Source organism: Trachinotus anak, unplaced genomic scaffold (assembly GCF_046630095.1).
Source record: "Trachinotus anak isolate AG129_WGS33_773 ecotype Australia unplaced genomic scaffold, CSIRO_AGI_Tana_v1 ptg000016l, whole genome shotgun sequence".
Lineage (NCBI taxonomy): Eukaryota > Metazoa > Chordata > Actinopteri > Carangiformes > Carangidae > Trachinotus > Trachinotus anak.
Window position 1 is genome coordinate 12702501 of NW_027273867.1, and position 220800 is coordinate 12923300.

The following is a 220800-nucleotide window of genomic DNA, read 5'->3' on the forward strand; positions in this document are numbered from 1 at the left end:
TTTAAAATTGTTCCTGTTCATTTCCCAGGCTGTTTGGCTTATTATGTATATCAGACTTATATTAATGGATGAGCATAAACACATACAGACACATCACCATCAAACATTTATTTGTCTCTTTTCTGCCTTATGAGGCAGAGCTGAATAATTACAACAAATTATGAGGCCGGTGGCTCACTTCAAAAATATGTTAATAAACTCTGGAGTGAAGCAGCATATATTGGCTGTGAAGACACCCATAGGACAGCCAGTCTTGCGTCCCACTTCCTGTCTTGTGCTTATCAGTCTTTTTGCTTCTTGTCATTCCTGCCAGCCATGTTGTTGTGTCTATATATACAGGTTTTCTCTCTCATCTGAGAACAAACAGCAAGGAGTGTTCTGTTGTCTCTCAGACTCAGTCGAGCCATTGTGTGGAGCTTTGGATTGTGATGCTGTCTGTAGCCTGAGCAGATTCTCTCCATCTGTAAACCACCTGCCTTACCCCGTGTCACCCTGGCTGGTCTGTGCTGGCCACACATCAGGGTTTTCCATTTCCTGTGGATGTTACACGTTGTCAGTGCGCCTAGTCCTTGTCTTACTCCCAGCTATGCTAAAAACTGAAGAATAACACGGTATAGCTCAGCTCAGTTGGGCTCAGCATGGCTCTCTATTGAGAGAAGAGGGGTATTGTAGTGGCAGACTAGCTGGGTTTAATGTTGCCTTCGGGGCTTGTTGCTGTGTCTGTTCTTTTGTTGTCTGGAGGGGAAGCTTAACACTCTGTGTTTGTATTTTTTGTGTGTGTGTGTGTGTGTGTGTCCTCGACTTGTCTGGCTGCATTTTCCAGCCCAGACAGTAGTGTGGAAGAAAGGCACAGGAAATACCAGAGGCATTTGTGCAATAACGGAAGAGATACTGGATGCAGAACAGTCTTTAAAAGTTTTTTTTTTCTTTTTTTTCTTTTTTTTTATGTACAAAGTAGAAGAAGTTTCAGGTGTGAGTTAATTCCAAAATGAGTAACTGCAGTAGTGGAGCGCGCCTTTTCGGAACCGAAGTGAGCCACTTCCTGCCGATATCTGCAGGTGTACCGATCTGTTTCCTGACAGAAAGTGTGAAGAGAAAGGTCAACAAGTGTAGACACAACCCAACAACTCAACACAAATGTGGTTAGCTGTTAATGTACCTCAGTGTCAATTACAGGGCAGGCTGACAAGTGAAACATGTCCAGTCTGTTTCCATGTACTCTGTGAATAGATGTATGGGGGGCTGTTATGCACCGATTACATCATTTCAATGACATCGTACCCACAGCAATGAAAGCCTGGCCTGAGGAATGCCCTCCACTTGTGTTTTTCTTTCCCCCTCTCTTCCCCCTCTTTTCCTCTCTCTCTCTCTCTCTCTCTCTCTCTCTCTCTCTCTCTCTCTCTCTCTCTCTCTCTCTCTCTCTCTCTCTCTCTCTGTTTCACATAAATGTGGGTTACATGCAATTAACCCATAAAAGGCAAAAATCAAGTCCTTTGAATCCTATGCCCCAGTCCATAAATAGCCTAACTCCAGCCTCATTTCAACTCTTGTCACTGGCTCTGGACCACAAGTGAAGCTCCTCCCTCAGTTGTACTATAACTTGACAATAATGCGGCAGCCACGAGCAAAGCCCCAATGAATGGCTTCGCAGGGCTTGGGCTGGGCACGCAGGAGGGATGAAAGTGTTCAAGCAGCGGCAGTCACCACACTGCTAGGGTGGAGGCCGAGCTGGCCTCGGCGCTGGCTCGTGACTGACCAGGCAGGCAGGGCTGGGGCCTGCCAGTGGGTAAACACAGGGAAGGGAGGGCATGGGTGTAGCATATGGTTTAAAAAAAAAAAAAAAAGATGTGGGGGATAAATAAATAATAGGAAGGCAGTGGAGAGTGGGAGGCTAAAGGCAGAGCTTAGGGGTTAGCAAATTAAAGGGTGAGCCCAAAAGCTGGGCACAGGGCATCTGTCGGGAAAGGGGAGGACATTGTGGTGAAAGGGCGTGGCATGCGTGAAGTGGAGGTTGGACAAAGAGTCTTGGAGCAAAGAGCAAAAGAACAATAACAAGCATCTGTGAGACAGTACTCTCAGGCAAAAAAAAAAAAAAAAAGACATACATGGAAAATATTTTTGAAAATCAGCTTCAGTGTATTATTCGTAGCAAGCATGAGCTCATGCGTTGTGGCTGTGTGCAGTGGTGTGATACTGATGAGCCGTTGGTGGTTGGTGAATAACACAGTGCCTCCAACAGTGCAGTAAGTCAGCCAGTCAGCCTGTATGGCGGATAGGCAAAGAGCACCCAGCAGGGAGGCAGAGAGTGTTTTGGTGAAGTCAGGTCCTGAAGCCACCCAAATCATGTGTGCCGGTGGGTGTCTTTCCCTGCGTGTGAGTGTGTGTGTTGAATTAAGCGTTGCTTGATGTATAGCCACAGCTGGGGGGGAGGCTTTGGGAGGGGACAGAGAGACAGCTGGCAGAGCAAAGGGTGAGTGTAACGAGGAGTGTGTGTGACAGCCACAGTGACTCCTTTGTTCCCACTCACTTGTGCCAGTCACAGCGAGTAGATGGCTGATCTGTGAAGTGACTGAATCCTTTCACAGCACCTAGACCAGATACACAGTCGAGCTTTACATTAGTCTTGTCCACAGCCTGTGTGTGTGTGTGTGTGTGTGTGCATGTTTGCATGACTTTATACCACACAGAGAGAGCTGGCAGTGGTGGTGGGACATTTCCACAGGAGAGCCCAGAACCATCTCCCATAATGTCAGTGCTCCTGTAGAGCGCTTATTACACTCGCGATGATAGTCATCAGTGCTAACATAATTGTAGCGCCAGCAACATCGCCCAGTAGCCTGTTTGCTATATGCTTAGATAATGAGTGTTGTTGAGAGCCTGTGTTCTCTCCTGAGTTATGGTTTAATAAGAGGAGTAATATCTGCTCTGGTGGAGGGGAGCGCTGTATGCAGGCCTGTGTGGCTTCTGGAGGAAATGCTGTTACTGTGTGCATTGAGTCTATCGAGGTGCAAGGTCATTTGAGACAGCTTATACCACCATTCTTTTATTAAACCTGTCTGCTGTGTGCGTTCACAAGGGTATTTATCTTTCCCAGCACATTAATTTTCACCCCTCTGAATGCCAGTACCCTTTTAAATAATAGACCAATGGCTGGAGGATGTGCTCTGTAGTGTATACCTCTCTTCTATTAAAAGGTGCTTTTTTTTCTCTGAAAGCTCTACACTGAAGTGTTCACTCTTCCACCACCATTTAGCTTTCCAATGATTTCTTTTTTTTTTTTTTAGGAGTTCAATAAGCCTTTTCAGCGCCTGACTTCTTCCTCTGAGTATCTGAACCATTTAGTTCAAGTAGGACAAGTAAAAATAGCCCCAAATCAATCCCAAATGTTCTCAGGCTCTTCGCACATCTCGATCTAGGCTAGCGCAACCCAACAGGGGATAGAGTGACACGGCATTCAAAACTGAGCAGAATGACTGGCAGACTGGCACTTCAGAGGAGGGCCTGTTCATTAAAAAACCTCACCGGTGGCAGCAATTCGGGCCTTGACACAGTTTAAAAGCCATTAAAGAGGCAGCAGTGGATTATGGTTTGTTGAGTTATGATGATGATATGACCTTTTGCTTATTACATGCTCCAGTGAGGATGGTAATCCTGTGAGCTATTGAATTTAGCTAAGTGGAGACCATGTTTCCATTAAGAGATGTATATGATGTGTGTAGCACTGCAGCAGCAGGTCATGACCGTCCAAATTATCGATAGCACAGAAATGTCACACACTTTAAAGTGTTGTATGATTCCACAACAGAGATGGCAAAATTAAAAGGCCTGCAGGGCTGAGGAGTGATGTGCATTCACCAGGCAAAGAGTATAGTATAATCATATGTCTTCATGTTATATTTTATGCATTTATGTGTATTCATTACATTTTCTTTTTTAAATTTTTGCACACATCTTTGCACAAGCCACCCTTTGACCAGTATCTAATGGTTCCCGTAAATTGTATCCTCTTTTATCCATTTTTATGTAAACATTCTCACAAACAAACACTGACATTTTCTAATTTAGATTAGTTGAAATGTAAGGAGTGTGGATCCACCTCAGTCAGCACGACCTGCAGTATCAGATCCCTCAGCATCAGCTCACTTCAGCGATACGGAGAGCTCAAAGTTTAGCCTAGAGCTGGCCGAGATACTGACGTTCGTGTTTCTGCAAGTCTGGTCTTAGGGGGTTTTTTTCTTTTTCTTTTCATGCCTTTTATGCAGATATTTCTTACATGAAAATGACTGCACTGTTTGCAGGAAGCAGCAGGGAGTTTCATTGCATCAAACCAAACACTCCTAATTTCTCCCAAAGTTGCAGAAGCAAATGGAAAAACAGCGTTGCGCCATAGGACCAAAGTTTCATGGGCTGAGTGGTCAGAAACAAAAATGAAAGTAGTGTGTATGTGAGAGAGATGAAAGAAAAACAGTTCAAAAAACAAAATAATTAAAATGAAATAAAAAGAGACAGAATCAAAGAAAACTTGCTGCTTAAATTTTAGCAAGAAACACAATCATCCAGCCATAAAATTGGTTGTCTTGAACTTTGGAGTCAGAGATGATGATGACATTAAAAACTTTTCAAGTAATGTTTTAATATATAAGGTACAAGGCATTTTTATACAACCACGATACCACAAATATTGATAACAGGATTTTTTAAAAACTATAGTGTTTGTGTCGAGCTGGTGTTAACCCTGCCTGTACCAAAGGCACCAAAACCCCCAGAAACTCTTTCTGTGCATCAAGGTTTAATGGGGAAATTTCGCAATTAAAGACTTATACACTGTCTTCCTCTGTGTGAGACTGTAGGCGAAACCATCTGACGGCAGTCCTGGTTGCGTTTTGTTTGTCTAAATGCTGAACAATATGAAAGCCTGGTCTTGGTGGCTCAGCAATCATTTGCAATGGAAATTCCCTGACCCGGGATGCCCAATCCTTCAGATCCCATTTAACTCGATGGAGCACATGCCAGCCCTGCCAGCACTTTGAGGAGAGGGAGTTAAGCTCCTGTAATGTAACAAAGCAGGTCTGAAAAAGCTGTCTAGTCATCAGCATGCTGCTAACCTTTTAGTTTAAAACCCCACTAAGACTGTATTCATAATTGTAATGCTTTTGCAGTGGACAGTTGCATGAAAGTGCTTAGTGTATTGTTTGACATTTTGTTTAAAAGGTCATAGTGGAGTTTGGATCTCTCAAATCTACCAGACAATTTATAGGTTTAGTCAAATCAGCGATTGTATTACATCACATTAGTGTTTTTACAAAACGTGGACTGTAAGAACCAAACTTATCAAATCATTTGAAATGTGACCCGACAGCACCATTTAGCTATAAAAATAAAACCAAATATGATGTTTTCTGAACTGTTCCACAGTGAGATTAAAAGTCCTCCTTTTTTCAGAAATGTGTTTTTCTTATTGGTACCTCACTGTGATGTTTGTAAACCTCTATGTAGCAGCATGATCTTATGACATCACAACTAGTTTGGACACAAACTGTGATCCATTATGAAACTTACACAATGTGACATAGAAAACTAAAACTTCCATCACATATACAGATTTTTAATGAGGGCGAAAGAGAAGGTGTACTTCTTTATTTTTTTTAGATAGATGTATCGACCTTTTTGTGGACAATAATATCAGACACAGTTTTATTTCAAGTAGAGTGTTTTTGTAAGTCGTTAGATGTGTCTGCAGGGCGTGATGCTGCAGCCCTCTCTCCCAGCATCAGTGAGGGTTGGTTCAGGCTCCATGTTTCAATAACTTAGATCAAAGTGTAATTTAAAAACATGTTATTTTCCTCTTTTCTTGAAAGCACTCGTACAGTGAATTCACTTGTTGAAGCTGAATTTGAAGCTCAGGACTTTTTGAATCTTACTTTCAAGAACATTTTAAATGCTACATATCCAAAATTCAAGACGTACAGTATATAGTAAATTACCGTAGAAATATGTCATTAACACATGGTATGGAGGTTGTACCAGCAGTTTGCACCATTTCCTCCATCCATTCATTTTGGAGAGAAGGTTGTTTAACAAGATGGGCACCGTAACGTATGAAGCCTAACACTTCATTATAATATTACCATATTCTGCCACACTGGCCATGCTCTGGAGAACAGAAAAGTTCTCCTTTCTCTCTAAAATGAGTGAAACTAAGCCTTTAGCTACAGTATTGTTCTTGCATAATCCCCACTGCTTTATTCTGGGACTTAAACACGACTCATGCCTGGTCGGCAGAGTGCACTGCTCTTTTTGTGGGTTCGTGGGCTTTTGTGTGTGTGTGTGTGTGTGTGTGTGTGTGTGTGTGTGTGTGTGTGTGTGTGTGTGTGGAAGTAACTTCCTATAGCACCTGCTGTTTTTTTTGGTTTTCAATTAGTGTTGGTATGGACTCTGTGTGCTATCTTCCTCATGAACAGCGATAATCCAGTTGAGAGATGGAAAATCCCTCAAGAACCATATTGGGTTAGCTGGGAAGTGATAAGCACTGTCTGTGTTTTATGAATGAGAAACCCCACAGAGCAGAATATTAAAGGCAGTTATATGTCTGTTGTCTTGTGCTTGCATATACACTTGTGGTTGTGTGCCCATCTTTTCCATAATAACCTTTTGTCTGGTACTCCCCCCCGCTGTCTCGGGCGTAATTTTAGCACTTTGAGGAAGTGGGATTTCAGTGGGTTTTTTTTTTTTGTTGCTAAACTTTTAGTAGAACTGAAAGACATTTGAGCGTGACCCAGCTGAATGGCAGGGGCCAGTTCAAACATTATGAATGAGTACGGATTTTTAAAAACAATTTCTACCTTTTTAAAACATTTTTTTTTCTAGAACTGAATGAAAAGCAATTTGATTTTCCAACTGCTGCCTTTTTAAGGATTGTTTTTTATTTCTTTAACAGAGTTTGTATGAACCAGTCTCGCAGGCATGTGGTGGGTAAAGCATGCCTGTCATGACACTGTGTAGGAGAAGAGTTATTGATTTGCCCTGCAGTTACATGGTTTGATTACTTACATAATGTGGAAACTGTAGCTATAACTTAATGTCTGTTTTTTTTGTTTTTCAATGACAGCACGATTATTGTAGACAAAAGGCAGCCTATATTTATGTGGTTGTTTGCCTTCTCTGAAATGCCCTCACTTGGAATGAGAGGGGGTGTGAGAGCGATGCTGGGATGTGCTGTCTGTTCTGTTAGAGTAGTCAAGGTCACTTGATGATGGAGGCGTTTTTAAGCTTGTGAATGAAGAACGCTGTGCTCGTCCCTCCTGATGACACAAAGCCTCCCACCTCCTCCAACACACACACACACACACACACACACACAGACATACAGGCTTCACAGTTAGACAATGGGACTATAGATCTGTTTCCATGACTTCCCCTCTCTGACCAACCAAAAAGCACCGTTCGTCCCCGCCTCAATCATGTGACCTGGCAGGGTTTTTGTGTGGTTCCATCCCCTCTTTACATACCCAAACACACACACACACACACACACACACACACACACACACACACTCACTCACTCACACACACACACACACACACACACACACACACACAGATAGGGGTCTACCGATCTTTTTCAGGATGGCTTGTTCCTTGAAGCGTGGCCCCAGAGGCTCCAATCATTGTTGTGTGCAGTCATCAGTTGGGGGGTGGGGGGGCTCTGGTCAAACCTTTCCCTGTCGCTGCCCCCACTCTCTGCTGCTTTTGAAGAATTGCACTTTGATGTTTTGCTACATCACGAACAGTTATGTCCATGAAAACAAGGTACATTTCTGTTGCATTTCTTTTGACTCTCTTGAGCCTGCTCCAGTTTTTAGTACTCGTTGGATATGTCATGATATTGAAAAAATGTACTCCAACTATGCTTCTGATAAAAAAGATGGAAAAGTTTAGGATCTCACAGTGGGCAAAATGTTTTTCTTCTCTTCTCACCACTCTTCCATCTTTTCTATTTCCCTATGTGTCAATGTTAAGAGAGAGAACTTTTTGATTTGATTTTGAAGCTCAACTTTTAAGATGAAGTACACCAAAATTTAAAACCAGTAAGCTGTGGTTTTATTTTTGTGGGGTTATGAATCAGACTATTGGCTGAGTGCAGTGACTTCATTGTGTCTCCACTGGCCACCCGGCAACTTGTCTCTTTTCAACACTTTGATTTTTGTTCAGATGAAAGAAACGAGATATAAACATGTTAATTAGTGAACTAACATATATGAAAGTGATATGAATCTTTTAATCAAACTCTTGGCAAGAAAGTTAGTAAGTGTACTTTCCCAAAATATCAAACTGTTTCTTTGGTACTCTCTTGTTTTAATGCAATATTACACCACTGTAAAAAGGGCATCTGGAGCATTGTAATGCTCAAGATTTTCTGAGTTCTGGAGGGCATACGATTTTTCAGACTACTTGCATCTTGCAGTTCGAGTTTTTCTGTTTAACTAATCTTTAATAAGGAATGTCCTTATAATATAATGTAGTACTGTACACAAGTATGTAGTATGTAGTATGTACTAAACGCTTGGTTGAATCCCCTTCGTTGTCAGTGTGATGACTATATCCATACACTGTTGCTGTTTTGAGTATTAAAAATCAGTCACATTACTGATTCCAGTCTGTTCCTTTAAATAAATATTCTTTCCAGCTTCATCCTAATGGTCCAGCTATGTAAGTTGATTACGCCAAAGACCCCACGGGCCTGCAGCCAGACCAGCCGCTGTGGAGTCTGCGGGGGGATGCACATAGCATAGCTGACATTTCTTTCTCCCTAACCCGCATCTCTGCTCTGGGTAAAGCTGAGGTAATTTAAGGTTTTAGAAACCACTGTTATCAGCCTCAGAATTTAGTCTGAGGTCCATAAAAGCCTTCTGGTGAAGATCAGAATGGACGAGTGGTGGAGGGCACAGAATTTTTTGAAGGAAATTGTGATGGTGCGGTGTCTTTCATGGTAATACTAGCTGTATTTATGATACAGTAAATCCCTATTTCTAAAAATCTCAACCCACTTACCACTTAAATAGATACTAATGTTTATTTGCTAATTGCACAAGTCAGCAAGTGTACAACATGGTACACTGATTGCTCTCATCACAGCAATCTTAATGTTTCCTGCTGCTGCAGGAATTTCCGGGTTTGGATCGACTCCGGATCAGACAGTATTTCCATAACTCAGTCCTCCTATATCTGTCAGTTGGAAGAAATACACCGCGGAGAGTGGGTGTTTGACCTGGATAGGCTGTTTCCAACAGAGCTGCGAAGCCTGAGAGCAGAAGGTCACACTGTCAGTGACTCACTAAGCCTGTGGGCTCTCTCTCTCACACACACACACACACACACACACACACTCTCATAACTGGCAGTGAAAAGGCTTCCAGGGTAAACACCTAATTGTGCTCCTCTTTTCTGTTTTTAAGCTCTCAACTGCCGACCTTGATGCTGACTGATATTGAGTTATGTAATGGGGGAGGATGGCATGTTATTTTTAAATCTAAAGAGAAAAGAGGTTGTGTGTGTGAACAGAGCACATAGCCTATTGTGTTTCAGTTAGCGAGGCAATGGAGGAAAAACAACATGTGTAATAGTCACCTTACATAACGCTCTCGAATACACATGCTGTAAGTGCACAGGATTAAAATACACACACTGGGGTATTTTAATGGTGCAGGTAATGTTTCATAAGCACTTAAATATCCCAAAATATCATCAGTTGAGACCGATCAGGGAACAGTGAGGATGATCAACAGGGATATTTTGGGATATACGCTTATTCACCTTCTTGTTGAGAGTTTGGTGAGAAGATCGATACCACTCATATGTCTGAACGGTAAACCTGAAGCTGTCAGTAGAAGACGGTTAGTTTAGCTCAGCTTAGCATAAAAAGTGGAAACACAGAAAACATGCTCCTGTGGTTATATTAAAAAGTAACTAAATCTGCCTACCAGCACTTGTGAAGCTCTCTAAATGCCATGTTATATCGTGTTTGTTTCATCTGCACCAAAGCCAGAGTGTAAAATGTTGAGAGAAATGACAAATTCATGAGATTTAGAGGTGAGATGATTTTGTTGCCTTTGGACAGAGTCGGGCTTATTTGTATATTTAGATATTTGCTTTCATTTTTTCTTGCTGCATTACAGATGGGAGGGAAAGGCAAAAGGAAAATGGCTTGATGATCTGAACGTGTGCCCTGCTGGTGCTTTGCTGACTGTGGCTGTGCACAGACAGTGTAAGGATTTGGGTAATTAACACAGTTGATACTGATGAACAAACCAAAAGCATAAAACGTTCAAACTTTGTACAAAGAATGTACTAAACTAAGCATTTATTACACCAGCATAATCACAGCATGAGGACGTGTAGGCTGCCTAGTTTATGCAGTTTTTTGTTTGCTTCTTTTTGCCGCCTCTCCGCTGTGCTGTACACACTGTTTTAGTCCATTTCCAACTAAACCTGTGTTGTGTTAAACTGAGACAAGCGAAGAGTCTGCAGCACATTAGCCTGTGTGACCATGTCCCAATTATTGTGATTATAAACTATCACAGAGGATAATGAGAGGATCCTTGCACAACCTGTGGGCAGTGAGACCCAACTAACAGTGTAACTGTACTTGACATTTAATGCAGTGAGATAGACCCAGGAGTGTTTGGTCCAATTAAGTGGCTGCTATAGATTTCAGTTTGTGCACCTATTAACTTTGTCTCTGTGGTCTTCACTGATACTATATTTTACAGCAGAAGTCTGTTTTTAACTGTCAGTATTTGTCCATTTCTTTGTCCAGAAAATAAAGGAAGGAAATTATACTGCATCCATGTCCCATTTCTGTTAAACTCTTCTGTCAAGTTCTCATTATGGGTCTTCTGAATTGACACTAATATAATCATGCATTACTGTTTGTTTTGATGGTTTGCAGACCAGCATATGCATACATAGCAGAGTGTTGTTGATGATGATGATGCTGATCTGGACTCCAAACTGTAATTCAATGGAGATCTTGATAACCATGATAATTTCATTACAGGTTGCCTCTAGTAAATCTTCTCCAGTTCAGACTTCCTGAGCAGGAATTCGGCCTCTCTGCCAGGATCCTGTTCAGTGTGGGAATACTAGGACTCTGTGTTTCTGCAGGCTGACAGCTAGTGTTTAATCATTTGCATAAAAACAACTAGCATATGTTAGCTTAGCAGCCAGCCACAGGCAGTTGTTTTGTGAACAAGGCCAAATGAGATAGTTATCGTTCTGTTTTTAGAGCTCGGGTTGTTTTAGGAAGCAGGGTATTGTGTGATCATACACCTACTTGTGAGGTGTTGTTTTGCAAGATGATGTGCAGTTTGGAAACTAAAATGTGGCCCAGATTTCTGTTGTCTTCAGTAACCATATGTAACACAGACCACTGTATGTTGAAATGCATGGATCTTAACTGCTTGAGTTTGATGATTACAAGTAAGGCATGTTGCTCCTCTTCAAGTGGAATAAATTGAAATGTGGTTTTGAATAATAGATGATCCCCTGAGGTGTCATGGAATTATCTTTGCCTCACAACCTCCTCTGCAAACTGACAGTGGGAATGTGCAAATTTATTTCATGTTTGAAAAAAATGGGAAAGAGGGGTTATGAAACACTACATGACATTTACACTATTATTCCAAATCTGCAGTTCACAGCAAGAGCCATTTAGAGTGGCGTGTAATCATAAGCTCAAACTCCTGAATCACACACAATACAAACAGTAGTAGTGTGGGACAGGGTCAGGGCCACAGCTGAATGAGACAAATGAAAATAATCAACATCTATTTTGATCATTAGTCAGGCTGTTGCTACAATGACTAACAAACATCTTAAAAAAAAGTTTACGTACGTAATTACCTCTTATATTTTTATTTCAAAGGTGCAAAATGCAAATTCTGGAAATCAAGCTAACCCTCTAGAATGAGACTCAAAAACAAACCATACCTCCCACAACCTGTGTGTCAGCCATAGAGACCCTTTTCCAGCAGCTAATAACTACCTTGAAGCCTCAGTGTGAGCATATATTGATTGACAGCCATGAATTGAAGAAATGAAGAATGAGGCTTGCTCAAAAAATTTTGAGGGGAATATCTCTTCACTGCTGTCAGGCTGTTCAATGAGTCTGGTCACAAAAGCACCTCTCCACATGAAGATATGTTTTAAAGCATGTTTCAACAACAAAAAAAAAAAATACTGCAGCTAACTAGATTTTGGATTCGGTACAAGCTACAGTACTTATCCAGTTTACTGCACTCCTCATTATATTTTGTATACACTTCTGTACACTAGTATCTTACTGCTGCACAAATTTCAAATTTTTCATGCCTTGTAAATAAAATGATTATCTCCAAGTTACTGCTACACTAGAAAAAAGATTCCTTCTTTTGCCAGTCAATAATATCTGATTTTGAAAAATTATGTCTCACATTTTTCTTTCACACATTGCTTCAGCACAGCCAGTCTTGCGTACTAAGGCTGAATGGTTTCTGATTGGAACAACAAAACAGCCGAGGCAGACAGCTGTAGACAGGTTAGGACTCTGACCAAATGACAATCTGCTGCTCCTGGATCCAATCAAAAAGACCTTTTCTTTCTGCCTATCTTTAGATCTGCTGATGGGTTGACAAGCACAGAACAAATTACATACATATAAACATAGCAGGTCATGATTACAAACGTTTTAGCGGCTCCAGAGGAAACTTGATACTCTGCCCTTTGGTATCAGCCACTCATCATTTGCAGGCTTTAAAACTGGTTGTGAACCGTTCAGGGAGAACAACAGCTGTGGTCACCTTGAAGTTTTGTTTGTCGTAAAAATAGTAACAAGTATTTACGGAAAAACATCATAAAACTTCTCCAGCCATGCTAAATATGTTCCAGACATTTCCACCAGGATATGGCTGAAAAAAACGATTCTGTTTGCATTTCTCATTTCTCATTAGGATTAAAGTCAGGAGGGTTTGGTAATATGATTACAAATGACACCTTTTTGACTATATATCTGTACTGCTTCAAAGGAATGACAGATGGACATTCCCTAACATTGTTGTACCCAAACATACAGGTTTTGAATTTTGGCAAAAGCATGCAGCCTGTGGAGGGAGAGCAGAAGGGAGCAACTTGGGGGAATTTTATAAGGTTGAAGACAGACATGGTGCAACATCCTGGATGGGTCAGTTGGGCTGAAGGAGTGCACGGAGTCATGGTATTCACAAGGGAACTGGGATAGTTTGGATAGATTATTAAAGCTTTGACATGGAGCTGGGCAGAGTCCCCAGTGAGCTGACTGACTCAGCACTGCTCACTCTGTTTCCCTGTCACTCTCACACAATATTTTTCCCTGTCTAGCAGGGACTCATTAGTGACAGACGTTCTCTTAAGTTTTTCACTTCCTCAGCTCTCCATTGTGTGTATGTTTGGCTTCAACAAAGACTAACCACATGACCTGTCAGCTCACACACAGCCCTGTCTTCTTTCTGTTATGTTCTAAAACAAAAACTCACTAGGGATATGATATGTTTCTATTAGCTTGTTTTGTTTACACTGGTGTTGCTGCCTTGAAAGGTTTTGCTAACTTGGATACATCTCTTTCTGAGGTCCTGTGGGAGTTTGACTCAGAACTAAAAGTCCTGGATGTTTGCATTTATGAGGTTCATACGAACCAAAGTTGACCTCAGCCTGGGTGGAGTAAACATCTGTTTTATTTGACACTTGCGCAGATGGTCCGTTGAGCTCTCAGTCTGAAATGAAGATGTCATTGCCCTGCTCAAACAGTAAATGTTTCATTTGGGCACTGAGCCTCTTAGCTCATGATCAGAGCTGTTTTGTGACAACCAAACCGTCTGACTCACTCTGCTGGTGTTTGTTGTAGACTGTTCTGGCTTTGTTGCGTCAGTAGTGATTTTGGGAGGGGGGGGGAGTAAAAATGTGAGCTGTGTCAGTATGATGCCTATCCTGTATAGCCTGCTGCATATCTTGTAGGTTAGCAAAATACCCTTATTTGCTTTCTTGCGAAGAGTTAGATAACAGGATTGATAACATGTTGTTCGCTGTAATGGAAAATCAGCTAACCTGCCTCTGCACGTCTCCTACTGCACTGAAGTTTCAGTGTTTTCCCTCACTTCTAAGTCTCTTTGGATAAAAGCATGAATGTAAGAGTAAATCTCACCTTCTCCAGTCTTTATGCTAAGCTAAGCGAACAGGCTTTAAGGCCCCAGTAGTTTTATCTCACAGTGATTCACTGGAGGAGGTGGACACTAATGAGATATTTATGAGGTTTAACTGCTGTTAATGAATCCAAGCAGCTCAATTAAGTGTGCTTTTAATTTACAGTGATAATTCAGATGCATGGTTCGTCTTTTTTTTACATGTGAGTCCTAACGTTAGACGGCAGCAGTCTCCTCTTGCTTGCTGTCATCTTCACTTTGAATTTTGCCGCTTTTTTCGCCCGGCAGACCTATTTCCTCTTTACTCGACAAACGCCTACTTCCTCCTTCTGCCTGTCTCTCTCAGCACTCTCTTGGTTGCTCTTTTGCCTGACATCTGAAGTCTTTGTCTGTAGCTTATGATGCTGAAGGCACTTCATTTGAAGGCAGATACTCAGACTAGCCTAGCTTAGAAAAGAGCCGCCTTCTCTATCTGCTTTTAGCGGTTGTTAACACAAGAAGCAGGTTGACTGGGGGAGAACCTACTGGGCCTCTTGGTTGTCGAGTTTTCCGGGTGAGTACTCACATCTTCGTAGTGTTTTTTTTTTTTTTAACACTCTTTCTTCATGCTACACAGGATGCAGTAGGCCTCAGGGTGCGGCTCTGTGCACTCTCCTGCCTCCTTTCCTCTCCTGTGTGTCACCAGGAGGCACGAACATTGTGGTTAGATGTTTGCATTCTGGAGTAGTAAATCTCCTGGTATGTACTGGACATGCTTGCTGGCTGATCTGTGATGGGTCACGCTGTTGGTTTTCCACATCTAACCAGAAAAGAATGGAAATGTCAAAGAGCGGATGTGCTTTTAAGACAGTTGAGCACTGTGGCCTCATGGTTTCTGGGGGGTGGAAATGTGGTGTCTGTAGTTTATGATTTCAGAATGGATAAAGAGAGAGCATGCAAACACAGCTGATAATTCTGCTGCATTGGAAAACAGTTACTTGGCAATCTGAAGGTTCTTTCACAATACACATTATGGATTAGCTGTGTGCCTGTAGGCCTAATTTTGCCTCGTTTTTTTGGCAAGTGTATTCTTTTGTTTTGTTTTGTTTTTTTGTTTTTTTTGTCTCCTCGTCTCTAAACGTTCCAGTGTTTTGATTATCAGGGTTTGCAGAATGCCGTCCAAGTACCTCTAATTGTTTCTGACTCACTTGTTTACCTCAAATTGCTGGCCTGCCTTGCTCGCAACACATTATTTAGGCTGGGCTTGTACCTTGTTCAGCAATACACTGTAGGTCCATGCCTCACTTGTTCTCCTGTGTGTGCAGATTTAGATACAAGGGCACACATATAGTACAGTCCTGCATTATATGTGGTCAGTATAAGTGCGAGAGTTGACTCTGTGTCCCCATAGTGGGCTCACGCCTCTGCAGGAGGTCGGTTGGCTGCTGTACAGTGTTGTTACAAGCTGCTGGTACTGACATTTGACAGGATATCCTGGTTGCAGAGGTGCAGTGAGAACCAGGGCGGGTTTGTCACAAATAGAGGCCTGCTGAGAGTCCCACACAATGTCAGAGCATGCTGTACTGAATTCACAAAAATCATGTGGTGCTTTGTTGTTTATGAAGCAATCATTTGGTCTGAGTGTTGTCTTTGTACCTTGCTGGTATGTAGTCATGCATTTTGAGGCTCCTACATTATGGCACTTCCTTCCTGGGTTGAATCTAGAGGCCATATTTCTAAACCCTGACCCCAGCCTTCCTCCTTTTCCTTTTGTCGTCTTCCTTTTGTCTTTCTTCCTCTGTGTGTGTGTGTGTGTGTGTGTGTGTGTGTGTGTGTGTGTGTGTGTGTGTGTGTGTGTTGAGGAGCAACTAGGCATTACAAAGTAGCATTTTTAAGATTCTTCGTTTCTGTGTACTCTTTCTGTCTGTCGTATTTTTTTCTTGGGAAGATGGTGTATCTTTCTGTGTTAATATTCTATCTCAGGTTATTTGTACACCAGAATGTATTTCAGCAGGTTCAGGGTTGAAAAGATTGTGGAGCTCAACAAATTTGCAAAGTTACCCGAACCAACATAAGCATCGGAAGTGAGTATGTTAGTATGTCTGAGAAAAAGGTTGCGGTCACTGTTCTATATGAACCTCAGAGCGTGTGAGGGTGTGTGTATTTCTGACATATACACACCTCTCCTCGAGGGTGTAACATGACCATCGTGTGGCTAGTGTGTGTGTGAAGGTGTCACGCTCGGAGCAACAATAACTCGTCGTCCTCTGCACCATGTCAGTGGGCTTTTGTCTCAGCTCTCAGATAAAGGATGGTGCACTTTTTGTCACACACACACACACACACACACACACACACACAGGCCCCTGTGGTGAGGCAGGCTCTTTGTAGAGGCATCAGATGAAGACCTAGAATGAGTTCCTTTGAAATCCACCCAGTGCATAGGTCAATACACACATAGACACATTCAAGTGAATGGGAAAGTGTGTCCAAACTTTTGACTGCTACTGTGTGTCTTCATATAAGTGCATTAAGATGTACACACTGAAGCATATATACTCTTTCAGTGTCAGAATGTACAAGATGGTGTGAAACTTGATGACACCCGCTCTAAGCACACCAGAGCCGGATGTAGAAGTTTAAGAGGATTCACTTTTTACAGTTTAAGAAAACACAGGTTTTGACTGACAGGATGACCTCAGGTTGCTGCTGCTGCTGCTTGTTTTTCATGGTCTGTGTGGTTAAAAGGGGCTAAAAATGACTACATGGTTGCTGGTATTCTATAATTGATTACATGCTTTTGCTGTTTATGAGAATAACAGATTAAAATTTTCTCCAAAACCATGATAATTACAGCATGAAATGGAATAGTCTGGGTGAGTCAAGGTTTCTAAGAAGTGGCTGGACCACAGCTTGTTTGAAACAACTTGTAATACTGGCAAGATGAGTCAAAAATAAAATCCTGTCTGAGGGGGAGATATGGGACCTAGCATCAGTAACTTTTACTAAGAAGATTTCCTTTTCCAATCAGTTTGGAGGATGTAGTCTGCGGTGCTGTTGAACTGTATTGCATTACACAGAGAGCTGTGCCTGTTATTCAGCCTGCCCCCATTGATTTGAATGGGGTGAACGAAATAATAGAAACACACACACACACACACACACACACACACACACACACACACACACACTTATCAACATAACACAAAACAGTTCAACCTAACCACAGACCACATTCTCCAAAATGATCACACAGTTGAATCAACAGCTCTTTAACACAGTTTCATCACAAATCAACACTTTAACCTACATGAAGGTAGGCTTCGTTGCAGGGCTGTTGTAGGTGACTCCAAGGTGTTCCTAATAAATTGACTGTGTATATATCATGTGACAAAATTACATGGGGAAAGCTCGCGCCAGATGACAAAGGGCGGCGTTTAGTATGTATCAGGCTGTGCAGGCTGCTCTGAATTAAGTGGCAATTAAAGCTTGAGGGAAAAAAAGAATGACAATTTAGTAAATGTGCCAACAAAGGATTTTCTATTCTCATAAGTCTGGGGTTCATCAGGGTTGAGTGCTGGTTGGTCTGGTCACCCTGACATTGTCTGTAAAAACTGCTGCCTCATGTTCTCTCTCACAATAAGGACTCCTACTAAAAGGTCCCAGGAGGAGCTGGCAGGAGAGGCTGTGCTTTACTTAGATCATGTTCCCCTTGATATTCATACCCACAGTCTCTCTCTCTCTCTCTCTCTCTCTCTCTCTCTCTCTCTCTCTCTCTCTCTCTCTCTCTCTCTCTCTCTCTCTCTCTCTCTCTCTCTCTCTCTCTCTCTAATTAAATTCACTTCAAAGTGTTATAATCCTTTAAATAAAGCAAATAGGCATCTTCATTTTTCTTCACTACACTGTACAGTTTTAATTAAAACTCTCAGAAAGCAGCTTCATGCTGTTAGAAAGTGGTGTTGATGGATTCTTTAGCAGTGCTGGAAATCAAATGAGACAGATGTTATAAATTGTTCTGTGAATGATTATTCTCTGAAACCACATGTCATATTGCATATCACTTACTTGTACATACAACTTTTGATTTCTCCAGTTTGGATAAGTTGAAGTTCTTATTTTCACTTCCAATTAATAGTTTAGGAAGTCCTACATCTGTTTTTTTTTTTTTTTTTTTTTTTTTTTTAAATCTGTCTTCTTTCAAATCCTCTTTTCTTTTTTCTCTTTTTTCTGCCTTCTTGTATGTTTATTTTATCATCCTCTTCTTCCTTCCATTTTGCTTCATACTACGACCTTATTTTAATCTACTTTTAATGTCATTTCATGTTTTCTGTCAGTGTCTGCCTTCCTCTCTCCCTCCCTCTTTCTCTTCTCATCTTCTTTTGCATTTCTCACCTCTGTCGCTGCATCCTCTCTCTTTTCCTTTCCCCTCTACAGATGATGTGACCCTCACATTACACATCATGAATTATTGAGGGTGAAACCCAGCACTGCTTTGCTGCCCAACAAATCACAGGACTTCTCTCCCCTCTCTGTTTCCTCTCCTCTTACCCTCTCTCCGCTCTTTATTGATGTTTTTGTTCTTTAATTTCGACCTCTGGCAGCAGATCGGATCACAGCTTTCTGAGGGTAACATGAGATTTTGTTTTTGTCCTCTCTTTTGGAGTTAATCCTAAGGAATTATGGCCACTGTAACCCAGCGGCACATGCCTCTCCGGTTACCGCAGGTGGGCGAGTGTTTGAAGACAGATTAACTGCAAACACACACACACACACACACACACACACACACACTCAGCAGTTGCAATACCTTGCTGGACGTGAGCCCAGTTAGACTAGTGGTTTCATGGTTTTGGCAGCATGTTACTGCATACAGTTCACTAGTGCAGTTAAACCAGTGGACGGATTAAAAATGTGTGTCAAACAAATGAAAGGAGAGAGTGTGGAGTCTGTTTATTTTTCTTTGCCTGGTGCATGTTCTTTTTTGTCAGATTCTGGAAAATAATATGTTCTGAGGAGAGAGAAACTTGGCAAGAGAGAGAGGAGAGATTGATGGAAGCATGAAACATCAGATGTGGTGGACTAAATGAATGAACAGAGGAAAAGACCAGAGGAAGGAAAGCCGGGTTGGATCCTGAAAAACTGATGAGAGTGTTCTACTGCAAATAAAAAAGATGGAGTGAGCCCTGCGTCCTGTTAGCCTGTTTAACCCTCTGGCGAGTAAGAATAAACACACACTCACTCACACGCAACTGTACCAGGTTGCTGCAAATCACCTGCTCTGGCATGATGAGATCTGACAGCAGCTAGCTCGATAACAAGGCTCCATTTACTGTGTAAAGAGGCTGCGATGAGATGCCAGAGCGACAGATTGGAAATTGATACATAGCCTGCCAGACTATAGTAAACACTGATGATGACATAGAATATGAGACAGAATATATAGAGGCAAACACACACCTGAGAGAATCCTGGTGTGAAAACCTTGTTTCTCAGAAGTCGTTCCCTGGAGCAGTCGATTGCAGGAAAAACATGTTGATCAAATGAGTGCTGGACCATTTGTAGCCTTGCTCATGGTGACCTGGTGTGTCGAACTGCTGTGTTTCTCAATTACATTTGAGCCCATTTTCAAGGAATTTACTGTGTGTGTGTGTGTGTGTGTGTGTGTGTGTGTGTGTGTGTGTGTGTGTGTGTGCACATACCCATCAATAAGCCTCAAGGCCCTCCATCTCTGAGTCATCTGTAGTTCTCAGAAGATGATGACAAGGTGCTGAGAATCCACACTAGGTACTGAGATACAAGCAGACACACACACACACACACCATCTTTACTGGAAAATCAAATACAAAGCCTCAGTCAAAAAGCTTTGACTTCACACACAATTAACTTAGCACTCTCCATGTTAAAGGACAATTTCTCTTTATTGCAATTTGTGTCTCGTTTTATGTTACTTTGGCCGTTTGAGCTGTTATGACAGTGTTGTCCTCGTCAAATTAATTGCTGAGATATGGGAACACGACAGCACAAATTCAGTCCGGGCAAGAAAAAGGAGCAGTTACACAGATATATTCGACACATATTGGTTTAGCCAGATTATCTAAACCACATTATTCAGAGATAAATCTGGAACAGTGTTTGAAATAATCCCTTATAGCATAGTATGTGTGCACAACATTAAGAACAAGGGGTCAAAGTTGAACCAGTCTCGAGTTGGGCTGTCAGTGTTGATGGATGTTGACAATAAGACTTGATTTTTGAGAGAGTTTGATCAGTTCAATAACAATGATGAATATTGGAGAAAAGGAGTCCACAACTGTGTGAGGGTGCTGTGCCAAACATCAGCATGTTAGCATGCTAATGCTGACCTGGTATTATGTTCACCATGCGCACTGTCCCAGCTTAGCATGCTAACATGTATTAATAAGCACAAAGTGCTGCTGAGGTTAAAAGGGATGTCATTAGTTTAGCAGGCACAGTTCATCCTGAGGGGGGAACACGATGAATGTCTTAACCAAATTTCAGCTGTCGAGACATTTCCCTCAGAACCACAAATATGAATCTGATGGTGGAGCCAGAGGAAAAGTCAGAATATAATGGCAGTTCATTTGATAGTTGTTGAGAGAGTTCAGTCAAAGTGTTGGACCAACAGACTGACATTAAAATACCCCAGAGCTGTGCTGGTATAACATGGCTAAAAATTTTGACAGTCTGTCTGAAGATTGGCTGTTTTCTATCTTTCACTGATATCTGCTCTGTATTTTCAGTCAGTGTTGAGAAGGATGATAATCTGCCTGCAGTAGATGACTGATATGCTATTGTCTGACAACTGAATGAATCACGTAATCACACATTCTCTGCATGTGTATAATAAGGCTTGTATTTGTGAGATTTTTATTCCAAAATGGAATATCATGTTACTGATATTCTTTAAACTATAAATGTATGTTTCAGGAATTAGCCTGTTAAGTGTAACATGTGTAGGATTGTGCTTATGTAGATGTGTGTCTGTGTTTCTCAGAGGGGAGAGACAGAGGAGGAGGAAAGCAGAGAGATACACAGCTGCATTCACTGAATGTCACTGAAGTGTCCAAGAAAGTATTTAACATATGTTACAAAACCACTCTAATCTTCAATGAACACACCCATTCATATTTCAGTGTTGAAATTCAAAAGCAGAGGGGTGGAGTGAATCATTTTCGTGGAGTTGTGACAAACGTGACTTGAGTATGACACGCGCTTTGGAAAGAAAGATGCATCCACATCTCGAGCTATTGATGCAGCTGCTGCCATGGCAACAGGCCCTTGAATAAAGGCTATGTGGATTATTATGGGGTGACTCACACACAACGCCAGGCCAGTCTCATTACGTAAACTATCTTTAAATTAATACCTGCTCATCAAACACACACATGCACATAGACGCTACTGTATAGTAGCAGACACATTGCAGACATGCACACAAAAACAATTTTGATCAGTGTTTGTGCACACACATTTCATCACTCACTGTTCTGCCTGTACTCATGCAGACATGCTGCCTGTATCAACACTCACTTCTTTCTGCTCAATAGTTGTCCCCCAGGAATTAGTCTGAGCCGGTTTTTATGCATTATGGATTGAGATTAAATATGTAAACAGGATTCTCCACCAGGAACCAGGATGATCCAAGTTTTCTAGACAGGCTGGGAAAGTAAATTATTGATGCCCTCCTCAGTCGGTTTTGGGGATATCTATGCTACATTTTCCACTTGATAACTGTGGAGTGGTGGGTTTCATGAGACCCGTGAGATACAAGCACGCAGAAGTGGCTTTAACCAGCTCCCTCCTGTGTGGTTTGGAGTGACGGTGATTTGGCTGTTTTTCTGCCGCAGGACCTCCAACTGACTTATCTTAGAAAGCCACAGGGTCAGTGGCAGATATTCACAACACAATGGAAGTGTTTCCAGTGGACAACAAAGTAATGAGGGAGTTGTCCCTGTGGCAGAGTGCATACAATGAAGGCATAGTCCTAATCTCCCTGACTTTTAAAAAGTGATGAACCCGCAGGACATGCTTGCATGGATGCATTATAACACATGTACCATAATACATTCGTGCATACTTGTTCAATGCTTTTAACTTCAAGAGTCACAAATCAGTGAACAACTGCGCCCCAGCCAGGTTCCTCACTTCAGAAACACTTGTGTGTGAACACTCGTTGTGTTGTGAGTACTTGCAGCACATGTGTTGTCAAATTAATGCTGATGCTTTCTGAATTTCCTTGTGTTTTGTCTATTTACGTGTGTTTTCTTAAGCTGCAGTGCGTTGAGCTCTCAGGGCCACCATAAGAAAGAGAAAACGATGGTTTTAGTTGCTGGTGTCTGTTAGCACCTCGCTTCTGTGCCTCAGTAGGAACAGGGTGTCAAAAATGCTGTTTCCCACTCTCTTCACTCTGCCCCTCCCTCCCTCTGATCTCTCCCTCTCCCTCCTCTTTTTATTCTCCCAGCATCACTCACCCCCTGTTTCACACCCTCTTCTTTTTAAAGACAATACCAGCAACTTGAGGTCACACTTCCTAAGGTTGTGGGTTTGTGAGTTTCAGGACAGAAATGGAAAAAAATTGAATAAAACAAGTTACCCTGCCCTGTAAGCACCAAGGTGTTTCGAACTCCATGTTCCACTTTGTAACACAGGTTTATTAATGATACCCTGTGGATTTTTTTTTCACTGCTAGTAGTTTTTACAAGTGGGTTGCAGTCTGTATCATGCAAAATGATGCACATGTGTGAGCGGTTAGGGGAAGATACAGGTCCCTGCCACCACACTACTCTATTGATACTCTATTGGTAGATGGGGGTAGTAACATGCAAAGAGAAGGGCCAGCAGAGGTGGTAGACCCTTAGCCTATAATTATTATTATATAAATGTTTGCATATTTTCTGCTCCTGTGATGAGTAAACTGACCTTTATGTGTAAAATCTGCCACTGCCGCTGCCGAGTCTTGCATGCTCACCTGCTATTGTGGCTAAAGTGCTGCTACATGTGTGCCCTAGCTTCAGTGAATGAGAGAATGCTGCTTTATCTCCCAAACAGCAGGAACTCCTGAATTTTCATCACTTTAAAAATTTCCAAAAGAACTCAGAAGCAGAACTGCTTGGTTCTCGATGTATTAGTAAGATGTGGCTGTGTGGTTAGTGTCTATCTCCTCTATGTTTAAATGACTGAACTGGTGCCAGCTCCCAGTGGAACACAGTGGCTCTTTAAAGACATTGTACTTTTCATTCTTTTACCTGCTGTGACCTCATTAGCAGTTAAACTTTGATTTGAATTAAACTCTCGAGTGTATGTGCCCCACCGGCACATCCTAATGCTCTGTGTGTCAACAGCTGCAAATTAAACTGGGCTACCGCCGGAAAAAATTATCTCGGTGGAAAAATAAAAACAAGTGGTTGTTAGAAACCGAACAGTGTATTTAAATATGATTTTCAGCAACGGCGTGTGCAGAAATTTGCATGAAGAGTTTAGTTTTTAAGGTCAACTGTGACACAAACAGGAGAGCGTGTTCTATTATAGGTGTCACCTGTGGTTTCTATATTAGCACTGATGATAGAAACGTGTGCATTGTAGCGGGGTCACCTGACCTCAGATGATGATGGGGTATGATATGAGAAGTCAGTCTATGCTATATGTATTGTACATCTGCATAAATAACAGTAAACTGGTTGATAAGTTAGAAAATCAATTGGCTCATTTCCTCTGAACTGTTAAATGTACTCTGGTCTCATGTATTTTTCAGCACTGCCTTTGTTGACCTTTTTCCTTAGACATAAATAGTAATTTTTAGATTTAGAGGAAGCTAATGAGAGCAAACACCATCTAAAATAACCAGACCTAGTTTTTGACTAATGTGTCCTATCCTTTTGTCCCCACACTCCTCTGTTTTCTCTCTTCATTTCTCTGTCCATCCTCTCCTTCTCCTCACTCTTGTCCTGCAGGTTTGGATGACCTTCCCCCAGTAGTCGTGACAGAGGTGTGAGGCAGCGAGACCCACACCCAGCAACCCCCCGGCAGCCATGCCGCCGCCGGCAGACATCGTCAAGGTGGCCATTGAGTGGCCGGGGGCTTTCCCCAAGCTCATGGAGATTGACCAGGTAGGTGTCTGAGGACAAACGAAGACACCACCTTATTGTCAACACACACTACTGCCCTTTAAATCCACTCAGGCAGAAGGTAGTGAATGTTCTGTCTGTGTGTGACAGTCACCTTGAAGATTAAAACACCATGAACAAGGCGCATATTTTGTCTGAACACTGTTATGTACAGTTATATCAGTAATCCTTTGTTGTGCATATACTGTGAAATAGCTGAAATGTCTGGGGGGCAGGGAGATGGGGGGGGGGGGGTAATATCTAGTAGGAGGTGGGTGGATGTAATCAGGGTCTGATTCTTTTTTTTTTTTTTAGTGTTCCTAACAATTATACTAATTAGCCTGAAGGAAGTGCCTTAATTAAAGATGAACAGCAAACACAGCTACAGCTTTGACATAGCTTTAAAGACGTTTCACTGAACGTGAAGTGTTGCCTGTGTAATTAATAACATCAATCTTGTACCATTTGCTGAAATCAAACAAGGCACATTATCCCAGGTATTGTCAGAAATGTTTTTTTCTAAGTGTTTAAGGAAGGTGATTAAGAAGCATTATTAAATGGTGGATCAGTCGTGTTTTGCTGATACCTGATCCGTTAAGGTCACGATCAGGGCAGATACAATCACATCAGTGTGCAGGGTTGGGTTCCAATAACTGGAGTAATGCTTCACATTTTCACCCATCACCAACTGCTGCTTCTGTAATGTTTCACTGGTTAAAATGACATAGATGGAAGATTATATCAGCTGTATATTTAGATCTGACCTGAATCTCTGAGTTCTAGTAATTTATAATTTCGGTTTCGTGAAAATGTTGACTGCTTAACAAAAATAAGATTAGAGAAAGAATTGAGTGCTGCGTTTGGATTTGATAAAATGCTATCAAAGCACCTCAGTGCATCTCATCAACTTCCAGTGATTTACACGATGTAGTTGCTGAAACTCCTGATCAAACTTTAATATCAGATGTTCAACAATAGTAGAAAAGATTTCTGATGGAGCTGGTTCCTTTTCTGGTCTCATTTCTTACAATGCCTGATCAGTGGCTTCTGAGGACAGATGTGTGCCAGCTCACAGCTCTAAAGGGAATCCACAGGTATAGGCCATACTCTGTGTCAGGGAACACTGGGTCTAACAAACACCAGATAACATGTTAATAAAATAATTAGCCCAAACAATGACTAACTCATGTGTGGGGAGGTGACATGTTTACTGTTACATAGTTGGATTACACATGCAAATTGTAAAATGGCCTGTTCTGTGTGTGTGTGTGTGTGTGTGTGTGTGTGTGTGTGTGTGTGTGTGTGTGTGTGTGTGTGTGACTCACAGATGGGCTAATGATTGTACAAGGTATGAGTCACCGTGGCAACTGGCGCCATGATTGCCCTTCTCAATGGATGAACCACTGAATGAAACATTGAACTACAGAGTATATGTGTCTCTGGGTCTGCCGCAAGGTGCTTGAAGCACTTAAGTGAAGATTTAGGGATGTAGTTTTTGTATTTAACGACCCCTTATCAGCAGCGCTCCTGCAGTCTGAATTGTGAAACGTCTTTAGCTCCTCTTTGGTCTTTCTTTCGTCTTCACTTCTTTAAGCCCCCCTCTCCTCCTCCCCTTCCTCCGCTTTCCTCTTATTCTCTTATCTCTCCCTGTCATCTCTATCTGTTGCCTCCTCCTCCCTTTCCTTCTTTGCTTTCTCTCTCGTTCGTTCCCCCTCTCACTCCTCCTCCCCGTCTTTTGTTGTAACTGTGAAACTTGCATGTGCCTCCTCCTCTCTTGTCCTCCACCATCAACCCCCACCTCTTCCTACTCCCTCTGCATCTCCTCTGTACAATAGGCCCTGCAGCAGCATATGGCTGTCTGAGTCATGCGATGGGGAGTGGGCTCCGGCTGCTCGAGCTGTCTTGAGACCCAGAGAAAGCGTGTGTGTCTGTGTTTTTTGTTTGTTTACGTGGGTACAACTCTGCATAAGTGAAATTGTGTGTGGGTGTGTTTGTGTGGCAACATGCATACTTGTTACTATTCATGCATGTGTGTATGTGCTTAATGTGCTGGCAGCTCTTTATATATATATATATATATATATATATATATATATATATATATATATATATATATGTGTGTGTGTGTGTGTGTGTGTGTGTGTGTGTGTGTGTGTGTGTGTGTGTGTGTGTGTGTGTGTGTGTAGTTGTACCCATTTGTATGGGGATTCGTGTGTGTGGATCTCTTGTGTGTGAGTTTCTGTGCCGTGTTAGTTTGAGTGTGTTTAGGTACAGCTGTTTCTGTGTTTCTCTGCGTGTGCAGAAATCACACTGTGATTTCTGTCTTTCCAAACATCTTCAACACCCTATAGGCACAGAAGTCCAACATTTGTGTCGGAACGCTGGGAAATTGCTTGTTGTTATTGTTTGTCAGAAGCGTAATAGACACAGGGAGAGGGTAAGGTGATGGGGTTTCTGGTGACGAATGATGAGAGAACTGTTGGCTGATTTTTAAATGAGAATTTCACCAGCAACAAACAAATGAAAGGGTTTTCTGTGAAATTAGCTATCAGTAAATTATATTATATTACTTACAGTATCATAGAGGTATATATTATATAGTATGTGACAATATAAATTTAGATACACATTTAACCCCTGTAAAGATTTGTAGACATCTCTAATGCTTATAGAAATATCTTTGTCATATCTGACAATGTTCTTTGACCAAAACATTCTTAATCCTGAATTAACTTGAACGAGCTGTAAAAAAACACTAACGTACATATTATCGCCTTTTGAGTTGATACAGCAAACTTGTTAGCAGACAGTGGCTTAATTACACATCCGGCAAATACGCAGCAACATGCCTGCCTACCTGATATTCGTCCAATATTCACCCTACTTTTAGCTCTGGTCTTCACCAGCTCCTGATGGAAATACCTGCTCTTTAGCTGCTAAAAGCTCCACTGTGTTCACCAGCTGGTCTCTAACTTTGTCTGTCTTCAGTTTATAGCTGGGCAGCAGTAGTGTACAGTGGGTTTATCAGAGGTTTTCACTGAAAACAGCTCCCTGCTGCAGCCAGAAAGCAGTAAGAGTTGTGAGTGAAAGAAGTGAATTGAAGGATGCTGAAATGCAGCTTCAAAAAAAGTTTTTCCTTTGCACTTGTCACCCAAATTTAATCACCATATAGGAAGATATCGTTCATGTGATGTTTTATTGTTTTTTTAATAACTTTAATTTGTAAATACTTCTTTTTTATAAGTTATGAATCAATAATAATACGATGATCATATTAATCTTGTGAATCCATCAATTTATCATAATTCAATATAATGCTCACCTTATACAGATCAGTTGTAGACATGTTTCACTGCTGTAGTTGACTGTGATTGTTGCTGTAAACAAGAAAGAGGTGAAATGTATTTGACGATAAGAGCTTATTTTTTCATTCCCTCTCAGGAAATTTTTTTTCACACATACCTAATAACCTAAATACAATAAAACTGTTATATAAGTAGAACAATATACAACAATAATTATAGTGAAATAAAGGTTTAAAATGTCTGTAATAAATGTGCAGACAGTGCTGCTGTCAGAAATGGGTCCTAGCTGGTGAAGTCTGCTTGTTGTGTAATCAAATGACCTTGGAAAAAAAGAGATGAAGTGTACTTGTTATCCTCCCAGTTAAAAAGGAGAGATTTGAGCTGAAAAGCTGACAGATGGTATAGACTCACGAAACCTTAATGCCAATTTACAAAGTGAATGTCTCTCACTGTTGTTTTTTTGTTTTGTTTTGGTTTGGTTTTTTTTTTTTTGGTTTTTTTTGTTTTTGTAAATTTAAATGTAATTTTATCAATTGCAAAAGTAAGAAAAAACACTTGAAATCTCAGCTGGCGCACTTTAACAGAGTACCTGAGCTGACATTAAGTGTTGGAGAATATACTAATATAAGCAGAACAATGCATAAATGTAGGCACATTAATTTGGCTTACCATCAGAAAATATTTGTATTAATGATACAAAAACTAGACGTATAAAACCTTTTCCGAATATGTATTTAACTTATCTTTACCATTTGTCTTTATATTTAGATCAAAGTGAGGTGATTACTAACAACGCCAGAATAAAGGGAAAGGAAGTGTTCTGAGCAATAAGTTGTACAAAACTTTGCACACATGCTAAAAGATGATTACCTTTTTATATTGTTACATAGATTTAAATATATTAATTTATTAATTACACATGTCCACACTGGAAAAAAGCTTTGATCGTGTATGAGAGAAGGAATTGCTCCAAGCAATGCACAAGTTGTTTCTTGTCTTTTAAAACATTGCAGACATTTTTACTATTTCTTTGATAATTGAGCGTATTAACAGTTAACTCATACAAAAAAGAAATATTGAACTGTACTATAGAATAATCCTGTAATATTCAGTGATTCCAGTTTTTGAATGTTTGTAGGGTATGTCATTGTGTACTTTTGATGTTTATCATCGTATTTTATCATAGTATTATCATATATATTTTTCTACAACATACAAATATATTGTTTTTTATAGTGTTTTTTCTTTTTAACCCTGTTTTGTTTTTTATCGTCGTTGCTGGGTCTTTTAATTTCCTTGGTTTTGTTTTCATTTTCAGTCTCTGGCCAGATTAAAAAGGTCTAAAATGGCTTTTTGTAATACACACACACACATACACACGCACATGCACATGCACATGCACATACACATACACATACACACACACACACACACACACACACACAAATGTATATGTGTGTGTCTGACAGCATACTGTAAGTCCCAGAGAGCTGGAGGATGACAGCAGTAGCGAGCTAGCAGATATTAAGTACACACTGACACTGGCACTGTGCACACATCCTGTGCACACACACTCGTTAAACCCCTCCTAAGTTCTTCATTTTCCCTCAGTCCCTCTTTCTATCTGTTCAGCAACCACTCTCCTGCTTTCTCTCACTATTATCATCCACTCTCCCTCTTCCTGTGTTAACTGTTGCCCTGCCTTCATCTTATCCAATTTGCTTATTTGCACTTTTTTATCCTCTTTTCCCTCTTTTGTTCATATAACTGCTCACCCTCTTCTTCTGTCACGTCCCTGCTTTTCTGTCCCTGTCTTATATCCCCAACGTCCTGCCACCATCATCTTCTCTCTGTAAATCTTCATCACTCTTTGAAGCAGTCTCTCTCACTGCAGAGAGGTTGCAATACGACCATATCCTCCACATTGCTCAGTGCATTGTATATAGATAATCACAAAATTACCATTTGTGTATGCAAGTGTGTATGGTTGTAACTGTGTGGTTTTGAGCACATGCTCATGCCTGTGTGCTTTGAAAAGATTAAGCTTGACACAGTGGGGGTCTTGGCTCCAAACACACACTGCTGGATAAGACTCCTGGGCCAGTAGACGGAGCAGCCCCGGTGCAAGTGCTGTATGCAAATCTTTTTGCTCCAAAAAGTGCATCATGCTGTTTGAGTCCCATAGTGCAAACTTCATTAGATCCTCCCTGCCTGATGCCTGAATAATCCTATCAAACCCCACACCTCCAGTTTGTAAAGTGTGTGTGTGTGTGTGTGTATATGTGTGTATATGTATGTATATATATATATATATATATATATATATATATATATATATATATATATATATATATATATATATATAATCTTATCACATGAACTGATCATATGTTTTATATGCAATTATATGTAAATTCAATGGTGTGTAATAAAGAGTGCCATATTTTATTGGAGTATAAGTATATAGTTCAACAAAATAGAAATAAAGGTGCCCCTAACATGAAACATGAACTTACTGGAAGCATAATATTAGAGTGAAGATGCTTCATAACTTTCCACCAATTTGGAGCAGAATATCACTACTGCTGATCTAGAAGCAGTTTCACATTCAATAATAATGAATGAAATGGTGCAACAGACATGGTTTCCCACATCAGCAGTTGGACAGTTACATAAATACAGGCTCCTGAAGAACAGCCTCTCTTTGTGCCAGTCCTGTAATATAAAATAATTGCAGCCCACTCTGAGTTGACTGTTGTTTTAGGAACTGAAGCTTGGACTGTGCACTAAATGTAGGTTTGCCTCTCTCCACAGAAAAAGCCTCTCTCAGCCATCATTAAAGAAGTGTGTGAGGGGTAAGTCAGCATTTGCTTTTTTCAGTGTGTGTGTGTACTTTATGTGTGCCTAAATGCATGCCTTTGGATTTGAAAATAATTGTCCAAGGGCTTCTTGCAAAAGCCCTATCCCTCTGTCTCCATGCTTGAATCGTATTCACTGTATTCTGGAGAGAATATTTCCACTTTTAATACCAATTATGAAATGTTTTTTTCTCTCCATCCAATGGCTTTCAGGTGGTCCTTGGGGAACCATGAGAACTTTGCTCTGCAGATTGCTGATGCAACAAATTTTTACATCACCGAAAAGGTTTGGTCATCTGTTTTTAACTCAAGGTAGAAGTTACCAACTTAAAATTATACCTCAAGAGCTGACTAAATTACTGCTTTTATTTTTATAATCCTCCATAGAACCGCAATGACATTAAGAACGGCTCAATACTGCGCTTGACCACCTCTCCGGTAAGTTTTGTTTCTTTGTTTTGGTTTTTTTTTTTTGAGTATGTAAGAACATATTTTTTTAATTGGTGTGAATGCACAGACAGATACATATTTAGTTCTTCTCTTTCCTCTGTCCCACTTCCCCTGCAGTACCAGACAGCAGTCCAGCTTCATGAGCGTATCCAGTCCTCCAGCATGGATGCCAAGCTGGAGGCTCTGAAGGACCTGGCCAACGCATCCCGAGACATCACCTTTGCCCAGGAGTTCATCAACCTTGATGGCATCTCCCTGCTCACTCAGATGGTGGAGAGTGGGACTGAGTAAGTTAATTGTCTGTCCATATCTTCTGCCTCCATCCCTGCAGTGTTTTCTTCCCTTCAGACAATTTCTGATGCGACAAACCAGGCATTTGTCACAGGGATCCATCTTAACCTGACTTAAGTCCATTGTGGATTTAAGTTATCAGGTTGCACTTTAAACATATTCCACTGACACATACCTGAAGGCAGTGAGATTCCCGGGGGTCTTTGGAGTTGCACTGTGCATTCTGACTGATTACATTCAAAGCAGCTGACTGACCCGCTCATTCAGTAACACTCCTTAAATCATTGTATTAAGCTTGATTTATGCTTTTGCGTCAGGTGTTGAGGCCAGCCGTCTGTAGTTTATATGCCTGTGGAAACTGATTTGTAGTTCAGCATACTGTTGGATTTCATGGCAGCACTGCAGCAATGGATAGATGTGCTATTATCAGGCCGTGTTGCAAAATTCATCATATATAGTGTCTTCAGTAATCTTGTTTATGTTGTTAAATTCATCTTGTCACTGAGAGTTATACCGGAGCGTCTGCTGCTAAAAAGAAAAATGTTGCGATGCAGTCATTAATAGCCGGTAATGTGTGAATATTTTTCTCTACTTTGATAATAGAGTGTGACAAACAATGGTGTGCAGTGTGTTTGTTAGATATCAGAATATGTCTTGTGCTCTGATCAGGAGACAATTCTTGGTTGTTGTGGTCTTTCTGAAGAACAATCTACCAGCAGCAGAAATATATAGAATAAAACACCAGTCGCCTGGCATTAGTAAAAATAATAGTTTTTTTGTCTGCACAGTCTACATCAGTTACACTGGAGACTGCGCCATAGTTATGGTGGCTATTTGCGTAGCATCCACAGCAAAGTTGTAACTTCCTAACACACTCTAAAGGTGTCCTCCAAGTGTTGCTGCTGAAAAGAGATGAACTAGCTTTTATTATGTATGTAGTACATGCCCAGGGGCTCCTCCTCGTCTATGTTGACCATATTACACTCAACTGAGAGGAGAGCGCCGCGCTGGCTTCTGTCTGTTCAGCACATCCAAAAACTCTGAGTGAGTGTTGAGGGGGGGTGGAGGCCCCTAGGGACTGTCTCAACTGAAGGTTAAAGCGAGGACATTTTTTGCTGAGGTGGAATTTCTCTTCCCTGATGCCAGGGGGAAGTGAGTGCATGTGTGTGTGCATGCCAGTAGCATACTGTGTGATACTGTGCGAGTGCAAGGTGCCAGCCAGCCAGAGTCAAAACCCAGACAAGAGTCACTGTTGGAGTGAAAGCGCACACAAACACACACACACACACACACACACACACACACACACACACACACACACACACAAGCTCACATACGGTGCAAACTGGCAGGGAGGGCAGCAGCAGCCAGCCATCCGCGACGCTCTCGTTTTCTGCCTCATGCAATTCTCATTATTCATCCCTTTTTTCCCAGTGAGAGAAAAGATAGATTGAAGAGTTGTTTGCTTGCATGAGAAGTTTGCTCCAAAGACACACTCATGGTGTAAACATACAACCAAAAGGTCAAATAAGCTTTTACTACAGCCCAGAAAAGAGCCAAACACTTGTGTATAAGATGCGCCCACACTGCTAGAAACCTACGTTTGTGAAATTGATCAATAACCTCTTAAAGTTATTCCTTTTGTGCTCCTGATTGTTTTGTATGTACAGAGAGGTTCACATCCCGGTCGGGTATTTAATATCTTTTCCTCAGCAGAAACCACTTAATGATCTCCTGTGTCTGCTTATTAGACAGCAGCTCCTCTAACATTACACTCACTTCTACAATTTGACAGAAAATCATTGAAGCGTCTTCTCCTTTTTTTGGGATGTAATGTTCAAATTAGCAAATATTTGACCCTGTTTGATCTTACTGCAAGGAGCCATCTCAGCAGCACTGACTCCACTCTGCTCCTGGCTTTCATTAAATATGTTTTTATGTAAATTACCATCACATCAGTTATTCAGGACTGGAGAGTTTAAAAGTGGCCTGTGTGTGTGTGTGTGTGTGTGTGTGTGTATGTGTGTGTGTGTGACAGAGAGAGCAAGTGGTTCTGCTGCATTTCCATCTCGACAGAAGGAGCTTATGAAACACAGACACGCAGATAGGTATCAGTGTCTGACACACACACAAACACACACACTCATGAGTGCGCCTGACAACCAACTTGGTGAACTGTAATTATTCAAGAGGCTCAATGCAGGCGACTCTCAAGGGCAGAGCGGCGCTGTGCTTTAATGCCTCTGCCAGAGATGTTGTACTGTGTTCATGTGGAAATCAGCTGGCCGGCTGCTGCAACTGCCCACGCGAGCTCTGCGAGTCGAAGGCAGACACCGCTCTCTACTGACTGAAACACGGAACAACCGTTTCCTAATGTGCTCTGACACAGTAGTTCAGAATGTACAGTGCAACTTCAGCCAGTTTATTAAGAGGTGTTTTTATTTTATAAAAAGGACAGGAAAGCGGATTTAATTTCTTGTTCTAGAGGGTAAGTTCACCCATTTTTCTTTTTTTTTTTTAAATGCCCATTTTCTCACTGACTTCTCTGATATCATAAACCATGCTGCTAATTTTGAATTTTGATTGTATTTGCCAAACTTTTGAGATTTGTCCCTGTGAGTTGTGCTGAAAGTGGATGTGATTTTGTTTGGAAAATTCACAAAACTGTTCAGGGTGTGTACTGTTTGACGTTTCTCAGCTAAGTTTTTTTTTTTTTTTCTTTGTTAATCCCATAGTCTCTTCATTAGTATGTACTTTAACTGCTGCATAATATGTACGACCATGTTAGGATGTGCAGAATGCAGCAGAAATCTGGGGTGACACTTCATGCAAGGAAACACTGCATCTGTCACTCAAGACATTTCATGTGTACAAACTTTTTACTTTGTGTCTTGTTGTCCAATGAAAGTGTTGTTTGATCATTTCTGTGCATTGACATCTCTACCCAAGCTTGCTGTGTGAAAGGTTTGCAGCAAACTGCTTTTTCAACTGTTTCTGCTTGGCATGCTTTCAGTGTCCTGGTAAACGTACCCGTTTAAGGTGTTTATTATAAGTCAATGTATGGAAGTGTATGTTCGATGAAAGACTGACATTTAATTTCCCTTTGCTTGTGTCTGATTTATACAGTAAGAAATATGTTTTTATGTGTAATAGACTGGACTTCCTCTCTTTCAAAGATTTTTGTCTCATTAACTTGTCACCCGATTGTGATGTGTGTTGTTCCCTGCTCTGTGTGGGCTGAGACTTAAAGGTATGGTTGTTTGTTTCCCACCTGTGACACCAAAGTTTCTCAAATCTTTGCAGGCGCTATCAGAAACTACAGAAGATTATGAAGCCCTGGTAAGCCCCTCCCCTTCCCCAACACCCCCTCCCGGCTGGGTAACATCATTGGCTCTGTGCTCTTCCTAACCTGCTGGCCGAGTCTGCATGATTAAGACTCTGGCCCCAGTGCCTTATGGGAAATTAATATATATATATATTGTATGTATTAACACAGCCACTCACAGGCTGCCATTTCAAAATCACTTTTTTTGCATGTGGTTTTGGGCAACAGAATCGAACAACTTCCTAATTATAAGACACAAACTAAAAGAAGACCAAGATTTTTTTTTTTTTTTTAAATCCACTAAATCAAGAAAAACCTATTAAAGTAAAACTATGAATTGCTGACTTTGCAATTAAAAGTTTAACACAGCTTCATGCATCATTACTTCCAGTACGAATCAGTTCTCACCCTGAAATAAATCTTGGTTTTCTTAACAAATTGGTGCTACTCAGGGTGAGGGGATTTTTTCCATTGGCTCACTGTGAGCCAGTTTTCTCTCTTGAACATTATGAGCTGATAGCCTCTATCACCACAGGAACATCATCCATCCATCAACGAGATTTCCTTTCCTCTATACATTTTAAATAATCTACCCAGTAATGTTAGTATTCTACTATTCCATGTAGTGTCGAGTAGCTAACCAGAGTACGCCACCTAAATGCCCAGTGCCATCTGCAAAAGCCTCTTCGTCCTTCAGCTGTGGGTTACTAATTGTCCATTTAACTGTTCACTAATCACCTACCATGCAGCAACACTGACCCATGATGCTCTCTGTTGATCCACTGTATATGTGGGATTAACTCAGTCATGTTCAAATGAGGGTTTTCAGTTCTGTAATCAATCTTACGAGTGTGTTTATAAAGGGTAAAAAGCAGCAGAACATGAATTCGTTTTGGTCAGTGACAGTCAAGATTTTTTAAGATGCAAAGTTTTTGTTGGAACCTTTTTTGTTGATTAGATTATAGCTTCATAGCTGGTATTTATACAATTCAACAGTGAAAAGTGTTTTAAACAGGTGCTTAGAGGTTGAACATACAGTAAAAGCCTCAGTGCAGGACATTTGTGCAGTGCCAAATTTGAGCAGTAGAGGTCAGTATTGTAAAATCTATTTGTCAAGTCATGATCTGCTGAAAGGCTTACACTCGTTGAGCAGTTTTAAACACAAGTCAGCAAGAATAACTTAAATTGTTTAAATTTTAGCAGGAGTTGTGTGTTAGTGAAAAGCTCCTAAATTTCTCATTAAGTACTTCCAGCTGTAATAAGTCTTGGATATAACAGCCGTTTAATGTGTTCCCTTTGCTTTGGCCTCCTGTGACTCTTGCAGAGTGATTTATATTTCCTGGTATTTGTGTAACTGCATGACTTCACTCTATAATGTAGCTTTCTGGTCCTGATTGAACGCCGCACTCTGCTGCCCGGCTCCTGCTGGCCTTCTGACGGCCCCTGCTGTTTCTTGAAGGCCAGTCTGTCTGCGCTGCATCGCAAACCTCCTTCCCATTTCTTCCTCTCCCCCATCTCTGTTTTTTCTTCAGCAAGCCTGGTTGCAGCATTGAACTTATGTTCCTCTGCCCCCTCTCCTCCTCTCCACCACCTCTCTCTTTGTCTCTGCTGACCGCTCATTCCTCGTTATGTTCCAAGCCATCTGGGCTTTGCAGCTCTACATCGCTCCAAGCCATCTGCTAGAGAGAAGTTTCCTATGGTTTGTGTGTGTCTGTGTGTGTGTGTTGTCTTTTAGTTTTGGCGACCTCCTGTCCTTCACTCTGACGGCCTTCGTGGAGCTGATGGACCACGGCATCGTCTCCTGGGACACTTTCTCTGTGGCCTTCATCAAGAAGGTCAGCCAAGAAAATGAGTCATTTAACAGGGCTGGGATAAGACCGACTTAAAGTCATGATGCTGCTCTCCCACTGATCATTGGCTGGCAAAATTTTGATTTAACACACATAATGGCTTTGACATCCTCAGTGATAAATAAGAGGTTGAAAGCTTTCATGGCAGGTTGCATTAAGATGTGTTAATGTGTCATTGTCGTGACATCAGATTGCCAGCTATGTGAACAAGTCGGCAATGGACACAGCAGTGCTGCAGCGCTCCCTGGCCATCCTGGAGTCCATGGTGCTCAACAGTCAGGATCTGTACCACAAGGTGGCGCAAGAGATCACCATTGGACAGCTCATCCCACATCTTCAGGGGTAAGGGGGTGAATCAGTGGACTGCTTGTGAACATTCATTATTTTTGATTCCTTTCTTTTAAACTACCAGTATCATTTACATAGTGATGAATGCATTTCAAACCAGGTGTGTGTATTTCAATAATGAATATTCTTGTTTGCGCTGTTTTCTAATGACAGGACTGATCAGGACATTCAGACCTACACTATTGCTGTCATCAATGCTCTCTTCCTCAAAGCTCCCGAGGAGAAGAGACAGGTGAGGCTCCAGTGTGCACACACAGCACTTTCACACTGAATCGACTGGACTTCATTTCATGATGCAGTGAACTGTGCATGGTGCAATCACATGTGGCCATCAGCATTTTGCCCTTTAACAATAATATGTAACATATTAATTGTAGTGTGTGTGTGTGTGTGTGTGTGTGTGTGTGTGTGTGTGTGTGTGTATCAGTGTCTAAGAAGCATCAGTGTCTATAACACATCTGCAGTGTGTTGCAACAGTAATATCTAGTAGTGAAGAACTGATAAAATCCCTACTCATTTTTCTTTCCTTCCCTATCTGCAGAAGTGATGTTTTAGCTCAAACATGCTCTCATTTCTCCACTCATCTCTTCTTCTCTCTCTCTCACTGATGTCACAGTTTGCCCAGTAGCTAATCACATGATCCCTCGCATCAGCACCATAGGGTCCAGGGATGTGCTTTGACATTAATAATGAATGATGCCAACCCACAGCTTTTCTCCTATGCAGCAAACGAAACTGAAGATGCGCTATGCAGAAATAAGCTTCGCAGCGCTACTGCATACAAATTCAAGCACGCTCAGATGTTGCAGTGCCTCTTTCTACTGAGATTAAATTTGCAAAGTGTTGACAATTTTTCAATGGGCTGCTCAGATTCATAAGGTTGGTTGGATGTAATTTAGGCAACTTTACTGGGTTGTTTTAATAATTTGAGTGAACGATGTCTCCTTTTGCTCAGGTACGGGCTTGTGTGGTAATATAAGTTTATAGCAGCCCATTTTATTTCTGCAGAGAGTCAGTTTTATAATGAGATGCTGTTGGACAGAGCCTGTTCATCATGTCAGGTTCCTTTATGCGCAGATAGGTTACAGATGACACATTTTAAAACATGCAAGGGGATAATGACACCATTTTAGTTCTCGCATAGATGACAGTGTGGGTTCGTGTGTTTGTCTTTGTGGTAGAGACTTGACCATCAATAAAGCTATTATTATGATCCCCCAGTCTCTCACCCTTCTGCTGACTCGGATGCCACCCCCTTCTCCCTCCACAAGCTGCACCGCTGACAGAAAATGATTTTTTTTTCTTAACCTCCTCTCAGAGTCTCTTTTTTTTCCACATTCACTCGCTCACCCTCTCTGTCTCTCTGTCTCTGACTTTGTTTCCTCACTGCACACGATATGGTAGTTTGATGAGCACATTGTGGACATCCTAAATTGTCCCTTGACAGTAAGTGCACTCTTGATTAGCACACTTTGTAGTTTGCACTGTAGAAGACATTAGTTAGTGCATTTAGTATCCCTTTTTTAAGATTAAGTTCTTCTTTGGGATGGCTTCCTTTTTTTTTTTTGTCAGCCTGTCACTGCATACTTTGCAGTGTGCCGTGGCAACTTAATTTTTATTTTTGCCCGCATTCATTTTCTTTTCAACATAGAGAACCCTACAAATCGTATTTATAGGTGATATATTATTGTTTCTCATCTTTATCCCTCTCACTCTCTCCTCACTCTTCCAAAATTCTGTCTTTTTGCTCTCCATCTCTACTTCTATTTCTCTCTCCTTTTCTTTCTCCCTCTGTAGGAGATGGCCCATATTCTTGCCCAGAAACAGCTGCGCTCCATCATTCTCAGTGTAAGTTTAATCATCCCTCTCTTTTCTTTACCTCTCCAGTGTATATATATCTCTCTCTCCCTCTCCCTCCCTCTCTCTGTGTCTCTCTCTCTGTTCGGGTTTATGCCTCTGCACCAGTGTGATATCAGAGAGGAAAATGACACCTGCCACTTCTGCCTCTGTCTCACCTCCCTGGTTATTATCTACTGTACTCCCTTTCTCACACCTGTTCTCTTTTCTCTCTTTCATCCTTTCCCTTGTGTTAAATCTCATTTCTCCCTCTCCTGTTCCTTCATCTGACTTCTGCTTTCTAATCCTCGTCATTCACTCCCAAATCCTCTTATTCTCCTTTGTTATCTCTTACCGTCTTCCTCCAAAATCCATGTCTCGCCTCTCTGACCCCGTCCTCTCTCCTTCACCTTCTCTCTGCGCATCTAACACCTCTGTCTCACACTCTCCTGCTCTTCCTCCCTCCCCTCCCCTCCTTCCTTTCCCTCCCCCCTTTGTCCTTCATGCCATATAGAACGTGATCCGGAGCCCCACTCCCATCAACGACGAGATGGCCCACCAGCTGTATGTGCTGCAGGTGCTCACCTTCAACCTGCTGGAGGACCGCATGATGACCAAGATGGATCCCCAGGACCAGGTGGGGACTGTGAACGATGCAGACAGGAAATAGTGACACATGAAAGTGAAAAAAAGTAGTGGGTACAGTGCTTCATGTCCATCAGCTCTGTTCAACCTGAGACGTGTGACTGTCACCTTTCTAAAACAAAGCAAACAAAGCTTTTACTGTTGAGTTTTTGTTAATGCCTGTGAGAAGTGTTAGTTCTGTTATGTTTATTACTGAGGTTTTAATTAGTGGTAGTGTATATATGATATATATCTGCAGAACAGCAAGAAAGCCATAATAAAATTAGTTTTCCAGTCATTATTTTCTCCAGTTAACTCGTATGAAATGGGTAATGATAAATTAGACAGCTCTTGGTCACTGACATATCTGAAAGGAATACATTTTTAAAAAGTGATCCAGAGCAATCAATTACTCAGCAACAGGAAATAAGATGGTGTGTAACAACTTAAGGAGTAAAGCTGGTGATATTCTTTGTTTTTTTCACTATGAACAAATCCCATGAAAGGACCAAAACCAACAAGGTTTTAGTCCGTATGTCAGTATTTTCTGATGACCCCAGACTATCTGTTGCTCTCAGCCCCGAGCTCATTCATTCCTACTGTAGACATTAATCTTTAAAAACAGGCCAGGCAGCATGACAGTGTTTGTGGGATTGACCTAAAATAAACTACAGTGCTCATGTTCATCATAATGAAATACATGCTCCAGTGTAACATTTTGACTCATTTGTGTGTTTTTAGTAGTAGCTGGATGACAGTGGAGGTATATTGCACAGAGGCTGCACAGAAAATTCCTGTTCCTGTCAGTTTATTGTTGGTTTTGGTCTTTTCATGAGATTTCTAGAATATCACTAGACCTTTAAATAAGAGGTTAGCAAGGCAGAATATTTATTAGTATTCAGGACATGCCTGTCTAACTGAGTATAGCCTATATTGCACGAGTAACCTCGGCTCCTGCAGGTGTACAAAGAACAATTCCTAAAAAAAAGAAAACCAGGTACTTCTCATGGAGGGATCCCTCACCAGGACAGCCAAGCATACTAAGCTGCCAGGAGTAAATCATTAATCTTTTATTCAATAGCTTGTGGGCAGTTTGGGCCTCATCCGGCCAGATTTCAAAAACCAGTTATTGTATCTTTGGCCAAGTAATAAAAACAGTGGAGAGATGTGGCTGCTGGCCAGATTGCCCTGGGCACTGCAAGACCCCGGACAGCGGAGATGAGGCTGAAGCATTCTTAAATTATAAAATAGTGAATGGAAGAAAAGACAGATGGATTTATGAGCAGCATTTTAATATTCTTCTCTGCATGTCCAGGCTCAGAGGGACATCATCTTTGAGCTGCGGAGAATTGCCTTCGATGTGGAGTGTGAGCCGAACAACAGCGGCAGCATCGAGAAACGCAAGTCCATGTACACCCGCGACTACAAGAAGCTTGGCTTTATTGTAAGTTTGTGTATGTGTTTCAGAGGGCCTCGTGAATCCGCTTGTTCTGTGGTTCAAAGTAGTGATACTGACCCACACAAGATTCGAGACAGAGATCAGAAAGGAAAACACGAGCCAGTCTGTCCACAGGGGACTGCTGTTAATTGGACATGATTGTCCTTCACTTCAAAATCTGCAGATTAAAGCATGTGTGTGTCTGTCTGGGCATGCCAGGAGAGATGGGCTGTGAAATGTACTGGCTGTAGTTTTCTTTTACCCATCTTATTATATGCTGTGCTTCTTCCTCAGGCTTTTTAAACTTATATTACTTACATTGTCCCTGTTACATTTTTTTATTTGCGTGAGTGATGCTTTGTGTCGTACGCAGTGGTCTAACTATAGCGTAAGAACTTGAACTAAATCCACTGTGGTTTGGTGTAAGCCCAGAGCTGTTTCGGGGCTCTTCCCATCCACACTCCCACTGCAGTGTGTTGTGTAAAGATAAGGCCAATTGGACTGCCTTGTCTCCACTAGTGTGGAGAAAACCCACCCTAAAATCCTTAGTCTGCTTTCCACGCTAGACAGCTTACACACACACACACACACACACACACACACACACAAACAAACACACTGTGCACATACACGTCCACAACCCATAATTCTCTAGATAGACGTTATCAGGGCTGAGATAATTTGTTTGCCTCTTAGTGGCTTCAGGTTCTCTAAGTAGGGATTGTTGCACAGGCTGGAATATTTTTCATGGCTCCACTGAGAGAGACCTTTTTTTTTTTTAAGATATGCATGTGCCTGAGTGTCTGTTTCTGTTTTAAGCCTATAAGTCTGCTTCCTGTCAGGCAGAATTACAAAACTGATGAGCCAGATCTCAGTGTCCTCCATTCCTCTTTCATCCTCTGCCTTCCTTCCTCCTCTTCCTGACGCTTTCCTCTTCAACATCCTGTCTCACCTTTTAAACTCAAGATGAGCTTCAGAGTGATGCATTTGCATGTTTCCATGGTTTTAATCATTAGCCTACTCAATTTTCTGTAGTATCTGGGAAAAATGAAGTGTGAGAGACTGTGACAGCTCAGGCAGTCTCAATCTGCATGTCCACTATAATATTTTGCTGTTATGCAGTGGCGGTCTATTGTAGTGGCTGGAGAAGCAGTTGCTACTGGTGGTTTTACCCTTAACAATAAATTACATACAGTACACTTCCAATTTTTTTTGACTATGCAAAGCATAATTTAAGTTTTAATACTATAGCTTCCAGGCAGCCAGCTGTTTCTATTCATTTCACTACATTTTCAAGATCGACTTTCAGAGATTTGAAACTTGTGTAAAGATAATGTTGATGTTTAGTAAAAACTATATTTCTCCAAAATGCCTACTTTTCAAAAAATATGATACAAAATAAATACAGAAATAAGAACAAGCTTGATGACAGTGCCTTCTTTAATAATTCAATGATTTTTAGAGGGCTTTTTCCCTAAGGCGTAGCTGAGTTGTCTGCACCTGCAAATGATTGTTTAATCCTTCAATTTGTCTGAAAACCTGAAAATCACAAGTTGCTTTCACTGCAACTACAGATCATCATCACAATGAGCAGTTTGTCAGCTTAAAAAAAAAATTCAAATTTAGCTCAGAAACTGAGAAAACTTTATGGACATTGTGAAATGGATGGTGTAAATTTAGTATTTTGTTGCTTTAGTTTTTGCATGGGCTTATCTCACTGGTTTGAAGTGTGTGGGACAGTGCACCAACCAGAATTTTGCAATAGCTATATCAAAAATCAGTTGTAGGGTTGTTTCTGTCAACTTGAACCCAGGTTGCTCCGCTAACAGCAGGGAACTGGTTTTACTGTGTAACTCTCAGTTACTGGGGAATAAAGAATAAAGCTTTAAAAAGAGATTTGGTAGTGTGTGTTTAAGTAAATGTCTCACCCTCCTCCTACTCCTCTGTCTCTCTTAGAACCATGTGAATCCAGCTGTGGATTTCACCCAGATTCCTCCAGGCATGCTGGCTCTGGATAACATGTTGTACTTTGCCAGACATCACCAGGACGCCTACATCAGGGTAAGCATGCACATACACTTTCATAGGCGGCAGACACACTAACACACACACACGGCTCAGTCATTTCTATGGTGTTATGTTTCTCCTCGTCAGCTCCGCTTCCTACCAAACTGCCTTCCCTCCGGCTCATTCACTTGTTTGTGGTTTCTGGCTCATACCCAAATTTTCTTTCAGCGAACACTACATTTCATGAGGTTACTCAGCCCAGACAACAGAAATGATTTAATTCCCTTTCAGTCCCTGAGCAATAGTGGGATGACTTAAAGCATTTTTTATAATTTTTACATGACAGTCAACATAATTTTTACTCCTGGTTAGTAGATTTAAAATACAGTAGTTCAACTGTAGTGGTTGTTTATAAGAGGATGGTTTTTACTGGCTTTGGTGATTACTGCGTTCGAGTTTCCACTTGCTGAATCAGATTAGTTTAAACAGTTTGATGGCAGCTATCCAGCTCTCCTTTGTGATTAAAAATTATGTTTGAGTACGGACAGGACGCATGCAGCAGTTTAATCATCACACCTGTAAATCTGTGTGTGTGTGTGTGTGTGTGTGTGTGTGTGTGTGCGTGCGTGTGTGCGCGCTCTTGCATAATGTATGTGTGTGAGTCTGCCTCTGGACTTGACAGTGAGAAAAGAGATGTGTTGGTTGTGCCAACTCAGCCCTTATCAGTCGACCAGAGGGAGAAAACAGAGCGTCCAATTTCCCAAATTAAACTGTCAGCAGCTAAAATGATTGGGACCTTGATGGCCTCATTTATGGCATACTGCCACCATCCACATAATTAGAATGAATTTTTTGCTGTAGAGATTTCATTTATGTTTTTTAGCCTTCCAACAGATGGGCTGGGGGGGGTTAGATAAGGTCAAATAATGACTAATATTTTCAACCATAATGGAAATGTTTATTGCGTAATAGCATTTAGTGTGACAAGCTGGTGTGGCATTGTGAATTAATGCAAATATAAAAGCAAAGGGCGCTGTGAGAATGCATACTTCTGCCAAGGCAAATGGTCTCAATTTGTTATTGTGATGTAAAATTATTAGACTGAAGGGTATGAACATTTTTGTCATTGGCCAAGTTGCAGTGTCAAAAAGATACTGTAGCAGATGGCAATGCATGCCGCCGCCACCCACTGACACTGAGAATGACTGTTATAAAAGACACCCAATGTCCAATACACCCAATATATCACATAAAAAATTAACTTTATCATATTGCTATAGTGTTGTGGGTGAAACCAAATTTTTAGCATTGATCTGGATTTTAGCTAACTAGAAATGTGCTCCTCCGTTATGTGTGTGTACAGCTGTTGTCGTTAGAGAATATATCTTACAAAAAACGTGTCATCATATACTCGTCTGGCTTATTTTTCCAGATCGTCCTGGAGAACAGCAGTCGAGAAGACAAGCACGAGTGTCCGTTTGGCCGCAGCAGCATCGAGCTGACCAAGATGCTCTGTGAGATTCTCAAAGTGGGCGAGCTTCGTAAGTCTCACACACACACACACACACACACACACACACACACACACACACACACACACACACACACACACACACATTGCTTACATTATCTCCAAAGAGAGCATATAGACAGTAGGAAGCATAGCTCTGGGATGCATATAGTTATGTGTATAAAACTACAAACATCTGGACACACATTGTCACAAGTACAGTTCTCTCCCTGTTAAGATGAAAGCGACCATTATGCTCAGTAATTGAGCTGCTGGGAGTTCATTATTTAGTGATGCATCTCACCCCATTGAGTCCCTTTCAGCCTGATATACCGCCTCTGGGAGGCACACTGTGCAGAGAAAGAGATGCTGTGCCCACGTCCACTCCAAATTGATGTGCCCTTTTCATTTGTCTTTACTTGTTTAAATGTGCGGGTTGGTCTCAGTTCTGCTCCCGACTGACCCCCACTGCTCCCTGCAGGGGGGGAGACGGCATTTTTAGCTCCGTTTTAAAACGATGTGCCCTTTTCCTCTGCTCATGTCTTTTTTTTTTTTCACAAAGGATTCAGACTTGGCTGCATTGCAGGGTTCTTCGCTCATGTCTGTAAACTGCAGGAGGAACATTAGAGTTTATTGAAAGAATAGTGTCCACTTCTGTTTCTTTGCCTTTAAAATAGTCAAAGGAAGTTCCCCCGAATTCTCTCATCTGTTCTTAATGTTACTGATAAAAGTGCCAGGCCAGGTTTCAGTACAAGATAAGAAGGTGCAGTAATACTTTTTTTTAAACATTTCTAAGCATATTGTAATTTTCCTGTCCTTTTTTAATATCCTCTTATCACTGCCAGACTCTGCTCTAATGCAAAATGTCTCCACCATCTTCCCTGTCCTCATCAAATTCTAAGCACAAAGTCAGCAAAGGCAAATGGACCTAGACATTTTATTTTAACCGTAAAGAAGCTGTCTGCAGCGCTTTATTACACTAATGTAGTTGCCCTGACCTGGAGAGACCTGGGGCGGATGTGGAGGGTTCTAGTCTAGGGAACAAGACGGGTTATGTCTCCTGTAGTGCAATGTGACATGTGAACACACCTACTGAGCTTTTAGCATGACTTCTTTCATTGATCTGGTGGCTTTTTCATCCCAATTCTGTGTGTTTGTTTGTATGTATCTAGTTGTGTATCTACTAGTACCTGTGATTTTTACCTGTGAGTTTGCATTTAGATGTGTTTCACTGCACATGCTCTTTTGACCTTTTGCTCTTAGTGGACTGAAATTGTTTCCCTTTACTCTCTTTGAAATATCATTTTAACCTCATTCATATCAAAATGCAGATTAGGCAACCAGACTTCTCCAAAAATAGGGAAAACATCTTTATCTCTATGGCTTTTCTAAGCATGTTGTTGAAGGCTTATGCAATAGGGCTAAATCCCCCTGGATGAATGCCAGGCCATCATTATGAATAAGACTTTGTTTCTGAGACTTGCTTGTTCAAATAAAAGCTGGGGCAAGTGCGGGATTTCATGTTATTTACTCAGAAGCTATGATGAGAGTATGCAACCAGACCTACAAATTCTTCCCAACATTTTTTGATCTTCTTGGTAGAAGATAGAAAACCTTTTTTTTCCAAATAGTTCCACTTTTGCAAATAGTGTTTTCCATTATTTTCATGAAGATGAAGATACAGATGACACTGAAATTCTCCCTGCAGGACTGAATGCCTGAGTTGAATAATGACAATGACCTTGACTTGTAGTTCTAGGCCTTTCTGTTCCCAGTGGCTGTATATTGTCCTCTTTACTGAGGCTGTTATCCCAGGAGACTGAACCTACTATTAATATTTATGATATGGTATTTGTGATGGTGCAGTGTTTATGTGCGTATGTGTAAAATGCAGGGACAGATAAGATGAACCCATAAGCTGCAGAGAATGACCCATCTGTCTATAGATACTGTCTGCTGCCATAAGACATGACCAGATTCCTATATACACAAGTAGGTCATCTATGGGCACATAAAAAAACAACATGTGTAAAGGAAATAAAATAAAATACATCCCTTGCAGGAAATCATTGAGTACAGGAGGGGAAAGACAACATTTTGATATATTTATATGTACTTGGTCCCAAATCTTAATGTTCCCATCCGTCTCTGTGACAGCTCCAGTAAATATTTGCACAGACTCTCATTCACAGAGCATTATATGCATCTTTTTCTTATGGGAGGAAGCCACTGTGTCCCAGACATAATCTGCACTGCGTCTTCCCTGGAAGAGGACTAAGTGCATTTTCATACACACCCCATTAGCCGTGTGTATATTAACACACACTAATGAATGTATGAGCAAGATGAATGTAACATGGGCCAGGCAGGTGTTGTAAATGCTTGGTGAGTAACGGCTGGTCGTTAGAGGTGATGTGTGCGTGATGTAAGGGCATGAGTGAGTATTTCCCAGCGGAAAGCTGAAAGAGAAATGAGTCTCTGCTCTGCACTGACTGTCATCATTCAGTTGACCTTTCAACAGAGAAACAATGAAATATCTGACACTAATGAGGATGTTAGCAGGAGTGTCTGTGTCTCTGTAACGTTTTATCAGTTTTGATAGTGTGGTATTTGAGTCAGAGTAGTATAAGAAACCGTGGCATATTATTTCACCCATAACCTGGAGTATAACTATGGCATTTCAAGCTGATTATTTTTCTCAAGTGCACCATTTTTCTCACTGTGGGGAAATCATGTCTGTGTTGGCCAAACACTAGATGAGGAACACTAATATCATTTTTAGCTAGCAGTTTGGTTCTATGGATGGCAATGATGGTCGGTTGGCCTGTCGTTTGGTCCACCACATTGATCAGGACTGAAATACATATATGGGTATAAAATAAAATTTTGTGCAGACATTCATGATGCCCAGAGGATGAATCCTAATGAGTTTGGTGCTGCCGTTACTTTTCTTCACCACAATGAGGTTGACATTTGTGGTTTTCAGGTCAAATGTCTTGACAACATTTGGATGGAGGGCCATGACATTTCCTGCAGACATGCATGCCCCTATTAAGATTAGGTGTAATATTGTTGATCTTATAACTTTTCATTTTGCACCACATTAAAATGTCAGTTTGTCCAATATTTTGATTTTGGACCAAATACCAGCAATACTGGAGACATTCAGCATTAGCTGCACTTTGTGTTTAGTGCTAATTAGCGAATGTTAGCATGCAAACACACTAAGGTGTGTGTTTTTACCTGCATGTTAGCATTGTTATTGTGAACATTATTGTGAAAATTTGCATGCTTATGTTAGCATGTAGTTCAAAGCACTGTTATGGCCAATTGTAGCCTCACAGACCTGCTAGATTGGCTTTAGACTTTTAGTCTTGCTTGTTGAAACCCAGTAGTTGAGATTTGAATGTTCTTGTGAATAATCTTCTACCAGACGTACTGTAGGTCTCAGTGCAGCAGGAGATACAAAGCATGCGAGAACAAGTTGATATATCCGTCGTAGCAGCTGTAGCTTTTAAATGTTTCATAGTGTGGAGCAAAACCGAGACACAAAGCTGCTCCTAAAACTTCATCAAAGGCAAGCACTGTAATTCTCCATTAAAAAGCCATGGTTGTCTTTCAAACCTGGTTTCTATTAAGTCCAAGTCCAAACCCCTGGTGCAGAAAAAACAGTCAATTCCAGCTTTTTTTAACCTGCTCCACTACCCTAGGTGTATAAAGGCAGAAGAAAGAGACAGTGGATTAATTGTGACGGTGGCGACGTCTTAGTGGCTCATTTGCTCTCTCCATCTATGTGAAATGCCAGTGTGGCTCTGGCAGGGGCCAGACACTGTCTTCTTGTTTTCTCATGAGGATAAAACACCAAGGGATTCTTGATTTGTCAGGGGCTATTGAAGTTGCCTTTCTTCCCCGCTCGTCCCTTCAAGCCCTCTTTCCAGCTTAATGTTTCTCACTTTTCATTCTTTCTTTCACGCTCTCTATTTTTTTCCCCTCTTTGTGGGTCTGTCCCTCTCAGATTTGTAATCCTTTCTCATGCTTTAATGGTCTGGCTCTCTTTCTCCATCCCATGAATTTGACAGAAATGACACCAAATACACTACAATACAAATAGCATCTTACATTCATAAACAACACAACACAGCCAGTCAAGCTTATGCTGTAGCAGTTGTTTTAATGCTCTTTCAGGTCAAGAGATTTTCTTCCATTCCACTTATCCATTTAATGCCACCCTCATTTTGAGACATTTGCCATTTTCCCTTTTTGTGGCTGAGATATTTCTATGTAGATTTGGCCTGGAGAAAAGAGGCAGGGGAGCTTGTTTGGTTGAATCAGCTGTCAGAGCTGCTAGATCTTACATAATTCATAACACTATCCAGGTGTCACTCTCTCTGTCCTGTCTCTCAGTTTCCTCTCTTTCTCTCTCTCTCTCACCTTCTTCCATTAATTCATAACCTTTCTGTTTCTCTCTCCCACTCTTTGCATTTGTTGTCTGTCTCTGCTTCAGATCCTAAAAGATTAATTGTCCCACCATGTTTCTGCTGGAACACGGGGCTTAATGGAATCTGCGTCAGTGAGGCACCAAGCCATGACTTTTCCGACTCCCCTGTTTAAGCCGACCCATGGAATATTTATGAAGTTATTTAGAAAGGCCCAGGCATGGGAAGTAATGGCCCTGCTTGATGATTCACGACGTGGCGTCTCATTGCTGAGATGGAGAGCAGGGTGGTGAGCTATGGCAGGTCTAGGCATGGACACACACATGTTCACAGCCTCACACATGAAATGCAAAAAGGAACCAGAATTAAGCTCCTACACACACGCGCACACACACACACACACACACACACACACACACAGGCTGTTTTGGACAGGCTCCAGACTGAGTCACATGATGTCGTTATATTTGTAGCTGTCTCTTCCATCACTGAGCGATCAGCCAAGGTCAGAAAAGGCCATGTTCAGCACCATGGACAGCTCCTGCAGCATCACAATACATCACTGAAACATTTGGATTGATTTTCTTTCTTTCATTCTTTCATTCTCCTGAACAATATTAATTTTTATATCTAAGTGTTTGGTCACTTAGTTTTGAGCTTCAGAAAATGATGCTAAACCCAAGTTGAGTCGATTCAGGTTTTTTCTTGTTCTTAAGTGTTTAGGTTTCATGTGCTTTGTGTAGTAATCCCACAAATCAGTGTTTTTCAATAATTTTGATCTGTTTTTATTGAAAATGGACAGTGGGGAGATGAGACATGAGAATTAATTAATAGTGGGTACTACCACCTATCACCTACCATTTCAAGAAAATGTAAAACTTGGTATGTGCTGGAAGAACAGCAGTAGTCCTGTATGAAGTGAGCTGTCAGGTTGTTTTGGGTCACAAGTAACACAAGGGAAGTGAGAGTAACCAGCCACTCACTTTAGCCTACTGTATGCAGACTTAATTTCCTGCCTAGTCAGTCCCTCTTACCTGTGTGTGTGTGTGTGTGTGTGTGTGTGTGTGTGTGTGTGTGTGTGTGTGTGTGTGTGTGTCATTTCAGTATGTGTATGCACAATATGTCCAAACGCAGCAGGTTATTCAGAGTCATCCACACCCATTACCTGGCTGTAATGACGCTCCTGAGTTGTCTGCTGTGCCCCTGTAAAAACAACAACAATGTAGCAACACACACACACACACACACACACACACACACACACTCCTCCACATACACCTCTAACCCCTGAGAAATGCCACCGTGTGAGCTTGAAATGCTGTGATGTGCTCAGACTGGCCCACAATGTGTCACTGAGATATATAGTATATGACTGGTGCTGTACACACAGCCATGGTTAAAATGAAATGTCATGTTTGGGCGTGCAGTCATACACTAAGGACTTAACAGAAATCACAATTTTGAACTCTGTAATATAATATATAACATTTTATAACATTATATTATTTATTGTAAATATTTCAAACTAAATAGGGACAAAATTTAATAAAATCTGTCATAACTGTGGGATGTCCAAATAGTATTGGATATGGGTTTCTACTATTCTACTAGAAAGTGATTAATTTTCATCATTCATTCCTATTCAAATTATTCCTATTCCTATTCGAATTATTTTTATATATCTTATTTATTTCTATACATTTAGATCCCTTTTCATGCCGTCATAAGTTGTGACCAGTATGAATTCAAGCATTTTCAGATGTAAAACTTTACATCCACCTTTTAAGCCTCCGGGGAGTTAGTGTTTGAAACTCAAAGACTTGGAGAAGATTATCACTTGAATTGGATTAATTACATTTCTGACCCACTGAGACATTTTTCCTCACATGCTGACAAGTCATTACATTATCTAATAATTAATACGATGCATTAGCAGTGGCCTGGGGCAAGAATGTGACTTTCTAAGGGGTTGCTTAATAAATATCTGTCTTAATTTTCCGTATTTGTTTTAAAATTACTGGCAGTTTGTATAGGTTTTATGAAGCATGAAGGAAAAATGCTGAATTATAGTGCATTAAATACACATTTCATGATATGTTTCTATCCTGTGTTATTTATCGTTTTCACTAATGAGGTGTCAGTGGGATAAGAATTTATGTCAGAGAACAAACATTAGTATGCTAACATCAGTGTTAGCTGACCGTTAGCTTTGAAAGCTTGGCCCCATTGGAAATGACTTGTTAAGTCTCAAGGTTGTATCTGATAATCCCTCCCATAAGTCTCCCTCCATGAATCATGAGCGGAGTGGATGATGGCGAGTGCAGGAAAGGCCAAGCGTGGAATCCCAAGTATCCGTCAAGTCGTGACATGAGCATCTATTTAACAGTCAGCAGCCACTTCACACTTCAGTTGTCAGTTTCAGCCTTGTGTTGAGGAGGGGAGAGCATTCTTCAGGGTTTTCCTTTTCATAGCCCCAGGCAAACAACAGCAAAAGGTTTGTAAATTGCACAAATAATGACAAACCTGACAGATGGGCCCTCCAAAATCTCAAGTTTTGAGCATCCTTGTAGTTTTTCAATCGCTCCTGTCCCCCATCACTTCTCAGTAACCCTTGGTGGGCTGAAGTGGTGTGGTGAATCAAACACAGCCCAACTTGTGAGAAGCTCACATTTTACTTGCATGTTAAGGATGGAATCAGACGAAACAATGCAGTGAGTCTAGATGTATTCACACACACACACACACACACACACACACACACACACACACATACAGAGTAACAGTTTAGTTGATTAAGAGGTCAGACTTGTTTTGTTATCTGACAACATAAAAGTAGCCAATACAAATAAAATAAAACAGTCCTCAAAGTTGCAATAATGCCTACCAGTGCCAGTTCAAGTTCAGGTTTGGATAAGGATCTAGTGGCAGGAGAAACCCACTCCTAATAAACACAGTCTGGCAGCAGTTTATGCAACAACTCTCAATACTTTTGATAACTCAGAGACAAAAGAGTATTCGCACATTAAATGAGAGGAGGTACCTGCATTATTTTTACACTTCCAAGATAATTATCATGGTATTTATAACAATACCTGTGTAATACCTATGTGTACTTTTGTAGTGTGTAAATTTACCCAATGCAAAACTCTCTGTCTATTTCTAGAAATATAGTTAGGATTTATTCACGGATACAGGCTGTGTTTGTGTGCTTCCATGTGTGCAGGAGCACATATGTGCATGTAAGCTGGAGAATTTTTTCAGTTGTTCTGTTATGATTAAACAGTTCTGTTTCTGCATTTGGGCAAACTCAGACAGATTGTGTGTTTGTTTGTGTGAGCATGAATCACCACGTCTGATCTGAGATTTTCCTTCAGAAGAATCTGGCATGAAGTCTATTGTAGTTTAAGATACGAGTTGTGTTTCATACATTTCATAAATGCATCCTGGGGCAGCTCTGACTCGATAGAAAACTCACAGCTGAATGTGGACGGACAAGCCTTATTGCATTCGTGAGAATATGAGGTGTCTGTGAAAACAGATGTACTGCTAAATTTATTGGATACGTGTCTCAGACCAGAGTGCTGATGGATTCGCTACATGCCTCCCCCTGTCTCATTTTCTCCTCTCTCCATCTGCTGCTCTGCTGTGCCTCGCTCTCCCTCTGTCCTCTAATGCATCTTGACCATTGTTGGGGACTCTGCATGCTAAAATGGTTTAGTTAGGTATTTAGAAACCACAGAGGAAATAAGGCTCTTTTCATCCTTATCCAGTCAAGGTTCTTCTTATGCTTCTCCTCCTCGCTGAAAAGAAATACTTGGTGTAAATAAACTCAAAATAAATTTAAAGACAAATTCAGTTCTGTGGACAAATATTTTGCACTGGGTTATACAGCTCTCGCTATGTCTATTTTTCAAAAATGTATCTTCCATTTCAAAGAGGAGACTTGGACCAGTGACCTCATTCTCCAAGCTTCCTTATTTCATGATCAATACAACCAGACAGCCTTACTGGTGTAGCCCAAACATTATAAAACTGATTTATCATTACACATTTCAGAGACTCCAAACTCAAAAACCCTGAGACGCTTCACATTTTAAAGTTACATATTTGGTACAGAATCTACTCCAGATGGCTAGCAAGATGTCACTTAGCTTTGAAGTTAATTAGTTTCCCTGCTGAACTCAGGTATTAACTATAGTTGTGGTTCCTGCGTGGTGAGTCAGTGTCTGTGTGATGTCCTCTCTTTATGTGTTGAATCAATGGATGGATGTGTTAAGAGAACTACATGCAGTATTCCAAGATGGTGCCCCATTTCAAAACCAGTTGTGCACCAGATGATTACACAGGAAAAGATTCTTTAGGGTTCTGTGACTGTGATGCCGCAGCAAACGCATGTTAGAGTTTTCTGCTCGCCGACCCGGCGGAGTCACTGCACACATTATTTTGTGATACAGCTCTTAGATAAACATTTTATTTGACCTAATGGCTCTAGTTGTGACAATACAAAGACAATACAAAGACTCAGTTTGCAGTGTCTGTCACATGACCAGCTATGCTATAAGTAGCCATTATGATAAAATTGCTGCACAGTTAAGCATTGCTCCTCAGGACATTGTTCCTTGGAAGTGTAGGGGGATCTCACCCACTTTGTATGACCTAAGTTCAAATGGCAAGCAGATAAGAGCCACAGTATCTTCATAACTGATCTTTCTTTCCAATTAGAGCAGCACAGTCAGTGAAAACGGCCATAAATGGATTGGCTGCGAGCTTATTTTAATCTGGCAAAAGCCTTATATGCATGAGAAGTACACAGTTAGCCTGCTAAGTCACCCAGCCAGCCGGGGTTTGCATCTCATCTCTGTGTACCTGCTGCCTTGGCACCTTGCACACCCGTAAACAGTGACTGGACTGGAAAGATGGTGCTGACGCTGCTCTCTGGGCACACACACACACACACACACACACACACACACACTCCCCTTGTCACAGTTGGGCATCAGAGCATGCTGGTATTGTAATTAGAGTGAGGATGACACTTTTCACTGTGTATTCATCATGTGGCATAGCTGCAAGGTGACTCTGAGGGTTGTTTCATTTACTTTGTGTGCACACACACAAAAACAAATACACACTGGACCTTGACAGATGTCAGAGTGGCATTCAGCCCACGCGTCTTTCTCACTTTTTCTCTCATGCATACACAGAGTCACAGCTGCACACACAAACACTTTTAGCGCACATGCTTAGTCACCTCTCTTGTGCCCAGGACTCGTCTGTGTGGTGGCCAGTTGAGTAATTAGCTCTTGGTTGACGTCACCGAGCCCTCGGAGTCTTCACGTTGAATAGACTCTGATAAGATCATGACAGGCGACAGCTGTCCCACACTCAGTCACGCTTGCGTTCACATACACACGCAGTAACACATTTACTTTAGGGAGGTGACCATGACACTTGACCTCAGCCCAACCACGCAAACCCCAGTAAATGGATGGATGGAGGAAAAATGAGAGGAGAGGAGAATTGTCTGCACCCTCCGAGTTGTCTTGACTTCATGATGATATTGTGTGATGTTGTGGAACATCACTGTACCAATGTGTCTAATTTGTCTGAAACCAATGACCTGGAACTTCTCCCTGCCTACAGAGCTTATGACGCATTCACGTCATATGGCTCTGATCATAATCACGAGCAACTGAAGCAGAAAGACCTTCCCGTCCGCCCCTGAATTGTAATTCCTAGATATAAACATAGGGAAATTTCTAACAACTTATGTTATCTCCACAAAAAAGTACTGTGTCAACAAACTGTTGGCAAAATGGCTGCAAAGTTGCCTCTAACTTCAATACAGCAGTAACACTTATAGAATTGATCTGTTTAAAATGAACAGGATAAAAATGTGAGTGGGGACTAGCGCTATAATAATTAAGTTGATCAATCAAAAATGAACTAATCATTTTTCAAATGTGATCATTTTCCAGCAAAAATGCTAAACATTTGCTCATTCCAGCTGCTCATGTGAGGATCCGCATCTTTTCTTAGTTTTTCTTTCTTGTTGAATATCTTTAGAGTGATGGGGAGACGGGACAAATAATCTGAAGACGTCACCTTCGACTTTGGGAAATAGTGATGGTTATTTTTTATGATATTGTGACATTTTTAAATAGACAAGTCAAATTATATGTAGATTAACAGACAAAGAAATAAATTGCTAATTGCAGCCCTATTCTTAAACAGTTTAACTAAAAGGTCTTATGGCAATTGTACTGCTATAATATCCTCCCTGTTATGTCCAGGGGAAGTTTTGTCGTTGTTCTTGCTTTTTTTGTTAACAATTTTGTAGAGACATATAATGACAAAGTGTTGCACCATAAACGGAAGCGAGCATATGGTCCTGCATAACCTAAACTGGTCATCACAGTGTCCTGTTACCTAGTTCGTGGGTGGTACAGGGACTGAACATCTGGCTGTGCAGATGGATGAAAAGCATGCAGGACAAAGAAAAGTCATTACAGCCCATTTTCCATCCATCTAGACTGTCTGCTGTGGACCCATATGCTTGACCGAAAGGAGTCATAAATTGTGACTTAAATTGAGAGAGTTCATATCTACCCTGCTGCTTCGTAGCATGTCATCCAGCTACAAGCAGAGTTCACTGTGCATGTGTGTTTGTGTGAGTGTGTGTACGTGTGTGTGTGCACGCCCCTGGCTGTGTGACTCTTCCATCAAAAAGTGTCACACTCCTCAGGCACTTGATGTGTCCAGTCGTCCACCCTGTCTCCATGACCACGTTAGCCTGCCCGTGGGAGAGAAGGCTGTGTCTCAGTGAGAGGAAGGAAGTAAAAGAGGGTTTACATAACAGGTTTCGACCAGTTATGATCCCAGTTCATAAGTGCTTAGCCTCAGGTTTTGTAGCTGTCTGAGAAGCACAGGTCATGGCCAATGTAGCCTTCAATAGCTACTTATTTTCACAAAGTAACAACAGCAATAGAAAAAGACAAGAAGGAAGGGTTGGTATAATACAGCTGAACTCCTAATGCAAAAAAAAAAACAGTTCCTGCACTGCTGTTTGGCTGTGATGCCACCGCATCAGTTTTCATTAGCTGAAAAGACACAATACCGACTTCACTCTGTGTCCAAAATCACTCCCTCATTCACTCACTCAATACCTCCTGAGCTGTTATTGACACTCAGTAGTTAACTTTATAGTGAGCAGCTGACTGACATTACCAACAATTGTCACTTTGTGTCATCACTGATAGGTGTAGTGTGGACAGTTGGATATTATGATATTATTAGCGGAAAGTAGTGCACATACCATGGACAGTCTTTTTTTTAATTTTTTTTTATTGTTCACTGTAAAAAAATTTTGTTCACTGTTAAAAATTTTCAGCTGCAAAGCCCCATTAGTCAGTGTGTTGTGTGACAAGGTATTTTATTGTGTAGCACATGTTTCATTTCATCATTGTAGCCTCAGTGTCAGTCATAATAATGCTGCTCTGGTAAAAAAAAAAAAAAAAAAAAAACAAGGCAGGTTTAAGGCTACTAAGGTTTAAAGTAATAGTTACCTAATCACAGTAACATGACTTTGCACTCACTCAGTGCCGTCTCTGCTCAGGCAGATAATTTTAAGTGCTTTTGTGCAGTATTGAGAATGATTCAGCCGTGACATTTCAGCTAGCTGGAAAGCAACTGCAGCACTGAAAAAGGATGTACCAAATTGTTGATTTTTTTGTCCCCCAATGTGGACTTTTCATTTGAAAGATCCAGACAGTACATTCAAACAGTTGGTAATGCCTGAAGGCTCAGTCAAATATAGTGCAGGTCCATTTAGATAGTATTGTTTTGGCTCTGTGTTTCAGTGCATTGAAATTGAAATGAGATAGTAACTATAAAGTTAAAGTGCTGACTTAAAGGGTGTATAATTCCACATTCAATGAACCAATGTTGATATTGAAAGCCTTTTTATACATACCCCGAAGGGTAAAAATGAAACGTCTACGTGTTATGAAATCTAGAGCGGTGGAGTAGAACTAAAATGATGGAAAACACTGTCCGAATACAGACTGCACACTACATTCAAGACAATATTCAGATTTCTCCCATAGATTCATATAAGTATTACATCCTGTACTGATGTGTTTTCATCTCTGGAGCCCGATAAAATGCTGAGCGGCTGTGTCCACACTCGCACTCTTAAATTATTTCTGCAGTGTGGGTGAAACATGTTTGTTTGATGAAATATTCAGTGATCCACGCTGTGTAGCAATTTGGGTAAGTTTGCAATAAGAGTATTATAATGGGGAAAACTGTTTGCAAACTATTTTGAGCATCAGCGCACCATAATGTGTTTTTGGCTCATCGGCGTGATGCTCCGGGTCCTGCTGAGCCCTGCAAGAGGTAATAAAACTGCCTGCGACTCAGCATGCTTTGCAAAACCTCTGGATGGAGAAATTTCTGCAGAGCCACATGAGACTGCTCACTGTCTGTATCTCCCAAATAAGCCTTGACGTGTAATTCCACTCACCTTGCCACCTCGGGGCTCTGTTGGTCCTATCAATAAACAGTCCATTAAGCTCAGAGGTCACTCTTAACCTCAGCCCTAACAAGAAGTTTTGCGAGTCGGCCAAAAAGGGAATTTGATTGAGGATGGCTTTTTTTCTTGAATTCACCCTTTTTCCTCTCTTTCCTATTTTTTTTTTCTTCTTCTTCTGGTCAGTGTTGTGTTGACTAAGCAGCCAGTCAGCATCTGTTTTGGCTCACCTCCATTAGTTTCTTGATTGACTACCGGCAACCGGTAGCACATCCCCCTGGATTTCACCACCTCGCTCTTCCCTTAATCTCCCATCCATCGCTCCAAATCAAGGCTCAGGTCGCTGTGCCCGTGGCCTGTGGGCATCACTCATTATACTGTGAAGTTTCAATTGCTGCCTGACCCCTTTCATCCAATTTCATGACTGCTCATGGTGGGCCAATGCCCCTGCTGCTCCGCTCTGAAACTCTATAAACGAACCAACCTTTGGCACAAGGCCGCCACTCATCTCAGCAAGACGAGAGGGAGACGAATTTAGTTCAAATGAATGTCAAGCCTTGTTATTGTACCTCTTGGTTAATATGGTTTGGGCAGTCAAGAGCCCTGGCTTCTCATTCCCTTTCATTCTGATTTCAAACACACCCTCACACAAATAGTGGGGGTTGAAATGCCTCAGTACACTTCTAATAAAGAAAATAAACCACCTCTGGCTTTGGAAAATCAAAAACCTCACTTTAATCCAGATGGAACAGTGTTTGCTGGCCACAATTTGTCTCCAAGGGCTATTTTTTGTGTTTGAAGTTGATGAGGACCTAAATTTTCAATAACACACAGTCTTGCTCCATTGAAGAACTGTATCTCATTCTCAATTGTTTTTGCTATCAAATAACCTATAAACACATCAACCCTCTGCCAAGTCTGTAATGCAGAATCAGAGAATCCCTACCAGGCCTGTTAGATTATCTCCCATGAGCAGTCTGTCACATCTTATATTACTCTGCTCTCCATATCTTCTGCAAACTGATGTATTTTGAATATGAATCTAGCACGCAGACGCCTGATGATTTATTCTTTGAAGCTTAAGTGTCAGAATGATCTTGTATGATCATCAAGCGCATTTGCCGCTTTAAATGTAATTTTAAATGTAATTCAGAGCCTTTCACCAGCAGTTATTTGATGACTTCATCTGTAACATTTTCTTGTTAAGTGATGTTTGCTTGCAATAGCTGTGTGTGTGTGTGTGTGTGTGTGTGTGTGTGTGTGTGTGTGTGTGTGTGTGTGTGTGTGTGTGTGTGTGTGTGTGTGTGTGTGTGTGTGTGTGTGTGTGTGTGTGTGTGTGGGAGGCTTATCCCTGTTGTTGTGCATTACTCAGGTGTTCAGGGCCAGTCTAAGGGGCCACATTCCTTCAGGCCCAATTACGTATTTATAAATTGAAGGTCACCATATGGTGTGAGTCATTCAAGAGAGTAGAGAAGTACAAAGTAAATGGACCTTTCTCTGGCCAACCGGCTGTTCTTTTATCAGTGTGTTGGTGCATGTAGACAGGCAGTGGATGGCCGTCGGGATCAGGCTTTGGGATTAGTTTTATTGAGCCCTGATTGAAGGTGGTTGTGTACTCGAAAAACAAACGCATGCAGACAAGAATCCAGACAGTCACATATCTGTGTCCATAACACTCACTCTAGTTGTACTGTCTACTGTCTAAAAACTGCTACAGCGTTCACTCCTCTCTGTTCTGTTCTGCTCTTCTCACCGACATGCCTGAACTGATCACGACCCCTCAGCTCACTCATGGACTCGCCTCTTGTGTCCTGTGGTGATATTTAGCCCACAAATGTCCTGGACTTATGGGAGATGGTGTTTGCCGAATGCAGTTAAAAAACAACATAAATATCTAATAAAGAATTAAAAGACATTAAATTGTTTTTCAAAAAAATTCTTTAGAATGAAGGTAATTATTGCACCTGGTAGAGTATTATTTATGGCACATGACTGCAAGACAGCAGTTTTGTATGAGCCATTATCATCATGTTGTGTCAAATAAAATGCAGGCAGAAAATGGTTTCTATCAGGTATCAGCCGTCATTCAAACTGCTGCTGTCAGTGACAATCTGCCTCTCTTGTGCCCGCAGCCAGTGAAAACTGCCACGACTTCCACCCCATGTTCTTCACCCACGATCGCTCCTTTGAGGAATTCTTCTGCATCTCCATCCAGCTGCTCAACAAGACCTGGAAGGAGATGAGAGCCACAAGTGAAGACTTCAACAAAGTACGTGGGAGGCTTAGCTGAATAGAAACCATCACTGTGTCCCAGTTCCATCCACGCTACATTCTAACTGTAACTAGGTTTTGGGTTTCAAGTGCATTCACACTGGAATAGTGACAAATTTAAGAATACTTGATGCCAGTATGCATACTTATCATATACTACACTATTCTAATTGATGTTGTTTTAAACCATTTACTTCAACCAACTACCAACTAATAACATAGTATGAAATTTGGGACACAGCTAAAGTCTTCAACTAGTTAAAGAATGCACCACAAAGATGTAGCACGTTTAGATTTCACTGCACAGATATTGTTTGTGGTGCAAAATGCAGCTTTTTGAAAAAGAAAGCTTTTATATTTAATGACAAACAACCTAATAGACGATGACAGTGAGGACAAAAACAATGTTTTGTGTTTTTCTTTTTTTTTATTTTTAAGGATGGGTCATTTTTGCTATTTTAAGGTGAGGTCTCTGTGTGGAATCATGCTACACGCACAATTTCCGTCACACATCACTGACTTTCTGTTGTGAAGCAGCAGAGTCATATAGTTCACTCTCAGTTACAACTGTGATAATCATATCTCATGTTCACGTCAGTTACTAGGACGGCACGCACATTTAAATATCAGACCTAATTTACATGCATAGATGTGGAAATGTTTGTTTTTTTTCCTGTTTGCACAGATGAACATGCATGCACAGATTGAGGGAGGGAACTCCATATACATCTTGAGGGCTTTTTAGATTTTGAATTTTTCCTGCATTGTTTTTTTTTTTTTTTTTTTCTTTGATATGAAACATTAGCTGCCTCCTTTGGTCAATCCATTGATTAGGCTCCTACGTCTTCATTTGGAGCTCATTTGAGACTGGGATGAAGATGAAAAACTTCTGTAAGATGGATAACGTTGTTTCGGCTCACACAGGAAATATATGCGTGCGCGCGGCCAGACTTTGATAGTAATGAGCTGTTTATGACAGATATTTTATGTTGTGTATTCAGTTGGGCAGCAGTTGAAGCAGACAACAGATGCCGTGTGCCTTTTCCCTGATTTGTCAAACTAATTATGATTATCTTATGGTGTCAAACACCAAACAGACCTACACAAGCTACAAGCCACCCCGTGTCCAAGTCACTGCTTACACAGTGATTTACTGTGGTTCAGTCCTCTGTTCATATTTACTGGCTTTGATCAGCATTGGAAAAGTGTCTCTCACATAAGCGAGCCAGCCCTTAATTCAGCATTTGCTCTGCAGGTGCTCTGCTCTTGATCCAACACACTACACACTACTGTCAAGGGCCGCATATTATGCTAGATGAAGCTGACCCTGTATTTGCTAAATCAGCCTCCAGCATCTCAGAAATAAATGTTCAAGAGTTTTCTCATCTTAATTTTGTTTGTGAATGGAGTGAGTGTAAAGTGATGCTGGAGTTGCGTCATTTTCTGTTACGTTGCTGTGAGTTAAATGATGGAAAACAGCAGTGTGCGTTTCATAAGCCAGTCTGACAAACAGAAGTTAGTGCTCGGACACAAGATTGTGAATTAGGTCAATCTCTCAGCTTTCACAAAGGAAATAACTAAGTGATATGAAAAATGGATTGTTGTTGTTTTGAGACTTCTGATCTACTGCGAGAGGCTCTGAACGATGGGTCTGAACATATTGTAGTCGAGATGAAAAACAGGAAAATCTAGTCATCCTCTGTAGCAGTTGTTGAGTAAATATTTAATGCACCTACAGTCTATTGAAGTCCTCACCACCATACATGTTTTTCATCTCAATAAAACCTTCATTAGTGGAATCACTTGTAAACATGATTGTATCTTTGGTTTTATGAATACAGTGTCATTGTGTATAGATTTGTCAGGTCAGTGTGTCTATGTGGTGGTCTGAACGCTGTAATATGAACTGAAACTTTGAGTTTCTTTAATGATAGATGTCTCATGAGTGATGAGACTGTCTCTAATAGGCTTGGAATGACTACCTAATCTCAGTTCAGGTCTGCTTCTAGTTCATCTTAGGGCGAGGACACAACACACATACCGTACACACACCTTCCCTTGCAGGCAATCCTGTTATCCAACCCCATCCTTCACACCCCTCCCTCGAAGGCGAGTCAATTTCGATTGAGTTGGGATAGATGACGCTCCCCTTCGTTCTCCCCTCTGCCCTTCCCAAACCTCATCTTTCATCACACGGTACCTTGGGAGTTTGAAATCCAGCAGCAGCTTGTCGATAGTAAGACTGTTTGGTCTCCAGGGCTTCCCATCAGTTAAATGGTGCGTGTGGAGCTCTGTGCTTCCATCCCTGAATGCTGAGGCTCAGTTTGTAACCGCTATGAACTTAGAAACACTCTGGAGACATCAGCCATTCCGATGATGTCTGAAAGTTGTCATTTTCTACCCAGTTCTGTCAACAAGAAACCAAGTTGTTTATCTGTAACTGAAGGAGTCACTGACTGCACGTTCCATTATGTGAAAGGTCTCTACGATAGAGAGGAGGAACATGTCCTGAAGATACACCCTGGGAAAGCTCAATGTAGATCACTAAATTCTGAGCATTAGCATTAGCAATAATAATGAAGAGCATGAGTTTTAAGTGCTTTACAAAGTCAGCAATGCAAGTAATAAATTGAGTGGATAAAGGAAAATATAAATCACAGATAAACATTTAAAGTCAAGTGAAATGGGAAATTGGAGCATCTCTAGTTTTGTATTATGACGTGAAACAGAATATGTGTGGGTTGTAATTAGGAGACTTGTTCAAATTCAGTTTCTCTGAAGTGGGTCTGGCTTAGCGAATACAGAGTGAGGGAGAAATGAATAATTTACATTCACTCGACTTAGCCCACACACACATCTCTGACCCATGATATCGTTCTACAACCCAAAGGGTAATAGTCAAGATGGGTCTCGTATTATGCATTGGGTTAGGTAGTTGCCATAAATTACATTTGACTGGATAAATTAAGGTATACACCCCTCGAGTTTTACACACAGACACACACACACACGCACACACACATATATATATATATATATATATATATATATATATATATATATATATATATATATATATATATATATATATATATATATATATATATATATATATATATATATATATATATATATAAAAAACGTGTTTTGATTTCAGAGAGAGAGAGAGAGAGAAGAGAGAGAGAGAGAAAGAGAGAGAGAAACAGACTCTTTTGGATGAGAGAATAAGAAACACATGACTTGAGAAAAAAGCTTCAAGGGTCAAGGATAATTCTGATTTGAATAAACAGTAAGTGCTGACTTGCCTAATGATGAATGGCACAATAATAACTATGGCAAGAGTTTGGGGACAGTAACAGTTACACTGTACCCACTGCCACTGATTTTGAAGCACAGTGATTGTCCATTTAACTGCCACAAACTGCTTATTTACACTAGACTGTTAAACTTTATAGTGGAGCTGACCTGTCTCAGGCAATCAGTCATGTAATTGGTCATTGGCGTCCCAGTCGACTAATAAATTTAGTCTGTTTGTGGTTTCTTTATAGAGATTTGGTCTTAATCATTTGTTACTCTTCAGTGGAAAATGATGGTTACAATGTGCACAAATATGCTTTGGTTTTTGATAAGCACAGGATTTTAAAAGATCTTTCTGTGAGCCAACATCTATCTGAGAAATGACAACAGTACAATGTGACTGATTAATCAGTCTATCAAAGAAATCCTGTCTTTGTAATCATAAAAATGCTCCTTGTTGAGTCCAGCCTCGCTTTCTAGAACAACGATCCTGGCTGTGTTGTGAAAGGACTAGTCTATAACTATAGTATGTGAATGTAAGCATGTCACCATTCAACTCCTCATGTACATACAGTAAATGAGCATATATTCTTTTTAGATAGTGTGTGGGAGGATAATAAGCTGTGTCAAGGATAATTCAGAGGGCGTCCACTTCAAAACACAGCTAGTGCACAGCTAGATTTCCCTGCAGCTCCTACAGTCGCTGCCAGATACGGACAGCACTGAGGTGTGGAATCCAAAAAAAACACCTCGTTCAGATTTTATCGATGTTTTGGTGTGCACGGCGCTGTAGCCTGCGAGTGTGTGAGCATGTCTTAAGCGCTGATGGCTCTCTCAGCGGCTGGCTCTTCATGGCTGACTGAGCATCTGCTCTGTGCATACACAAAGACATGAACACACACACTGGGTCTTGCATGAATATATGGTCATTTAAGGCAGAGGCACAGAGGCACTAATGAAGCTTACACACACACACACACACACACACACACACTCACTCCAAGGTGAAGTCACTATATATTCTGTCCTGTTTGCTTTCCAAATGTGTCTAGTAAAAGACATGGTTACAGAGAACAAGAGGTGTGTGTGTGTGTGTGTGTGTGTGTGTGTGTGTGTGTGTGTGTGTGTGTGTGTGTGTGTGTGTGTGTGTGTGTGTGTGTGTGTGTGTATGCTGTGTGTATGCTGTGTGTACATGATTGTGTATGTGTGTGTGTTTAGTGGAGGCAAGTCTGATGCTCCCAGGGCACAGAACCGGCCGTCAGGCAACCGTTTCCCCTGTTTCCATAGCAACCCCTGTCCAATTACCGCTGCTGCGTTGCACTACTCTGGCTCTGTCTCTGTATGATGGAGCCACTTCTCCGCTGCATGTGGGCACGCTTGTGTTTAAGAGCGTCAGTCTATCAGAGACTCTGTCTTGTACGGCTGCCTGTCGTCTCTTCATCCAAACATCTGTGCTGAGAGCTTCTCCTCCTTCTCTTCTTCCCCACAGGAGAAAAACAAAAGCCTCCAACTCTGTCTGCTCAGGCACATGGGAAAAAAAAAAATCCCTCACCGATGTAGCGGCTTGCAGCCACTCAAAATACCCCTCCTCCTTCTTCTCCTCCTCTCATCCCTCCCTCCCCCTGCATCTAAACCTCTCTCTCTCTCACACTCCCACACACACACACACACACACACACACACACACATACACACACACGCACACACACACACACACACACACACACACACTTGTCATGTGATCCACTTGCTGCACCACCATTGGCGTCTGTGATCGTGGCGTGTGTCCAATCAGGGCATAAGCCCAGAGATCAACATAAGCGAAGCAGAGCAGCCTGGCTGATGCTCTTAGAGTCACAGAGGGAGGGAGGAAGGCAGATAGAGAGGCATACAAAAATATCATAGTAGAGGGGAGATAGGTAGAGTTTGTCAGAGAAGAAGCAGGGAGTTTTTTATTGTTATTATTTAAAGATAATATGCTAAAAGAGAGAGTCAAGCAGGAAAACTGAAGGAACAAACAGCCGAGACAGGAAAGAAGAGAAGGCAAAAGGAGGAGGTGCACAAGCTGTGTTGACAGACGAGTCTTCCCTTATTGTGGCTAACGCTGAAGCTAACTGTTCACAATCAGCTAGACTGCTCTTCCAAGGAGCCATCTGCTCCCCCCATCCATCCCTGTCTCCCGTCGAGCGCTAAAAACTCCTTCTCTGGCAAAAGCACGAGGATTCATCAGCCACTGTGGAGAGTATCACACCACGCTTGGAAACATGGAGGTGACATGTAAGTAATAAAAATGGAAGTAAGGATGAAAAAGAGAGAGTGGTTTTCAATTAGCATGGATGGATGGAGTGAGGGGTGGTGGTAGTAAGGGAGGGAGTGTTTGTGTTGTTGCCTGGCTGCGGAGGAGGAGGAGGAGGAGAAGAAGGGGAGGGGGGAGGATGGAGTGAGGAAGGAGAGGAGAAGAAAAGGCACAGAGAGATGGAGAAGATGGGACAGAAGCAGAGCGGAAGAGAAAGAGAAGGGACAGATGGGGCCGTGTAGACTCAGCGAGGCGTAAGCAGGTTAGACAAGGACCCAGATCACAGTCTTTTCATTAACACACACACACACACACACTCTTAGTCACACAAGTATAATCTGCTAGATTACAATTTCACCCTGTCTCGCAAACCGTGCACCCACAACTACATGCATGCACACACACACATCTGCTGTTCACCTAACCCCCATTACACTCCTGGCATCATCTGTATTCCAGTGTACAGTCTGTGTGTGTGTGTGTGTGTGTGTGTGTGTGGTGGGGGGTTGGGCTTTGTTGTTGTGAATGGGATTACTCTACATCACCAACACCCACCGTTTGTCACCAGAGGAATTCAATGCCACTACTACTGCTCTTCTCCTCTCCACACTGTGTTGCTCAGCCTTGGATGAGCTTCAACCAGTGTTTTAGCCCGAGGGGTTTGACACAGGATTAGAGTGAGGTCAGGCCCAGACAGAAGAGCAGGGATCTGTGAAATACTGCCAGTACCTGATTTTTAGATTAGACTACATTCAACTTTATTGTCTGTACTGTATTGCATACATGAAGAGAGATATAAATAACAGTGAGGGGGTTTATATGAATATGCTTTGATATACAATATGAGCAGAATTAACAGTATGAACAGCAGCTACAGTAGGCGATTGTGGGTAAATGTGTTGTGCAGGTGTAAGAACGAGTAATGCTAGTAGTAAACATTGTATTCAAAATAAACAGCCACACATGGATACTTCACTATAGGTCAGATACAGTACAGTATTATGGACAGTTGTATGGATATGTATTGGTGTGTGGGAGAATAAAGAGTGCAGGTAAGTGTGTAGTAGTGTGGTAGTGGTAAGTGAGTGGGTGAGTGGGAGTCCTGTAGTGCCTCCCAGAGGGGAGGAGGGCAAACAGTCTGTGACAGGGATGAGAGGTGTCCCTGACGCTGCTGCCCTGTGATGCGTTGGGCAGTTTTCACTACCTTCTGCAGGTGGTCTGAGACAGAGCAGTTGCCATACCATACTGAGATGCAGTTGGTAAGGATGTTCTTGATGGTGAGGTGGTAGAAGTTCACCAGGATCTGAGGAGACAGATCGACCCTCTTGAGTCTGGTGAGCCTTCCTGACCAGGGTTGAAGTTTTGAGGGTCCAAGAGAGATCCTCAAAGATTTGGACACCCAGAAACTTGAAACTGAGGACACACTCAAACTCCGTCCCACTGATATAGATGGTCTTGCTGAAGTCCACAGTGATCTCTTTGGTCTTCTTGGAGTTTAGGGCCATGTTGTTATTGGCACACCAGGTGCTGGACCTGGCGGCATGTAGGTCGACTCATGGTTTTTGTTAAGGAGGCCAACCACTGTTGTGTTGTCTGCAAACTTCATAATGGTATTGGACCCATGTACAGGTGTGCGGTCATAGATGAAGAGGGAGTAGAGAGGTTAACGTTCAGTTTGAGGGTTGAGGAGGTGTGGCTGTCTAACCTAACAGACTGGGGCCTATTAGTTAGAAGGTCTAGTGTCAAGTTGTAGAGGGAGGTGTTTATGCCCAGGTACCCACTGAGTTTGGTGATCAGATTGGCGGAGTTGATGGTGTTGAATGCTGAACTGAAGTCAATGTCCAGGTGGGAGAGGACAGGGTACAATTGTATCCACTTAGTGTCCTTTTAAAACTGGCTGTGCGTGAAGGAATTACGTGTTTTACCAGGTGAAATACTTCATTAAATTGTGCCCAAATGTTTAGTAGATTAATGAAGTTAAGTTCCAGCTTCTCAAATGTACAAATTCCAGCTATTCTGTTCTTATATCATTGTAAATTGAGCACTGTGCAATTTGAAAACATTAACTTAGGTGTTGGAAATCGCGATGGCAATCTTACACAATTTTTTGACAAATAACAAAATATTGATGCATCTAAAAAAATAAATGACAAATCAAAAGAATAGTTGGACACTTTGGGAAATACATCTTTTTGCAGAGTTAGATGGGAAGTTGAATCCCTTTCAGTATGAAGGGAGACACTTAGCTTAGCATAAAGACAGGAAACACAGAAGCAGCACCTCTACAGCTCGGTAATAAACATGTTATAGCTTCTCCTCTTCCTTTTTTTGTCATTTGTTTTATTCATGAAAAAATTTAAGAAATTTAAAAAAAATAATAAAAACTACCTATTGTGGTTTTACCAAGGTGCCAGACTATTTCTTGTGAGGCTACCTGTTTCCATTCTTTATGCTAAGCTAAGCTAAGTGATGTCAGTTCTCACATCTAACAAAAGCAAACAAGCCTATTTCCCAAAATGTCAAACTATTCTATTAATTGTGTAAAAATAAACTTTAGTTGTAGCCTTGTTAATGATGCTGTTCCCTAAATAGTGAGCCAGGTTCAATCTTCTTGTCTCTGTGAACCTGTGAAGTCTCTCTGGGTGAGCACTTCAGCGAAATGAACCAAGCACAGATGTAAAGCGAAGCCCTTTTGTTGTTGGTATTTGACATTTCTGTTCTGGCCCGGGGTGATACAGAGGAGAGAAGATAATCTGCTTTGTTCAGCCATGTTGAAGACTGACCTGTCCCATGTGGGATTATTCACATGGCAATCGTCAAAAGACCTGGCAACCGTAGCTGAGTGACCCTCTCATCCACCCTCATACATCAGCTATTATTTAGCTTCTATTTAAGAATGATTTGATGTGGTGTTTAGTCTTTATGTCACTGCAAATCAATTAAGGACGCCTAATGCAAATGAATGCAAATGATTTGTAGCGCTGCTGTTTAGCAACAGGACAGTTTCTCCACTTTGCCAGAAGGTTAACTTGCACGCATACATGATTAATGAAATTGGGTGCTGGTGCGTCCAGTCAGAAGTGATGTGACGGTAGTGATGCCAGTGCAGGTGCCAAAGGTTTTGGGGTGGATGCCATGTTTGGATTCCAGGAAGCAGCTTGGGACAGCTGCTGTAAAGGCTGCACACGCTGCCATATGTCAACAACCGTGACTGCTGCTGTCGTGCTTTGCATGAAGCGGTACATCTACGACTCGTTTCAGGACTCAGTAAACCGACCCTTCCCCCATTCCTCTCCTCCCCTGCAATGAGTCCTGCTGTTTTCATATTCCATACTGGTTTTAGTTACCTCTCCAAATGTCTTGATCTTTCTTTCCTCTAATCTATTATATCTCTTTCTTTTTGTCTTTCTCTTTCTCTCCCTCCTGCTCTCCTCTGTCTTTTCCACCTCCTCATTCTTGTCTCTCGACCCCCCCTCCACCCCTATTGTTGAATTCAGACAGGCTATTTATATCTTTCTGCCTGGCTGCCTCACCTCCCACTCCCTTAACAAGGTTTGCTTTATTGTTTCTGCACGTGTGTATGCGCACTCGGACAGTGTGTGAATGTGTGTTTGTACTTGCGCCACGACAAATGGGTTTGTGCGGTGTGCTGTTTTTGTTTGTATGTTGTTGTTTTTGTGTAGCAAGAGTAGAGGGTAAATGTCATGCTCTGCGTCTATGCAGGGACCTCTTTTTTTCACGAGTGTAGGCATTGTTGGTCCACTCACTCAGCGAACACCAAAGCTAAGCTCACCAATCAGACCAGAGCGATCATCAACCATTAGCATCAAACTGTCAGAGTTGCATGAGCAGAGATGCAGAGCTAACATTTTTGCTTTGTTGTATATCAAGATAATGATCTTGTTGTCTCATCTCCACAACAAGTCACTTGAAATCAGCGGGGGAAAAGACAAGTAAACTAATTTCTTCGTTCTCTTCGTCCTCTGATTTTGTTATTTATCAATCCACTCATTTATATATGTCTGTTTCTTTGAGTGAGCGTGCATTGCTATGAAGATGTGTGTTGTATGCTTTTGTAATGTAATGCTTTTTGTCCACAGTCCACAGTATGTACTTTAGACTGCTTACAGACGTTAAAAAGTCTCTAAAAAAGCTTTTGTGTGTGGGTGTGACTTATTGTGGATGCATGCTGGGATATGGCAGCTGTAAGCCTTATCATTAGTATCATATTATAATCTGTTTTTGATGTATCTTTCAGCCACACACATTCAGTAATGCAGTTAACACATATGCAAGAGCAAATCAAGAGCAGCACATCACTTTAGAAAACTGCTAATATATAGGATGGTAAGACTAAATAGTCAGAATATTAATTTTTGAATCTGCTATCCTCGTTCTCCTTGATATTCTCTGCCATGCTTGAGATTTTTTACTGAAGTCCCGGTATGATCAGAGAGTCGGGTCGCACAAAATGAATTTTACCACCATTCTTATTTGGAATGAACCAGCCACCATAAACTCCTCTTCCTGCCCCTCCCTGAATCCTGTTGTGTGATGTGGAAATCAATGCATTTGCTGCAAAACCTGGTGGGAAATGCAGCAGCTCTCTCTGTAGGCAAAATAGCCTCGCAATGTGCAATGTCACACTTGCATTTTTGGTGTAAAAGCCCTGTAACTGTCCTAAATGGATGATGTTTGCATTTTTTATGGAGAACTTGGATGACTTCATTTCACCAGACAAGTTCAATCAGATCCAAAAACGCACTAGAAACAGATTTTTCAGATATTATTTCTACCCAGCAGTGATGCATTATCTGTAGACTGCAGGATAGTGCTTGTCCCTGATGAGGCTTATCTCATATAATGAAATAATACCTGTTTTGATGTCCTTGAATAGATGTTTAATCACAACCAATTTGCTCATCCCTGCGGGACAATTAATGCACAATGTTCATATTCCCAGCAACAACAGTGTCATAATAAAACACTCATTAATGCAATGTTGTGCACAAGCCAAGGTCAGCACTTGGCTTTCATCAGCATTTCTTGATAGACTAACCGTTAAGTGGCAGTTTCCCAGGCGGCTTTGCTCTCCAGTCATCCATATGGACTGTGCTGCACGTCACGTCGAGCTGGTTGTTGAAAAAGAGCCCCTCTGACAGTTTGTCTAGGCGTGCAGTACTGGGCCTCTAAATACGGCAACAACAACAGCTAGCAGCAACAGCCAGCGTTGACCTGCATCACTCATGCAGAAGGAAGAACAGGACTAATAGAGGGGAGTCTCCAGATTTGTTAAGTGTGAGTGTGTACATAGGATATCAGTTATTTACATAGAATAGTCACTCGTAGTATTGTTTTGTGTGTGTTTGTGCTCGTTCATACTGTGTACAAGACGGAATAAATTAGTATATCTGCAGCAGCTGTATGTATATAGAGAGTGTGTATATCAACCTTGCCCTTAGTGCAGTATGTGCTGTTCCCTGCAGTGCTTTAATGCCGTCAAACAGGTCCCTGAGGCATTCGCTAAAAGAGGAAAGATCTGCTTTTCTCTGCACTTTTAACTTACATGTACCCCTAACCACTCTGTCTTATTTTATCGAAATATTCAGATACAGATACTCCTTACATTGGAGCCATGGAGGGTAGATACATAATTGAAATTTTAATGGATGAAAGTGGTGTCTTTCCACTTAGATGCTCTCAGCAGTCTTAACCCAGAGCCATGGCAGGGCTGTCAGGAGAGTCTAACAAGAAAAGCTGAATATACTAAATGTAATCTGGGAGTTTGGCTGCTGTTTAGCATTCACTGCTCTTCACCATCTCTGTAACTACACCCTGACAGCCTCTTGTTTGGCATTAGGAACCATTAATATGGTCATCTACCAGTCCCATTAACAATGTTTTTGATAGAATCACAAATATGTGACATAATGCTGTGAAACTGTAAAAGATCATTATCAAGGCTGCAGCTAACAGTTTCTTCATTATCGAGGAATCTGCTGATTATTGTCTTTATTAGTAAGGAAGTAAGTAAGCTTTATTTAAAGAGCACCTTTCAAAACCTGGGGTGCTGTACAATAAAAGCATTTAAGAAATACATAAAACATGAGATAAATCAATTTACATAATATATTAATCAATTAATGATTACAAATCAATGGTAAAATCCCAGAAACTAATGAAAAATGTTTTTCCCAGCACCCAAGATGATGTTTTCACATTGCTTAATTTTGTTTGAGACTTTGTTTGCCTATTAATTTGGTCTTGATAGACTTAGATCAAGAATCTAATTAATAAACTAATCGTTTCAGTGATGCTGAAGAGTTGTTGTCAACAGTTTCACCGCTCTTAACATGTCACGTTTTGCAGTCCACGCTAAAGGTGAAGCAGTTTCACCATCCAAATACTGATAAAGGTTGCCCCGTGTCATCGCCTTAATGTCACCTCATCTGAGTTGCTTACAAATGTTGTCTGTGTAGCCATCATGTCTGTCACACCCACGACAGCTGACATGCACAGCAGCATGGACCGCTGTTACAGCTCAAGCTTTTTCTAGTCCAAGCCAGTGGGAAGCACAGCACTACACTGTGTTGTGACCAAAGCAAAGCCGTGTGTGTGTGTGTGTGTGTGTGTGTGTGTGTGTGTGTGTGTGTGTGTGTGTGTGTGTGTGTGTGTGTCAGACGGAGATCTGTGTTTTGTTGTGCCTCCCCCCAAATGTCCCCTCGCACAGACCACGGGGGTGATGGATAGCAAAAACCAGCACAGTTGGCATTGTTGGCATAGATTAATGTCACTACTGTTTCATAAAAAGAAACCAGAAGGAAACAGTGTCTGTGTGTCTACATACTGTGTGCACAAACAAGAGTCATCTTTGGCTTGTTAATACTTGATTTGACTTCACTCTGTTAGCTAGACTCATGGCTAAAGTCGCAGTTGTTTAATGTCCTAGAATATAAAATAATTTGACAGCTTTAATAGCGATTTATCAGTGACAACAGAGGCGTTGTCTTAAGTTTAGTCATTAATCTCCTACCACAAATGTGTCCTTTTTTCAGTCAGCTTCCAAAACGCGTATTTGCATTTTTATTCAGTGTGTTTTTATCAGCTTCTAAATTTAATACAACCCGCACCAGACTCATCACTCTGTACAGCGTGATAAGACATAGGCATCCTTTCATGTCCATCTCTCTGGCATTGTTTTATTTTTAATAAAATCATGGTCAACTTTGAAGGAGATAATTATTAACTGAACACGGGACATAGGAGGTAAAATGTAATTACCATTTCAATAACAGGGAAATGGATTCCCTGTATTGTGTTTTTCTTCTCTGTATTTAAAAAGGCCCTTGACAGAAGTGAGCATGCACGTGTATGTGTGTGTGCTTACATGTGTGTGAATGCTCTCTCTTGTATGTATGCGGGCGTGCATGTTTTACCAGCTTCAGAGCCTCAGATAGACAGATGCACTTCAACGACGGTCCCATTATCACCACGTGAGATTGACTTTTTGATTGCTTTCAGCAAAGTCATTATTCTGTGATTACCGCCCTATTATTTGCCCACCAAAGAGCCTCTCCAGCACGGTTTCCAGATTTCTTCACCTGGGTTTGAGTGGCGGGTGAGCATTTGACTGACAGCTGGTAAATGATGTCATTAGCATCCTCTTAGGTAAATGGAGCAGAGGCGACAGTCGATTGGTCGCTGGGAATGGGACGGTAATTTGTTACGGGTGAAGCGTGGTCGATGATGGATGGTGGGGCGACTCTGGGAGAGAGGAACTGCCCAACTGTCCTGTTTGAGCAGAAGCTGAAAGGAACTGAGGAGGAGAGTGAGGATGAAGGAGAGTGGCAGATGAGTCAGTGCGGCCATCTCTTCGTTACGTGTACGAGATGGCTCATGGGACAGCGTTTAATTACTTTTGCTGACACTTGCTCTGGTGTCTAACGTCCCTGCAAACGAGCTACAAGAGAGAATGATGGCCTGTTGTCTGGGAGAGATTAGGGAGTGTGAGAGGGAATGTGGTGAAAGACAGAAATAAAGGTGGACAAGATAGAACCGATAAATCTCGGATCAACAAGAATAGAAGCACAAGATGAACAATTCTGCACTTAGATCATCGTTGCTAAGATGACGCCAGCACAAAACTGAACCTAAATTTATCCTGATGTGAGAGTGAGCTCAGCCGGCGAAGTTTGTTTCAGCGCTGACGTCACCTCACCTCTACCAAGGTGCTCTCTGAGAAATCAGCGCACGAGGAAGAAGGATGGCGATAAAATATTCATAATGCCCCCACCCACCCCTGCCCCCACCCCGCGCCCTGTTGTGAAAGGACCATGTGTTCGTTTTAAATGGGATGAATATTCGCAGAGTTAATTAGCATGAGTGCAGCCACATGGGCCAACAGAATTGTTTTCCTGCCAGAGACATGACTGAAAACAAGGCATATTAATGAACACTCCCCAGGGAGGGCTCTGCTGAAACACCAGGGCTGCGTGGCGGTCGGTCTCTGGAGATCAGGTTTAGGTTGGAAAGGAGGCTGCAGGTGACGGTGAGATCCGCCTTTTAAAAGCTTTTATGATTGCAGGGAACGACGAGAGAATCTGTTTTTGTTTACAATCTGCAATCTTCACTGCAATCCACATCATAACTAAAACTGAGGTCATCAAAGCTCAGTCTTTGTTTCTCCTGTCATATTATTTTCTTTATTTTTAAATGGCTTCTTAAGGGAGGAATGTTCTTTCTAGAAACACTGACAGGCCATTTGTAATCTTAATGGGAATATAAATTAATTTGAGGCATTATCATCAGGATTATAAGCGTGTGTATGTGTGTGAAAATTTATGATAGGCAGCTTGGTGAAGCTGTGATTAAAAGTGGTGGGCAGCAGTGATGAATCTCTTGTAGCATGATTGCAAGCTGTGGCTTCTTCCACTCGTCTGGACATTTTTCAGTTCGAAGGGGGGAGGATGAGGAGGAGGAGGAGAGGCTGCGGCTGAGAGGCCAGTCCTGGGGGTAGTAAATCTGCTGCTGGCTGGTCCCCGATTTCTCCCCATGAAAATATGAGGTATAGGTTAGAGGGAAGCACAGACAAAGACAGAATACACAACAGCCTTGCACAGAGATGACACTCACCAGTGAGAGTTAGCAAAGATATGTTCTTAGCTGTTTCAGCTGAGGAAGGAATGGACAGCTGTATTTATGGATGGATGAGAAGGAACAGACAGACGTGTGAACAGAAAAACAAAATCCTCCTTCTCAGTACTGGCTTCAACAAGCCTGCATCTCAGCTCAGTCCGTGCACACTCACCTACAACAGGTCTTGACTGGTAGGGATGGAAAGGGTTTACCTCTGCCCTCTAGTGGTTGCCTTCTGACTTAGGCATTTGCATTTTTGCTTCTCTGTTACGCTTTTGAAACATGGCTAAGCTCCATGAATGTCGGAGCAAAGCGGAGCTGGTCTTCATCATGAAAATAATCATAAATTATCCTGCTTCTTCTATGACTGTGTTGACATGCAGTAAACTACAGCGACTCTTGATACTGTCTGCAACTTCCTGTTCTGGTTGATGTTCCTCCTTCGCCCTCGACTCAAGTGCAGTTCCTACCAAAGACAACACAGAGAATATACCTTTATGAACTGTGACGGCATCAGTTTGTTGTTTTAGACTATTGCATCATTATTATTTCATTACATTGTTGTTATACTTTATCCCAGCCCGGAACGCTGCTTCTTTTTTAAAGAGCTGAGATCCTTATTTGAACTTTTGTCTGCTTCTGTCAAAGGGAATTTAAAGAAGATACTTGTGCTGAGTCACTGATGTCCTGCATCGGCCTTAATGCCAGTTAGACTTGGATCACACCAAAGAAGACCTTGTGCACTGCTGTGGTCTGTGTCAGAGCTTTTGTAAATAGATCAGACAACAAGGGTTACACAGGGTCCAAATGTAGACTCATTAAAACTAATTTCAGAGCTCAACTGTAACATTGCTCAACTCTTGAATTGATGCTTAAAAGTATTTACAGTAATACCAAATAAATCTTCATGTGACCTGACAGACCTCTTTTCTGCTGTTTTCACCATTTTGGGATGTGTTTATTTTCCAAGGTCAATTTGTTGCCCATTTGTTAGAAAATACACTGATTACCGCCTCTGAACATATTTGCATTCCAAAAGCTAATCCCTGGATTAAATTGTGTAATCATTTATAAAATGATTTTTTTTTATTATGGTGGGAGCTCAGTATTACCTTCAGGGCTTATCAGAGCTACAATTAGAAATGGATCCATTCTTTTTTCTGGCGCTCTCGCTGTACAACATCCCAGAGGGGCACTTTGAGTCCAGACCAGTTCTTTATGCATTTTAACACAGCAAATACGATACTGATTCAACAGGATTATCCTCAATCGCCTGTGTCTTCTTTAGTTTTTGGTGCTGGGTCGAGGTTTATGCAGTTCATGTTTCATTTTTAGCAACTGATGTCTTCTATTTTTAATGCGCTCACCCCTGGCTTAGTCTGACTAGTGAGAGTCCAGAGGTTAGCAAGTTGATGAGTAATCGCCTTGCAGTAAGCACAAACAGCAAGAACAATATTACATAAGACTATATTTGGGATCTTGGCTCACTGGGTATTGGCATGGTTGTTAAGGTTGAAAAGCCCAGATGAAACTGAATAGTACAGAAGAGGACACCAGACCAATTATAAGCAAAGTCCATAAACCTTTCCCTGCATGTATAAGTGCAAACATGCACACAAAACATCCTCCTTAACTCTTATTGTCTCTCAATATAATAGAGTCGACACATTGTGAGGAAGTGTGTTTGCAGAGGCTTGGAGTACTTGTGTGTTCTCAAGCATTTGATCAAGAAGGCAAGCAGAGGAAAGAGAAAATACAATGAAGCAAAATCAAAGCGAACAGAAGGGGAGACAGTCTATTTCGTCTGTCACCTCACTATGATCTGATCCAGTGAATCAGCATCTGCAGGCCCAGAGGCAGCTGCTAACAAGGCTGATCCATAATCAGGGCTGCTTGTCACGTCTACAGTCCCGCTGCCTGCTGTAGCTAGAACAGCACTGCTCAGTTTGGCCAAAGAAATGTTGAGAAGCCAAGTCAAGTTTGTTTTTATGGCCAAGTATCACATATAGTGTCGGCAGGTTTTACAGGCCCACTTCAACCCAGGCTCTGTAAGATATTCAGTTGTGAGAGGAAACCGTTGAACCATTTCAGCACGTTAGGAGTTACCTTTGCTTCCAGTCATGTCCCATGTGTGTAAGCCGAATACCTTCACAAATAATGGGTTATATTAGTTTTCAAATCCTAATTATGCGAAATGCAAATCACTTGTCAGAGAGCAAAGCTAAATGGAAGCAGCTGTCATTAAAGATTTCAGCTTAGGAGTAATTTTCCAGGGCTCGAGCGTATACGTGCTGAGGGATGAGGAGATTTTATACTTTGGAAAGAATCAGTGCTGGGCTTTAAATCCATTTTGCATCTTAATGAGATTAAGCACCATTGTGTTCAGGACCTTGGTTTGTTTGGTCACTGGTTTTGGTCTCATCCAGTGTTCAAGGCTCAAAGACGTCAACTCACCTGAAAGCAGTAGTAGTTTGTTGGGATCACAGAAAGTCGCAATTTATTAACAATTCAGTTATTTAATAGCTATTTCTACTCAAATGGAGAAGCTGTTCTGTACTAACTGATACTTCAAATGACAGAAGATGTGTAGATCTGAGTTGCATATGTCTTGCTTCTATTTTATTTAGATCAGATTTTATAATAGTCAAGTACAAATGTATGAATTCCAGTTTACATCTGTTTTTATCACATTTTCTAATTAAATTCTCATTTTATCTGCATAAATGTAAGATGATGCCTTTTTTCTAGTCTGTGTTTGTGGTCTGTGTTAGTTCAGGGGATTGATAGTGTTTACTACTGCTCACTTCTCAGTGTTCATATTGTTAAATTTTAATGATTCTAATTCACAGTGCATCAATCTTAAATGTGTGTGTGTGTGTGTGTGTGTGGCTCAGCATTTGCCCGTGTGTCCAACTGAGGAGAGTGTGTGCAGACTTAAGTTATCTCCTGACAGTAATGCATATGCATTAGGCTAATTGATGTGGATATGCATGATGTGTTTTATGTGTTGTGGTGGAACGTTTTCTTATTGTATTGTTACCTCCGTTGATCACAAAGACCCCTCGAGTGGGATTGATGACTTGGAACACCACTCATGTCGTGCCTCTGCAGCCAGACTAATGGTATTAGCTTGCCGGGGTATTACAGACAACGTTCTGTCATGCATTTCACTGATGCATGATACTGGGGCTAACAGTTGAGTAGCCACTGTTAAATTATTCTGCTTTGCTCTTTTCCCTTTAAGGCTCAGTGCACCAGACTGGATTACAGGCTCCAGTTCTGAAAAAAAAAATCTCATCATTAATCCTGTCGGGAACTGAACCACAGTTTATATACTACCCTGACTCCAAAAAATAGGGAGGGGCTTACTTCTGACTTCATGACTGTACTGACTATGTCTGTGGCTGATACAAAGACATACTTTTTACATGTTGCATCCATGATAATCTCACTCATCCGGCCCTCCTCTGTCTCTCTGTTCTCCTCTGCAGGTAATGCAGGTGGTGAGGGAGCAGATCATGCGAGCGCTGACTCTCAAGCCTAATTCCCTGGACCAGTTCAAGAGTCGCCTGCAGAATCTGAGCTACACAGAGATCCTGAAGATACGCCAGTCCGAGAGAATGAATCAGGAAGATTTCCAGTCCCGCCCCATCCTGTGAGTCAACCATTCAGTGTCCAGGATGATTGTTTCACACTGTAAAATCCAAAAATGCACCTGCACACTAAAGGGTTTATACTGGTAGCCTGAAGTCGCTCACAGGAGCTTGTTGGGCAGTTTAAGTGGTGACAAGATGCTTAATCTGAATAATGTTTACTATAATTTTATTTATGCTCACTGTAGGTGTGTCAGCTTTGTTTAAAAGGAAAAGTCACTCTCCTCATCCACCTGATCAAGTCTAAGAGTGAAATTAGGATATGCCTTGCAACTACAAACAGAGCTATGGTCATTAATATGCTGTAATTATTTATATTTTCCTCTTTCCATTTGTCAACCAAATGCCAGCTACTGGCCTCAAGCAGGTTGCACCTGTGCTTTCTTCTCCTGATTGAAAATATGCATTAAACTCCAATTGTCTGCAAAAGGCGTTCCCAGTGAATACCCCATTAATGACCCTCCAGCTCATTAAGCATGGGGAGCTTGCCTGTAATAGATCATTCACTGACTGATCATGGATGCAGTCTCTGTAATGGAGAACATTGTTTTGTCCTGCCTGTATTTAATGGAGTAGCAAGCACTATTGAAAAATCGTTTCACAGAGTGAGCTTGTTCCTTTGAACAGTAATCAATGCTGAGCCAAGGGCTTATGAAATCAATATTGGAAGGGTAGAGACCAAACTTTTGAAGCCAATTAATCCAAGTGGACAAAGCAGAGCAAAGGTGAAGGAAGCTGTGGATAACTGTACCACAAAATACCTTAGCTAAAATAAAAGAGAGAGAAAAAATAAAATAGGTAAATTTTTTTTACCCAATTTCAATATAATAATAAGAGTATAGCTGAATGCAACAAGTTAGAGTCCAATCTCAGGCTGTTGACAAACAGCATTCTGGCAGAAGTAAGCGGTAAGTAATTGTAATCGAATCAGATGCTGACATGAAAAAGCACATTTTAACATTTTATCACAGCAGTGAGTGTCAAAGACTGATGAGTTTCCCGTCAGCAGTATGAGATGACACCAGGGTGGAATTTTCCTCTAATCAATACGGTACAGTCATGACTTGTAAACATAATGAGCAGAGCATGTCAGACAGCAGATTTAAAGGAGCTCTGTATTACCTGCTACAATTGCTGCCAATTTTCTGCCATCAATTACTGTAGGGAATGACTTCAGAGATCAAAAGAAGGTGAAGAGGAGCCATTATAGCTTCAGATCAAAGCTGTGTCTCTAGTAAAATGTCTGAGCTGAATTATTTAATGTCGTTTTCACCACAGATGGAGCAGAATTTGGAGGTGTTTCAATATCTTTTTTTTGTGTGTGTGTATGTATGCTGGAAGCTTTTCATTTACTGAAAGTTGCTTACACCAAGAAATAAAATCGTCATCATATAAAAATTTCACACAGCAGGTCAGCTCAGAACTGCTGAGGAAATACTAATGAGAAAATGTTCGTACACTATTTAATTTAATGCAACCTCCAGAAAATTAGGATGAAAAGTGGTTTAACTCAATTCATTATTGATTCTCTTTTCCGCTTGTGCTCTGCAGTATTTCACTGATGTGCTGTAAAGTTACTGTACATTTCCATAAGGTTTGAAATAGGGTTTTTGTGCCTCATTTCTTTCATCATGTTAACACGTGATACCAACCAGAGTGCTCCTTTTATAGAGGTTTGCCAGGGCAACACCTCAGCCCATTAATTCAGTTGTCTGTGATTTTCTGTGTTTGCCGGAAAGAGCGAGTTTAAATTGAAACTGGAGCTATTTCCTAATAAGACAGAGCAGCCAGACCATGTAAAAGCCTCAGACAAAAACAGTCTCACATGTCTCTAGCTTGATCAGAAGGATGGTATGAGAGGCGCTCATGCCGAGCTATCACCATCCATCCTTCTGTGATAAGCAACGCCTCCCCCACTAGCTGTTTCTTTAAAGATGTCAGAGTGAATGTCCGACTACAGATCAATGTAATGACTGGAGTCACTGATGAGGCAAACACATAGACAAGGGGGGAGAGCAGGGAGAAAGATGAAGGGAGACAAGTGCTGATGAGCATGACAGAGAGAGGGAAAAGAAAGAAGGGCAAAAACGTGACCATGACTATGAGAGAGAGGCAAATTTTTATGTGCCTAGAAAATCTGAAATCTCTACACAACCTGCGTATTTAGAATAGAATAGAAACAGGATGAAAAGTAAATTGGAACAGAAAAGACTCAAGTATAATGGCAAGAAAAGATGGGGAGCAGCACTGCTCAGACAGATAATATACATAATTCATGCTGACTAGTGTTGTGTGCTTCGCATTCATATGCAGCACAGACACACATACATGTAGATGCATGAATAAATGACAGTGATCCAAGCAGGAGCTGGAGCGGCACAGATTTCCACCAGTCAGCCTTTTGGGACGCTGTATGACATATTTCTGAGTGTGTGCACTGTGAATGTGCATGCATGTGTGGAGGTTCATGTGCTTCTTTTCTTCTTCTTCTCTGTTCCCTCCTGACAGATGAATATTGCACGCTGGCGGGAAACCTAGGCTAAATGTAATAGAATTCACTTCCAGGTCTGAGAGCGCTCCATTGCCTGCTTGCCGCCCTGGACAGGAGTGCAGGAGACAGAATTTAGATAATTCTCTTAAACCAATAACGTGCGTTTGTTGTATCTGCAGGGAGCTGAGGGAGAAGATCCAGCCAGAGATCATGGAGCTGATCAAACAGCAGAGGCTCAACAGGTTGTGTGAGGGAACCTGCTTCAGGAAGATCAGTAGTCGCAGGAGGCAAGGTGAGAGACACAGTGCTCAAACGCGATCATAACCACATACACACTGAAATTCACATCTCTGTCTGCTGCGTCCACACAGACCCTTGTTCTGTTTCTTTCCCCCGTCTCCCTCAGTGTGTTTGTTCTTTACCCCTCCCCTCCGCACCCCGACTCATCGTCTTATTCCCTTCACTGTATCGAAACGCCACAGGAGATATTTTATCACAGGAGATCTTCCAAACAGTGGACTGCTGTGGTTCTGCTGTCATGATCGCTCACAAGAGCTTTCTGGCTCTCTCCGCCTTTGGGGCAGAGACACATAGAGACAGGCTGCCTCTGTTACTCAAGAACATACATGTCTTTCTGTCTTAAAATGCACAATTGCACTGCCTTCCCTCCTTTTGCCCCTGCATACACAGATACATGGCAAGAGAAAGCTTTGAGAAAAGAAATGAAAGAAGTTACACACAGGGTGTGCTGAAAATGATGAAGCAGTGTATCTTTTACTGGGACATAACAGACAATTTGTGCCATGGCACACATCAAGGGCTGCAACTTTCAGAAGATATTTTACATACTCACATTTAAGTTCATTAAGGATGTCTGTTTTGTCCACGGTGCCAAGCCCTGTCAAGATATTTGGGCAAGCAAAATCTCATAACCACAGACACAGAGCTTTCCTTGGCTTAATTTAGTGAAAGTATTGATGTATTCCTTCTTATAGTGAGAGGAAGATGGATACAAAGGGAAAATCCCAGCAGCCAGCTCAGACAGGAGCCTGTTCGCATCTTTCAGCCTAATATCGTGTTTCACACTCGCTGCCACTAGAGAGAAAGGGAGAGAGGAGGAGTGGAAGGGGGATAGAGAGGAGCAGCAGTGATAGCATTTAGCCTGTGTAATATACTGCACTTCAGTCAAATAGGGTTTAATCTGCTTGAGACCTGATCCCTTCATTTCACTGTCCTCCCTCTTGCACTTTCCTTCACCCCTCTCTGTCACTTTTCTCTCTGTCTACATACATACAAATACATTAAATAAAAAAAATTTTAAAAACCCAGTGATGAGCTCAGGTTGCTGTTATTGTATTATTGTCATCGGCTACCCTGCAGGAACTGTGCTTTCCAATAAGTCAAATCAAATTGAGTAAGACCTGGTGGTTTTTCCTTCTTACATCAATGTATTCTGACATTTTCATCATGATTCATTTTGGCAGCTGTCATCCAGATGTTGTCAAAGCTGGGTTATAGAAACAAAAAAACTGAACAGAAACATAAGGGGGGGGGGGGGTTGTTGCAGGACAGATGTTGAGGTGGAAGGCATCATCCAGATTTAGTATCAGACAGTTTTCGCTGCTTCCGGTCAGCTGATTTATGCTCGTCTCGGCTTTTGTGGCAGTGACTTCCTGTGAATGAGCTCATATAACAATATCAGAGTTATTACTTAAGAGATCCTAGAAAGCTTGTCAAAGGTATTGAGGACACATGCACATATAAGCAGGCAGCCACACGCATACCAAATACAGAAACAAAACTATTAGCCATTCAGGAAGAGTAGACCCACACACAGTATATAAAGCAGTTCATGAGCCTCACTGGATTTAATTTAGCGCAGTAGCCTGTAGGGTTACACTGGCGTTAATCTGCTGCAACAGTCCGCTGACTGTAGGGAGCTGTCTCCCTGCTGCAAGCTAGCTGTAGCTGTCTTTGCCTCTGAGGACACTCAAGTCAAGGACATGCTGTTTCTCCACATTACTCGTGAGACCCCTTCCCTCTCTGCCAATCCTGCTACCACCTTCACATGTCTGTCTCTTCATCTGTTCCCCTCACTCTGATCTCTCTTCCCTCCATCCGTACATATCTAACCTCGCCTCCCGCCTCCTCTCTGAGCTATTGTTCTCGCGCTGGTCCTTAATAGTATATCCATGCATTGACAATGTAAAGAGCCATTCGTCTTGCAGAGCTTAGGCAGGCTGAAGATGAATAAAATGAGCACTATAGAAAGCGTCATTTTCACTTGGTGCTCACATGAAATAAGACAATAAATCAAGACAAGTTTGTTGCATACATAAGCTCAAGTTTGGTTAATTGGTCTATTTTTTCTCAGACAAACATTCACAATCTTTATACTTTTATATAGTAATTCTCTGTTCTGTGTGCATTGACACATCTTTTTTTTTTTTTTAAACATAGATAAAATGTCCCCCCCCCCCCCCCCCCACTCTTCCCTCAGCATCTTGTGCAACTATTTCAAAGTCCTCCAGCCTGCAGGGACTCAAGTGCCTACATCAAATATTAATTTAGCTGACTTCAGTGGATATGACTCTTCTCTCTCCTCCAAAGTGCCAGTCTGCCCATTACACGAGGAAGCTTCTCTCTAAAAGCTCAGGTTGATGGTGTTTTGAAATTTGGAAGAAAGAGTACTACCTGTACAGTCTTTTAAGTGCAGGGTACTGGCAGGTAACAGCACTTGGGGCTCAGGGAAGTGTGCTTTGTGTAAATACTGCATTAAAGCAAAAGTAAACTTGGAAATTTGGCCTCTTTCTGTTGAATCTTATTATTCTGGAGTTTGACTCAAATTAAAACAGTTTATAGTTTGAAATTATACAAGAATTAAATTAAACCCAAAATGGAGACATGGTGTCCTCCGGGCAAAGAACGAACATATGTGCTTGTATACAGACACACAAGCACACACAAATGAGTTGATAGCGTGTCCCTCCGCTCACAGCCACCACACACATCCCTATCTGCTCCCCATGGACCTGTGCCACTCTGCACCAGCCTGGCACCGCCAACTGTCTATTTTCAGCAATTAGGATTTGGACCGTGCCACCCATGCACACGCCAGCCAGACCTCCCCAGTCTGTGCCCACTCAGTGCCAGCTCAGCTCAGTGCCCACCTTGGCAGGGAAGCTCCTAAAGAACACCAGGCTGGCCGCAGAGGCTGCTGGTGGAGGCAGCGAGCGGTGCTTTATAGACACAGCTGGCAGATACAGGCCCCCACTGCTGGACGATCACTCATGACATCAGCCAAGAGAAAAGTACACTAAGCTTGATTTATGTCCTCTTAATGTGGCAATTAAGTCTTACTTTATTTATGTTTCACCTTTAACACATTAAGACCTTTATAGAGATAATAAAGATAATTTCAGTTTTTAATTTAATCTTAGACCTGAGTGAAGCTGTCTCAACAACAAGTATTCACTTGCATTATGAACATGAAAAAAAACCTGAATGCATGATTTGAGCATAAAATTGTTACTAGGCACTGAAATATTAGTAACTTCCTCTTTTTTATTATTATTATTTTGTTATTTCAATGAGCACATGTTTATGCTTTCTTTTTTTTCTCACATTATCTCAGCCATAGTTGGTGCTTTCTGTGGACAGATTAGACATTCTGGACCTTGTGTCTCTGCTGGGGACCTGCTACTTGTTTGAATTCCATTTTTCTGTTTAAAAGAAAATAAGTCAAGTCACAGTTTTACACAGTCGTGGGTTTAATCTTTGCCGGAAAGAAACCCCAGGATGTCCTCTCTTCATCTTGATCCTGAGTGTGTATGTTGTTGTTGAATCATTGTTAAAACGATGAAGGCCAACTGTCTGTTTTGTTGCCCATCAAGACACCCCCCCTCATGCCCAGCATCGCAGCCCATCTGTGGATTTTCCTCAAGGCTGTTTTCTTTTTTTTTTTTTCTTCTTTTTTTTTTGTCACAGAATTTTTTGGCATGCTAATTTTCTCCTGTTGATGACTCATGCAATCCCATATGATGTCTTATAACAGAGAGTTATTTCATAACTCCTCTAAATTGGTCTCCTCCTCCCCTTTGTTTTTCTTTCCCCTTACTTTTTCTTCCAGATAAGTTTTGGTATTGCCGTCTTTCTCCGAACCATAAAGTCCTGCACTATGGAGATCTGGAGGAGAGCCCTCAGGGCGAGGTGCCCCACGACTCTTTACAGGACAAACGTAAGTGTCAATTGAATTATTGATAGTCTTATTGTGTCACTACTGTGACACAGTATGCATTTTTTATTGCATTTACTTATGCCATGCAACTCATAATATTTATGAAAATATGTATTTCCTACAAGACTACTGTCTTTGCCCCTGTTGAAGGCATACATAGCCCCAAAACACAGTATGAGCAGTGACAAGCCATTGCCAAGAGTCAGTGTTAACATCACTGTGACTTACAATGCTTGCACAGTGGCAGACCTGGGGAGGATTTAAGTTTTAATCACTTGTATAAACCAGCCGCCCATCTGGGATGACACAGTTGTCACAGGGATGTTGTTGCTGCTGTTGTTGTGAATTCACTTCTGTCCTCTCTGCAGTGCCTGTGGCGGATATCAAAGCTGTTATCACCGGCAAAGACTGTCCTCACATGAAGGAGAAGGGAGCCCTGAAGCAAAACAAGGTGTGTGTGTGTGTGTGTGTGTGTGTGTGTGTGTGTGTGTGTGTGTGTGTGTGTGTGTGTGTGTGTCTGTGTGTCTGTGCGCGCGTGTGTGCGTGTGCGGGTGGGTGGGTGTGTAACCAGGCAGGAGATTGTGTTTCTGTGTGCATGAGAGTTGCATAACATGATGTCAGTTACATAATTTTGCTTTGGGAAATAACACAATAACTTGTGTCTCAGTGCTCGGCCCAGAGAGACAGATCCATCAGCGGCGTTGTGTGGAAAATAAATCGCAGAGTCGTCCTTTAGCTGCACAAATCAAACAAGAGCAGCTAAAAACATACTGACATCTTTTCTTTGCTGTTTAAATTTGAGAGTAACACATTGGCTTGCCCTCTGTGGTACCTTAACCAGGATGAAAGAGCCATCTTGTGTGTGTCTGTGTACACATCACACCTTCCTTTCCTGCACTTTGTCTCTGCAAACCGTCACACCCCCCGCCCCCCAACCCCCTACGGGACTCTGATATATTGGATCTTGGATAAATAGCCTTGAAGACAAAGGAGCACGCCTCCTTCCCGCTTTGTCTCTTTTATTACCTTGTCGATAAGCACAGGTCGAGGAGAATGACCCGAGGGGGGTCTGTGGGCCGTCTAGCAGGCCTGTCCCAGCCGCGTGAATGAGAACACAAGCACATTTCATTACTCACTGTTACAAGGCCAGCCAAAGTCACCTCTGCGGGCTTTAGAGCAGAGCTTGCTTGTGGACCATTTGTGGGACACTGAGACAGAGGTGGGAGGGTGGGGTGGCAAGCAGTGTTTTCAGATTCACTGTCATGTTCTGCCACATGTATTCATCATAAGCACTTATTTGATTGCTTTCACTATGATATTTTTTTTCTAATTATTCCATACATCGTATATCTCCTATATGTACTCAGGGCCATATTTACCTCTTTTCAGACACCCTCTGTGCTGCAAGATATGCGTGTCATCTAGAAAACAGGTGCACCGACCTGGAAGAGCAGTTTGCCTGTCATCTGTGCTGCACTTTGCAATCTCATTACTGAAGCAAACCCTTTTGTTTTATGTACATTTTAAAAGGAAGATCACGCAAGAAACTGGTCCATATAGGATAAATGTGGATGATTGCATGTTCTGCTGCATTTAGGAATGTTCATTGAGTTTGCGATGGCTCCAAGTTGTGTGGAAAATCGTCTGCGTCTAAAGACCAGTTGCAGATTTGCGCAGCTACAGTACATTAAAATAAGGCCGTTTGGGGGAGGCAAGAGAAATTCAATTAACCCGTATTTCATTTGAATAAAATGATAGCAGACAGAGCGACACAAGAAGAGGGGCTGCACTTAATTAGTTCATGAACAAAAAAAAAAACAACCTTTAAAGAGAGGATTAACAAATAAACACATCCTTTTTATTAGACCACGTAAAGAACAGAGCTGTGTGTGCGTGGTCATAAACTCAACCTGCTGCTCCACTCTATATTTGACCATGCAAGCAGCTCTAAGGCTAGCAGTGCTGGTCCACCACCTTTTTTTTTCCTGACTGAAATATCTCAACAAATGGTTTGCCATGAAATTGTGTATGTCCACAGTAACCTCATTACGTTGCTTCAGTAATAAATGTTTCTATTCAACATCACTACACATTTTCTTCTCTGAGCTTCCTGACCTGAGACAAATCCCACCACTGAACTGCATCTTTTAAGCTCTGCCTCACAAAATGTCCCTGGGTCGCAGCTCCAGATTGTGTAATTACCTGCTGCCTTGGTAAATCAGACACTAATTTCACGCAGATTGCAAGCACGCATTTAATGAATTAATTTCATGTATGCAAATCTGGATCTCAATGTCCCTATTCTGTTCTCACACCGCATCCAATTTATTTCCCATAGTAAACCATAGTGGATTTTGAGGGAATATACATGGAATCTAATATACAATTGGAATCTAAAGGCATCCCAAGTATTTGTGGAGGAGAGGGAGACTGCATTGGTATGGCAACATTGTGGTGTAAATCTCACCTGTTCTTTCTTCCTTTTTACCTCTCTATCCCAACTCCACCACTCTGTCACTATCTGCATCTTTGCACCATTTTCTCTCTCTCACCCCTCCTTCTCCGCCTTTCACTCTGTTCTCTGTCCAGGAGGTGTTAGAGCTGGCCTTCTCTGTCCTCTATGAGTCTGACGAGTATTTAAACTTTATTGCTCCTGACAAGCATGAGGTAAGCCAACACTGTCCAGCCCTGCGGTTGTTGACAGTGTCAGACAGAATGAACAACTGTGACTGCAGAAAGAGAGAGTATTGTCTATAAGCGAGTGTAGAAGTCACATATGTATTGGAAATTATCCTCACAGTGTATTTAACTGATACATTTGCACCATTTAGTGTACTAAATGTTTGCGTATTGTCCTTTTTTTTTAACCTTTCTCTGGCAGTTAAAAAAAAAAAAAAAAAAATCTATTGGGGAGCATATACCTCGAACATCTGGTTTCACCTACATAAAACAAAAACACAGCTATTACAGGTTTAAAATGAAAATCATAATTTAGAGACTTATGGATTAAATCCTCTATTACAATATATGTAATTCTATATTTCAACATCAATATACAGTACTAGCCAGTATGCTTTCTCATTGAAGACTGGTACTGTCAATTTTCTGGAAAAGACATGAGAAACTGTTAGATGTAATATTTATTATTTTTATGGATAAAAGATTTATCTTACCCAGCAAAGTAATACCTGGCAGATGAAGGTACATCATCACACTGATGCCAATAAAACCTCCTGCTTATGATTGATTTACCACTTTGTTCTGAATGGTTTAATATACTACTGAAGGAATCCTGGCAGACACATTTATATTGTCTGTATATGTTACCTACTTGCAACTTGGAACAGACTTTGATTTGAGGTGGCTCTCACTTGATTTGAAGTGAGAGCCACCTCAAATCAAAGTCTTGCATGGTTTGAGATTTAGGACAAATGTCTTAAAACAGCTCTCTGATAACAATAATAACTAATAACTATTTACTTGACAACTTAGCAAAATGAAAGGGAACTTTGGTGTTTCATTGATTATGGTATCATTATCACTCACCTAACACAAAGGCCTAAAGCTACAAGAGTCCCTCTTAGGGTAATATACATCATTTTCCTGCTGCTTGTATCCAGAAAACTTTTTTTAGATATATTTTTTTTAAAACGCAGAAGTTTGTAATTAGGGCAAGAGAGAAGAAGGTGTCCCTACTCTGTTTCTCCTGAGTCACAGTACACACAGACTTTTCTCCCTCGGTGGTGAGTTTCTTTAATGCCTGCAGTACTCTAAAGTAGGTGGCCTCTGCATGCTGTTAGCAGCTTCTGTTGAGTTTGGAAACACATCATTCTTAATTATTATTTGTAGAATTTTAGAAGTTTTAAGTTTTGTGTTCATGATCTCAGTTTCTTTCTGCCGGTTCTGATTTGTTTTAATTTTGGATCTACCTCTGTCCATGTCTCTGCAGTACTGCGTGTGGACAGACGGGCTAAACGCCCTCCTCGGTAAGGAGATGACCAGCGATTACACCAAATCTGACATGGATACCCTGCTCTCCATGGAGATGAAGCTCCGACTCTTGGATTTAGAGAATATCCAGATTCCTGAGGCCCCGCCCCCGATTCCCAAAGAACCAAGCAACTATGACTTTGTTTATGACTGTAACTAGACAAACAACCGTACAAGATCAAACCCAGACCCCCCCAGCACCTACTGTACTCACTGGACCAATCCCCTTTTCTTACAAACTGGAACAAAAATGAATAAAACCATACAATATAAAAATGAACTGTGATTGAAAGAAAAAGGATTTATTGAACTATTTTCCTCTTGCTTCTCACTAGACCTCTATAAGAGAAAAAATGGTGCACATTAATAGGCACTTGAGGGATTCGGGGGTTCGATGCAGAGCCATCAGGTTGCCATGGAGATGAGAAACCAGGAAGTATTTGTTTGGCCTGTTGTTGGTCATCCTGTGTCTTCTTCCTCACTCTCCTCCTGTGTCTGATGTTTCCAAACATTTGCTTCTTCTTCTCCGCCGAGGCGCCAGCCGTCATCTTGCTTGAAGATCGTTGTAGACAAATGCTTAGAAATTCTATTTGATTCAGCTTCCTTGTTGTCCTTTCTTATGTTTATTTTATTATTTTTCCTCAGGGCTTTTGTGTGGGGAGGGACGGTGGTTGTGTAGTTCAGGAGCAGGGAGGGACGGGGGTTTTGTGTTTTGTTGTCAACTTCCCAGCAGTATTTTCTGTCACATTCTCACTTACAGTATTTGTGGCAGCTAAATGTTTTCCAAGAGGCTGAACAGAGGGTTGAAGTACATTTTAAGATGAAGATGAAATACTTAGAAATAGTCTCTTATATCAACTCTGCCCTGCTACACAAATACTGAGGACTGTTAGAATAAGTCGATCATCAAAATCCAGGCTCTGTACTACAGTAAAAGGCCTCTCTTTTGAATATTTTAATGTTAATGTTATTATCCCACCGCTGCTTATTGCATAGTGTACACACCTACCCAGTGGCTTTGCCAAAAACAACCGTAAAAGCACCCCCATTGTGAAACACGCAGACAAACACACACTCGTCTCTCCCTCATTTGAGTCTCTCTCGTTGTAATGACTGCTGTACACAACATTCCTAAGCAATATTTGAGCTTTTTTTGTTTATCATGTGTAAGATGGTCATAATTTAGTGATTTTAAAATTGTGAAACTGCCAAGTAGTTGGTATTACAAAGAGGATGTTAGTATTTGGTCAAGGGAAGTTGTCTTTTTTTGTGTGATGAGGACTATATGGCCACAAAATTGAAAGTTTATGTATTTTTTTAATTTAAAAACAGATCATGGTTGTTATTTCTAGTATGATTTATATATTTTCCTCCCCTTCCTATTTAATACCTTCAGATGTTTTTCTTTAGGATTTTTCAAAGCCCCTCAAAACTGCTGTTTACATTAAAGATTTAAGAACCGTAACCACTTTTTCCAGTTCCTGTCTTCATTCATGAACCACATGCACCTACAGGATCATACCAGTGTTTTGGACATGGAGGTGAAAGGTTATCAGTTTCCACTACTTAGACTAAAAAAAACTTGATAGTAGCACACAGTATTCACAGAAAACACTGAAAAGTACAAATTGTCTTACCCAAAAATGCAATTTAAGCCTGATGATCAAGCTGATTTTTTGCACCAAATCACACCTGGATTGTTTTTGTTAAGCTGTTTGACCTGGTTCAGGAGGCACACCCTCAGGTTACAGGTATACCAGAACCAGGCTAGAAAAAAACCCAGGTTTAAAACCATCTTCCAGACTCCAAAAAAACTAACACAAAATTAAACAGTAGAATCTTTAAATCCAAAATACTACAGAAATCTTGACATCAAAACAGTTAAGTATAACAAAAACTCATTGATGCCTTCTCCTCCTCTAGGAAATCAACGTTCATCTCCTTCTGTCCAGCTTGCACCGCCTGCAGGTGTCCCGTGAGCCACTGCAGCAGCCAAAGCCAAAGTGTCACTGGCCTCAACAGACCCAGACAAAACAACAGCATTAGATGAAAATCCCTTGGTTTCTTCTGTTGGATCACTTTCAGATTTGTCATTTACAAATAGATCAACATCGCATGTTTAGGCTTCAAGCTTAAATGTCATCCTACATGTTTATTAACGCTAGATTTTCCTTATAAAAATAGCCTCATGTAGATTTCCTACATGTTAAACAGGGCAGAAAATGCTATTTGAAAAGGTAATATTAGTTTTGGTCCTCTGACCGTGCTCAACAGCCTCTGTACTGCAGTAAATGTAGGGGCATTTGAATGCCAGACTGAAATTACTCTTAGATCAGTCACTGCAAAACCCATCATCATCCTAAAATATTTATATGGAAAAAAAAAAAAGTCAAACTGTCAAACTCTAATTTATGACCCAGAATGAGCAAGGATCTGTCTTTGTTTTTAAGCTGCATATTTTATCTCATTTTCTGTGTCTGTGTGTGCCCTTGGTTTTGGTACCTGAGTTTTCCCATTACATGCCTGGCTGTGTCACAGGATATTTATTTCCCTAGACACAGGTCGTAGCAGTCCCCTACTCCATGGTGCACCATTTCCTGCTTGGCAGCTCTATTTACCACCAAGCCCAGGAACCTCCACTGAGCTGCATCTTCAAGGATGATTGTTCACTCACTAATGGATACTGATGCCCCTGTGCTCATTAAGGTGGGAATCGCTGCAAATGCAATCCCACTGCATGTTTTTCTCAAGTTCAAAGATTCTTTATTATTCCACAGTTTTTTGATTCGTATCTCCTTCTAGACACTTCAACTTAGAAATTCCACTCAAACTTTAAAATGTTCAGCTCAATTAGGACTTTATTGAATGTATTCCGTTTTTTGATATATTTCATTAAAATATTTATCCATTTTCAACCCCTTCTGCTCATTCATACTTTCAGCTAGAAATTCAATTCGAAAGTCAAAATGTCCAGAAACTTTCCTTCATTTTTGGTAGTAGTCAACTTTTAAATCACATTCATATGTTTTACATAGTGACAGTTCAAGTTTCATGAACGTCTCTGAACCTTTCCAGATTTTTACATTAGTGTGTATATGGTGTTAGAGTGAGTGACATCAAACAGAGAGGGGACAAGCTGTTTATCTGGTCTGAAAAATTCCTGTTTAACTCGTCCTCATGGCCACAAATTTAACTCTTCACACATCATTTTTTGTCAACACGTAGGAAAATTTGTGTTCTTTCACACAATGTGACTACCAAGGCAGAGTGACTTACAGAATTTCAACTATGAGCCTCTGAGAGACAGGGGTACTATCCATATGCCCCACAGGCTCCAGTGTTTACTGAGACCAGAAAATACAGAGGGAAACTGAGAGGGGGCCATTTTTTTAAATTGCTGCACCTCCCACATTTTTGACACCACAAACAAATATTTTATATCACTGCGTTCAGCAGAGTCTCCTTTCTCAGAAGATATAAAGTTTTAGAGGTGTATCTTTAACCAGGTGTAACTCAGCAGTTACCATCACTATGGAAACCATTGACTGTAGCTGGCAACATGAAACCGTTTCAGCCATCCCTGCCATAGTTTCATGTTGACATCGCCTGCATATAACCAATGTTTGCAACACTGACACACGTGCACACACACACACACACACACACCCTGACCACCTGATTATCTCTGGTTAGTAAATGTAATTAATTAATGCTTTGTGATGACAATTATTTTAACAAAGCATAACATGTATTTGTCATTCTACTGCCATGAGTCAGGGTGTCCAACTCCTACTGAACAAAAGACCTCACAAGGCGGGAGACTCAGCGAACATAGGTGAGCTAACTGACTTGTATTAGCTAACATTGCCGCTTGTTCCTTGTGGGGGAGTAAGTGGGTTCCCCTGGCAGCTAGCTTGCTGGCAAAAAAGAAAATGTCTTTCCCAGCATCCCAGCTTCTTTTATTCAGTCTCTCGCTCACGCACAGCAGATATTTGAACAATCACATCTAAACGGCTCCATTCCTGGGAGGGGAAGCTGTAGTGTTTTCCAGTCTGTGGAGTGAGTTATTAACTGGAGCCAATGGCCCTGATGAAACTCTATTAGCCACTTGATAGCAAGGATGGAGGAGAAAAAAACAATGGAAAGGGACAAGGAGAGCACAATGTTGTCTAAAGGAGGGACAGAAAAATACTGAGCATGGACAAAATAACAGAAACCACGAACAATACAATAAACTAAATATGGATTTTTATTTTTTTTTTCCCAAATAAACCATATTTACCTCAACATATGCATAATACATACATCTTTTACCAAAGGCATGAAACAAACAAGCACCACCTCATTATCTTCTATCCTCAACTATTTGACACCTAAATATTTTGACCGGGGCACAAAGATTCATCGTTACTGTTTTCCTTCTGTATCTTACATCTGCAAGGAAGCTACATTCAGTCCCTGCTGTTGCATAAGTTGCTAACTGTAAATTTATGTCAAGGGAGGAAAAGTTCATTACTACTACTTGCCTGAAGCAGATTCACATGGATGTTATCTGAATATATAGATATAACACATAATGTGATTAAAATAAACAGTCCAAGTGAGCAATCTGTCCTGTAACAAGTAAAAACTATTGTGTCAGATGAGCCCCCTCTCCTGACACAGCGGAGAATCGTGATGGCAGCAGGAAGGACTTCCTGTAGCGCTTCTGACTGAAAACTCTCCACTGTTTGACTAGCAGGTGGTGGCGGGGATTAGAGGTTCTCCATGATGGTAAACAGTTTGTGCAGCATCTTCCTCTCCACAACCAACTCCAAGGGCTCCAGAGAAGACCCCAGCACAGAGCCAGCCTTCATGATCAGTTTGCTCATTTTGTAGGGGACACTGGCTCTGATGCTGCTGTCCCAGCAGACTGCAGCAGAGTATTGCACTAGCTTCCTCAGGAAGTAGAGTCTGCACTGTCCCTCTCTGTAAACAGCCTTTGTGTTGAATTTTCAGCCCAGTCCTTTGTCGAGGTGGACTTCAGGAAATCTGTATCCTCCCCCACCTCCACCTCCTCTCCAAGAATGGAAATGGTGTTTAACATAGTCCTGGTATTCATTGCCAGGTGTGGGCATGTTTGTGTGTGTGTGTGCATGTGTTTCCATGCACACTCGCCTGTGAAAGACAGCAGAGACAAAGACTTGGCTGGCCTCATTACAAGTTCTCTGAGACTTCACGCTGGGTGTGTAACAGCAGCCTGAGGGCTGCAGTCAGCAGGGTGCTGCTCCTCTCCTCGTCCAGCAGGACACACTAATCAAATCAGATTAAGGCTAGAACTGATTATATGGGCACACATTCTTCCACAGCATGCTTTCACACAAGTTGGCACAGCATCTAGACTCATCCGCCTTCTGCCCTTGTTAGTGTCCATTTGATAGTGTTTGTTGAGTCAGTTCGGCCAAATAGCACTTTCACTTGAGGCGATAGTTCCAATTAAAACTACTGACAGTGAAGCCTTTGGACTTCCCAGGGCATTGCCTTTAGAGAGACATAGTGCTGTTGGGTTTTTTGTGGCAAATTTTTCTGTGACCTGTGGATATCTCAGTACCTTGGCAAATGAAACCAAATTTCCAGTGAAGAAATCATGTTTGTGATATGGGTGAACTAACCCTTTCTCAGAGTCGGTTGTTGCTGCTATGCTAGCATCAGACTTTAGGTTAGGAAGCTCGGGACCTTTTTGAAAGATTTTATGTTTCATCTTTAAAGTGTCTTCAAAGCAGGAAAGAATTAAGGGTAAAACCAGTGCAAACAAAAAAAATATATACTCACCATTTCCTGTTTTTTATCATCAAATGTGCTGCCATACTCCAGCCCATTCCCTCAGGATGTTATTGACAAAATGTCGTCTTCCTCAAGCAAATCACAGATCTAATGGCGCCAAAATAGCAGCTTAAGGGGCAGAGAGAGAAAAAATGTGCGAGAGCTATTCTAAGTCTTCCTGCTCATCATTTGTATTGACTTGTTTTCTCAGCTTATTCTCTGTGAGTCCCTCATTACTGGAGACATTTGTCCAATGCAGACACATCAGCGCCCACAGAGCTCTGCTATACTGATGTTATTGATGACTGGAGGGACAGATCCATATCCTTTGTAAGTTATTATTCACCTGACCCGAGGCCTGCAGTCTTAAGTCAGTATGGAGCAGACTGCCCAGAGCTGGGTGCAGTAATTTCTATGTCAGTTTGATGGACACCTCCAGATGCTGGGTCTGAATAGATCAGAGAGTTATTGATTAACATCTACTTCAAATCTCAATAGATCACAGATATGTATGGTTAGGACTAAGCTTTAATGGTATGCACTCAAGCAGGTCAGCCACCAGCCAAACCAAAAAAAAGTTATTAAGGGCATTTATTCTGTATATTTTAATGGTAATAAGGTGAGTAAATTATTTGTACTAACAAAACTAACAATCTACAGTCGTAGTGACAGTTCTGTGAGGCTGCACTTAGGCAGTGCTTTGGCCCAAATGCTAACACCAATATGCTAATATGCTCACAATGACAATGCTGATTTTTAGCGGGTAATGTTTACTAGTTTGCCATTTTAGTTTAGCTAACATTTCCTAAACCAAAGTGTATTAAATTTAAAAACTGATGATGGTTAAGGGATGACCAGTTATAACAGTTCATCTTGGGGGGACATGAATGTCAACATTTCATGATAATCTGTCCTATAATTGTTGGGTTGTGATTTCACTTACCAACAAATATCAACCTTGATGTGTTGCTAAAGGAAAAGTTAGGGGATCACTAAGTCTTTAGGATTCATCCTGTGGGCACCATGGATACCAGGACAAAATTTCATGACAATACATCCAATAGCTTACAGAATTCTTCACTTAATACCAAAAAAGTCAACCTCATGGTGGAGCTAGATAAAAAAGTGAGAGGATCACCACATTCAGTACAATTCATCCTCCGGCAACCATAAATATCTGTGCAAAATGTAAATGCAACAAGATGACATTTTGGAGCAAAGCAGTTGACCAACCGACCGACAGACTGTTGGCCATCTCTAGAACTACGCTGTGAGGATAAAAACAAATTCTGTCACACTAACAAAAAGCATCAATCGAGCGCACAGTAAAACTACAATTGGTAGGTAAATCTCCACTGTGAATGAACAGCGGCAGCACCTGCTCCTCCAGCTGGACCACCAGAGGCCCTGGGCCAGGTTTAGCAGGGCGAAATGATTGCATTAACCCAGACAAAGATCATCCCAGCAGAGTGGGAAACTGTGACTTAGATAAACGGATACAACTCTCGAATTGATTTGAATGTCCACCCCAACAGTTGTCTAATCTCAGCTATCTCAGTGATGAATCTCAAAGTCTTATCCAGACTGGTGGTGGTTGTTGTGCTGATTGATCGAAGAGATGTTCACGGACTGTTGCCATCAGTCAGCATTTACAAGCATTAACACAGGTGTACCAGCACTAATGCATTTTTAATAGGCTGCCAGAGGAGTAGTCTGTCAAGATGTATTTACTCTGTATGACTGGAAAACTTGTAGAGTAAAGGAGGTCAAATTTATTGGTATCAGCAACTGCCATATTGATATGTTATGCTGACAAAACAAAATTCTGGGGTTCAAAATTCTTAGCCTTGGAAGCGGCGGCTGAGAAAAGACCTTGTGGTGACATGGTCTTTATAAGAGCTGCTCTGGAGCTTTTGGGCTTGTCACTTGATTTGTAGATACATTCCCAGGTTTTTTTGTTTAAGCACTTTTATGGTGGCACTGTTCGTTCTTGACCTTGGAAACCAAGTTCCTTAGCAAATTCAATAAAATGTATGACTCTGAGTAAGTCTTTCCTCGTTAACGTTTGAGTAAGATGTCAAAAAAGCACATTTCAAACACTGTGAACTGGGGAAATTCTTCACCCAGAACTCATGTTTGTCTTAATTAGAATAAAGAATATCGCTGTCTGTACTTCTTCAATACTTTACTTTTTTTTTTTTTTTTACACCTCTTGTTGTATTCCTACATGCCAGGAAATGTATCTGTCAAGAACAAAACAAAACCTAACAGAGCAAAAACAGTCCCACAGCCATCTGTCATCTCTGCCTCTCACACATTTCTTTAATATGTAGATTTTATTTAAACCCCACCAAGGCATTTTCTTTTTTGATGTTGTCTTTATATCACTAAACCACTCTCATATCCCCTCTGCTTCCACTTTCACACACACACATATACACGCCAAAATGTTTTGTTCTATTTTGGCGAAAAGCTCTCAGCAAGTGAACATGTCATATGCAAGTCTTTTGTTCACCTCTGTGTCGCTCAGAATCTAATTCTGGTGAAGGCTGACACCTTTTGATGTTGTGAAATGGACGGGTACTTTGTTGTGAACTGGAGCCCGTGAGTCATTCAGGATGACTTTGAAGAGCGACGGCACCACCGAGGAAGGTGAGGTGATGAACAAGAGACTGTTTTAATGTGAGAACAAATGAACGTAACTTTTGCCTCAGGTGTCTCTTTTTGGTCCATGAGGTTTGCTCCTGTAATTACTCCTGAGTTTTCAAAAGTCACCGCATGTTCAACAGTGTCAGGCTTTGATAAAAAAAAAAAAAACGTGTGTGGTGGGGGGTGAAAGATGGATGGTGATGTGCTAAAGATCATAGGGAATGTCTGTGACACAGCAATAAGTCTTTTGGATTTCCCTACTGCCAGCACCACCCAAGGATGCACCAAATGACACAGTTGCCTAATGGGTGGAGGCGAGTGTCCTCCAACCGGGCGATCTAATGGGTTCAAGACAAAGTGAAGAGACACTCTCCCATTGGTGCTGGTCCGACTGTCTCATATCCCTGGGGATCACAAACAGTGTAGCATGCAGTGACCAATAAGGTATCATAAAATCATCATATTGTGTCGAGATCTGTCAAGGATTTTTTTCTCCTGTCTGCAAATGGACACCAGACAGTCCCACGAGACAGGAGTGTTTCTCATCATGTCATTTTTGTTTCTCCTTTTCTCTGTGCATTTTAAAAGCATTTCCTTCAGTAACAGCCCCTCGTTTCCTTTTCTTATTATGCACAGGTGCGTGAGAGAAAGTGACAAAGAGAGATCGATAAAGGAGGAGAGAGAGAAGTCTCCCACTGGGCCTTTTTTTTTTTTTTTTTTCCAAGCTGCATTGTGTGGGATTGACACAAGACTAAGGCGAGCCAAATCCAGCCCTGTGCGTCTATATTTACCACTGCAGAACCTGCCAGTGCCTGTGTGTGTAGGATGACAGCTGGCATAGCGCTTCAATAGGAAAATATTGTCAAGATGGCGCGCTGCCACAGCCAAGGAACAGGCTGAAGACTACTGTTGCAATCAATCTCAGGTAAGACTCTTATAGCTGTTTTAGACGCCCTAGGACCCTTCAGTCAAGAGGTATTGAAATACAGAACCTGCAGAAAATTTCATATATGTATGTATGTATATTTGTACTTGAGTGGATACAGAGAGGGAATTTAATAGGGAGATCAATTGTAACAAAATAAAAAAAATAATAAAAGTAAATCAATTTATTAGGTCTAGTACAGAATATTCCATGTAAATCATTTGTGGCTTAAGATAATCAGATGTATTTATGTGAAATAAAGCAAAATGATATCCTTGGACAGCAATGATTTAATGAAGGAGTCAATTTTTCTGTCTGCACAAACACATTTAAAGTCTTATGTATGTCTTCACTGAGATTTTTATTCAGAATAGCAGCATATGTGCATCACTGAAAGTTATGAACATTGTGTTTGAAAACCCAAGGATGGTTTTTAGGATAATTAAATGGGATTGATTTAAGATCCTCAAACTGTTGACAGAGATGGGAAATGGCGATTTAATCTCTGTGATGCTCAGCTGGTTTTGTAATTTTGCTTACTGACACATGAATGTGCAGGTTACTGGACTCGCACAGCTGACAAATGCAGCAAAATGGCTTCAGCCTAATGCACCACACCTGTGTAGCTCCACTCTTTATGTGCTTATGTTACATCCACTCATGTATGTTTTACTTACTAGATTAAACCTTGAATCAAAATGTGTGAGGGCAAAATATTTTTCCAGTCATGACATTTAGCACAATCACTAACCCTACTGGTTTTAATACAGTAATGGTATAATGAGATTCTTTCTTTACTATCACTGAGAGACCCCAGTTTCTAACTGTTCTCCATCTCATTACTTACAGTGAATCTTCCTCAATTCACAAATAAATTCATAAATATAAGTGAAGCCAGTAGAACAGATAGATCTTTTCTCTTCATAGTAACAGTGTTTGTAAAACTTTATCATGGATTAATCCAGGGGGAAATTAACATACAGAGCAGCAGCACAAATATTATTATCATTATCATTAACTCTGTATTACACTAAAGGGTCTAGACCTCAGTAGATGTAGTGCAAATATGCATGAGTACTTTTTGAGTCCCTGTACATGCACACTCATGGTAAACCCACTCAGGTGTTTTCATTCATCTCAGTACTGTGTGGCAGGCTGCACATTGGACATCTACTTGACTTTCCTGTAGTGTTGCACCTCTTAAGAAAGGTTAAAGTAAACCTCAATCATTCTCATTATTTACTAACCATCTGTAATTCCCAACACAGATCCACTGAACTATAAAAAGAAACGTGTGGGTATTCTGTGCCATTTTAACAAATCAAACCATTGTTTTTAAATAACTTCAAAACCACATCTGAATCATCTTTTCATCTTACTAAAAAAAAGTTTTAAACTTGAGGGATAAGTAAACTTTGAGTCAGAAGTTAAAAACAATTTACTGTCTCCATCCAGTGGAAACAGAAAATAATGAAAGCTGTTCACCATCAGTTCATAAAATAAAAGAAGACAAACTCTTTAGTGTCAATTTTTAATTATAACAATTCTGTATTTTATAGACTAACGTTATAAATATGTACAGTAATTACATTTTAGAAGTTAAATGTTTCATTCATAATCAAGTAGAAAAGAATTTATTCAAATATTTATATTAATTATATTAATTTACATTGTCATTACAGCTCTGAAACTGTTGAACTCCACGGATTGTTAAATTAATTATCAATGCATCACCACTTTTATTCATAAATATCAAACTAGTGAATTAAGTGAGTGAGACTAATGTGTTTGTTCAAGCTAAAGTCACACGTTGTCCAGGTTTAAATGTGACAGAATGAAGAGATTTTCCACCTCCTGAACCAGCAAAGCCTTCATACCTTTAAAAAAAAAAAAAAAAAGACAGAAAGAAAGAATAAAGATTTATTAAAACACTGTTTCTATCAAAATTACCATAAAATACCAAGTATTGATTGATCTAACACAAGGAAGGATCTACAGTATTTGTCTTGTTTTTTTCCATCATTAATAAGTTATTTATTCATTTGACACATGAGATGAGTCAGCAGCTATATATAGTTGACTGTGAAATTTCTCTGCTCCAGCTCTGCTATACTTCACAAAATACACAACAAACAAGATGAATATTGTGAGAAGAATTATATTATTGATAAATATTCCCCTTGCTGCTACTTGGCAACAGTTTTGAAACGTCAGTTTATTAAATGTTTTTCATTTCTTCCTGTAGATGATAAATTTCATAGCCAACTCAACTTATTAAAGAACATTTTTTTTCCCTCCGCAAAATAAAAGGACAACTGTTAAATGACTTCTTAACTTCCTGCGGAGTAAACTGTTTTTGTTACATTGGTTCCATCTGTCAACATTAGAGTGATTTGTATTGCTGTGACTGTTGCAGAGATTATGGTCCTCACTGGTGTCCTGGTACTCACAGTTTTGTGTATCTGTTCCAGTCAGATTTGCTGAGAGACGGTCTGGTCGCAGCCAGGGCGGAGTTCACATGAGTCTGACACAGAAACAGGCCCTGCTGGCTGGAGGCTGAATGGACCCGGACACACTCCTCCTTCACACACACACACACACACACACACAAATAATAATGCACACAGAAGCATAAAGAATCAGTTTAACAACATCTGGCTGTACACTGAGTACTAAAGTCTGCAGTATTGAGTGGAACCACACAGAACGCAATAGAATAAAAACAGTACAAGAGAAATCAACAGTATTTGGTATCTTCCTGTCCACTGTTGTCACTTACATTAGCTCTCCTGTAGTTGTTCTTAATGTTGTTAATGTCTTGTTGTAGGCTCTCCAACTGCTCTGGGCTCAGCTCTTCAAATCCACTCTGGAGGGAGGACATGTAGGCAGGAGGGAGAGAGCCACCGGGGTCACGAACTGATGCCCCTGTGCAGTCCTGGGTCATGGAGTTGGGTCCAGAGACGCACTGGGAGTTCTGTCAGGAAAGGCAGAAGAGAGAAAATGGACAGACATAAAAATGATGTGAGAAATAACTGTTTATGAACCACTGAGTCACACCACTGAATTTAGGACAACATAAGCAGAGAGGGCTGGATTAATGTGTGTAAATACTTTAAGTGTCTTATCTTAATATACATCAGTGCCACTGCAAATGCACTCTACTTTGACTCAATGTGCTCAAAGAGTTAGATTACAACAACACATGACAGCAGCAGTAGTGTGGTATTTTTAATCGCTATATTTAAATGTTTAACGAGTCAGAAAGCTTGTTTATAATCATGCTTAGTTGACTTGAGATTTGCCCACAGGAATTTGCTACAAATTGAAGATATTACTTATGGCTACCACAGCTGTGAAGCCTTTTAAAGGAGTAGCTCAACATTTTGGCAAAATGCATATTTGCTTTCTTCCCCAAAGTGAGATGAGATTGATGTGTTAGCTCATCTTAGAACAAACACTGAAGGAAGAGTTTTCTTTTTCTTTACACTGGACAGAGCCAGACAAGCTGTTTCCCAGTGTTTCTTTATGCTAAGTTAAGCTAAACACATCCTGTCTCCAGCTCCATACTTAACACACAGACATGAGAGTGATATTGATGTTCTCATCTTAATCTCAAAAAGCTATTTAATGTGGGTGAACTACTGTTATACGGGAATATGAATAAAATATTAGGGTTAAAAAAAACTTATTAGCACAGCTCACCAGCCCTGAAATCGGTGAATTCCCCAACTCTGACTCGTATGAGCTTCCAAAGTAGAGTCTCCAGACATTGCTGCGATGTCGTTCGTCTTCTGCTTGGAGCTCATCAGGCTCCAGGAGAACCATGGACTGGTCCAAACTCATGCCTGGGTCTCCCTCCCCCACTGAATCATCTGAGCCACTGCTGTTGTTTGGGAAGATCATGGAGGACAGGCTCATGTCGCTGTCTGAGCCAGAGGTGAGCTCCTGATTTTCACACAGAAACATATACATACACAAGTACACAGGGTTTGTAGCACCTAAAAACATCTGAACAAGCAAAGTAATTTCACTGTGTGTCTCCAGTTTAAAATAGATTAAATTAAAGTTCATTCTGCTCCTGGCAGTCATTGCTGTTCAAGTTAATCAGTCATATCCTTGTCACCATTAATGGGAATAATTTGAATTATGCTGTAAACTGATAATGGACTTGTAAGTAGAGCAACTCATACATGCTGTGCTGCATACAAAGCTCCTTGTTTAATTAGCCTAGAGGGACAAAAAAAACCTGCTTGGCAGCTTCAACATGAATCATAAATAATTTGAAAATGGACTGGCCAACAGTTTCCTGCCTTGCTGTTTTATTGTGGCCCAAGGAAAACCAACGCAATAAGCTCATCAGTGGTGGCATTACGAAAATACAATGGACTTACATGCGGTGTGATGGTGCCCAAGCTGTTGTGGACGGCTTCCAGCTGTGCGTTGTAGAGCAGGGCCTTCAGGTCTGCCCCAGTGAACTGCTCTGTCACTGCTGCCAGCTGCTCCAGGTCCACATCAGCGGCCAGGGGGACACCAGTACTCAGAGCCTTGAGGATCTCCACACGGGACTCCTGGAGATGTGACACAAAAGGGGACAATTTGTCAGCAGTTGGATTAATAATAGTTGGATAATCCTGCACATAAATTGTGTTTAAAAGTCTTGTGTCATTAATGGTGTTAATGACTGATTTTAATTCATCACACCAGGTCAGGAGGGGGGCAGTAGAGGGACTTGTCCAGTCTTCCTGGTCTCAGCAGGGCTGGGTCAATCAGATCTGGGCGGCTGGTGGCTGCAAGCACATACACACCTACAAAAACAAACAGGAATTAAAGGAGTTGTTCGACATTTTGGGAAATAAGCTTATTTGCTTTCTCACTGAGTGTTAGATGAGAAGATTAATATTACTCTCACACCTGTCTGTTAGCTTAGCTTAGTATAAAGGCTGAAAGCAGGGGGAAACAGCTAGCCTGGCTCTGTCCAAAAGTAAGAAAATCTATCTAACAACACATCTAAATATCATCAATTAACACTTTATATCTTGTTTGTTTCATTCATACAAAAAAATGACAGGCTGTGGTTTTATTGAAGGTTATGTGCAGACTGTTTCTTTGCCACAGTCACCCCCTAGAGTCTTTTAGCCATCATGAGGTTGACTGGCAACCAGTGGAAACTCTTCGAAGTCACCCCTTGCAGTCAAGAAACTGTGCGGCACACAACCACTGTAAAACTACAAAAAGTCCTTTTTACACTTCAGTTTTTCACTTAAATGCATTTCCTCAAAATGTTGGACTATTCTTTTAAAGACATAACAGCAGCACTGAATAAATCAGTTAAATACGCCAGTATAACTATAACTGTTAAAATGGATTGTCATTGTGCAGAAAATATAATAATGTATGCAGACGCCACTGTATGGCCTACCCTGCAGTCCCTCTACCCCGTCCAGCTGGGTGAGGAGCTGGTTGACCACACGGTCAGTTACACCTGTGCTGTCGTGGCCCCTCCTGGGGGCCAAAGAGTCAAACTCATCGAAGAACAGGATGCATGGTTTGGCTGCTTGTGCCCTGGAACAGACAATATGAGGAGTAGTCAGACAGATGGAAAGTTAATTAATATAATTATTTGATGTTACTTATTATAACTGGCAATGAGTCATAATAGATCGCGTGGTGTTGGGTGGAGTGTTAATGTTCACTAACCTCAGGAAGACATCACGGACTCCCTGCTCACTGGCTCCAATGTACTTACTCAGAAGTTCAGGTCCCTGTGGAGAGGTAAATATCCTGGGTCACTATAGATACATGTTGCTCTCTTAAGGAAAGACACTGTCTTCTTTTTGACTGTAAAAGTCCAGCCCACCTTGATGCTGATGAAGTTCATACCACTATCTTTCGCCACAGCCCTGGCCAGCAGAGTCTTCCCTGTACCAGGAGCCCCATACAACAATATTCCTGAGCGATGGCGGATAGGAAGTTTGGAGAACAGGATGGGATACTGCAACACACCAAAGACCCACAGTCAATTATTGTGCAATCATTTATGTTGATTTTTTTACCTTGACAATCCAGTCTGTTGATTTGCATTAAAAAAGTCCTTACATTTGCTGTAATTTAATGTAAAATAATAAAACATAAAAAACGATGGCCACTGTTTCATTATCATATTATTAGTCTATATAATTTCCATCGGTCTGAAGTCTTACAAGACTGGTACATAATAGTGCTCCTGTATTCAATTTTTGGGAACTTGCTCAACGGTTGGGTTTAAAACAAAACAAGAGAGAGATGAAGGCCATAGGTGCTGGTAGCATGAAATAGATAAAATAGATCAAATAAAATCCTAGAAATCACAAACTAATGTTTTTTTTCTCATCAACCGCCATTATTATTTTGAGAGGTGGAAATTTAAGTAATTAAAAAAGGAACTGTGTTGGAAATAAGTAGTAAGTTAAGTGACTATGGACAAAGCTAAACATCAGGTTAATTTGGTAAAAACAGAGCCACTTTTAATCATTTATCACCTGCTTCTATCATACATATAAATAGGGAATCTGTTTACACAATTATTGCTCTAAATGAAATACTGATAGAAATAAACATGATAAATTCAGTGGTTTTGAAATTGAGGGTAAGATAAATAAGGGCGATTAAATATCTTGTGTTTTGTGACTTCTTAATTGAATAAATCTGCTCAATAAATCAGTTAAAATTAATTAAAATTAATGTGTTCATTTTCATCCCATCTGCTGTTATTGCTTCTTAATTGCTTGTCTTAACAAAAACTAATAGAGTTTATGGTGATAAATGATAAATATGTTGCCATCACAGTCACTTTCACTATTTCATTCCATGACATCTCTTCCTCCTGCATGGCACAGTGGAGCTTCCACCTGACTGAAAACACATCAGGCTGTCTTGTGATTGGCTGCACTGGTACTGACCTTAGCAGGGAGCAGAATGGTGTCCATTAGCTGCTGTCTCACTTCTCTCAGCCCTCCCACCCTCTCCAGTCCAGTTCCAGTCGGGGTGTGGAGGTCTACCCCCCACAGTGAGGGAGGTGTGAACCCCTTAAGAGCCTGTGCAAAGTCCCTCCACGACAGACACACACCTGAGAAATACAGAGCACAGACAAATTATGTGAAAGCGGCACAGTAAACTAGCATTAGCTTAATTAGTGACTTGAATCATGAAGAACTCTTTCATGAATTTTATCATTTTCGTGTAGTTCAAACAAAGTCTTTGTTACCTTGGTCACTGTGTCCTCTTTGTACAGTGTTAGCATGGACAGCTCGCTCCAACAGCAGTGCCAAGTCTTGAGGTGCATAACCCTCTGTTTCCTTGGCAACAGCCCCCAGATCGAGAATCTGTAAGGTCTCCTCAGACATACTAGACTTTCTAAGGATCAGACGGCGCAGGATCTCTGCTCTCTGGGCCTGTGAACAATAACACACAAGCCGTTGATTTTGTACTTTTCACATTTGCCATTGTGTCTGTGTGTGTGTATATTTGTGTGATAACCTGGTCCGGTGGCTGGATGTTTACAAATCCCTGGATGAAGTGGGACCCCTGCGCTTCGGTCAGCGAGGGATGGAGAGAGTGCTCACTCTGGCTGGTGATGATCAGGCACACCAGGCTGCAGTGAACCACCACCTCATCCACCACATCCTTCAGACCTGCAGCCACAAAGAGACAAGAAGAATTAACATTGAGGCCAGAAATAATTGACAATACTGTTAGACACTGAGATAATACATTATGACAAAAGAAATCCCCCCTTACACATACAAATAAAAATTTATGGTTTACTCTGTGCAATGTGCTGATGCAGCAGCGCCTCAGGGCCCTGCTCATGTTCAGGTGAGGTTGGTGCCCCTGTCACATGATCCAGATCATCGAGAAGAACAACTGAAGGCTGTTTCCACTCCGCCTGTTCAAAAATATCCTGCAGCATCTGTCTCACAGTTTCTGCCCTTTTGCCTAAAAGTAAATTTGTTAATTCATGATGGTTTCTGAATAAATAAAGCCAAGTTTTCTAACCAATCAGGCTTAGTGTGTGTATGGAGTATTTGCTGACCTTGTAGCTTTCTGCAGTCCACCACCTCCACATGTGCATCCAAATTTTCTCTAGCTTTCCTGCAGAGGGCTCGGGACAGAGTGCTCTTTCCACTCCCCTTAGAGGAGGAAAATTAACAACACAGCACACATCGCATACCTTAGAAAAACACTGGTTTCGATGATAACGCATTCAGTTACTTAATTATTTTGCTGTTTGATGACCTTAAGCTGACAAATCATTGTTATGTAAAATGATGGTTATGTAAAGAAATACCTTAGCACCAGTGATGAGTAGAGCTCCTCCTTGTAGTCCCTGTCCAGTCTTACAGAGCTCTCGTGAGAGGGGACTACCCAGAAGGCTGTGGGAGATGAACTCAAATCCAGTCCTGCTAAAATCATGGACCCCACTGGAGATTGGGATTAAGAGAGAAATTAATGCTGAAATGATCCTTGTTTAAAAATCATACAAAGGCTCAGAAATAGCTTCAGATTTACCCAAGAATGCTGAGGGGAGGGAGCTCTGGGTTGAGTGTTTCAGCTACAGCTTTCACAGTTGGTGTGGTTACTGACTCTCTGTGTACCTGAAGATGACACAAAGTGACGACTGTGAACAGCAACACAGAGACTTAAAAAAACATTGCTCTATCCATTATCTGCATGGAGTAATCTGTTTTTGTGGAAATTGTACTGGCACACTGATGAGCAGAACACAATATGTGCACATTCATACCTGTATGTCTTCCTTCCGGATTAGAGTGTGTGCTAGTAAAAACAGCTGGTCTGGAGGATCATCCGCTGGTTCTGGTTTCAGCACAGTTAAAGCAAACTCTAACTTTGCTTTAAATAAGAAAAAAAGGGGGGGGAGAACGGTGACATTTTATTGCAGCTGAAAGTACTGTAATTTTAATGGTGCATTATGATTTTTGCCTCTTTGATATCTAAAAATTCAGGAACTTTATCACATAGCCATCTGCAGATTTGTCTGTAGATGATTAGAAATATATTTCTGACAAGCTCGCAGAAATGAATCACCATCAGTTCCATGTAGGAGGACGGTGCCAGACCGTGGAGTCAGACAAGCTAAAGGTTCATGACTCTGAGTGTGCAGCCAACCAAGGAAAGCTGTCTGGATCTCCTCATCGTCCTCCCCAGGCTGAAGAGAAAATGTCAGAGATCAGACAGACATAAGGGAAAAGGGTGAATTCAATTTTATGCAGCTCTGAATAAATGAAATGTGTTGATACTTGATGATGTAAACCACACTGTCGCTGCAAAATGCTACTTCAGCACTCACCAGTGGTTTTACAGGCTGGAGACGAATAGTAGAGGCCACTTTAATAATTGATTTCACTGGCTTAATTCTTACTGTTGAATGTGGGGTGATATTCAACCTGACAGCAAGGGGCTGTGGAATCTAAAGAAAATAAAAATAAAAGAATCACAATTTCTATAGAGCAGAGGAGCACTGAACTCCAGTAAAAATGGCTATTGTTAACTGGTGCATAAATGGACCAGCAACTGGAAAGCATCCTTACCCATACTCTTCCACTATGGATCTCTCCCTTGCTGGGACTCTTTTGTTTGCCTCCTAGCTTCTCAATACTATGGCACACCACCCTGACCACCATGACCTCTTCTTCTTTCATCTCTTCGCCTCTATCCCCAGAAGCAGCAACTTTAGTAACACCCATGTTCTTCTTTTTCTCCATGGCCTGCTTGGCTCTGTCCCTCGTTTCTTTAGGGGAAGAAACTTTGGAGAGGAGGCCATATGTCACTGGAGACTGACCTCCAATCAGTCCAGCATTTCGTCCATGCCTCCAAGGAAATAAATGAATAACACCAGTTGCAACGTGGCTTATTGTGCAAAGAGAATCAGGTGGCACACCGCACACTCTGTAGATAGAGTCAGTGAGGAGGGGAGGGATGCCAGGTACTGCTGGTAGCTCTTTAACAGGGTCATAAGTGCCTTTTATCATGTAGCGCAGGAGGCTCCTCAGGTCAGTTATACCGCCCCACTGGTGGCTTTGAGGGACATGAGCAGTATTTTCTAATGACTGTCCCAAGGAGGAGGAGAGATCCGGGTTCTGCTGTCTGTGAAGATGCTCCTCCTCGCTCCTCCTCACTGGAGAACCACTGAGGCCGCTAATTCCAGCACGGCTCTTTGGAGAGACAACTAGTTCTGTGAACTGCTCCAGGCGACCATAGGGCACAGATGGTAAAAGTGATGCTGCACAGAGTAAGAAACAGATTAAACCGTGTTCATGAATATTGTTTATGAATATGACCAAGACATAAAATTTTTCATAAGGAGCTGAACAAGTTCTTTTATTAAGTAAACTTTATTCCCTTAAGACACAGAGCTGCGATTTTTTGGGGATTATTACATGAGGAAAAACATTACATTATCAAAGCCTATGTTTTATCTCATGAATCTCCCAGTTTTGGATAAGTCAAGGTGCATTGAACTGACTGTTTGCTACTTACAAAACATCATAATTACTGCATTAACTCCTACCTATTTGGATGTAGATGGCTGTGTGGCTGTCCACCCACACAGGAAACACGGCATCTTGGAACACCACTCTGATCTGATCTAACAGCTGCTGCTCCAGTGTGGCGCTGTGAAGCTCCTGGGGGTGTCAATCAGAGGAAACCAATGATAAATGAATAGTTCTTAAAAGTGATTTTGGGTCACAATCCTGTCCCTGATGGGTCTTCTTGTAGTAATCAGAGAGCGTACTTAAATATTATGTATACTTGTATGAAGTTATTAAGTTCCACATCACTTTAAGTCACTTTGTTCACCCACCAGGATCTCCCAGTCATCAGCTGACAGAGGCTCCACAAACACTTGATGCACTGATGAGACCTGGTGACATGGTCTCAGGAAGCCCTGAGGGAAACCACACAACCAGTCAGTCAATACAAACACCTAGTCAGCCTAAACAGTAACTGAGAGTTAGTTCAAACTGTCAAAATACTTTCAGGATGTGTCATAAACTATTCATGAGGGAGACATGGTGCATAAAGAATCCCTCACTGTAGAACCCTACCTGCTCTCCATCTTTCAGTCCCAGCTTTTCTCCTAGTTGCCGACACAGCTCTACCTTATGGCTGTCAAAGCTAGAGGAGGTTCTGTTTTGAGTCCAGCTGAGGAACAGCGAAGACCCATGGCCCCAGGATAACTCCAAAGCTTGGTTCTTAAAGACAGAACAATTTTTTTTGCTGTAGTAAGATTAAACAACTGCATCATGATCATCCTTCTTTTTCTGCCGGCAAAGAGATCCTCCTCATTGAACTCTCTTTACACAGTTTTGACTGACAATCAATGACAGAGCTAATGCAGGTTTGATTTCTGTGTAAACATGTCAAACGGGAGGAATGGAGGGCTGAGGCCATTATTCCTCTGACCAACCAGCCAAACAGAAAAAGGGAAAGGGCTTGTACAAATGTCATGAGAAGGATTTCATTCCTTCAAATGATATCACACAACCGTCATCTGAAAGAGAGGGTTCTTTACAGGTTTATAAAGATGTCAGCGACCATGGGAAAAACAAATTAGTCTACAAGACGATGCAATAATTTGTAAGCATGCATTAGCATTCACCCTGTCTCCTGCTCCATTTCTTATGTAATGCTTTGTCACCACCAAGTGAGACTGCAAGAAAACAACTACAATAATGGCTATGTCAGAATGGAAACCAACAGTGAAAATACTAACCGAAATACAACTGGTATCTTCAGAAGACAGTAACGATATTTGTAATTCGTTGATATCATGAATTCAATCTTTTGTTGCTACTGCTGACAACACTCAACTCTTGTCTGTCCCCATATGCTGGCGGATGCATTGTTTTCACTAATATACTGGTTACTGTATATCTAATTCTCTGATGGGTGGCAGGGCATGTCATGGAGCCTGATATATCTTAGGTAAATACTCCGTGTACCTTTCTCTTTACCATTTATTTATGCTTATGAGTTGGTTAACGTTATGAGTCTGGACTAATATTATAAAGCAAACAAAGGGAGATAACTGTGAGTAGAAGGTACCCAAAACTAACATCAAAGCAACATTAATTCCGCTTAATAATGAAGGAAATGAATAACACGCTCAAAACGGAAACTTCCCCGTTTTCGTAAATAGGTTAACATTTTTGCTTGAATGTTATTTCGCAAAATTGAACTTCCACTAATATTAGGTAGATGATATTTAAAAGCTTAATAGCTAGCTTCAAGCTAACTTACCTCGTTCAGGGAAAGATGTGATATCAGCTTCGGGGGGAGGTGAAGAAAGCAGTTTTTTGTGTTGTTAAAAACAACAGTTACTGGTTGAATGCCCTGATTATTAAACATAATTTCCACATTGCCTGACTAGTTCTGCGATTACCAGTCAGTTTGCTCAGCTAACCTCAAATGTGCAAAAAGTTCATAGTCGATCGATGTGCTCTGACTGTGCCCAGTTAGACCAAAGCAGTAGATGTTGAGCTGCACTACTTTTCAAAATAAAATATTATGCGCGGACACGCAACAAATGCAAGCGTGTAGGAAAAAGAATACGCTCTTATTTTGAAGTGTACCAACTGGAAAATGATTTCCAGAAACATGGCGGCACCTGTCGGCAACAATTCAGGCTGTTGGGGTGCCCCAGAGGTTTATAAACACCATGAACAGCGAAAAGTATGCATTTCTAGACCAAAGTATCGGGAGGGAAGGAAAGCGAAAGCGGTCAAGGTGAGAAAATGCTCCTATCTGCTAAATATCAGCAAAGAAAACGCAATAATGTAATGGTATGTTGTTGACGTGCTCCCACTGTACCTTACCCTAGTGTCGCGAAGACACAACAGAACTGTCCTCACATTTGTCTTGTTCATTATCAACAGGTTTACACCATCAATTTAGAGTCCCGTTACCTGATGGTCCAAGGGGTCCCAGCCATTGGAGTGATGACAGAGCTGATCCAGCTGTGTGCCCTGTACGGAGTTGTGGAGGAGTACAGGCCCCTGGATGAGTATCCTGCCGAGGACTTCACGGAGGTCTACCTTGTCAAGTTCCAGAAACTCACAAGTGCCAGGTTTAAGATCTCACTCGCCTTCTTCATTATACGGCACCGTCAAAGTTGAAAACACCTGCTAAAACGCAGTGCTTACAAATTTTTCTGTTTCAGAGCAGCCAAGCGACACATGGATGAAAAGAGTTTCTATGGTGGTGTGCTGCATGTGTGCTACGTCCCAGAGTATGAGACTGTGGAAGACACCCGGTTAAAACTACAGGACCGCAGGAGATACATAATAAGGGCTGCTCGGAATAACGGTATACTTCAACATAAAACATACTTTAACATAAACATAAAACAGACTTACTTGTAAAGATTTTACTTTTCATCTTTCTGTATGTGCTTTTTTTTTTTTTTTTAGCTGGGATCCTTTATGCACTGATATAATTAATATGTTCCTATGTCTTGTCGGTTTTTATGGTTTATATCCTGAAGACACAAAAGTGCTTTTTCAGTTGCTCAGTTGGTTGATACTATGTTTTTTCTTTAATTTTATTGTTCCAAAGCGAGAGAAAAGGAACAGAAGGAGGCAGTAAACGAGGAGCCTACAACATCAAACACAGCCACCACAGCAGAGATCATCTCCAGATGTGATCAAATGCCTACCAATGACAATACAGGGGAGACTTCAAACATCAGCCATTATTCAAGCTTTCCTTTACTGCCATTACCTCCCCAGGAACATTATTACTATGGACATAAAAATCAACATGGGACTTTACCAACAGAAGACAAAATGGGGACATTGCATTATGCCACAATAGACACAAAACAGCAGCCAACGCAGAGCTTCAGTCAAACCCCTTCAGACAGAGAGAGAGGCACAGAACACGGAGTGACTCCAAATCTGGCTCCTGCAGTCAGATTTGTCCCGAGGACTACACACTTAGAGAACAGGAAACGCAAAATGGAAGAAGCAGTGGACCACTCACTGGCTGATGTGTCTGGAAGAAATGAGCCTTTGATTGGGCCAAAGTTACCTGAACCACCTAAACTGGACATGGATGATGAGTCATTGAACACAACTGTCAGCCTAATCAGGAACACGATGAAACAGGTAATCAATGATCTGATTTGGCTGCAGTAATTCAGAACAAAATGAACTCTTCACTCTAGTCTAGATGTCATGTCATAATTCATGCCAGTAAAATCACTGCCGTCATCTTTCTCAGGTGGGATCCGTTCCTGACGTCAAACCAGTGGAGAAAAAGATGAAACCACGTCGTCGCATTTGATCACACCAGCTCAGTTTCTCATGGCAACTTGTTTTTATTTACACATCTTGCATCACAATGCAAACAGTTGAACTTTTGTATTTAAAGAAGGCACAGGAGAAAATGCACATGAATATGATTTCATCATTGTTCCAGTTGTTCCTGAAATACATGCCGCTCAAATAACTCAATACTCTGAAAAGGCAGAAAAACAGAATGTAAGATTAACAACTTCTGAATTAAAAATTTAAGTTACTGCACTTCTCATCAGCCATCAGTTTGTATTACCGTGGCATCAGGGAGGCAGGTTCCAAAAGCTTCCAGTAATAGGTTCTCCTCTCTCACTGCCTTTTCAAAGTCAGCAAAAGACAGCCTGCCATCATGGTCATGGTCCTGCAAATGGAAACAACATTGGTCAGAGGCTTGTGGTCAACTTTTCTTTTATAAATATGGCAAAAAATGTAAATGAGTTAAGGGGTGAACTGGGAATTAAATGACTTATTGTCAGTAACACGTGAAGCTAGTTTTTCAGGTCTGAGGAAGTTCCACAGAGAGCACATGCAAAAGTAACTCAACAGGTTACATCAATAAACTATGATTTTTGAGCTTTAACTATACCCTTACCATCTTCTTCAGTGTGATCTCCACTAGGTCTTTGATTCCTTCGTCAGGGTCCTCCTCTGTGGGCTGTCTGATGAGGCTGTTTTTCAGCATGTGAAACATCTCCTCCCTTGAGATGTAATTGTCACCATTCAAATCGTACACATGAAAGCAGTCTGAGCCATCCAAAAAGGGAAGAGTTATTACCCGCATAATAATTTGTAATTCTGATTCTTATGTGTGGGAGAGTAATGGTAAGCACTGGAAGTTAGGCTGAGAGCTTACATTTTATTTTTTCCTCCAAGGTCCCTCGAAGGAAAACAGACAGTCCTTCAATCCACTCTTTCATACTCACAAAACTGTCATTGTCTTTGTCAAATGTCCTGAAGACTGTGGGACAGATAATGAGGAATAACATGTCCAGTTACAATATTGCATCAGAACTGCTGCAGGTTATTTATGAATCTTAGCACCGCTTTATTGTAAGGGTCTGTACCAATTCATTTCCAAATACGTTTCCAAAACGTTTCCTGGAAAGACCTACATAATTTGATACTAATTACAGGTAAAATAGAGAGTGATCAGCTAGTACACCTGTTGTTATTTCTAAATGCCAAACCAGCACAAGCTTGAGACTTTTATTTAGGTGATAGTAGTTGAGCTCAACATGCAAAATGTGAACTGTGAATGTGAAAGTTTCCAATAATAAATGAATGTGTAATTAATATTCACTGGCGTTTAACTTGAATGAATTCTTTCATGGAAATTCACAACTAATTTGACTAACTAAAATAACTTTCTCTGAACTTTGCTTCTAATTACTTGCATAATAGAGACAAACTATATGGAGCAAGAAGCTCAAGAATTATTAGGAAATAACAGACCGGAAGCATCACCTGAATCTTTTTTTTTTTTTTGGTCCTACAAAATATGAAATGTTTGTCATCTTCCACGCTACACACAAAGCATCAGCACGACACAAGCAAATGTATGTTTGTTTAAAATAACTGGCAATAAATACAATACCTCCGTCCATGATCATGTCGTTGGTCATCCCAAAGATGTTGTGCAGGATCCTCCTGAACGTCCCTCTGTCCAGGCCGGTGACCGCTCGGCCCGGGGTAGCGGGCTCCCCCAGGAGCACAGTGAACTCTCGGATAAGGCACTCAATCTCTGCTTTACTGACTGGGGTCATAGGAATAATCGCTGACTTTTCAAGCTCTACGTGACATTTTGCAGTTTTACGGTAGTTCATTAAAGCGACTGCAGTTAGAACTCACTTACCGGCACAAGCAAACTAGCTTAGTTTATCACAGGATACTTGGACAAGAGAAGTTGTAACTGAGTACTCACAGTGCTCCACTTGTTTGGATATAGCTTCGGCGAGAGTCTGTTTTAACTTTCTGTTCATAGCAGACATTTCTGGCGGTTTTAGAGGCAGGACGCCGGGCAGGATGAGCACGAGTCCTCCGACAGGGGCGATGTTGACAAGCCGTCGCCATGGTAACCACGTAGTATTCAAGCTGGCGCAACTGCACAGAAAGAGCCGAGGTCCGGCCTGTATACATCACACAGCGCTCACATAAAGCAGAGCAACATCTGTTGGTTAGGAGGAAACGTTTTGTAGGGGCGTCCCTACACCGGCTTCATTTTTCCAAACTTTTTTTTTTTTTTTTTTTTTTTTTTTTTTTTTACAGTGAATACACGTCTGTTTTCAATACACATGAGCTTTGTTTTGTGCTTGTGCTTTCTCTCCTCTATTGTATTTTAAGACGAGCGGAGACATGACCACTGAAGGGATGGCTTGATGATGCTGAAAATACACATATTTAGTTTTAAAATGACCAATACAAATCGAGTGCACGCTAGAATTCAACCAGGGAGGAAACCCTTCTGTATATGCCTGTGCTTTCTTCTTCATCTCAAATAAAAAAAAACCTCATTTATTTCCTCTTTCTGTACTCACTCCTAGTGGTTTTGATTCTACCATTGCAATTTCCTCTTTTCACTGTTATTCTCAAACCTTTCAAGCAATCTCTTCACTGTATGAAGTGATGATCATTCACCTTTTTATAATGTGAAGCACAGGTCAACAATGTGTGTTTGACTGAGCTACTGATTTGCGAGGGAAAACATGGCGGGGTCAGCAATGCCAGGACACAGAATATAAACTACATTCAGAAGCAAAATTAAATATAGAGTTGAAGAATTTATTAACAAGGTCTAATCAGCTACAGGAACCAGGCACTTAGGATAACATTTAAGCAGTTGAAACCTCTGCATCACCAGTCAGATGAAGTGAAAGTACACTATGCGCTGAAATACATTTACCAACTAAAATGTATTAAATGTCGGGGTTGTACATATGGAAAGATAATTTTGTGCAAACCCTTAATCTATTTACAATAACTGACTTACAAAAAGGTATTAAATTGAATCATTACTTTAACTGTAACCTATCATGTGCTTTTAATCTTTAATCTACAAACATTTTAAGGGCAGATTATCTTTTTTAAAAAAAACAAAAAAAATTGGATATCTTATCACAGCAGTGCTCAGATCTCATGACGTCAGGCCAACAGAACCTCTTCTTAACACACTCCTCATGCTTGAACTCATGTCGCCCATATGTACAGCCATGTGTTTTGTCATCAAATTGTTCCGACTGAACTTTTTTCCGCACACTTTGCAGCTGTACGGTTTCTCGCCTGTATGGATTCTCATGTGTACGTTCAAGTTTCCCACATGACGGAACTCCTTCCCACAAGTCCTGCAACGGTAAGGCTTCTCCTCTGTGTGAATCCTCATGTGCACAGTCACGCTGTTGCCGTGTCGAAACTCTTTGCCACACACTTCACAGCTGAACAGTTTCTCCCCGGTGTGGATCTGAGTGTGTGCAGCTAGATGTGCACTGTGGCTGAATTCTTTGCCACAGAAACGACAGCAGTAGGATTTGTTTGTTTTCTTTGTCTCTTTATTTGGTGGAGTTGGGCTATGTGGTTCAGAACTTTCAGTCAGCTGGGTCTCCCCTGTGTGGACTTTCATGTTTTTACTGATTCTGGAGCCTGTCAGTGTTTCTAAACTCAACTGTGGCCCCATGTTATTTAGAGTTACAGAACAATCTGGCAAAAAAGACCAACATTCACCACTTGACAGAGAGTTTCCCTCAACCTTTCTGTGGTCCGCTGAGGAGCTAGGTGCAGGCTTTCTGTCTTCATTCCCTGTGTCATGAGTTTGCAACTCACTCACGTCTGAGTAAACGCAACTCCTCATGCAAGTGGAAGTTGTTTTTAAAATGCTGGCTTCAGAGTCCTCCATATCCAATAGCTGTTGTCTCCCTGGACTGATCCATGGCTCTTGCTGTTCCTGTTTGATTTCTGGAGGCTCCGGGACCAGTAGGCCACAGTCCTTATAGCCAGCAGTAGGGCTGTCGTGGCAGCTCTCAGGACTCCACTCCTCCCCAGAGTGTTTCTGCTCATGTGCACAGACAAAGACCTGCAGTGGGTCTGTTAAGAGGAAAAGGTGAGAAATTTGCTTAAACTCAGTTTGCCCAGTTTTTATACATAGATAACAGTTTACCTTCATTTAAGATGAGAGAGTATTTGGCTAATCAGACGCTGGCAGCAGCATGGACACCTTTGGAAACACACCCAAGGGAGCTGCTATCAGGAGTCTCAGAGCAGGACGGGATCAGGGACCATGGGGTTTCAGTAGCTTTGGACAGTATACCATTACAGTGTGACTCTGGATACAGCTTTTAAGGTCAGGAATTTTTTCTTTAAGGAATCTTTACTTTTAGAGATCTGCTTAAGGAAACTGAACAGCCATGGAGGGCAATCATAATCCCTTCAAACTGTAGGGATACTAGCCTAATAATTCAGTCTCAATATTGACATTTGATTGATACACAAGTCTTTATGTGGTCCGTTGGGTCTCTTCATGTCTGCTGGTTTGGCTTAGATAAAGGGTTTTCAACTACATCTGCCCTCACACTGCTCCACACACACATGGCAATGAGCAACTTTTAACACAAGTCAAACCACTACAGTGGAGACAATGTACAGAGAACATTGGCTTGATCAGTATGTTTTGATAAAAGACCAAAAAGACCCAAGAGTTTAATTTTTAGACACCACACTGATCTGGCCTTAAATTGATATAGCAGACCTAAATATTGTCTTTTTATCCTTTGCATGCCCCCTCCCCCCCTTCTTGAAACATGACGCCTACATTACCCACAATGCCCACCGCTGACAGTTTGGTGTGTTATGTTAGTAACGGCTGATGTAGCCTAGAGCAAGCTAGCCCATAGCCTCAAGGAGAGGAATGAGCACCCTCAATTTTCTTTTTTTATTGTAAACTTCAAGGCTAAAGCACCAGTAAGGAGCCAACGCAAAACAAACCTTCGCTATGTAACGGCGCTTCTTGTTTAAGTCCATGTTGGTCGTTTTCTCCTGCGGACCGGGCAGCATCCTCTTCGCACTCTGTTATCGTCCTCTGCACCGCGGTAAAGATCTCCTCTGCCGCCGCACTCAGCCGCTCACCGATGAACTGCCTCAGCAGCTGCATACGAGACATTTTAGACACCTGTCAACTCTCACCTGCAGCCCACAGTCCATAGGTGTCGGCTTGCCGAGCAGGCTAGAAATACAAGATTATTATATCCGGCTACAACCTTCAAAATAAAAGTACAGGTACACAAAACTTAACTGGTAAAAATAAGCGACTGCTAATTTGTCCATTCATTCGTTTTTTTCTCCCCCTTGAGGCTATTAGCACCCATGATAGAACATACAGATATTTCCAAAATGACTCAAGACTCAATCATATTGTGCATTCAGAGCATCTCAAATAATTTTGAATGGGTATTACCTTGAATAAACACAGCACATGAATAGAACTGGAGCTCCCGTGTTTGTTTGTCACGTCAGCAAAAAAGATGCAACTGATATGACCTTGCATTTTAAGAGATGCATGAATTACACGGATTAAGACACAATACATACAGTATATACCCTTATTGAGACTTCATTTTGAAAGCCAGGTAACTCCACTTCCGGTGATAGTTCATCTTGCAACAAGAGTGTTGAGATTGCCATCTGCTGGACAGGAGGTTGGGTTATATGATAAATGCTCTCCTCCACTGTCGTTTGAGGTATAAAAGGGAAGATGGTTACTTGATTTTTAACAGTTTGTTTTGATGAAAAAAGTGAGGACAAATTACACAACACTGTCCTCTCTTCTTGTGCTCTTGACCTTATCCTTCAGTGTTCCCTCTTGCCAGAAAAGTCAGAAGAATAGGTACAAAGTCTAACCACAAGGTGGTAGTCAGATGCTAATCCAACACAAGCGAAAGCTGAATGCATGTAACTGGGGACTTTTTCCATCTATCAAATTACAGCAATGTTACCTAAAAATCTAAATAATGAGAATATGTGTTCTGCTTGGTGAGAGCGATTGGCCTATTTTACTGACAAACCCAAAAATAATCGAAAGGGCTGACGCATAACTTGAAATAATGTAAACAAGTCTATTTGTGTGTTAATAAATTCTAAAAATTGTCTCCTTGACGTAAATAAATAGATCAGTAAATAAATCAGAACGCTACATCAGTTCAGGTTTGATATTTAATTAATAAACTACAACGGATCACAAATGTCAGATAAGACACAGACTGAAGCCAAACCATACAAATAAAACATTTGAAAAGCAGACAGATTTGGTTTCAGAACTAAATATTTCTGATCAACGCCATTAATTCACAATATTGCACCACTACTGAGTCCCCCTTGTGTGTTTGTATATATTAACAACAGAAATAAACAGTGAATGTGTGTATCATTGTGACAGAGAGGTTAAATGTGCTTATATGCTGAGTGTTTTTTCAGTCCAGCCATTATTTGAATGTGCACACAAGTGCATTTGTGCATGAAGTGTGTCTGAGTCACTCAGACCGGGAGGTGAGGTTAGTTCTGATTGGTAGTGTTGTGTCAATCCAGTGGTTTGGGTTTTCAATCATGGAGGTCCACACAGCGACCTCCTCCTCTGTGGAGTCCATCCAGCTGACAGCCTCACCATAACTCTGACCTGCCATTAAAAAACACAAGAACAATACATTATTCATTGTTTATGTCAAAGACATTACCGTAGACATCCTGCTGCAACCCCCACACACACCAATCTACTGACATCATCTTCCTTCAGGAAACCCACAATGAGACCTAAGATGAGGCTGAGGTCAGCGATTTGATCTTCAGTGCTGCACACTCCTTATCAAGTACAGCTATGAGCATAACAACACTATCAATACTGAGATGAACTACTTCACAACTAAATTTACTGAAATTATAATTGCTTCCTCATTACTCACACATACAGGTTCACTAGTGACACCAGTTACCCCATCCTATGGTCTAGGGTTAGGGTTACAACCCCACCCGGGATATTCAGCAGTGCACCAGACGTCAACTAGAAATGAGTTCGCTCCGATAGCATGACTGTATGAAATGCCTGAAATGCCGACAGAATGAAATACAGCGCAACGTGAAGCACTGGACAAAAAATACTGTCACCATACCACTGCTAAACACCTCTGTAAATGAAGCTTGGAAGGCTACTTTCAGACCAAAGTAAAAACAGGAGCGTTTGTTTCCTTCCTAACTTGTGTACAATATTATCTGTCCCAATGGGCTTCCACCGAAACAGGAAGGAGCTTCTGCCAGTGACCAGTCTTACCATTTTTCACTGTTGCAGCAACATAATGTTGGCAGCAAAACACAAAGACAGGCAAGTTATTGATAAAAGCTCGTTGTAGTACAAGCACTTTTTTCGTCTTTCAGCGTTCTGAAAATGAGGTTCCTACTGTTCAGTATAGTATGCTCTTCAGCACACCTGTGGGCTCCTGGGAAAAGTACTAAGCTGTACATGATGTCATGCATTTTATATTTATGCAGGTAAAATCAGGTATTTTTTGTAACACAAACAAGAAACCACAGCTTATACTGAATATGACATTTCCAAAAAAAATAAATAAATAAATAAATAAATCAAGAATATGTCAGAATGTGAAGCCTTGGTGAAGATGACTGTCTGTTTGTACCTCTTTCTCTATGCCCTTGATAAGAACTAAGTACTGGAAACAGGCTCTTCTTTTTAACGTGAATAGAAAGAATAGTGTTAAATCATTCAGTGCAGAGACTCTCACCAGTTCCATAGCTCAGACGAATCCCTCCTAAGACATGTGTCTTTAACCCTTCGCGTTGCCAGACAGTCAGCTCAGCGCAGGCCTCTCTCAGGTCGCTGGTGTGGAAGCCATCATACACCATGGTGTGGTTGTAGGTTGGGCTAATGGAGCGCTTCACCACCCGCGTCTTCTGGCCACTCTGTCTACTAGCATCTGGGAGTATGTAGCTTGTGGGGTTTAAAGTATGATATGATAATGAATGATTGTGAGTTAAATTCAGATCCAACCAGGATTCATTTGAACATCCACATATTTTTTGGTCATTGTTCTACAGTATGTGGGGGCGTGCACTAACTTGAGTGTGTTTTAAGGCTGCATTTAGGGGATGGGCTTCCTCAGACTACTAGAGATGACTAAAAATATCAGAAAACATGATGCAGAGCTGACACACCTTCTAACAAATGAGTCTATAGCGCCTCCTTTGTTGGACAGGAGACCTTGAGCTTCCCGAAGCCAGATGTGAAGCTCTCCTGTCAGTGGCAGACCACTACCTTAACACACACACACACACAAACACACAGAAAATGAGAGTCATCATGTGATAATGATATTGAGGTAGGACATAATGTGCATCCATGATGTGTGTGTTTTGTTCACCCTCAAATCCCTCTGGGATGAACTTAATAGAGAGCATGATGGTCCCACGACTGCTGATAGAGTCTGGACTCAAATGAACCTGTGATGTGGGGTGAAGAAGTAGAAAATAGAAGCAGAGGAAAAGACAAAAAGAAGGAAAACGCAAGGAGGAGGGAAGCAGAAGAGTGGAAGCAGGAAAAGATTAAGGTTACATAAAACCTTAGTTGATATTCACAGCATGTCTTCCTCTCCCTTCAGCTCTCCCAGACACAAGAGACACTCCTCCCTGTATTCTGTGTCTTCAACAAATCTGCCAATACTGCTGTTACACAGACACTCAGATATTAAACAAATGTAGATGCGGGCACTGTGGTGTTTTGGTAAATATTAGTCTGGGAATATTCAAATACACATGCTAATCTATGTGACTACACGAGTGTGTATTTGCATGCAAGTCATTCATATCTGTTCCATACCCGTGGCTGCAGGTCCTGCCACAGTGGCTGAGTGCAGGTCCAGTCCCAGAGGCCCAGAGCCACCTCCACCTCACCCAAGAACACATTCCTCCCAAGGGGCTCAGAATGCCACACTGACAGGTTCAAGGTCCGACTCCGCAGCTCCCCAATTCTAACTTTATACTGAGGGTATATAATCAGAATCAGACAGTTAACATGTAACAGGGTGCAAAGACATGGCAAAAATATTATGGGACCTTACATTTATGGAGGAATATGGTCAATGGAGAAATAAGCTACAAGATTTGACTATTTTTTGAAAGGACATCTTCAAAACTAGAGAAATGAGTGACTGCAGTGCATGCTGCAGGATACATGGAGTAAAGCTGCAGGAAAAATGGCAGATGGGAGATTTCTGTGAAAGCTGTCACTTTATGTAATATGTAAATGAGAGAGTGTCTCACTCGGAGTGTCTGATCATAGACTGGGCTGAGTGTCTTCTTCTTCACTGAAGTTTTCTTCTTACTTTGACTCGACTTGTCCGGCAAGAGATAGGTTTTAACATATCTGTGACACACGCACAAACATAGACATTGTATGACTGTTTTTTTATGTCACATTGCTGCAATATGCACATTCAGATGCACACACACACACAAACACACACACACACACTGTCACTTACGGGACACACACACACACACACACACACACACACACACACACACACACACACACACACGCTGTCACTTACGGGTCAGAGCGGTTCTTCCGTGCTGAAGCGATGTCCTCACAGCAATACACTTTGACTTGCAGCTCCTCCTTCTGGGTCTCGTAAACCAATGAGAACCGGATACGGCCCCTCACCTCCACCAGTCCAAAATCTCCCGAGCTGAACAGACTCATCATGCTTCCACTGAGCTACAACACACACGCAGAACAAAGATCAGCACCTACGTCATTGTCCCGAGCTGAGTCATCTTGCGTTACTGGATAGCCAATTAATGAGATGTGAGTGTATGCATGCACGTATGCGAGTGTGTGTGTCAGTGCGTGTCAGTGTACCGTGTAGCCTGAATGAAGGCTGCTGGTGGAGCTGCTGGTTTTCAGAGAAGCTGGGTCTGCCTCTGTCAGGCTGCTGCTCATAGAGTCAGTGTCTCCATTGTGACAGTCAAAGTCATCCTAGACACACACACACACACACACACACACACACACACAATTCTCAGATACAACATCACTAGTGATCATCTATCAGCTGTTACCTTTTCCTTTAGCTACTCTATTATACCCCACCACTGGAAAATGTGTGACTGATTTATACATTTAGATCATGAAAAATATAGATTCTGTGTTGGTGGAGTGTTTGAATAGAAAGTGTAAAAGAAAGTAGCCAGCTGAAAGCAGTGTTTATCTAAACCATTAGTCTTGATAATCTGTGAATGTGGGTGTGTTTTATAATCACCTCAGGTTCCTCTGAGTGGCCATTACTTCTCCTTTCACACTCTATGAGCAGAATGATGAGGTAATATTAGTACAAAGAGGTAGCTAGATATGCACAGAGGCACTGAGGTAGAAACTTTCTTACCTTTGGATGACAGGGAACTGTTTCTATGCTGGAGATGCTGGAATTGAAGATGGTTTATTAGCATCTGGATGATTATTTAGACAACAGTTTCATGCATGGAAATGAGAAACATGCATGTACACACGGACCTGTGCTACTGGACTTTTTGCTCTGGGTGTGGGTGTAGGTTTCAAACCTCCTTTACTCCTGAAAACAAAAAATAAGAGAGGGGAAATGCAGTTTCACACAAATCTCGCAACAAGTGATATGATTTTTCTCTGCCCTCACTAACCCTCCATTCTCCTCTTCCTTGTTGTCCGTCAGTCTTCCCTCTGCCTCAGGAGAGGTGTCATCGTGCAAGGTTTCTTCTCTCTCTCCATTAAACAGTCCAGCCAGGGGCACATCTGTTACCATGGCAACAACCACAGACCCATCATTGGGATATCCCTATTACAACAGGAAAACAGGGCAGTGACAGTAGTATCGCATTAAATGAAAACTGACCTCTGCTCTTTGTCTTCCTGTGGCGTATGGTGGCATGGACCAGGTCGCAGCTCGACATCCGATTGCGATGGCGTTTGCTACGCTCCTCGCTGAACCATGCCCCAGACAGGAAGCGCAGACGTGCCGGGTCTGTCTCCGACTCCTCAAGGGTCCTGCAGCGTTGACACAGGGCCGAGTTAAACACCAAAGAATCACAACCTCCTGTCTTCAAGTCAGCTGACGTCAGAAACTAAACACAAGTGTTTACAGTCACTGGTATCACAGGACATAGTCAGCATGTAAAAGACCTGTCATTTTTTCTAACAATTGAAAAAGTCAAAATTTGACTTTGCCATATTCACATGCACATTAACAACAAGGCGTTTTATACAGTTCTCTTTTTGACACATTCACCCACCTGACAGCAGAACTGAAACATTTAGATGATTAATCAATTAAAAAATGAACTAATCAACTGTTCATTCTCTGGTTTTAGCTCCTCAAATACATAAAAAAGAGAAATGAATAAACTAAAGTAATAAAAAATAGCCATTAGCTGAGGGCCTACTTAAAAGGTTAATCACGACAAGCATCACAAACAGGAGATAATAGCTATTTTGACTATTAGACTTTGAGGCACCGTGGGGCTCCCCAACCATGAGGTCATTTGTCAACAACATTTTGAACTGGGCAAACATTTCTCAAATGCAGGAGCTGCTCTGTAGACACATATTATTTCAATAGTTGGCATAAAACAGCAAAATAACTTGAGTTTGCCAGTTTGCCAATATGGAGAGTGTTTATATGTATAGTTGTGACCGGGTCTTTGGAATATCCCAGTTATATATTCCACATGTAAACATTGTATCCTGGTTTTGAGGAACTTGGATATGCTGCCTGGAGTACTCCTCAACCTTGCATAGGGGCATTAGCAACTCAAGTTCTGTAGTACTTAGTAAAACAAAAAACACGAGCAGATTGCCTTGTCACTCTCGTTTTCCATTATTGATGATACAGAAGCTAAATCCCACTGCGTGGCAAATGTAACAGACAGCCAGAAACAAAACTGTGCTCCTCCTCAGAAATAAGTGGCTGAGACCAGATGTTGAGGGATCAAGACACATCTGCTGCCAGATGATCAGGAACCTGGATATTGTTATGAACATGTACACTGGGATATGAGTAACCAGACTTCTCGTGTACCATGTAAATGAATGAATCCTGAATAAGATTAAAACCAGGATAAGACTCAAAACCTGGAGAGCAGCGCACAGTTATTTGACCCACTAAGGTCCAGTTAACCAAAAGACAAAAAACTGACATTTTTTCAACTTGAGACTACAACATGGAGGCGAGCAAGTGGAGAAACGTAACAAATGCAGATGCTTCCTTCCAGGTGTACTGCATGATACAATGATGCACTAAACTTCCTATCATGCTCTCTGACTTGACCGTGATGTGTCCTCTTTTAGTGATCACCTTTATCCTGATGAGAGTGGTCACTTCCAGGAGGACAATGCCCCCATCCGCAATGCACAGTGAGTCTCTGAATGGTTTGATAAACAGGAAAATGATGCGAATCATATACTGTAGCCTTCACAGTTGCCAGATGTCAACCCAATTGACACCCTAGGGGAGATTTTAGACTCCAGTGCTCTCCTTCACCATCCTTAAAACATCAAATGAGGGAATACCTTTTTAAAAACCAACGTTCAACACCCCAGAGACTTGTATAAGACCTGAAGCTGTTCTGGAAGCTCGTAATGGTCCAGCGCTTACAGGCATTTTCCTTTTTTTCCCCATTAATTTGCCACTCCTTTGTTTGTCAATGTTCATTACTGGGTACTGTCATTACTAGAACTGGCCCCTAGAAAGATAAACAATCGCCTCTCACTTTACACGTCCTTCATCACAACGACGCAACTCCAGGTCACGTTGTACGACCTGGAGGATGATGGACTGCTCCTGGTCCGTGAGGTGGCTCAGGTCAAGAGAAGAGTCAACCCGCTCCCTGTCCATCCCTAAGATAGAAGAACACATGAAGACAATACTCAAACAAACAGATGGAAACTAATAATCTCTAATTACTCTTGTGTCCTAAAGGTACTGTTTAACATCGTGACAGTGTGTAAAATAAACATGCTTTACCTGATGATTTCATTATAATACATTTTTAAAAATATCAGGGCCTAAACCAAGTGGTTTGATATTGTTATTGTTGCAGGAACTCATAGGAACTCATAGAATCTTTTTGGCTTTGACTCATTCAGAGGACATTATGTGGTGCAGTATATTAAGTGGTATATTTTTGGCTTGCAAAAGCAATGCCCCCCAACCTTTTTGTCTTATGACCCCTTAAAATGAAGCACTGTCTATTTGAGACCCCCATCACATGCTGCATATGTCAGTGAATTGTGAGTTGTTCCACCAAGAAATGATTTTCTTCTCAAGTCACATTTTTCATTTAAATATATTTCAAGGCCTGAAGAGGTCAAAGTCCAGTTTGCCCACAGGAAGCAAGAGAAGATTAAAAAATGTCAGAAAAAAAGTTTCATCCAAGTCCCCGGAGTTTATATACCGAACTTAGAGGAGCTGTTTTTGGCTCCTTTGCACCATCCACCTGGAACTCACTACAAAAGACTTAAAAAAAATAATAATTTGTTGCTGTCATTTTAAATCCATCATCTCTAAATCCATAATCTCTAAAAAAAAAAAAAAAAAAAAAAAAAACTTCAAGCAAACTTCTCCAGGCAAAAAACAACGTGCAACGGTACAGTATAATATTGTTATGTCTTGTGTCTATTTATGTGTGTCCACTGCCTCAAGGCTAGTTACCGTTGAGTGCCTCACGCATGCGCAATAAGAGTTTCGCTAACAGGATACGATTTCAGGAAAGCGCTACCGTTCCCACAACCTGACACCTAAACCAACAAAGAAAATAACAACAGTGTAGTGAGAAGTAGGTGACATAGTGTAGAAAATAATCTACACGGCCATTTCTGCTTAAATCTATTTATCAGTTGCTGTTCTTTTCTTGAATAAAATGAGACGACTGTAGTATTTATATTTCTGAAAGGTTATGCAGAAAGCCTGGTCGTTATCATTTGTCTTCCTGGAGGGAGAATCAGCCCGAGCGGCCCTTCCCTCATCATGCACAGTGCGAGAGAGAGGACACCTGTCGCCACTTTTTTTCCGCTTTTGGCTCAAAGGTGAAACTCTTCCGTCAAACACACATTAAAAGTACACACACACACACACACACACAGAGAGAGAGAGAGAGAGAGAGAAACATAAAAGCCGAGTCAAAACTGCGTTACCTTACTTAACAGCTTCCGCCAGTTCCATCTGTGAAAAAGTTTGGTGAAAAGTTGTTCTGAGTGCGGTGGATATGTGTGTGTGTGTCCGTGTGTGTGTGTGTGTGTGAGTGTGTGTGTGTGTCTACGTCTGTGTGCTGAGTAAACGGACTGAACACGCCCTCCAGAGTCAGCGCTCACAGGGGCCGCACTCAGCTGGGAGCCGAGCGTCGGGCGGAAACAAACAGAAAGTAGGCTACAGCTACAGAGGATGGCTGTGTGTGCATGTGTGTGTGTGTGTGTGTGTGTGTGTGTGTGTGTGTGTGTGTGTGATGCGGTGTGTTTGTCTGACTGTGTGATATGACTCACACACACACACGGATGTTCTACCAGCAATTGCAGGGTGGAGGTGGGATGTAACTTTCATCCTTATGGCTGTCCACACCTGCTAAACACACACTTGGCTACACACTGAGGCTGCTGCTGCTGCTGCTGCTGCTGCTGCTGCTGTACCCACTGCTGCACCCACTACACTGTACACACGCATGCACACAAATACAAACACAGCTTTAAAGCAGGGGAGAGAATTGCCGGCAGCACATGAAGCCAGCCTCAACTTTAGTGTGGACTTGTGGTGATGTGTGTGTGCTGGATTTTCCCTTTCTCCCACTGGAAATGAGTGTGTATTTGTGTAGGGGGAGGGTGATTTCAGAGTGATAAAAAGACCTGTATTCAGTCCTGTCTTTTGTCAACAGACTTGGATGACAGCCACAGTCTGCCCAGTTGGGAAGCTGTTTTGTGTGGGCTTATTCAAGCCTGTAGGTTCTGGCTCAGACAGCGACTGGTGCATCCAACCAGCCGTCCTGCTGCTCCCCTAAGGGCCTCCATCAAGCGCTGTGCTCTTGCTGCATGGTGGGATCCATACTGACACCCACATATCGAAGGATCAGTGGGTGATTCTTATCTGCACATGTCTCCGGTCGCACCCAGTCAAATCTGTTAACTCACTCTGCTGGTATGGGCAAATACGCACTCAGCACATACTGTACAATTTCTTACAGTGACTAGCTGTTACCAGCTTCTCATTGGCATGCAGGAAAGCAGACATAACACACACACACACACACACACACAAACACACAGGTATTTATTATTTGTTTATTCAGACTGCTAACCTTATTAAACATTTTTAATTCAGATGACATCACAAAAAAAATCCAAACATTTCACAATAGCCCACCTCACCAGTATTAACACGAGTAAACAGGGTCACATCACATCTCTTTGAACGATTATTAAAGGGTTAAAGCTGATATGTATCTCATATAAATGTGAGCAATCAAAACTGAAATCCCCTCCATGAAGGTGAACCTGTAAGAGAAGACTCCAAGCTATTGACCATTCAAAACAAAAACACACAAGTCAAAGTGAAGTGCTAGAGCCATATTGGAGGTCTTCATGAAGTTTAAAGGTCTACCACTTCTGATAAGCCTTAGTTTAGTGTCATTTTCTCTGGTCCCAAAAGAGGGGTCTAGGGACCTTCAGTGGTCCTCAAGATGGTTCATTTGGGGTCCCCAGATAAACAATTGCACACACCACAAATTGATATGTAAAATAATAATAAGATACATATATACTCTAATTTTGGTTTCAATAAAACACTAGGACGTTTCACAACTCCACATGACATACAGAAATACTCCTAGATACAGAATCAAACCCAGTCTCATTTTGGTCTATTTTAGTGTTCTTGAAAAAAGTTCAAAATGCCAGTAATGACCTTGTCTGACCTTCTGTCTACATGGGATTATATCACCCTTTCACATAACTGCACTGTACTGTTTACACAGTTGAAACAGCTCATTTGATACAGCCAGTTGCCTGTTGTTTGCAAGAGGATAAACTTTTTATTAACTAATATAACTAACTCATTTATGTAGGGTTTTATTGACAAAGATAAGTCACTGAAACAATCAGAGCCTTTTTGTTTCTCACTTGTCTGATTGTACAGTCTCTGAAATGGAAATATGGTGCTATACACAGTGGACACATTCACACTTGTTTCACAATGCAGTAATCTGAAAAAAGTATCCTCTTATAAACACGCCCAACCCCCAGGGCTACATGGGGACCAAACCAAAAATGACAAGAAAAAGAAAAAAAAATCTTGTCGTCACAAGTCGATGAGTCACTGCTCAGCTGTCCTCCACCCTCATCTGCTTGTCCTTCACACATCTTGCCTTCATTGTGGCTGCTCTCTGTGTGCAGACAGACAGGATTTTGATATGGACAGATGGGGTAAGTGATCGGAATCAAAATACAATCTAGAGGGATGTTGAAGGTGAGTCGCCTTGTACACTGGGGTGCTGTAGGTCACTCCTGCCACTAGAGACTGCTGTTGCACCAACTCACCATCACTTCACACAGTGACACAGGCATATTTGCATGCACATACTCAAAATGATGCAGACACGCTAAATTCTCCGTTCTCTAACACCTACATGCACAAACTCACATGGGGTCATAGCTGCTCTGCTCTTTGGATTTGAGGAAGCGCATGGCGAGGAAGCCACCTGCCTGCAGACACAGCACCAGTATGATGCCACCGATGAAACTGGACATGTCAAACTTGGCCTGGGAGAACTCTGGGGATGAGCTGGTGTTACTGTCATTACCTGGAGGGGAGGGACAGAATTTAATGGATTAATGGGTCTAATGGGTGAAATTACGGGAAAGCAAGGTAGGGTAGAAAAAGAGGAGCGAGTCGGGTCCTTTCAGAGAAAGCACTGATGGAGATTTTTACTGGTGGAAATGACTAAGTGAGTGCCACCGGGGAACATTTTACTCAGCTATAATAAATGTCTGACGCAAGAGGAAGGGGAGAGGGGAGCAGAGTAGAGCTGATACAATTTACCTGAGTCACCTTCACTGCCTCTCTCAGCCGCATTCTCCACAACTGGAAAATGAAACATGCAGAAGAGATGAGAAGTCACTGAGGTTGCAGAGAAATGATTTGTGTCACTTTCAGAGGGAATTGTTTTCTACCTGTGCACAATTCAGACACTCTAGTCCAGCTACAATTCATGGTGTTGTCTGCTGAGTCGCCCTCATCAGTCACACACAGGCCTGTATCATTACCTGAGACAGAGAAGAACAAACGTTTCAGTGTGTGTGTGTGTGTGTGTGTGTGTGTGTGTGTGTGTGTGTTTGTCTGTGTCATATGTGCGTTCTTAGCATACTAAATAATTCAACTATCTTGTACAAACCAGGGAAGCTTATGTTACAGTAGCTGTGATGATTGAATTACTATCAGAGGTCACAGGTGTGGTGTGTGTTTGTGTGTGTGTGTGCGTGTGTGTGTGTGTGTGTGTGTATATAGGCACATCACCATCTGGACAAAGCCTCCAGACACAGCCCGTCAGGTTGAGCATGGAGTCTCCAACGCACAGGTCACATGACTCAGCTTGAGAACAATCTGTAGGAGGAAAAAAAAACTGGCACTCAGTTGGAAGTGTCAATCAATGCCAATTGATTGGCCGTTTCACAATTATCTTCCCACAGAAACATTTTAAAATTGTTATTACTGCAAGGCGTCCCACCAGTCTGGACAGTGTCGGAATAGGCAAAAGTGAGTGGGCAAAAAAGAGGAGTCAGGCCAAAGAAAGGATGGTAGATTCTCAATCCCCTCTCACGCTTTCACTTCTTGTTACTAAATACTTGTTTGTACTAAATACTGGAGAACGAGCCATCGTCACAGTAAATTCAGAGGAGAGAAATTGTCATGGAAAGACTCAAATCGAACTCTGGTGGAGTCAAGGAAAGGAGACGCTAGATACAAAGTGAGGTACAAAAACAACAGGTTGAAAGACAGAAACAGTCACAGAGTTAGACAATATTTAAGACATGTGGCTGCACCCCTACCTGATCCTGAGTATACAGATGGCACCCCTGCTAGAAGCAGCAATGTGGAGCAAAGGACCTTCAATACCCACTGCTGCATCCTGACAGCCACAGCACACCAACACCTGATGAAAGACAGCTGGAAACCTAGGTGATTTCAATTGATTTTTTTTTTTTAGATGTGGGGTTTTTTAAGTCCTCAAAAGAGTAGCCAATAGTTGCAAATAGAGATACAGTTCCTGGCTATGCACACGGAGAGAAAGAGAGAAAGACAGGAGACACAGAGGTCTGTGTAACATGAGCGACACCCAAACTTGGTTCCCTGGCAACCAATTGGCCCAGCTCAGTGCTCCTGAAATACACACCAGTTTGGATGGATTGACACCTGTTTACCTCAGCTGGCAGTGCATGCATACACCAGCATTCGCACAAACATCCTTACAAATGGCACAAGTTTAAGTTAGTGCAGGTGTTTGCATCAGGCGTATTCTTTATCAGTATTTTACATTGTTCTGTCATTACTCGAATGTTGACACTGGGTGTTTTTGATCCAGGACTCTGGGCTTAGGACTCCTGAGGGAAGATGAAATGTCAGGAGTTTTTACAATCCATCCCCTGGGGACCATGAACATCTCTGTACCAGATTTCATGGCCATTTATCCAATAGTTGTTCAGATTAAGACCAATGTGGTGGACTGACTGACAGATCAACATTACAAGCAGATAATTTGGCTCCTGGTTAGAACCTCACAAATGTCTGGATCATCAGTGATCAGAGTACAAGGCAAGCAAACGTTAGCTGCAGCTCGGCTCCAAGCCCCTCTGGGATCATTTTTTTAAATGAATCTGCTTTATTCAGTGTTCTTACTTGTAATCACCAGGGCCATTTGTTTTGGAGATAAGGGGACCTCTGCAGATAATATGGAGGTAAAAACCTCCTGAGCGACTGACACTGAAGGAATCCCAACTAAGACAAGCTGATCCCAATGATGGCAGTGGTGACGGCAAGACAGCAACACCCGTGATCCTATGTTACTTCACGACATCACCAAACTTAGTCTCTTGTTATTGTTTTGATTGAGAGAAAATTACACATTGTGCATTTAATATTGTGTCTGGAATGATCCAAACCAATTTAGACAGCTCTAAATATACGGGAGGTATGAACGGTTTTAAAACACAGAGTGACGTCAGTGTGGGAGGTGGAGATGGTCAGAGCCCATGTGACTATGTACAGTAGACAGCCAGTGCGTCATTAGCCTATTATCACCTCAAATGTGTCACTGACTGTTATGAAGTGCTGCCTAGTCACTTGTCAATCCTCTCAAATATAATTGAAATGTGTTTGACAAACAACTCAGAGAAGGTTTTGAAGTCCATACATAAAGCAAAGTACTGAATAATTATTGCAATACTCTCCACAAGCTGCATAAAGCTCAGAAAAGTGGACCTTGAGTTGAGGTTGTTTTGTTACACAAGCACAAATGCATATTATTGTATTTAGCAGCAGCCCCAATTTCCTCAGTAAATTAATGTTTGAAAGTGTGTGTAATGGGTGGATAGCTATGATGTGTTAATTGGAGTAGAGTAAGGGGGGGGGGGGGGGTCCAAGATGCCCCACTTAGAGAAGAGTTACTTCCTCCTCTCCTTGCTGTGCTCCAGCACATGCATCAGTACAACAAGTAATGTAGTTTAAAGTGTTTTGTAACGCTCTGAGTCATGCCCCGGACCTAGCCCTCAAAGTCATGTGTACTGAGTCCAGCATCACGACACACTCTTCAGCTTTATGCAGAGAATCCCACCATCGCCACCTCCTCCACTCACACCGACGTGGCTCATGTACTCCCACATCTCGTACTGTATGTATGCTCTCTCTCACACATTGTCTGTGCAGATCCACAGGGTGGCTGGTATGTGTGTTGGCGTGAAAAAAAAAAAACAGAAATAAAAATAAAAAAAAACACACACACAGGGTTGTTCCGCATTCTGTCGAGCACGATTTCCTCCTCCACGGATGCTCCCACTGCAGGCAACAATTTAACACCAGCGAGAAATGAGTGGATAATGCTGCAATTTACAGTCTGTTTGTTAGTCTTGTCAGACGATTTGTTAGTACGAATACACACACACATATATATCTGAATAAAGACATGAGTGCAAGGGCATACGAATCCATCAGCATATAGTCTTTTAGAACTCACCTGGACTTTCCCCAGGTTACATACCTTACAATATTCCTTCAATATAGCTTTCCTATGATATTAGTCAATGCTATCCCTCTTAAATATAAGCTCTACAAATAATAATGTTGCAGGGGTAAGCTATGACCAAACCTGTCATGTAGTAAGGTTTCAGGGAGAAATCTGCAGCACTATAGGCTTCGTTTTTGAAGTTGTCGAATGTTGCACTTCAGATCCTCTCTGTGACGTAGGAGGGGTCTATCGACAGGATGTGTGTCCTAATATGGTTCGAACAGGACGAGATTCCCCCGAGTTAGCGCATTGATATGCGCGGCCACGTAGACGGCGGATCTGCCCGTTCTGCAGCACCCACGATCTCACTGTCAAGCCGGGGAAGCCATGACTCCCCCTTGGTTTACTGTTATGTTACTGTAGGGGCTTGTGTTTCTGTGAACCGATGCTTGGATCGAAAGGCAAATCTATGCATGACATAACAAGCAAAATAAATATGATTCCCGGTTTTGTTTGAGTACAGGAGATCCTCCCTCACCACCCACACCAAGACACTGTAAGATTTCTAAACGATTTTAAGGCTGTTAGATCACATGTGTAAAGATCATCATGCCCAGTTTTAATAATTGGTGTCAGAGAAGTGTTTTTTCAAGCCTTTGGTCAATTTTGATGTTTCTGCAAATTAATATGTATAGACTATTATTTCTGCCCACCTATGTGCATAGGCTACACGAATGCAATGCAATAGTATCATCAAAAGTATCACTAATAATAATAATAATAATGATAATAATAATAATAATAATAATAATAATATGTAAAAAATAGCAGTCATTGCCAAGTTTTTTGCAATGGCAAGGGGTAGTTATGATATTTTGAGCCAGTGTGTTCCTTATCCGATCATTTGGGTGTGTTTCACACAGATTGCTGTTTCCCTGCAGGACATCTCCCCATGAGTCATCCAGATGCGTTTCAGCACCGTGGACAGCGCCAGGCCTGAGCTCCGTCCCCACAGCTCCACACCTCTGAGCCCTGCCCATGTCTAAACAATATCCCCTCATTCAACCAGGCCCCCTGGGTCTTATTGAGAAAATGTGTGTGTCGGTTGGGGGAGGGGGGGGGGGGGGGGGGGTCTATTGGCGGCGATTATTACAAGAAATGAGAGCAAGAGTGAACCGCAGTGGGAGGGGCGACAGAGATGCCGCATTTTTCTGAATGAAATTACTCCATGTACTTGCCCCCCCTTTCTCTGCCCGCATCCTCAGTGCTGGCCCCTGATTGGTCGAGGATCCCAGTCACTGACGTCAGACAAGCTCTCTTGTGGATGAGTCCGCGCGCAAGAGCATCCATTCTGCCTCCAATAAGCTCTCCGGAGAGACCGAGGGACAGAGATGCAAGACACGCCGAGCGAGAGTGGAGCGCAACTTTGATGAAGACCGGGGCACGGAGCACCACACACGGGGACTGTCCTCCTTATTTAAACCGGTGCCGAGCATCACGGTGGGCGGCATCACCACAGCATCACTTGGCTCGGATCTTACGGGAGAGTAAATCTGTTTAACTCCTGCAAAGAAATCACGGAATCGTGTTGATAAGGTGAGATGAATTATCCAATGTATGCAGATATACTGTACATGTACTATGTGTGTGTGTGTGTGTGTGGCGCGCATGATCATGTGTGCGTGCATGTGTTGGGGACATCCTCTGTGGTGCAGTGAACCTGCGATTGTATTATACAAGAGGGTCCTCCGCACAAGGAGGTGGGATATACCTCCTCACTCTGAGCTGTGTGTGTGTGTGTGTGTGTGTGTAGGGGGGGGGGGGGGGGGGGGGGGGGGGGGCTCCTGGTGACTCAAATGAGAAAAACCCTTCTCTTTATTTGAGCTAAACAAAAATAATCTTAAAATAACACTAATGTATCACAGTTACGATGTGGTATTTCCTTTCAGTCGACATGCAGAACATTTTTGACATGTGGTACAGAACAAGAACACACCAGAGAGCGCAGGCATCTCAACCTTGCAACGGACGAATTCCTTAAATAGCCCAATTATAGTCTAATTAACTGTGGAGGCTTTCTCGTTCCTGATATGCGGCGGTGCGCGGTGCATCAACCTGCAGGCTTTCACAGTGAAGCATCTCTGGCGTTGAACATCGCGTTCGGACATTATCAAGGGTGAAACCTCAGGTGGTCGCTCCCATGATTGATGTGGGAGGCAGTTTTCAGATATTTACAATGATTGGTCCTGAAACGCGCAGGATGAAACCAAGAGTGGAGATGAAAGTGTGGATTTGCAGAGACGCGCTGAAGGAAAACGTGTTAGTGACAGTTTAATCGATGTTGGCCTAATGATGAATTAATGGTTTGGTAACTCTGTATCTGTCGCGATGCATTAAGCCCACATATTGATAAACTTTGCGTGGCTTCCCGCAAGACTATGATGACGTCACTGCCATTTGAAAACCATTAGTATTAGCCTAAAAGTAAAAGTAAAAAGTAAACATATCTATGAGCCATACTTTTTTTTTTTTTTTTTTCAGTATTTTTTCAGCCTAGAATGGTGTGTGTAATTTATATTACTTTATATTTCTGCTTTGTTTTCTGTAGTGCATATTTTTACTGCACTCTAGCCCATTGGATGTGTTTTATTTCTTTTTAATCAAGTTTCATCTCGGGACAAGATTGGTTTAGGCCGTAAATTAGTTAGGCTATAAATACAACAAATGGCTTAGTGTAATTACTAAATACTGTCTGTTATTCAACTGTCTCAGTATTTACAAACACTTTTTTTTTTTTTTGGATAAAAACAATACAGGATTATATAACATCACAAATGATAGCAGCAAGAAAACACACTACATGATAATTACCAATAGCACTTAATGCACTAACAGTGTTCATCTACTTTTATATAGCTCAGCTGCATTGGATTACAAGAGCATGAGATCTTAAATACTCCCTTACCCCATTAAGACCTCTGTTCTGCCTGATGCCACATCCGGCCTCCGGCTGCTTCACACTCTCGAACCACAGCTTCTGGTCAAGGAGAGGCTGTTTAATGGACAAATGGAGATACACTAATGACCCATCAGAGCTAATGTCAAACATGTTTTTCCTTTTTTCTCTCTTGTAGATTGTGTTTGTGAGACTGCTGACCAGCCATGATCCTGAACACCTCTGACCTGGGCTGGGATGAGTCCTCAGGTGAAGACCCCTTCTTCCCTGTGAACCAGCTGGATAACTCATCTCCATATGAGGTACCACCCCTCACAGTGTGGGGAGTGGCCCTGTGTGTTTCAGGGACGCTCATCGCTTGTGAGAATGCAATCGTTGTCACCACCATCTTGGCCACCCCATCTCTACGAGCCCCTGTCTTCTTGCTGCTGGCTAGTCTTGGGCTGGCAGATCTCCTGGCAGGCGTTGCTCTAATCCTTCACTTCCTCTTCCTTTTCTGTGTGGAGCCCAGTGATTGGTCAGAATTGCTGACCTCAGGACTGCTAGTGACATCACTGACTGCCTCGCTTTGCAGCCTGATGGGCGTCGCTCTGGATAGATACCTGTCTTTGAGCCACGCCCTCACCTATGGCTCAGGCCAATCACGTCGCAGAGCTGCCATCCTCCTGCTGCTGGTCTGGGTAGGTGCATGTGTCATCGGGGCAGGACCAGCAATGGGATGGCACTGTCTTGGAGAGCCCAGCTCCTGTTCTGTAGCACGACCTCTGACCCGGACATACCTATCACTGCTGTGTGGTGGCTTCCTGGTGGTTGTCATTGTAACCCTGCAATTGTACGCTGGGATTTGCCGCGTGGCAAGACGGCACGCCCACGCCATCGCTACCCAGAGGCATTTCCTCCCAGCCAACCAATCATATGCAAGCAAACACAGCAGTGGGAGGGGCTTCTCACGGTTGGTCCTGGTCCTCAGTGTGTTTGTAGGCTGCTGGATGCCTTTCTCCCTCTGGGGGCTGCTGGGAGACGCGTCAAGCCCTCCTCTTTACACCTATGCCACCTTGGTGCCAGCGGCAGGCAGCTCCCTGCTGAACCCCATACTCTACAGTCTGAGAAATAAAGACATTCGCAAGGTGCTGCTCCAGGCCTGCTGCCCTCACAGATACATACACAACACACACATACACTACCCCGTTGATGTGTAGACTGCCAAACGTCACCAGACTCAAACCAACACACAATCTATGCTAGACATATCACTGTTTGTGTGCCAAGATACACACATAGCTATATTGACTGTCATCCAGATCCAGAACATGAAGCCTCACACACACTCCCACACACACAAGCAGCACTTTTCCGAGAGAAGACGTCCTTCTGCGAGATCAGAACGTACTGAACTGTCCTGGCTGACAGCCATGTTGGAACAGCTCCGCTGTTGCCACAAAGATTAAACGTACTGTCTTGTGTGTACTTTGTGCCTCATCCACAGTTAATTGTAGCTCCACTGGATCCCCAGAATGAAACAATCACAGGGACATATATATATATTCCCACTCATAAAAAGTGGATTTAGTGACCATCTGCACTTTAAGATGAAAGAAAGGATGGGTTTTAAATGTAAGCCTATCACAGTGTAATGACATATGAGAGCCAAAGCCCAATTTTATTTACTTGAATTTCTAGAAAACACAGATCTAGATCTTTGAGATTCTATTTTGCACATGCTGTTAAAGGCACTTTGAAAGGGTCTGACCATATGTTCGTGTTGCACAACCTTTTTTGAAATGAATGAATATTTTATAATGATGAATAAAAAATATGCTTTTTTTCTACTGCATGATGTCAGCTCTTTTCTTCACTGCTGCCAAGGCTTTTAGTGCGTTTGTCTCTCTCCATCTCTCACTATTTAACTCAATTAGGCACAGACTGCTGCTCTCTATTCCTGTATCCTAAATTATTCGGTGGCTGAAGCAATGTTAAGCGTTATTGTCATCCTTTCGCACCCACTGTGTCCTTTAAAAACTACAAAGCAGCCCTGGTCTGAGGATGCAGTGATTATGCAAGAGGCTTTTCTCTCCTCCTACTCAGTTTTTGAATCTGGTCGATTCGTTTTCACACTCCCTACATACCCAGCACTGGGCACTGTGAAAAGGTGTATAACACTGACATAAAGAGGATAGATGATGAGTCATGGATTAGGCCAAATCTTGCCGAGGCTTGACATTCTTGAGAACTTGTTATTTAACACAACACAGCATACATGCTATTCAAACTTTCCCACAGAAAACAAATCTAAACAACCATTGTAAGTCACTCTATCTTTATTGAAATAACTATAATCATTTGGAAATTTAAGACAGGAAAAGCAGAACTTTGGCTAAGCATGCTGTGTGATTGTGCTTTAACACAGGCAGACTTAAAATAAAAGGCACTTGGAGAATATGTGGTCCACACTAAACATCAGTCAGTTCTACATGTAAATTTTTTGAAAGAAGCTGATCGGTGACCAGCATGGATGAACAAAATAAATCTGCAAGGACGATGAAATGCACCATAAAAAAGGACACTTATCAGGCAGCAGGATAAGGCAAAAGTGCTGCCTGAAGATTAAAGAGCCTAGTTCATCCCCAGAAAAGTTCAAAATAAAAAAAAAATGGCAGGAAGAAATATGTCACAGAGCTGAAACAGTACAAAATGAATCATGATATCTGTGTGAAATGTCTGCATATGTTCTGTTTGGTGATCTCATTTAACACCCCAGGTGTCTCACATGAGGCAGTACTTCCCCTATCACACTGAATAATTCATTCATGATTTTGTTTATAAGCTACAACCATGTCTCATGCACAAGTCAATTGTTCCCATGACAACCACAGAAAAAAAGAAGGCAAAATAAAGGTGAGGGGATGAAAAGATGAAGAAATGTGAGTTTAAAAGGGGTTTAAAGGGATTGTATTAATTCACTTTAGTAGATATGATTTGATATGTAATATAAACTTTACATCTATATCATAAAACCTATAAATGAGGGAGAATGTTTTGATATCAACACCTTGTGTCTTTCCAATGAGTACATAAAAAAATACTGTGTATAGAAGAAGGTTGCCTGTGTGTGTGTGTGTGTGTGTATGCTCCTTCTCTTTTATCCTTTGCCATGATACATTAAAGCAGATAAAATCAGGAACTTGGCCTGCAGCAAAGGGCACCTGATTCTAATAGACCCTAAATAAGGACAGATGTGATGCGCTTACGCACAGACTCAGCAGGGGCACGTGCATCACATCACATAACACCCTCGCATCAATAACCATGGTGTGTCATCCACTGAAAGCAATGGAAAACTGGGACACAACCACTCTGAGTCAGTCTTGTTTTTGGATTTTGCACCTCTAATCTGAATATTTTTTTGATAAATAGGAATAAATGAGCCAAGGAATGTGATTAGTAATAAGTAACGTGTACATAAAATGTGCACGTTTGCTCTCAAACTCTGTCTTACTCACACACAAAACAGAACATGGACCTTTGCTCCCCTGGTACTTAAGAATGTAATGTAATGTAAAGAATGGAGATATTCTGATGTTGTTTAAGGCTGAGGAGAGATACGAAGGTGGTAGTGACAGTGAAAAGGGATGGCGATCATTCGGACCACTCGTCATCATCAAACTCTGAAGAGTCATCCTCACTGTCGCTGCACTCCACAGCAATACGACGGGAAAGGATGGCGGCCACATCGTTGCCAAAGTGATCCCGCTTCTCCTGTTCCCGCTGTGCCTCCACCTTCCGCAGGTTGAAACCTTAAAGGGAGCAAATTGGAAATTGAGAATAAGTGCATATCTGACATTGCTACATAGTATTGGTTTGTTGTCTATTCTAATATTGATTACTATGCTACATCTTGTGGTTATCAGGGAGTTTGCAGGTGGGTGATCTCCCTTCTTCTTCCCAGTTTTATTTTTATTTCTTATTCATTTATAAGTAGATTAAGGAAAATGTTGCATGCTATACAAGCTGCAATTTAAAACAAAGTGTTTTCTAGCCAACCAGCGGTTAGAGATGTAATCACTCACAATCATCTTTCATCAGCAATCATATACACATTCATGCACTTTCAGCTAGCTGCATTAACATGCAAAGAAACATGGTATGCACCAGCAAAGGTAAGGTAGGAACTGAATACAATTTTTGTTTTAATCCACACACAAATGATTTATGAGAAAGGGAAAGCATTCAATATTGCTAGGTCTCAAGAATACATACAATGTGTTTTTGGTCACATACAGTAAATGCAAACATAGCTTTCTATACATAAAAACTCCACAAGTTACCTTTAAGGCATCAAAAACTATAAGTAGTATTAATCTAGAATAGTCCCCGTCCAATTATCATACATTATATTGGATTATTATTATTTAAATGTTATAACTGATTGAAGTAGAGCTAATTTAACTACCCTGGGTAGTTTAATCTACCGTGTAATTACATGCATTGTATTTTCCATGCTCATTATAGGTTTTTAAAATCTTGGTGGTTTTAGCTGTTACAAAATCATAATGGAGTAGAAAGTACAGAACAAATTTTCTGCTGAAATATCCTGAAGCACAAAGCAGCATAAAAGTGAAATACTCTAAAGTATAGTATTGTACCTGAGTATAGTAACTGATTTTTGATTAGTTTCTTAACCCGTCACCAACATAGTGACATTACTATGAAACACAGTCACACACAAGTGTTATTGCTATATTTTTCCACAGTGGGTAGGTGCGTGGAAATGACTGTAACACATATTATTACTATCATCATTATCATTGTCATCATTTTTATTACTATTATATAACACATGTATTACAGTTAAATAATAAGACTGAATGTTACACTACTGCTAAGCATTTTGTAATCAGTGGCTATGCACTATTAGATTGTCCCCAGTTTCAAATATGATTTAGCAGGAAGAACTGATCTGCTCCCTGTTGTGTCTTACCTTGTCGAATGGCCTGCAGCAGGTCACTGCGAGCATCACCGGCGGGCTCCGGCTCTGGCTGTTTGGGAGCAGAGCTGGGTGCCGCCCCGCCACCAGGGGGAGCAGGAGGAGCAGAGTTATTAAAGGATGGGGGAGGAGGGCCAGGGGGAGGTGGAGGAGGAGGAGGAGGTGGAGGACCACCACCTGCAGGCATAGGCGGTGGAGGAGGAGGAGAAACAGTGGACATTGCAGGTGGAGGAGGGGGAGCAGGTGGGGAGGGATAGGCAGTGGGAGAGGAGGAGAGAGGAGGAGGGGAGGGTGGGGTGTCGAAGCCAGGGGGAGGTGGGGGAACCCCAAAACCAGAGGGCGGAGGAGGGGGAGGAGGCGCGGGGGGAGGGGAAAGGTTGGGGCGAGAGTTGGGTTGGGAAGCAGCCATGGGCGGAGCAGGAGGTGGGTGGGTTGGACTGAGCACGCTGACACGCTTCGGGGCTGGTGCTCCATACTGTCCATCATTGCACCTGCAAGTGATGGAGCCAAAGTTAGAGATGAAAGGAAAATTAAATGGAACATTAATTTCTCTGTACCAACCTACAATTTCTTTGCACCTGCAACTTCAGCAGCTCGTGTTCACTAAAGAATCACGGGCTGAAAGTAAACGGCGGGAGTATAATCCATTTTGCTCCTGTTCAACCCTATAATCTGATGTGTAGGACGGTTGTGCAGCTGTACCTTCATTGTTGGAAGGGATAGCGGTGTGTTGGCTGCATGTGTGGGCTTATATGCATGACGCTACTTACGCCATGTCTGGGGGTGGAGGAGGCAGGAAGTCATCGGAGGCAGGGAGAGGAGAGCCGGGATCATAAGCGTAGGAGCCGGTACTCTGCTCAAGGCCTTCAGACGTGAAGCCTTCTCCAGATCCAATGCTGCCATTCAGGCCCTCAGAGGAATTCCTTAAAACAAATTCAAGACATCACTATCTGCCCAAAATAAAGAATCCCATCTATCCTCTCTGAAACAGACATGAGCTGGAAAACAACGCCTGGCATTTAAAACTTTCATTAGCAGTTGTGGGTCATGCACTGTTTAATTAGGAGGATTTACAATAAAACTATTTCAGAGAAGGTATCATGACTGCATTTAAAGACACAAATTGGGAAAATGACACCTGTGGGGACTGGTTCACACTGCCATTAAAAATGACAAGTACAAAGTGCAGTGACCTACACAGCGGTAAGAGAATGGTTTGTCCTTCAACTTAATGTTTTTTCCTCATCAGGCCTGGCATGCAAGTTAAAAACAAGCCAGAAAATTACATGCTTTTAAAATCACTTTTAAAAACAGATGAAGCACTGTGGCTCATACATAAAATAAAATACAGCAGAAAAAAAACTCTAAAACAGTAATTCTAGTCAACTCTATCAGCGTGACTTTAATTTGAGATTTTTAGATGCTTATTTTTACATGTTTGACCCTATTTCACATGTTTACTGTCCTAAGGTGTGGTGTGACTCACATTTGTTTACTGCTGTTTGCCACTGACAGCCAGCTCTACACCCAACCCCCTGAGAACATTTTCAGACAGGACATACCACCCATATCACTGTTTACAGATTGGTTGATAAGAGAGGAGAGAGTGGAGTTTGCCATGTGAGTAACCATTCTTTTACTGTGTTAACTATAGAAGGATATAATGAATTCATCAAGTCATTCATTTTAAGTTATTGCTGAAATGCACTCAAAAGCCTTGTGGGTCTGTGGATAACCACAACTCTGGACCAGTGAATGCCCCCATTAAACTTCCCCTCACTTCACTCAATTTCTCAACTTACATCAATTCATTCTTTGGCACCACAAACTCCTCTCCCATCTTGCGGCGTTCCCATTCCTCCTTCCTGGTCTTGATCTTTCGAGGATTGAGTGTCCGTTGGTTCAGATGGTCTTTCTTCTCCTTCTACTCAGAATAGAGACAGTGACAAAAAGAGCAAGCTAAGTGCTAGATCCAAATGCTTTTTATTTAATATGACCAATGTTAACGTAATTCAGTGACTCATGCTTTTGTGTACAGGGGCATGTTTATGTGTCTCACTCTATGCTTGCGTTTCTCCTTCATGATGTCCTTGGTGTCCTGCAGCATCTTCTCCTTCCACAGGTCAAAGAAGTAGGAGGGATCAGTGTAAAACTTCAGGGCCTCCTTCCCATCATCCCTGTACACAACCATTTACAACCATTGTAGTTACACTTCATGTTATCTTGTGTTCACAGGCATAAATAACATCAAGTGTCTCCGGATAGATATTTATCTGTATTATGTGTCAGTGCATAAACAAAAAAATGTCACTTCCCCTTTTCAGCTCAACATAAGAGACCTTTAGTAAACACAGGCTGTTTTCCTTTGTCACATCCACAGTGTGTAGCATCCAAGCCAGAGCTGTCATTGTCAAATTAATTCACATTTCAACAAGAGAGTCTTTATAATATGACTGGAAAAGCGAACACTTTACAAACTCACCCTGTGCATCAATGAAGCCACTGCTGTGGTTACTGATTATACAGTCTCTAATTAATCATACTTGACAATGACATGTCATGGCTCGTGCATAATTTATATTCAGGAACTCAGTGATATATCTCAGCTGGGTTGTGACACATACAGTTATTGTTTTCCCCACAGAATTTCTTCACTGCTGCTCTGACTCAATATATTTGATTAAAAATACTTACAGTGCCATTTACAGTGAATATAAATGATCCGGTCCTGTTAGCCATTACTTTTACCAAATTTACCTCATAAATTGGTCAAAACTGCTCAAATGTAACAAACAGCACAGCAGAAGCATGAAGAAAATTACCCAACTAGTCCACATTTGTCCTTGCAACATGTCAGCAAATGTTTGACTTTTCAGTGATATTTGACGTCACAAATATTGTAATTCTACTACAGCGCTTTCTGACTGAAGCCTATTATAGGACAACTATTGAGATCCACCCTTTGACGAGGTTTGAAAGCACATGCATCAGAGGTGGATTTCAATAATGCATAGCCGTGACAAAAATACAACATATATGTGTGCATTTCCATGTGTGCACATGTGCATGCACGTTGGTCTTACTATTCCTTGCATGTTACGCTCCAGTGAATGAATACGAGCCATGGATGTGTATTTGTGTGTCTGCTGAGTCCTACCGGTATTGGCTGAGGTGGTTGAGTGGTGGAGGCGGATCACAGGTCGTGTAGGTGTCTTGCACAGGCTCTGGCAGAGACGGTCTGGTGAATAGCTGCTGATCCTGGGTCACACTGCTACGGAAGGCCTTGCGGGTAGTGATGGCCTGGAGAGAGACTGAGAGAAATACACAGATGAAACGGAGACAATATTACTGAATATTAATTATTTTTAATTTGATGTTATATCTAGCTGAATTCAAACCAATTAACTACTTTAAAACAAACATAAGTAGTCACAGTAACATTAACATGTGGGAGTACTTACCCTCCTCCTCTTTGGGGTCCAGCTGGGTGACTTTGACCTGCAGACGATCCACTCTTTCTCCCAGTGTATTTACTCTTATGGCAAATGCTCCAGCCTGGACAAACAGCTCCCCAAACACATCCTCTGCATACTTGCCTACAAACACACAGGCACACGTGAGTTTATGATTTCCACAGATTAAAGCTTTTGTCTCACACGTGCACAGCAGATACACATTTATAATTCACAACTGCTTACACACCTGCCACGTGTTATGAACCATTCACACCATATTTTAATGACAGGCAGACACGTTAACACCCAGCCACACATAGCGCACACTCACTGAGGCTGCCAAGCTGGCGGATGATGTTGGCCAGGCTGATATTGGTGACACATTCCAGCTCACTGCGAATGTTGGAAGGGATGGACTGGCGACAGACATGCCGCGGCTCTATATTCCTCGTCACCAAAGGCATGGTGGGGTGTGGTGGGCAGTGGGGCCCAACCCTGATGGTGAAGAGAAGGAAGGTCACATGAGACAAAAATGTAAAAACATTAAGAGCCTATAGCACAGTACTGAGGCACGGATGAGTTAGTTGATTCTTTGATAGTCTATAGGTTGATAATTAATCAGTAAAGCAAAAACACAAACTACTCACTGGTTCCAGCGTCTCAAATGTGAATATCTATGTTTTTTATGTTCTGTATCATTCTAAATGAATTTTCTTTGGTTTGAACTGTTGGACGGAACATTTAAAATCATCGTTGACCTCTGGGACGTTATGATGGGTATTTATCACTGGTTTATGACAATTTCTAAACCAAGCATGAATAAAAGAGAAATAATACACATACAACTGATGATAAAAATAATTATTACTTGCACTCCTGCAAAAGTCACACACTCATGTGACACATAGGCATATATAAATAAACACTGAGCCAGACAGAGTTAAAGCAGAACCAAAACTAAAGCTTTGTCTCACTCAGCAAACAACAGAAATACACCCAGTTCTTGTGAACAAAACTGGGAAACTACTAATTAAAGGAGGGGAAAACTCAGTGGAGCAATAATTCTGCACAACTCTGCTTACAGTGGAGGAGGTATGTGAAGTTGTATTTGACAAATCACAGTCTGTGTGTAATACTCGTGTGTCATCTCTCCACAAAAAGCAGTAACCAGTGTGCCATATGGAATCTGTTCAGAAGAGGCCAACTCTCACAGGAGCTCAGAGACCTGCTGTGGCTGCAGACTCTGCCTGTCACAGTGCGAGCAGGCACAGTTTAGCGTACTGTAACTCTTAAGTACACCCTATAGTGCTTCCTATTCCCCATTTCGGTCGCTTAATTACAAGTTCTTCATGTTAACGTTGGGTCCCTCTGAAAATAGCGAAGCCATGATACAAGTGTTCATCGGTGGGTCCAAATGTTTGCACTTCTCCTGGGAGCTGACAGCAACACTGTTCAAATGTGAGCATATTTCAAGCGTCAGGTTTATTACTTTCTTCATGAAAGTCGACCTTTTTACAGCTGTAGCCAACTGAAATAGTTTCGTGCTGTGTGGTTAATGGTATGTTGGGCACTGACATACAGTCACCCGCCCTCTGTCACTCTGACAAGCCGAAATTAGCAAGCTTTCACTAATTAAACGTGTAATATACTGGACACGCTGTTAGGTTTCTCCTAAATAAATAACTATTAGATAAAGAATCAGTCGGAAATGTTACACTTTTACACCCACAACATTAGCTATGGGCTAAAATGTAACTTGGGATCTCGGCCTTGTCAAGAGCAGGAAGTAACTTGTAGGCGCTTCTTATCTCGAAGGAACAGTCAAACAAAAGTACAGTTACTTTCCTTACTTAATGAAAACAACGCTGATTAAACATACTTTACTTACCGTCAAAAGTGGAAACTGTAGGCTCTCTCTATACTCTCTGGTTGTTGTCCTGTCTCAAGATTTCCACAAGAAATGTTAAGCGGTGCAGTATGCGGACGAGCGAGACAGAGCACGAAAGTCCCGGGATTGTGAACTTCTGATTGGTCGAGCGACTGAGTTCCTCAAAGCTGATTGGCTACTGCGCCTGTCGACGGTTTCTGCTGAGTACAGGATGTGGAAATTTCAACGTAAATAGCGCAACTCCACCCTGACTAGTGGCAAAAACTGTACGCAATTTGCGTAACGGAGGGTGGTGGCAGGAGCACATTCCAACGTACGCTCCAGCGAGTTGGAACCAGTCCGAGGAATGACTGGCATTGGCCTTTATGAATAAGAGCTCACTGTGGAGAAAAGCACTTAAGAGGATAAATAGCTGTCCTGTGAACCTCACCGGGCGATTGTTAAGTGCATCCTTTACCTCATCTCTGCCCAGCAAACTGGAAGTTGTCAGGGATTATGGTACGAGAATCAATCCTTTATCCCGTGAAAGGGTAACTCGTTTATTCACTGGACTAGAACCTATGACCATGTGGCAAATAATTGAGACATTGAGACAACCTGTTTGTTTGAATGTTGCAATTATTGCCCTTAGGTGTAGGCGTATTTGTGTTGGTGTAAACTTAGTTAAGTTAAGTTAAGTTAAGTTAAATTGCAATCATTTCTCTGATTTTCGTAATGGAACATGTGCAAATACATTTAGAGGAAAATACACTGTAATTGAATAACTTAAAATGTATTCAAATTACACACATAAATACATAAATACTAAAATCATCTTAGGTATCACTTAAATCATAATTATAATCATGTACTTACATCTACAATACAGCCCCCTCTGTAATATAGCCTACTGTATGTTCATCTTTGTTTTTTTGTTTTGAGATAAAAATGTATTTCTTTATGAATACATGAATTGTAACTGTATATTTCTCAATATACACTATATCTAAAGATAATTCAGTTGGTTTGCATGCAGGTACAAGGTGTATGTCCTGAAAAGGAGACAATTAATAAATTGCAAAAAAAGAAATGCATAGAAAACATTGTGCAGAACAAATGCCACAAATGTCAATGTAATGTACATCCATTTAATTAATATATATTCTTCTTGTTCTTCTTTGTTGTTGTTTTCAGGGATAATCAGGGTTCTCCAAAGACAGACAAAGTAAGTAGAAAAGTATTTGGGATTTTATTGTGGTATAAATGTACATTTGTATTTTCATTGTCTTCCTCTTTGTCATACAGTACACAGTACAGTGCAAAAATGCATCAGTAAAATGGAAGAATTTCTGTGTATTTCACAGTAGGCACTATCAGTCTCTATATAATTTAACCTTTTCTTCAATGTAAACAATTATTGCACTTAAGAGTATGTTATTCACACAAATACATCACATAATTAGTTGAATCTACATAATTTGTTGAATTTACATTCAAACTACAGCTGGATCCAATTACTGCAAAAGCGGTCACACTGTATGAGAATAATATGATATGATACTGATAAAATCACAGATCTTTGGTTCAACTAAAAAAAAGAAAATGTGTTGGTGCCTGCCACATAGCTGTCCAGCAGTTGCTACAATTTACATAAATCTGCTGTTGACAAAGTGAGACAAAATAAAATCAGTACATCTAATTATTATATTATTGCGCTATTGCCCAATTAAATCTGCAAGCCCTCCCATTTCCTTCTCCATATTTGGTCAAATTAGCCATTATTATGTACAGACGCAACAATATTTCCCTCTGAGGGTGGAGTCAAAAAAAGGAAAATCCTTTCATCTCCACTAGAGGGAGATGTCATGTTAAAAAATGCGTGTGCCTGAAATGAAAAGTTCTCCACCGACTATTTTAAGTCCCCCCCCTCCTTTTTGTTTGAGGACATCCACAACTTCTAGTCATGTGTGTCCATCTGTGCTCATTCATGAGCATGTCAGCGTCTTGTGTTGACCCAGCTGAGTGTGTAGGAGCTGTGAGCACTGGCCACTGTCCGTTTTAGGACACTGTGACCCTCTCCTGCAGAGCTGTGGACCAGCTTGAGTCCAGCAGCTTGGAGACTCTGTAGGATGCTGAACCAATAGCGGAGCACTTCCTCGTCAGTTCCTCCCACCTCAAACCCTGCCCACTGCAGGTGCACTGTGGCAACCAGATGATGAACACTCTGCAGAGTTCCTGACTCAATCCAGTTCTGGAAAACTCTCCACTCAGCGCTGAGCAGGTCAGCATACAAAAAGTGAACCTAAAGAGAATAGAGAATATGGAGAAGTGAGTAAAAATTCAGTATTGTATTTAGGAATGAATAATAAAAATCACATATTCACAATACAAATAAAAATCTGTGTTTTATGAATTACTTTAAAAAATTCCAAATCAGAAAATTGTAAAATTTTGTTCCTATTCAGTATTTTTAAAAACTAATAATTTTTCATATGTTCCAGCCTTACTGCTTTCCATAGCATACCTGTACAGCCAAATATTTGAAAATCAAATTAAAATTATTAGGAGATATTTCTAATTGCATCAAAGCATTGCTTATCCTGTCAACCAACACACAATTAATCTGTAGGTATGTAGTTCCCTCTTGTGGCTGCAGGATGTAATTGGGCCAGTGTGTGATTCACTCACTGAAATTGTTGCCATGGCAGCCAGGGATGGCGCAGAGCCCTGTTGCCATGGGAACATACAAGTAAGAGAGCTTTCTGGGTATGTTGGGGTGAAAAGACTCTTAAGGTATGTTTGTTTGGCACTGTTTCTCAAAATTTCTGTGTGTGTGTGTGTTTGTGTGTGTGTGTGTGTCTTACTGTGTGATGTCCCAGAGCTGTCATGATATCTGCCAGTGTTTGAGAAACACTACCCAGGTTGCCTCTTGTCTTGTGCTTGCGCTTCCTTGGAGCGCGCCACTCCAGCCACATCTTGTGCTGACTGACCACACCTCCGTCACCATGGTTACTAGCCAAACTGTTGCCAAGGTGACCATCGGATGTATTGGAGTTGCTGGGATCAAAACTGTGCACTTCACATCCTAGCCCTGACACAGTCTTTAGAAAGTCTGCATCTCTTCCATCCATACTAGAGAGACAAAGACAAACACAAAAAGATAGACAGAGAGGCAGGGGAGCACAGAGGTGGTTTGAAGATTATTGCATGCATGATTAAATATGCATTGCATTTTTTATTCCAACTCTGCCTGTGATATGAATGCAGAAGCATCACAGCACATGCACTGACACATGCACATACTGTACTGTAGACATATGGGCACACCTGAAGGAGTATGCAACACACGGTCTGTCTGCAGCTGGAAGGAGCCAGTCCTCAGCACACAGCAGCCACTGGTGTGAAGCGGCAGGAGGCTGCGATGCCTGAGCCTGACCTGGAGATAAAACCCTGGAGCAGCTCAGCTGGGGATGAATGGGAGAGGGGTCACATGAGATGGGATGGACAGGGGTCTCAGAACAGTTTGACACAGAGTTAATTTAAAACTAAGAGAGGAGAGGAAGTTGCAAAAGAAGTTGTGTGAAAGCTTGTCCGCTGAAATGTTGGAGAATAATTAGTAAATGATGTTTCCAATTGACTTTCAGAAAAGCAGACAATTCATGTAAAACTAACTGTTAAATGTGAGATGCGGTTGATGATGCTCATTTAGCAAGAGTAGATTTTAAAGTCATTTTAATTTGTGGCAGGTACTGGATAATTAGAGAACAAAATCAACACAACATGCTAGGTTTAATCTGTTGATATATAATTTTCCCTCCCAGTTCCCCAGCACTTGGTGTTACATAAGTCTTAACTCTTGTTCGGGAGTTTTCAGTCTGGAACTGAAAGGCTTTACTGGCTCCAGATTTGGCAGAATTCTGCTGCCAGCATATTGACAGCGCCTGACTGATCATATTACTGCTATGTTAACCCCCACACTGGAAGTCTGCAGTTGTAGAAGTGAAAAAGTGAACTGAAGAAGAAGTAATAGTTGAAAAAGTGAAGTTTTATTGATTACTGTTAAGTCTTGGCAAGGTCTAACTCCTGGCTACAGCATGTATAAGTCCCTTATGAGTAAAAGTGTAGCCTGAAACCTTCAAGCAAGGCCCTGTATATTGGAACTGGGATTGCAAGTATGAGGATCAGAGTTATCTTGTGGGGTCAAAAAATTAAACTGAGGGGTCACAAGATGATGACAAAGACAGAAAAGAAGAAGAACTAACATTTCAATACACAAAAAATAAAGGTCATTTTCCCAGTCTTTCTTTCTGATGATGAAAACTGCTTTTTGGTTAAACTGGGCAAGCAAACGTTCAAGTTACAGGGTCACAAGCCAAACAATTGGGGACCCATGTATTAGACTCCATAAATATCTAAGACCTAATTCCTTTATAACTTTACATATTGTTTCATTTCAGATTTTCTAGAACATAACAGTTTTACAAAGGTAAAATGGGTCACATGCAGTAAATAAAAGACCTAATAGTGATGATGACATTAGAGGCCTATAAAGGGCATCTCATATACTGATGCGCTTTTTACACATTTTCAATCCTCGAAATTAGATGAGGATATTTTTGTTTAATTTGTTGGTTCCACTTTAGTGAAAAACAACTCTTTAAGAGAGTAAGATGTTTTTATTTGACCGCAGCACTGTGTTTTATGTGATGTTCTGTGTAACCTACCTGTGGCCTGGTGATATGTGCGATGATACGACTGAGTTCTGCTGTGAATGACGGCTGATCGACCGCCCATGGCTGCACCTCCAGTGCCCTGGATCCAACCTGGGAACATACAGACATACATATCAATATATTGATACTACATCGCAACGACGGCCAGCAGATTCACGGGAACATGGAGGGGAGTTGGATGCATAGGAATGACAGTAATGCGTGAGCGCCTCTGCTGCACCCACTGCCCCAGGTATGAGTGCTGAGGAGGCAGGTCACGGGCGCTGACCTCAGTCCTGCTGGTAAGACATTTGCCTGGGGCACTGTAACATATAAACACACACAGTCAAAGAAAGCCCCCCCACCCAGCTCAGACTGAACCCTGTGGTCACCATGGCAACCTCACTGGGGAGGCGGTGGGGAGGGGTGATGATTCACAGAATGAGTCAGAGTTTTTGCCTTGGGCAGAAAAAGAGACAGTGAGAGAAAAAGAGAATGAAAAAGAGTTTGGGGAGGAGTGAAGGCGGAGGGGGTGAGGGGAAGGAGTCTGAGGTAAAGAGGGGAGGGATGCACCCACACACAAACACAGATGAAGGTTGGAGCACTATGCAACTGAAGGGCAAAGCAAGAGAGAGAGAGAGAACAGCTGTCACCTCTCTCTGATCTGGGGTCAGTGCTGTGCTCACCCTTTGCGCTCACCTGTTCCATCATGTCTGGAATAATTCACAGGGCTGTGCACAGACTGACCCAGCATAATGAATAAGCTGAACCAGGCAAACGCCGCATCTTTTCACATCTGTATCCCTAACCTGAACATGTACAGTACACTGAATCAGCATTCAGGGTTATAAGTTTTTATCTCATGTTCCTGATGTGTGGCTACTCTAGGTGAAAATTAAAAATATCAGCTGTTATGTAATTCAGGCAATAATGTAAAGATTCAGAAACATGTTAATTACAAGATTAATTATCTTTTGTGTGACACTACTTACCTTGCGCCAGTGCACTTCGTTCTCATCCTCAAAGGTTCGTGCCCCCTCCCTCCTCCCCCCATCCTCCTCCACCTCCTCCCCCTCCCCCTCCTCCTCCACACCGGGTCGCCGGAACGGGGTTTTGACGCGGCGATAGCTCCTCTCCGGTTCGATGCTGATAACGGAGAAGGCCACCGCGCCCTCCTGCCCCCGCCCCTCCTCCCCGGCCCCGGCGGCTCCGGGTGACCGTGGGCCGGCGACGACAAGGAGCTGGAGCGCAAGGAGAACCGGTGAGATCAAAAGAAGAGTGATTCCCAAGCGGAGGGGGGGGCTACCGCGGCCCCACCACCGCGCACAGGTCCGCATACCTCCTCCGTGGCGGCACCAGGGAGCATCTCCGGCGTGGTGCCCAGTGATTTCACTTTTTTTTTTTCTGGAGGGCAGTCAGGAAAGTCCCAGCTGAGAACTCCCCTCCTCCTCCTCCTCCCTCCTACTCCTCCTCCTCCTCCTTCTTCTTCTTTACCCCCAGGGGAAAGTAGTGATGACGAAGCGCATTCCTGGTGGCCTTATTGACACAGTGACCGCCGTTTTATTTTCGCCCACTAACTAACTCACATAGGTAACAGTTAACCCGTGAAAGCCAGTGCGGACTTGACCTCTTAAACTCGCCTGTATGAAAACAAAGAAAGTGAAGGAACTTTCTTTCAAGTTGCTCCACAAAGTGTTTCCAGCTAAATGTTATAAACAAACAGAAATAAACACTGTCCCCTACTTATTTTGGTTCTGCAACTACATACAGAGATCTTGGTTTGATATTACCAAGTTTATCTCAATGTATTGTTTTCGTTATCACTTATATGGATTTTTTTTTATCGCCTTATAAATCTAACTTTTACTCTTGCCAAATACCACATTCATAAATATAAAGTCATTAATTTATTGTATTTAAAAAAGAATTGAAATGAAAAACTGAGCTGTAATTAAGTACTTTTACTGTACTTAAAGTACAGTTTTAAGGCAGGCTACTTTACTTGAAAACTTATATTTTATGCACACTGTTAACCAGCTACATTAAAATGTTGCTCACACTTTAAAAGATCCACAATCAAGTAAACAAACGGGTTATTCTCCTGCATATATGAATAGGCTAATACTTCTGCTTTAAGTATATTTGGATGATAATACTTCCATTCTTTTACTTACATTTTTGAGTGCAGGACTATTACTTGTGATTGAGTATTCTTACCTTGTGGTCTTTCTGTTTACTCAAGTAAAAGATCTGAATCCTTCTCCTACGACTGATTGTTGAGAAATAAATTAGATTATATCAGATTATAACAGATTTGTGTCCTTAAACACACCGAGAGCATGGGATTCAGCTGGCTGTAATTTTGTTTAAATTCAGCTCAGAAAATGATCATTTCTCTCTAAACTCTGTTATGTTTTGTATAAATCAAGTATAAAGGGAAAGTGTGAGAGAGCTGTTGCTCTGCACCCGCCACCTCCTCTTTGTCTGTCGTGTAGTGCTGTCGACAGTGCGTGTCCCCTTCCACCATACAGTGGAATGTCACAGCAAACACATTTCCTCCGGCCATGTCTGAGTCTATTTAGTCAGCCTGTTGACAAACTGTACACAATATGCAGCCAGTAAACTCCCCCCATCTGCTTTCTTTCTCTCTCACTCTCTCTGCCTGTCTGGCACACACACAACACACACAAGCTGCAGATGCACAATATTTGCTGTGTTATAGCGAGAGTCCCTGTGAGGACATGTATGGGTCCCTTCCTCTCAGCTCTACCACCGGCCTTTACGCTGTGCTTTAGTACATTTCCTTATTTGGATGAGGAATTTTGCAACAGTGCATTTTTGTGCATTTTGTTTCAGTGGCTTTAAAACCTCTCTGACACTCTTTTCTGATTTCCTCAGTCTGGTTTCTTTCTTTCCCCTCCAACACATCCTCCCCTGCTCTCCCCGCCATCCATTCCTCTCCTCCCCTCCCTTTCACTCCCTGTCGAATTGTGTCCTTGACTGAACTCTCTCGCTCACAGTCCCAGACAGCCTGGGCAAAGCCCAATACTCAGGGAGGCTCTAAAAGGCGAGCGCGCGCACACACACACACACACACACACACACACACACACTCACACACACACACACACACACACACACACACACACATACACACACAAACATACTCACACCTCCCTTAATCCCTTAAAGAAGCAGTATGCTATAGACAGGATTACCAATGGCAAGAACAGAATGTGTATTTAAATATTTTGCACCTCAGATACATACATGATATGTAACAGACAGATATACAATTTTTTTCATCACAAAAACCACCAAACAACACAAGACCACAGAAAAAAGAAGGGAGAGAGTGAAAGAAAGAATGAGGCCCCGCCAAGACTTTGGTGTCTGGGGAGCTTCACTCCTTTTGACCCCACAGGCACGCACGCACTCTCACGCACGCGCACATATAGGCACACATACGCACAAATACATGCATCACGCAATCACAACCTCCTCTGTCTCACATTTGCACACAGAAAACAAGAGTCTCTTTGGGGCCATTGTGTGATTTCAATGTCTCTTTCCCTTGTAGTTAAAACAGCAAAACACAGGATGTTGAGTCTCCATGCTGCAGTCCCCCCCCACCCACCCCCCCAGAGCAGAGAAACCATGGCTGAACGCTGAGGAGGGCATGTTGATGACGGACCTTCAGAGCGAAGAGGGGGCCCCCTGGCTTGGAGCTGGAGTCATATGTACAGATGCTGGTATTTCAAGAGCAGAAACTGGTTTAGTCCACTTTTCTCTTATGGGACACAACACAAGGAGTGCACAGAGCGGGACATTTGCAAGGCTCATGGTATTTAAAAAGTTGATTTGGGCTCAGATGTGGTTCAGGTTAGAGCACAAGACAGAAATGCAGTGTTGGCGAGTCGAGTGCAGAACACGGTTGCTGGTTTAGCAAAGGAGGGGAGTTGAGAGAGGACAGAGGAAAGAAACAGGAACAGAGATAGAGCATTGTGATCCTAGTTTGTCCATATTGCAGACGCACAAACAACGCCAGAAAGATTTGGTGAGATACAGACTTGTGGGAAAAGGAGTCCTGTATGTGTCACAGCAGGACTAAACAGAATGAGGAAATAGGTTTGTCTCTGTCCGTCAGCGTCTGGTATTCATCTGTCAGCTCCTCTTTGCCAGTCCCTCGTTCCAGCGTAGAGTGTGAGTGAGTGTACACGTATGATTTTATGTGTTCAGGTTTAGGTAGTGAATTCATCTGCACATGCGTGTCTGTGTATGCATGTGTGTGTGTGTGTGTGTGTGTGTGTGGGCCTGTGTGTGCGTGTGTGTGTGTGCGCGCATGTGTGTGTACATGCTTGGGTGTTTAAGTTGCAGTTGATTTTGATTGTCAGTGCTGGAGAATTAAAGCTTTACTGTCCAAAGCTGGCAGCTAAATTCTCACCCTTCATTTCACAGTCTCTCACAAAGAAGTCTCCTTAACAAAAAAATGTTTGCAAATCTGTAAAAGCTTGGATTGAATGCACCTGAAAGAAAAACAAAGGGAGAGAGAAAGAGATGAAGGGAAAGAGAGTATTATATGAGACTGTGATATTTTTGACAGTGGTAAAGCTTAATAGGTCCTTGTAAACACATCTTTTCAGTGTTTGATGTAGTCCTAAAGGAAATGTACTAAGTATGTGTGCACTGTGGTGTCAGTGTGGTTGCATACCATTTTTTAATTTACCTTTTTGTACTTCAGCCTAAGAGTTTACATATTCTGAGACACAGGCTACTATAAAGCACATCCAAATCCACCTGTGCAAACATGGAGTCTTGCAAAAGCAATTTAAAAGTAGTTTGTTTTTAACCTGAACTTTCTATATGCAAATCAGACAAAGCTTTTTTGTAAAACAGAACAATTTTGAATATTAATATTAGCTGTTTATTTATCAATTACAACAACTAATAGTTCAATAGCTTCATCATCCAATTAAATATCGAGTAATGAACACCAGACAACCTCATCCTCATTAATCATGTGATGTTTGATGGCCTTATTGTTTGTTTGAAGGTTAAATAAACTTACCTGCTGTTACAGGCTGGTGACGCTGAAGCTGTCATCATTGGCTGGGTCCAGGAGCTGGCACAGCACCCCACCTCCCTGAGCCACCTGGGAGGGGTAGCGGTGTCCCATGCCCTGATAGGATTGGTGGGACAAGGAGAAGCCGCTCGTGTCCTCCTGATGGGGCGAGGAGTCCAGGGGAGGTTTGGGGAATGGGGAGTGAGGCAGAGGGCCCTGGCAATGGCCTGTGCTCATGGCGTGGGGGGTCAGATCCCGTTTGTGGGCAGTCATGGTGGAGGGAGGGCTGCGCTCCTCAAAAAGCACAGGCGTTGAGTGGGAGAGGAGGCTGGGGCTGGGGTTGGAGTGTGAGTGGGATGGGAGATGAGTGTTGGGGTTGACGTGTGCACTGTGGTGGGGCTGATTGTTGGTGTGAGGGTTTGAGTGGGTGAGGGGGTTGCTCTGGAGGTGTGAGGTGGGATGGGTGTTGGTGTGTGAGCTCAGGTTTGCGTGAGGCTGTGTGTTGTGATGTTGGTGTGTGTCATGGGGAGTCGGGGTTAGATGTGTGTGCGAGTGTGTGTTTGCATTTGGGCTGGCGAGTGGATTGCCATGTGCGTTTCCATGAGGACTTGTGTGAGGGTTGCTGTGTGTGTGCATGGCTGTATTTGAGTGTGTGCTGTGTGAGTGCGGGCTGGGGCTGCCGCTGTGTGATGTCTGTCCATACCAGTAGGGGGAGCTGCAGTAGCTGGGTGAGTCGTACTGCGAGAACTGTGGGTCTTTTGGGGGCGGGCGATGTGAGGGACTCAGTGCAGTGCCGCAGTGGGGTGTTACCCGTGGTGACGGAGAGCAGGAGGGGGAGAAGGTCCTGGACTGGACTGGGTGGTAGGACTGGGGCGGAGGAGGGGTGGGCTTGGGAGGGTAAGGAGGGGACGAGACACTGGGTGAGAGAGAAGAGGAGGACTCTCCAGGGTATATGGCTGGATATCGCTCTTCAGAGGAAGGTGTGGAAGGGTGGGCAGAATAAGGGGAGGGGTACTCACAGGGGTCCTGGAGGTAGCTGGAAGGTGGTGCAGGATTGGGAGTGGCCAGGGGAGAGAGGCTACTACTGTCTCCGCTGTAATAGTCCAGCACCTCCTGGAACAGCCCAGACCCCTCTGGACCTCCAGCAGACACTACTACTCCTCCTGCACCGGATGTAGAGACAGCCTTGCCCCTGCCTTTAGCCCCCGATGGCCGCTCTCTCTGACAAGGAGATAAACCCCCTCTGCCTCCTCTAGATCCTCTCCCCCGTCCACCAATCCCTCCCCGTTTAGGTCCAGGAGTGGGTGTTGGTGAGGGACTGGATGGGGAATCAGAGTGTAACGCAGAACCCCCCTCTTTTTCTGATTGTACTTCAGTCCGTTTCCTGCGACCGCGGCCAGGTTTGCTGGTCCCCCCACCCTGGAAGAGGACGCTCTGGCTCCAGTTATAGGAGGGCCCTGAAGCACTCTCATGCCAATCCATCATCAGCTTCTCCAGGCTGGACAGACTTGACTGCCCCCCTTCTGCACTAACAGAAGCAGGCTCGTTCTGTTTGTATGTGCCACCTGTGGAGCTCGGTCCACTACCAGTGGCTGCGGAGCCAAGATGTGAAGAGTCAGAGGAGGATTCTGATAGACTTTCAGGAAAAGGTTGTCGCTTGGCTTTCTGGGGGGTGTAGTTCGAAATATCCAAGATGTCTTTGGACTCGTTGGAGCCATATTCACTGTAGCCGTGATACTGAGGCCCAAAGCTGTCTGTTGACCAGCCACCATAACCTTGTCTGAAGAAAAAAAACACAAAAATAGCAACACAAATGATGAAACGCACAAACACAACTTAACCAACATGTCTGTATTTGAGAAACTGTTACATTTTCATTGGTCTTTGTTGCAGCTCCACCAGTCAGTAATAGGACCCTGAAAAGAAAACTCTCAATGCAGGTTCTGATTATGTATTCCTATGGATAACCACAGCAAACATTTTAGCCCTGAGTTAACTTATGTCAGGTATCGACTGTTAATTGCACATGGTGGACAGGGTAAAATTGAAAATGATGAGCTGGAGTGAAACATTGATATTAGGCAAATCACATCACTTTGATCCTGCCATGGTTTGACCTTTATTGGTTTATACTTCTCTTTTTAATGGAAGAAAACATTTAATCCCATATTCATTTAAAGGCCTTCCATACCAAGTCAGATTTTGTGTGAAAAAGCAATTCAGAGATATCTTGAATTCATAACATTAGTTTTTCAGTGTTTTTTATGGTCGGGCTGCCACATGTGATTTACCTGTAGCTCCACTGATTGGAGTTGTACTGTTTGTATCCTTCTGGGGACGAGGAGGAGCTGAACTGGCTACTCTTGGCCACAGACATGTACCCTCCACCAGGTGATGTGGGTCCTGTTGACTCCCCCCGCACCATGGAGGAATGAGCTGCTGCAGGATATCCACAAAAGCCCCGCTTGGCTGCTGCCTGGTAGCTAGAATAAACAATCTGGCCAACAGGGGTGGCTTTGCCACTGCTGTGTCCAGACCCGAATGCAAAGCTGCAGTCTGAGGATCTCTGTGACACTGCAGGAGAAGAGGAGGAGTAGCCAGAGGAGTAGTGGCTGTAAGAGGCAGGGTGGGGGGAGCTGGGAGAGTGTGAGAGAGATGGAGGAGTGGATTTAGGATAGGTAGAGGTGGTGGGTGATGTTTGGGCCAGGCTGCCATAGCTGTACGGAGGCCTGGCCGAGGAACAATGTGTTTGAGCTGAACCCTCGACCCCAGAACTTGCACCCTTGGAGCACCACTTGGAGAATGCAGGGGACCAGCTGTGGCCCGTAGCTGGGCTGGATGGCTCGTAACCAGGGGTGGATGAAGTTTTGCGGGGGTCAGACTGCGAGGAGGACATGTCCAACAGGTCTGACGAATCATCCGAGTCGAGCAGTGACCGGAAATATCCAGCAAACAGGCCTTGTGAGTCCTCCCCAGCTGGCCCAACCCCTCTGCTTCCCCCTGGACCGCTGTAGGCACCCCCCCTTCCAACCTCACAGGAAGAAAAGCCCCCCCTTGGAGAGCCACAGAGCTGAAACCCACCCAGACCCTTCTCCTTTTCCATACACCCCTCCTCCCCCCAACCACCTGCCCCATTGGGCCAGTTTTGACCCATGGAAACCCCCTCCTTAAATGCTCCATTTTTTCTCATACGTCTCTTCCTGATTTTCTCACCCCCAGGCTCAGTTCCTACGATACCCCCTCCTCTTCCAACCCCACCCTTCCCCCTTTTTCTAGGTAATCCATGCTCAGACAGAGGGCTCAGTTTCCGCTTCTTGCCAATGGATTCAAAGAAGTCACTGAAGGTGCTCTTATTGCGCTCACTACCCCCAATGCCCCCTGCTGCTCCTCCACCTCTTCCAATACCCCCTCCTCTGCCACCCCGTGGGCGTCTAAACCCAGTTAGTCGATGGAGTAGGGTGGATATTCCAGGGTTTTCCAAGGGGGTATGAAAGCTTTCTGGCTCACTGGGGGTCCAGCATCGAGGTGGAGAGCAGCGTCCAGTGGCAGGGGGCTGGCGGTTTAAAAAGGCCAGTTTGGACAGAACGTCCCCATACTCTGTTTTTACATCATTAGTATCATTAACATAAGATGGATAAGGAGAGGGGAGTTTAGTCCGACGACGCCTCCGAGGCTTTTTGGGCTGGTCTCCATTACCACTAGCATTGCTGGGATTCGGAGGCTCTCCCGGTATTCCGGGCAGAGCCTGTTTAGGTGGTCGTCCCCGCCTGCGTTTGAGAATAACAGGCAACTCTCCAGGAGGGAACATCACCATAACACTCTTGCCATTGTTCTTCATGCGGAGAAGTGCGGTCGGCTCTCGCACTGCCTCTGAGCCCTCCAGACCGCCATCATTGCCTTTCTCCGTGCCTGTAACGGACTCCAAATTGGAAATCTTGTAGCTCTTCTGTCGGCGGCTAAGGCTGACAGGAATGCGAGCCACCTTGACAACAATCTTCCTCACCTGTAAAGCAGAGACCAACATAAAACCTATATTTTATAACATTGTATAATGTATTATGAATAAGCAAATTGATATGTAACAAAAAATGTACTTACGCCAACATAACGTCCACATCTCCGGTTATTGGGAGGGCATACCCCCAACTCTGCAACAGGTTCCTCCTTCACAGTTAGCAGAGATGCGGGGATGGTTGATGTGTTCGCGAAGGGGTGATGAGGGGTAACACGATGATGAATGGACTGCGCTGCCTGGCGCTGTTTCATGACACTTTTAGGACCTGCTTTTTGGACCGATTTCGGGGCGGGCCTAGACCTGGATTTAGGTCCAGGTTTATGCCCAAGCCTGGGCCCAGGTTTAGGTGTAGCTTTAGGAACAGGTTTGGGTACAGTTAGAGCGAGAGCGACATCTGTAGGGCAGGGAGCCGCGGGGAGAACAGCTTCCACAGATGAATGCTCTTCCTTCTCGCCAACTGCCACCTCCTCTTCTTTAACCCTCCAGATCTTCTCCTCTAGTACCTCATCATCCTCCTCTCCTCCCCTCTCCCTCACTGCTCTCTTCTCCCCATCCTCTATGCTTCGGCGAAGGCGGGAGGATTTGCGCAGGTGACAGGGGAAGCGGGGACGTCCAGAGCTGCGGAGTGCATACTTCTTCTCTGCCTCCACAGGAAGAGGAGAGGAGCCTGGGTTTGTGTTTGGACCAATAGGGACTGGACAAAAGGTTGAGGGCATGTCTGTCTCTGCTGTGAGGACTGGGGCTGCGAGCTGATTGGTGGAGGCAGGATGATTGCCAAGTGCCAAAGACAGGGGTTGAGGTGAGGTTGTGTGTATGGCCTCTGGTGTGAGAGTTCTGGAGTGTTCTGCCCCAACAGAACCCGTATGTGCATTGATATCTATGCGTCCACCATTGTCCATATGTGTGTGTGAAACAGCCTGTGCAGGCACATCTGGGTCAATGTGCGTCTGCATGTTTCTAAATGTCTCTGTAAATGTATGTGCCTCTGCGGTAGTGTGAGTCTCCGTCTGCCTCCGGCGACAGGTGTTGTGCCCCAGCCTTCTCTGCAGGTGGAGACCGTTGGCCAGGGCAGAAGGAGAGGAGGGGAGAAAGTGGTCGGAGGTCACCGGTGCCAGTCCATCGTTGGAGGGATCTTGGGACTCCGCCTGGAACCCAAGCTCCCTGGTCCAGAGCTCAGGCCCTTCCAGCTCCTCCAGCCCTGCAACACACCCTTTTTCCTCTGCCGGATTCCCACCACAGCCCACTGGAGCCCCAGATTGGCCTGAAAATAGGTGATCTGACAAGCCACTCATTCAGTGTATGGTCTTGCTGGTAGTGAGAGGAAAAAGATGAATATTTTCTGCTGTATGTAAACGTTTCTTCTTTGTAGCTGTCTTCCTCTAACAGCTAGCAAGAAGATTCAAGGACCTAAAGACAGACACAAAAATAATATTATTAACTGGATAGTGAGTCCACAAATTTAACATCTCCTTGTTGCATTTAATACATTCAATCTTAACTCCTTGCCACTAAATATATTGGTCATTGTAAGGCATCAAACATACTGTACAAATTAAAATCAAACATTTGCAGCACAGATGGGATTGCGGTTGTGTGATGGAATCGTCAACATTTTTGGCAATGGGCCATAAACCTAATCTGTAATGCACTCTACTCTATTAACTGTGCCACCCACACAGCAGCATTACAACATTAGATTACATTTACCATTCATATCCTGCTCAGTTGGTTGCTTTTACTGAATGGTTGTGGTGCTGATTCTGATTTTGATTCTGAGTTGAGCTTCACTCTGTCTGCCTGACTGGCTCTGTTCTGCAGGGGATCATTGGGTCATCAATACTGCAGTGGAGAGCTCACATACTTCTCCCTCTCCCCTCTGCTCCTGTCTTTTGCCCATGGTTGCTAGAGTGAGAGAAAGAGAGAAACAGAGAGACAGACAGACAGAGGAAGGGACAGAGAGTTGACGGAGGTGGGAGACAGGGTGAGTGGGAAAAAAATAAAGAAAAAGAAAGGAGTGTGGAGGAGGGTGGAGCAGAAAGAATAAGAGATTAGTACATGATGTCACAGCACGCATCAGACCAGACTAGAATCAGTATTTTGGTGAGCGCTGCACCATCTCACATCAGACGCAATTATTTTGGAAGATGACTTGCAATATAAAATTTTTAAATGTAATTGTCGTTAGTGTTTCGGTTTGCCGTGTACCAGCACGTTGTGGGTACACATGTACACTCCTCTATAGGATTTTCACACATGCTGTTGATCATAACTACGTGATGATGTCCACACTCACAGAGTGGTGTATTGGGACTGAGTGAGTTTTGCCACATTTTGCAATCTCACCATATTTGAGTAAACAGATGCACATGTTGTAAAAATCAAGAAATTATTATAAACAATTGAGTAGTGGTGAAAAGCAACCGCACTCTCTCTCTCTCTCTCACACACACACACACACACACACACACACACACACACACACACACACACTGCATGCCCCATTTCAACAAAACTATTCAAATGCATTACAAAGCATTAGGCTTGGAGGGTACAAGAAGAATGAGAATGTGTGAATAATCACAGCCACCAGGGGGAAGCAGAGAGGTGATGAATAGAGAGGTGTTAAGAGGATGGAGAGATGAAGGTGACAGAAAGACAGGAACGACTGGAGGATTATAGAAACCCAGAGCAGAGGAGAGCTGCAAGTACAGACAGCCAGAAGAGAAAGAAATCTTATGAAATCTGGACCACACGTGTTATCACACTCACATGTGACTGCATGCGTGTACACGTTCAAACACAAATGCAAGCATGCGTGCTACTGTTGCACGCACATACGCGCACGGCTGGCTCCAGCACTGTACCACACTCTCCACATACAACACAATCCTGTCCATCGTCAGATCTCTCTGCCTCCCTCTCCAACATATGGCTCTGATTAGGAGGGTGGGAGAAGGACTGAGAGTGAGAGTGAGAGAGAAAGAGAAAGAGGGGAACAGGGAGCAGAGGGGGTGAGAGACACTAGAATGACTGAGTGAATTGGTGAGAAAGTATGAGAAAAAAGGCAAGAGACAGAAGAAGTACAGGGAGGTGAAAGACATGATCGAGACAGGGAAAGGATGATAAGTGGTCGGATAGACTGAGGCAGACAGATTTTAGGTATGAGGGAGAAAAAGTTAAAAGAGGCGAGAGGAGGGAGAAGTAGAGGAGGAGGAAGCAGAAGAGGAAGAGGAGGAGGAGGAGTGGGAGTTTTGCTGTAGCAGAGTTTGGGGCTGAACACATGGAGCAGAGCAACCTCAACGTTCTGCTGCTCTGAGGAATGACACAACTGGGACAGACAAACATGGAGATGAACGCACAGGCACACACACACGCACGCAAACACACACACACACACACACACACACACACACACACACTCACACACACACAGCACACATAGTTTCTTTAACCCCCTCACCCATTCCCTCCCATGCCCAGTGCTGTCTCCCTGCCTCCCTCTTTCCCTCCCTCTCTTCTCTCCTATTCTCATTCTCACTTCCTCTCTCGTCTAATTAACAGCATTCATTAATTAAGGCTCCATCTGACCGGTGTGTGAGAGAAGGAGAAGAACACATGCTTTAATTAAACATTGCTGCACATGTGCTTACACATACATGCACACACTGTCACTCACACACACAGCGACACGAACCAACACACAAAGACACATGCAAATATGCCCCCACAGCTTCATCCTCCCACACACTCACACATCGATTTGCACATAAAGACATACATATCACACACACACGCACACATATATAGTCATGCACGATCACACACAAAACAAAGACACACATGCAAATATCCCTCTACTGTGCTCTGCGGGGGGCATCCTGACAGGGCTTAGATGCCAGCCTATCAAACACTCCCACTATCCCACATTGTTTAAGCAAATACTCCTGGCATCCATCAGTCGCCATTCCAATATATTCACCGTCATATGTAGCAAATGCGTTTTGGTGCATTTTACTGTGAATGGCTCTGGGGCTTTGGAACACACAGTGGCGTAGTATTGTCTCTGTGAAAACAGCCGATGGTGTGCGCTGCTCCCACATGATGATCTGTTGAATCTGTTTCACAAAGAGGAGCTGTCATATGAATGATATAGTTTGAAATTTTTTGATACTGTACATTTTTCATCTGCTCATGAAAGTTTTTTTGGTGCTTATTGTGTGATTACAGGAAAGGCAACAACAACACAACATGACACAGAGTGTGCGCGCACACATGCCAGTGGGAAATCAGAGACTAGAACCTGTCATTTTCGAGTTTGGGCAGTTGCCCCGTTGTGCATAGTCTGAGAGGAACAATCATTCTGTACATGGTAGCTGTACAGCATATCTATTCTCTTCCCATCTATCTCACTGCCACAAAGGCTTGCAGACTCACAGGCCTGCCAGCAGCAACCCTCAATGAGGAACTAGACCCTGTGTGTGTGTGTGTGTGTGTGTGTGTGTGTGTGTGTGTGTGTGTGTGTGTGTGTGTGTGTGTGTGTGTGAGAGAGAGAGTGTGTGGATGTGTGCACGCATGCATGTGTGTGTCTGTGAATGTGCGCGTGTATGAGTGTGTCTTCCTGGGTGTGTTTGTAAAAGCACTCACTGAGCTCTAACGGGTGTGCAGTTGTTGCTAAGAGACAGGCAGCAGCACCGAAACAGCATGGGGGGGTGTAAGGGAGGGGGACACAGAGGGGAGAGAGAAAGAGAGAAAGGTAGTGAGAGAGAGAGGTGGTGAGGGGAGGGGGGGCTCCATGGAGAGGTTTAGACAGATAAGAAGAGTTGGGGGGGGGGGTTGGAAAAAGTGTATGTGAGGCCAGGAGAGAAAGAGGGGTGGGGAGGGGGAAGTGGGTCAGGGGGTCCGCAGAGACTGAGTGACACCGCACAGAAACTCAGCTACTGTCAGCCTCTCGTTCCCCCACACCACCTCAACCCTGATGCAACCTCAACCTGCAGCTCCATCAGCCTCAGACCTCCATGTAACACAACATGACAACGCACAACTTCTCCTACAAATAGAAAAACATCATTCAGAAGAATTATGAGCAAAATACTGCAAAAGACAATCAAACTGTGAGACAACTTGATGACTAACTGTTTTCAAGTCATTGTTGAGATTTTTCAGCGGGAAATGGCGGGGAAACGAGTGTGTCGTGGTGTATTCCAGATGGCAAACATCAGTCTGACTTTGTCAATGAAACATCACACATTATATAATATTAACATAGCATCACTTAAGAGTGGTTGATCAACCGCAAACACTACCTGTGTGTAGTATAATATTATAATATTAAATAGTAGGCCGATTAGCCTACTACTAATAGGCCTCTGAGTGTGAAGTAAAAAATAGATTACATGGAAATGTATCGTGATGTAATGTCACATTAGCTTTAGGATAAAAGAAAAAAAAATTATTTAACTTCAGCTGCACCATAGAACACAAGAACAACCTTGATTTAACACGAGTACAACCAAAACAGAACCCAGACATCCTCTTAAAATGATACGTTGACATGTTAGATTTTAAGGCAGCATTTTTATTCCCACTGTGGGAAAAATATTTCAATATTTATTCAATACTCGGCCAAAGTGAAGAGTTTTAAATCAACTAAATGAGAAGAAGAAAAACAGTGAAATTGAAGTTATAAGGTCTTCCCTTAACCACAGAGCATTGCAGCCCAACAGTAACAGTAACAACCAAAATTTAAGCACATCCAAACTCTTCCAATCAACAGACCTGTGTTGTTTGGGAGCTTGAGGTGTGTGTAAGTGTGCAAAAGGGGATGAGGAATGTTATACACACATATTGCACTACTGGGGCCGACACGCCTGCACACAAATTACCTCCAACAACCTCTCAGAACAGAGGTGAACTTTGGGCTTTGGTGGGCTGCAGCTCCATCCACACACACGTCACCCTATCAGAGACAGTCCAACAAACATACTCACATACGGACCCTCACGCCCCACCCACACACTCTCACTCTCCCTCACTCTGACCTCTCCTCTCTTTCTCACCCACTCATATCCCACCCATCCTACTGCCCCCTTCCAAAAAAAAAAAAAAAACCACCACCTCCCCAGCTGCAGGAAATTCCTAATGATCTCCATCATCAGTGTGCGCGCTGTATCTCCTGCCAAGAGCAAGCACGTGCACGCATATACACACACAACAAACACACACACAAAGCATATAAATGAACAGAGACCAACGCATAAACCATATGTGCAGACAAACAAAAAGACAGACAGCCGTTCAGACACACAGACACACATCTAACGTAAACAGACTTCACACAGACCAGATACAGTGGCGGCGCTGCCAAGGATGCACACTGGGGACCGCAGAAGTAGCTCCAAACACTAGACAACACATAACCAGGACCCCCCACCCCCTTCTGACTGTCTTACTATCTGACTGTTGTTTCTGCAGGAACCTACATGGTGTAGTTATTTTAAGTCAAGGAGGACTGTATTACCCCTTCCTCTTCCTCCCTCTACCCCCTCCTCACTTCTCCTCCTCACAGTTCCCTCTCTCATCTCTTTAGCACCCCCCCCCCAACACACACATACACCTCCCACCTCCGCTTTACTCTCCCACAACACACGCTCCCACTCCCCAACAGCCCTCCCTCATCTTCAACTCATCCTGACACTCTCTATCCTCTCTTGCTCTCCTGCAGGCAGTTTCCTGGCGCTGCTGATGGCCGCCCCTCAGTCAGGTCATGTGACCAACCGCACCAGCTGGGAACAGCTAGGAGTGTGCACATGTGCGCACACTAAACGGCATGCAGGATCACGCACACAAACAAGGACACACAGGGATACGTCTTGAAACTCACAAAAACACATGCGAATACAAGAAAATGAAACCGACCACTTAGGTGCAAACACAGAAACACTCCCACTTACAGTTCACACAGGTGCACACACACACACGCTGAGCTGACGTGTACACACAGAGAGACAGAAACACACAAGTGCGAGCAAGGATGCACGCTCCACGTAGTCACGCTGGCGAGAACTCACAGACACACTCAAAAACCTCACGTACTGACACACATAAACATAGTCATGCATATCTACCTCACACACAGAGGACACACAAACCAGATGCTTGGACCCCGACACACACTCAGACCTTGAGGCCAGTGTTTTGGAGAGGGGCCTCTGTGCTGCGGCCCTGACTTCCTGACTCCTCCTCCTCCCTCCATACTCCTGTTCCACAGTTGCTGTGGGAGACGCTGCTGCAGCGCCCGTTGCCAAGGAGAAGGCTGCTGGCTGTTTGAACAACAATGGCCGCCTTGTGAACATTCCAACTGTAGGTACTGACAGCTCATCAGCCACAGCCTCGACATACACACCTCTCAAAAAGCACACACAGACACACGCATGCTGCTCACACTACACACTGACGCTACACCACTGTACTTCTCCGGTTCTTGGCCTCAAGCCTAAGCGAGGTAACACACTCAGACACAAACACAATCAGGCATGCACACAAACGCACACACACACACATCTGTGCACGCTCTAAGAAATTATGACTTCTGCTGAGAGGATAAGAAACCCTTTCGCCCCCTTTCCGTCTACCTGCATCTCCCTACCATCTCTCTTCCTCTCTCTCTCTCTCTCTCTCTCTCTCTCACTCATAGACGCACACACACACACACACACACTCAGTGCGCAGTGCATTCATCCATCTTCCCCCTTCTCCCCGACTACTCTCTGTCTTTCTCTCTTATCTCTTTCTCTCTCCTCCCCCTCCACAGCCTCCTGCGTTCACTCTCTCACTCGCTCCTCACTTGCTCATCCCTGCCTCTCTCTCCCTTTCTGTCTCAGGAAGTGTGTGTTCTCACTCTCGCGCGCACACACACACTATCATCCTGGCACGCACACATGTGGAGGACACACATTCACACACAGAGAGAGAGACACACACAATCTCTTTCTCTCCTGGAAGGTAGCGAATCTTTTTGTCCCTTGGGGGCATACACTTCCTCAGAGAAGGAGGGAAAAGGGAAAGAAGAAAGAGAACTAGAAACAAGGGTGGAACGGGCAAGAGAGGAAGAAGAAGAGGAGGAGGAGGAGGAGGTAGAAGGAGAGGAAGGGAGGGAGAGAAGAAAGGAAGGGAAGAGGGTGAAAACTATATTCATGGTGGGGATTTATATACAGACCCCTTAGTGCTCTGATTATCTGTTCATATTGATGGGACGACATTGAAGCCACGGCGCTGGAATGTTGAGACAGTGCTGAAGCCAAATTGGGTAGACTGGGGTGTGGGGGGGGGGGGGGGTGTTGAGGAGAATCACTAACAAGTCTCTGCTTATCCTCTGACTCACTGTTTTCAACACACATACCCAGACACATGTATACGCACCCTCACACGCCGCTAAAAACAACGATAACTCTGACGCACGAGCACGAAGAAACATGAATATCAGACATACTGTACATGTGTGAGGATGTCGATCTGCAGATAGGTACAGTGTGTGTGTGTGTGTGTGAGCCTGTGTGTGTGAGCCTGTGTGTGTGTGTGTGTGTGTGTGTGTGAGACGGCGAGTATGTGTTGAGTGTGCCAGACACCGAGAGATGCTTTTGTGCGTGTACGTCTGTGTGTCTGCGTGTCTGCGTGTTTTCCCCATCTCTCGCTCCTCTTTAATAATTGAGCTGATTCTGTCCAGCTTGTTAGGGAGGTACACAGCAGCTTCACACTCTGTCTTTCTCTCCTTCTCATCCTCTCACACACTCTAGCTCTCCCTCCTCATCCTTCCATCTTGCCACTCTCCCTTCATTTATCACCCGTTTTCCTTCCTGACCCCTCTGTCTCTCTCTCACTCTCTCTCTTGTCCCTTCCCCCAGCTTTCCCCTCTCTCTCTTTCTTCGCAAATCCTCCCCTGTTCTTTGACCTCTCCCTCGCCTCTTGCAGTTGCACCCCCCCCCCCCCCCCCCCCCTAACACCCCACCACCACACACACGCACCCTCCACTCCCCATCCCTCCACCCCGCTGCCCTCCATCATCCCTCTCCCCTTGGCTCCCCTCCCTACTCCATCCTCCGGAGGTGAGAGGTCGAAGCTTCCTCTCCACTGTCAGACTCAAACCGGCTGCAACCAGCCCCTGGGGGGTGGGAGGGTGGTGGGGGGTGTGGGGGGACGGGCAAGGAGAATGAGGAGATAGGTGAGGAAGGACATCTAGGGAATGAGGGAACAGGAAGGGGGGGAAGGAGAGAGGGAGATAAGTGGAAGAAAAAGAAGAAGCAGAAGAAGAAGGGACTGACTAAAGAACAGATAAATTGGGCGGGGGGGGGGGCAGAGGGGTTAAAAGAGGGACGGAGGCGAGAGAAAAGGGAAGGGGAGATGTCTTCTATTGAGTCAGTGCCTTTGGCGTGGAGGAGCCGTTTTATGAATGTATCGTGTGGGAGGTGACAGAATGTAGCATACAAACACTGCTTACACTAATGCTAAATGGTTGCTGTGTGTGTGGGTGCATCTGTGTGTATTTGTCTGTGTGTGTGTGTGTGTGTGTGTGTGTGTGTGTGGGAGTTGAACCACGTTTACCTGCCTGTGGCGAAAGCTATTTCACTTCAGGTGACGATTAGATTAATAGGAGTCGTAAAAGACAGTACCCTTCACTCCAAGGACGAAGTAATTATTTTTGCCAGTAGCTCGTTGCATAGTAAAAAAATATTAAAAGTTTTAAAATATTCCTAAAATGTCCTAACACTCAATATTCCAATACGTGGTCTTATAGTCTATAAAGTTGGTTGTTTTTTAACAACAGAAACTTTGCAATTCAGTATAACATATCTGGTTTAGGGGGGAAAAAAGCAAAAGAAACATTTATATAATTTGCATCTCAATGTCACAGTTTATGCTTAAAGCCATCATCTAATCGCTCTGAGCTCTAACCAACCAGATTCTGTGAGTGTGAATAGATGAGAATTGTTTATGTGAATCTGTGCCCTAAAATCAATTTCTCGTGTATTTTGGGAGGCATTTCAAGTGCTGAGTAATAATGGCCTGACTCATTCACAACGCTGGTGTAAATTCCCTTTTCCTGAATGGCAGTAATATATCTGTTGTGAAGAGTTCAAAGAGGAGTGCCAGAATGATCGGTTGACTTTCACAAAACATCAGATACAAAAAAAAAAAAAAAAGGTTTTTGTTGCATTTGACAAATCTTGCGCAGAGCTAGATGCATGAAATGAGATGTTTTGTAGTTGTAAGGAGAATCCTGCAATTGTTTTTGGAGAATCAGTGTTTGAACAAACTCCTCTGATTTAGATTAGTGGAGCTTGTCTTCCGGTACTGTATATGTGGTCTGTTCGCTAAGGTAAAACATTAATGATGGGATTTTTAAGAATTGATTCTATCTTTCAGGGAACCTACTTCATGTTTAGACCCGATGCATCAATAAACCGTCACTCCTCTAAACCACCATTCAACAATTCAACAGGTTGCACCACGCTGAACTCAAAACTTCCCAAAGCACCAGCAAATCAGTGGAAGTCCATAAATACTGCACCAATCAATGTTTCATGTGTCTGTGTGTGTGTGTGCATGTATGTGTGTGTGTGTGTGTGTGTGTGTGTGTGTATGTGCATACATGAATATGTGTCCATTCTGTCTTCTCCATCTCCATGACGACCTCCATATCAAGAGGACGTCTGACTATGGCAACCTCGCATGCTGATAGGCAGACAGAGAAAAACAGGTGATTGGTTGAGCTGTCGGCTGTCATATCAGCAGGGTGCATCTTTGTGACACTGCAACACACATGTGTGCTCTCTCTCTCACACACACACACACACACACACACACACACACTCTGACTTGTCTCTGCCATCAACCCACACACCTAACAAACTGCAGCATGGCACAAACAAAAGGTACTTCCACAGCACGCACACACACACACACACACACACACACAACTGGAAGTACACATGTGCATGCACACACACAGACACGCACAGAGCTTTGAGACGAGATGTGGTGTGTTAGGTGCGCTGACCCTGCCAATGAGGACAGGAGGAACATCAACGGAGCTACAAGGCCGTTGCTATGACAACTAGCCCCGCTCACACAGGTAGGAGGCACAATAGGCCTAAGCTGTTATATGTTCACATTCTCTCTATTTGTCACACACACACACACACACACAGGGCCATGCACTCAAGACAAGTCTGACAGACAGCGGCTGCATGCCAAGGTAAGGCCATTTCCTTTTCATTCCAGCATTCAGAGGGTTGAAATTATTCATTATGTTCAAGTGGACCTGCCAATAAGAGAACTCACTCTTCAACTAGCGACTGAGAGAGTGAGACTGTGTGAGTGTGAGACAGACAGGCAGGCAGACAGGCAGTCAGACAGACAGACAGACAGAGCATCACTCTGCATACCAACAGCACCCGCACTAGGGCAGCCTGTGCACGTCGTTGAGGGGCCCTTAAATAACGAACTGTCACTGCCCAGACACTGACATTGACTTCCCTCTCCCTCTCATTCTCCCTCACTGTCCTCTCTTTCAGTTTCTCATGCACTCCTTCTTCCTTTGTCACCCCCCCCACCCCCTCCTCCCCGCTGAACCACAGACAAGAGCTGATAATCACCACCATGAGTACGCCGTGTCTCTCCAACACGCCGGCTCTGTTTCCACTGCAGGATGTGCTGCTGCTGTGTCCTGCCTAACTGCCCTGACAGCTCAGGGGGGCTGCTGGGATGGAAACCCCGGTCGCTGGACTGATGCTCTCCGGGGCTCTCTGTGTCTCCTGTTTATATGTAAAGCAAACATCTGTCCATCATGAGAAGCTGGGCTCACAGTCAGACCTCTGGTATGTGCCACTAGTATGTAAATTCATTATTACAGAAAGTCCCATCAAACTCACCCACAGGGCCAATCTATGGGGACGGCAAATAAACAAGACAAGAAGCTGTGTGTGTGTGTGTGTGTGTGTGTGTGTGTGTGTGTGCCAGCAGTGTGACAGTACCTGAATACTGTGGACTCGTCTCCACTGTGTATATTCAGTGATAATGAGACTAAAAGGTGAGAATATTGTAAATATAAAAAACAGGTGGGGGGGGGGGGGTACACAGGGTTCACTGCGCGCACATTCAACCACCCTGTGTGTGTGTGTGTGTGTGTGTGTGTTTGACCATCATCGGTAAAGACCTGAGCCACACACACTCTGCATGCCTACAGTAGAGCCCAGCAGTTCGCATGCAGAGCGCCGTCCGTTCACGGCACCGAGCAGGTTAACGTAAAAAAAAAAAAAACTCAAAAGAAACGTATCCAGAGGTGCGCAGCACAGCTGGCTGAGCGGACAGTGACGCTACACACACACACACAAAAATAATAATAATTCTTTTTTTTTTTGGTGTTGTGTACACAAGACGCTGCACGCGCACTCACCGAGGGAGCGAGGGAGCGTCCGGGGGGCTCGCGCCTCTTCCTCCGCGCGGGTCACGGAGCCGTCACAGCGCGCGGCGTCTCCCCTTCATCCGGGCTGCTCCACGCCTCGCGGGGACCGGGTCCTCCCACGTCAGTGGAAACGTTGTCTCCTGCCGCCGCCGCGCGACTCGACGGGCAGAAACCGCTTCACATCGACATCTGCACCCGCTGAGAGGGGAGAGCAGGAAAAATAAAAAAAATAAATAAAAAAAAAAAAGAAGGGAAATGTTTAAAATAAATAAACAGGGAGCAGGGACGCTGGTTCAGAGTCTCCCCCCGGATGAAGGTGCTGACATGACTCCGGTGCCGGTGACCGGTGCGGGACTCTCCGGTATGCGTCTCTGCCTCTGCAATTCCAGCTCTGTGTCTCTCTCTTGCGCCCTAGTCTCTCCGCTGTGCCTCTCCAACGTGCCTGACTGTCAAAGCCATCCGGGCACCCGTAGCTGGCCTCACTCCGCACCTCTGGAACTCTGGGAACAGTAGTTCACGGAGGACGTGAAGCCGCGAGTGTTGAATGGAAAAGAAAAAAAAAAAAAAAAAAAAAAGCAGTGAAGGGAGCGAGACACGCAGGGAGAGGAAGAGTGGGAAGACAGAAGATTGTTGTCTGGGATACCAATAACACTAAAATCATGCGATATTTTATATTTAAACCCACACAGATGCACTAAATTGGCTGAGGATTTTATTTTTTGATGAACTCCACTTTTATGAACCCCCCCCCCCCCCCCCAATTTAATGTAGTAAAACGTATAATACAAGAATATGACATTTTGCTTGAAGAATAAAACATAGAAATGCTCACGTCAGCCTCAGAATATTTTAAGGCAGACTGAAGAAGATGACCTTTCATCCCTACATATTTGTATCTTTTGTGATGGTACCTGTCTTTGTGCTGAAACTGCATACATGTGCAAATACACAAAATTAGAGACATGTCTTAACTTGGAAAAGATATCTGATCTTTATTAAAATAACATGACAGGGTAATTTCAACATAAAGGTTATATTTTTGTCAAGAAAATACAATGAAACTCTTATCTCTCCACTGACAATAATCTTTCCCTTTATGTGTAACATTTCACCCTGCCCTCCCAAAGGATGAGCGCTGTATACATGTTAACTAGTTATAGAAGTCTTTGTGATGCACAGATGTATCTGAGTTAAATTAAAACAACAGAAGAGACAGTTCATACAAAATTGTCATACAAATGATCAGACAAACAAAGAGCATTCCTAACCATCTCTCAGGCTTTGCTAACATAGTATTAAAGGTACTTAAAATCTAAAACAGCCCCTCATTTGACCACTTTAAGGCACATGTTGGTGTGAATTTTGAAACCAGTTCTCCTTGTCAGGACATGGACATGGATCTGGGATCAGGTTAAAAGCCATTTTATGTAAATAACATGACAAGCTTTAAAACAGACCTTTGCTCAGTTACTGGAGGAGCATCAGTCTTCTTAAAGCTTACACAGGAGTGCCCAGGTCAGTACATAAGCTATCCAGCTACCTCACAGGTTCATGAGGTTCATTCGGACATTTTTTCAAATACAGTATTCCAGCTGTAGTTATAACCTGTTGCACCTGCTTTCATTTCCATAATAACATACAGTATCTATCTCAGGTGACAGTTAATCTGCTACAACACTGTTCTCAGAGAGAGAAATCAACATTTACTGTATGGTAGCTGAACAGATCATGTACCAACTCGACTTCCCCCACCTCAGCACAACCATCTACATCTTCTTTCAGTTCCTTGTTGTCATGGTTACAGAGTAAAGCAACATTACTGCAAGGCCTGACCAGCAGAGCTCCGACTCTGCTCTTCAACATGGTTGACTGATCTGTCCTAAATGGGCTGCAGCGATCAGTGACCAAAGGGAGGACACTGTCTTTAAACAATTACACAAGGCAATGATATGTATATGTGTGTGTGTTGCGTGTGTATCCATGTACAGTATGTGAGCAACAAATACAATGACAGCATGTACATGCACTACAACATGCCTGTCACTGTATATGTGTCTGCCCCTGTTTGTCCATTTATCGCTCCATGTCTGTCCTACACGGGTGCGGTCACAGGTTTTCTCCGGGCTGGTACTGCGGCTCTGTGGCGGTGAAGTAGTCCTCCAGGAAGGACTGCAGGTACTCGAAAGTGTGCCTCTCATCGGCCTCCCGCCTCCAGCACTGCAGCATCAGTTCATGGAGCGAGGCAGGGCAGCCCGGGGCGCAGGGCATCCTGTAGCCCCTCTCCACTTGCTCCAGCACCTCACGGTTGTTCATGCCTAAAGGGGTTGAGGAGGGAGGGGGGATGTGGACGCAGGGGAGGCGGAGAGGGTTCAGAGAAAAAGTGTTGGATTAAACAACACACACACAGAATAAAGTAAAATGCCCAGATATGATCAAAACAGTATATAACACAATATAATACAATGATTTTATCACACTCGGTTTTCTGTTCTTAAAAATACAGCATAAAAATCTGGAATACATCACAATATGGTTGAAGAAGAAAACATACCTCTGATCTCAAGAAATAATAAACCATAAACCATCTGTAGAATATGTATAATAACTGCATTATAAAGGGCTTTGAATTTCAAATAACTTTATAAGAAATGTGCGACAAAGTGTACAGGGTCAAGGCTCATAAGCACACACAGCAACATCTTCAAGGGCTTCACGGAAATACAGCCACAAACAGGCAACAATCCTGATCATCAGTGTTATCTGTTATATAGGATTTTATTTACCAATGTCGTGTATTTCTATTTAAGAATTTTAATCGACTACACATTTGCTTTTATATTCTTTGTTGGGGTTTATTTATTACTGCTTTTTGATGAAACTTACATTACTCTTCTGATCTTCTGTGAGTTGTGATCTTTGATTATTCCTGTCATATTTGATCTAATTCATTATATGTCTGCCTAATATTATAAGATGGTGCTATGTTGAACATGGCACTCATGTAAAAGAGATCTTTAATCTCAGTTATGCTTTTTTCCTCATTAAATAAAGTTTTATTATTACATCATAACAGGCAATTGTTCAAAATGTCAAATGTCTGCAGTAAAAGAAACATCCAACTGAAGTTTAACATAAAAACCCCAAATTATTATTTCTCAATCCATTTCTTTTAAACCAGTAATTTCAGGCGTCAATGTATCAATAACATTTTGCAAGCAATAGCTGTTAAAAACTATTGAAGTATTACCTAAAAAAGAGGAATATTTGGTTGAGGAAAGGGGAAGCTCTGCACACAGCCTTGCACAGCAGGGTGGCAGGTTGTTGAAATGTTCACCCCCCCCCAAACTCCATATACTTTCAATGCACTGTTGACAAAGGCACTTAAACCATAAAGTCTCAAGTGTTGCCCCTGAGTGACCACCAGTGAAAACTAAAGTAAACTCTCCACCGCTCCACATTCATCTGCTACTACTTTTCCAGATTGTTCCTGTATAAGAATAAAGATAAAAAATAATCTAATCCTGGAGGATTTCCACTGCCAGTGACGATGAACCTGTTACCGCTTGTGAAATTAAAACATACTGAACAAACAGGGATCATCTAGTACCTGGGTATGGCACACGTCCCTTAGTGATGAGTTCAGTTAGTAGGATGCCGAAGCTCCAGACATCTGACTTGATGGTAAAGCGTCCATACAGCGCAGCTTCTGGAGCCGTCCACTTGATGGGGAACTTCGCCCCTGAAACCATGGCAACGCAGTGAAGATGCACAATCATATAATTAGGATATGTTATGTATAAAAATATAGGCATGGAGGCAGAGGCAGACATTCTTAATCATCGCATTGTGTAAGCATGGCTCTCTTCCTCGGTCTCTCTCATTCTCACACACACACACGCTCACTTAATATCACATGCTGTTACCTTGTCTAGCTGTGTACTCGTTGTCCTCAATGAGCCTCGCCAGGCCAAAGTCAGCAATCTTGCACACCAGATTGTCTCCAACAAGGATGTTTGCTGCTCGCAGGTCACGATGGATGTAGTTCATCCTCTCGATGTACGCCATTCCAGCTGCAATCTGAGGCACAGAGAGACAGGAAGAGCTCAGCTCTGTGGCAGGAGTACATGCTTACTTTTAGTCAGTCGGTGTGTGTTTGTGTGTGACTCTAACTCACCTGTGCAGCCATGTCCACCAGCTGAGGCAGCTTCAGGCTTTGCCCCTCTCCATCTTTTAAGAAGTCCAGCAAACTTCCTGAAAAAAAAAAGTTAGACTGTGGCATCATGACAGGCTCCATACGCTCTCTATGGTCACCTCATCTGCTGCCATGTGCGACACTTGACTGTATAGAGAGTACATTGTGTATTTTTAACCAAAGTCTAACTATACAGGTGCTTGTAAATTCATACACACTGACACATTATGTTAAATATTTTAGTTTTCTTAACACATCTTAATTCTGACTTTTCTGTTTTTCTTTATTGAATATTGAAGGAATCATTTTCCAAAGGTCATGCCCCAAGGAAGGAAGACTGGTGGGAATTCAGTGTTTTGCCAGCAAGGAGGCAAGGGGGCTTGAACTTTCAATAAATGAGAAGTCTTCCTGATCACTGCACCAACCATCTGCCAAATTTTAAATGTGCAATGTAAAGTTTTTAATGTTTATGTTCATGCCTGTTAGTTTGTTTGTCTGTTTGGAACTGAGCAGGATGTCATTTTCTAAAATGGTTGAAAGTCAGGATAGGAGCCAAGTAACAAGTGAGTAATTTTTGGTGCAGGTCCAGATCCAGGTGCAGATCCAGGATTCTTTTTCCCTTTTTTTCTAATTACAAAAATTCTTTATCTTCTCATGAACTATGACACTAACTTAAAGAAATGTACCATATGTCCCATGATTTTAATAGAATCCAAAAGCAGATTTTTAAAAAAGTCAAAACATATTTTATTGTTATTTAGTATTATATTTTGTTTCTATTAAATATTTATTATTCTCATCCTGTGTCTGAGACTGTGCAACCTTGGTGTTGGTATGATCTCTCTCAATACTCTTATCAACAGTGAGGTTTCCACCTAACAGCAGGGATTCATACTGTGTCTACAGGATGTCACAGCCTGATACCTTGGCTCATGAACTCAGTGATAATGTAGATAGGCTCCTCAGAAACGACGGCATAGAGCTGCACCAGCTTGTCATGGCGAAGTCTCTTCATGATTTGAGCCTCCTCCAGGAAGGCCTCGGGGGACATGGTTCCTGGCTTCAGAGTCTTCACTGCTACCTTGGTGGTGCCGTTCCACATGCCTGGCATACAGACAAGGGGATGTTAATGCACACACAGACCATGGACACACACACACACACACACACACACACACACACAGACATACTGCATGAGCGCACCAATTTTTTGGCATATTGACAAGTGGATGGCTGTATAAACTGAACAGTATATACAGCCATCCACTGTATATAGGCAGCCATGTTACATATATGAGGACACATGCACCCACACATATAGATTTATGTCAAAAACACACAATATGCATGCTGTCATTGACACACAGGTGGTGAAATTCCTGGTGCATGCAAATGATTGTAATGTTGGAGAGCATGCATGACGTGAGACAGGGTGATGTTAGGAGAGAGGGAGGTTTACTGGTCTTACATCGACACCAGCAGCACCTGACCTGCTTCAGGAAGAAACTCTGCACGGCTCAGAAACCCAACACACTGGGATTTAGTCAGGGAAACTGTATGACGGCTTCAATAAGAGACGGGTCGTACGCGTAATTGTTAATACATCCTGTGGGAATTCCTGCTAATATGCTATTTATTGGGAAAAACAAACTTTGCTTGCACACACTGACATAAATGGCCAGCCACAGCCAGCATTACCAACAATCTTTGCAACAGGACAACAACAGACACTACAGACGGCGATGCTGAACAGACAGTTTTCCCTCTGAGCCTGTAGAGGGCGTCAGTCTCACCCATCCACACGTCCCCGAAACAGCCCTGTCCCAGCTTCTTTTGCAATGACAGCGTTTCCCTGGGCACCTCCCAGGCGTCCCGACCAAGACCCATGGTGAGCGGGGTGGAGTTGAGACAGGGCTTGGTCAGGTAATAGCACAGCCCATCATTAGAGCCTAATGGTGGAGGAGAATGGAGCCAAGGAGGGTGGAGATGTAGGAAAAAGAAATGAAAGAGTGGGAGTATGGGAGGAGTGGGTGATGGAGAATGGGAGAAAAAATGTGTAGTAATTGGTGGAAAGGAAGATGGGAGAAAAATGGGTGGGGGGTGGGGGGGTGACAAAGAGGTGAGGTGAGATGATGAAACATGCACATGCAAAAACAGGGGAGGAGAGGAACAGCTCTGCAAACCTGGATATGAAACACCTTTCACTATAATTTTCATTCATTAACAGCTGCCTCTGTGTAATTGTTATCACATACAGGGATTTTTCAAGGATTTGCTCCACTGCAAGGCTTTCAATCAAAAACTGGTCCAGACTGAACGCATGTGGTCCAATCCACATATTTGTTGCAGGTATAAGCAGACACAGACAGATAAACAGGGCTTTACAGAGTGTCTGTTTGTGTCTTCACAATGGAAATATTTACTGATGTTTGTGTCGACTGAACACAACCAAGACTTAAATATATAATATGTAACTGCTCCTGTTTTAGCACTTCTTTATCCAGGTGTGTTCCTGCTGTTACCCTCCCACCCCTGCAACATAGTCCTACCCATCCAGACTTCTCCAAACTGGCCGTTGCCCAGTTTCTTAATCAGCTGGAGGGATTCGCGGGGAATCTCCCACATATCCTTGGTCTTCACTGATAAGTCAGCCAGCTTAGGCATGCCCCGTTTACAGCTGCCAATCAAACGGCAGCACAGTCCCGCCGCTCTCTCTGAGAGAGCGAGAAGAGAGACAAGCAGACAGGCAAAGAAAAAAGGAAACAAGAGGAAAAGAAAACAGAGCAAATGCAGAGATAAAGAAAGAACAAGACAGGTTGCTTATGCGACTTATGCAGCTGACAAGTAAACCAAAAATAAAATGCAAACACGCAAGGAAATTTCAGCAAAACAGACATAAACACATATTCTGTGCAGCAGCGACATCATGTACAGATACAAAAGAAGACAACACAGGGACCATCCATACAGCTGGTAAGAAAAAACATCATGCGCCCAGGACTCTCAGGTTGCTCATGAGGAGCGAGTCATGAAAAGTGCACACACTTCAGAGTGTTCGTTATATGAGCACAAGCCACTAGGGGGCAGATTTACACCGACAGAGAGCAGAGGAAGTGGAGGGTGTGAACCCTGCTCTTTTTTTTTTTTTTTTTTTTTTTTTTTTTTTTTTAACACAAGCTCAGCACCAAGCTTAAAAGGTCACTAACAGTCAGTGGTGGAAGAAGTATGCAAATCCTTCACTGAAGTAAAAGGGATGAAATGTGAAAAGTAAAAATACAAATAAAGGCTCTGATTTCAAATCTTATTTAAGTTAAAGCACAAATGTAATCCCAGCAAAATGTAATTAAAGTATCACAAGTAAAAGCACTCAGTAGCAACCTCTCAGACTTTTAGCTTGTATCAGTGTTGCATAAGTGGATTATAATTTCTGAGGCAGTAACATATAAGCAGCGTTATAATGGTGTAGCTGGTTGTTTCACCTATATCAATGAAGGTTTTTTTCAATAAACTGATCATGCGCTTTTTAAGTAAAATCTTAATCTGCGTGCTAACTTCAGATGTCAAAAAAGGAAGTAGAGTAGAAGAATAATGTGGCATCAAATGAAACTATGCAAGTAAGAAAAAGTACAACAACAATGTGTTTATGAACAGTGCTTGAGATAATGTACTTACTTTGCACCACTGGTAATAATGGTCATTATCAATCAAGTAGAAACAGAGCAACACAGATTTAAATTACTTAGTGAATGAGTAAGCAAAGACTGAGGATTTTTAAGACTAATTCCATGGAAACAGGAGCTTTGCAACATGAAGATACTTTGTTGAAATAACTATTCTTATATAAATAACATTTCCGCACTCTGACGGAAAGGCAGAAAAAAGAAGATGAGTGAGTGAAGGTGTTTATGTGTGTCACCTGTGTAGTGCTCTACCAGCTGCTGGACAGTGTCAAACTGTGATCTTGTGGTGATGTAGTAGCCACCATTGTCTAGTTTCCGGATCTTGTAATGCTTTACGTGGTCTCCCTTGTTGTCGTCCCAGTCACGAATAGACAGAGAGTAAGCACCTGGAAAGAGATGGGAGGGGAACAAGGGAGGGAAGGTGAGGACAAAAAAGCACAGAGCAGGGTAGGAGTGAGAGATAGAAAGAGAGAAAAAATAAAAGCTTTTATATATTTAGAGCACTAAGGCTGTATTAAAAGAGAGTGTATGCGTGGTCTCTTTACCCTTAGTGGTCTCGCTCTCTCGTATGAGAAAAGTTCCCCTCTGGTTGCCATGGCCCAGCAGCTGTCTCTCCGCATCCTTCCTCCCCATCTTCCCAAAATACCACCTGTAACCATGACAACAACACATAGGTCACCACAGCAATAGAACAATTCATGCAACCTTTGCCCTCAAATTTTATGTCAATCACTGAGAAAATGTTTCAACTTAAACTATCATTACTTGTAGTGCAGCATATGTAGCTGTCACGACTCTCTTTGTGTGTGTGTCTGTGTGTTTGTGTGTGTGTGTGTGTTTTCTCACTCTTCAGCCTGTATGGAGTCAACAGGAGCTACATAGTTGGAGGGGATGTAACCTGAGTTGCCAGTGTCCAAAGATCGAGCCTCCCACCAGTCGCCCTCTCTGCCAAATCCCACACAAAACAGCACTTTGCTTGTAGAGATGCAATACAGTTCATAGTTCACATTTATGAAATTCATTTGATTTTTGAATTTTGAATCAGTGAAATCAAATAAAAACACTATAGCATATAATTCATTATTTATTCCTCTTTAAGTGCAAATATGTAAAAATAGTGCTTTTAAGTGTCACCAGTCTCACTTCCAAATTATATATTCTCTTAAGTGATACAACAAAGCAGATTTTTTCATCAAGCAGATCTACATCAAACTAAAGAGAGGACTAAAAGGTATATAGATGAGAAAGACGATAATGAGCGTATGCGTGAACTTGGCAGGAAGACATTAGGGAGGAACCTGGCAGCAAAGCCAAATTTAAACATCATCATTCAAAGTTATTTTAGATTTCCAGAGTATGACAAGAACATTTTTCAGGAGTATAAGCTTGTCAACATCATTAGCAGCAGTTGGAACCTCTGACAGTTCGCCGTGTTAATGGATGCCATTTAATTGCAATCCGTGGCATTTAATGTGTGGAAACAAAATTAATTACCTTTTGAGAGTCATAGCTGATCTCATTTAACACATTTGCCACTGATCACATATAGTTAACGTTCATTTCTCACCTCTCAATGCATAATGTCAGATTTTTTATTGCAGGCCTATCAGGGCAGCTTTTCCCTTAACAAAATGTTTAATGCGACTAAAACACACTAAAGTTTGTGTGATTTTTGCACTCATATATACTCACGTATTGTTAATGATCTGAAATTTCTCTCCTTTCTGGAAAGTGAGGTCATCTTCAGTGCGTGCGTCATAGTCATACAGAGCTATAAAGAGAGTGACTCCACCACCTGCACACGTGTTCACACAAGGACACACGGAAACAAACAGTCTTAATACCTCTGAACTTCAGCAATCTTCTGGGGTCATTTTACTGCTTTAACTGTTTAACAAGCAGCAAACCTGATGGTGAATTAGTCATTTCAGACTCAGTCAAACATTGTTAAAATCCACAGAACATTATTTTAAAATCCAGTGGAGATCCCAGTGTTTCCAAAGGCACAAACATATCCAGCTGAATTTTGGAAAGAGTGTTCATAAAAAGATTCACAAGACATCTATCAATTGTGCAGCTATAAAATATATATATATATAGTCTTGGGTTTGAATACGTGAACATCATACATCTTCAATGTGAGAAGATAACACAGAATATGTGTTATACTGTCAGACAGTGTGCAATATGAGGAAACTGAGGTTAAATGGTTTCAAATATGTTGGAGCAATACAAGTTTAATGTGGTCCCTACATGTTTATATAAAGTTTAGTTTTGTTGTTGGGGGGGGGTGTCACATACACACACACATATTTACACAAACACACACACAGAGTCCTACTTGTTATGCCTCCAGGCCGTTGGTGTGTGTTGGTGTTGGGGAAGATGGTGCCGCATGAGAAGCCCTTGTTGAAGTCTGGGATGGTCTGAGTGGGGTCGGGACAGTAACGGCCCTGAGTCAAAGCCGCAGACAACCCTCCATCTGCGTTGCTAGGAGACAGATCTGTAACGTCTACTGCTGCTGTTGTTGCTGCTGCTGCTGCTTTGGCGGACTTCTTCTGCTTGCAACAGGCACACCCCATAATAACCAGCACAGAGACAGCGTCTATGAAAGGAGGAGAGTTGAAGTAACAGATGCGACTTTTTCAAGATTCTCTTTGTCTTTTTTGACGCTTGATGCTGTGAACTTGAGATTCAATCTTTATGCAGCTCATACAAAGCCTTTTTTTTAACCCGGTATATGTATAATAATCCATAACAACAACATGCTTGTTTACAGAGACAACCACAGTTTCTTTAGATTTGTTTAGAATAATAATAACAGGCAATATCCACATCCAAACTTCAAAGTTTGTTTAAAGGGTCACTCCATTGATTTAGTATTTCACCTCCATAAAAATAGTCGTCAAAATCAAAGAAGCAGAGGCCAAGATACCCTAACTTTTAGTCCCTGGTATGTGAAATGCCCCAAACACAACAGATCCTACATTTCCCAAAATGCAACTTGATAACATCTGTTATATGACCCTTCCTGCCTGATAAACACCCACACCTTTCAAATACACAACTCCAGTTTGTCTGTTAAAGTGTTAAAGACTCAAGCCCAAGCCACCAAAGACACAGTACACTGTGTGTGTTAACTTCCCTTTATATTACATTAATTACTTTATGAGTTAATTTATTACAGTATCATTACTTATCAATAAAATTAAGAGGAAAAACAAGAATCTTGTAGATTATCACAAGAATCGACAAAAGAAATACATCATTACATCATTACATTACTGTAAGTAATCGATTCCAGTCTTTGTGAGTGAAACCTAAGACTTCAAACACCAGCTGGTAGAAAGTGAAAGCAACACACATCAACAACATACAGGGGTCGACGCCTAAAGAGAACTATGAAGAGAGAAGTGGCAAACCTTAAATAAAAACTCAACTTCCCTCGAGCAGAGGAAGGCAGAGAGGGAAGAGTGGTTGGTGCTAACTAACTTTTAACTTTTTTCTCACCTGATGTCTTCCTCTGTCAGATCACCTGTCAATCACCATCGCCACTGAAAAAAAAAAGGGAAAGAGAGGCAGGAGGTGAGTGACAAGGGGTGGCACGAGAGAGCAGGGCAAAGGGAGGATGAGTGGCAGAGAACCGGAGAGGAAAAAGGTGACGGAGAATGTGAGAGAAAGGCTCAAGAGCGGTAAAGCGTGAATAAAGAGACATGTGAAAGGAGAGTCAGAGACAGCTCGATATAAGGAAAGGCAGAGAGAGATGTGAGGTTAGCCACTTCCCTTTTTGCCGTGCAGTTTGAAGAGGGGTACTCACTCATTCTCTGTGGTCAACAGTGTGTATGTGTGTCAGTGAGTGAGCGTGTGCGTGTGTGTGTCTGACTCAATATGAATGTGCGCAGCTGTTTAGGTTTGAGGTGAAGAAGTCCTGTAAATACCATAACTGGACAGGGGTGACTGAAACAAAGTGACAGCCACTGACGATGTGAAATGTGTTTCACAAAGATAATTGTGTCGATGTGCACACATATATGCAATCCTGACTTCCAGTTTTGAACGAACCGCACTGTTTCATAGGTTGTGTGACAAAGCAAAAGCTGGTGCCAATATCGAGAGGAGATAACATACAGCAAAGACGGTAAAAGATTAGATGCCTGTGTCATCAACGCAAGCTTTCCTCAGCGACATGAGTGCTTGTTTTTTTTAACATAGCTTCAGGATAACCTTCAGGAAAACCTGAAGTGCCTTGCTCAAGGCCGTTCTTTGTTGCAGCAATCGACAACTTATGTGTACACCTTGCTTGAAACAAATGTTTGACTTTTGGGGAAATACTCCCTGGCAGAGCATTAGATGAAGATTTATACCACTCTCATGTCTGTATACAAACTATGAAGCTACATCCAGCAGGCAGTTAGCTTAGCTTAGCTTAGCTTAGCTTAGCGCAAGGACTGGAAACAGTAGGAAACAGCTAGCTTGGCTCTTAACAAAGGTAACAAAGACCAGCTCATTTATTATATTAAATTAAAATGATGCAGATATAACATTGCTGCAGCGAATCCTACCTTCATGAGAGTTGTAAAGTTTCTGAAAGGTGTTGATCCAACTAGAGCAGCTAACTATTTTCCCAGGCAAAAATGCCAAAATGCTTTACTTCAACCTTTAAATCTTAAGAATCTGCTACTTTTCTTTTTTAATGTGCTATTAAACTGAAAATGTTTGGGGTTTTGGACTTTTTGTCAGACAATATAGGCCAACACAGTTGTGTTTTCTGTCTGTTTATTTCTCAGCAGGATTACACAGAAAGTACTGAACCGCTTGGCACCAAACTTCGTGGAAGGATGGGACATGGATCAGGGAAGAACCCATTAAAAATCCTGATCATTTACTCTGAATTTGAATTTTTGAGTTTCTAATATTTAGGCTACCCTCATTGATCAAAATGGGAGGACAAAATATCGGAAACACCTCTCAGCATAATGTAATACAGTTCAACAGTACTGCTAACTACAGCCTCCAAGATGACAGTACAGGTGAATCAACACCTCCCTAGAAGTTTCAACCTTCAACCTTGTAACCTTCATGAAGGTAGGATTTATTGTAGGACTGTCGTGTGGCCCTAGGATTCAAACTGGCAACTTTTCAAAATGACTAAACTCCAGACTGCAGCCTCCCCACCTACTGAGGAATGTGAAGGAAGTCACACACAGGAAGAACAATACAGGTTATGGCAGCAAGCGACAAAAAAACAAAAGTAATTCATGTTCATTATGAAAAACTCCCGAAGAACGGTGCCAGATTTGTCCAATCCGCACAACAAATTCCCCGAAATTCATCTCAATCTATAAAGCAACAAAAGCTGTTACGAGCCTGAAAAGGTCTATTGCTCACACAGAGTAAAATATGCAGAAATTGTACGTGTGCACAAGTATGCACGCATGCACGCACACACTCACTCACTATCGGGTCAACCATCAGGAGAGCTGCAGGAAGTTAGCCCTGTTAGAGTTTCCTGTCCACCCCTCTGATGGCTCCCCCCTTTTCCTGGAAACTGAGGACAGAGTCCATCCACACACACACCAAGCAGCTGCAGTGCCACAAACACACACACACACACCTTCCTCTCTATTGCTGTTTTTCTCTACTCCTCCTGGCCCACACCTCTCCAACAATAACTTGTCATACTCCATCTATTCCCCTTTCAACTGGTAACTTCTTTCTCTTTCTGATGAACCACAGAAAGGAGAAGTGACAGAGGACGTAACAGAGGCCCCCTCTCTTTCATCTTCATGTTGCTGCTGCCCTTTCACAGCTCTTCTAAGATTGGCAGACGACCACAGACAGGATTGGCACAATATCAGGGATATGTATTCTCTCACACACACACACACACACACACACACACACACACACACACTTGGGAATGTCAATGGAGCAGCCGTACAGTCATTTTTCTCTGTTAGGTTCCTGTTTACTTCTCATCTGTCTTCCTCTCTGCACATAACAGAAGCTATGATAATTAACAAGCACCACCTAATAAGCTGAGTTGTTTTCACATAAAAGAAACACCATCATGAAACACTATTCATTCCTAAAGTTACATACACGGCACAACACTCAGCCCACTGGACAAAGGCTTTAACAAGCAAGTGCGCACACAGATGCCAGTCATGCAATTGTGCACCTACATACTGGTATATAACCTATCGACATGCAGAACTAAACACATACAAGTGTGAGTGTGTGTGTGTGTGTGTGTTTCCTCATTTGTGCTTTGTGACAAAAATTTGTTTTGTTTTTTTTTTAATCTGCCAAAAACGTTTGAGGTAGTAGAGCAAAGTGTGTGTGTGTGTGTGTGTATGTGTGTGTGTAGGTGAGTGTGTGGGTGTGCGGTAGTGATGATAGATGGTAAAGTGGGGGTTGCACAGTCAAACTGAACTCTTATTGGTGCTTTTAGGTGTGTATAAAAAGAGTCAGCACTGCTTAAGTGGTCACACCAGAGAAATTTAAAAACAGCCTGAGTTCCTCCACCTCATGAAACCAAGTGATGAAAACAAGATACACTAGCAAGGCAAACACACCATGATTGATTTTGGAAATGTAGTTGTAGGAGGAGATTCCTCTTAGTCAGTGTAAAATCATTAAGAACTTAAGGTGGACATTAAAAAGGCTCTTCAGTCAGACACACTGCCTTTCACCAGTTGCAACACCTGTATATGGTGTCACAAGATGATACAGTATTTCTAAATGGTACAACTGTCATTAAAGATTGCCTCTGCTTCCTAATAGTTAACACCACAAAAAATGTTTTTGCTACTACCACAGACAAAATTGCATTTCCTGTGTTAATCTGGTTCAGACCTGAACTCCACATCACTGACTGACAGCTGACTGTCTTTTGCCAGAAACTGCCAATACATAGCAAAGTAATTACATTACTTCATGAAACAAAGCTGCTTCCTCTGGTGGGGAGAAGTGTGGCAATGGTTTGTGATAAGAACACAACAGACAATTTCGCAATTCAAAGACTGTCTCCAGAAAGTCTCCATTAAAAGTCCCGCCGCCCACATTAAGTAAAAGTAAAGAAGCATTATCAACTAAATGTCCTTAAACTTCCCTAAGTACTCCTTATGCAAAATGGCCCCCTTCATACTATTAAATTATTGGACCATCATGCATTTATATGCATATATATATATATATATATATATATATATATATATAAATTCTGATTCAAATAAATTCTGATTCACAAGGCATTAGCATGCATGCACTCTTATGAAATCACAATAGCATCACCCTCCATCGTCACACACGCAAACATTCAAATCCAGATGACACACCCTTTCCTGCACGGTGGACTGCAGATAAGCTGCTCCCAGCGGGGGGGCTCACCATGGGAACACAGGGCAACACACACACAGCTGTTCAGATCTGTGGAGTTTTAGAACTTTTACACCACTTCTGTCCTCAGCTCAGACTTTCTCCAATCCTCCTCCTCCTCCTCTTTTCGTGTTTCTCCGGCTCTTTTCTTACCTCCCTTTCTCTCTGACTCTCTCCCTTGTTAGCAGGAAGCCCAACAGGATGCAGAGTATGAGTGGGACAGGAATGATAGGACAATGGGAAGCAGGCTGTCACCGAACCCTCACACGCATAACACATACTCACAGAGTTATGTTACACACACTCGAACAAAAAGGAGAGGGAGACGGCACTGGTGTTGGGGGGGGGCAATGGAAAAGTAAGGTGTCTCGGTCATTGGGACGTCCTGTTTCCACATGAAGTCATCACTTCCTTTTGATACAGAGGACTAAGGTGGCTTATTGGAAAGCATACATGAACATTTACAAGAAGTTAGTTACTGAGATTAAAGTCGGATCTTGTTTCTTAAGCATTCGGGCCTCACGGCCTTTTTCTATGGGGTCAAAATGAAGAAGAGGCTTCCTCAGACTTCCTCATCAACATCCAGCTGACGCCCTCCACCCGGCGGTGCCCAAGGGTGCTAATATCAGGTAGTACTGGGAGCGCTTTGTGAAGAATGTAACGTCCATTTCTGACCCCCCCCCCCCCCCAACTAAAAAATATATCCACACCCCCTTCCTTCCTGCCTAACCCCGAAGCTAAAGACAGGAACTGACCTCGTAAAGAAACAGGAAGTGATGAAGTATGGCCTTGGACCGTCTAATCGCGCTTTTCCCCATCCGACCCTCAAAATTCCACGACAACTCTTTCCCGCAGACCAACGAGAACTTTTTCAGTGGTGTGAAACAAAGGTTTGGACGCCCAGCTATCATTGTCAGGGAATAACTACCTGCACCTATCAGACCATGTTAAGGCCACAGAAACACCTTAGATAGATGGACATGTTAAGGAAACATGCGGCTCTGCCTTTTCCTCAAGGTGGTTTCCTGTAGGCGTCTTGCTAAATCAATCACAGTCATTTACTAAAGGAATATGCTGCTTCTGAAGAAAAAAAATATATATATAAACTGACAGACAGATGGTGTTTAGCCATGATTGACCATTCTGGCAATTTATCTATCAAAAAAAATGACAGATGTGCAGTACACTTAAGATAGAAATGTCCAGTTGATCCCAGATGATGCAGACAGTGTTTTCCACAAATCCAGGTAGTTATTGTTTGACACTTTGACGTTTTTTTGATTTAACGCTTACTATTCTACTAAAACTGATAAACCTTGTCTAAAACTAGAAGCTCTTTCGTTGGAAGACATCCCACATGAGAGGATTTGTGTCTAAAGTCTCTGGTAAATTCCACTCTTTCAATGCAGTTAGATTTCTAAATATCATCCTCTGTGGTATCTGTAAAGCAGAAGAATGGAGTGACCGGTGGCTGCACTTGTTAAACTTCTCACAGGCAATGAACCCAAACTTCCTTTTATTTAACAGTGAGCACTCCAGAGTTACCCAATTTTCACAACCCCAAACTCAACAGAATTCTGACTTTTTCCTTTTAAAGATGGACAGAGGGGACTTTTTTCTCTCACTGTTCTTTTACCTACTAAGTTATCAAACTGCTCAGCAACTTGTTCTTAGTCTTTCAGAGACTTCCTCCGCCAACACAGAGCAATGTCAACAGGGACAAAGTTAAAATGAACAAATACGCGTAATAATCGATGAAATAAAACTAACTCATGATGTTCCACGGATCCTATCGTGTCCGAAGTGGGATCCTCACAGCTGCTGGTGAAGCCCAAGCTCCTCTACAACAACAAAACATCTTCTAATCAACGACGCGGTTCATTTAATCCGCGGCATGTGCGGTAATAAACGCGTCGGACCTACCCGGCGCAGAGCCCGTCGTTCTCCCGGAGTCGGTGGCGCAGAGGACGGAGGTGAGAGTCGGCGGTGACCGGACGCTGCTGCTGCGGAGCCGCGGGGGTAAAAAAAAAAAAAACACGCCCGGTGAGCGCGCGCCTCTCGTCCGGACCCACTTCACGTGCGCGTTAAGGTCCACCCAGACGAGTGCGCGCGCCCAGTGGGCAGTTTAAAAAAAAAAAAAAAAAACAAAAAAAAAAACACCTGCTACGTTAAACAAGTGATAAATGATTTGAGTAATAGTTTTTTTTTTTTTTAGAAATGGGGACACCCCGCGTTCATCTGCGGAGACTGAATCTAACACATCAGCCCGTTAAAATAGAGGAACTTCCCACATCCCACAGCAAACACCTTCCTGAGCCTCTTCATCAGACCAACAGGAGATTTTTTTTTCTTTTTTTTTTTTCTCTTGGCTTTAAAAAAATAATTCCCCGCGTTTCTGACCTAAAAGTTGAAGCTGTTGCTGTGAGCTTACGAGAAAAGCAGCCGACTTCAGGCCAACGTGGAGGCGCTGCGGCCGCAGGCTGGGGGAGAGGCGGCGTCGGGCTCCGGCGCAGCTGCAGGGGTGAGGTGCGACGCGCTCATTCCCTGGTGTGAACTACAGGAAGACCGACTGAGGCGCGACATCCGCGCACAAAGATGAAGTGAGCAGAAAGAAACAGACTTAGAGGATGAGGCTTCTCTTTTTGTGGCTTTAGTGGCGCGTCACTTTTTTTTTTTTTTTCCTTATCTCATGCCATTACTTTGAAAACGGATAGATAAGGCGTCGCCACCAGATCATGCACATTCAGCAGCTGAGTCCAGAAAACAGATGTACTCACTATTTCAAGTCATCTTGAAGCCTAAACCGACTTGATAAACTACAGTGACTGAGATTATTTAAAGCCTTTGTCTCCATCTTGTGGTGTGTCAATGTAACTTCGGAGAAATAGCCTGTAATTAACGATGTGTTGAGCTTTTTTAGATTCATTATGGACATGCAAAGAAAAACTTTATTTTCTAAAATATATACATTGTCCTACATTACCTTCAAATCAACATAGAAAAATGCCATAGCAGATCCCGATATCTCATACCCTTAGGTCACACAATATTGGAGACCCTACATTTTTCCAACCTTAAAGTGTAGAACAGCTTCAGAATAACTGACAACGCTTTGTTTAATTTTGATAACAAAATAACCTTTTATTGCATATAAAAATACAAGTTATTTTGTCTTGTTTTATCCCAGCCTTCCTGTGCTGCAGAAAAAAAGGACTGAGGCATGAGTAGTCATGGTGTGCTGTAAAGTGGTTAACAGATATTGATTGGAACAGGCGCGTCAAATACAAACTGAAAATTCTGCCATGGGAAACACCTGAATCATGACGATGCTTTATTTATACCAGACCTAATCCCACCCGCAAACCTGGCATGCAGCATGTAGACATGTCTGCGTGTGACAGAAACATGTGCCACCCGAGGCTTAAGTGGGAAACAAAACCTGGTACATTTCAGTGCAAAATAAGTAAAACATTTTAAATATCAGATACAGACGTAAAGCAACATGAAAATATTAACACTGAAAATAAGATATGCATATACAAGCATTCAAAGTAGTGTTTGTGCAAGATATTGTGATGAAGTTGTGTAATGCATTGGGCTGTGGTATGTCACAGCTGGCTCAGCATCTGCAAAAACGTGAGTGACCGTGTCATCTCATGTAATGTGTGATGGCTCGTAAGGTGTAAAGAAGGGCTGCCTGTAGCCGGGCTTCCATCACTATTAGGTTTGCGTGAACCTGAGGAAAAGAAAAAACATGTCATTACCTTCAGGTTATTAGGTGACACACTTTCAAGTCCTGTAACGCTTCCTTCTCTAATGGCATTTAGAAAGAAAGGGAGAAGGGTGCACGCTGAAATGTCAAATGATTCATTCTGTGTTGAAAAGGTACCAAAGAGAGTCGACATGGTAAAATGTCAAATGATTCATTCATTGTGACTGAAGAGGATGGGTCAGGTGCATATTTGAACTCATTCATACCTTTTCCGAGTGTCTGAAGTGCCTCCAGAAGGCATGGTAAACGCGTGCCGTGGTCTGCTCAGGGTGACAGGCCATGGTTTTAACAAACACCTTCAGAGAGCGTTCCAGCAACACGTTCACGCTGCCGTAGTCGTAATCATCATATCTGCATATGTAGAGTAACTTAGTTAGTGACACAACAGAGACATAAACATTTACAACATTTAAAGTTTTTATTGCACACATGATGGTTTACAGTGTGTTACACTGACCGTATCCCATAGAGGCAGTGGATGTAGTTCCACAGAGCTTTTCTCAGAGTGTGGGTGTCCACACCTTCATGCATGGCCATCCTGTGATATGTCAAGTTGCTCACCACCTGTAATGTGACAATTTGATCACATTTTAATTTAGTGAATCCACCTTATCTCTAGTAGTAAATCAATTCAAATTCTGACATCTTATGACTGTGGCATGATGGTTGGTGCCAGACGGGCTAATTGGAGTATTTATGCAACTGCTGATCTCCTGGGATTTTCACAAACAGAGAGGTTAGAGAATGGTCAGCCTGGTTGGTGCTGACAGAAAGGCTAGAGTAACTCAGATAACCATTTTTTTTACAACTATGATGAGCAGGAAAGCATCTCAGAATGCGCAGCACGTCGAACCTTGAAGCTATAACAGCAGAGGACCACGTCGGATTCTACTCCTAGAACTACTCCAAGAACAGAAATCTGAGGCTGCAGTGGGCACAGGCTCAACAAAACAGACAGTTGACTGGAAAACATAGCCTGGTCTGATGAATCTGGATTTCTGCTGAGGCTGCAGATGGTAGGGTCACAATTTGGCGTCAACAGCATGAATCTATGGACCCAACCTGTCTTGTGTCAACAGTCCAGGGTGGTGGCGGTGTAATGATGTGGGGAATGCTTTTGTGGCACACTTTGGGACCCTTAGTGCCAACCAATCATGGTTTGAATGCCGCAGCCTTTCTGATTATTAATGCTGACAATGTGCACTCCTTAGTGGCCAATAAATTCACATTGTGTGTCACTCACTTCAACTCTGTGGAGCTGACATGTTATCCATGCATCAGTTTTGTATTGTTCTTATAAACTTATAGGTGTCAATTAGTGTAATTCTATCACATTTAATTTGTTGGTACCTGGAATTTCTCATCCAGAAGCTGGCCCATGTCTGGCAGTAGTCTGTTGACCAGAGAGAAGCCGTGGTCCTCCCATGAATAGTCCTGCACACAGCAGACACCAATGTCAACAAACACAGGCCTATGACACTAAGTACACATAATTAACAGGCGCTGTACTAGTGCTGCAACTTATTTTCATTATCAAGTGATGTTATTTTTGTCATCAGTAAATGAATCATATAATCTTTGAAGTGTCCAAAAATAATGAAAAATGTCTATCACAAAACCCAAATAATATACAATTTACAACTGATATGAAAACTGACAAAAGCAAATCACCACATTTACCAAAACAGTTAATTTAATATCTGTCACTCAACCAACCATTTCAGCACACTGTTCAAATACTGAATATATCAACTGTTAACTTGTCCTAGTCTGTCTGCAAAAAGAGTGAACTTGAACACACACAAAAAAATTTGCTTCAAATTACCTGTGCTCTCATGGTGGGTGGTGCCTGCTCTCCTCTGGGTGAAAAGTCCTCATATCTGAACTCTGGTTCCTCCACCAGGTGCAGCACCAGGTCAGGTGGAGCTCCCCGCACCACCGCTACACAAACACAATAAACAGGAAGAAGTGAATAAACAAATATCACCTAGGAGAATGACAATGTGACGAGCCAGCGTGTTTGTACCTGTTGGTATGCTCTCGCTCCTCTCCCTCTCAAAGCGAGTGACCATCTCCTCCTGTGTGCACTCTTCCTCCTGCTGCTGCAGCTCCACCATCCTCTTCATCAACACCTCCACCTCCATCGATCCGTCAACCAACTTGAGAAGATAAAAAGAGAGAAGTGTTTGAGGAACCTGCTCAGTGCTTTGTTTTTTAACATTGAATAAACAATGTGAAGTGAGCCGTGTCCTTTAATTTTACTAAACCAGCATGACTGGTGAAACAACACTGGCCAACAAATGCCTCTTCGTCCTTGCCCTGTTGACATTTCAGACTCGTCAGACCTGTGGTGAAAAATGACTGTTTGGCTCACCTCTTGCCTGCCGTCCTCATGAGCGGGGCTGTGGGGGCTACGAGGAAGGTGACTGGGTGAAGGAGGTTGGAAGGTGTAACCTCCGCTGTGGTCGGGCTCAGGGTTTAAGCCACAGCCCCACACGAAAGAGCAGAGCGAATGAGCGTGTGCCATCAGGACCACGGCGTGTATAAGTTCAGCCAGTGACCAGCGAGGCTCTGCGCCAGGACACACCAGCTCCTGCAGAACAGAGGGGTAGATGATGAAATATCTCAACGACTTTTAAAGGGGTTGCCACGAAATCTTTTTTTTTTTTACTGCTGCATATTCAGTGTCTGTCATTTTGAGTGTCCAAACTTGTGCTCTATATAGTGGCCACACAACAGAACAAACGTTTCTGATAACAATCCCACAGTGATTCGTATTTTATAGACGTGGAACTATGCCTGTCACCAAATGATGATGAGCAATTCATTAGTGGTACTATAGAGTAAACCATTGCATGTCTGTTATGTAGGGGGAAGGGAGTGAGTCAGCCTAATTGAGAAATCAAATGTATTAAACCATATCAATGTTACAGTATATGATTTGTGAGTATAGACAAAAGAGAGAACTGGTGAGTGAGACGCAGGGAGTGCGTGGGCGGATGGATGTTGTGTCTGACCTGGATGTGCTGCTGTGTGATAAGCCAGGGTCTGTGTGCCAGCAGTTTGTTGAGGGTTTGCAGGCTGCGGAGTTTGGTGGGAGCGTGCTCCAGGCCGCTCAGCCAGCTCTCCTCTCCTCCAGCCTCCAGGAAGCCTGCACTGTGCTGCTGCACTAGATATGAGCAGTGGTGTCGAGCTGCAGCCTGTGAAGCATCAGAAGGAGTTCAAGTTAATACACGGGGGAAACAAACATGGTACCCCATCCATTCAAAACAAAGCTTGATCATTGATCTGTGTATAAGAACTACATAATGCAGACAAATTGTCTGTGCTCATAAATATCAAGCAACACAACCTGTAGATCATTATGAGTCTAAGAACTGGCACCCCTCAAGGGGAAGGACAGCTAATGTGATGTATATACAAGCAACAAGAGTTATTAAATATTTATGGGAGGACCACAGTCTGCAGCAGACCTGTTAGTGGCTCACTATGATGCAGTAGAAGGATAATTCTCAAGATAAAAGTTACCTGCTGAGTCCATTTTGCATCTGTCATCTTTCTCTGGTTTTCCATGTTGTTGGGTTCCTACAATATTCCCTGACTTTTCTATCAGTCTTTTTTTTTTTTTTTTTTATAGGCAGTATTTGTAATCAAAATGCGTGTTTTTGTTTCATAGTCTTTAATAATGGTTTTTAATTTACCCACAACCATTAACTGGGATCTCTGCAAACCTCTTGTTCACATACCAGATAATTTTCTGAGAAAAAGGTACATTTTCTTCAGAAGAAAATGAAGTCAGACAAACTTCACAATTAAGAATAGGTCTTAATAGGCCTGTAGAGCGAAACGTTTAAATCTTTTGATATGCAGGACATGTCCAGTATACAAGGAAAGAACTGCATTGAATGGACACTGAAACACTGATGAGTCAATGACCTGTTACAAAAGTCCAGTGGAGCATCATAATGATATCACATCAAAAACATCCTGTAGGCGATGATGTAAAATGTTTTGAGGCATAAACTGTGCACACTGTGTAACATTTGTAGCTGTAACAACAGGAACACTTGTTTGTCAAGGGACCTTTCATAGCTACAGCAAATAACGCTACTGACTTTGGTTAAATGACCAGTGTGTAGGATTTAGTGAGAACAATTGGCTGAAATTAATTATAATCTTCAGAATTATGTTTACATTAGTGTATAATCACCTGAAACTAAGAATTGTTGTGTTTTCGTTGTCTTGAAAGAATAAGCCCTTGATATTCACATCGGGAATGAATCCTCTTCCACAGAGTCAGCCATGTTTCCATAGTCACCCAGTACAGACAAACCAAACAGTGGCTCTAGATCAGTTCGTTGCAATCTGCAAAATTCAAACTCAGAGGCCAAATGCCACTAAATTGTACACAATGTTCCTTTAAGGTTCGTTAAGGATCAAGTGCTGACATTAGTCATTACTGTGAGTGCTTGCTACTGTGAATGGCACACCTACATCAAACTTTCACTCATTCATTTTATTAGCTGCAGTTGTGTGCATCCAGCTATGGCACAGTGATAGGTTCTGTTGGGAATGTAGAAAAGCAAGAGGGCCACTTCAGCCTGTGACCCCGTCTGAATGTATTCTTTTTTTATTGGTCACTCCAGCTGAACTGAGTGGAACTGTAAGAGCAGTGGGCTGCAGGGAAAACAGCGTTACAGCAATAACTGTATACCTCCACCATAAAACCTAAATTATTAAACGCGTGTATGAAAAGAAACAAACCATAAAAAACACTTTGGCATTGTTGACTCTGTCACAAACACAGAAAATAGCTGCAGAGTTTGCCATTATTTTGAATGCTTCAGTTATTAGCCCTGTAATATGTTGCCTATGCTTGAAAAGGATAGACTCACTGCACCTGTAGCCTTTCACAAACCAATTACAGGCTTTAGAGTGTTTATAGCTGTTATTATTTCAGCCTCATTTGACACCAAAAGAATAAATGCAGCTGCAAATAAACACAAGGCAAAAACATAGTCACTACTTCCACAAAGAATTACTCATATAGGCTTGTAAATTTGATTGGGAAGGTCTTGTTTATAGCATCACTGTCAAAACAGCATTGACATGCTGGACAATCTAACCCACAACAGCCCTGTTTGTATCCAAGAACAAGGTTAACAAATATTTATATGATTCATTTGTATTCACCTCGTCTTATAATGGTTCATTGTGTATGTATAGCTCTATCTATGCACTGCAGATCTAATACAACAAATCTAATGGAGCAAACAACTCCAGCTGATGTAACACCGATATCAATGACAGCAGACAAGTGATTTACTGTGCTCGCAGATTTGTCTTTTGGAAAACATTAACTCAACTTTATATTCAGCTGATTGCAAAAAAAATTTTGTATTTTCTTCATGAGTTATTTTGTTATTGTGTTCAAGATATAGTTGAGGTCTTTATTTTCAGGAGTGTACATCAGGTCCAGGAGATGGATCTGAAAGTTCTGAAAGGCGTCACTGGTTGACAGTCATATGTTGTGGCTTTCTTACCGTAACAGCAATGTAATGTCTCCAGTGTCGGGGCAATGGGCCGTCCAGCTCCAACAAAGCATGCTGGGTCCTCAAGAAGCAGCTGAGGTAAGCAGGGTGCAGGGCCATCACCATAGTGATGTGGTCCACACGGCCGAGTGAAAGAAAAGATTCAATCAGGATGTCCTTGTCTGGCTCTTCTTTCATCATCTAAAAGAGGAAGAATAAGAAAACGGATTCTTTCTCAACTAACTTCACATTACATTTTTACTATGTTTGAGGACACACTGGCAAGGATTCACTTAAAAATGTTTCTCTTATGGCCAGAAACAAGCAGACTTATGAGGCTGAAAATGATACATCGCTCCTGCTCTCTCCTGTGGAAAGCCTGGAGTGAGTCATACACGAAATCAGCATTTTCAGTCATCAGCTTTGGCAGCACTTCTCTGGTGTTGCTTCACTTGATGACATGAAGCAAGGGTCACTGCAGTATTGCAGCAGAATAATTACTCACACTACTTATTCAACTCTTGTACTAATCTAATCTAATAATCTAATAATATATATGGTGCACAAACAAAGGAAGATGTCACTGATTTTCCTAACAAGTGTGAACCAGTGTTGGGACACAATATAAGATTTAGAAATAAGCATAGTAACACGTTTAAATTGGGACGTCAAATGTGACAGTTCATGCGTTTCATACCAGAAAACCAATAAGAAATACTGTATGAACAAATATGAATAAATGAATTGAATTGAATAAATCAGACATACTTGTTTTGCAGGAATAAAGGCACTTGGACCTGAGGCCAGTGCCCGAGGGACAGCAACTCCTTGTTCCTAGTGGTAAGAAGGAAGAGACAGAATGTAAATGATGCAGTGAAATAATGATTCATTTGTTTTCAGGACAGTGTCATCAAATTGCTTGTAATGTCTGATTAACAGTCCAAAACCTAAAAACTTGAGTTCAGTATCACAAAATAAAAGAAAAACTGCAAATTCTCATGAGTGAAAGTTGAAACTAGGACGTTTGGCTTTTTTTTTTTTTCTTCAAATATGACATTAATTGATGGTAAAAAAAAAAAAAAAAAAAAAATGCTTATAAGATGCTTATTATTTTTCCGTCAATATACCGTTTTAGTTTCACTTTGAAACGTCTGAATGTTGAATGGGCAAACCGTGTAACTAAAAGGTTAGTCTGTCAATGACCAACAACATTAAACGATAATACTTAATAGGTCTGTCATATTTCATGGAGCTTATTTTAAGATAAACAAAGATATCTGCAGACACCTCTAACCGCCTTGAACTTGACCAGACCTACACAGACCGTGGCAGCCGTACTGTAGCTGGAGAGACCCGTCTCATAACTTACAGCTCATAAAGTTTCGCACAATTTTAACCAAGTTACGCCTTAAACTCACCGACATCATCGGAAGAAAAGTCGCCGCTTACTATTTCCAACAGGGAAGACAAATAAACTGAATGTGCGTTCAAACGCACTTATTTTTTATTTCTACAAGCTGTGGTGGGTGGGACGACTCGGGGGGTGTGTCTGGTGTGTTTTTCAGGGCGCCGGGAGGGGGCGTGTCCGGCCTACTTGTTTGTGCACACCGCAGCAGAGTCTTGCATCACCTCCTGCTGTTCTGCGTCTGATGTAATAACCCGCAATCTGATAGAAAAAGGTAATCAGCTGATCAGCTGCAGGGTTATCATGTCTATTAATCAATCATTCGCCTAATTTATCAAATAAAGCAAAAGCCGTGGCCACAAAGATACAGCTCATTCCTGCCTATTAATAATACACAAAAATTAAAAATAAATAAATAAATAAAAAAATCTGCCCCACTTCTGGTCCATCTCCCACCGGCATCTGTGCACCCACCAGCCTGTAAACATTACGGAGCGGAGACGACTGTAAACAAGTGTCCCAACTCTACCTGTGCCGTCCGCAGCAGCTCTGTTGCCCTCCCCCGCACTTCCTGCAGCGGACATGACCGGGACAGCCGAAGCAGATGCAGAAGAGTTTGTTTACTCAGCCGTGACGAACCGGGCCGGTCCAGTCCGAGACACTCCAGGACCCCGTGGCTCAGCTCCTGCAGAGCCGCAGCCCGCTCCTCCTCGTCTCTGCTGCACAGCCTCGCTAAGCTTTTCACGGTGGTGGCGACGTCCGACTCGGACTCGGACCTGTGGCGACATGAGCGGCCAGAACCGGACACTCGTCCCGGTGTGTTTTGTCCATTAGCCTGACAGGTAAAGCCTGCCGCGGAGTTACCGGCCATCTCTTGCCTCAGCCCCCGGGGCTCCTCGGGCTGATTGCTGAAACACCTGGGCTTCCTGCCGTTACTGCTAGCTGATGTTAGCCCAAGTATTAACCCCACCTTCAACGTTAGCTTGATACAAGCGTTGGTTTTCTTACCTGCCAAATACTTGAGTTGTTTGTTGCCTGTCTTAGTTTACTGCTCCACAAATCATTAAGTTAGACGGACCACCTTCAAAGAAACCGGGTATTCCCCCTCCTCATATCGGAGGGTCTGCCGGTTAGCTCGCTGAGCTAGCCTAGCCGCTGCTAGCAGATGCTGCAAAGTGGTTCAGCGGCGCATCTGACGAGGGGTCGATGATAAAAAAAAAAACACAGTGAGCCAGCGTTTTAGTGTTTGTGTCGGGCTCTCGGAACACAGCACAGCCAAATTTGAGTCTAAAACCAGCTTGCATGAGCCACCAAGAGGAACCTGCAGGTTTCAGACGCCGGCTGGGCTCAGGCGCTCAGGAGAGCCTCTGCCCTCTTATGCGACGTCACGAAGACGTCACGAAACTTTCCACTAATGAGCCGCGCGGCACGGCACGTCCTCTCCACTTTAATAATATTCATGCAGTTTGATTCACTTTTTTCCAATTATTAGGAGTGTGCTGGCCTCTGGCCTACACCTTTATCACCTGTTACTGATTTACTAGTATATTTTGATTTTTTGAAAAATGTTTCTCCTCTGAATTGTATGTTATTACCTGTTTTACCAAAACTAATAGAACATTTATAAATAATAAAATAAAAATTGTTGTACATATACCTGTCTGCAATATGCACTACTTACCACTTACACAACTGTAGCTAGACATTTACTTTTTATGTAGTGTATCAAATATCAACACTGCCTGGGCAAATGCCCATCACAGTTACTACAGCCTAAGGCTATCTCTTAAACTGCCATCCAAAAAACTCAAAGCAGCTAATTTAGCATTGTAATGCTGCAGCTATTTGTAATCACCTGTAACATAATAAATTATAACAATTAATTACTTACAAATAATCATTTAGCAAAATTACAGGCTAACAGATTTATTTAGTCAGACAAAAAAAAAAGCTTACTTTTTTATTTCAGCTCTATATTATTTCCATGACTGTACTCTAATGAATGAGTAAGCCTTATCTTGAGAGAGAACTCCAAAGATCCACAATAGACTGTGGATCCAACTTAGATTTTTTCCAAATCATTGCAATTTGAGAAGATGTTCAGTACTTCAAAGTAGTTTTTAGGACTTTTTGGCAACCTGCGATTTGGCAATGAATAGCACCCATCCCATCCAGCCCACCTGATCCTGGAAGCCCACCTTTTGGAGCCACAGATGTTTTATGTACTCCTTTATGCTAAATTTACTAAAACCATGTACATTTGTGTATAATTTCTGGTGCCTGTGTTTGACATACAATAGTTTCACAATTTTATATTTACTTCCTGAATCACCTTTATTTAGGAAAATAAAAAACATCAATGGTGTACCCTTATTATCAGACATATATATTATATTAATTTACCTGTATATATATATGTGTGTGTGTATATATATATATATATATATATATATATGTATATCATATATAATATTAGATATCTTTGTGTGGCAGTAAGAGAAGAAAGGTAAAGCCTTCAGATATGAGGGAGAGAGAAGGAAAAATGGCAGTGACATATAAACAGACAACAAGTGAAGGTGATGTGCTGCTCCATTTGACATGAAAAGACACAGACTCTTGGGGCTTTGGAAAGGTTCAACATTATGGCAGCAACTAAGAAAAAAACCTTTCAGTGTACGATCACCGTTTCCCTATGAGGGAAGAGTTTTATTAACAAACACACAGGCTGGCTATGGAGGATGACCTTCGGAGCAAACACACACACAAAGGTGTGTTCCCCATGGCAACTGGCGCTTTGTGTCCCAGGAGATCCAAGGGTTGAAGAGGTAAGGCAGAGAAAGGAGGAGGCAGAGGTGGTTTGGGAGAGCTCAGGATACAAGTAGAGGTCAGGGTTCACACACACGCACACAGGTTCCTCTTCAGTATTTTACAGGAAGTAAAAATTGTTTGTGTGTGTCTGTGTGTGTCTGTGTGTGTATGTGTGTGTGTGTTTGTGTGTGTACGTGGGTGAGTGTGCAGATGGATGGGGGAAAGTGGGATGTGAGTCCTCAGACGATTTTGTTCTCCAGCAAGGCGATCCTCTTCGACATACTCTCTAGTAAGATTTTGTCAAGGAGAGCAATGATGACAACAGTCAAAAAGACCAAAAATATGACAACAGCATTAAGACCCTCCCTCCAACATCTCACTCTCACACCATTTCACCTGTTGTAAAGGATATATTTTTTTGTTAGTGCCTGTAGGGCGTCTTCTACTTTCTTTTGGAACTTAACAAGGGAGTCACATTCACAAGGGTCCTCCTCTGTGGAATCAGAGAGCACAAGTTCAAGTTTAAGTTGCTGTACCAGCATTTATAATGAAAGTTAAAATTATTATGCAAGTATTTATTAATGTTTGTATTTAATGGCAACTTCTGACCTTGGCAGATGTTAATCTGTAGCTTCTTGGCGATCTGGGTCATAGCCTTGAAGTCAGCGGTGTAGAAGTAGTGCTCTCCAGTTGGCTCAGAGGCAATCTCTTTCAATTCATTCTCCACTGCATTGCCCACTCCAACAGCATACATCTTAAAGCCTGCAACATACACACATGGTTCCCTTGTCTGACTGCTATATGTGGGTATTTTATTAGTCTACTTACACTACACTCATGTATTAACACATGATCTTTTCTCTCCCTCTTACCATTTTCCTTGGCCTTCCTTGCAGCATCTCCGATGTAGTCTTGGCTGCGTCCGTCAGTGAAGACAATGCCAACCTTGGTGACTCCGGGCCGGGCACCCTGACCTGGGTTGAAGCTGTTATCTAACAGATAGCGGAGGGCTTGACCTGTCATGGTTCCCCTCTCCATGTAGGCCATCTTCTTCACAGCATCCTTAAGGTCTTTCTTGTTATTGTAGCGGCCCAGGGGAAACTCCTGTGGGAGGACAGAACAGGACCCTGATAAGGAAGGGAAGGAAATGGCTTATTCTGTAAATGAAAGACAGACACATACCTGTCTGACTGAACTGGAGTACTGCACCAGTCCAACATGAGCTTTGGTTTCAGAAACATCCAGTTTGTCGATGATCTGGTTGATCCACTTCTTGACCAGCTCAAAGTTCTCAGGGCGAACGCTCTTAGAACCATCGATCAGGAACACCACATCTGTTGCAGAGTTGCTGCAAGCTGGTGATGTCAGACACACACACACGCGCACACACAAACACACACACACAAAAGAGCATGTTAGTGTGACAGCACAGTGATCAAGCTTGGACAAATACCATCATACACGCACACACATGCACTCACCACTGCAGCTGCGACCATCGTCCATGAGGGTAAAGCCATCTTTGCAGGCACACTTGTATGATCCGGGGCTGCTGATGCATACCTGCTCACAGTCATGATCCCCAGTGGCACACAGGTCCGACACTGTGTGTGTGTGTGCATGCAGAACACACACGTACACACAGTAAATATGCAGAGGCACATACACACACAAAGGGGGGTGGGTGGTTGGGGTTAGGAGGAGAGAAGGACACTATGTCAGTTTGAAAATCTAGCTATCTTAATTTTTAATGATCCACTGCGACCTGCAGTTGGCCTCAACAATTTGTTGCTTGCATGGATGATGCATAAATCCAGTGGATCCTTAAAACAAACAGGTGGAAAAGGATTGGAGTAGCCTTCAATAAACAACATCTGTTTGTCGATTTCTAAATGTGATGCTCAGGCTCATCCAATAACAATCCAACACTGCGATCATGCAGCTCTGCCCTTGGACGAAACATCTGCAGCGAAGACTGGCTGCTGCAAAGCGAGTGGCAGGCAGCAATCAAAACTGCCACAGACTGCGAGCGCCGAAGGGCATCACTAATTAGAGGTTTAATGATTGTCACTAATGCATCGGTAATTACAGATAGATCAGTCTTGCCTCTCGGTAATGTGAGAGTTGACTGAGGAACAGGAGCGAATTTCGTTCCAAAAGGTTGTTCCTGCCCTAATGTCCTCGTGCAATGGGAATATTTAATGAGTTTGCATGGCTGAATGAATATACTCTAGTCTTGTTGAGGAAGAACAGAGGACAAAAGGGAGGGAACAATTAATTGGAATGAAAAGATGACAGTCCTGACACCTTACCCTCAGTACAGGGAGGCCAGCAGACAGCTCTCTCTCCATGGGGATGAAAGCGTGGATAATGATTGTCCAACCCTGACAGAATTTCCTCTCAGCCATCCCTGACTATTTCTTTGAATAGTTCTTTTCTGCCTCTGTCCCCCCAACTAAACATAAACCCAAACAACATCCCTCAGCCTTCCTCCTTCTTTCACTTCCTCTTCCATCTCCTCCCAACTTACCACAGAAGGCCTCCTGGAACTTCTTGGTGAGCTTCTCGATGACGCTGTAGCTCTCCACGTAGTCCACATGGTCGTCCAGGGGATCGCTGGCCATCTGTCTCAGAGTGCTCATGTCCACACGTCCCACACCGATGGCAAAAATCTCAATGCCGGCTTCCCGTGCACGCAGAGCTATATCTTTCACACTGTCCTGGGGACGCCCGTCTGTCACAATGATGGCAACCTGTAATGAAAGAGGTGCAAAGTTAGTTACAGAATGATCAACAGAATTATGAAATGTTGGCTGAATGTCAAATGTGCATCTGACCTTGCTGATATCAGGAGATTTGACACGAGCGCCCTCGCTCTCGCTGAAGGCCACATTCAGGGCAAACTGGATGGCTAGACCAGTCATTGTTCCAGTGGACAGGGGCTCGATCTTGGTCACAGCCTTAACTAGTCCAGCTTTGGTGCGGTGAGTCTTAAGAGACACCTACAGTTGCGTAATAACAACGTCAGCTAGGATCTGTGACATCAATTAGATCAACAAATGACAAAAACATGTTAATACATGTTAACAAATCATACACATACCTCGTTCTTTACGCGGCTGGCGTAGTTGACAACTCCCACACGGGTGGCGTTGGGTCCAACATCCAGCCCCTCAATGACCTTAGCCAGGAAGACCTTGACTTGCTCAAACTCTGAAGGACGAACGCTGCGACTGCTGTCAACGATGAATATGAGGTCTGTGGGACGGGTTTTGCACAAACCTGCCGCTGCACATGGAGACAGAGAAATGTCATGATCATGTCATCAAATTTTAATAGTTTTATAAAAATGTATCAGTTGCTAAAAAAAAAAATTAGAAATGTAATTGGTGATAGAGAAACTGAGTTACTGCAAAGGAAGAAAAGGGGGGGAGGGGGAGGAGCATGGAGAGAAAGGAGGTAGGGGGAGGAGGAGGGGAGGGCAGGGGTGATGGAGGCTGGTCAGATGTCTATGAGAGAAGGTAGGTGGACACAGAAAAACAGGATACATGGAGGCAACAGGGGTGGAGTGAAGGAAAGTTGGAGGGAGAGATGGAGGAAAACCTGGCCAGAAAAACAAGGATGAAGGAGGGAGAGATGAAATGAGAGGCCACCAAATTTAAATCTATTATTTAAAAGCCCCGTACATATCTCAAGTAAAAACATTGATCAATTTTTATTATTTGACAACTCAGAAAATTCAATCCACTGAGGAAGAACATGAGCTCATCAGACAGAGTGGAACTTGAGATAAGATTTTTTTTGTTGAAGTGATACTGACGCACAATACTTTACCTGTTCAGCTGGAAACACCTGGCAGAGCTACCTTATGTGCATGAAAGAGAAGCAATTTTTGTGATAGTGTCTGACAATAATAAAGCTAAGGGTCAGCAGGGTTTTCAGTGTGAGTTCAGGCATTTGTGGCTTTGATTAAATACTTAATACTAGTACAACTTCCACTGTCTGTTAAACATCACCAATCTCCCTTCTCACCCTTCACCTCTCTCCCTCCCTCCAGTTTTTCCGCCTACCAACCTCTGACTGTGACACACACACACACACACACACACACACACACACCATCCTGAAACAGTTATCCAAATTGTGCATCTACACTACTTGAAGCCATTTAAACACAGAACTCTCCAAATCAATGACTTCTGATCAATAAATGTCCAAAAACATTCAAAACTGTGGAATTCTGTTTATTACTTAATACTTTACTTAATAAATTATATATACCAAAGGATCAAAACCAAATCAATAAATACTCCATTTTTCCATTCCTCTCCTTCAGTTCTGTTACCTCTGGGAGTTTATTCCATGCAATGCAACTCATTCATACACATCATACCTCCTTGAATATATGGAAAAGACTGAACACTTAGTCACTTCACTACCTACACAAATTGACTTTTAGAAGAATATCTCAGTCTCAGTCATCTGTTGAGATCTGATTTCAGTCAAGCATCATAAAAGTGCACTACACTGAAGTTCATTTCTCTGAGTTCACAATTCACAAACGAGCAAAAATCAGTGTTAGATAAAATATTGGATCAACTTTAGGGGTTAAAGGTCATCATTCTTACCCATGGCGGCAGCTGTGCGGAGGTCTACGGTGGCTTGAGCTCCTATTAGGCCAAGCAGCAGCAGGAACAGCGGTGTAGGCGTCATGGTGACAGCAACAGAGGGGTGATAACTAAACGTGGGGGTCCGAGCACGTCCGCAGACGGTCCTGGAGTGGGAAGCCAGAAAGGAGACAGAGCAGGGCAAAGGGAGTTCCAGGCGAGGGGGACAGCCACAAAGTGAGACTGAGTGACTCTGAGCTGCAGGTTATCAATGCAAGTGCTTCACACACTCAGCCCACAGACAGCCCCCCTCTATAGCTCTTGCGTATGTGTGTGTATGTGTGTGTCTGTGGGTAAGAAAGGGAAATACCTGCTCTGGGAGGACCTAAAACGGTGGGCAAGGAAAGACAAACACACCTTGATACAGCTAGGATGGACAGGTATATATGTGTGTGTGTGTGTGTGTGTGTGTGTGTGTGTAAGTAGCAAAATTTGTGTTGTGTGTGCACTTGAGGGCCTGAGTGTGTACAGTATGTGTGTGACTGGCTGGGGGTACAGGAGCGGCTGGGGTTTGGCGCAGAGTGCCCGCCAATGAAGCCGCCCCAGGTTGGATTTGGCCAAAGCTCAAATAAACACCAACATGAATTCCTCTTTTCTCCCCGTGTTCCCTCGTATAGCAAACACACATTTATGGTGCGGAAGTGAAGGAGAGTGACCATACACAGCCTACAGTGTTCCTGCTGCTCCGCACGTTGGCATGTGTGTGCAGTTCTACATAAGCATGCATGTCAGTATAACTTAAAATGTGCATGCCAATTTCTGGTTTTTGTAAGTTCAGCTCAGTTCAGTGCTTCTTAGTTATATGTAACATTTTGTGTTTTTCTTGTTTTGTCATTTTCTCCCATCTATATTTTTTCACATCCTTCCAGCGTTGCATTTTTAAAGATTTTTTTAAAGCCTCACACTTGACTTAATCATATTTTAGTGCGTTGCAAGTTCACCACAGATCAGATCACACAAACTAACAAACTGAAGATATAAGTTCCCCTAATTGCAACCAAATAAAAAAATAAACTAATTTCACGTTAACTCTTCTTCTCACCTATTTCTCCATTACGCTCCTTTCCACTGTCAGGTAGGCAGTGGGCCCCAGTGGAGTAAACACAGTAGGAAAACACTCTTTCATCAATAAGCTCACATACACATCTTTAATCTCTCTATAGAGTCCACATACACACTAAACAGAGACCCCTCTTTTCCCTCCGACATCTCACTCCACCCGACCCAACCCTGCATTCCTCGACACCCCCCCTTCCTCCTCCTCCACACACACACACCTCCATCCACACACACAACCCGAACAAGCCGCAATTGAGGGTTTAGTCTGGGAGGGGAAGAGGAGTAGGGGCTCGTGTTGTACAGTAACTAGCCAGACAGATTTTTTACTGAACTGAACAAGCTGCAAAATCAACGTGTGTGTGTGTGTGTGTGTTTGTGTGTGTGTGTGTTGTGTCTGATGGTGGTGATGGGCTGGGGATGAAAGGTTCAAGATGTTGTTCCTGGACAGCGTGGCATCTGTGGGAATTGGCTATTTGGCTTATAAGAGAAGACACAACACACACGCACACACACTCACATATATTTATGCAAACACATAAACAAACAGTACACATACACACACACACAGGTTATGTAACCTGGTCTGCTTGCCATGCAGGACAAACACAAACTTAAGCAGGTAGCTGGATGAGACTTACCTGCATCCATCAGTATTTGTGAACTATTTCACAGCACCATGAAATTCACTCATTTATCATCCTGTGTTTACATATGATTAGAGTTTCACAGTGACAGAGGACTGTTGAGAAAAATGCCTCAAATGTGTCTGAACTGATAAAAACAACAGTCTGCTGTAATGCCAATCAAAATATCTATGACATGACATATTATATGACATGTGATACACTATTACCATCTTATTCAGTCACTTTATATTTACAAAGTGGGGCTGGAATTATATTTTCACTGGTTCATTGATCTGTCAATTAATTTTCTGACTAATTGATTAATCAAATGGTGCCTAATTGTTAGATGACATCATCAAAATGCTTCATTTGTCAAATATTTAACTCATAATAATGTGAATCAAAGCAGCAAAGCAGCAAATCCTCAAATTAGAATAAGAAGCGTGAACTTGTCCATTTTTGGCACGTTTTTAAATGGTCAATTAATCTATTAGTCAAATGACAGAAAATGAATCGACAGTATTGATTAACAATGATTTGTGTCAATTTTTAAGCTAAAGCACACAAGATGTACTGGTTCCAGCTTATAGTAAATTGGATGCCTTTGGATTTAGTCTGTCGGCTGGAGACATCAAATTGGAAATTAAAATGGGCATTTCTTTTCAGACTAAAGGTTTACTCGTGAAAATAAATGGCATATTAATCAATAACGAAAAAAGCCTTAAATGCAGCCCCAGGTCCATCAGTTATCAAATTGTTGCTGATTAATATTTTCAGCACTAATTCGATGGTTTTCACATATTCAGCACTCATTCAAAAGACATCGCAGATCAGTTCTGATATCCCTGAACGCTTAGATTTTGCTGAGTTATTTTCTGTTTTCCCTTTTTTCCTTGTCTATTTAGCTTCTGGTAGCAAAACGGAAATCTAATAAAAAGACAAGGCATATTTGCTTTCTTACTGAAAAAGGAAATGTTCCTGTAAGTCTTCTTTCACTGCCAACAGTGCAACCACTCTAGGGTGCTCAATTTAGAGAATATTCATCACAATAGCACTGCCAGAGCCATAGAGTAAATGGAAAAAAGTTTAAAACAAACAAATACCTCCTTCTCCGCCACACTGCATGCCATTGGGCATTTTTATGCAAGACCACATTCAAATAATGCTACTTTTAGTGAATGTATTTAGTATCAACATGGTTAGGTGAGATATTTTATGGACCCCTCTGTTTGTCTTCGTTTTTAAACAACATTTGAATAGGCAGACCTATTTATTTTACCCAATAAATTGTTGTACTCCCAAGCCACTCTCCCTCATGTTCCTTCTTCTTCCAATCCTAACATAAGCCTGTTTGTCTTATCTTTTCAAAACAAACTAAATATCAACAGTCCAATGTTATTTGAACCAGAGAGCCAGAGGACTGGAGGATCTCCAAACCGTGTTTCGGTTTTGTCCCACAACCAACATTATTACTTTCAATCAGTTATATCAATAAACTCCATTACTTGACTGAATTCAAGCAGTGCGAGGCTTTCTTTCACTTTTTTCTCAGTCTGCATGTGTGTGCGTGCATACTATCACAGAGTTTGGAAAGACTGCAAGGATTTCGTGTTTGACCACATCCATAAATATTGAAACAAGTTCCCTTTCTTCAACTCTCAGAATACTAAGTCAATATTGACACGGCAGGATCGGGGTGCACTGAAGCATCCCATACCTGTACTTAGACACTCACATATGAACATATATGTACACACACATGCTTACAGATAGACAGACACACACACATGTGCCCCCCAGCTGTGCTCTGAGCACTCTCTGTTCACACCAGGGAAGTCCTGGAAAAATTAATCACTAACTTAAATCTACATGAAACCCTCCTCAGTAACACATGCGAACTCACTGACACATGAATATGAGGAAATCTGAAACACGTGCACTACACTGAGTAACAGATACACAGTGACAAGCTTCAAATCCACATAAAAACATATATAACTAAAATCCAGAGTAAAAACTTGACTGTGCTAAGTTTGAATAGTGCTCTCACTCTTAGGGTTTCATTCCTGAAATGAATGTGTTGTGTGTGTGTGTTTCTTCATGCAGGAGAGTTTGAGAAATTTCTGCGCTGCAAATTAAGTTTTTATGTGTGCATTTGCGTGTGTGTGTGTTTATGCTGCCCTCCTCCTGCCAACAGTAACAGCTCAGTAGCCAGTGAGCAGGAAGAGAGAGGTTCATTAAAAACCCAAATACAGCAGTTACATAACCAACAGTGCTGTTCATCCCAGAACCTCCTGTGCTACAAACACACTCCTCCTTCATCCCCATCTTCTTCTCCCTCCCACGCCTGCTGGCAGAGCCCACCCATCATCCTCTCCTCCTCCCATAGCAACAGCTCATCTCAGCTCTCCTCCCTTGTTCCCAGACCAACACACTGCCTCACTCCTCCGTCTCCCTCCTCCTTTAGCTGCTCCCCTGGTCCCTGCCACCTCCTCCTCGCTCTCATCAAACATATCCTTCTCTTACTCCCACGTCACCCAAGCTTCACTTTAAACTTTGCTTTTATATACAGCAGGACTATGAACCAGGAATATTAACTAGAGTTAAAACAAGGAACTTTTGTTTACATTAGCCCCAAATGTCTTCTAGTCTCAGGAAAATGCCTTCAGCTTTTTCAGAGGCGGAGTTTCATATAGGGATTTGGTTTCCACTATCCCCTGCAAATGACTGGCATACTAAGAATAAACTGAGCAGAAAGTGCAGTAAATGTGTGAGCACAGCAGATGGCAACACAGATTAAGGATTTAAGCTGCGTCAGTGATCGTCTGGGATACCTCTACCCCAGAAACAACTGTCATTCTCCTTCTCCATCGGATTAGAGACTGTCACATATCCCCTACAACCACCACCACCACAGTGGTACCCCCGAGAAACAATAAGCTGCTAAGTACATCTCAGTATGCAGTTGGCTCACACAAAAGAACAGTACCCTCTTGTGGCCTAAAGACTCATCTGAAATGAATCATATAAGCAGCATATCTGATATCAATCAAAGGTTCCCAAAACCTGGGCTGTGGACTGTTACTGGGCCTTGGAACACTTGAAACAGGGTCACAGGCAAAGCATATGATGAAGCTGAATTTTGATTATATGAGGTTATTATAGTTCATACTAGAATTAATGTATCTATAAATCTGTCCAACTGTACAGTAATTATCCTAAACTTAGGCCAGCCTGTTTGTTGCATTTCTCCCCATCACTTCCTGTCATCCCTAGCAATACATTAACTAAAATGTACTGATTATTAACTACTACCGATCCTTTATTTATTTATTTCTTTATCTAGTCACCACATTTAAATATGAACCAAATAAAGTTAAGTTTCACTTTAAGTCCCTCTTTTTAATGTGCAGTATTTGTCGACAATAATGCCAATGAAGACATATTTTATATTATTACAACTGTGTTTTATTGTAATATCATTATTACTGATGCTCACTGTCTAACTTGGTATCAGTGTTTATTTGTGTGTTGGGAGTTGACCATGCCTCAGTAAAAACATTCATGAATGTGCAAGAATTTTCTGATGGGGTCTGGAGAACAATTACCCCACCACCACATCAACCACCCTCTCTCTGGTCCACAACCAAAATGAAATCAAAACAGTCCACGGAGCAAAAAAGGTTGGGAATCCTTAATTGACATCATGGCATAGCAAATAAAATGCAGAAATAAAAGATTAACATAACAGTGAGCATTTATTGCAGCCCAGCTAAATGCAGCCCAACCTAGCCTGTTGACATTAATATTAATACTGAGAGCATCCTAATAATTATGCAAATAGAGAATATATAAAGTACAGAAACACTCTCAAATACACAGACATATTTTACAGATACTTTAAACACGCACACTCCCAGACACTCACAAATATATAGTCAAAAATGTATGGAAGAGAAGTCACAGTGGAAGTGGCTGTGAATCTCTCGGGGGCTGTCATATTCAATCTTGACACAAGGGGGCACTGGAGGACTTTCTGGAGAGGCAGGGCTGACCTGAGAAGGCAACAGGGATGCAACCTTGGTTGGGGTGCTCTCTGCCCTGAGATGTGAGGGCCGCAGGGTGGACACAGATGGGAGGGAGGTGGTGCTGCCGCTGCTGGTGGTGGTGTGTGTCTGGGTGTGTGATGAGCGCTGGAAGTTTGCATGTGAGAGCCCGAGATCCCCCCGGGGGTAGAATGAGGGGGGAGGCAGGGTGGTAGAGGAGGGTGGCTGGTGGTCTCGAGCGGCCCCCAAGCTGGCAGGGTAAGTTGAAGGGCACTGAGTACGCTGGTGAATGGCTGGCTGGCTGTACATGTTACCCCATGGATACGACTGGTATGCTGTGATCCCACCTGGAATCAAAACAGACATAAGATATTGGAGATAATTTAGCTGAGGCTCAGGAGCAGAGCCCTCCCTCAAATCTTTTATTATCATACATCTAAAAATCCTTAACTGGCCTGCATATCCATTTGTTTTGTTTTCTGTGCCCCACCATGACTCCCCCTTTCTCTTTCTCATCCCTAAATCTCTCATTGGCGCCCTGGATATTGGCTGTGCCTCAGACCTATGGCAGGTCTTCCCCACAGCTTTTCAACCCCACAGCCATCATCTTGCTCCACCATTCTCATCTGCCAATCTTTAATCATACAATTCATATTCAATTAATAGTTTTATTGTGGTGTCTTGGTGTCCAAGTGGGTCCAAGACACATAATGGAAACTTTCCACATCTTATTCCAGCCAGGAATCCTTTTAGACATGTCACTCCCCTCTCTCTCTCCCCCCGTGTTTACTGGTTAGCTTAACTGTCGCCATCAATAAAAGCCCCCCCAAAAAACCCAAAAACAAACAGCTTTATTATATAGCTGCTGACTGCAGTAGAGAAGCTGTTCAATTTCTGATTAGACAATGTTGCTGGCAGCTGGGATACTTTCAAGCCACGGATGTTATGAAACTCTCCGGACTGAATCATGTGTACACTAGATTTACCACCTTGTGGTTGCATGCCTCTGCCAACAAGCCAAGTTGCAGGAAATATGGTCATAATCTCCCCTTCCTGAGTTACAGCACCAAATAATGACAGAAGTGTTTTTGCTGAACATTATGACATCACAGTGAAGTTGACCTTTGACTTTTTGGATGTAAAATATCATCACTTCATCATTTTATTCATTTAGACATTTGTGTTATTGTATCATAATTAACATATGAATATGAATATATGAATTCATCAGGTATGGCCAGAAATGTGTCTTGTGAGGTCACCGTGACTTTGACCTTTGACCTCTGACCACCAAATTCTACACAGTTCAGTGAATGTTGTTCTAGATGAGATGAAATTCCCTCTGAACGTTCTTTATATATTGCATTCACAAGAAGGTGGCCTTGCAATATCACACTGAAGAGGCCAAGAATGTGTTTTCTGAGGTCACAGTGACCTTTACCTTTAACCACCAAGATCTAATCAGTTTATCCTTGAGTCCAAGAGAATGTTTGTGCCAAATTTAAAGAAACTTGCTCATAGCGTTACTGAGATATCGTGTTCACAAGAATGGGAAAACATGCCGACGACACCCAGGGCCAGAGGCATAAAAAAAGAACTACATCAAATCAGAATATCTTGTTCTTTGTTCTTACTGCATTTAACCATTGTATGTGTGGATATTTATCTTTTGGTTTACTGATGTATGACTACGTTGTTTGATTTTACATTCTATGTTGTTGCAACTGTTTTTTTCCCCATTTTGGGACCCCTCACTTTCACATGTAAACCACTCGATTGGTGTATTATGTGGCTCCATAAATAAATCAAATCAAATCAAATGTCAGTGACTCACCAGGATGACCAGTGGACTGCAGCATTATTTGTCCAGCACTCTGGGACTGGAAGTAGGCGTGGCCTCCAGTGGAGTACGTCACTACCCCAGTGGAGTTTCCTCCAGGGCCAAAGGTCAGGTAGGAGTTAGGGTTAGAATCTAGAGGGTTGGGGGTGAGGTAGGGCGAGGGGGTAAGGTAGGCCATGTGGGGTAGAGATGCTTGAGGTTGGTGCTGGGGTTGGCTTGTGGGGTAGGAGGTCTGAAGCTGGTAGGAGAGACTGTTGTTCTGCTGGCTGGAGGTCAGGTAGTCGAGCTTCTCCCCAAAGTCAAACAGAGAACTGAACACAGAAGAGTTCAGTCACAAACACACACCCATAAATATATACTGTGTCACAACAGAGTTACCATATGGTCATAAACTCTAAACCTGCTAAGACACTTATAGAGACCATATCTCTGATTCACTGCATCTGCCTTTTTATCACCCTATTCCAAAACTAGGGGGCAAGGAGTGACCAAGTGGGTGTTCAGCAAAGGCTGTATACTGCACTGCTGGCAAAGCAGTGAATGGATTGTCGTAAATGACTATTAATGTCTTCATTCACAAATAGGACTGAAAGGGTCACTTCATCCAAATTACAGGAGACTAAAGAGTCTACAGCCACATGGTCTGTAAGGTTGTAATTGGGCACAGCAGTGGTTTGAGCTAAATGTTAACATCTGCATGCAAACATACTTACAATGACAGCACTAGCTTGTTAATGTTCAACAGGTACTATATTACCCTCTTAGTCTTAGCAAGACTGATGGAAATGTGATTTCTTTTTCAGGTATTTGGTCATAAACCAAAGTATTGGACAAATTCAAACTCTGACCTGATGATGTCACCAAGCCACTAGCATAGCTAAAAATGATGTTCTCACTTACCTCTAGAAGAATCTATCCATGCAGAGGCTCTATGCCAAGTTTCTCAGATTATTTTTCTGAGGTTTATGCCACCACAGAAATACAAAGTTTAATGTATTGTGTGCTTTAAATTTTGAAAATGACTTTTCACACCAGAAGCACAATGTTTTCAAGACAGAATATCCCAATCACTATATAGAACACACAATCCATTATAAAGGAACCTTTATTTTTGTAGTTCCAATGAAAATTTTATAATTTGGGCAAATTGAGCCTTTAAGTATCTTTAACAACAGGACTGGGAAATATGTTGATATTTATTGTTTGTTTTAGTATTGTTTAGTGCTGTGATACATAATTGTAGTCAAGCAAACAAACATAATTTTGCACAAAGCAATTTCTAACTGAGTTGACTCTCAGCATGTTTTCTGAAATACTTCAGAGTGCCAGATGAAACTGACTCCCCACTACCACAGGCACTGTGTGAGCCATCATTATATCAGTATTTCACAGGATCCCTGCTCGTGTCTGCAGTCTGTCCTCCTGTCATCTCTTGTCCCTATTGTCCCTGTTCAAATCATCATCTAGTATTCCTGTCACAGTCTGCTGCGAGCTGGGCTGAACTGACCTGGTGTCAGTCTGCAGAGACTGGGTGTCGCGATGGGCCAAGGTGGAGCTGCCCTCAAGAGCATCCAGAAACAGAGGCGGAGTGTGAGCTGGGGTGTTAAGAAGAGGTGGAGTAGGATTGGAGGGGTTGTACGTCGTTGTGAAAAGGGGGAGACTGGCTCTCCGCAGGGGGGGAGGGCTGTGCATGGGACGGGGGTGATACTCTGTCAGCCCGCCCTGAGATGAAAGCTGGTGCTGGCCCCCATCTCTCACTCTGGATTGACCTTAGAGGTGAAATACACAGGTTAAACAGGGAGATTAAAGAAATACTGTAGTTTGATTTCTAGAGAATTTTTCTATTTTAACATGTACCTTGAGGGTCCACTGAGCTCAACTCAAATCATGTGTTTCTATGGCATCATAATAAAGCTCCTTTCATAGGAAGGAAAATGCACCAAATACCTTTTTTCCACTGAAATTAGCAGGTATAAGCCTGTTTTTTAAACGTAGGTAAATCTGCTAATAAAAGCCAATTGACACCTTTTCCACTGCCAGTCAAGTTTGCGGTTCTGTTCAGACTGAGGACACACACAGCTGCAAGGAACAATGTCATCACATGCACTTAGAGAGCACACACACAGACACAGTGTAGAGAAAGTGAGCTGCTAGCTGCTGTGCTGGTAAAACTGGTAAAACGGTTCAGTCACATTTCATCCCCACATTGGTGCCCCTTTAAGTGTTGCAGCCTCCGTGTGAGATGCTTAGATTGGTGATTGAGTGTTTTTAAAACTTAATTTGAAGCTGCGCTCACTCTCTCATTCCAGTGCACAGAGTAGGCGCGGTGTTTCTGGTTTAACAGCACCGTGCGGGGCAGTTGACAGGTCTGTCTCCTGTGACTGGTCCGAAAAACGTCACAGCAGCAAAGGGGCGAAAATTAGTGGGTTCAACCAAGTGTTGTGTTTACATCAATGCTGACCGGAGCTGGAGCCAATGAATACCTGCGTCTACTGCAGTCATTTGACCTGGGTCTGAATACCAATTAAACCCTTTTCCATTGGCGACAAAAGCCTGATGTTAGCGGGTCTTAGCAGATTTTTTGACCAGTGGAAAAGGGGCTACATACTGATGATTGGTCCTACTACAAACTGTAAATTATGTAGTCATAATCATTTTTAATAAATCTGCAACTACTTGAGTTTACTTGTGCAAAAACAGATGATGAATATGTAAGGGGCTTTGGTATGTATGTGGATTTCTATACCTGGGCTGTTGAGGCTGGCCAGCAGGTTGTTGTAGGGGGGTGGGGTCTGGTTAGATAGGGTGGGGAAAGAAGGTGCCACAGGGGCAAGCTGAGACAGCTTGGTGGCAAAGTGACCAGGAAAAGAAGGTGCTCCCTTACTGAGAAAGAGAAAACATAAACTAACATTGAGTAATGCATGAAATTGCATCTTTTTGCATTATGTTAGAAAAAAATCTCCAAGAAGGGAGACTTAAGGGAGTTTACTGACCTACTAGGTGCCAGTGTGGACAGAGTGGGATTGATTTGGTGATGTGGGGGGCTGCTGCTGCATCCAGTTTTACTCTGTCTGTGTTCAGCCTTTGTTGTGATGGACCGCTCTACTTTCCTCCACTTAGCCCTGCGGTTCTGAAACCAGACCTGGGACACCGAAACAGAACAGCAGATCATACAGATGGAGAAAGAGTGACCAGGAGAGAAAATGGAAGGTGACAGAGACATAAATAGAAGGTGAGTAGTGACAGAGTAGAATTTATCAAAGGAGAGGAGAAATAAAAGAAGATCAAAAGAGAGGGATGGCTCTCTAACCATAATTCTCTGGGGTGTGACACCAACTGAAGTTGCAATGACTTTCCTTTTCTCGGCATCAGGGTAGTGGTCCTCCTGGAACAGGGCCTCTAGATGCTCTAACTGATCTGTACACACGCACACATGCACACATGCACACATGCACACGTGCACAATGCAGGTAAAGTATTTGTATAGTTACATTTGCAGACCCCTGGACAAACAGATAATTTGGTTACCAGTACTGTAGAGTGTTCGTGTTTTCTTCTTTGGTGCAGGTGGCAGCAGGCAGCCGTCCACAGCCTCTAACCCTGGCAGCAGAGGGAAGCTGAGGGCCCTGCCTCTGCCCCTGGTGCTGTAGCGGATGGAGCGTCGGGTGGAGTAGACCTGGGTTATCTCCATCTGCCATGAACCAGGCAAACATTACTTCTGCTCTCATCATCTCAGCCAAATTCAGCCAGTTGAAATTTGCCTGATTTACAATAATAAACACAATTTTGGAGGAGGTGAAAAGTGAGATGAAGACCAGAAGTCATCAGGGAGATTTTTCTGCCAAAACACCCCTCATGTGTACCAAGAACTGCACATTTGATTGTTTCAGCCCACAGAAAACAATGAAATAATGACTTTTTAGAAATATATTTCCAAGGACCAAGTAAGTGTTGCCAATCTGTGATATTGATACTGTTATGCGCTAAGGCTGCAGGTTGTAACTACTTTTTAAATTAATCTGCCATTATTTTCTTAATTGTTTGGTCTATTAAACATAATATAAAGAAAAATGCAAATTCTCAGAGCCCAAAGTACTGTTTTCAAATAGCTCCTTTTGTCTGACAACCTAAAGTTCAAAGACCTCCATTTACTCTAATTAACACAAGAAAAAGCAGGGTTAGAAAATTTCCTCAAGGTGTTACGGAGGTATTGCATTCACAGGGCCAAATCCATGTTTTGTGAGGTCACTGTGACCTTACCCTTTGTGAACGTGAAAATAAGCATCTGGCTGTGACTGTCACTGGAGCAGAGGCATAAAAAAGCTTCCGGTTACTTTCCTGTCAATCAATAATATCCACCATTCAAATCTAACAGTGTGTGCAACAGGCAAAGTTGCAGCAAAACAGGCAGTTTTAAAGTTAAAGTTTGCTTTGCTGTTTACTTTTACTTTGTAAGGAGTGTCGCTGAGGCCCGAAATCAGGAGAATTGAAATTTTGTGCTATTGCTCAACGCATGACCTTATCTGTGATTACTTATGACTCTGGGTGGTGAACAAAGTCTTCCTGCAAAATATAGATTACTGACAAATTTCATGGTGTAGGTAACAGTATGTCGTACTGCCAAATAATGATAAAACATAATCAGCTTTCCCCACTTCCACTTACATAGCTGCACAGTTAGATGAAACGATCTGCCACAGTCTGACATTATCAAATTCTGCTTGTGCTTATTCCAATGCTTAAATGAAGCTCTATTGCCTACAAGTATCACACTACATCACACACTGAGGCAAATATTAAAATCAAGGATGTTATTTTACAGCTGCATCATTAAATTTGCAGAAGGTTGTAGATGTGCATAATTTCATATGCATTATACTTCAATTATACACATACACATATTAATTATTATTAGAGACTTTACTAAAATGTGTAAACGTGTCACACATCATGCTCTGCAACCAAACATTTTTTAAACCCACAGAAATTTCTTTTATCTTCCTAACATCCACAAGTTTGCTATGCTAACCTAGAATTTATGTCTGCCAATGTCAACAAAAACCAAACACAATAAACTCTGTAAAGGCTCCACATCTCCACCCCAAAACAGTCAGAGGTTATGCTGCATTGTGGGTAATGTAGGCAACAGGAAGAAGACTTTGTGGCATAAAAACAAAGTCTTATTCTGCTGCATTCTGCTTTTCATGCTTTTGTTTTAAAACTGTCCATCGTGACTCTGACAGCTATAGAAATGCAACGCTAACTTGTCTATCCTACTCTATTCTCACCTCGAGAGGCTGTGGGCCCTGCTGGGGGAGACTGTGAGGCAGAAGGGGGCTGTGAGGCCTTTTTGTTCCATGGGGCTGAGGTGGTGCAGGTTGATTCGGGACTGAGGGTTGTGCAGAGTACAGCAGGGGAATGGGAACTGGGGGACAATATGGCCCTGCCCCCCCACAACCCAGGTAGATGGGGTCGGACAAGTCACAGCTGTTCATCAGTCCAAAGGGAGGCTCAGACAGAGCTGAGCTCTCCTCTGAGCTCATCGCTGACACCTCCTGTATATGACTCTTCATTTCCTCCTCAAACCTCTCACAAACATCTTTTATTGCTCTCCTGTTTCTCACTCGTTCATTTTGCTTCTTAGCTCGCCTCTTCCTACTCTTTTTTTGCTCATCTTTCTCTTCAAAACTTTTTGTTTCTTTATTCTGTTGATAATCAGAAATTGTTTCCTTGTTGTTCTCAATCTTGTTGTCTTCCATCTGCACCTCCTGTGCGTGCTCCACTTCCAGCCTACTCTCTGGCTTCACTTGCTCCTCCTCTTCTCCCTCTGTCACCATCAGTTCCCTTTCGGACACCTTGTTTTCTTTCTCCTCCCCCCCCCCCTTCTCTCCACACTGTGTCTCCTCTCCCGCCTCTTCATCCTCCTTCGTTCTCATCCTCCCTTGATCATTCTTTGTTTCCAGTTCCTCCAGTTCCTCACACAGAAGGCTTGGACAGTCTGCAACAGAGTGAAGTGAGAGGTTGTTTACTTTTCTGCAGATTTTGTTCTCTCACTGAGGCAATATGTGGTCATTTGTGGTAAGTCATCTGTATTTTGTCACTAAAACCCCAACTTTTAATCAAAAACAGACCTGGAGATACCTCTACATAAATTTGTAACCTGTGCCACAATCCCAAAGCCAGATTTTTCACTCAGAATAAGAAAATAAAGCAATCTTGGGAATTTGTGGGTTTAGGCAACTGAGGGGCATCACATGCATCAATAAAAAAAAACTAAGACTGAGAGAGACTATCATAGGCTGATAACAGTAGTTTGAGGCTCAGTATTTTTAGCAACTGTTAAGCCAAACCCATAAATGATTTAATAAAAGACTCCATCATCAGTCTGGAGAAGGCTTTGAGCAAGAGCTGTGCCTGAATGCTTTTTTCACTATCCATTCATCTGCTGATTATTTTCTAAATTAACTGAATAAAGTAATGTCAGCTGACCACTGTAACTTCCCAGAGCCAAAGCTAACATTTTCAAAATGCTTGTTTTGTAAAAACCAACACTCAAAATCCAAAACATACTCAGTTCACTATCATGGAAAAGCTGCAAAATATTCAATGGAATAAGAAAATCTTCAGTGTTTTTTGCTTAAAAATTATTCACAAAATAGTGAACGACTACAGCTACGACTGTGAACCTCCATTGAGACCATGTTATGGCTGAATGTAACTTTTAAAAAAAAGAAGTACTGAAATATAATGAAACAGTTACTGTATAAAATAAAAATTGACAAATGTAAATAAGGTCATGAAATCTCTAAAATCCCGGCTAAGGGCCTGGTTTGCCACTGTTTTCACACTCCTTGATCTTTCAAGATAAGATTTATTGTATTCCCTAAAACCCTTCAGTCCATAAACATTTATTATTACACCATAACAACCGCCTATAGTATAAGAAATAACTCGATCATGTTAGTTATCCCTTTAATATTTCATGAATCATGTGGTGACCTGCAGGTTGACTGAAACCAGATAAACGTCATCCTCAGGAGGAGCTGCAGCCCGCAGAGACTTAATTACTGTCCCAGCTGTGCAGCGCCTGGTGCCACCTCACCTGACCGCTAATTAACTCAGACCGGCTAGCTGCTGCTAACCCAGCTAACCTGTCCCCGTCTACAAACACCGGGTCGTAAATGTTAATAACGGAGTTTAAATTCTTAATTTGTCTCTGTGGAGCTAAGCAGCGCAGGGAGCTGCACCTCACAGGAAAGATAATGAGCTTTAAATACACCCAGAAAGTTTTCAAAGTCCTTCAAAGCTGAAATGATAAAGACCTTCACTAGTCTTTGGTCTGGACATGACAATTGCCACAACAAGCCAATTCATGTTAAAACAAATTGCCTAAATTAAATTGCCTTACCAAAATCTTCAGCTGTATCACAGTCTTCATCCATATTAGCGTCTCAACCAATAAACGTGTACTAATAATCAATTAAGCCGCGCAGGGTCTCGAAGCGAATTGCTCCCGGACTGGACGCTAACAAGGCTGATTGATTGATTACCTCTCACATCAGCGTGACGGGGAGTTATTGCGTGAGAGTGAGCCAGCCAATCAGCGACCAGAACAGGTCAGCTCCAAGCCTGATACAATCAGCAGAGAGGCTGCATAAATACAAACAATATTTGTACCCCTTTTTACATTAGTTTGAGATGATTTGTTGTTTGGACACGCTGGCAGTGATATGAGTCTTGACTCTGTGTTTATATTCACAAATCAACGTTTACAAACAAGAAAT

General features: G+C 42.4%; 14 protein-coding genes across 30 annotated transcripts in view; 3 read left to right on the forward strand and 11 right to left on the reverse strand.

Moving 5' to 3' along the window:
- The window catches only part of elmo1 (engulfment and cell motility 1 (ced-12 homolog, C. elegans)), a 98320-nt gene extending 8363 nt beyond the window's left edge, over positions 1 to 89957 (forward strand). For 3 of the 6 annotated variants that reach the window (XM_071499672.1, XM_071499675.1, XM_071499676.1), the window contains 21 exons: positions 24162 to 24317; positions 30434 to 30474; positions 30691 to 30763; positions 30865 to 30915; positions 31045 to 31214; positions 34522 to 34557; positions 36279 to 36378; positions 36584 to 36735; positions 36895 to 36973; positions 38539 to 38589; positions 39092 to 39214; positions 40517 to 40645; positions 42596 to 42700; positions 44079 to 44187; positions 59255 to 59391; positions 77613 to 77776; positions 80445 to 80557; positions 84395 to 84502; positions 84871 to 84953; positions 87092 to 87169; positions 88452 to 89957. In XM_071499672.1, coding sequence (XP_071355773.1) covers positions 24240 to 24317; positions 30434 to 30474; positions 30691 to 30763; positions 30865 to 30915; positions 31045 to 31214; positions 34522 to 34557; positions 36279 to 36378; positions 36584 to 36735; positions 36895 to 36973; positions 38539 to 38589; positions 39092 to 39214; positions 40517 to 40645; positions 42596 to 42700; positions 44079 to 44187; positions 59255 to 59391; positions 77613 to 77776; positions 80445 to 80557; positions 84395 to 84502; positions 84871 to 84953; positions 87092 to 87169; positions 88452 to 88652 — 2181 coding nt within the window. In that variant the 5' untranslated portion in view covers positions 24162 to 24239 and the 3' untranslated portion in view covers positions 88653 to 89957. Of the gene's footprint in view, positions 1 to 14539; positions 14764 to 24161; positions 24318 to 30433; positions 30475 to 30690; positions 30764 to 30864; positions 30916 to 31044; positions 31215 to 34521; positions 34558 to 36278; positions 36379 to 36583; positions 36736 to 36894; positions 36974 to 38538; positions 38590 to 39091; positions 39215 to 40516; positions 40646 to 42595; positions 42701 to 44078; positions 44188 to 59254; positions 59392 to 64531; positions 64968 to 77612; positions 77777 to 80444; positions 80558 to 84394; positions 84503 to 84870; positions 84954 to 87091; positions 87170 to 88451 lie in introns of those variants that run through there. The other 3 variants (XM_071499674.1, XM_071499677.1, XM_071499678.1) reach the window with 3 other exon arrangements.
- Positions 89958 to 99394: 9437 nt separating this feature from the next.
- Positions 99395 to 114350, reverse strand: pex1 (peroxisomal biogenesis factor 1). Of its 3 annotated transcripts, XM_071500272.1 has the most exons (28): positions 114144 to 114350; positions 113817 to 113975; positions 113076 to 113180; positions 112815 to 112966; positions 112479 to 112583; positions 108974 to 109120; positions 108730 to 108813; positions 108436 to 108550; positions 107456 to 108147; positions 107215 to 107334; positions 106953 to 107073; positions 106651 to 106757; positions 106416 to 106501; positions 106195 to 106327; positions 105940 to 106036; positions 105672 to 105842; positions 105384 to 105538; positions 105112 to 105298; positions 104807 to 104973; positions 103726 to 103860; positions 103566 to 103630; positions 103288 to 103430; positions 102570 to 102673; positions 102260 to 102436; positions 101571 to 101813; positions 100648 to 100842; positions 100319 to 100449; positions 99512 to 99745 (listed from the first exon to the last, which is right to left on the reverse strand). In XM_071500272.1, exons 1-28 carry the CDS (start codon positions 114208 to 114210, stop codon positions 99661 to 99663), a joined length of 4248 nt encoding a protein of 1415 aa, XP_071356373.1. In that variant the 5' UTR covers positions 114211 to 114350; the 3' UTR covers positions 99512 to 99660. The 3 variants fall into 3 exon arrangements, with proteins under 3 accessions (XP_071356371.1, XP_071356373.1, XP_071356372.1); XM_071500270.1 differs by lacking the exons at positions 112479 to 112583; positions 112815 to 112966; positions 113076 to 113180; positions 113817 to 113975; positions 114144 to 114350 and adding an exon at positions 110169 to 110382 and having other exon boundaries at positions 99395 to 99745; XM_071500271.1 differs by lacking the exons at positions 99512 to 99745; positions 100319 to 100449; positions 100648 to 100842; ... (18 more) ...; positions 108730 to 108813; positions 108974 to 109120 and adding an exon at positions 112242 to 112385 and having other exon boundaries at positions 114144 to 114332.
- On the forward strand, positions 110497 to 112450 carry rbm48 (RNA binding motif protein 48). The gene is made up of 5 exons (XM_071500276.1): positions 110497 to 110654; positions 110804 to 110994; positions 111088 to 111233; positions 111483 to 112033; positions 112149 to 112450. Exons 1-5 carry the CDS (start codon positions 110511 to 110513, stop codon positions 112209 to 112211), a joined length of 1095 nt encoding a protein of 364 aa, XP_071356377.1. The 5' UTR covers positions 110497 to 110510; the 3' UTR covers positions 112212 to 112450.
- Positions 114351 to 114979: 629 nt separating the features above from the next.
- Positions 114980 to 117807, reverse strand: LOC139634043 (zinc finger protein 37-like). Of its 2 annotated transcripts, XM_071500273.1 has the most exons (3): positions 117663 to 117807; positions 117194 to 117353; positions 115212 to 116296 (listed from the first exon to the last, which is right to left on the reverse strand). In XM_071500273.1, exons 1-3 carry the CDS (start codon positions 117792 to 117794, stop codon positions 115353 to 115355), a joined length of 1236 nt encoding a protein of 411 aa, XP_071356374.1. In that variant the 5' UTR covers positions 117795 to 117807; the 3' UTR covers positions 115212 to 115352. The 2 variants fall into 2 exon arrangements, with proteins under 2 accessions (XP_071356375.1, XP_071356374.1); XM_071500274.1 differs by lacking the exon at positions 117663 to 117807 and having other exon boundaries at positions 114980 to 116296; positions 117194 to 117434.
- A 596-nt stretch (positions 117808 to 118403) lies between these two features.
- sytl1 (synaptotagmin-like 1) lies at positions 118404 to 126580 on the reverse strand. Its single transcript, XM_071500880.1, has 15 exons — positions 126432 to 126580; positions 125009 to 125135; positions 123136 to 123287; positions 122924 to 123035; positions 122781 to 122838; positions 122653 to 122689; positions 122530 to 122570; positions 122130 to 122246; positions 121819 to 121985; positions 121529 to 121631; positions 121086 to 121247; positions 120631 to 120709; positions 120425 to 120524; positions 119995 to 120200; positions 118404 to 118877 (listed from the first exon to the last, which is right to left on the reverse strand). The coding sequence occupies exons 2-15, from the start codon at positions 125131 to 125133 to the stop codon at positions 118735 to 118737; spliced, it is 1602 nt and encodes a 533-aa protein (XP_071356981.1). The 5' UTR covers positions 125134 to 125135; positions 126432 to 126580; the 3' UTR covers positions 118404 to 118734.
- A 971-nt stretch (positions 126581 to 127551) lies between these two features.
- cd164l2 (CD164 sialomucin-like 2) lies at positions 127552 to 130580 on the reverse strand. The gene is made up of 6 exons (XM_071500945.1): positions 130329 to 130580; positions 129796 to 129882; positions 129453 to 129545; positions 129322 to 129363; positions 128923 to 129082; positions 127552 to 128665 (listed from the first exon to the last, which is right to left on the reverse strand). Exons 1-6 carry the CDS (start codon positions 130405 to 130407, stop codon positions 128650 to 128652), a joined length of 477 nt encoding a protein of 158 aa, XP_071357046.1. The 5' UTR covers positions 130408 to 130580; the 3' UTR covers positions 127552 to 128649.
- A 3278-nt stretch (positions 130581 to 133858) lies between these two features.
- gpr3 (G protein-coupled receptor 3) lies at positions 133859 to 137287 on the forward strand. Its single transcript, XM_071499671.1, has 2 exons — positions 133859 to 134095; positions 135634 to 137287. Exon 2 carries the CDS (start codon positions 135662 to 135664, stop codon positions 136652 to 136654), a length of 993 nt encoding a protein of 330 aa, XP_071355772.1. The 5' UTR covers positions 133859 to 134095; positions 135634 to 135661; the 3' UTR covers positions 136655 to 137287.
- A 468-nt stretch (positions 137288 to 137755) lies between these two features.
- On the reverse strand, positions 137756 to 145932 carry wasf2 (WASP family member 2). Its single transcript, XM_071499669.1, has 9 exons — positions 145783 to 145932; positions 144226 to 144389; positions 143901 to 144035; positions 143597 to 143750; positions 142499 to 142616; positions 142242 to 142363; positions 141210 to 141362; positions 140434 to 140930; positions 137756 to 139249 (listed from the first exon to the last, which is right to left on the reverse strand). The coding sequence occupies exons 2-9, from the start codon at positions 144356 to 144358 to the stop codon at positions 139092 to 139094; spliced, it is 1470 nt and encodes a 489-aa protein (XP_071355770.1). The 5' UTR covers positions 144359 to 144389; positions 145783 to 145932; the 3' UTR covers positions 137756 to 139091.
- A 932-nt stretch (positions 145933 to 146864) lies between these two features.
- LOC139633766 (probable methyltransferase-like protein 24) lies at positions 146865 to 151944 on the reverse strand. Its single transcript, XM_071499670.1, has 5 exons — positions 151466 to 151944; positions 150486 to 150584; positions 149089 to 149225; positions 148626 to 148893; positions 146865 to 148063 (listed from the first exon to the last, which is right to left on the reverse strand). The coding sequence occupies exons 1-5, from the start codon at positions 151808 to 151810 to the stop codon at positions 147758 to 147760; spliced, it is 1155 nt and encodes a 384-aa protein (XP_071355771.1). The 5' UTR covers positions 151811 to 151944; the 3' UTR covers positions 146865 to 147757.
- Positions 151945 to 153687: 1743 nt separating this feature from the next.
- On the reverse strand, positions 153688 to 172433 carry ahdc1 (AT hook, DNA binding motif, containing 1). 3 transcript variants are annotated; one of them, XM_071499667.1, is made up of 7 exons: positions 172335 to 172433; positions 172002 to 172208; positions 161258 to 161452; positions 159634 to 160957; positions 157827 to 159538; positions 155542 to 157315; positions 153688 to 154999 (listed from the first exon to the last, which is right to left on the reverse strand). In XM_071499667.1, exons 4-6 carry the CDS (start codon positions 160840 to 160842, stop codon positions 155548 to 155550), a joined length of 4689 nt encoding a protein of 1562 aa, XP_071355768.1. In that variant the 5' UTR covers positions 160843 to 160957; positions 161258 to 161452; positions 172002 to 172208; positions 172335 to 172433; the 3' UTR covers positions 153688 to 154999; positions 155542 to 155547. The 3 variants fall into 3 exon arrangements, with proteins under 3 accessions (XP_071355768.1, XP_071355767.1, XP_071355769.1); XM_071499666.1 differs by having other exon boundaries at positions 172002 to 172426; XM_071499668.1 differs by lacking the exon at positions 161258 to 161452 and having other exon boundaries at positions 172002 to 172426.
- Positions 172434 to 172977: 544 nt separating this feature from the next.
- On the reverse strand, positions 172978 to 189848 carry yrk (Yes-related kinase). Of its 5 annotated transcripts, none has more exons than XM_071499244.1 (13): positions 189694 to 189848; positions 183393 to 183436; positions 182224 to 182487; positions 181575 to 181677; positions 180729 to 180827; positions 180428 to 180531; positions 180119 to 180268; positions 177996 to 178151; positions 177127 to 177306; positions 176185 to 176261; positions 175934 to 176087; positions 175618 to 175749; positions 172978 to 174325 (listed from the first exon to the last, which is right to left on the reverse strand). In XM_071499244.1, the coding sequence occupies exons 3-13, from the start codon at positions 182462 to 182464 to the stop codon at positions 174117 to 174119; spliced, it is 1605 nt and encodes a 534-aa protein (XP_071355345.1). In that variant the 5' UTR covers positions 182465 to 182487; positions 183393 to 183436; positions 189694 to 189848; the 3' UTR covers positions 172978 to 174116. The 5 variants fall into 5 exon arrangements, with proteins under 5 accessions (XP_071355345.1, XP_071355341.1, XP_071355340.1 ...); XM_071499240.1 differs by lacking the exon at positions 177996 to 178151 and adding an exon at positions 178752 to 178916 and having other exon boundaries at positions 189694 to 189805; XM_071499239.1 differs by lacking the exons at positions 177996 to 178151; positions 189694 to 189848 and adding exons at positions 178752 to 178916; positions 189186 to 189460.
- Positions 189849 to 190563: 715 nt separating this feature from the next.
- On the reverse strand, positions 190564 to 199336 carry sesn2 (sestrin 2). Of its 2 annotated transcripts, none has more exons than XM_071499237.1 (11): positions 198500 to 199336; positions 197334 to 197399; positions 196578 to 196766; positions 194052 to 194234; positions 193409 to 193627; positions 193061 to 193193; positions 192860 to 192975; positions 192385 to 192468; positions 191492 to 191598; positions 191241 to 191385; positions 190564 to 190998 (listed from the first exon to the last, which is right to left on the reverse strand). In XM_071499237.1, exons 1-11 carry the CDS (start codon positions 198839 to 198841, stop codon positions 190912 to 190914), a joined length of 1671 nt encoding a protein of 556 aa, XP_071355338.1. In that variant the 5' UTR covers positions 198842 to 199336; the 3' UTR covers positions 190564 to 190911. The 2 variants fall into 2 exon arrangements, with proteins under 2 accessions (XP_071355338.1, XP_071355339.1); XM_071499238.1 differs by lacking the exon at positions 198500 to 199336 and adding an exon at positions 197984 to 198323.
- Positions 199337 to 200644: 1308 nt separating this feature from the next.
- Positions 200645 to 206268, reverse strand: matn1 (matrilin 1). 2 transcript variants are annotated; one of them, XM_071499245.1, is made up of 10 exons: positions 205407 to 206264; positions 203882 to 204066; positions 203616 to 203780; positions 203309 to 203531; positions 202260 to 202382; positions 201961 to 202133; positions 201651 to 201882; positions 201388 to 201540; positions 201191 to 201271; positions 200645 to 201067 (listed from the first exon to the last, which is right to left on the reverse strand). In XM_071499245.1, the coding sequence occupies exons 1-10, from the start codon at positions 205489 to 205491 to the stop codon at positions 201018 to 201020; spliced, it is 1470 nt and encodes a 489-aa protein (XP_071355346.1). In that variant the 5' UTR covers positions 205492 to 206264; the 3' UTR covers positions 200645 to 201017. The 2 variants fall into 2 exon arrangements, with proteins under 2 accessions (XP_071355346.1, XP_071355347.1); XM_071499246.1 differs by lacking the exon at positions 202260 to 202382 and having other exon boundaries at positions 205407 to 206268.
- Positions 206269 to 209779: 3511 nt separating this feature from the next.
- Positions 209780 to 220584, reverse strand: nobox (NOBOX oogenesis homeobox). Its single transcript, XM_071499247.1, has 9 exons — positions 220425 to 220584; positions 218305 to 219014; positions 216545 to 216707; positions 216327 to 216433; positions 216010 to 216158; positions 215763 to 215899; positions 214524 to 214785; positions 213011 to 213327; positions 209780 to 211523 (listed from the first exon to the last, which is right to left on the reverse strand). Exons 1-9 carry the CDS (start codon positions 220456 to 220458, stop codon positions 211069 to 211071), a joined length of 2334 nt encoding a protein of 777 aa, XP_071355348.1. The 5' UTR covers positions 220459 to 220584; the 3' UTR covers positions 209780 to 211068.
- Between the last annotated feature and the right edge of the window lie 216 nt (positions 220585 to 220800).

Excerpts from the sequence above, each read along its gene's own strand:
- LOC139633766 (XM_071499670.1), bottom strand. The coding sequence starts at position 151,810 with ATGCGGACCTGTGCGCGGTGGTGGGGCCGCGGTAGCCCCCCCCTCCGC. Across the intron at positions 149,226-150,485 it reads CACATATCACCAGGCCACAG|CTGAGCTGCTCCAGGGTTTT; the intron begins GTAGGTTACACA and ends ATTCATCCCCAG. Across the intron at positions 148,894-149,088 it reads TGTGTTGCATACTCCTTCAG|TATGGATGGAAGAGATGCAG; the intron begins GTGTGCCCATAT and ends TTGTCTCTCTAG.
- ahdc1 (XM_071499667.1), bottom strand. The coding sequence starts at position 160,842 with ATGAGTGGCTTGTCAGATCACCTATTTTCAGGCCAATCTGGGGCTCCA. Across the intron at positions 159,539-159,633 it reads GATGTGGACGTTATGTTGGC|GTGAGGAAGATTGTTGTCAA; the intron begins GTAAGTACATTT and ends TCTGCTTTACAG. Across the intron at positions 157,316-157,826 it reads TCCAATCAGTGGAGCTACAG|ACAAGGTTATGGTGGCTGGT; the intron begins GTAAATCACATG and ends TTTTTTCTTCAG.
- gpr3 (XM_071499671.1), top strand. The coding sequence starts at position 135,662 with ATGATCCTGAACACCTCTGACCTGGGCTGGGATGAGTCCTCAGGTGAA.
- wasf2 (XM_071499669.1), bottom strand. The coding sequence starts at position 144,358 with ATGCCTTTGGTGACGAGGAATATAGAGCCGCGGCATGTCTGTCGCCAG. Across the intron at positions 142,617-143,596 it reads AACCACCTCAGCCAATACCG|GGATGATGGGAAGGAGGCCC; the intron begins GTAGGACTCAGC and ends GGTTGTGTACAG. Across the intron at positions 141,363-142,241 it reads GTGCCAAAGAATGAATTGAT|GAATTCCTCTGAGGGCCTGA; the intron begins GTAAGTTGAGAA and ends ATTTGTTTTAAG.
- yrk (XM_071499240.1), bottom strand. The coding sequence starts at position 182,464 with ATGGGGTGTGCCTGTTGCAAGCAGAAGAAGTCCGCCAAAGCAGCAGCA. Across the intron at positions 178,917-180,118 it reads GCTGGTAGAGCACTACACAG|AGAGAGCGGCGGGACTGTGC; the intron begins GTGACACACATA and ends TCGCTCTCTCAG. Across the intron at positions 176,262-177,126 it reads CACTGAGTTCATGAGCCAAG|GAAGTTTGCTGGACTTCTTA; the intron begins GTATCAGGCTGT and ends TTTTTTTTTCAG.
- matn1 (XM_071499245.1), bottom strand. The coding sequence starts at position 205,491 with ATGACGCCTACACCGCTGTTCCTGCTGCTGCTTGGCCTAATAGGAGCT. Across the intron at positions 204,067-205,406 it reads CCGCACAGCTGCCGCCATGG|CGGCAGGTTTGTGCAAAACC; the intron begins GTAAGAATGATG and ends CTCCATGTGCAG. Across the intron at positions 203,532-203,615 it reads AATCTCCTGATATCAGCAAG|GTTGCCATCATTGTGACAGA; the intron begins GTCAGATGCACA and ends CTTTCATTACAG.
- cd164l2 (XM_071500945.1), bottom strand. The coding sequence starts at position 130,407 with ATGCAGCAGTGGGTATTGAAGGTCCTTTGCTCCACATTGCTGCTTCTA. Across the intron at positions 129,883-130,328 it reads ATCTGTATACTCAGGATCAG|ATTGTTCTCAAGCTGAGTCA; the intron begins GTAGGGGTGCAG and ends TTCCTCCTACAG. Across the intron at positions 129,364-129,452 it reads AGTGTCTGAATTGTGCACAG|TTGTGGAGAATGCGGCTGAG; the intron begins GTAGAAAACAAT and ends TTCATTTTCCAG.
- rbm48 (XM_071500276.1), top strand. The coding sequence starts at position 110,511 with ATGATTTCCAGAAACATGGCGGCACCTGTCGGCAACAATTCAGGCTGT. Across the intron at positions 110,655-110,803 it reads GGAAAGCGAAAGCGGTCAAG|GTTTACACCATCAATTTAGA; the intron begins GTGAGAAAATGC and ends CATTATCAACAG. Across the intron at positions 110,995-111,087 it reads CAGAAACTCACAAGTGCCAG|AGCAGCCAAGCGACACATGG; the intron begins GTTTAAGATCTC and ends TTTCTGTTTCAG.
- sesn2 (XM_071499237.1), bottom strand. The coding sequence starts at position 198,841 with ATGGCCGGTAACTCCGCGGCAGGCTTTACCTGTCAGGCTAATGGACAA. Across the intron at positions 196,767-197,333 it reads CCTTTATTCCTGCAAAACAA|ATGATGAAAGAAGAGCCAGA; the intron begins GTATGTCTGATT and ends TTCCTCTTTTAG. Across the intron at positions 192,976-193,060 it reads GAGCGAGAGCATACCAACAG|CGGTGGTGCGGGGAGCTCCA; the intron begins GTACAAACACGC and ends GTGTTTGTGTAG.
- sytl1 (XM_071500880.1), bottom strand. The coding sequence starts at position 125,133 with ATGGACAGGGAGCGGGTTGACTCTTCTCTTGACCTGAGCCACCTCACG. Across the intron at positions 122,247-122,529 it reads GCCACTCAGAGGAACCTGAG|GATGACTTTGACTGTCACAA; the intron begins GTGATTATAAAA and ends GTGTGTGTCTAG. Across the intron at positions 118,878-119,994 it reads TCGTCTGAGCTATGGAACTG|GTCAGAGTTATGGTGAGGCT; the intron begins GTGAGAGTCTCT and ends TTTTAATGGCAG.
- LOC139634043 (XM_071500273.1), bottom strand. The coding sequence starts at position 117,794 with ATGTATTGTGTCTTAATCCGTGTAATTCATGCATCTCTTAAAATGCAA. Across the intron at positions 117,354-117,662 it reads ATGTGCTGTGTTTATTCAAG|CTGCTGAGGCAGTTCATCGG; the intron begins GTAATACCCATT and ends TCTCGTATGCAG. Across the intron at positions 116,297-117,193 it reads AGCGCCGTTACATAGCGAAG|ACCCACTGCAGGTCTTTGTC; the intron begins GTTTGTTTTGCG and ends TCCTCTTAACAG.
- nobox (XM_071499247.1), bottom strand. The coding sequence starts at position 220,458 with ATGGATGAAGACTGTGATACAGCTGAAGATTTTG. Across the intron at positions 216,159-216,326 it reads TCACACCCCAGAGAATTATG|GTCTGGTTTCAGAACCGCAG; the intron begins GTTAGAGAGCCA and ends TCGGTGTCCCAG. Across the intron at positions 215,900-216,009 it reads TCCACACTGGCACCTAGTAG|TAAGGGAGCACCTTCTTTTC; the intron begins GTCAGTAAACTC and ends TCTCTTTCTCAG.
- pex1 (XM_071500272.1), bottom strand. The coding sequence starts at position 114,210 with ATGTCTGCTATGAACAGAAAGTTAAAACAGACTCTCGCCGAAGCTATA. Across the intron at positions 108,551-108,729 it reads CTGATGACTGGGAGATCCTG|GAGCTTCACAGCGCCACACT; the intron begins GTGGGTGAACAA and ends TGACACCCCCAG. Across the intron at positions 107,074-107,214 it reads TCCAGCCTGTAAAACCACTG|CCTGGGGAGGACGATGAGGA; the intron begins GTGAGTGCTGAA and ends TTTTCTCTTCAG.